The 243,171-nt window shown below is 42.6% G+C and overlaps 9 protein-coding genes across 24 annotated transcripts; 6 read left to right on the forward strand and 3 right to left on the reverse strand.

Annotated features, from left to right (window-relative positions):
* Positions 1–7,853: 7,853 nt before the first annotated feature.
* Positions 7,854–57,667, reverse strand: CIB2 (calcium and integrin binding family member 2). Its single transcript, XM_037396259.1, has 6 exons — positions 57,149–57,667; positions 47,384–47,418; positions 30,598–30,709; positions 16,269–16,416; positions 15,986–16,181; positions 7,854–8,959 (listed from the first exon to the last, which is right to left on the reverse strand). Exons 1-6 carry the CDS (start codon positions 57,197–57,199, stop codon positions 8,938–8,940), a joined length of 564 nt encoding a protein of 187 aa, XP_037252156.1. The 5' UTR covers positions 57,200–57,667; the 3' UTR covers positions 7,854–8,937.
* A 7,134-nt stretch (positions 57,668–64,801) lies between these two features.
* IDH3A (isocitrate dehydrogenase (NAD(+)) 3 catalytic subunit alpha) lies at positions 64,802–77,219 on the forward strand. 2 transcript variants are annotated; one of them, XM_037394533.1, is made up of 11 exons: positions 64,802–64,930; positions 66,500–66,562; positions 68,371–68,454; positions 69,809–69,923; positions 70,435–70,622; positions 70,878–71,011; positions 71,670–71,772; positions 71,851–71,915; positions 73,932–74,016; positions 74,517–74,669; positions 76,547–77,219. In XM_037394533.1, exons 1-11 carry the CDS (start codon positions 64,904–64,906, stop codon positions 76,628–76,630), a joined length of 1,101 nt encoding a protein of 366 aa, XP_037250430.1. In that variant the 5' UTR covers positions 64,802–64,903; the 3' UTR covers positions 76,631–77,219. The 2 variants fall into 2 exon arrangements, with proteins under 2 accessions (XP_037250430.1, XP_037250431.1); XM_037394534.1 differs by having other exon boundaries at positions 66,500–66,538; positions 76,547–76,786.
* ACSBG1 (acyl-CoA synthetase bubblegum family member 1) lies at positions 76,997–115,814 on the reverse strand. 7 transcript variants are annotated; one of them, XM_037394526.1, is made up of 14 exons: positions 115,690–115,814; positions 106,657–106,739; positions 97,191–97,408; positions 96,448–96,536; positions 95,551–95,671; positions 93,314–93,394; positions 90,434–90,583; positions 87,805–87,981; positions 87,109–87,290; positions 85,809–86,039; positions 85,197–85,414; positions 81,968–82,107; positions 80,686–80,932; positions 76,997–79,375 (listed from the first exon to the last, which is right to left on the reverse strand). In XM_037394526.1, exons 1-14 carry the CDS (start codon positions 115,767–115,769, stop codon positions 79,299–79,301), a joined length of 2,094 nt encoding a protein of 697 aa, XP_037250423.1. In that variant the 5' UTR covers positions 115,770–115,814; the 3' UTR covers positions 76,997–79,298. The 7 variants fall into 7 exon arrangements, with proteins under 7 accessions (XP_037250423.1, XP_037250422.1, XP_037250426.1 ...); XM_037394525.1 differs by having other exon boundaries at positions 85,809–86,042; XM_037394529.1 differs by lacking the exon at positions 115,690–115,814 and adding an exon at positions 115,091–115,139 and having other exon boundaries at positions 79,070–79,375; positions 85,809–86,042.
* Positions 115,815–124,245: 8,431 nt separating this feature from the next.
* DNAJA4 (DnaJ heat shock protein family (Hsp40) member A4) lies at positions 124,246–130,003 on the forward strand. 4 transcript variants are annotated; one of them, XM_037394423.1, is made up of 8 exons: positions 124,246–124,346; positions 124,451–124,588; positions 126,160–126,340; positions 127,268–127,372; positions 128,146–128,373; positions 128,453–128,683; positions 129,214–129,314; positions 129,396–130,003. In XM_037394423.1, exons 2-8 carry the CDS (start codon positions 124,457–124,459, stop codon positions 129,612–129,614), a joined length of 1,197 nt encoding a protein of 398 aa, XP_037250320.1. In that variant the 5' UTR covers positions 124,246–124,346; positions 124,451–124,456; the 3' UTR covers positions 129,615–130,003. The 4 variants fall into 4 exon arrangements, with proteins under 4 accessions (XP_037250320.1, XP_037250322.1, XP_037250321.1 ...); XM_037394424.1 differs by lacking the exons at positions 124,246–124,346; positions 124,451–124,588 and adding an exon at positions 125,709–125,904; XM_037394425.1 differs by lacking the exons at positions 124,246–124,346; positions 126,160–126,340 and having other exon boundaries at positions 124,458–124,588.
* Positions 130,004–130,859: 856 nt separating this feature from the next.
* Positions 130,860–138,488, reverse strand: WDR61 (WD repeat domain 61). Of its 2 annotated transcripts, none has more exons than XM_037394428.1 (11): positions 138,377–138,488; positions 138,138–138,181; positions 138,017–138,044; positions 137,568–137,673; positions 136,503–136,675; positions 135,229–135,377; positions 134,778–134,871; positions 133,924–134,017; positions 133,201–133,293; positions 132,471–132,549; positions 130,860–131,107 (listed from the first exon to the last, which is right to left on the reverse strand). In XM_037394428.1, the coding sequence occupies exons 2-11, from the start codon at positions 138,147–138,149 to the stop codon at positions 131,018–131,020; spliced, it is 918 nt and encodes a 305-aa protein (XP_037250325.1). In that variant the 5' UTR covers positions 138,150–138,181; positions 138,377–138,488; the 3' UTR covers positions 130,860–131,017. The 2 variants fall into 2 exon arrangements, with proteins under 2 accessions (XP_037250325.1, XP_037250324.1); XM_037394427.1 differs by having other exon boundaries at positions 138,357–138,473.
* Positions 138,489–163,478: 24,990 nt separating this feature from the next.
* CRABP1 (cellular retinoic acid binding protein 1) lies at positions 163,479–177,013 on the forward strand. The gene is made up of 4 exons (XM_037395968.1): positions 163,479–163,690; positions 164,017–164,195; positions 166,893–167,006; positions 176,678–177,013. Exons 1-4 carry the CDS (start codon positions 163,621–163,623, stop codon positions 176,726–176,728), a joined length of 414 nt encoding a protein of 137 aa, XP_037251865.1. The 5' UTR covers positions 163,479–163,620; the 3' UTR covers positions 176,729–177,013.
* Positions 177,014–197,386: 20,373 nt separating this feature from the next.
* IREB2 (iron responsive element binding protein 2) lies at positions 197,387–224,189 on the forward strand. Of its 2 annotated transcripts, XM_037395683.1 has the most exons (22): positions 197,387–197,485; positions 198,786–198,875; positions 202,154–202,319; positions 203,520–203,657; positions 205,746–205,967; positions 207,622–207,691; positions 208,894–209,077; positions 209,657–209,796; positions 210,618–210,789; positions 212,101–212,201; positions 212,687–212,803; positions 213,984–214,143; positions 215,003–215,138; positions 215,828–215,912; positions 216,513–216,669; positions 216,952–217,076; positions 217,361–217,465; positions 217,730–217,872; positions 219,053–219,200; positions 219,285–219,407; positions 220,071–220,256; positions 220,901–224,189. In XM_037395683.1, exons 1-22 carry the CDS (start codon positions 197,467–197,469, stop codon positions 221,012–221,014), a joined length of 2,901 nt encoding a protein of 966 aa, XP_037251580.1. In that variant the 5' UTR covers positions 197,387–197,466; the 3' UTR covers positions 221,015–224,189. The 2 variants fall into 2 exon arrangements, with proteins under 2 accessions (XP_037251580.1, XP_037251581.1); XM_037395684.1 differs by lacking the exons at positions 197,387–197,485; positions 198,786–198,875; positions 202,154–202,319; positions 203,520–203,657; positions 207,622–207,691 and having other exon boundaries at positions 205,878–205,967.
* A 531-nt stretch (positions 224,190–224,720) lies between these two features.
* On the forward strand, positions 224,721–231,060 carry HYKK (hydroxylysine kinase). Of its 2 annotated transcripts, none has more exons than XM_037395685.1 (5): positions 224,721–224,828; positions 226,101–226,448; positions 227,239–227,381; positions 229,665–229,848; positions 230,560–231,060. In XM_037395685.1, exons 2-5 carry the CDS (start codon positions 226,106–226,108, stop codon positions 231,015–231,017), a joined length of 1,128 nt encoding a protein of 375 aa, XP_037251582.1. In that variant the 5' UTR covers positions 224,721–224,828; positions 226,101–226,105; the 3' UTR covers positions 231,018–231,060. The 2 variants fall into 2 exon arrangements, with proteins under 2 accessions (XP_037251582.1, XP_037251583.1); XM_037395686.1 differs by lacking the exon at positions 224,721–224,828 and adding an exon at positions 225,852–225,887.
* A 266-nt stretch (positions 231,061–231,326) lies between these two features.
* Positions 231,327–237,432, forward strand: PSMA4 (proteasome 20S subunit alpha 4). 3 transcript variants are annotated; one of them, XM_037395688.1, is made up of 9 exons: positions 231,327–231,428; positions 231,605–231,642; positions 231,804–231,846; positions 232,615–232,777; positions 234,167–234,244; positions 234,490–234,578; positions 236,065–236,195; positions 236,423–236,546; positions 237,023–237,432. In XM_037395688.1, the coding sequence occupies exons 2-9, from the start codon at positions 231,640–231,642 to the stop codon at positions 237,175–237,177; spliced, it is 786 nt and encodes a 261-aa protein (XP_037251585.1). In that variant the 5' UTR covers positions 231,327–231,428; positions 231,605–231,639; the 3' UTR covers positions 237,178–237,432. The 3 variants fall into 3 exon arrangements, with proteins under 3 accessions (XP_037251585.1, XP_037251587.1, XP_037251586.1); XM_037395690.1 differs by lacking the exon at positions 231,327–231,428 and having other exon boundaries at positions 231,497–231,642; XM_037395689.1 differs by lacking the exons at positions 231,327–231,428; positions 231,605–231,642; positions 231,804–231,846 and adding an exon at positions 231,986–232,149 and having other exon boundaries at positions 237,023–237,430.
* The last annotated feature ends 5,739 nt before the right edge of the window (positions 237,433–243,171 follow it).

Here is a 243,171-nt window from a genome sequence, read left to right on the forward strand (position 1 = left end):
AGGACAGGGGAAGGTAGGAGGCTTTGTGGGTTTCAAAACCCCATTCGCTGAATCAAGCTTCCTGGGTTTCATCACAGGATTCGTAAGCGCCTCCGCTTCATTTTACCAAGTCAAGATTTTTTTAGGCTCTTCTCATGTCATAGGCTCAATTTTTCCTGCACTGTTATTCTCAAGGTTAACACACAGATTAACTGCAGAAATACTAAGTGTTCCACCAGTTCTCTGCTGAAAATAAACAAAATGAAAAAATAATGAGAATGTACCATAAATGAGTCACAACTGGTATGCTTCTCTAACAAAGCTGTATTTTTCAATACACTGAATGCAGCCGACTTTACTTCTATAGCTGTGTGAGCAGAATAAGCCCCAAACTTCTTGGCAAACCTGCAAGACCTGCAGCCAAACCCACTGGTTAGTCCCCTGGTACATAACACACAGCAGAGATGCCCGAGGGAACCTTCACATGATGCACCAACATTTTCAAAGGGATTTAACAAATCTCAAGTTTCTTCCCAGGAGGAGCTTGGTCAAAAAATGAAGATACTGTTTCAAATATTTACTCTGGCTTTGCCAGATTTTGTTTTATCAAACGCTTACTGATAACGTGGAGTGCAGTGGCACTCGGTGGTAAGCCTGCAACCTCTGCGCACACCCTGTACTCCTTCCGAGCAAGCTAACGAGGAGGAACGTTAGCTGAGTTCACTCTACAGTCTTACAGCAAACCAACACACTGTGAACTCAGATGCCAGTGTTCTCTGTGAGGCCTCAAATACTCTTTGTTTAGACCAGTAAAGCAAGAACATTCAAACTAAACGTGGAAGGCACAGATGAAGCGGCTGAAGAAGATTTTTTGCGTTTTTCAGTAGTCTCACTTTATTCAAGTTTTAATTAACTCATTAAAATCAAACGGACATCCTAGAGATGCTGGTGCTGTTTAGCACAAGTAGCATGGTACTGGACCCTCCAAAGAACGAGGTGGTTTGGTGCCTGCCTCCCAACAGCAATTACACATGGCATGATTTAGCCAGCTGCACACTTACAGAAGAAGGTGAGTGTATATAAAAACCTATACCCCTATAGAGCAATGGATCCACTTCATTTCTGATGCAGGGCACAGGCGAAGGCTGCTCACCCAAGGTGCACAAACACCCCCAACTCCCCATATCCCAACGGGCCCCTCGCGCCTGCTGCCCACCTGCCTCGGATGGCGCTGCCGGCGGCTGCGCTCTGGGTGCCGGAGAAGGTCCTTCCCCCTCGGTTCTGCTGGGTTCTTGGCCGAGTATATGAATGGAGGTTGGAAGGAAGACCTGTTGCCTGCAGTCCGGAGGGTTTGAGAAAAACAATGATTCAAAAATTCACTGTTCACCTGTTCAAATAATACTTGACTTCATAGTTACACAAAGAATTACAGGAGAATTTAATAACAAAGGAGAGTTTCTTCTCCAGAACAGAACACGACTGAGGCTGAACTGGTCATAAATAAAGAGACTTGCATTCAATTTCAAATACCTCTTAACAGTGCTCCTGCAGGATGCGGCAGGAGTGAAGCTTGGTTTCACAAGCTGCTCAGAAATTCTTCCTTTCCCGCATTTTATTTAACATCTAAAGACTTGTTGCTCACAGCATTTCCTTTGATTCCCCCACCCTGCAAGGTGCCCTGTGTCAAAGGGAGTTGATTAGCAGCTGCTGAGCACCATTTTGACCCCAGCTGACCTGCAGGTCCCTGTGGGCAGGTGCGGCACCCCAGTCACAGGAGACTCAGGTTTGGCGTTACCCAGGTATGGCCTGGCTTGTGAACTTCAGCAGATTCCCAAAACCATTCAAAATCCTGCCGACTTTGAGAACGTTTGCCGATGACGCAGGTTTCCTTCACTTCTGGCCACTATTATCAAACACTCCCCTTATTTCTCATATGAAGCTAGAATATTTTCTTTCATTTTACGTATTGTCTCATAAGGAATGAGACAATAACAATACTGGCAGTAAATGTGTTTTCCATCTCTGACAGTGCCTGCTTATTAGTATTTCTTCAGAAACAGAATAATTTATTATCTGCAGTCCTTGGTATGTGGTTTATGCATTCCACATTTGAACAAAGCAAAACATGATTACTGACCTGAGCTGATGCCTGCATGCTGAAGTGAGCAGGAGCCTTCCTGTTGTTGAAACCAGGCCCTCAAGAATACCTGGCTACTACAGAATTACTACAGTGAGAAAAAGAGACTCCTCTAAGCAAAGCAGGCTGGACTCACTACACTAATAACCCAGTATTTAATTTTGTGAATTTCTTGGAATTAAGTATGACCTCAAAATACACCAACTTCTCTGGACACAAATTACTCCCTCTGCTTTTTTAGCTACTGGAGATAACTGGAAATGGAAAAAATATTGAGAATGAGTTATGTGGGATTAAGTCATTCCATCAGGAGCATTTGCCAGCAAATTCTGCAGAAAGCCAAAGTTTAGAAGATGTGTAATAATAGTGACTTGTATAACTGTAAATTCTAATGCTGCTGTCATTGTTAGGATGTGTGAAATTACAATAGGGAATGTATCTGTATTTCCTTATCATATTTGGTTATATCATCAGAAGGAAAATGGTCACTAAAATCATGATAAAAGTGATGAAAACTTTTAAACATATGAAAAGCCTGACTGAATTTCCTGGAATTTAATTTCTTTCTGAAAATACACACATGAATCAACCTACTTGTTTAGGCAGAGCAAGCACAGTCTCAGGTTCAGATTACTCCTAGAGGGAATTCTCTCTGAATCTACCATGGGTTTCGTATGTAGAATCTTGTATCTGCACAAAAAAAGTTGCACAATCATTTTCTGAAAACCAAAAGAACCATTTTAGTTAAAAGCCCAATATTCTTTTTCCTCTCAGGGTCTACTAGGCCATAATGACAAAGCTGAACAGGTTCCTAAAGAGAAGATAATTTCTTCTTAATGGGGATGGGGTGGGGAATCTGGTGAATATCAATTTATCCAAGTGCCATTGAAGTAGCCTGGAATATTAGATCACTTAAAAAAATATCACTGATGATCAGCACGAGTTGGCTACCAGTACTGCCTGCGGGCTACTGTGAGGAGCAGTCCGTACCCCCAGGGATGACAGGCCTACTAAAGAGCTGAATCCGGCTTGCGAGCAGGAACTGGGCAGGCGAATCCTTCCTCAGAGCGAGCTGAGAACCACTTCCACCAAGTACAGAGACACCTTGTGCCTGCCTTCTCACACCGCTTTGCACAAGGGACCGGCCCAAAGCCTTCCGTGACGCCCCAGCGGCTACCATTCCACATGGCGCATTAGTCCACAGAAGTAAAAGCAAGCTTTATCTGTCTTGAATTCTCCCAGCTGTGACGAAGCCCACGGCAATGAGCCACCCTGGTCCTGGCAGGCTGCCACATCCACTGATTTCAACTGAGAAAAGCTACATTGAAAACCAGGGGGAGGCTGTACTGGTGCCCATGACCCTCCTGAGCAGAGTTACACCACTCCGGTCTACGTTGTCGGCACACACACCTCAGCTGCCACAGCACAGACTCGGGGAAGGCCACACAAGCCATGGTTTGTACTGCAGGGCTTGCCAGCACGCACTCAACAGCACACGTGCCAGACCAGCCACGCATGTGCAAAATAGCTGTAGCAAGAGTCACGGATCAATGTATAAAAACATTTGGATCTGAGCAAATCTTAACTGAGAAAGAATGGAGGGGATGAGTAACGTATGATGCAACGTCAAAGCATGCAAGGCTGTCACACCTGGCTCGTCGTTGCTCTGGCACGTGACAGGCAGTAGAAGAAAAGGGCAGTAGGGCATTTTGTTTGGAGCTCAGGTTGTGAAAGTTCTTTTTCTGAAAGATCAAAATGGCAGAACTTCCAGCTAAATAAAGGCACTTTCATCTGTAATGCTGATGCTCTTTCAACACTACCAAGAACAGCCTCTTTGTTTTCCCCACCAAAGTGAATGCGACAGTCACTCGGTGTCATCAACACCTCTACAAAACACCAGTAACTGCAAAACCACACAGAGAAAAAAGCAGAACATCTCTTCACCATGTCCTTTACTCTGCCTCAGACACACATCTCCCTAAGGACAGGAACAATAATAACTTTATTATCTTTAATGTCTTCCTCATCAAATTTAATTCCACTGTCTGTCCCAGCTGAAGTGTATTGGGCAATAACATTACAAACTCTTTTTACTCCTGCTGTTATTTCAGCCAAATTCATTTATTTCAGATTTTGAGCTAAGTGCAGTTATTTCCATTCCACAACAAAACCCCTGTCTCTTATCTCAGAATATAATCTGAAACTAGTCAGGCCTCTAGAATATGAGGTTTGATAGTTTCTGCAACAAAATCCCTATTTTTTAAATTTTTAATGTGCATTTCAATTTTCAAGGATTCGACTAAAAAACATTTCTATTAATACGCTGTTTTCATAAAACCCAAGAAACAGGTTCCACCTCTGTAAGAACAGAGATAATGATATATACGGGACCTTACCTCCGTTTGACCTTAACTCAAAGAAATGGTTCTACTCAGAAGAGTGTGTTTGCCACGTGTTGGACATTTGGCATATGCCATGGCATACCCCATGGACGGTGAAATACACAGATCATCTGCGACAGAGATGGTTCACAGCAATCACACATAAAACTTGTTAATGGAAAACATTATGGGAGATAAACTGCAATGCATCAGATAACACACGTCTAAAGTAACAGAGATCAAACGAATCCACTTGCGTGTTTGCTCACACCAAATACCACAGACCACCTCCAAAGGCTTCAGCATAGTGTTTGTCACTGTTCTGAGGCAAACAAGCTAGTGTAACTTACACAGGGTAAGATGGAAAATACAGAAGGCATTCTATAAATCAATGGTTTGCTGCTGCCCGCAACATCTGTGGCCACTGCGTTTCCAGAGAACACATGACAGACAATAGGAAATAATGACTTTTACAAACACAACCCCATGAGGCACTACTACTGCAAAATGGAAAAAAAAAAAAAAAAGAATATCCAATGATACTGAAAGACAGCAAAACTGAACAGATGGAATTAAAAGCATATTAACTCGTGAAAGGGGAAAAAATGAACCCATTATTCTGATGAATATCAGGCATTACTGACACCAACATCACACAAAAGAAATTAGTAATTGTATGGAAAATTACAGTATCTTTGAGCTTTAATCTTACAGCGTTTGAGACAGAGTAAAAAATACTGTAGAGGAGTATTGTCATTGTACTGGGTCACAGTCCAGCTAGTTGTGTATCAAGAAAAAAAATCATGTACACAAATTATTCTATAAAATCGTTATGTTTTCACGTACCTGTTTCCAAAGTATTTAGTTTTACCCCTTGTAAGATTTAACACCATATATTTGATCAAACATGAAAATCTCTGTGTAATTATCTACAGTCTTAAAATCAGTAATTACCCACAGTTTAAATCTTCTTTTATTTGTGGCATCACAGATTCTATATAGTATCCTATAGTTTGGGGAAACTTGGAACAGCGTGAGGGAGTCATGACTGCACCAAAGTAAGGGTGCCGCCTCACTGCTGCAGCAAAGTGCCCCAGAGGTGCGCCAGGAGACAAACCAGCCCTGGGGCAACAGGGGAAGGAGCCCAGTTCCATGGGCTGTGAGGAACCGCGGGAGATTCCAACACTGAGCCCCCAGAGCAAGAGGAGCAGGTGGTTATGGACACACCGGAGAGCGCGCAGCATTTTCAGCTTACATCCGAGGGCCTGAGAGAGCACAAAGCACTGCAGCAGCGCCCCAGCTGCTCTCCTCAACGCAGACCCCATTATAGACTACGAGTTAATTCCATTGAAGTCAGCAGACTTACTGATGGTGAGTATGGAAGTAATGAAGATCAGATTTTGGCCTACAGGTTGTTACAAATCTCAGCTTACAGTATTCCCTTAAACCAATGATCAGCTAAAGGGTGTTAATAAATAACATGGTTATTACTTGCTTTTTGATGCTGTATTATTTTATTCACTTCCACCAGCTCCTTTTCGTCCCTGAGATGCTTTGAGTGTATATAAACTAGAGATAACACACGGATACACACTTGGCGATTTTAAGAGAAGTCTGGAGTCACAGTTTTCCTTTTTCTTTGTCCATTTTTGAAGGCAAATACAGAAATGCCCATTCATATTTAAGACCCTTTTTGCAATACAAAAGGCATGTCATTTTGCTTTTAGGCCAAATCCAAACCTGTTGGAAGTCTAAATCTCTTTCACTGTTTCATTTTTTCTCTAAATTGCCCAATAGTTCCTTTTGAATAAGTAAGCCTAGTGGAAGAAACACTTGCTAGTGAATTTGTAAGATAATACAGCTGGCTTTTCACCTCGTAACACTCCTCAGCTTGTGACGCACTGTACTGCGCTCCTACTGACTCAACACTCTTGCTATAACAGAAGACACCCAACTACAGACAACAAAGGAACTGAAAATACAAAGCTTCTTTAGAAACCTATCCCTTACCTTTGCCATCAGATGGTATAATAACTTCCCTGCTACTAGGCAGGATTATTTTGCTCCAGAAGCCTTTCGAGTACAGGTACCTCTCAAACCCCAAGGCCGTACTATGTTGCTCAGCTTTTTGTTACAGGAGAGGAACATAAAGCAATAAAGGGAGTTCATGCATACATTCGTATCTGCAGTACCCTACAAGATTTTTTCCTTTAACTATGGACTGGAATATTCCTTTGCAGGATGCTCCTGACTTCTTTTTCTCTTTGCTTCTCAGCTCAGACAGATGACTGCAGGGTAAACATCTGACGGCCAGCCCAGGTCTCTCTTCAACCGCTTTGTGACATTCAGATCAGGGAGAGCAGGGTGACAACACACTGAACACATTCCAAGGCAACTGAGGTCCTCCTATAAGTGAGGAGGATGACCTAAACGTAGAATGACACACAGTGTCAGGAAGCAAAGAATTTTAGCTATCAGAGAGTTTAAAACACAGAAAAAAACCAGCTGATCCCATAAGGACCTGACCTATGCCATCAGTGCCAGATCCTTTTTGTCTGAATAACCTGGCCCAGAATCTTGCAACCTGGTATTTTACCATACATACTCATCATGACAGAAGAAACATCTCACAAGGCTTTCAAGATTAAATGTACATCTTCAAAGAAATAAAAAACTACTAGGCTGACATTTCAAGGCATAGGAAGTAATTTTAACATAATCTCTCTTAATGCCAATGCCTTGCAAATTGTTTGAATCAATCAAGACATCTAACTTAATCTGCTCAAAATGAAAATGACTGAGGCTTGAATCTCTTCTTACTCAATCAAAACAGTATCAGGATGGATTTATGCTAATTTTAACTTGGGTGAATAAATCAAAGGGAATTTAGGCTCCAATTCATTTATCTAAACAGAAACCAGTAGGAAGAAGTATTAAAATGCCATAAACATCACTGAATACGATCAGTCTAAAAAATATTTTTAAAATAAATGTTATTATTAACATAGAAGTTTCATTTTCCCTAGGCTATCTTAGACAAGTCTGTCCTGTATGCCTTGAATATACAGATTTCCATGGACACTTTCAATGTACAACCATACCGCTAAGATGCATACTGTGTAAATTTGAACAGCAAGCTCCAGTGCAAGCTCACCATACAGAAGAGGTTCCGAGGTAGATAAACATCATCATCCTACAGAAATGCCAAAAAGATTCATTTCTCTAACAACTTTTTCAATAAGAATAACACATTTCATCCTTTGAAAGATTTAACTTCACAGTAATTGGAATAGTGACCAGAAAGGAAATTATTGTGTGCTTAGCCCAAGAATCCTCAAAGAACAACAGAATGCGTCAAAAGTTTTAATTGTAATGACTTTGATACAGAAGCCATGTAAGTGACAGAGCCCTTCTATTGACTGTTAGAACAGTAATACACAAATGATTGTCTTCAGGCCCCAGTACCTAAACAATACTGGAATTAAAAAAAAAAAAAAAACAAACTAGCTGATTTCCAGCTGGACAAGGAAGAGGAATATAGAGCTGCATTCATGCGTTTTATGGGAAAGATTGCATAGCTGGTTTAGAAAGAAAATGTCTTTTCATGTCCTTAGTAGTTCTGTGCTTCTTTAACTTCTTCATGAGTTACAGATGATCATATTCTTCCATTCAACATTATCAGCCCATAGAATAAGTAAAATGCAGGACCCTCTTTGAGAATAAAGACACAATTTTAACGTTTGTCTTGGGAAGAAATGAATCATGTATGCAGTTACCATATACAAAAGGCAAGTATTTCAAGTTTCATAAGGACATGACAATCCATGAAATACTGGTTGAAGGTAAGCACCAAACCCAGCAACTGCCATTTCAGTGACTGAAAAGCAAACCTGGGATGTGGTTGTCTTCAACATTGGGAGCTTGATCTCGACTGCGGTTCTTTCACCTAAGGCGATCTCCATGCAAGATCCCCAGCCGTACAACACAGTGATAGAGGCATCTCATTATTTAAGGCCCGTGCTCTCTTTCAAGTACTCTTGCAGAAGTCACCAAAGCTAATCTTTTTGTCAATCTTTCTTTTTTTTTGCGCTTTTAAGAGCAGTATTAAATATTCATAAATATAAAAACTATGTAGAAATACCTTTAATAATACTCTGATGCTACCTGTTTAAAAAAAGAGAAAGAAAAGAAAACCCACCACCCACCACCCAACCATCTTTGCCAGAGTGCTTGGCCAGCAGTGAAGATACAAATGCGACTATTCCAAATCTCCTGCAGATTACACGATGCTTCTGTCTCTTTGTGGAGCAGAACAATTCCCGCATTCCCGCTGAATTCTGAGAAGCCATAAGTAGAGGGCAAAAGCCTCCAGAGTGCCTGAGATTCAGAAAGGCTGGACTGGCAAGTCATTTCTGGTAACACTGGCTCATAGAAACATCTTCAGATTCTTATGTGGAAAGTACTGCAATGGAAAGGAAAAGATTAAGAGCTATAAACACATCTGTCATTACGCACAACATCCGACTGCAAGTACAAAAAGGAAGGTGCAGTGTCATGTATCTGCATCTCTTCTCGCGCGCTCTCAGGGAGAATTGAAACATTCCAGGAGAAATTTCCATCGTCTGAAAATGTCCACTCAGGGGGCCAAGCTCGGCATTGCGTTAAATCAAGTATAAACTGACCCATTAACTGGATACACAGCAGAGCTAAATGTTTCCCAGTGGTGCTTTGCTACGGCACAGCATTTGGGTTTCTGAACAAGGCAAATTAGGCAGATAAAGTTGCTGTTTCTCTTGCTGGGAACAAGAAATCCTGACTGTTACCTTCTTTCTACTTGCACTGTGATGGGGTGAGCAGCATGCCTTACTACTGCTACTGGTTTTCAAAACAACTCCTGAGCATCATCTTAACAGGACAAGCAAAGACATCGTAAGGAAGGCATGCTGAAAGCTCTGGGTAGCAATCTCTGCCCAGTGTCGTGGCAGTATAAACTCTGTTTTTTTCTTTCTTGACTGAAATCAGAAGGGAATATGATGTATTTTTGTATGCATATACTGTAAATTTGATGCCTACACTGAAAGAAAACTTCAGAGGTTTGGAGTGTTTGAGAGGCTGAAGAGTTCTGGATGTACAGTTTTGGGATTTTGTTATACAAAAAGAATGCTCTACCTTAATCACTGCTATTTGATTTGAACCAGGAATTCACTTGAAGGAAGCTCTGTGGTACATATTTAGAGGAGATTAAAATTTTATACTCAGGGTGGTACCTAGGAACGTTGTATCTAGGAATTTATTCAGTCTGGACGGCACTGGAAAGTATGTTGTATAGCAGTCTGGCATACCAGCCTAAGTACTGTGAAAGAAAGTGCACCAGCACTAAGGTTTCAGAAAAAAAACCCACAACTATAAATATCCTCACAACTCAAGAGATGTCTAGAGCTCCGTAGTAATACAAATTCTTGAAAGTTTAAGCCCCACATAGACAACATCTAGGAGAAAAAAAATACACAGCATTGTATGTGAAAACATTTTTGGCATGGCTCCTTAAAAAAAAAAAAAATCCATCGACGTACACTTCCCTGGAAAGGTACTGATCAGAAATATTTTTATTTCTATCTGAGTGTCATTTTGGCCTCTGGAGATTGAGCTTTTTACTAAGAAGCAGCTGAAATATTCCGTGAAAAATACCGACAAAAATGATTCCCTTCCACTGTTTTCTTGCTAAGCACCTCTTGCCAGTTTGTCACTAGCTCTAATTTTAGTCCTTAAGAACTGGATAATCTGCGCATTGGACAGGTCTTATGAGGTGCACATTCCCTGCGAGGGAGCTTCTGTGGCTTCAGCCGCCAGTGGGACTGGAGCCGGACACCCACCGCTGCACAGGTGAAGGCCCCCAGAGGGTTCAAAAATCCTGCATTGCCACTGACACCTTCTTGTTCAGTCTGTTGTTTCTCTGTCCAGCTCTGGCAGCTCCCAGGCATTACTAATGCCATACTCTTCACAAACTCCATTTCAAATCCTTGTAGTATGCTTCACCCTCAGGCATTCAAATAAGCTTAAACTTCCAGGATGATTTATAAAACAATTTCCTGTGGAAAACGTAACCAGTCTTGTAGAACAGAACATTTAGCTAGTGCCAGTTCAGACTGCTAATACTTCCATTAAACTACAAGCAGCTTCATAATGACAGCAATTTTGAGTGAAATAAACCCACTGGGATCAAATTTTCTGAACCAGCAGCTGTCATTATCATTTACAGCTTACTCAAGCTTCCGGGATAACAGCCAAAAATGCATGTATCTTCTTCCCTGCTCAACGATTAGCAGTGTTTTCTTCTGGTCTGAAAAAAATTCCTCAGCCACAGCAGCGCAAATCAAGCAACAGACTTTACTGCATCTTCATTTGCTTGACAGCGGCACGGAGCTCGCGAAGGCTGGCTGTAGAGATCAAACCTGCACGGGGCCAGGAAGGAAAGGTCTGAGAAACAAGTGATGAGATAAGGAAAATCAGTCAACGTACAGTGGATACACTTCAGCTCATGCCAAGTCAAAACCTGGATCGTGGTGCCGAAATCACTGCCTGCTGTACATATGCTAAGTATGCCCGACAGTATGACAGCCTAAAAAAGCCCGACATACTGAGCTGCGTGAGAAAAGCGCTTCAAGAACGGAGTGCGCATTGCTGTGGGGTCTGCTCTTCAAGCATCTTCACAAACGGGGTAAAGGAAGTATTCCTTTTCATAATTTCATACTTCATTTTAGTGATGATAGTTCCTACTATAAAAAGTCATCAATGTTAGAAGTCAGGCAAGCAGAGATCACCTCCTCAGGCAACGGCAGAGCCAAGGATACAACCTGACTGCCTCGCATCCTAAGCTTCTTACTCCTGTGATGTGAAGAAGTTGCTTTTGGTGGGGGGCAAAGGCAAAGAAGAGTGTAAGAAACACTTCACTGCACATAAAAATACTCTGGAGTCTGGCAAGTTAACACCTTCACAAGGATGAGACAGCAGGTGCCAGGATGGGGTTCAGGGATCAGACATGCAGACACGCTGGTGGCCCACAGCCTCCCGGCAAAGCCCGACAGCGGCACCCACCCGGCAGCTCCAACTACTCCTGGCAATCCCTGCTGGAACGGCCACTGCTCTGCCACCCGCCTGTCTCATTTTCACAGCTGCTGAGCAGCTGGAGGTGTAAATCACTAGGCACTTAGGCTGACCTGAATTTAAAGCCCAGAATGCATTCAACTGAGCACAAAAAGCAGAGACGCGCAAGGCCAAATGAATTTCTGACTGTCTCCGGACACTGATGGGTGGGTATTTCTTCCATGCATCTGCTGGAGATTTCAAAAGAGACAATTTCATTTAGATGAAAATATGTTTTCACGTAGAGGAATTATAGAGGACTGTACGAGAAGTTTATTTGTAAAAAGGTTGTGATGATTGTTAAATACCTAAGGTATGAAATGTTAAAAAGGAAAAGAAAATAGAAAAAAAAGGGGGGAATTGTAGAGGAATGAAGCTGGGTTAATTACCATTGATAACATACAGCTGTGGGCTGGCTTCAGGGGCTGTGGGTTGGCCAATGTGGTTAAGGTGCAGCTATGGCTGGTTCCTGTGAAGTAGTTAAATAGCTCTAAGGGGTATGGACGAGGAGCAGCCAAGAGAGATTGAGAAGAAGCACTGGGAGGAGAGAGAGCGCGCCCTGGATGAGGAGAGACAAGGAGAAGGCAGCAGAGGGACTGGCATGAAGAGTATGAAGAAACAGTATGAACAGTAGATGGACCTTTAAGACCTTGTGGGAGGTGGGTGGCTGTGCCAGGGCAAGGCATGCTAACTACTTACTGAAGTTAACCTGGTATGTGATGGTAAAAGACCTTGTTGCAGCTGGCTAGTTCTGAGAGGGCTGCAACATTTTAGTATCTTTTTACAATATCAGGAAGATAGTTCAGGTGGCACACAGGGTGGATGATCTGCTATTCAGACACTCGCTGTGCTTTGCACGGTCCGTGTGACACTACACAGTGACAGTGCCCAGCTGGACTGCAAACAGCCTGCGGTCCTTGCTGTGGAGGAGCACTACAGCTGAAGGCACAGAGGAGAGGAAAACAAGAGGCCTGGAATTGAGCTGGAGATAAATTCAGAAAGATAAAAGAAATCACTGTTTTAATAAATGAATCTGTAATGTGTTCAAGACTGCTACAGAGTAACTGAACTCGGTGAATAAGAACTGGGTTTTTTGTGGGGAGGGATCAGCTGCTGGAGTTGCACTCTTGTCCTGTGTCACAGGTTCTGCCACACGATAGCATATGTTGGCTGCTATCATAGAGCACTGGCTTAGTTGTGGTCCCCAGCTGGATCTTGGTGTACTTACTGTGGCCATAAAATTCAACGGATCTCGTTACAAAAGTCTAATCGCTACCTCAGTTTAGAATGTAACATTTACACAGCATTTAAAAGATGAAAGTAAGCGGCTCAGGTATTATTGATGTCAGTCTGTGATGCAGTGCATGCAGAAAAATATGACAAAGAATGACCTCAAAAAAATAAAAAACATTTACAGGCAAAACTAACAGTAAACTGCAATAAGGACGAGTTACCCAGTCTCTCACGACCTTGTCAGCTTTCCCTGCAGCTGTTACCTGGCTGAACCAGAAACTAACCCAGAGAAACTGCAAGTTCTCTTCTCGGCTCTGAGACTTCTTCCACTTACACTCTCATTTTGCAATACAGCTTTGAAGGTTAAAAACATGTTGCTGAGTTAACAGCCAGAGGCTCAGAATCACTGTTTCAGCTGGAAAGAAACCCCTTTTTTAGGTGATGTCACACCAGGAGCTCCTCAACCTGAGGACTTCAGAGCCGAATCCTGTGCCCCAGCTAATCTTCTGGACCTGAAAGGAGGGGGAAATTACCACTGCCCTTGATGCCAGGGATGGAAAAAATCTGCCTTAAATATACACATTGCCATCTTGACCATCGAGGAGACATCTCGGTAAGATGCGTTCACCATGCCACAAACGTATCAAAGTATGTGTGTTTAAACTGAGCAACTGGATGATCAGTGTTCCAACACTTCATAGCCTGGGGCTCTGAGATGATCGGTATAGTCGGTGATCCCTCCCTCTCTTTTCTCTTTACCTGATCTGGAACAAGCTCTGTACTTTTCACCTCACCCCTCTTTTTGCCCATCTTCTCGCCCTGGTGAGTATCCAGCACCCGGGTCTTTCCACTCCTTTCCTCAGCTTCCCAAAACATGACCAACTTGGAAAAGAAAAATAATTACGACAGCCATTCCAATGGCTACAGTGGCAAATACTCCCCTCTGCTACATTCTCAGGAAATGAGTGGGTGGCAGAGCATCCTCCGCTTGGACCTCTCAGTCAGCAGTTTGTGAGCCTCTGCAACACGGCAGTAAAGCCAGCCAGGGCAGGGGAAGGTGCGACACCACGGCTGCTGCTGAGCCTGCATGTCTCCCTCCAGCTCCTCACCTGCCAGACCTGCTCTCCACCTGAAGACCACTTGCATATAACCTGCTCTCTATCAGACCTGTAGGTACAGTTCAGCCTTTTGATCGATTCCAGGCAACTCTACCTGACCCCAGCAGCTTCTATACAGGTAACAGTAGAAAGAAAACATTTTCTTAGCTGGAAATATATGTAAACAAAATATCAGAATACCTACTCAGCTAAGCCTCATTAGAATGATGATACGTATCTTGTTCTAAAAGTTTCCATTGATACACGTGATTAATCAAGGAATGCCTGATACGTTTCTAATGTATAAAAGACATTCACATAAACCTGTAGCACATCCTCTCAAGATGCTGATGTTTCTCAGGGTCAACAGGAATCACGTCCTCATGCATTACTGCAGGATCATTTTGTTAATGCCTTTCCTCAGAAATTTCATTTATGAAAGAAACAAACTGTTCTGCGTTCTGCAGACACTTAAAACTCTTTAAGCTCCATTAGCATTAAGATTATCAGTTCAAATTTTGATCTATCTTAATTCTATCCTAATGTTTAGCCTTATTTCCTATGAAAATACAGTTTATTCAATCAGTCTGAGCTTTGCTAATCCCCTCCAGTAACTTCTGAATCCTTTGGCAGAATCCAAAACCACCTGACTGAGAGATGATTACGTTTCTGCCAATTCCCGCAAACAGGCAGCTGTGTAAAAACGAGTCTAAGTGTTTCACTTCATAGATAGACGCAAAATAATTCTGCACATTTCCAGACATCAGAAAATCTACACTGATGAACCAGTCTTTGTGCCTTAACTGCAGCAAAAAATTGAAACTAAACTCCTTCCCAGATATCAGCCAACTAACCAGGAGACATAAGTCTGCAGAAACTAGAATTTACTAATTCCAACATTCCCAAAACGACTTACAATCGTACTGTACCATCCAGACAATAGTTGAATTATCTGTCTTCCCAGATGTTAGAATTTACGTAATCAATTATCACCAGACAAGCAGCAACACTACCAACTTAACAAAAATATGGATGAACAAAGATTATAAAAAAACTTTTTCAGGTTATCAAGCATTTGCTATTAGACACAGTTAACTCAGACCACTGAAATTCCAGGAGGAATTGGACCCAGGTTTTAGCTTCAGCCTACTCTGCCAGTGGATTTAAGATTGAAATTTGAACTCCTCCCAGTCTGGCAGTATTATATTTTGCTGGCTGATCCACTGTCATTTCTTAAAGAAGACCTATCCTTGTATTACTAAAGTAACAGCCTTAAATATAAGTCTATGTAGAATGTTTTATTTATGTGTAAAAATAAAAAGTCATTGTCCTTTTCAAAAGGTCTCTTTAAATATGAAACATGCCAGAAAAACTGTCTTAGATAGCTGGGTTTTATCTACAGATTATTAGAAACTCAGCAACAAAATTTAAAAATATCAGTTATAAAAAAACCCCACCCAGATAAACACCGGATCAAAGAAAGACTGTTGTAATTAATGATTCTAATTGATTTTCTGCCACCAGCATGAACTGTACCACTGTAATAACCTCTGGCTCTTACCTTCCCAACACAAAAGACCAATGTATTTCCACATATATTTGTAATTTATACATGATTTTTACACACATACCTATTCAGACACCATGGATCCTTGCTATAAGCTTAAGAACAATATGAATTTGAGCTTATAATAGAACAAAGTAGTTTCCTGAAGAAAGAACACAAACAAACAGGGGGAAAAAGGAGATAATTAAAAGCATTGAGCTCTGAGTCTTCAGGTTAGGAGAGAACTAGAATATGCTCTAGAAAAGTGCACAGAGCTAGGGTAAGAAGTCATCCTCCAGTCAGCTCCCTGGTGAAGTATCAAAGTCTAACATTTTATTATGTAGCGTAATTATGTAACATGTATTACGCTACACAGTGATATCCTAACAAAAAAAACCAACAACAACAACAACAAAAAAACAACAAACTGAAAAATATGCAAGAGACTATCTTTTTCTTAAAACAATACCTGAGAAAGTCCGGTGCTTTGGAAATCATGTTTTCAAAATCTGCAAATCCTAGTTTCCCGTCACCATCCATGTCAGCTTCTTCTATCACCTTCTCACACACCAGAGTGATTTCTTCTGCTGTTAGCTCTTCTCGGGTCAGCTTATTGAGGGTTTTTTCCAAGTCTGATTTACAAATGAAGTTATCTGTGTTAAAATCTAAACAATAAAAGAACCAAAGAAAAGATCACCAACAACTCTCATATTCCTTTACTTCAAACAAAAAGGCACACAAAAGCGCAGTACCGTAGATCTTAAAGGCATAGATTGCTTTCAGCTCTCTGGGAGCCATTTCACTGAGCACAGAGAACATATCCACAAAATCGTTGAAGCTGAGGCTCCCCTCTCCATCTTCTGAGAAAGACTCCACAATCCTTTCCTTGAAGGGATTCTCCTGTGAAAAACAGATACATCTTAATTTTAGTATTTGGAAGATCAAAACACCTGCCAACTCCCTGTTAATGAGCATTTAATTCCATGGTTAGCTCTCTGAAGACAACTTTTTTTTTTCCTTCCAAAAATGCACCTAAAAAGTCACATTTACAGGCATCAGCAGACTGTGCTGCTGCACAGCCCCACTTCTCGCCCCGAGCGTCTCAGCTCCGCTCTGAGCCATGCTCTCTGCACTGGTGCTCATCGCGTTTCTCCGGTGTGGAATACGCGCTTCATAATGTCAGAGCAAAGGTACTGAGAGTGTGAAGAGGGTAAAGGCACTGAGAGCGTGAAGAGCACTTGCCCGTAACGGGTTCCTGGCAGGGGGTCGGAGGGCCACAGCTCCCACATCAAGAAGCTAACGCACACCAGCAGGGGGTGGCAGGAGGGGAAGGAAACAGGAACCCCATGGTGGCAAGCCAGCAAAACAAACGGGACCTTTATGCCTTCTGCTGGCACCTGACTGAAGGCTGGAGGAAGAATGAAACCACTTCAAAAAGTATCTGCATTTCACACCTGATTGATGTGGAACTATCAATTGAACCATGTCTGTTCAATAGGGCTGCAGAGTCACATCCCAGTAGAAACTTGTAGAAAAGTCTTCCATTTTCACTCCAATACACGTCCATGCCCAGCCTCGGGTTGAACTGACTACAAATGCCAGAGTTTTAACTGAAATTTCATCTCCAGAGGAGATGGTCCCAAGACCCTTTTCTAGCACCCTTCCAATGCAGCTGCTGTCAAGGCTACTCTGAGTAACACAACAGTCTAAAACCATAAACGCACAAGCAAGCATAAGTAAAGCTGCTTTACGACACTGAAGTCCAAAACAAACATCTTCAGAGTAACAAGACAACATCTTTCCATCAACTATACAAACCCCTAAGATTAATTTGTAGCTGTGTCTATAAAACTGGGAAAATCAATTCAGTTCAGTTGAATACAAATAAAACACACAGACATCATTTGGGCTGTGAGCAGCATCTCATGGAAGCTGTTCTACAGATCTTATCAAAGCCAAGACACCAATTAACGTGTTGATCAGCAACATGGACAGTGGGATCGAGCGCACCCTCAGCAAATTTGCCGACCCCACCAAGCTGTGTGGTTCGGCTGACACGCTGGAGGCAAGGGATGACACCCAGAGGGGCCTGGACAGGCTTGAGAGGTGGGTCAACGCGCATCCCATAAAGTTCAACAAGGCCAAGTGCCAGGTCCTGCATGTGGGTCGGGACAACCCCAAGCACAAACACAGGGCAGACAATGGATGAGAGCAGCCTGAGGAGAAAAGACTTGGGGGTGCTGGTGTCCCTGCCCATGGGGGGAGTTGGGACTAGATCTTTAAGGTCCCTTCCCACCCAAACCATTCTATGATGCTATGATCTCCTATAAATGTAAACAACTTTCATGGTAGCGTATAGTTCATGATTTTTAATATGCATGCATAATTTTATTTAACTTTAAAAGAAGCAGCGTTGTGAAAGCTCAGACTTCAATCATATATCCATTTAATTTCTTTTTTTCTGTAAGTTCAATTAGCTAACGGGTATTCATAAACCATCCAATCATTTCACATTACTTTTCATAAAACAGCTGTATTTTAGAGGTAAATGACCAGAAAAAAATCTTATTTTTCAGTTTACTTGAATTCTTTCTTGATAACCCACACATGGAACAGATGCACCTACAGAACACATTTTCTGCACACCTGTGGAGACTAAAAAAGTACAAGCAGCATGGACAAAGCAGAGTTACATGAATAGATTGACATTTTGTATTAATGTAGTAAATAAATGTAATGTAGTAAATAAAGTAATCATCTTAAAGGAGCATGAAGTACCTTACAAAAGTATTGGGCTGCTTATGCAGCTGCCTCTGAAGTGAAACTCAACAACTGCTAAATAGTGTGCAGTAGCTTACAACAAAAGCTGAAGATAAAGATGTTCAACTGAAATCACACGGAGAACTTGGAAGCGTAATGAAATTTGTCACCCACACAGAGATAACATTTAAGATACATTTTTTTATAGTCGCAAATAATTAAAAACTTTCAAGGATTCTTGTTAAAAGACAAGCATAACATACGCAAGCTTAAGTTCTCTAAGAGAAATGGGAGGTGTGACTGTGCATGTGGACATTTCGAAGAACATGCAGTTCTGGGGAGCAGCCTGCCTTCCTTCTCCAGGTGACCGGTCATGGCGTGGACTCACGCCACAGGATGACCCTTTGCCGCGTCCAGTTCCAGGACGCAAGTACAGAGAAGTGGCCAGCCATTTGTGGGGTACAGGGCACGGACTGACCAGGCCTGTACCGCACCTACACCTATTTGTCAAGTCACGTCACCCAGCAAATCTAAGAACAAGTCTCTGTGAACATCCCAGCTGGAACTTTGAGGTACTTTTTCACAGAGGCTATACTGGCCATTCACATCCTCCAAGAGCATACCTGATCCTGGCAGAAGGTTTCTACTTAATGATACCAAAGCATTCAGGATACATCAGCTATCTAATGAGATGTCTCTGCGTCTTGCTGTTTGCATTCTAGGACTACTTCTGTGGTAGAAAATAGCTGGAGCCTGGCAGAAGGCAAATACCCATCTACTGACAAACCATGTAAGCGTGCGTGTCGATCTTCTGAGGATGGCTGAGGTCTGAGAAGCAGGCATTGGAAGCGTAATTCCATGAGACAATCAAGATTCAAAATTCACCGCTGAATGCCAAGATTTCTCCAGCCTTTCTGCCTCAGATGACAGCCAGGAATCAGGCTGTTTTAATGGATAGGTGAAGTAGGGACCACAGGGCCGTCAGCTCAAATGACAGCCCATTAAAGCAGTCAATACTAAATTCAAATTGTCCTGCAGGATTCAATGACTGAAGTAATTCCACAGTAAGGAGCATGCCTACAGATGTCAAAGGGAAGGAGATTAACGAGCTCACTGTGCTCTGAGCTGAATACTTCAGGCTGAGATCACTGCTCACATGAAGAAAAAAACAGCCCAAGGAAAAAATTAAAAAAGAGATTAAATAGTGTAGAAAAGAGGGATTCCTGAAAATAAAAAGACAACAGCCTCAAAAAAACAGCAGGGTCACATCTCTCAAAGAGTCTCAGAATGAAAAACAACACCTCAGAATTAGCCAGATGGCTGAGAGAAAGTAATTGTAAAAGGATCCGTAACGATCGCTCACATCATGTACACGATGTGTAGAGGAGGTATAGCAGGTGTGCATCTGAGAGTACTGCTGAGGCCGAAGTATCTGACTTGAGTGCTTGATAGACCTGTTTGTGCTGTGAATATACAGACAGACAGACGAGGGGAACGATTCTATTGTTTCAAATTGTCAGTTTACTGATAAGCCAAAGTAAGTTTCACTGGGGCTGAAACACATGCAAAAGGCCCGCTCTCTTCCTAAAGGCACATTAAAAATTAGTGTCTTTGTTGAATGTTTAATATTAGAGAATGCTAATCATCAGAATGGATGAGAAAAGATGTTAGAAAAAAATACCTTTTCTATTTCTAAAATACTATATTGCTTTCTTTAGAAAAAACCTCATCAGAACCATGTGTCATGGTAACAGTTGTAAACTGACATCTTAGAGGCAGCATTGGGTAACGAACAGGGAATACACAGATGCAAATATCCCTATCAGCAGTGAATATCAAACCCAGGACTTTCTGCATGAGAAATGCTAGGCGTGATCTCCTGGACTGAATAAACATATTGCAGTTGCATAAGATGAGCTGTCTATTTGGCATGTCAGAGATCTTGAAAACACAAATGAATTAACAATGAATTAAATGGACCTAAGCATACTTCTTAAATAACTCTTTGCCAAATGGATCTCTAAAACCTAAATGAAAAATAAAATCTTTCCTCATATTGATTTCTTTCCTTTAACTTTCTCATATTATGTGTCTTCAGGCAGTATATCTGTGGCTTACACAATGGAAAGTATTAGCTTACCTTCAGAGATACTTTTCACATCCTTTCTGTAATTTCATTACCTCTACTCCAAAGAGCACAGATTAGGGTTCCATCATATTTAAAGGAAAAGCCATGGGGGAAGGGAGTAAAGGGGGAAATTATACTGTTCCTTCCTAGGTTGTTTTCCCTTAAGCACTAATTGTTTAAAAAATGTATCTTTTTAAAACTAGAAACTTGCACTTGTCTTGTTAAAAAGCTTTTACTGCCCTGTCACAACAAAAAGGAGAGGGGAGATAGAAACCATGAAGAATTGTTACAACTAAAACTCTGCTGTTTTGCAGATTGATGTAGCGGTTTGAGAGAATCCTCCTAAATGTGCCATCCATCTTTTTAACGATCACTTCTTCTACTCAGATGATTGTGTTTCTGTAGAGTTTTTGAGTGTCACATAGCATCTATTCCGACATACAGACCTAGAACACCACAGAATAAACCATAACCATTAGTTTTCTAAGAAACTATTCTAAAGTTTATTCCTAAGAACGCGGCTAAATCTTACCAAGCCACTTGTTCTTTTCCCCTGCCCTGTAGTTCCCCTCACAGGCTCTAGGAAAGCCCCGCACTGACCTTCTGCCCTCTCCATTCTGGAGATGAATGGATTTAATGCACTGCACCCTATTTTCACAAGCAGACTGCATTGTGGAAATAGGAGGTTGCAAGTAAAGGTGTAAGATAGGCCAAGATAACTAAGCCAGAGATGCTGGACAGTCATTACAAAATGCTTCTCAGTTTTATATCCACAGAAACACGATGAGCAGTTTCTCTGTTGTACTTGAACCCAAGTCCCCACTGACAATAGGGAGGATATTTACACGCACAAAGCAGCCTGCTTTGCAGACTACTGAAAGCCAGAATTCCTTTCAATGCTTTAATCAGGACTTGTTCAGAACTGATCAGAAGCAAATCTTTCTCAGATTTTCAGGAATTATTCCTAAAAAATCAGAAATTAACTCTTACCAGCCAAACTTTAATATAAAAATGGCTAAACTGTTCATTACCACACCTCCACAGGAGAGACTGGTGCTTTGGAAGGGAAGCATGAAGTGTCCCTGGAGCAGAGAAAAGCACATTTCTTTGTTGGCTTTAGGTTTATTTTTTGCTTTTCTTCTTAAAATCGATTTTTTTTTCATGTGTAGATATTATATTCACATCATTAAAATTCTCTGCAGTGCCTACAGGGTACTGATTAAGAAAACCCTGCACAAACCCAGGTGAAGATACAGCTTAAAAAAAAAAAAATAATCACATCATTCTGTCAGAATGCAGAAACGTTAAGACAGTCCAGCAGTAAGCTTAGCTCTCTACTGAAGGCTGCACTACGGTCACAACAGCCAAATAACAGATGATTCCAGTTGCATATGGAATTGCTTAAGTATTACAGAACATGACAGTGTATCATGGGAACATACGGTATTTTACAAAAACTGGTTCACTAATGATAGCAGGAAACTGCAGATGATATGGGTAAAGCCCATAAGCAGGTACAGCACTGGAGGTCACGGAGGGAAAATGGCCCTCGCCTACTGCACTTGCAGGGCACGTGGTTGAGACACACAATTAAAAAGGGGCTCCAGAGCAGCAAGAAGAGAGGTCTGAAAGGGGTAACATATCCACCCAGTCCTAAGGAGGAACACCAGGATGCAGAGACAAGGAAGCTGGGACGAGCCGCAGGTGAAGCGTGGCCAGAGCAGGGGGGGTGGGAGCAGCATCAGCCTGCCCGCTCGGCGCCACTGCCTGCTGCACGGAGAACTCTGGAGACTCACTGAAGCCGCTTCTAAAATTCCATCCTGTTACCACTGCAGGATGTGTTTTCATTCTATTTTGAAGCGAGTCAACATGCATTCCTGTATAAACTTACGAAAAATGGGGTGCAGGCATCGGTTCCGAACATACGACAGAGCCCCAGTGCCCCACGTGCCCTCCCGCGCCCTGGAGCAACTCCCGGGCCTGCGGCCGTCCTGTCCCGGTGGCGCGTGGAGCCATGAGCTGCCCCACTCGCTGCCGCGGCTGGTGACCAGGCCTGCGAGCGTCAACCCAGTCACCACACCAGCCAGAAGAAGAAAGCCGCCAGCTCCAAAGGGAGTGGAATGAAATGGGTTCCCCTCCAGGAAGGCCTTTGGCGACCAGCTCCTGCCAGGGGGCCGCTCTGCACCACCATGACCAGAGACCGGCCACACGCTGCTCTGAGAGCCCTGATAGCCAGGGACGTGTGTGTCACAGAGAGGGTGGCCGCCTGCCGCCTCTACAGACCATACACCAGCTCTGCCACCGGGCGACATCCCCACATCCAGCTCTCTGAAAAGGACAGGGATAACGGGAGCAAAATCAGTTTTGTTTTGAAAAGAAATCACTTTTGCTTTCTATGTGGCTTCATACCAAACAGCTCATACCACTGCCACAATTTCACAGTATTAATTGCTGCACTCATGGGCACCCACATGCTCTGAATTTCCAAGGCTGCTGCCCGTGTAACCAAGTTTGTCAAAATTAAGAGAGCAGAGACTGCAGTGGAACAGATGGAGCAAAGCAACTCTGTTACTTTGCTGTAATGGTAGACCTAATCAACTGAAAGTATCTACCCCGTCTTTATTTATTTACTTCTTGTCCTGACTTTCAACTTTTAAGAACCCCGAGTCAGTGAATAATTCATTACCAATTAAAGTGAGTGCGCGTCTGTGGCGGAGGCACCCGGCCCCTCGGCCAGACTAGCAGTGCTTTGGTACAGGCTGCAGAGGGGGCGCAGGCCCGAGGGGCAGTGGGCCCAGGAGTGCCCCGGGGAGCCCCCAGGCCGCAGGGGGACATGGCGGCCATCGGCGCATACGAGCCCGGGGCACCCATTGTGCCATCAACACACCAACAGCCAGCAGCTTTTCCAAAACTCATGTATCGAGGCACAAAGAGACGGGTGCAGGGAGTCCCACACACACCTTCCCATCACGCCATCTGACCAGCCGCAAACTGCTCCACCCACAGACAGAGCAGCCTGAGCGCCTTCTGCCAGCAACCCCTGCATGGCGGCCACCTCCCCTGCAGCCAGGACACCTCTCACGGTTGCTCCTCAAGGCAGAGACACCTTCTACCAGTGACAGGTCTTTGGACTAGCCCAGCTTGAGTTGTCCCCAAACTGCAACTGGACTACGTGCAGGTGACCCTCCCCTGGCACTGGGACACTGCTCACCATTGGAGATTCCTCACCCGAGACGCATTCCTTACCCAAGGCAGAGAGACTTCTTATTCACAACGGATCCTCAGAAAGCAAACGAGAGCATGCTGAATTAATACTGCTGAAACTTTACTTAATATTATTACAAACTTTGCATATATAAACCTTTAGACATAAACCGTTGACCAAACCTGGGATGAAGGCTGATACAGCCACAGCCAGACCCTCCCTAGGAGCTCAGAAAGAAAGCAGGCCGTTCCAAACCTCGTGACTCAACGGGAGGGTCTTCCTCACTGTTTGTGTTCCCGGTCTCTGCATAGATCGTTCTAGCTCGACTCTAACTCAAATCTCCTTTGTGTGCTTCCTCCATGTAGTAAGTAACAGGGTGAACCCTGCCATCAAGCTCCGTTAAGTTGCACTTTTACAACGTCACATTAAAACCACTTTCGCTAATTCCTTTGACTGTGATTCTTTAAGTGATCTAAATCACTCATCCGTCACAAACTGGCACAGTCAGCAGGATCCTAGATCAGGATCCACGACAAATTGGCACAGTTGGCAGGGTGGCAAGTAATATCACTGATTACTTACGGAAGCATGAAATAAGTCCAGAATTCTCAGAAGAACGGGCTCATGATAACTGGTATGCCTGGCAAGCTATGGACAAACAGCCAAAGGTCGCCAGGCTTTTATAAAGGATCACAGACCCCATTATAGCAGAACAGGGTTTTGCTGAACTTACCATAACCTATGCCAAACTGGCCCTGACAGACCCAGGAGACCTTTGCTGTTCAGCTGAACTGCATCGTAAAAGTCAGAACAAAGATACTCTGAGTGGAAAAAGGGACTTTTGTCTTTAGTCCAAGCAGTTAAACAAGTTGAGGCACTAAGGGATCACCACAGAAAAACCCCACCAAAGCTTGTCTTGTTTTCCTTTTCCAGGAATGACACCGAGGAATGACAGCAGCCCATACTCCCTGGAGATTGGGTTAACCATCGAAGGACTGCTTATCCTCCTGGCAGGAGCAATCACCGCCAGCAGGAACCCAGTCCAGTTCACACAGCAACAGGCTCGACCCACAGGGCACAGACCCTCACTCCTTTTATTTATGCTAATCAATATGGCAGCTATAGTATGTTCCACACCACACGTATCTCAGTTGTGGCTGCAATCTGCTGGAACAGCAGTTATAAGGGAAGGCGATGAGGGCATCTTGCCCCCTGAGATTCAAAAGGTAACCTGGGATTACACAACTAAATTTGCAAGGGAATGGCAGCCCTGGTGGCATCTAGTTCACTCCACTGATAACCCCACGGACAGTAAAGCCACAGCTTTTGTTCTGACAATACGCAATGCTTCGGTACCTACCACATATGCAGGCACTGCCTGGGATTCAGCCACCCGGGACTGCACTCCACCTGTTCGGACACACAATATGGGCCCAACAAAACATGAATAAATGGCAAACTATTGATGCTAACGCATGCGTTAGACGGGAACAACCGGGAGGTATTTGTGAAAGTAATACCACTAAGGCCTAAGACATTTGTCTTGACACCGAACAAAATGTTTGTCATTTTGAAATACGTCCTGATGAAACCCCTGAAACTCACCTGTATATGTTGCATATGGGTGTGTTTGCATGAGAACCCTTTGTGAGTCAATTTTTACAGATAACACCATTGTAGAAACGTAATCACTCAAATACCCATATTCATAATTTTACCTGTCACAACACACCAATTGCTACAATTTAACTACATATCATATCAAGATTTACTGCCTACCTCCATTGGGATGAACCTTACATGGGTAAGAAAACTGTTGCAACATGATGACCTGCATCAACTGCTAAAATGAATTTGCAACAATGGCTAAAGACCCCTGACCACCGTCCCATCATGAAGCAGAGATACACCATGTCCTGGAAAGAGTGAAAAAGGATGGAGAACATCACTGGGGAGATACGTTACCCAGATGGTCACCAACAGCAACAGGAATTTTGAATCTAATGTTTCATCCAATTGTGATTTTATTAGCTCTAACAATATTACACTTATTACTTATAATAGTTTTATACGTAAAGGTTTGGGACACAACAAAGAAAAGACTCCTTGTTCATCACAAGGAACACCCCAATAATGTAATTAATAGTAATATTTTATACTAAAAGCTATTTGCTTACTGTAGATCTGCAAGTGACACCATCAAATCTTTTTTTTTGCTTTGAAACACAAAAATCCTGGCTCAAAACATTAACGTGTGAGGTAAAGGTCTTTCTTTATAATAGCAGAATCTAATTTAGAAAAGTGCATTATTGATTCTGTCCATTTGTCAGAATCTGCAGTGATATTGACCTCAACATTGCCAGTAACTAGAAATGTAATGTGTATATGAAAAAAGCCAGGTGCATTGAAATTATCACTAATTTCATTAGAATTCAATAGACATCAGTTCATTTATTTCTATTTTAAGATTTAGATGTTGGCTTTGTCTTCACCTTGATGAAAATTTACTGAAGGAAAAAAGCACCAGAATTATGTATTTAGCAGCCTGGTCAAACCGCAAAGGTTAAAAGGTATTTTTTGGTACGAGCTAGAGTTACTACCTAGATTGCTTGGAAAATGAACTCTAGGGGAAACACTCTCTCCCCCTCCCCACCATCTGCACGGGTAACCACAAAAGGCTCCATGACCAAGACTGACCCTCGTTTATAACTGAGATCCTGGGTGGCATTTTAACATCTCCTAGTGTCAACGTTTTGAAAGAGTTATGGAGTAAGATCTAGCCTCCTCTAACTGGTATTTCACTGGAAATGAACTCACTAGTTATTGAAAGCACTTCCTCTGTGAACTGCTAGAATTCCTGAAATAAAATGAGTGGTTTGACAGCAGTATTTCTAAGGATCTTCCACAGCCTTGTGAGACCTGGGAGAAGATAGATGACAATCAACTTTACTTATGGAAGTCTATTATCATTACCACCTAACTTTGCTAAGGTAATGAGATGTGCTCCTGTATCTCAAAATCTAATCATGGTCCAGTATAAAAATTCTGGTTTATATCTCAGCTTAAGCACCAGGCTGCCTTGTAAATACAGTAGTAGCCTCCCATCTCTAAAGTTTTTGTACAATAAGCTGTTCCTTAATGTGCTCCCGAGTGTTCAACCCTGTATCACTGAAGCCAAAAAGAACCTGTGTGATTATCACTTCGTGCTTTCTTTTCTGAACTTTGCCTTGATTTTTCACAAAGCAGCTATCGGCCATCTGGCAGTTAAACTCCACAGAGCCACATAACTGAGCCTGAGAATTTCATACTGCACTATCAAGATTCTAGAGATGACAACATAAAACTTAGGGAATACCAATGGTCCACACCAGAAGTGCCAGCCAGTACAAGCACCTAAGATGCTACAGTGATGAATGAGTTGCATACATGTTAGAGAGAAATAAAGCTACTTACAGTAATGGATGAATGAATCAAAACCCCTGGAGGATGATACATTTTATCACCAAGATAAGAATTCCGTATTTATGCACAAGCAAAAATAGCGGATAGTTGAAAACAGAATACTTAAAGATGCTCCCACGTACTTAGGCTTTGTGAAGCCCATGCTGTTTCATCCTGCTAGCTACTAAAAAAGCTAATTGGTTTATTTTATTATTTTATATTCATGTATGTAAGACCGTTAGCAATTTTTAGTGTATTGTTGTCTATACAACACTAATGTGCATTTTTATTTACAGCTGTCCAACCGACATGACAGCACTTCAGTAAGCCAGGCAAATATTCCTATTTCAAGATCAAGAATGTTCTTGCTTTCAGACTAGCTGCTCAGCTTCACATGACCGGTTCCAGGTAACTGCTAAGAGCAGGTCCTTTGAGTAAATCACCTCAGACAAATCTCACTGGGGCATTAAGAATAAATCCAACGGATCTAGGGATTGCTACTAAGGGACACACACACCCTGCCCCCCAACTATAATATGGGAACTGTCATAATCATCAGTCCATCCAGCCCACCAGCCTAACTCTAACTGGAACCAGTAGCAGATAAGGCAAACATAAAAAAAAAAAAACAAAAAAAAAACAAACAAAAAAACGGTGATATGGCCATCCTTCCTATAGTATATTCTGAGATCAATGCAATGAGCATTTTGGGGACTTTAAGTTAGATATTACATCCAGTTCATAAAAATGAGTAGCAATCTGTGGAATTCTGCTCTATAAAAGTACCTAAATAATTTTGGAAGGCTAATGCTGTCTTTGCCAAAATGTCTTGTGGCAACAAGTTCCTCAATACATTCACATGTTATGTCAGCTGTCTGTAATGCCATGCAATACTTCCTTGTCCTTGTGAAAAGTAGTGCATAATTGTTCTCTATTCACCTGTTGGTATCATTCATCCCATCCCACAATCTCATGGGCAGGACAAAGATGATCTAGAGCAAGTGTTCCAAGTCCCAACTTCTTGCTCTGGTGAGTAATTTAACACTATACTGCAGAATTCAGCCTAAGGGCCTGATAAGGGCTGCTCATGCCAACAACTCGCAGGCTACTGACTTTGATGCCTAATTATGACTTAAATCTAATTTTAGATAAATCTGATTTGAAATCTTTGTTTCTGTCTCCAAACTGGACTCAATTTGAGGTTAACTAAAATGCAAGGCATTTTTGCAAAGTATTATTATTTTTGCTGTTGCCTAATTTCCTTATTTGTATAATAATAAAAATGATACAAACATTTGTTTTCTACAAAACTTACATGAAATACTTATAATATACCTGAATGGTTAACCTATAGTAAGATATTTTAAGCAATTGGTGAACTGGAAAAAAACCCAACTTTTCAGCAAGATCTTTATTTTAAAGTTCCATTAATACTTCCCCAGATGTACTTTTTTCATTATTAAGTATACAGGCCCATAATTTAGGCTCTTTTATAAACACATAATGTTGTTGAAAAATAATGTTTTCTTCAAAGCTGCTGATACTAGAAGCTCACATATAAACACACCCTGAATTCCACCACTGTTGTAGCCTGTTCCTACATCACACTGTGTAACACACCGGGCAAAGATGAGAAGAATGGTTTTGTTACACTACAGTACCTGCATGATTTATTAAACGTCATTCATTTTATTTGAGGTGAGGTAGGAAGGTCAACTTTGCAAGCTGTGGAGCAGGGAATTACACTTACACCCATGGCACTCAAGGACACATGCTGGGCATGGCTGATGTGAAGCTAACCTGGAGCTGGATTCTAATTAGGGGTGGGTTATGCAGCTTCAGGAGTTTGAAGGGCGAGTAGCTTTCACCAGCTGATGAAAGAACCATTTTGAAAGCTCTATTAAAAACTCATCGCACATCACACGTTTCCATTCTGTCACTATTTCGAGCCACAGTGAGGTATATATTAATTCTATTCCTATACTATGGAATATTGGTAAGGAAGGTCATTAGCAAAACAGCCCTGCCAAAATCCTTAACTATTGATAAGTCAAATAATGTAGATGTGCTACATTGATGACAGTGCCATTTATGGCTTTTAGGATAGAATTAATGCTGTCTATAGTTTTCCTGGCATTATTTTATTTATAAAATTTTAAAATTTACAATGTCTTTACTTTTTATGTGTAACTTTGGAATTAAAGCTAGCCACACCATCATATACTTTATTACAAGGCCAACCCATCATTAGAAAGAGTATAAACATATACTAGGATTTTGCTGAGTAATTCCTTGCTCAGTGTGGAAAAGAATCCTAAATTATTTCTCAGTTATTCAGAAACCTGAATTTCTAAGCTGTACATAGGTATCTGGTAAACCAGAGTCATAAGTGAAGGATGAAAATTTTTCAATGGCCATCTATTAAATTAAATGCTCATATGTGTTTAATCTCTAATGTTTCCATTTATGTGAAATGCTGGTCAAACACTTTTTAATGAACATTCTTTAGAGTGAAGTATGCTCCTCGTTCAATAAATGGTATTGTTGCAGAACCAAACATGCAGTAAGTGTGGTAATAAAGGAACAAGCTCTGTGAACTTCAACCTGAAGACCAATTAAAATGTCTTTCACTGTGTTGACTTAACCTCCTCCAAACCGAATTTCTAAAGCATTGCTTACGCTTGTACGCTTTTCCCCCAAATAATCAATGTCTTACAACATTAAGGAAGAATTTCTAAATCTTTCAAGTGAAGTGGAAGGCCACCAATTAGAAGGTTTTTATGGCATTGCTCTTAATACTTCATGCACAGTGAACAAATAGTTGTTTCTACATGATAGTAATTTGAAGATGTCAACTAATTTGCAGACATGATAAAAATAGACCACGGGACCAACGACAACATAACTAACTGTTTGAAAAATAAATGCTAAAAATCCTGTTAAAACCATATTCACTTGTTGAACTGGTAATAAAAACAAATAACGTCTCAATTATTTTTGTACTGGTTGCTTTATGCTACTGCTTCTCTCATTTCTAGTTACATGGACTGTCTCTCCACTTCCTGTCACGCAATGACTCCATGAGACATGGAAACTCCTGGTAATTAAGAAACCCAGTATTTACTGTGCTCTTGCAGCTGAGAAAAAAGGGGGAAACTTACTTTTGATCAGCAACGTTCTGCACACCTCAGGCAAATTTTCTATCCACACACTGAGACAAGAACTTCTGATTTCTAACCGGCCCTTCACACAGAGATCCCACCGGCTTCTAAGGGATCAATGTATACCAAGTGGAAAGATTGCTGAATGTAAGTTTTGTTCCTGCTCATTTCCTTTCACACGTATCTCAGCTGTCTCTGCAAGACAGGCACCCACCCCACCTAAACACTTTCCAGTTTCTGGGGCTGGTTTTGCCCTTGACCAGGAACAGGAAGGGGAAGACCTCAGCATGGCACATTGCTTCAGGATATCAAAATTACTTGGCAAAACCTCTGGCAGTTGAGCTACATAATTTAAGACACAGTTTGTAAGCAGTCAGAATTGATACCTTTAGCTCAGGCATGTTTATTATAAGCTGCATAGGTAGTTTAACATCTGGGTCCTTTGTATAGTCCATGGGCACAACGTTTGGTGCCATTTCATGGTATCGGCCATGCAACCTGTAAACAAGCAGAAAAAAACAGCCAATAACCAATTTTAAACAACCAATTCCATTCATACAGCAATCAGACACAAATTTGTCTTGCAGCTCTAATTCTTAGTATTTTTAGCACACAGGTCCAAGCCCACCAAATCCCCATATTTTTAGAGGAAAAAAGAAAAGAAAAAAAAAAAAAAGGCTTTGATGCAGTACCCAGCATAACTGCTGCTAACACCCACGCGTAACTCGAGGCGCATAACTCAGTAGCGTTTCAGGCTGCCTGTAGTAACATTTCAGCACCATACGCAGGCCTGGATCAAGGCACTAACACTGTGAGCACAGCCCAGGATCACATCCCAGGGGAGACTATTGGGCGATCTGCACCACGCCAGAAAGTTGTCATTGAACAACAGCTCAGAGAATTTAAAAGTCAAATATGCAACTATGATGCTACAGGCAACGATATCCTTGGGTGACACCACTTCTGAATTTAAAAAGCCCTTTTCCTCTCCGTGACTCACTAGCATTGGGATTTAGCCTTACAATCCTAGCGCTGGCTGACACTAGCGCACAGACCATGCCCACTCCATTCCAGTTCACGCAGCTTTGTTTCATTCTTGGCGCAGCTTATTCATCAAACCAGGGTGTTTTAAAGGCAATGCACAAGTGTTTCCCTGAGAGATGCAAACGTTCATAAACCGAGTTTGACCCTCTAAGGCTCGCTTACCATGCGGACAATATCACGTCACAGTTTTGTAAGGGAGCTGGGAAAGGAAGAGTCAAAGCCCGTGACACACATCAATGTTTCTAGAAGTTTAGAAGCTGAGTACCAGTAAATTGTAAAAACTGTCTGAGTCTCCTGCACAACCTAGGCAAAGACTGCATAAATGTTTCTGCCACGTTACTTCCAATCATTAATTGAATTAACATGTGCTAATCCCACCCTTTGTTTGCTGTCTCCAGATATTCTAGTGAATGAGCGCAAAAGCAGAGCCCGAAAGCCAAGAGAAAACAGCCGGATGTAACGAAAACATCAACTTCAGCAGGGTGTAAACTCTTCAAACTATCTCAGCGCATTTATTCTCACTAGGGTGGCTCGCTCAAATTAGGAGTGGAAGCGTTTCAAGTAAAACGGGTATTCAATCCAAACTCACCAAAGGATCTCAAATTTTGAGCTCTTAAACCACAGACAGACATTCCCTGGTATGTAAAACATTACCTGCTTAGAATTAATTCATATACTGGGGAGATTTAATTCTGCTGATTTTCTAATTGTACTGGTTGTAGTGATTATGTCGTTCTAGCGGACAAGTATACAGAATCCCAAGACTCTGTCAAATAATAGCACAAAAAGGCTGGAGAGGGAACACCTGTATCCCAGTGCTCAAAGATCAGTCAGAGATCAATGGATCCAGCATGAACGTGGGACCCGCCAGCCCTCTGCGTGTGTTAAAGGAATAGGAAGGAAGTGTAGGTAGCTGCTGTCCACAGAAAACTTAGAAAATGTCATGTACTACAAAATGTAACTTTTATCATACGTGAAAATTTTGTTTCACGCCTAATCCTTCATCTGCATAGGGCAGAACGTGGTCATTTTACCACATCTTAGGTACTAACACAAAGCAGTCTGGTGTCTCATTAGGTCACATGTACTATTTACATATATTGAAAAGCTGTACGTATTTTTTGGTGACGTTTTCATTTTAACAAAACAGTCCTGCCTGCTCAGTAGGCATACTAACGATTACAAGGAGAGGTTAAGAGGTTTTAAACAGTGGAACAGGAACCACGCAGCAATGCAGCCTCCCCAGCCCCTCCGCCTTGCCAGCTGCAGCTTCAGCCCCAGCAGCCCCACAGCTATTCCAAGTTCATGTGGGGAAGGAATTTCAAAAACCAGGAGAAAATAATCTACAGGCACCTCTCCGGCCATCATTATGATGTGTCACAAAGAATACATGAAATGGAACACAGACACATGTTTTGTCTGGATCTTAGGAAACTAATGTCTTTACACCCCGCAGCAGTATTGTTGTGCCATACAGGAAATTAAATATCCACTGACTGAAGCATATTTCGGCTGCTTACCACAGCTCACCCTGACATCTCATAAATGCTCTGTCATTTAAGATGGAACAGCCATTTCCCACTCCAGTAACTGATTTCTGTCATAAACAGCAGCTACAAAGATGCCCCTAAACGCAACAGAAAAAAAAAAGCTTAAAAGCACTTAAAGGAAAGCAAACCTTTGCAACCAAATATCCATCTAAGGATTTATTTTTTTTTTAAAGCTACATACTGAAATGGTATTCTAGTCTTCATCAAAATAAAGCAATGCACCCTTGGAACAGCTTGACCATTGTGAGCAACATTTCGAAACACACTGGCTGGCGCTGCCTGCTTATTTTAACGGCCAGGATTGTCTTCCCTGCTTTCTCCAGTATTAGACTCTTCTGTCTTTGCTCTGTCTCCTCCAACAGGACTATGAATACAGATGCCGAGTTGGGCATCTTAAAGTTCTCCACAATGTCTTTCAGAAGACACAGAAGGGGTTGGAATAAAGTGATCAGTATTTCATGGTTTACTAAGCTTGTTAAGTTAACCTAAAAACAAGGTATGGAATTTCTCTTAGTCTTCAATAAAGAGCTCCTAACAAACCCTCCTTTGTAAAAAACAAAACAAAACAAAACAAACCAAAACAAAACAAAAGCTGGGTCAATTTCTACTGGGAACAAACAAGTGACAGCAGTCTAAAAAAGTTGTGGGAAAGTATCTCTTAGTGAAATACAGGCATATCACAAGAATAAATAAACACCTGTTAGTAGTAACAAAAGAAAGACCCACAACAGTGTGAATTTTGAACTACTTTAGTACTAGGAATAACACAGTGCTACAATAGAGACTGAGTACTAAGATGACAAAAAGTACTTACTACAGGTACATCAAAAAGCAGTTCATTGTCACCACCGACTCCCGGTGATCTGATACTCAGCACTCTTTTGAAAGAAGTACTACAGCTCCGTATGATGCTCACCATCGTCAAGTAAAGTAAGAAATTTTGAAATGGTATCTACAGAGATAGCGATATTGGTCTAACACAAGAAACAGCCTTGGAAGGCCCAGGACAGGTTCAATGCTGTATCGCAGCTGCCCTTTGCTAGGAAGCAACAATCTTATCTCAGTGATGGAGGCTTAGAGGGAGAGAGACCCAAGAGAGGGCACAGCTACAGCTCTTCCAGCCGCCCACAGGCATCCTTTTCCCCAGGACAGGGGTTAGTCTCCTTACAACACAATATATCCGCGCAGACTAAACCCATCTTTTCTTCCCGACAGAATTCACCATCTTGTCCACAGAAACCCAAATGACCTATTTATACTGAAGTTAACCCAAACTCTCTAGTAGCAGAAAGAAAAAAAAAATCTTTCACCTGGAAGTTTGGCCTTTTTCAGCTGGAATGTGTTGTGCTGTTGATTGCAGAGCAGTCTGAGTTTGTATTCCACCTTAGAACCACCCTTCTTGTCCCACAGGTATCAACTACTTTGTGTCTTCTAGTATAAGGCCAACAAAAGCACTCTTACTTTATCGTGGACAGGGCACCTACCGTGTGCCCACCTGATAGCACCGCGGTACATACAGTTTCCCCAAGACTGATGCATTCTCTCTGCTTGTGCTTTTCCTACTACTTCAAGCATTGAGGGCTTGCAGTTCCTTCAAGAAAACAAATACCACCCTATTATACCTCCATACCATGGAATTGTGCTAATTTCAGAGAGCATCTCTAAGAAAATATTCAAAGTATCTCTCAGAAGGGACCAGGTTTTAGCTAAAAACATTGCCAAAGGACACAGAATAAAAAGACATTCCTTTAGTTTGCTGCCAGAGATCATAATGGAACTGATTCCTCTTTCCTTTCTGCAAGGAGTTACAGCCAGGGGCACCGAGCTGAACACCACGTCTGCCGACAGAGCTCCATTTTTAGAATCGGAAAGGGAAATGCATGCCCAGGGATGGGAAGTGGGGGAAAACAACCACAGCAAAGGAACAGTTCCCACTGCCAAACATCTTTATACCCTAACATATATATGTCCCTACCTGTACGTGTTAATACATGCAGCGTCTTTTATTCAGAAACATCCACAATGCAGAAAATACTTATTTTTACAGAAATCCGTGAAGATAATGTGTTCCCAGCCTGTCCATTGAAAGTTAAGCCTTTCTTCCACCTCTGCAGAAGAGCAGGAAGGAGTGGCCAGGCACAGCGCTCCCGCACGCGGCCCTGCGTGCAGCAGGACCTGCCAGAATTTGCTGGAAGGTGGAGGATGGACACAGTAATCAGCAGTGGACCTGAGGACAGCTCCGGCAGCCTGCTCTCCTCCCGCTAACTCTTCCGCTAATTCACCAAATCTCTCCAAGATCTGTAGGCGTCAGAGCTTTCCACCTGAGTGGATTTCACACTAAAGCATCCAAACGAGCCTGTAGGAAGTGGCTGCGATCCAGCTCCCACAAACAAGATTACAGCCATAAAACAATCCTCCACTTGCTTTTATCTGCAAGGACCCTGCAACTCTATTTGTGATAGCCTTATTACATGGCACCATTAGCTAATTTCACAATGAAAAAGGCCATAAGGTTTCTTCAGCTCTGGTTCCAAACCCAACACAGTACGTTGCACAAGCTCCGGTATTCTTTATAATACAACTAACAGAAAATTCAACTAACCAACCACCAACAAAAAATATTAACTCCTTTCCCCGCTGAAATTTTTTGATGCTGGAAAGTCCTTCAGGGACACCATGCACTTTTTTATGACAAACTGGATTACGAGTCTCCCAAATGACCAGATTTTGTAGAAAACATGTTGAAAAAATAGCAGAGCTCCTTCAGCCTCTTACGGGATCGTGAGAAAGCCCCGTATCACAGTGAAACACAGTCCCTTGGGCACAAGTTTCAGCAACACTTCTGTTTACTTGAGTAACCTACATTACACTGGGCAAGTACTTATTTTTTGGCAAGGAAACTGATTTCTGATCGATTTTTCTATAACGCAACACAAAAATCAGTAGGTGTAAGGGTTATTTACACCTGTAACCCTCCTGCCTTTATGCAATACATCACTACGTCAACTGCTCATACTACTGCCGCACTCAGACCAAGCACTAAAACCCACACTGAGTCAGAGTCAGTGATCACCTCCCAAACGCTGCACCGACTGGCGCTGTATGGATCACTGCCCGTTCTGAGGCATCTCAGTAACATTAATTACTAACCATAAATAGAAAATAAACAAAGCTCAGTGGTAAAAGCTCTAATATTTCTCCTGTTCTTACAGAAGCAGAAGGCTGCTTCAGGTGACCTGGCCACATCAGGAGCAGCTGTGATCTAGCCAGGAAAGGCTCTCTATCCTTTCATTTAGCACAGCCCTCAACAAGAAGCATATCTGAAAATAACCTAAAAGCTGCTTTAGCTATCTGCCCTTGTCACAGAAACATTTATGTCCTTTCAGGGGAGCAATGCAAGGTTTTGCAGTGCTGTCTGAACATGTATGGCTTCGGAAAGGCAGCCAACACCTACACAGACCATCATGTACCACCAGAAGCCAGGACTGGCACCCAGCTTCACTGTCTTTGCAGGAGAGACTACAGACCCTGCAGGCACATTTGCTTCAAAAAATTCTTCTGGATGCATGCAGAAGCATTTTCACATTCCTGGATGTGCTCTTTGTTGCCAAGATGCCTTGTTTACTCTGCATGGAAGAACGAGAAGAAAAGCTGGCAGTGTTTACTCCCGCAGAAGCTGGCCGTGTTTACTCCCGCAGATGACAGTGGGAGGGAATGTAGTGACAAATTTAGAGAACAATTTAATTTACTGATGATGCCTTCTCCCCACAGATTTTGGTATATGATTACGGTTAACATACTATATCCAAGGAGTGAGGCTGTGACTCTCTACCACTTTACTCCAGTCTAAACCTAAACTGTGATCTGCCCTTGCAGAAATTTCAAGCTCACTCACCCACTCCCCTCCCTTGCACAAGCACTAACACTTGAGAAACTGCAGTGAGGTTCAGGGAACTGATGTGTTTTAAAATACACAAGGTTTTCACAGTCAGCTCCTTGAGGTAACTGATGCAGTTACACCAGCAATACTGCCTGGGCATGTAAATGGGGGTAGACTTTTTCTGTTGAATTAATTAAGGGCAGAACAAGACTTACACCTGTAAGCAGCAGAAATTTTTAAATCAACCCAGCTGCCCATCAACCAGTGAAAACCAAAAAAAGCTGTGTTCAGAAAAAAAACCGCAAACAACACAGTATTGCCTCCACAGCCTACTTTTTGTTGATGCTAACTTTCATTCTACCACTTGTGACCATTTTATATGGTAAAAAAGGTGGGTCAGCATCTGTCCCCAGTTCTCAAGGGTGCAGCATCCTGGAGTCGGCAAGGGTAACACTGTGCGGGTATCTGCTGGACATGGCTGAAATGCCTCCAAACTTATAGCCATGCCTCCACGCTATGCCTGTGTAAAACTGAAAAGCAGAGATTTCCAAGCTTACACCTGCAGCACTCATTTTAGTTTGCTGTTGAGCTTTGAGAGAAAGTCAGATTGTACCCAAGGTCATCAGTGGGTGTATTAAAACACAAGGCAGCTCTTCCCTGGCTGGATACTCATAGATCACCACCACTAAATGTAGTGACAACACACTACAGCTGGCTGGGCTGCTTTGGAATAAGAACTCTGCACTAAAGGAGTGCTGAAAACAAAAGATAAAAGCTTGTAATGGCTCATTGATTAGAAATAACCAGAAGCTTTAAAGTGGCCTTTATAACCTAATAAACATCTCACCAACTCTGATCTGCCTTTGTAGCACCAGCCACTTGATTTGTGTTGTAAAGGGAAAACATTTTAATTCAACATCTTTCCTGTTGATTCCTAAATAACAGGAAGGCATTCAAAGACTTTAACATTCCGATCAAGACTATCCCAAAGAGTCAGTTCTAGATTGTTTGGCATATTCACAGAAAATAAATAGCAAAATGGCCTAACTGGGACACCGAGACGAAGTGGCGAGTGCTGACGAACAGTCCCAAAGGAGCTCGGAGGACGCCAGTGGCAGCTCCAGAGCCACACTCCCGCGCGCTTCAGTTGCCCTGTGGGTTATTCACCACTATCAAAGCTACAGGCTTCTGCCCAGATGCCAGAGCAGAACTGGAGGAGGACTTCTTGTAACAGGCAGAGAAGTGACCACCCCAGAGACCAGCAGCACCACTGGCCAGTCTACCCACAGCCCTGGAAACGGAGCGATCCGAGCGATCCGCCCTTCTGAGCCCCTGGAGACAGAGAGGGCTGGAAGCCAAAGGAGCAACAGCATTCGAGATGGGATTGCATAGACTGCAGGAAAGAATGAATCGTGCCGATGCAAAGACCTGACGGGAACTGATTTACAGCTGAGCTGATGTGCAGAGGCTGCAGCCCCCTGCCGATGCCAGTGGGTGGGGGGCGCGTACTCTTGTCCTACAATGCTGTTACTGCGGATGGGCAGGCGTGTGATCAGAGAGCTGGGGAACAGGTCCCACCAGACCTGCGTCTGTAAGTCTGCCACGCGCAGAGAAAAAGTTGCCAGAGCTCAAGCAGAAGGAGGTTTAACATGGGGCTCAGAAACTGAGGAAGGAGGCACCTCCAGGGCTGTCTGCAACTGATGAAGTGCTTTCAGGGTCTCAGATTTATGCCACACGTTCACAAACTGCTTTTGCAATGACAGTTACATGTTCCACATGCTAGCTACAGCATAAATCTCTGTACTGCAGCAATTCCTCAGTGAATTATTTTCTCCAAGGACTGCAAGAGTTTGCAACAGTCTATCAGAAAAATGAGTCTACCATATGGAGCTGAAACCAAAATGATAGGAAACTTGGTGACACTGAAGGCACCAGCCAGGAACATCTGATAGAAACAGGAACTCAACTCACTAAATTGCCACACTTCAACAAAAGGATAAAGAAAAAGGAACAGCGAGAAAGGCAAGCAGGAAGAGTTGAAAGGTGAAGGAATTTCATTACATTTCTCTTACTGATAGGCCACATCCCTTCTGTGCTTCCAAATTGAAGTTATTTTCATTATGTCAGTAAAATACAGTAACTGGACACAGAAATCAGCTTTATACAAAGGCAGCGTAAGAGGAAGAGAGAAGGTGGACAGATGAGCCTTCAGCCAGCTTTTAGTTAGCACATCAAGTGTCCTTTCATCTCTGCAATGCAAAATGAAGCAGTATAGATGAATTCAAGACAATACTAAATAAACCACCTCCTACACCATCTGCAGTAAAATTAAAATGAAATTCTACACAAGAAACATTTCTGGCAGATAACTGATAATAAATTTATTCTACAAGATCTAGTCACGCTCAGGAAGGCTTTGCCTTTCAGTATGTGTAACTGCCATTCACAGAACTCCATGATGCACAGGAAGCGTAGATAAAAGCAGTTCGTAGTATTTTTCCTTCCTTGAAGCACCACCGAAGAACCTGCCCACAGGCCTCTCTTCCACTGGTGATTCAAAGAATCGCAGAATGATTGAGGTTACCAGGGTCTTCCAGTATCACCCAGCCCAGCCCCCTGCCAAGCCGGGGCACCCACAGCAGGTTTCCCAGGACCGCGTCCAGATGGCTTTGGAGTATCTCCAAGGATGGAGACTCCACAACCTCTCTGGGCAGCCTGGCCCAGTGCTCCATCACCCTCACCGGGATGGGGATAGAGGGGCGAGTGCTTCCTTGTGTTCAAACAGAACCTCCTGCCTTCCAGTTTGTACCCGCTGCCCCTTGTCCTGCCACTGGGCTCTGTCCTCCTTGCACGCTCCAGATCCCAGCTCTCTCAGCCTTTACTCACGAGAGGTCCTGCGGGCCCTTAACGGTTTCAGTGGCCCTTTGCCAGACTCTCTCCAGTAGCTCCGTATCCCTCCTGTACTGGGGAGCCCAGAACTGGACACCGTACACCAGCAGTCCAGATCCCACACAGAACAAGGAATGATGTGGTCCTCCCCCGTGCCTCGCAACACGGGGGCATCCTGACTGGGACACGATAAAGGAGAGCGTTATGGCACGGGAGATGCAGGACTTGGCTAGAAGCCTTTTTTTTTTCTCCCCATTCATGGAGTATACAAAAACGTTATTAATAACAAGAATAGAAGCACAATTAACAAGAAGATCAATAGCAGCTTCAGGATATACATTCTCCCTGCATACAGTTTCTTGCACAAAGTTCAGGAAGGTTCCCAGCGTACAGGGCTCCCCCAAACCTGAATTCTCTTGGCAGACGCATTCTTCCCCCAGAGCTGACAGCATGGGAACTCGCCCCGTATGAACCCCAAATTTTCTAAAGGCGTGATGTGCCGGAAGAACATGAGCTGTGCCCGACCCCCCCTCCACCCCCCTGTGAGCAGCCCCGCCCCCGCAGGGCAGGCTTTCGAGCACCGCTCGCCTCGCCCAGCACTCGGGTGTCAAACCCAGCACGCAGCTGGGCTGGCCAGAAGGGCTCCTGACTTACATTTTACCCATCAAAAACATGCCAAGAAACAGGCAGAGAAAAAAAAAAATTCAACAGAATGACTCATTTTCTTCTACAAAAAGGTTCAAAGGCATGCTGGCTGCCCAGATGGTGCCCAGCTTTGTACTTTACTGCCGTACCCCCCCACAGCTGGCCAGCTAGGTTAAGTCAGACCCAGGCTACACAACTTTAATTTACAGCTCTTGTGCTTTTTGGCGAGGATGGACAACCAAGAACACCTGTGTTTGACTGCCTGGGTATTTGCCAAACTGTACTAGTCTACAGGGAGAAATAGACAGATGGGCTGGCTAGCAGGTAAGCATTACTGCTGGAGTAAAAGCTTGTCTGTTAGAAAATCAGATTTACAAAACTGAGTAAGAGAAATACCACCTTAGAAGAGACAGCTCAACCATTTGTTCCCATTTACAATAACGAAGAGGCAGCTCAACCATTTGTTCCCATTTACAATAATGAGAGGCACGTTATCTAAACAGATTCATTGCTATGACTAAAGTGTTTTTCCAACCTTTCCTCATATATCATGTTTTCCCCCGTATTCCTGTTTCTCTCTAGTGGACGTTTTTCAGTACAACAGATTGTTTTTGAATGGTGATGCACAAAACTGAACAGTCTGTTCCTACTGAGCTCCCAACAGTGCTGACTGGAATGGAATTCTCCCATTTTATATACAATGCTGAGGTTAATGCATCCTAGAACGGCACTTCCCTTTTTTGCAAGAGCATCAGGGGGAGTTACGGGTTTTGTTCGTTTGTTAAAATTGTGCTTACTTTGCTTAGATCAACTACCCCCCACCCCGTATTTTTTTTGTTATGTTGCATTCTGTGCTTACAATTTTTTTCCTCAGTTCTTAGTACTCAACTCTGTGAATTTCCTCCTGCTCGTTTCAGATCTAATGATTTCTCTGACATACTGAGCACTGTTGAAAAAGCTAATCTTGATCTTCATAGTGTCTGCAACCCTCCTACCTCAAGGTTTCTCACCATTCTTACACATTTTCTAAGTATGTTCAATAGTACCTTAGCCAAGAGGCTAGCATATTTATACAGGTAGAACAAGAGCAACACACACAGGAATGTGGAAAAGGCTTTACCAAAATAAAAGATATGTCATATCTATTTATGTTGTATCTGCTCCTTTTAGCAGCCAACCAAAGGAAGACATTGGCTTTTAATCAATCCACAGTGGGTGCCTCTGAGTTTTTGTTGTGTTCTAGACACTCAGGAACAGATTGTCCACCAGTGTGTTCTGGCACCTTCCAAAGCACCACAGTTATGCCCTGAAGTTATACATACGGGTCTAATTTCCACATGCTCCTTAAGAAGTGGGGCATGTTTTCAAAGCTCTAACACATACCTACCAAGGAAATCGGTAACAACTCTAAAAATTTCTCAGCTGTCCTATAAATATTTCAGAATTTTTTTTGAATCAATGATAACATAAATGCGTCTATATTATCTGACATTCTCTAATGCGTTCTTGTCCTGGGCCCATGAGAATCCTCTTAGTTGTGTTAAGCACATCTCAAAACTAACAGTCTTTAATACTTAAGCGTGTACTTAGGTTTTCTGGTGATAAATAGCTATCAAGCACCAATAATGATCTATGGTTTCTATTTTTCTCTTTACCAGGCATGCTTGCCTCTGCTGCAGTCTCACTTAGATTTTTTTTTTCCTAGATCCATTTCCATTATTCTATGTTTATTTCTTCTTCATCTTAAACTCATAAATTCTACTATTTCCTAATAATGTGCAAATTATCCACACTCAGATTATCAATCAAGACAATGTGTCTGCCACCTCTTTGACTGCACCCTGCATTTATGTTAACTTAAATCCATGCCAGTATCAAAGTCTTACACACTGAAGTCAGACCAAGCCACTCCAACACCGTGCTGGTACCAAAACGTTAAGTCTTGCTCATCTCTCCTTTCCTCATTTTCAGTTCTGTTGCTTGCTCTAGCTCTTGTGCCAGCTTTACCACTCATCTGATCCCTCAGAGAGCTGATTCAGCTCATTAAACCAGCAGAAAATAGATTTGTTGTTGTTTGGGCTTTTTGATGGGCTACTTTTCCTGCAGGGACAGATAAAAACACTTAAGCCCATTTCACCTAATTGCAGTCTCATGCTGGTTCACATCAGTTTAAATCGATCTAAATTGGAACTGCCATGTTCGTCCCTCCATCCCCACGCACACAGCTGTGCCCCTTCCCTCGCGCCCTTGCCAACACTCATGCAGGCAGACGGTGAGCCTGCCAGGGTGGCTGACTCAAGCCAAAAAACTATTCCTTTTTTGTTTTGTTTGTTTGTTTGGTAAGGTTACTCGGTGCTGGATTGTGTCCCTGCACAAGAAATGCGGCTCTGCCTGAACCGCGCCCGACCTGCGCCTCCCTTGTACGGTGCCCGTGAGCGCTCTGCGGTGCTTAGAGAAACACAGAACAGCGCTTACTGCCTCTTAGTCCAGGTGGGGACATGCCAAATCTGGAAGTGCTAATTAACGAGGGGATCATAACTCATTTTATGAGTAAAACACCACCTCAGGCATGCAGAAATACCTCCTGATGCCACCCTGTAATTCCTTAGACAGCAATGTGCACCCAACAGCTCGTACACAGCCAACACCCGCCGCTGCTGGCGTTGCTGCCAGCCACCTCTCAGCCCGGTGATGCTGCCCCGTGAGCCAACACGTCACACTGCGAGGCTACAGCAGCAGAGGAAATACAATGATTCCAAGTGACTAGTCCTTCTCCCGTGATTTTAGGACTTTACAGAACTACTCCTATGATCTTATTCTTCTAAGTATTTTCCAATCAGACATTAATATTTTGCATTTTACAGTGTACTTTTCAAGCAGAGCATCCGTTTTTCACTGTCCATTAATCTAAGCTCTTACCCCAAAAACATCTATTGCTCCCAATCATATTCTAAGGTTGCACCATTCCTCATAAGTATTTTTGGTTTTGCTCTTTCTGATGCAGACAGGGTGAAAAGTCACGCAGGCAGCGTCTCGCTTCTCTCCCATACAGAGCCCACAAGCAGAAAAGTTTTCCTTAGCCTAACATAAAGAATATAATTGAGCCTAAGTGCACGCTTTGTTCTGTTCCCAGGGTATAGATTGTTTCCTTACAACTCCAGTTACGAAATACAGAATGTATTGTTAAGCTGTATTGGAAGAAGCTACGCTTCCGTTTCACAATAAATTCTAACAATCTGGGGCATTATCATTGGCATCACTTATGCCCTTTCATGTTACTGAAGAAAGAAAAACAAACCAAGAAAAAAATCCTTATTCACATTTCTACGCTTTTTAGAGAAACAGTACTTACTAACAATCTGTCAGAGTTGCTTTAACTTAAATACTATTTGTCACATTTGACACTTCACTGTTCTTTCATCGTTCTATTTAAATGACCAGGTCTACCATGACAACAGCACCTCTCAGAGTTACCATAAGCCTCAAAAAAATATTCAGAACAGCTTTTTCACTACTGTAAAAATGTAAAACCTACAACAAAGATAACTTTCAGCAAGCTGCATGTAAAAATAGTTCAAATTATCCTTACCAGACAGAGCTTGCAACCTCAACAGGCAATATTATCCTCATACACACAAATATTAAGTGTTGGCAACAAACTACAGTGGCGACTTGTCAAAGGTGCTCAGTTGCTTTCATAGGGAAGAGGCAGAGTAAGAAGCTACAGCAGGAGCTGCCGATGCCCCCCCGTCCCTGTTGCCCCCTGTCCCCACGCCAGACTTTCTTACATAGAAAAGCATCCACCCATTCCCGAAGAGCAGGAGAATCTTTTCCACAATTCAGTGCTGCTCCCTTCATCAAGTCCTATGAATTCTAGTAATCTCCTCTACTCTTAAGTCACACTTGCCAGGCAAGGGAAAAAACATTATCATATATATAATAAAATATATAAAAATAATATATATTATTAAAAAAATAATCTGTCTGCAAATGTAGTTTCAAATGACAGAGTTTTGTAAGAGATACATGTAGTGTTCTGTCCAGCACCACGCCGTTTACAGTACTGTGTAATCTGCCTCAATCAAGGAGAAAATAAAGATCCATTTCTGCTCAGGTATTCTTTTATGCTGCCACAGTTCTCCAGGACCACAGAGTGCTCTTACAGAAATAAATTGTGAGCTGTTTTCACCACGACCAAAGGTCCCCTATCCAGTACAGTCTCAGGTTCTGCATGGGGCACACACTACAAATCAAGCCCAGGGTATTGTTATATAAAAAATACTTGCAAATCCAGATCATTTATTCTTTTGGGGTTTAGCACGATCTAAAACATTATCTTTAGCACCCTGATATCAAACTTCAGTGTAAGTTTTTTCTCAGTCTCAGCTGTCAAGAAAAACTGAAGAGTGCATGTGAAAGTTTTATGACAATTCTGTACAGAAATCTCTTAATTTCAGCCAGTTTTTATCTGCTTGTCAAAGCTGCACATCGCAAACTCATTCTCAAGTATTTTTTATCTACTGCAACCCAGAAAAAGAGAACAGAACTTGCTGACTCTTTACTTCATAGTCAGATTTTGCAATACTGTACATTCCTGCTTGCCTATCACACAAGGACATTTTCTGATTTCATTACTTTCAAATATCTTTTCTTGTAATCTGCAGCACATTTTTCCAAGTACACTTTCTGTGTTTTCTCAGTTGCACATGATGGCTCAAATTTAGTTTGGAAATGTTGTTTTCCAGATTAAAAAAAAAGTTTGCCTATTGAGATTTAGCAGATTCCTAATTGCAACTTCCATGGAGATGTTTGATCCTTTATTTCCTTTTTTTATCACTGTAAAACACAGATACAGTTCCGAAGCCATCCTCCCCCCACCAATGTTAGTCTTACTATAAAACTGGTCACATTTTATGTCTTATTCTTTAAATTGGGCTCATACTGCACATGTTTTAGGCTTCCTATTTGTCCACAATTTTTTCTTTAGATGTGTACAAGTACCACAATGAGTCACTTTTCTTGCAGTGGAAATCAATGAGTCTTTCAGGCTAATTCCACTATTTCCTTAGACATTATCCCCAGGAAGAAAAAGAAATTACTCCTAAAAGCAAGATGACACAGTATCACAGTCTACAAACCACTTACCCTGGAAGGGTCCAAATTCTCCAATTAGGTCAAGTATACAAAGCTACAAAGAGAACCTTAGCTAACATAAAATGTAAAATCCTTAATTCATAATTATTTCTCTCATAGAAACATAGTACAAATACAATTATAAAGCTTTTAACAATTTAAAGGGGATTTTAGAAAAACAAAGCCTTTTTTTTCAGTTTATCCAATCCAAACAAATGGTTTCAGAACTCGTGTCTCAAGTAGCCCTGTGAAACAGAAGAGCAGTTATTTGTTGACTGTTACAAGACTTAGAAGGTGGCTAAAGGTCTGGATATACAACAAATCGCACTACACTGTTAGGTGTCGTGGCTTTTTTCTGCGTATATCATGTATGTATCGGAGGTTTGGTGGCTGCACAGGGACATCCTTTATTCTGTATCCAACTACTGGAATTGATGACGGTACAAGAACATCATCAAACCCCTCCTGACGTCTAAACCACAAAGTCTCTTACATGTCTCTCTCACAGCTGCTTTTCTAAACAAGTTGCCCTAACAAATTCTGGCTTTACCAAAGCCAGCATCCTCCAGCAGGACTAGCAACAGGGCAGCCCTGACGGAACATACAACTACTGTTCAGTTTTATTCAAGCTGCGCGACGTTTTGTAGGGCATCACCCTCACAGAACAGCACCTCTTTACAGCTAACCACTACACACCACCCCTGGAGGTCTGCAGCCAAGAAACGCTTTGCTAAAGCAGTTACATTCATGCTATGGAAATTCCCTTTTGTGGAGCCCGGACTCGCCCCAAGGACGCCAGTGTCTCTGCTGGGGCCAGCCCACACTAAGCTGAGCTTATCTTTAGGCAGCTGTCACCCACTCGCTGCACGCACATCCTGACTCCGTCACACCGTTTACCATTAAAATGTACCCCAGCAACGTGACTAAATTTTAAACCAGAATAATTATAGAAGAGGGACCTGAACCAAATTCAATTCTGGCTGAGGTGGTGGTATTGCAACGTTGTTACTGCACAGCGGTCTCAGAGATGCGCGCTGCTGAGGAGCGAGTGCATCATTTCTCTGTCAGTAATGAGAAAAAGGGATGCAGGAAATTAGCTGAAATACCACCTCTTATTTTTCCAGCAAAAAAACAAAGCACACCACTCAAAGCCGTTAGTTTTTGCCTCGACACAACATCCATCTTCCTGACATTTACAGCAACAGAGTGGTGGCAAAGAACGTTTCGCTCAGAGACCACGTCCGGTTTTGATCTCAAAGCAGTTCCCAATGTTTATGAAAACAAAGGCTTCTTATGTCTGAGAAGCTAGTCAAATTTGAGAATCCTGAAGCGTTATGAGCTCCTACATCTAGATACACACCACAGATTTATTCTCACTGCCCAATACAGCAAAAATCCTCATGAAAAAACAGGTATACTGACAGGACAGGATCGATGTCATGCTTTTACAGATCCTTAATCTGAATGGTTAGAGATCAAGAATCCACGGCAGGATCCTGGGCAAGAAGTCAGCCCATACATAGGCAGAAATGACTTCAGTTTGGCTCAGTCCATCACTGCTGAAACAACCCCAAGTCCTTCAATTGCAAAAAGCGACCCCAGCCCCCGTGACTTTCTGTAGGGAAAGTTTGCACAGGAACAAGCATTCTCAGCGCTCTGCACCTGAAGTTCCACCAGTTTTCTCCGCACTTGAGTCCATACCAAAACATGTACTGAATGAAGGATGTACCTTCAGATATGTGTGTGTGTGTGTATATATATGTATATATAACCGAGCAGAAAGGCAGCACATTCCTTTCATAAAAGTCACTGGCTCATCCCTAGAAAAGCCAATGACATTGATGTCAAGCTAATCAGCACCTGTTTCCTTAGACACATGTATATATTGTAACTGTATCTTGAGTCCAGTCCTATACTCTCATTCATTCACGCAAAATAGCTGGCTTTATTTGGTTTTCCTCACAAGTCAGAGAAAAGATTCAGTCTCTTCCATACAAATCACAAAGGAAAAATTTGATACAATTTACTTACCGAAGAATTTCTTTCCGGGTGAAGAAGGTGCAATCCTGTTAAAAAACAAGATGTGTTATTGTACTATAGCGATATTGAAAACAATGGCAAAGAATTAATTTCCCATCTTTTTGAAGGAAACTCAGATCTGTCAGGAAAACATTAGATATGCCATCTGCTTTTGACTCAGAAAGCAATATATGCTACGAAATAACTGAAACATCCTAAGGACAGGGCTATCAATAAAACCAATTTTGTTAATATGGAACTTCGGGAGAAAAAAAGCCCAGCTTGCTGAAATACTTCCCCACTGTGGAATGACCAGACTAGAAACAAAATTAAATCAAAAAAGTAAGGGTATAGGCCAAAAACATTCAATAAATGGATCTAGAAAGTTATAAATAACAAATAGATGAAGAAAACTATCTTCTAACTTGGATTATTCCTCTATTAGAGGCAATCGATTTAATAATAAAGGTGATGTACTTGGTTATTAACTGGTTTTGCTAACAACTACTTTGTGCTGTGGTCATTTTGGTGAAGCCTGCAAACTCTGGTCCGTCGGGACCATGGGGAAAGGAACAGCCCCTGCTCCAGACAGCAAACCGTTCCGCTGGCCTCGCGGCACCACAGCGCGTGGAGTAACTTACTAGAATGCAAAGCAGAGCTCTCTGAGCATGGAAGAAGAGCTTACAAACATTCACTCGCATTCTAAACGGCTCTGCGGTGGTACTGCATTCACTCCATACGAACAACTGTGTTTTGCTAGAAGAATTCACACACTTCACAAAAGCGCCGTAGTATGAGCAGTGAAATAGTTTCCATTATATGTCTTTCTACATCAGTCACAAAACAAGTTATATTTTCAGGTGCTGTGAGGAACCACAATAATGAGTCCCGTCCATTAGCAGAAATATCCCCGCATCCCCACGGTCTTGTCCAACGCGTATTTAGGGCAAATTCTGCCCCACATCCAGACCTGGGAACAGTGGTGGCAATGGATTGTTGGATGATCAGTTTAGAACATTGCTCAGGTTGTACATTTAAAAAAAATATACTTCATCTTGTCTTAGAGCCAGTGGCTGATGGGGATGTGTGTATTTAGGGAACAACCACGACTCTTGCTGCGGCCTGACTCAGGCCTGCGGGATACAGCCAGGCACTCGCCTGGGAATTCAGCTCTTAGTAGTCTTCCTCCTTCAATGGAACCTTATTTGAAATTCATTGTATTTTTAAATCAGCTAGTGACAAGGTAACAACATCGGGCTTGGTAAGTCTGACCTAAAAGCACACACAACCGCCGTGACCCCCGGTGCTACCCGCCAGAGGACAAGAGAGTGGCTGAGAGCCACTCGGCCCAGCGCCCGTTCCGGCAGGAGGGACACGCGCCATCGCAGCCAGCTGGGGCAAACTTGTCTCGGGTGTGCGGGCACACCATCGGTCCTGCAGCACCAGTGACGGCACCTGCCTGCGCTCCCCGTACGATGTGGCGGAGCAGCTCTTCCCCCGGCACTGCGGGGCACAACAGTGGCACCAGGCGCAGCGGGAAGCACCGGGTGAGCTTCCGACACCCACAGCACATCGTCTGGAACCGCGCAAAGTGAAACAGGAGCCAGCTGGTTAAGTCTTCATTAATTCCAGCACATTCAACACTGACAGTCAAACCGTCACTTAAGGATGCTTCATTGACTAAGGTGAGGCAGGTGCAATTTCACCAATAATTGCAATGCCCTCGGCAGCAATCAGCCCGTAATTATACAGGCCTGAGAGAACGGCAGGCACTGTTACTTAACTAGAAAGCTGACAGGGAATTTATGTGCAAATGGAGATAAAGATGAAAAAGAAAAGCCACCCTTTACCTCGCAGGAATCATGCAAAAATACCACTGGAAGACACACCCAGAGGTCAGATCACAATCCATCCCCACTGGAGGTCCACGTGTCTGGGTTTTTTTTATTTTAACGTGAATCACCTCACATCTTTGACAACAAACACTACTGCCTGCTTTTTTTTTTTTTTTTTAAATCAAACAAAATTTTAACTAACATAATCTAAACCCACTGATATTGAAAACCTTTACAATAAATAGCTGCAAGCGATGCCTGGCCACTGCCTGCCTGCAGTGCTCCAGCCGCGCCTGCCACCGGCGTGGAATTGCGTGTTGGGGGGGGTGGGGGGTGGCGGTGTCCAAAAAGCATTTACAGTGGTTTAGTGGTTTCACAGGCCACTTGCCGAGATCTTAATGCCACTCGGGGTCAGAGCACCACAAATTAGTTGTGACCTGGCCCCTACTGTTGCCCCACAGCAAGATTGCACGCAGCGCTTCAGAAATGCTCACCATTAGGTCAGGTCTGGGGCGGCCGAGGCAAACGCCGCAGCTCCGAGCCACCACCGCATGGGAGCCCAGCTGCACTCCTGCTGCTCCCAGCTCCTCGCTCCTGCCTCTTCCCTCATGCCACCTCGCACCCACAGATATTAGAACTGCATCAGAGAACTCCCACGGAGGAAACTCACGAGTCTGGCAATGAACCTAGCAAAACCAGATCCACTCCCAGCTCGGATTGTTTCCATCCAGTGGCTTCGAACAGAGCACCAGCGGTGCTGGTACAAGGGATGAAGCTCAAGTATCTAGTATCTAGTGATGGCAGGAAAGAGGTGCAGGACTGGCCCTTTTTTTTTTTTTTTTTTTTTTTTGAAAGCACAGCCCTAACTTGGATTAAAGTCATGATGGAACAAGGGTCTAAATAACAAAATCAGATTATATAGTTGCTGGGACTCGGGCAATTTAATTAAAGACTTTTGACCAAAGAAACACGGAGGTGAGTCATCCAATTTTCTTCTGGCTACTTCATTCATACAGAAAATACACAATGATGGACAATAAATAGTAAACTACCATGTTAAAGTAACTCCCTCATAAGGAAAGGTGAAGCGGGTCCTAGAAAGCATTTGTCATTTATGCATATGACGACATCCATCTCCCTTCAAGCCAGAGATATCATGGGACCCATCTGCTATTCTGTGGAATGTATTTGAGTTCATGAAGAACTCAAAGAGCAACTTGGCTGCTCTGTCTGGACACTAAAGGCACTGGCGCTCCCGCCAGGCCAGCGCAGAGTAAATACTGAACAAAGAAACGTTACCAGAATTTTTGTAATTCTTATCGATTCAAGATTTCTGGCAAGAATTTATCCTAAGAAACATTGCTTTTATTTCTAAGGCTATACAATGGCCTGAAAACCTCCTGCTAACAGAAGGCCCCTCGCGGGTTTTAGGTTATTTAAAGAGAGGCTGGGAGGTCCCCTACCCCAGCCCCCGGGAAAACACATGCTCCTCTTCCAAGATCAACTGTCCCACTCAGTCTGTCCTTGTGCTCTTGATAATCAAATTAATTAGATGTCTGACAAAGGATCACTGGCAGTTTTGGGAGGGTAAGATACCACTTAAATAAATCTGCAATTACCCGCTTAACTTCCTTATGTCTAGCAAAGTCAATAAAATAAAACAAACAAAATTTCCTATTGATTTCAATGAGATCATTAGCTTGTATAATGGGACTTGGTTTTCAAATTTGACATTTAGGTGGCTTAACTGGTTCTTAAAATATTTTGCAGAGAAAAGAGACAGCTGGTGTATTTAGCTTCCACGGCTAGCTTTGCTCTTGGCTGGTAGCGTGACCTTCTGCAAGTCACCCAACACTGCCTGTGAAGTAGGGTTAACGGGCTCTGCTCTTAAAATTTACTTCCCAAAAGAGCAGAATACACAGGCTGTTAGAGCTCTATTCTTTGATTTCCTACATCAGGTGATTGCAGGTTTAGGCCAAAACAGGAACAGACTGACATATGGTGGTCCACTACCTTTTCCACTGGTCTGTAAGCCTTCGCTGCAAACTCCTAGGTCGGTTCTGCTTTATGTTTAGTTCTACAGTTATCTGAACAAAAAATTGAGATAATTGTGCTAAGAATGCTGGTACTTTACATAAAGCGTACACACAGAGCGTAACATGAGGTATGGCTCCTGTGTCAGACCACACGTCATTTGCCCTGTTGGATACGCTGCCAATACCAGAGCGCGGCGCGCAGTTTGTGAATGGCAGCAGAAGTCACTGAATGAGAAATTATCACTCACCACTTTTTGAAGCAAGTATCAATGTGCATAAAGCACAGGTTTCAAATAAAACTAAACCTCACACAGATAAGCAAGACTTTTCTCTACAGAGAAGAAGAAAAACTGGAGAAAGGAACAGGATGAAAGAATAGCAATGCCCAAGTACACAAAGCTACTGCAAAACAATATTTCTTAAACACATTAAATGCATGTTTGTCCTCTAAGACAATACATACATTCCGCCTTTTATACGTATAGTTTCATAAGAGCTGGTTTGTTCTGATCCTACAACAGCTCCATTGGGAATTTTTATATATAAGGAAATAATATGGAAGTCTTAGCAATACAAATTCACTCCCAATTAGTAAAACAGTCTCAAACAAAAGCCAGCAAGCCACAGATGAAGTAAACCAGCAACCAACAGCAGTTCTGACAATAACCTCAAGGCAAGACAGACAGCTGTGTTACTGAGCAGCTTTTAAGAAATGAGAAGTACTGGTTGCTGCAGCATTTTAAATGGCAGCGTTTCAAACAAATTATTTCAGAAGTTTCATTTTTAAAATCACAAATGATGTTTTGCACTGTGCCAGAAGTATACAATGCGTGTAAGAACACTTAATCAAAACACCATAAAAACATTGTCCTATAAAGTAATCAAAAATGTAAGTTAAAGGGTGCTAGATAGAAACAACAGAACTTTCATGGAAGATCTATTATTAACTATTCCGGTAACATTTTACAACTGCAATACTTTCATTCTAGCTGCCATACAACTAAGACTGGTATAGAGTTGTGCAAGACTGAGTCAGCAAGATATTGATGTATTTTCATCACTGTGAATACATAAAGAGTTACTGGAAGTCACTGAGGCTAGCACCAGCCAACATTGCTGAGCTGGGCAAGTACTTCAGCGCATCCAGATTTAAACACTCAGAAAAATCCTGCCAGAGTTAGTATCTGCATTAATAATAGTATTGGTATATGGACTTTTATCATTTAAAAAAGCTGGTTACGTCAGAATGTCAATGGAGATTTTAACATCCAGACCACCTTTATTCGTAATCACGTACACTTCAGAGCCACAGGCAGGACAACTAAAACACTCACTGAGTTTCAGGAGGAAAAATCTGCAGCTGTAGACCAAAGAAGCAGCAAACTGTCAATAAATGGAATTTTGCTCAATCTATATATGCACTAGAAAACCAGTAGTGTATATAAAATATATATTCTGGTAACATAAAACCAGAATCTGACTAAAGGATAATCTCACAAAACCCTTGTTCCATGACCATGCTACTTAAATTTGCACTTAGGCAGCAATACTCTATCAAACTGGAAAATACTTTTTACAGAAGGACCTGGAGAACCTGTGATGATGAACACACTTTTTATATTCTTGTAAAGGGTTCATTTTCATCAAAGATCCCAATTAAGTGAAGTACAGCTTTTTAAAGCAAAGGATAGCTAGCTTGATGACCCAGTTTCACTTTATAAATGGCATTTCTTGACAGATCATAACGTAACTTGTTTCATCAGGTTTTTCCACAATTCTCATGAATTATAGTTGAATCCCACTTTGACCAGAATTTTAATGAAAGCAAAAAACTAGCTCTGTAATAGACAAGTTCTTGTGTAGAAGCAGTAAGTCATTATTTCATATTACTACCTTTTATTGCAATAAACTGCCTAGAACACAGCCAGGATAAATATCAGTCTGTTTTGAGGCTACATTAAATAACGCAGAGTAAATAATCCCATTAATGAACAAATAAAAAAAGAAATAGCTTGCAATAAAAACAGTAATATCTGATACAAAATATCTGTGCCCTATATTCTCTACGTTCTGTCTATTAGGAAAAAAAAATCAGAACCACGTTTGTATCAAATTCAGACCATTTATCCAATTAACTCCAGAAAGGGCGACAAGCTGGCTGAGCAGGGGTGCAGGCTGCCTATGCCCCCCGCGCAGCTGCTGCACATCCTGCTCGGTAGGAAATGCAGCGCCCTGAGGCCAACCCACGGCTCTGATGCCGCTGTACTGTATTGCCTGGATCTTCTATTGCTTCAAGCATCTTTATACAGCATCACTCAAAAAAGCCTACAATTCCTGTTCGTTTTCTTGTCTCAGTATGAGGCTTGACCTCCAAAACCTACAGACAACTTTTAAAAGATGAATTTTAAAACGCTCTTTGATGGCAATGAAACACATCTTTCTTGCTGGTTAATACTTACCTCTGCCCTAGCCAGACCTTGGTTAGATTTTGCATTTTATATAAAAACAAAAAACCCAAACCACCAAAAAAAAAAACAACCCCAAGCCAAAACCAACCCACAACCCCCCCTCCCAAACTGTCAAGCACTCGGAGGGCGTAAGAACCAGCAATCCCCTGTAGAATTCATTTTCTTACACAGCTAACTTTAAATGAGGTGAATCTCAGTAAGGAAACCAACACTTGCAAAAGCCTAACTTCCAAAACATTTCGCTAAGTTTATTAATATGTGAAGACCTGTCAACTAGAACAGTAACTAAAGAACAGGTGATGAGACAGGGTGTGTGAGATCTGCAGCTTTCTGGTCTTTCTTCAGTTTGCCTCTACCTACTTTGAATGAAAAAAGCTGAGAGGCTTAATATTATTAAGTCCTACTATGCATCTCTTTTACAAACAGTTTCAACCGGCCACCCATCGCCAGTCTTAATGAAAAGTATTTAAAACCCTTGTCTATTAAAAATATTGAGGTCATCTTGTGGGTGACCCAATTTACAGTTATTTAAGTGTAAAGGTTCTGCTAAAAAAATGACTCTTCGATATGGCACTTCATATGCAAAAAAAGTTTATATATGGGCATTTCAGAAAGTTTTAGACAAATCAAATTTGGTTATTTTATTTCATTAATATCATATTAATGACTTAAGATTTATGTATACTAGCTCTTCAAGCAGGTTATTTTTTCTGCAGCTTAATCTTTGCTCCTGGAAACCAAAGCCACTTACATACGGTTTTACCATACTTTGAGCACATGAACTTCTCGCTTTCCCATCTCATAGTATCTCCCATGGAATAAGCGTTTAAAACATAATGCATTTTAAAAAATTATAAAAATGTCACTACTAAAGTAGTATTTAGGTGCTATATGCGCAGTGCAATTTGCATTAAGGACAAAAATGGCAGAAGTTACAACCAGATAATACAATGGCCAGAAATATATTCAAATAAAGACATAAGTCTTAACATAAGGGGAGTGAAGTTTTGACCAGTCTTCTAGTAGGAACTGTTGGGGAACTGAACAAAAAACCGACCTATTTTACAAAAAGGAGCAAGTTGCCTCTTTGCTTCTGCCATACTGATACTACAGATGTTGTAACCCTGGGTATTATTGTAAGGAGTACAGGACCAACTCACAGACATACAATTCACAAGAAGTTGCCTTGTTCTTGTTTGGGGAGGGGAAGATTAATCAATGATCCATTTTAAAAGCAATTTCTATACGGATGCCTGGGTGCGCAGTGGGATACAGCTGTGCACAGAAGACCACTGCAAAGTGGACCCTGGTGGCCAGCATCTTACTGTGGTCCAGTGTTCAGAGGACCTGGCAACCCAACTGCCAGTTCAAGAAATGAAAAACCCACATTTTAAAAATGATGGAACCATCACCCCATTCTCCCCTTTTCCGTTCTGAAGGAACCACACAAATTGAGAAGGTGGCAGCTAAGATGGCAAACTCCAAGTCCAGCAGCCCCACTGGTACCACAGCAGGCACAGTGCTCCCCCAGAATGCAGGGCAGAGGCAGCAGCCCTGTGCAGATGCTACAGCAGCAAGCCCAGGAGTTGTGTGCCTCAGAGATCCAAGAGGTCTGCAGTAACTCACGGACCAGAGGCAAAGCACCAGCCACGTAAGTAAGGGCTTTATCTGATTGCTCATGGCACGAGGCTGATATTCCTACCTAACAAATTCTGGATGTTAGCCATCGTCCTGAAACTTGTTATTTTATTGTAGTTACCATGTAAAACAAGAACTATTACTTGTCAAAAATTATCTTGCACTAGACTAATGAACTACAAGCTGGCCTGTAACAGAGAAATCCCTCAGCTGACTCCAGCCACTGAGCCTAACTACTACCAGGCTTTGAGATCAATTACCCAGCGTCACGAAAGGCAGGGGCTGCAAAAGCCATTAGAGAACAGCAATTTCTACATGAAGAGCAGTGGATTAGGGATGACATTTCAGCTCTTGCATTTGCCAGTTTATGTCGAGAAGATAACATTAATTACATTTGGATTTTGTTTTGTTTCACTGCAGTTGTGGTCTGTTCTGTGTTCACTTTCATTGTTAGTCAGAAGACAGACATTGGTGCTTTACAGACCTTTGATTTCCAGCGGGGATGTAAAAAAGCGTTTTTGGGTCTTGGACTACTAAGTCTAAGACCACTAACTCAGACTAATATGTTACAGTGACAGACTGCTGGCAAGGGTAAGATGTGTGACACACGGAAATTAAAGAAGCTCCATTTCTTGCAATGACAAGAAAAAGCCTAGGCATTTAATAAGACAATTGAATTTATGCCTTATTTTCAGCATGGGATAACATTTTAAAGTGTTTCAACATATACCCCTAACCTCAGGGATTTATCTGTGGCTAAATATCTACACCTGTGAAAAGCCATGTTAGCAGCAACTCCGAAGAAAATCAGTATTTAAAATCATAGGTTCTACTTCAAGGGCTTGAGTCAAAGATGAAGGTAAAAAGGAAGGTATTTACTCCTGTGTGCGCTGGATCTGTCCCTCATGTTATCAGGAGATAAACCAAATGTGGATTTCCTGCGCTGTTAGTTCTGCGTGTGTCCATCCCCCAGGCACCAAGCAGCGCAGGCAGCCCTGCCTGCATCTCATCACCAGCGGGCAGCTGCCGCCCCAGCACGCTCCCACCCCTGCTTCCCCCCCTGCTTCCCCTCCTGCACTGCCTCGCTGTGTTCTAGCAAACTCCTTCGAGATGCCCAGTGTGCAGAGAGTTGCCTGCAGCCCGTTTCAATCAGATCTGCAGTGTACTGAAACGTGACAGAAAGCTAGGAACTGTTATTTTTCTACCCTGTTAGAAATCCAGCTCATGAAATGTGAAGTAAATAAAGTACCACCAATAAGCCATCCGTAGACATAAATCACACACTGCTTTAAGGTAAGAAACTGCCATCCGGGAGTGGACGCAAGCACAGGGATACCTATGCTGGAATTACATTCAGCGTGTTTCTGTGACTTGTCCTTAAAAGAAGTGAAATTAGACAAGACACACACACACACACACATCCTCCTTTCCCCTCTACTGTCACCAAAGGCATCAGGCAGAGAAGGAGAGGTTATTGCTCCACTTTTCTCTACAAAACACTCAAGAGAAAGATCCTACTAAAAGCTCCCACTGTCAAGCTAGTCACAGTCTTCACCCTGCTTCCTAGTCCAGACCTTGAGGATTTGACTCTTTTCCCTGCATATAGAGAAGGGAATTAAACTGAGTATATTCAGCATCCCAGCCTCACAATACTATCACAGCTGCTGGAAGGAACAGCAGAATATATGCCGGTAGGCTACAAATGAAGCTTGCGTTTATGTTTGGGAAAAAACCCACCCCACCCCACAAACATACGCGGATTGCTCCTCTATTCCCCAGCTGACAGCCGGGGTACCTTACCTGGTAGGCGTCTAGCTGTTCATCAGTAAATATCGTTTGCTTATTACCCATCTTAAAGAAGGAATTCTTCCTCTATGCAGATGCATCCCATGGGAAGCAGCTGGGTTCCTCCGTACTGCAGGCATCTAGAGCGGGTACAGCCGGCGCCGAGAAGAGCGCGGAGCCCGCAGGGCGCGGGCTGTGCCCCCAGTTTTGCGGAGCACGGAGCGGGCTGTGCCCGCAGCTGCGCGGCCGGGCCGGCCAGGGGACCCCGCGGCGGGGAGGGGACCCCGGGCCGGGCAGGTGCCGCCCGCAGGCAGCCGAGCCCGCCCCGGCCAGGCTGCACGCAGCGCCCTCGCCACCCGCCGGCCCAGCAGCCCGGACTAGCAGCCAGCGGCGGCCGGTGGCCCGGGTGCGAGTCCCGGGTGCGTGGCCCACCCCGCGGCTGCGGGGCGCTGCTGGGCGCCCCCGGCGCAGCGCTGCGTCACCCGGTGTCGCTCGCTGGCGCCGCCGTGCTGCACCCGGGCGCATCGGCCCCCGCCGGCGGGGGCGGGCAGGGCCCCGGGACCCGCAGGTAGGGCCCCTCCCCAACACCCCTCCCCGCAGGTAGGGCACACCCCCCCCCAGGAACACACACACAGGCAGCCCCCCGCCCCCCCCCGGTAGCCCACCCCCCGGGCAGGGCGCCCCCCGGCGGCGCTGCGAGCTGCCCCGCACCGCGCGGCCATGGGCAGCCGCGGAGGGCGCCCCCCCCCCCGCAGCACCCCCAGCTGTGCGGGGGCTCCCAGCCGACTCCGGTACCTGCCACCAGCCCTGGCTATCAAGGGTGGGAGGTGGCTAGCGGGGGTACCAGCCCCCCGGTGGCCCGGTGAACGCGAGCGTGCCTGCCCACGGCAAACACACAGCGGGCAGGTCACAGCGGCTCAGGGACGCGGGTCTGCGCCTCGGGCTCCAGCAGGCGCAGCTGGAGGGGACAAAAGAGTTGGCACAGCCTAAAGCAAAGGTGGCAGGTACCACCGGAGGGCTCACCCTGCATCTGAAAGTGCTACCGCCCTACCGCCGGGGGGAAATAATAAAAAGGAAAGCATGCAAGAGATGCAGACAGACAAAATGAATAAACTCAAACAAAATCACGTTATCTAACAACTGCAGAAGGATGAGCTCTCCTAAAACTGTAGGAAGAAGGCTGGGTGCGAAAGGATGGAAACAGGGAGGGAAGACCCGTTGTAAGCTACTCGGGACTGCTCACTTCCCATCTGTGCGCATAGGAGTGGGAGAGGGTCAAATTCCCACTTTCTCTGTGTACAGCTCTGCCAACGGTCACTGTTTCCTTAGCAAGTGAGTGTGTTTAATAAAAACACCCGGAGAATTATCATGTGCTTTTTCCTATGGAATCTAATGATCCTGACCTGGCAACACCATGGGATAATAGGAGTTCCATTTACCTTGGCATATACCAACAAGTAACAAACATCTAACAATGATACTGGAAGCAAATACACTGTATACATAGTAAAAATATCCTATGAAGTGAGTTGGATATGTAGTAAAATCATACTATGAAGTGCCAAACTGCAGACTGTTCTGAGACAACTTATTTAGATCATAACATTTAGAAATGCAGATTTGATTAGCTGCAAACCAGCACTGTTCTGAGCTACAAACCCACCAGGCATTACCCTCTATGCAAAATAAATGGCCTGGGATGAGAATGTACTCCACAAGGCTTATTAGTGATAAGCAAACATCAGAGCTTTAACAGTGAAAGAAATGGCTCCTACCATTTGAACATACTGTAACCCAGTTTCAGAATAAGAAGGAAGAAGCTAAGTAGTGAGGAGAACACAGGCTCTGAGTGACCCACCAGCAGCCCAAGGGAGCAGCAAGCTCCTGTTCAGGCCGCAGCCAGGTCAATCTGCTCGGTGCATGGCCAGTGTGACCTCTGGTTCCTACCACTAGTGTTCTAGGATTTTTTCTTTTCCCCAAGGTACAGTGGCATTGGGTTCTCATTATGTTCCAAAAGACTCTCCACAAGTAAGTCAGAATGTGAAGAAAAAAAACCCTCAAATCTGTAAAATACAATATTTCTATTTATTAAAAGTGCTCTTTTAACACTTTTTTTGAATTCTTTTTTTGAATCAGAAAACAACAACCCATAAGGGCCCCTTGAGATGGAGAATTTTCACAGTTCTGAAAGTTCTTACACATCCTCAACTCTGAATGAGCTTCATAGTTCGCTTTAGTGATCACGCACGTAGTTAAGCTCATTTCGTACCTCTGATCTGGTGCTACTGAGATGCAAGAGCTAGCAGCTGTTCCCAGTTGGGCCACACCAATGTTTAAATCAAGTATTTGCATGAAAGAGTACTCCATTCACAGACACCTCCTAATTCAAACTGCCTGTCTATGCAAATCAGATTAAATATAAATGGCCAAATTATCTTTAATGACATTATACAGAAGTGAATTTGCACCAGAGGTGGATTGCCCTCCAAACTTTTAATCTTGTGATTCGGTATACCGAACGTTATTCTTACAGTGAAAAGACTGACATCTAATTTCTTCTTTTTTCACCTGCTTTTATATTCCTGGCTGCCTGGTCCTGCTGTATCCTAGATGTCACGCTTACCAGCTAGTATCTATCTTTAGAATCAGAATAACAGCAACCAAAAGCAGAAGGGCTGCACGGGAAGCACCAGCCAGGTAGGACTGAGGTGTGGTGACTGAGCAGGCCAGAGACTCCGAGGTTCACAGACATGGTCCCGTTTATTCCTCTGGGCCCGGCTTCCCACTCTGCCACCTCTGCTTCTCGCTTGTGTATTAGAAATCCAGCGGGTTTTTTCTAATGTAGAGAAATGATGCAGGAAAACTGGTATGGTTAAAAGAGTTGATTGCTTTAAAAGAATTACAAATTCTTGCTTTAAAAAGAAAGACTCAGCTTACCAAATGAACAGAATTCACCAAGCGTATGGACAGAAAACAAATTGTTTCTTCAATCCTTCTTTCCATGCTCTGAAGAGTATTTTTATTAGTAAATAAAATTGAAGTGCACAGATTTTTAAAAAGAGGATTCAAATACTGATTATTGGGGCTTTCACTATACTAGCTAGCTCTTCTCAAGCACACTGTAGTGGCAATTATACTTCGCTGCACAATTATCTTGCTATACTAACTGGGTAGAATTTAAAGGTGGTATAACGCATAAAGTCTTGTTCACTCCCATCTGTTTGTACGTATCAAAGATCAGATAATTCCCCAGTTTGCTCTTTTTCACTTCTTTTATCTGTTTGTATTTATCTTTATTTGCCGGTGGCTGTGAAGCAATACTTACTCCCAGCACGTTACTGCAGCAGATCGATGCTGTTCTGTGTGCACAGCAGGAGCTGACCCTCACGCTATCAGTACCAGCCTTCTGTCACACCTCACTGTGTTTCCATTTCTCTAAACTGTTTGCTAAAGCAAGTGATTTTAAGCTATTAGCAACACATAGCACACCCCTTGCAATCAGCTGCAGGTCAGGTTTACCAAGGAGAGCAGTATATATACTACGGGCTTGCCGTTACACTGTCCATTGTATCAGAGAACATGGTGAGGGAGCCACTGTTCACCCACTCTAAAAGTTCAATTCATGGAGCAGAAAATACACTATCAACCGCGTACACCAGAATTGATGTGTTATAGCCAGGTGGCTGTCAGCTGCGACAGCCTCACACCCACCTACGGTTGCACTCAGCCCTGGCCGCCGGGACCTGCTCAGGGAGCGGGACAGACCATGCGGCGCTCCGAGCGCCTTCAGTGCGACACCTCCTGCTCGCAGCTCTTGCTAGCCACAGCTACCACGCCAGGCGACTGCTCTGATTAGTAGAGGTGGAAGTTTAACAACCTCCAACAGGTCATACGACCTTAAATTGCCTCTGTGAGAAGTTGACAAGGTTTAGGTATGAAAGCACTTATCCTCATCAAGGGAAGATCAGGCTACTGCAAACAGAGATCACTTTACCTGTTAACGAGAGGATCCACTATACAGTTGTAACACTCACGTTGCATGTCTGCTGCCTTCACCACTCAAGTTGGTTTGCTACAGCTTTTAGTTGGGGAAAAAAGAACCTGCAAGGCTTTATGCCCATTACACCAAGTATTCCAACAATTTCTCCCCCATGTACATGTTTCCTTGCAGATTAGCTCTTCATAAAGATTCATTGTGTTAGCAAAAAAAAACCAGTTTTGATCTAGCAGGGCTGCCTGTATATTTATTCTGGTGCTACTTTCTATAAGTCATTAGGGCCCCTGCCTACTGCAACTGTACGCCAAGAACAATGACTACTGGCAATGACCACAAGGGAGAAGTTCTATCCTCCACTGACGCTGTTGAAATTCCCCCAAAGTCTTTGGGGCTTGTTTTATTTACTCAAAAGCTATTCACAATTTTGTCTGCTCACAGGTAAATGACAAATAATGTTCACCTATTCTGTGGCACTAAAATAATTAAAACACTTGTGAGTTCCTCAAATAAAGATGCTACAGAGCTACAAAAGTTACTGTTGTAATATGCTACACCAACTGTTCCAGCTTGCCTCTGATAGTTACTTATTACTGCAAACTATAAATAAAAAATTAACCATAACAAAACAGAAAACCTGAAATAAGGGAAAATGACAGTTTGATGCTACTGCTGTGGATAGAAAAGTTGCTTTTCTGCACACAGACAAGAGGAGGATGCTTAGGCCCCACTCAATGCATCTGGAAACGCTAGCCTGTAAAAGAGCACTTCATGGGACTGAACAAACAGAAATTAAGAAAGATGCAAAGCTCACAGCCTCAAACTGATGAAAGATGCTGACTATCTAAGTTGCATTTGTTACAATGAGCAGGGACTTTCTGTAGAGTTTTTAATGCTAAAGAAGACAAACAAAAAGGAAAACCTTGTGCCAAATTTGTTTTTTATGATCTTATCTATCTAGCTTAATAAAATACGCTATCTTGGAAGATGGAGATTTCTGACTACATTTCATTAAGCCTAATTTATCCACAATAAATCAAGTAAAACCCCTTTTTTTTAAAGATGCTTTACACAAGACAACACTTTGCCTCAGAGGCAAAATAACAAAAAAAAATAATAATGATTTCCTAAGCAGATTAAATGTAATATAATGAATTTCATAATAGGGAGTCTCAATACAGTGACCACCAGTGGAAAGAAACTACTGCTCTCTCTCTATAGGCATCTTTTTTCTAGGCAAAATAATGTTGAAAATATATGGGGAAAAAAATCATTTCTCCCTCCACTCAACCTACAATCAAAGTGTAAACCCAGAAATTACATAAGATACAGTCAAAAAACATAAGAAAACAGCATGAATCAACATAGTATAGCACATAATCAACACTAAGTGTCCTTTGGTAAGCATCATGGCAAAAGAAACAAATATAAATAAACAGGTAGAATAGAAGTATACATCTCATGGGAAGCAGTACAGTAAAAACATTAAACATTCAGCCAGTGTGTGCTGGAAACATCATAGGTCAATGTGAGATGGGAGCAAGACTCAATTTACAAAAGGGGAGGGGGGGTGCGGGGGAAGGCAAAGAACAGGACATGTAAGGTATGGAAACTAAAGATGGCACAAAAGAAGAGCCAATATGTGCAAACTATGATCAAGCTTTGAACCTAAACAACTATTTTATATAAACATTTTAAATAGATATCTGCAGGGTCAATTTGGATTTTAAAGACTAAAATGAAAAACCAGCAAAAGTTACTAGAAGAAAATCAGAACCAAAAGGATTCTGCACAGTTGCCATTAAAGACAACATCTAAGCAACTATTCTCAATTCAAAGCATTATCAAAAATAGAACAAAACATACACACAGTAGGCTGTTTCAAGAGGAAAAATTGTGAGTACCTCTGATGCCCCATCATAAAAAAGAAAAAGAGCAAGCGACCACCAGAAAATAGGGTCTACTAATGCTATATATTGTTGAATGTCAATTCTGAGGACTTCTATTCACACTTTCAAGTCAAGAGCAAATTGAACACACAGTATTAGTCCTTAGTTTTCCAGCACATACAGGAGAAAGGTAAGTAAATGGAAAGGCTGCAAGTAAGCTGAGAACCCTATCGCCAAAAACTGACACCAAATTATACCAAGACAGAACCCAAATTTTTATGTTGCTGAAGGGTGAGAAACTAAATGTAGGTTTGGTTTTCTTTTGACTTTTGATTTCAAAGTTTCAGGATATATGACCCGTATTTTATACCACTCTGCAACCACTGAGTTTAGAAATTCAGTCTTAATTTTGTATTGGCGCCTGGAAAGTTCTGAATAAATGACTCAATAGCCGAAGTGACTGTTAAGCAGGTATTTGTTTATTCAGCACTGGGTGCGTGGGGGATCGCTCCTCCTAACACACACGCTTTGTCTCTTCACTGATTTCCACTTTATATACTTATACATACTCATTACATGTCTTTACATATTCACAAACTATCTGAGAGTGGGTGGTGCTTTGTTCAAAATAAGGGAACACCTTCTTGGCGCTTGCACCCTGTCTCCTGGTGGTCTTCCTTGAGGGTCTTAAAGATGAAGGATCAGTCTTCCTCTATGTTGGACTTTTTACCTTGTTCCTCGAAGCACGTGCAGTGCTTCAAGGCCGTCATTCAAACCAAAAAGCAGTTCTGGACAAAAACCCAGTATACTTCCTTACCTGAACTGCAGCACTAATTGCTATTGGCTATGTCTGGTCAAGCAAGGACAAGCGTATCAAGATACATAATTTCATGAATCTGCTGCTGATGTATTGTTTCCCTCTTAACTCGTTACTTGACTTTTTCAGTATCAGTATCAAAGCTGAGGTTCTAAGCTATTGTGCAATTGTTTGACGGGAGAACAGAACAGCTGAGATAAACCGAGCGAAGAACACGGCAGGCCACGGCAGCACCGGCACTGACCACTGACGAGGCAGAGCCTGCCACGCGGTGAGAGGGCCCCGCACCGCCGCCGGCTGAGCGGGCCCTAGGGAAGGTGGCGGAGCGTCACCACCACGGGTGGGAAAAGCTGATGAAGGTCAGGGGCAGCGGTTACGCCCAGGGGCCTGAGCTCGAAGCGCCCTGGTGCCAGCTCACCACTGCCTCGTCCTGCCGACAGCGCTGAGGCAAGTACCTCAGAAATTCAGGCAAACACGAATTTTAAAGTGCCCCTAATCCAACGCCTGTGGGGGTTGGTACATGGGGCACTGTTTTTCCCTGCTGCAAACACCGCTCACGCTTCTCCAAGGCCAACCGGTTTCTTCCTGCAAAGGGCCCGATTCTCGGAGCCGAGGCTTCATCAAACCACCAAACGCCTCGGAACCGGAGGCCGCTCCCGCCACTCCCCACTGGCACCTCCCGGGGCCTGCTGCTGGGCTGGTCGGCCCCGGCCCGCGGCGCCCTCCCGCCCGCGCTCCTCGGCGCCTCAGGCCCTGCTGGGGCGGCAGCGCCTCCGCCGCCTCGCCCGGGGCGGCCGGGCCGGGTGCACGGCGGGGCCGCGGTACCTCAGCGGGGCGGGGGCCGAGCGCGGGGGGAGGGGGCGGCCCCGCTACGGGCGGCGAGCGGCGGGAGGGGCCCGGGCACGCGGCGGCCCCTCAGCGCTGCCGCAGCCGCTGCCGCAGCGCCGGGCCCCCGGGGCGGGGCGGGGGCGGGGCCGGGGCGGGGCGTGCCGCTCCCCGCGCGCCGGTTCCGGTCTCGAGGCGGGCGCGGGCGTTCCGGGCCTGAGGGAGCCGCGGTGCCCGCGCGCATCATGGCCGCAGCTGCGTGGATGCCGACGGTAACGGAGGGGGAGGGGCGGGGGGAGCCCCTTCCCGCAGCGCTCGGCGCGGGCGGTCGCCGGGGTGACCTTGGCCGTGGCGGCGGCTCGGAGCCGCCCGCAAGGTCGCGGTGCCGCCGGGCCCGGGCAGCGCTGCCGGGCGGGCGCAGGGCCGCAGGCGGGCGGCGGGGTCTCAACCCCCGGGGGCGCTGCAGCCCGCGGCGGGGCCCGGCGGCGGCCCGGGGGGCGGCGCGGCCCGGCAGTCACCGGGCCCGCTGGGGCGCGCAGCCGGGGCCCCGGGCCCGCCGCGGGTACGCGACGTTCCTCTTGGGCCTGAAGTGACGGCCCGCCGGGGGGGCGCCGCTGCCACGCGAGTGCGGCGGGAGCCGCGAAGGTTAATGGATCCCGGCAGGGTCCGAAGGGGCGGGTTCGGCCGGGCCCGGCCGCTGCGGGGTGCGGGGGTGCGGGCCGGGCCCTTCCCGGGACTGTCGCACGCGGAGCCGTTACGCGGCTGGCGGCGGCAGGCCTTGCTCGCCCGATGCGGTGACCTTGTGTGGCTCACGTTGGGTCAGAAGGAACCTCACCTCCTGGCGTAAGTGCCTTGTAAACGCCTAGTAAGCCCACCTCCTGCCCGAAGTGCCCTGGCCCCCGGCGCGCCTCGCCACCCGCTCGTGGCTGCGGTGCCCGGGAGCCCGGCTGGCCCCGCTGCCGCGCGGGTGGGGGCGGGGCGGGGGGCGCGGGTGCCCCGCACGCGCCCGCGGTGCCGTTGCAGCGGGGCGGGGCTGCGGGCTGAAGCCACAGAGGGCTGAGACCCCCGAGGGAGGGGAGCCGGGGGGCGGCTGCGCTCCTGCTGCCCTTTCGTGTCCGTACTGACCTCGCGGGGGTCTGCCCGTGGCGGCACGAGCGCGGGGGGAGGGGTCCCGGCTTTGGGAGCCGCAGATAGCTGGGAATATCCTCTAACTACGCTGTGGGGACCGGTCGCTGTGATGAATTTTGTCTTTAATGTGCATTCCGTTTGGGCGTTTAAAAAACCGTCGGGCATGCAGGAGGCAACGCTGCAAAAGCTACAGAGGTGGAAGAACAAAATGCACCAGAGTTGGAGTGGAAGAAGTGGCACCAATGCAAAGAAGTTTTGGAAACATTAGCTAAAAACATGTAAAGATGCTGTCCACCCAACCCTTGGTGAAAGTGTTCGATTTTTCCCTTTGCTTTCCACGAATCTTAATCCTTTGCATATAGTCTACTTAGGAGTTACTGCATCCTTACGTCCCGTGTGTGGTGTGTAAGGACTGGGGTCACTGTGCAGTGCCTTCCCCACACCCCCGGGCAAGGCAGGGAGCGTGTGGCACGCTGCAGGGCACAGGTGGCTGGCCTGGGCTGACCTCATGCTAAGAATATCCACATGAGGTGTCAGTACCCAGAATGTTAGAGAGCAACTTGGCAAAGCGTTACTTACTCGTTTCATTACTAGTCTAAGATAGGAAGCTTAAAGTGATATGATTTTAAAATGCAGGTTTGCTTCAATATTACTAACTTTTTTAAATCCACTTGCATAGTAAAATAGCATCTTTTTGTTTTATATTCTTGCAGGTTTCTCGATTGTTAGGTGCTTTGAAAAACCAAAAACAGGTGACCAGAAGTTTTGGTAGTGCTGTGAGTATAATAGTACCATCTTTTTCTTTTAAGAAGTTTCTCAAGAAAGGGGTTCCAAAATTGGCTTTTGTAAGGTTGCTGTTGTTTTTACATTCTCAAAAAATAAGGCCTAAATAAGTGAACATACATGCCTTTAATGCCATGCTGCTTTTATATTGGTTTAATTGCTGTTTTCGGCAATTGCATATTAAAGCGTAAGCGATAACACAAAGGGCTGTAGCAAAAGGTAGAAGTGGCATGAATGCTTTTCACAAAATACGGACATAAGCCAGTCTTCTGCAACTCAGCTGGAAATGGGCAAATATTGGGCAAAGTTGTTGAGAACCTTCTCATTTTCTTTATTTTGCAGGCTTGCTGCCAAGATTGCACTAGATTTATTTTACTGCTGCTTTTAGAATACCTTGCATCTAAAGTTCTGCCTTTTCAATGCCCTCTTTAAAGTATTTTAGACACTGATTGTGTATTTCCTTTGTGGATGTTTTACCTTCCTTAGGTGTGTGTGTTTGCAGCACCCACGGGCCTTTTGTTTTCTTCACTGAAGGCGGCTTTAAAAACTGCTTGGGCAGAAGCAGGGCTCAGCACCGCTGCATGCACCCTTAAGCAGGACTTAATTTTAAAGTGGAACTGTGGCTTTTAATTATAAGGTTTGTAGAACAGCAGGTAGAACAGCTAGAAAAGAAACTGAAGGGTCACTCGTACAGCATAAAAAGATTTAGGTGAGGTGCGTCGGGGTCTGTTTACACCACATTACTGTTCCAGATGAAACATTCTGTGTCTCAGGTGGGGTCCTGCCATGCTGTGAAGCAACAAGAGAGCACAGAACTAACCTTGAGGCATTCCACTGGTTCTGTGCTTGCTTAACAGCAGTGTTCTGTCATCTGAAGCTCTGCCTCTTTTGTTGTGCACAGTGAATTTGCTTGGCTCAAAGTAGTTAAAAAATCAGTCAATACATATTGAAATTCTGAATATTTTGTATGGGGAAGGATAGCAGCGTATCTTGTGAGTTGCTTCTAATTGAGGTTTTGCAAATAATGCTGTATCTGAGCTGCCTTTTGTGTAGGTAATAATGAGCGCTTGCAGAACTATTTGAAATCCTTAAGTAAAACAAAAAGAGCTGGGGCATGTACGATTAGAATAGTGATCATAATTATTTTTTTTTTAACCAAAGCAGCACACTTTCTTCCCTTGTTATTCAGTGAGCCTGGGCTATGCAATTTATTTCATCTGTTTGGTGATGATAAAAGAAAACAAGACTGAGAACATTATGGGAAGAAAAGAACTTGGTATTGTTAAAAATCAGCCTGAGATTTTTAGGAAGTCACCAGGGACGTTTAGATACGCATGAGATCTTTTTTTCTAAGGTGAATGTAGCTTTTCATAAGTTTAATCTTTTCTACCATGTGTCAGTATTACGCAGCATGTCGATACATATTGGAGACATATAGGTAACCAAGCCATAACTAGGTAATATTAGCTCCTCACCACATTTTAAGAAGAAAGCATACTGAGATCATTCATTTCAAAGAGCGCTGGGCAGGAACCTGCCTTTCAGGTTAAACCTCTGTGTTTTGAAATCTGAATGCAGGCAGATTTTTAAACAATTCTCTCAAAGTATTTGCACGCTCCCTTTGAAAGCAAGCTCGTCATTCTCACTTCTGTCCAGTACTGCTATTCTTTATAGTGAATATTTGGCAACTGAAACTTTCCGCTCTTTTCTAGTAGTTACTTGGTTCCTACAACACAAGAAAATGTTTTCTATGTAGAAAACAAACATTCATTTGTAGCAGTACTGGTATTTTTTTACCTAGGTACAAACAGTAACTTTAATCCCAGGAGATGGCATAGGACCTGAGATTTCTGCTGCTGTCATGAAGATCTTTGATGCTGCCAAAGTAAGTCATATTTGTCTTGCTGTAAGCGTTGTAAATTTAACTATAACAACAACAAGTATTAATAAATGTTTTCTCTTTAACTTCCAAAAGAGCAAGTCATGTTTAAGCTATTGAAACTTCTTAACAACAGACAGAGTCTGAAGCTTCAGCTAATAAAAGATCGGACTGTGATATCGAGGCAGGACTTGAAACTGTCAGCTGGCAGAGGAGCAGAGTTGAGAGCAAATGCCGTGTTTAATTTTTGGCAGTAGGAACTCAATATATCATGTGTAATCATCTTGTTGATGTAGCAACCCTGAGCAACTGGTAGAGGATGTTCTTTCATTCTTTATGACTTCCAGTGCAGATGAAAGTGTGTGTGAAAGGACTGGCTTATTCTTAGAAATCAAACTGCCGCACTGCCAAACACGTTCACTTAAGTGATACGAAAACTGAATATATCCAAGAACTGTTTTACTACCTGTCTGAGGAACTTCACCAGAATTTGTCAAGTTTCCTTGAAAGGAAATACAGCTCTTCAGGAAAGATGCGTGTTAAATTGTTCCATGTTAGTAACAGCACCGAGGCACGTTCCTTTTCTATGACAACTGTCTGACTTAGACGTTCTCTTTACCTATGTATGAAAATCTTACAGTAGTTTTGGTTGTTTCTGGGGAGTCAAGCAGGAGGTGTGGACGAATAAAACCTACGTTTGCGAGTGAGTGCATGTTTGCAATGCTTAATCAGATTGGTTTGTTTTAAAGGGGATTGTCTAGTATGTTATGCTTTGATTGGTTCTGTTTGCTTGTGAAAAGCCGTGTGTCTTTGCCTTTATCGTCCTTGCTGTGAGATGAGTGGGTGGCAGCCTGCCTCCACTTACAAGATGCCCATAGTGAATGCGAATTCAGAAGGCACTGTGGAACACTTGCAGGTTTTCAGTTAGATAACAGATATATTATCTGTGTTATGTACTGTCTCCCAGGCAGTACAGATGATGAGTTCTCGGCGAGTTCAGTTTTCAAATATCTTGTCTCTTGTATACGAGGAACTCAACAGCTCTTAAGTGCTTGAAAGAAGTAGCATGTATATTGCAATTCTCACAAATTCTGTGTGTACGTTGCCTAGGGAGGCATTGTGGTATTCAAGTTTATGACGGTATGTTGCTCATAGTATTTCATTTTCACTTACCTAATCACATTTTTAAAAAATTGTTTATTTCTGAGTTCAAATATCTCATGCTTGCTTGCAGTCACCAGAGAAAAATTGTTTGGGAAAGCTTGGAAAAAAATTCCTTATGCATCTTTTTGTGAAAGGGAAGTTAAAACTTGAAGCAAAAGTCATGATGTTTAAGTTAACATAGAGTAAATGTGTTCAGGCTCCTATTCAGTGGGAAGAGAGGAATGTTACGGCTATCCAAGGACCAGGAGGGAAGTGGATGATACCTCCAGATGCCAAAGAATCCATGGATAAAAACAAAATGGGATTAAAAGGTACTTTAAGGGTTAATACAAAGATACTAAATACTGTTGGGTTTATTGTCAGTCTAATTTAAAGTCCTTCATCTGTAGCACAATAAAATGGCTAATTACAGGGGACAGCCTGTCAGGCAGTCTTCTGTAATCTTAAAACAGCCTTTCATTTCAAAGCCGTAACTCGTAGATCTAGGAAATGCATTAAAGGCAGGTATTACGCCATACCGACCTTTGGGCTGTGCAGAATGCATTTCTAATACTGTCGCTACACAATAGTATGCGATAACTAGGTTCCTAATGAATAGTATCTCTGTAAGAGTTGTAGTTTGGCCTTTTAACAGCTGATCAGCATCACTTAATAGCACAGAGAATTCCCGTGGCGTTTCAGCATAAGGGTTGAATAGGAATTTGGAGAGTCGCTGTCAGGAGTACCACTTTACCTAGGGTTGCAACTCTAAAATTCATGGTGGGGGTTATCTTCTTACTCATTCTTAACAATTTTCTTTCTTTTTTTTTTTTTTTTCTTCAGGGCCTCTAAAGACCCCAATTGCTGCAGGGCATCCATCAATGAATCTGCTTCTGCGTAAAACCTTTGACCTTTATGCAAACGTACGTCCCTGCGTTTCAATTGAAGGGTACAAAACCCCATATACAGACGTGAACATCGTCACAATCAGAGAGAACACAGAAGGCGAATACAGTGGAATTGAGCATGTGGTATGTTGCTGGAACTGTTGGGTTTCTGGCAGGTTTTCTGTGTTTCATGAACGGTAACTTTGCCCGTCTCAGTGGCGTAGTACTAAGAGGTTGGGTGGTGTTTTTTGTTTGCTACCCATAAAATAGTTATTTTATTGTGAAATGCATTGTTGAGACTGCCTCACTCAGAATTCTACTACTTTGTCCCAAACATTCGTACTACCGACTTGAAAAACAAGCTTAGGTTTTACTAATAATGCAACTACTGTCTTTCAGATTGTTGAAGGTGTTGTGCAAAGTATCAAGCTGATCACAGAAGCAGCTAGCAAGCGTATTGCAGAATTTGCTTTTGAGTACGCCAGAAATAATCAGAGAAGCCATGTTACTGCTGTGCACAAGGCAAATATTATGTACGTTGATGCTTTTGAGGAGAACAACAAATTTAATTATAAATAACTTTTTAAATATTCCTTAAGTGTATAACTTCTGTTGATGCTACTGGGAGTAAGTAAAATGGGAGATTAGTAAAGTAGACTCCTCCTAAGTAAAATGGACAATACTGACCCAGTATTGATAGGGCTATAATAATTACATACTAATGTTTTTATTACTAAGTTTGTAGTAATCCTTTGACTTTCCTTGCAAAGCTCTTATTATAAACGTAGTCTTAAACTAGGAAAATGTATTTAAAAACTGAGGGTGAAAATGGCTAGTGTCTTTTCCAGCTTCCAAGCCACTTTATATTGAACTGAGTCATAACATGTGTGATATTACCTGACATCACCTGTAAGCCTTTAGTAAATGAATACGAGTCATTCTGAGAATTAATATATGTCTGTTAAACTACTGATACAAAAATATTTTAGGAGGAAATGTAAAAGGCATAACTTCTCTGATTGTAATATATTTTAAATATTGTTTGTATTTAACATAAGGGATGATGAGTCACAAATGAAGTTTCTGCACTCTTCATATTTTTATTTAATCTTGTGTTGCGTGCAGTTTTCTTTATCTTCAGTACTGCTTGCTTACAGTAACTGCAGTATTCTTTCGCTTATTTAATTGCAGGAGAATGTCTGATGGGCTTTTCTTGAGAAAATGCAGGGAGGCAGCAGAAAACTGTAAAGATATTAAATTTAATGAAATGTATCTGGATACTGTGTGCCTGAATGTGAGTATTTATATGTTTTAATTGTGGTTATTTTTTAGTTTAAATTCTTAACCTTAATGAGAATATACTTCTTTCTAGATGGTTCAAGATCCGTCACAATTTGATGTGCTTGTTATGCCGAACTTGTATGGTGACATCCTCAGGTATGGAGGTTTTAATTTAAACTAACCCAACATGTAAAATACTGTTAACGTTCCAGACAGTTATTCAGGTTATACACAGCCAGATGGGTGATGATTTTCTGCATTCAGAATTTAAAACTTTATAAATTAGACTTTAAATGGGAAGAAAGGATGACATTGTTACCCTGCAATTATTAGTACATTGTTGGGAGGGGCTATATGATGAGAATGTGCTTCTTATTTTAAAAAAAAAAAAGTTTCTGCTTATGGAGGCTATGAATATTGTTCAGGTGGGGCAGAAGAGCTATTTCTCCAAATATGTGAAGAATTTAATGGCTTAAATTGTAATAAAGAATGCTTAGTTAGATATTGGAGAAAAAAAAATCTAATCTTAGCAGTGAAATGATTGTGCAAGATAACTGTAGGACCACGATGTTTACAGCAAGCTAGCCTTACAGTTAAATGGGTCTGCAGAGTCACTGAAGAATGACACAGGTGGCCTCTTAGTATCCTACCAGTGCTTGTTTTATGTATTGTATTTTTTCCCTCATCTTCAAATTAAATTTCATATTTGAGTAACATTAATACTAGAGGTTCTTGATGGCAAAATCCATCAGCACACATTTTCCATTCTGTAAAATGTTTAGGTAGAGTAAATTTAATTTTACACGCAGTATTTAGTTATCTTAATGCGAACCTGTAAGTGTGAAAAAAACACTGCTTCTCCTTGCACTTCTAAGGAGAGGTTGAGAAAACAGCCTGAATCAGAATATATTTCGAAGTTCAATGACTGTTTAAATCTTAGAATCCATCTCCTGGCTTTGTACAGATAATAAATGTAAAGGTAGCGCATGTGTAAGAAGAAATGCTTGTTGAGCTTCTCTTAAAATTGCACCGTCTATGGTGAGGCTCTTGGTCTCTAAGAAAAACTAGACTCCAGCTAATGCTTCTTGCTTTCAGAGTTGGTAGAGGAGTCTGTAGGGCCCTCGCAGCAGCTGTTAGGTTGTTAACTAAAAAAGATTTTTGAAGTGTGAACATAATGCCTACCAGGTCTCTTGGACTGAATAGGCACAGAAGGAAATCCCTTACCTTGAACCATTGAATACCTACAGCGACAAATGTAGACTGTATCCACTTTCCCCCCCCCCAGACTCTATACAACCAAAGCTAATCAGTTTATTTTAGCTTAAACCTAAATACTGTTCTGCAAGGTCATCCAAACTTTTCTACTTGTTAGTCCTTGATTAGCTAAGTTGTAGCAACGAAACAGTACACTAAAATATCAGAGTTTTAAGAGCCTTGTTTATCGGTACGTTCAGCTTTGAGGGTACAGCGATGACGATAGGCACAGTTGGTTTGTCCTTCCCCGTGTTAATTTTGGGGGAAAACAAATGCAAATTGTTTATGTTTGATGATCTGCTAATGTCAGACTTGTGACTTGTGGGCTGTTCAGTAGAGAGGGGGAAAGCTAGTCTAGTGTCACTTGGAACATGTTCCTTAAGCTACATGCAATAAACATTACAACTACTAGTCATGTACCTGAGCAAAATCTTCCATGCTTTTTAGAAGGACTTCACATAAGAAAAGTAGTTCTGTGGCCTCTTTGGAGGAAATTAAGACTTGGGAATAGTTACAGGGAACTGTACATTACAGTTTTTGCTAGTTTTTGAGACTTTTGACAATACACATACTCTGTGCTTTGAGTACTTTTTGTCTTAATCTTAAAGACAACCTTTTGTCTTTGAGTGCCTGTGTCTTAATCAGCTTTATTGTAGTATTTGGAATTTCCTTTTGATTTTCCTTTATTAAATTGTCTTCTACTAGTAGTTCTACAAAGTTTCAATTGTTCTAGTGGAGTACAAGTGGCTAACAGCACCTGCTCTTTCCCAATACTATTCTCAGACTGTATGGGTATATAAAATAAGTTACTGTTGCCATAAAATGAGAAACAAAAATACTGTATACCTTGCAGAGAGGCAACTGTATATGGAAAAACTTGTGGGTTTTTCTGTTTGATGGTGTTCATTTTTTTTCCAGTGACTTGTGTGCTGGCCTAATTGGGGGTCTTGGAGTAACACCAAGTGGAAATATTGGTGCTAATGGAGTTGCAATTTTTGAATCGGTATGTCGTCTTATGTGAGGTATAGTAGTAATAACTACTTTGCCTGAACCTGAGAATGTAAAACTTTCCCATGACATATGATGTGGCTGTCATTTAACGAAGTTCTCCGTAAAACTGTTGTGGTTTGTTTTTTTTTACTGTGAAGACACTGAAGCTTTACCCAGAGAGACTAGTTGAACATAGTTTTTCGCATGTCCTTTTACTGACGCTTTTATTCCCCTCATTTTCATAAGAGAAATACCCTCTGTGAAATAGAACTTGAGGTGCATAACGGAGATACTAGGTGACCTAGTTCCCACTTTCTGATGCCTTTGAACTGAACTGGTCTGGCATTTCCCGTCTCCTTTCCACTAACTGTATTACAGTAGTGCAGGAACTCCTATTTTAACATGCTTGTGCGTGAGGAGTATGTTTCAAGTTACTTACGTGCACTTGAATTGCCTAGGACATTTTAGTCAGCATATTGACATGGTAACAGGTAGATTCTCTTTCATTTCTAGGTTCATGGAACGGCACCAGACATTGCAGGAAAAGACTTGGCAAATCCAACTGCCCTTCTTCTGAGTGCTGTAATGATGTTGCGTCACATGGGACTACACAAACATGCCACAAAAATTGAGACCGCTTGCTTTGATACAATCAAAGATGGAAAGGTAATATGAGGGTGTGCAAATAAACGCAGTGAGTTAAAATCATGTCCTATCGCAGCAAAAATTAACTTAGAACATTAACACCAGAACAGTGGATGACCTGCTGTGCTGGCCTGACGCATGAGCAGTGCCACTGTCCTCTGATAGCAATTACATTATCTTTGGTGGTATTAGATCTGCCCAGCTCAGTACTAAGGACAGCCTGTGGCATTTGTTGTGTCTCAGTAATGCTCGTCTTACATTTCCACAGCTTTGTTAATTCTAAAAGCTAGAACCGGACGTCTTTTTTCATGAAGGGGATTAGAGGATACAAAGCATATGTATTTACATCTGGATCCTGAAGTGAAGGACGCTTACTTGCCTTTCACAGGCTTAATCATCCACTTTGTTTATAGCATTTCAGTCCTAACTTTAATACTTCTGCTCCTGTTTTTTCAGGTTGGTTATTTTCTTTTTTTCCTCCTAACTACTTTCACTCCTTTTTGGACTACAAAAGAATTGGTTTTATCCAGCGTTTACTTTTTTCCTCTAAGATTTTATGTGATTTCTCCTTGGCAGTAAGCGGTTCCAGATTCAAGACCCAAATGGGATATTCTCGGGGGCTTACACTCTGAAGCCTGACTTGAATTTCTGCTCCTAATGTTACTGGTTCACTCAGCTCCTTTGACATCCACCTTTTCAAAACATAACTGGAAAGGTCCTGAAGATTGCATAGCAGTTAGCTGTACTGGTTCAGTTATCTTGAGCAGGAGCGTAAGAAGCTGCTTTGTAATTAAAAGTAACAAGCATGCTTAAACAAAAAGCTGTCATCATTTCATAAGTGGTCTGTTTGCAGCTATCTTACTGTGTGTAGGAGCCAGTTAAAAATAATCTAAACTTACAAGTGAATAAAGAGGTGCTCCTGTAAAGTTTTCCTGGAATTGAAATCCTCCATCTTCAGGTCAGTAATTTTATGAAGATAACATAGTGCAAGTTTTGTGACACGGCTACTTGTTTACTAGTTACTTACAGCGTTGTGATTGTATGCTGATAATGGAGAGAATATTTCTCAATTCAAAAAAGCATAATGCAGTTAAAATTACAAGATCCTAAAATAGTAACCTTGATTGCCTCTCCTGCTTGCTCTTTCTCCCTTTCCTCGCTTCCCCCACCCCTGCCATTTAATTAAGATCTCTCTATGTGTCATGAAAGGGAAAAACTAATGTTTTTTTTTAAATTACCTCCTAGACTGCTTTATTTTAGCTAGGCTGGACAAGCAGTGTTGCCCACTTACTTTTTTTATTTTACTGTCTTCATGCTGCCAAACAGGACTTGTATCTGATGAAAAAGTTTTAACTCTGCATTTTTCCATCTCTTAACTAAACTAAGCAAACTTAAAGAACTGTTAACATGTAGCATTAAGAGCTATGCGTGCTTTTCCTGTGTGGGTTTCCTTTTAAAAAAAACAAAACCAAACCCCCAAAACCTTACGGAATTACTCTCAATTAGTTGCCTCTGCGTGCATCATACATGGATTTTACTTCCAAAGCACAGACTTCTTATTGAAAACTTATACTTCACAGGTAGTTACACCATCAAGTGGCCAAGGGAATTTGCAGAGCTTTGGCCAAACATGCCTTCCTGTAGTTAAGATAAAATCATGTTGAAATCTGCTAACACAATACTTAATGTTCATACTCGGATTTTCTCTACCTGTTCAGTCTGCATAGACCTTACTGAGGAGGGCTCTATGGGAAGTGGAAAAACTCAAACCCGATGTATTCCTTCTCACCCCTATTTAGTTTCCATACACAACATGTAAGAAGAATATACAGAATTGTTCAGAAACGAGACTAGCCCTGTAAAGCATTTTAGTAATACTATTTTTTTTTTTCTTTTAGGTCTTGACCAAAGATTTGGGAGGTAGCGCCAAGTGTTCGGAATTCACAGAGGAGATCTGCCGCAGAGTACAGGACACAGACTAAACTTTTCTTGTGCTACTTGTAAGAACTCCGAAAGGATGGATCACACAAAGTACACTGTATGTAACCTGACATCCATATGCATATAGTTTGCTTGTCTCTTCAGAGAGCAAACTTTTTAGTTAGGGCCTCTCCATTAATAAATTTAGTCCAAATGGCTACAAATGATGCTTGTGCCTGCTCTCAGTGGACTTTTAAAGTGCTTATTTATTTTTTTTTTCTATCTGGTGAATATTTTTATGTAAGTGAATTCTTCTATTGCCACTGTAACTGTCTACCATTTTCCATTTCAACTAGAGGTTTTTACTTTCCACAAAGAAAAATTATGCAAATAAACCAGTAACAGAGTTGGTGAAATGTAAAAGCACCTTAATGGTTAAAACCTACTTTATTGATCTCACTGAAATTCAAAAGATAGGTTTTCAGCCTAACAATAGCACAAGATGACCTTCATAAACAGAAACGGGTATAAAATAACTTAAAATAGCAATTTCATGTTAAAAACTATGAAAAAACCACTTTCGATACTCTGGTGATTCATGAAATACATCCTTGCCCTCCAAGGGCATGAATAAAGAAATAAAAAATTCTAGATATTTATCTATTTGTGTATTTTTAAAAAGTCCACAAAGAATTAACCAGCAAGGGGGTGAGAGTTAATGTTGAAAGTAAAGTTATTTTCCAAACCTGTATACCAAAATAATTCTTACAAGTTTTCCTTTCTGAAACACACTTTACAACAGAGTTCTAATGAGAGTAAATCACACAAAATTAATTCTGCCGTATATTGAGGGGAAAGTATTAACTTTGCAAATTTATACTAAATATTTCATGACTTCTGCTAGAATGCTTTTTGTGCTGTACTTTTATGCACAGTGTTCAGTGTGTCTTACTGTATCGACTAGTAATTTTATTCTAGAAACTCTGAATGTAAGGGACTAGTCCTGAACGGATTAAGACAGATTGAAGGTTTGGCTCTGGTGCCGACGTTCCAGAAATACATTTCATCCCTATTCAAGGGGATCTGAGACTAATTTTTCCCTGCTTGCTAAGCTCAATGGGTGTAAAAGCAGGTCTCTTTCCTTCCCTTCATCGCATACAGATCATGTGAGCCATTCTGATCTGTGTGTCTTAAGGTATGCTTCCATCAGCATACCCTACAAGAGAATGTGTATTTTAAAACTCATGACTGTAGCACAGGATTATGCCTTCTGCCAGAACCAGGCTTCTTAATGCTCCATTCTATTAATAGATACTACTCCTCTTCGTGACTTTCTATTAAGATTGTTGAGGCTGGTTGTTTCAGAAGTAAAATCAATTTTGAGTAACAGCTTCCAGTGCCACTCTAAAGTAAGCATCCCAGCTTTTTTATACGGTCTAACAACATGTTGGAGGAGGGACAGTGAGCTTTACTCCTCACGCACTCTGCTTTTGGTAAATAGGGCAACGTTTCTTTCCGTGTTTTACAAGCTGCTGCTTCCTTGTTTCTTAGATTAATATTGTTGAAGAACTTCTGAATTACCATTGCGCACAAAATGGGGAAAAATAAACTTTTCAAAGTCCTGTTGCTTGTTTTGTTTTTTTTTAATCCTAGGCTGCTGTCATCTTTTGTGTATTGAGCTGATTTTTGGTACTTGCAACAAATCTTAAGTCTGTAAAATGCGTTAAGACTGGTAATGGAAATTTTCATGGAAACAACATCCAGTCCTGCATGAGTTTTTTGATAGAGAACAGTGGCTGGAGCCTGCCTGGCTATTGTAACTCGCCAACCACAAACACTTTAGACCACTTTCTGTCACGTATGTCCTTCACATAATGATTAATTTTTCCATATGGGGAAGACCTGCAGCTCACGTCGGTCAGAACTGGTACAACCTGAATACTGAAACATGCAAACAAACGTTACTTCTAAACTCTTTTGCTTAAAAGTGCTGTAAACAATTTTAAAGATGTTTCTGTTCTGAGAGCGCTTTAATGTGAGAGCTACATTATGTCTTCCAGTCTTAATGAACTATTCCCCCACCTTTTTTGATTATTTGTTTTTAGGAGCAATCAACATGGATTTAAGAAATTATGAGCTGCTGTTTTCACAAAAGTCTGAATTCTAGCCACTGTAAAAACAGAAGAGGAGTGTCTTTAGATTGTGAAATTTGTTAGTGAACAAGAAGAAACTCTTCCCTGGGAGAGGAAGAAAACCAGCCCTTTTGTGTTAGTTTTTTTTTTTTAAATAATTATTATTGGAGTGGTGTCAGTTTCACTAAGCAGTACTGCTAACTACTGATCTACCAAAATATATCATGAGCTCCAGGCACCGTCCTGTAGAAGAAACAACAACAAAAAAGATAGCTATACAAAAAAATTTTCTGTGTTTCAGTTTAGAAGAATTAATTTGTTATACCTGCTTTATGCAACACAAAAGAATGTTTTTAATCTTAATCATGTAGGTCATAAAGTAAAAACAGTATTAGAAAATGGACACGCTGCATAGATGCTTCTGTAAAAAGGACAAACCATCAGGTGAGTATCAGGAACAACTAAATTGACACAGCAGTTTTCTAGTGGTTCAGTTCAATAGACTACACAATCAAAACGAGCATAAATCTTCATTAATGCTTTGATTAGGAAATAGGTTTTTTAGCTCACAGGTCTTAATACTTGAACAAAAGACTTCTTACTCTTCATAGAAGGAGTCTACTTCACTTCTGTATTTCTCAAGCACAGTGAGCCGTTTTAGCTTCATTGTTGGACCTTAAAAGAGAGAGGGAGTCACAAAAACAGAAATAGGAACAAAAATTCCTACTCGGTTTGAGCTTTGATTCTTAAGATTTTCTATTGAAGAGCTTGTTTGGAAGAACTTCTCTCACTCAGTGTAGAAACCTGCTAAAAGTGAGAAGCAAGCATGGTATGTAAAGTTGCCTCCACATAAGCAAGAGGACTTCAAAGGGAGCTGCAGGTAAGAGGGTGATGACCTACTACTACTTGTATTTTCATTAAAAATAATTAAAAGGATGATGGTTTTGAAAGCTTTTAAACAATTCCCAGTTTATTCAAAGAGCCTGGTAATGTGCTTGGGGCTCTGTGGGCAGGCTTTCACTTTCACTCACTGTCTTGCAGCTTTTTTTTTTTTTAAAACAAGAAATTTTCAATATTGTAGTCAACCAGCTCAGTATTAGATCAAACTCGAAATTTAGACAAAGTATGTGTGTGTATATATATATATATATAAAAATAACAGAAAAACAAGAAAGAATTTGAAAAATAGATGTCACAAATAGTTAACAAAACATGGCCTTGGGAAAGGAATGGATACCATAGATATGTCAGGGTGGGTCATTAGAAGATAAGTTCGGGAGAGACAAATGGTTTATGAGACCAAACAGAAAATTGCTTGAGCTATATGTGAACTACCCTAATCGGCACACTAAAAGATCCACCCTCAAGCAAAGAGAGCCTCCTACTTGTTCAAAGCCCCCTCCCCACAGAAAGGTGAGAAAAAAAAAAAAAAAAAGTACATTGTGGTGAGAAAAAAAAAAGTACATTGTACCTTTAAATGGAGACCAGGCCGGTAAGAACCAGCGAGAACTAGCTGTGAGGGAACCTAATTGTGAGCAGTTTTACCAGGCTGAAGAGGCGTGCTGCCTGGGTGGGCTGCCACCTAGCACCCATCTCCGCGCCGCCATGCAATAAAGGCTGTCTTGGCTCTGTGCGTGAGACTGGCTCTCTGCACCTGGGGTAATGAGCCCCATTTGTAAGACAGCGTTATTACTGGAGATAACCAATACCATAATGCACAAGGAATTAACCAGAATTGATTATTTAATTGCCCAAACAATCTGAAATTTAACCAGAGCTGTACTTGTAAATGAACACAGACTGATACATACATACACAGCAAACCCTCTGATTTTTCTGTGCGTTAACATATACTGCCTAACGGGTTTTTTCCTTCCCCTCCAGCAGTGGTACCCAGCATTTGACATACAAAACTGTATTTGAATACTCTTAGATCAGCAGCCTCTTTACTCTCTGTATACCTCAATATAAATAGTAAATCTTACCTAGTTCTCCCCCAGAAATGGAAAAATCTCTCGGCAGGACTATCCATTTTTGAATACAATGCACCCTGTTGGTAGCGTTCATGTTGACTTTGTTGATTCCCTCCTGAATGGCCTGGTAGATCGCCTGGTCTCTTGTAGCTACAATCTCCGATACTTTGGTGGCTTTACTCCCAGTCTTCTGGCAGAAGTCTCTAGCTTGCTCAGTGAGAATGTCAGTAGGATCGGATGTATCTGGGTCCAGCACACTCTAAAATACCAGATGAAGTGAATCATCAATTGCTCGCTCTTAGAAGGCAGGGAATGTTTTTCTGATCAGGTCGTCCCTGACTAGTAAGAATCAAGAAGGCTCAGCATCAACACCCAAACATTTTATAAGCCTTAAAAAGCAGAAGCACCTGCGGATGACAGTGCTTTTCTTCCCACTTGGCTACCAAATGCAAATGCTTTTGGCTTATATACAGATGACGTGAACAGACTTAAAATACATCAATGAATTAGGCACTGAAGTCCATCTATAGACCCTGAATTTCTACCATAACTACTCCAATGTTACAGGGGAACATTTAGCTCATCATTACATTGAATCACTGTGGTGTAACATAAACCAACTTGAGATAAAAACATTCTTTGAAGTTAAGAGTTCTTAAATTAGCGTTTCTATCATATCCCTAGATAGGGAGTATCAGTCACAGAGGGAAACAACTTGAGAAAAACAAAAGGGTTGTTCATTACGTATGTGCCCAGAACATAAATTACAAATGTTTTAGAAAAAAGTGATTTCTCAATTGTAGTGTATTCCACACCAAAGTATTCATTATTTTGTTCTACAGTCATCATTCTTGTGTCATACGAAGAGAACAAATTGTAGAGAAATGCTTCGGTTGGAAAGCCTGTTTCTGTTGGAAAGTTTCTGTTAGAAACTGGTTTTGCCCATAACAAAACCATTTGCTGACTTTGCTCATCTGTAAGAATAAAAGCTATTATTGTGCTCCTTTACAAAGACTTCTCAGTCTTTCAACATTTCTTAATTTAAAAACTGCATTTAAAAAATAATAGGTCTTATTATATGCATAGGAAAAACAGCAGTAAACATGTAGATGTTTAGCAGATCATCTAACCATAACAATTTTAGACCCATCAGGATTCAGTCTGTAGTTGCTACACATTTTTTGCCCACTAACATCCTCCTAGCTAATTTTGCGTCTTTTTAAAAACAGCTCAAAATTCTTGTGTTAGGTTTGGGCGTCTGATTTCACTGCAGTCGATATTAAAACTGGTTTACCTTTAGGGTCAGCAACATTGACAAAAACTTCTTTTTATCTCCAATCACCATAGCATTACTAACAATTGGGAGCTCTTTTTTAACGGCATCTTCAATTGGAATTGGAGGCACGTTTTCACCTCCAGCTGTAATAATCAAATCTAGGCACAAAAAACCAAAGGCTGTTAGTTGAATTCAAATAAATTCTGAAGATCAGGTTAATGTCTGGATCAACACGCTTTTTATTCTGACATAAAGAATGAGGGATTTTTTTTCAAAGATGTGTTCAAAGAGAACAAAACCCCTATACATTAATTCAAAAAAAGAAATGCTAATATTCTTCGAATACGTGCTCAGGCTCTCAGCTCTCCCTCGGTATAGCACACTTGCTCCAGGTAATTTTTACATAATCCAGTAGCAGGTCAGTTGTTCTCAAGACACTGTTGCATTATCTGGAAATTCCCTGTGAGCATTCGTCTCTTCCAAACTAGCCTAGGATTCACTCTACTTCACTGGTACCTCGCCAAGAAGCAAGTTCATTGTTATCATGATTAAAATCGATTCTTAACGCCACCAAGAGGGGTCAGACAAAAGTAAGTTACTGCTGCAGGAAGGCACCGTAACAGCAACATGGAAAGAAAGGAGAGGCGAGTGCAGGAGAGCTCAGGAGAGGAGGTTTGCAGTGGAGCAGTGATTCCTGCCCTGTTTCCACACCAGGGGAACGACCAGCTGGAATCTTTGTTCTTTTTAACAAACTACAGAAGTGATACCTTATTCTGTTGAAAAAGGCAAGTGCATTTTTATTTGAATGTATTCGTTCTAAAGTACAATACATATATTCATTGGAATTATTACAAATTTGAGTGTTATCTAAGTAAATTCCAACTCTTTGCTTTCATTACAGTGGTGACTTCTCACTGTCCTTGCAGCATGTCAGAACATGCTTCAACAAATGATGCACACAATCACACCGTCCTTTGTGCACTAACAGCTAACGGCATGTGTTAAGGATCGGGTTGGTACCCAGTTCCCCGTCAGTGATAAACTTCAAGAATTTAGATGCAATCAAGGGAATACAGCGCCCTTTCGGTGTTCACAGGTTTGGGAAATATGATAAGATATAACTTCCAGTCTATATTCAACCTTCTGGTATGGAATAGGCATTGATCTCGTAACTATAGAAGTTATTTATCTCCCTAGTCAACGCACTGCACACATCTGAGGAAGAACAAGTGGTGTTTATAGAATGAAAGGCTTCTGTCAAACCCAAGATAAATACCAAAGTTAGTTGTATATCCAGACTTGCCTGGGTCTATTTTCTCTTTTCATTCCACCTTCCTTTTGCCTTAGTCCTGTCTTTGTCTTCGATCCTCTACCAATCTCTCTGGTACTTAGGTGGTCTTTTTTGTTGTTGTTGGTTTTGGTTTTTTGAGATGTCAGCTTTTTCCCAGCTGATCCAGACAACTAATAACGGTAACAACTTTTTCCACACCTCTATATACTCCCTTGTATGGACTTCTCTAGCTCCATCTTTGTGCTTTGCAGCTAATCCACCCTAAAACTCCTAAGAGCACAAACCAACGGACGAAGTCCTGCTTCGGTCACTAAAAGCAAAGCTTCTTTACTATGTTCTGTTAGGTGTTACCTTATTTGGACTTGGAATTAAAACTTTAATGAAAGAGGATTTGCAGGTATTTTATCCCAGACGGTCTACCTATTCTGTAATTTAGAGTAATTGTTATTAGTTCAGCAGTCAAGGAAGATGTAAGTGAAGCACAAATGTTATGATGGAATGAGACGGAGTTGCTAACTGCTGTGCTAAAGGAAAATGAATCAGATAAGAGAGCAAGTTAAATATCAAGGTATCTGCGTTTGGTGCAGCCTATTAATAGTATCTGCTTAAGTCCTGATTCCTGACAGGACACTGTGCCATCCCCTGACAAATTCACCCATCCAGGTCATCTCCCTAGTGATTCATCATATAGTCGAAGATGATAGTTACTCAATTTTTAAATCTTCAGTTACATCTCAGCTGTGACCAATCCTGCTCTCTGAATATGTATCGTGACCAGTCTCACTCTTGCAAGGCTTCCAGCTATGTACCGTAATAATACTGAGGTTTATTGCTTTATCTCTAACTTTCCCTCCTGCTCTCAGGCTTCACCACTAGTCCCTGCAAGCATCACATCAGGCATCAGAGGAGCTTGGCACAGACCCATCTCAATAACTTCTGTATCATAGAGGGGCATCTCTCATTGATACAAGAGCTATTTTCTTTTTTTTTAAAAAAAGAGGGGGGGGGGAAAGAAATATGTAAATATATATTTTATATAATATATATTTAAAAATAAAATAAATAAATAAAAAAGGAAAGAATTTGAAAAACAGAGGATATTTGCTAATCCTTACAATTACCAGAACATGGCCTTGGGAGAAGGAGCAGACACCATAAATACCTCCAGCTAAGAGGTAACAAGATAAGCTCAAGGAGAACCAGATGGTTAATGCACCAAACAGAAAATTGTTTGAACTATGTGTGACTTATCCTATTCACCACACTAAAAGATCCACCCTTGAGCAGAGAGCCCCTGCTAACAAAGCCCCCTCCCCACAGAACATGCAGGGTGAAGCTGTACCTTTAGATGGAGATGAGGTTCATAAGAACCAGTGAGAATTAGGTGTGATTAAACCTAATTGTAGTTCAAAGTGTACAAAATGTTTTACCATGTGTTAAGATTTGTGGATTTACGACCCAGCAGCCATCCCTGCGGAGACACACTCCACAGTAACATCTTGGCTCCGTGTGTGCAGCGGCTCTTGCACACAGGGTGAAGAGCCCAGGTTTGGGATAACATCGTTACTGTCCACACATTCTAATGTACAATTGAGCTAATTTAGCAAGTTTTAAAAGGAGACTGGACAGTTTAATGAATCATTAGAATCAAAGAAGACACATGAAACCTGCATTATTATTTTATATTACTAACTGTAATTAATACTGAATAAAGGTCTGGGAGATAGACAGCCTCAGCGTAGCAACCGAGTCATCTCCACCAAGTACAGACTAGAGGGAAACCTCTCCTGAACAGGGCACACCACGCTTTCCTCAGAGGAAAGTTTATTTTACCGTCCTGTTAGGTCAGTGCTGCGGCATAGAGGAAATACACCAAATTAGATGGGCCAGTCCTGACAGGTGACTGAGCAGTGCCCAACAGTTACCGTAAACACGGAGCAAGATTTTGCTTATTACCTTTAATTCTTCCAGTGACATAGAGAAAGCCATCCTCGTCTAGTTTTCCTAAATCTCCAGAATGCAGCCACCCATCCTTATCAAAGGCTTCTTTTGTTTTATCTTCCATATTTAAATAGCCCATGAAAACAGTCCTCCCCCAGAAACAGATTTCCCCATTGCCTTCTTCATCTTCATCCACCAATTTCACCCTGCAGCCAGGGGCTGGTTTACCACAGCTACCACAGAAGAGCAAAAAAAGCACAAGAAGCACAGAAATATTAACCATAATACTGATATGACATCTAACATGCCCAGTCCCCCAACCTATCGAAATACTAGTGACTGTAGATAACGCCCTGTTACCTGTTTGTAAGCTATGGAGTGTTAACTTGCTAGGGCAGATATGTTGAACTATCTAAGCATTTTTTGCACAAACTCACAACAGAGTGGCAACGCATTGAGAGAAAACAAAATAAGCTATCTTTGCTGAACTTAGTAAATACTCTTCTCATATATTAGTATTCTCATTATTTATATAGATTCCCATATATTAGTAAATATATCTTCTCATAGATGTAATGAAACACATCATATTTTAAACAAATAAATAAATAAATAAGGTCAAATTACCTGTGCTGCCTGTAAATGTAGGGCCCAGATAAGCAATGCGGGCCTGTGGTCTCACTCATCCCGTAAGCCTCGTACAAGGTGATGTTCAGACCCAAGAAGAAATACAGTGTTTCAGTATTGAGGGGGGCAGCGCCGGAGAAGTGCTTCTGACAGGCCGACAAACCCAGCGCGCTGCGAATCTTTGCCAGCACCAAGTAGTCTGCTAACCTTGCCCAGAACTGCTTTACATCGCTGCTGAGTACCGAACACACAAGGGAAGGAGACAGTAAGTCACAGCAACCAATGAAACTTCCAAAACAAAATCAGACACAGATTTTGTTTAGGGATGTATTTGGTTTCAGGTGTTGACAGAAGTTACATCGGTAAGAACAGGTCACACATTTGTCATTTTTTTCATTCATTCAGTGGCTTTCATTGCTAATGAACTCCAGCTCTTGGGGTGTCTGAATACTGCAAATACATAAAGAATCTATAAAATTACATTGTAGAAAACAAAGCTCATGTATTCCTGATTCTTTATCAATTAAATGTGTCTATGAGAACCTATACTGCTAAAATCTGAACATTTCCAGCCCTATGTGAAAAGCTGAATTATCAGACCAGCAAAGCAGCATCACTGCACAACCTTTGGGAACACCATTTTCTGTAAGCAATTTCACACTCCATTGCATCACACTTTAAAGAACTTGGAAACAGGAAATAATTGTGAATAACTTAAATATCTGAATTTATACAACATTCTTTGTCAGGGCAATCTTACAGAGAAAAACACCAACATTATTCAGAACAGAAGTGATTTAATTAGAGCTCAGCGAGTTCTTCGGGGGTGCCCCTGATTTTCTGTGTGGCAGAGATGTTCCTACTCACACAGAGCACACCGCAGTGTCGTAAGCTGTTCTGTCTGCGCTGTCCCCCAAACTTGCCCCCTCACATACGCATCCTCCAGATCTCCTCGCAGCAGCACCCAGCTCGCAGCAGCACCCAGCTCACAGCGACACGCTGCGTCAGGGCGCTCCCCCTGCCGAACACCAACCTCTCCAGTTCACAGACGACAGCGCTGGGGGACATGTCAGTGGGAGTATGATCTCAGGAAGGATGGAGGGACACAACTGTCACCTGTGTTTAAGATCAGCCTACTTATCTGGTAGCTACACCCCCCTTCTTGCACTGTATTCGCTGTGTTGCCAGGCCAGATTTTACCCACTCACACTTGGAGTCCCGCTGCCGCACGCTTATTTATTTATTACAAGCAGACAGCCACTTTCAGGCTGATGGCAATCTTACCCTCTGCAATACATACCTGCTTGAGCACTTCAGGTTTCTCTCTAAGCTAAGTGCCATAGCCCATGACAGCATCTTCTTCTTCATAAATCCTGACTGAGCAGAAGCATCCTTTAATTTCTCCATGATTTTCTCCCACACTCGGGGAACCCCCATGTGAGACGTTGGCTGCACTTCTCTCAGTGTGTTGATCAAGCTGCCCTGTTAAAATCGTGAAATCGTTTCAACATGCTGCGAAAGGCCCGCAGCAGTGCTGAAGGGCCTTGCTGATGCAGTCTGCATGGTGTAATACTAACGTGTAGAACCTCACTGAACACCCAGGATATAAAGAAGGACTGCTGAACCTGCTTCAGTCAGACAGATGCGCCAACACGTGCCAGCTCTGGCACCTCAGGGGAGGCACGTGCACAAGAAGGAAAATACGTGAGTGGTTTTGTTCCTTTTGCCTCCCTTTCCACCAAAAATTGCTTATACTGCTTTCACTTTAGATGAATACTCTTGCCTTTAAAGACCTTACCAATCTAGATTATATATTTTAGTTGCAGCCTATAGCACTGGATCCCAAGTCTAATGGATTTTATTCTTCCATAATTTTTACAATAATGGACTCTCAATCTTCATCCTCTGCAACTCTTCAAAAATCATATTCTTTCCTTGGGATGTTTTCTGAGAGGAAGAAGCACAAGCTTTATTAGGTGCAACACAAGGCAGGTACCTTCAGAGCATCTGGCTCAGCAAAGTACACTTGCTCGCCCCACTTGATTCCAGTCCACAGGTCGTATATCTGCGCGGCTATGTGGCTGAGCGGGAGATAACTGACTATAGATTCCTGCTGGACCTCTGCAGGTTGCATATCTCCTGCTCTGCTGCAATGTGCTGACGTCCAAGTTATCTGTTTAAATAAATAATAAAACACGTTAGGTATGATGGTTTGTTTGTTGGGTTTTTTGTGTTGGTTTTTTTTTTTTATTTTTTCCTTTTAACACAAACTAAGGATCCTCATGCTGTGCTAATGTAACTATGAAGAATCTGTGCTCACAGAATTTGCTGAAGACATTGCAATCTTTGACAACACACCAGACTGTTAGTTCCCTGGGGGACAGTCAGTCAAAAGCAAGATGAACGCGGCAGCAACACAGACTTGCAGACAATGTAAGTAAACGCAATCTTTCTCCTGCCTGCCTGGGCTCTGAATGCCACCAGCTCCCAGCCCTAGTGACACACCGAGCAGAGCAGCCACAGGCTGGATGGACAAGGAGTAAATCGATCTGCCCCTTCTTTTGCAGCACTCCTACTGTGCATACTTTCCTGTCAAGCTGGCACTTTTCACCACTGCTACGTCTATACGTTTAGCTGAAAAAGAATAAATACTCAGTGATCAGTGAGCTCCAAGGACATTTCAGTATCAGCAACAAGCTCATTGTCTTGGAGTAACCATCCCCTGGCCAAGCACTGAGGAAGACAGCAGCTGTATTCTGCTCCTCTGGGATCCTCTGGTGTATTCACCGTGGGGGTTCACAAATGACAGGCCCCCCCCCTTGAGTGGGAGTCCATAGGTGAATATTTTTGAAGATGTGCTGCTTGACTTCTTAGTGAAACTGGATGATGCTTCCCTCCCTTCTTCCCAATTCCTAATTTATCTCAGAAGATGCAGTTCAGGGATGCTAAATATGCATGTCTTCATTATCAGAACATAGCATATGGAAGACCCACAAATACATGTGATGGTATATCTTTTCCCTCCCCCCTCAATTGCGCACAGCAAAAAACCCCACCAAAAATCCAGTAACACACAAAACCTCCAAACCCATCCACCCCCGACCCCCCCAAAAAACACCAAAACCCTGAAGAAGAACAGCTCTTTCCCAGAGGAGTCTAATCTACAATGGGGAGAGCAGGACACAGCAGTGAGATTATTCAGGATGGCCAGGAAGAGATACAAATCACATGCAGTATTGCTGTCACACTACATTCCTGCCAGCTCCTTTTCTTTGTACGGTACAGGTGTGCATTTGGTCTAAGGAAACACAGATTCTGAGAGGTTTTCAAGGAGCAGCATGCTGTCAGGCCGGGCCACTCCAAGTTCAGACGGCAGCACTGGACAAGTGGCTATGGGGGACGAACAGAGCAGGCAGGATGGGATGTTTTTGAGATGTGGCTGTATCGATTGCTTACCCTTGTCCCCCAAGCCTCCCAGCCGCAGGCACACTCGCAGCAGAGCTGTGCGGGGGGCACACACGACTGATTCAGCACTGGTTTTGCACAGGGACAGTACCAAACATCTTTTGACTAAAGAAGGCAGCAGCACAGCCACAGGCAAGGCATGTTTTCCACTGTTCGTCAACATAAAAATAGCCTGATTGTGATCAGCAGCCAGGAATAGTTTGGCAGCTAACGTGGAAATGACACCAGACCCCTCCGAGATGGAAGAGCATAGGATGTGCAATGTCAGATCAGTCTTTTTGTCTACCACATCCACTGTGTTCTGCCTCCAGACACCACTGTACCGTTTCCCTACATCTGGGTGAATTGCTCCTCACAGTGTGCACACCTGCAATAGTTTCTGCTTTATTTTGAGAGGAGAGGCCACAGCTTAGCCCAGCCTTTTCACAGATTGTCTGTGTGTTCAGAAAGGCTCCCTGCTTTCCACTCCTGCTCAGCCACCCTAAAAAACTAACAACATAAAACCCCAAAAAACCTGCACTACAGATCTTTGCTAGCAGACCTCTGCAGAAAGTCCTTTTTGCAAACGATTTTGCTCTTCTCTGTCACTGGGAAATTTTCTGTTCACAGCAATGCAGGTGGGGCTATTCCAGTACCAGCACTGTGTACTAGAGTTGTACTGTCCTCCAGTGAAAGATGCAGAAACGCAAGTCTAGTAATACAATATCGCCAACCAAAGCAAAAAACCCACACATTCACCCCCATTTTAATAAAATTTGCGAAAGCAGCCTATCAAGCTGTTCTGATAGATGATGTATATGATTTGCTTGTTTTAAGATGACTGTGACATCACCTGAGAGACTTTATGCCACTCCATGAATTCTCTTTATGAATATATGCATTATATCTCAAGAAAACCAGTGAATAAAAAAATTTTAGTCGTAACAAACTGTTCAGCCTTGTGAAATGCTAGTTTGAATGGAGTTTCATTCTTTTACCTTGCTTATACTTCACTGGAAATTGCTGACTGCATTTTGAATATTGCTTTGTAGTACGCTACCCATGTTGCAAAAGCAAAAGCATTTCAAGGCTCTAGTACGTACATGTAATTTCAAAACACACGAATAAATCTCTGCATACTTTGCTATTTTTCTGGTAAAGGAAGAGCCTAAAGTACATACATTGTCATGACTCAGCATAGCTCCTTTTGGCTTCCCAGTTGTTCCGGATGTGTATATTAGTACACAGCATTGATTTGGCTTTTGGGAGTTAATAATATCATCCAAAGTAGAATCAGATACGTCATCTCCCAATTCCAGAAACTCTTCCATCTAGAATATGTAACAGAAAAGATAGGATAGAAAAAGCTCCTTACAAGTGGGGAAAATGCAGTACCTTACCAGTCTCAAAAATGGCAGGAACCTTCAGTGCCTGGCTCTGAACGTGTTTCCCAAGCAAGTTTCCCCCGCCCACGTTAGATATATGGCAAGGCCAGCTCAGAACGTTACGTGTGAACTGCACACAGGCTGTCCTAAACTGTGCTGCCATGAGGCTTTTCATTGTCTAAGGGAATAGTAATACTATTCCTCCGCCAAGATGGATACTATGGAAAAGTCACAGAGGCTAAAATTCTGTTACTATCTCACACTATCACAATGATTTTTAATCTCATTTAAAATAATCTGGATGTACCATTTTTTTAAGTCAGAGTACACTTGTGACATTGCATCTACAATGCCTTGTCCTCTATGTAAATACAAATATAAATCTAAGCAATTGGATGAAAAGTTTCTTTGCAAAAGCATCATTATCTAGATGTGTGAATGTCTGCCCAAATTATCTGCTATTTTATAGCAAACAGAGCATACGATGCTGGTCACAACTTCCATTCAAATTTGGCTCAATCTAGAATGAGCAAAACCTTTTATGATGCTGGACTTTTGTGCTGCACAAATTGGCCCAGCAGAATGCTGAACCTGATCTTCTATATTAGATTGGTTGCTCCCAGATACTTCTATTGCCTGCACCTGATACACTGCCGAGTGTACCATTGATTTCTATGCTAATCGAAAACCAGTGTATAACAACATTTTTTAAGAAAGCCAATAACCAAACAGTCAGTTTCCCATGGGAATCAGATGATTGACACTGTGCTACAGAACTGTGTTATTCAAACACAAAATGCAGCACCTCCACTCCTCAGTGATTCCTCGGAGATCTATCTAGGGCCACCCAGCAGTGAAGGGGTGATGCAAAGGGCAGCAGAGGTGAAAAAGGAGAGGATGTGCTTGAGTTCATCGTTTCCTTCAGACCTCTGCCATTGCCAGTGGGCTACTAAGGCTACAATGGTTAGCCTCTGTGGCACCTAGACTTCCCCTTCTTGGGTGGCAAGGCTACCCTAAGGATCCCTCATCAGTTTTATGCTTTCTTGCAACAAACCACATCTCTGAAAAGAGATGAAGCAGCTCTGTAGCAAACAGAGGCTTTGTCACAGCCTATCCCTTCCCACAGAATGTGGCTGCATCAATCTCACGAGCTCCTGGAAAGTCTGGAGGTGCCAAGGATGTAATTGTTTGTGTGTGACTTAGCAGTTGTTCCTGTTTTCCTGACCCTGCTGTCTTCTCAAACTAGAATGCATTAATCACTGCGCATCTGTTGTCTAGGCTTTGTTTACTGAACAGGACCCGCAACAGACAGTATGCCCATTCCACAGAGCATGAAAGGTACAAAAAGCCAGTCACACACGCTACTGACTTTGCATTTGCCTTCTGGAAACATGCACTCATCAGTGAACCAGGGCTCTGCCTTTACTGCAGCAACTGCTCATTACAGGTTAGCTGTCAACTTGCAACACAAATCCCTTTTATCACGTCATGTGGTTTGGGTGGTTTGTTTTACATCAAACCTAATAAACAAACATTTCTGCCTTCGGTGATTTGACCTCTGATTTTTCCTCTAGCAACATAAACTATGGCAACTGTCAGACACTCTCACAGCTGCCCTTCTCCATTGGGAAAACGTGTCCAACGTGACACCTGAACAGGGGGTTGTCAAGTGTATCAGTTCTCGGGTATTCAGGTTTCAGCAACTGAATGGTGTTCTGGAATTCATTGCTAGTACTCCCTCTTCTTACTAAGAAATATAAATAGTAAGGTCTTCTTTGTATTAATTTTTTTATTGTACTGAGATGCAAGGCACACTCTACACCAGTATGTATGGCAGTGTAACGGTACCTGTTTATTACTAGAGAGTTACATTACATTGCTATGCCACATAGCAAAAGAAGGTATGATTAAAACAAGTGCAGAAGACTTCTCTTGTGTACCCCTCAGGTTATAAAACCCACAAATATTTAGAATACTTATATGCTGCTATCTTCATTAATATCTATTTTTTTCCCCAGTTGAAGTTTTTCAGCCTAAAATCTGATAATCTGTAGTCCACTTAAAATGCTAATTTTTGTATTCTTATTACTTAACCAGTTTCAATTATATTTTCAAAATATATTGGAATAACATGTTTATAAAAATCTGTTCTGCTTCTAGTCCTCCTACTTCTTAAAAGCTGGACTTCTACCACTCAGTCCTTTGTCCCTTTTTCTGCTTTATTTTTATCATGTGATACAAAGCAAACTCTCCATGTGGTCCGTAGTTATTTCTCTTCGGTTGTTGCCTGTGACCAGAAGTATTTGGTGCAAACAAAATGTGATTATCATCTGTAAAAGCACAAGTGTTTTCATGTTCTTGGATCCGCTGTAACTAACCACAATTCAGTTCTCACTAGCACCAGTGGACAATGTTACTGTAGCTGTTCTGAGAGTGCACAGTCCCACCTGAAGCCTACCGGGGCTTCATTAACCCAGTCAAGTAAAAAGCCAAGAAGACCCAAGACAGACAGTTAAGCAATGTAGCTCTAATTTTAAGTTAAACAGAAAAAGCTGGTGAACCTTTTGAATGTGCTTGCTGGAACACAAGGTAAACATCCTCCAGATTACACATAGTAGAAATTCATCAAATAAATAATATCCCATGAATTATAACTCTGTTTTAGCATTCACATACCGTATACAAATTTGGATGTCTCTCTGGAATGGAATCCTTATATAGCACAACGGCTTTCAAGTGTGGCAAGCGATTCCAGATCTGTTGGATTTTTTAAAACAAATTTATTACTTATATCTTGTGAGGTTTTTTTCCCATTAAAATACTGCCAAAACTGTAATGGCTTGGCAGTCACAAGAAACCCCGTTTCCCTCTACCCTCAAATATTCTCCCCTAAACTTACAACTAGCTCAACAAGGAGTGGAGGGGGGGAAGGAGGGGAAAAAAAGATGCTATAGAGTCTGCTCTAGAAAACCTGTTTTCAGTCAAAAGATGGGGGAAAAAATAGTACAGTAGAAATGGCTCCTCGGCATCCTCTCTTGTGACACACCAAAGGGCACATCAAGGAACAGTCTAGGTCAGGCTAGAAGCTGATCTGAGCTGCTGTGGTTACTGATACAGATGGAGCACATCCCTCAGCAGCACCTTTTGTTAAACTGTTGAAGAAATTCCTACCTCCTTAAAGAAACAAAAGAGAAAGCCATATGCACTTTTTAAGAATAAATAAAAACATGAGACTGCAGGGCTTACAGGCCGACAGCAATGCTGCTGCTTTCGGCAGCTCGCCCTCCGCTTTGCGTGGCTGCAGACAGCATCTATCACACCCACCCCTGCGGGACCCGCGCCCCACACATGCCTTTGAATTAATCACATTGTGAACGGATTTGATCAGCCTGCTGCTGGCACAAAAGCGGTGCCTTGATGGTCACCATTACGTATATACTGTTCGGATCACAACTGAAATGTTATTATTTCGGTCTTAGGTTCTTCCTGAAAAAAACAAAAGCTTCTAAAATCTCTCAGCTGGATTAAGCAGTGCTGGCCAGAGCTGTCTTGTCTTTTTCTAGATAGAAATGTGTGTTAATCAAAGCCCTTGAGCTCAATTTACAGTCTCTCTGCATGTCCATGCCAGCACAGCACAGCTTTCAGTCCACGACACTGCAGGGCTTCCTGACTGTGCTTTTCCAGAATACTTACAAAAATCTCTCTTCCTCCAAATCACATGAAAAACAGAACAACAAAATGCAAAGTAATTAATATATAACCTACATGATGTGCATGTGAAAAAATCCCACAGACATTTTCTCTCTGGCAGGTGCAATGTTTTTGGCAGAAAACTCCACCATGGGCCCTCCACCCACCCCCCCTGCTTCAGCAACTGCAGCTGGTGCCAGTGCAACAACTCGTCTCCAGCCACGGCCCCCTGCACCCACCAGGGTGACCCCTGCCCGGGAGCGGGGCTGTGCCCCCTCCCCCACTCACACAACAGGGACCTTCCGCCAAATGGTCCTTCCACCTGCACGGACCCGCTCAGAGCTGCCACGGCCTGTCAGAACTGTGACCATTCCTTAGAGACTCCTTGTCTCTCACAGGAACCTCTCCCACCAACCCCCAGCACCAGCGGAGACCTGGAGCTGGAAGGGACCCACAGGGATGGCGGGGCCCAGCTCCCTGTGCCAGGCAGGGCGGCCTAGCGCCAACCCACCACCGCACACTGCCCGCTGCCCGCTGGCTCCAGGGCTCCAGCCGCTGCCACCAGCTCCAGCCACTGCCACCAGCTCCAGCCACTGCCCACTGCCACCAGCTCCAGCCACTGCCCACTGCCGCTGGCTCAGGCGTTTCGGGCTGCAGCTGCCCGTTTGTACTGAGGCAGGACCAATGGGATCCAGTGTATACTGGGACAGGGCCCAGTCTGTACTGGGAGGGGCCTAGCAAAGAGCAGTAAACTGAACAGCCTTTATGGTTAATACTACAAGCAGGAAAAGATGACACTTTGGGAAGACGAAATTCTGGATGCTATAATCTTTAATATTTAAATGGCAGGCCTTTCCAAACTGGCATCACCATAACCTCTTCCACATACGTGATCTGCGCTTTCCCAAAGAGAATCAGGTGGTGACATTATAAAGGCAAGATCTTTATAAAGAATGGGGGGGTTCTCCAGGTGGGCTTGCAGTGCCCCAGCCTGTGAGCTCTGCTGGAGAGAACCAGAAGCGCCAAGGTGCCAGCCACCGGCACTGCAAGGAGCAGGGCTGCACGGCCCCCAACGGCCCAAACACCAGGCAGCAGAGTTCCCACCAGGAACACTCCCATGGAAGGGTTCACAACAGAGATGGTGAATATGGTATCCGGGACCTATACAGCATCAAGAAATGGGAAAATTTTGGCTTTTCAGTAACCATTTGGCTATGTTATACCTGCATTATCTTGTCCAATTGTTTCCAGTTTTCCACAACCATGATATTGGTTTTGCTGTCATGAGCAATGTAGTGGCAGGCCTCGGGAGAACTGGTTGTATATATTCCTGTGACAATTCCTCTGCAGAAATAGATACACATAGAACATATATTTATATACATACACACACATATACATGCACTTAGTATCAAAACGAATAATAATCAAGGATGAAATGAAAGCTGAAGGAGTACGACTATGTGCAAGTAAACAGCAGCACGGCTGCCATGTTTATTTCAAGTATTCAGATATACATTAATATCCATCAATATCTCTGATATACGCACACGGTAAAAATTAATCTCTGACCTCTGTGCAGCAGAAGATGCCACAGGCTAGGAGTCAGCATTTTGACGCACTGAAGGCTATGTGAGAATTAGCTCAGGAAGTGGTAAAACACCCACTTATGTCCTCCTGCTGTTCAAGCTGCACAGAGGTACCAATTTGAATTTCACTGGCACAGCAACAGCTTAAGAGGTAAAATCCAAATTGTATAAACAGGTATCAGTCAGTATTTATCTGTCACTTCATCTACTTGAACGTATCTTGCTGTAGACAAACATAACGTATAAAACTGGGAGTCTCATCTGTTTCCCACATCTTCCAGTGATAAGATACTGTACAAAAGCTTCTGTGTGACTGTCACAGTTATGTCCATAGCAAACAGGCTCGATTTCTAAGTGTCTGGACTATCTCAGACATACTGAAAGCTATGAGACTCCAGCAAGTTGGTGAACATGCTGATCAGCTGCAGCACAACTTCCAAGACAAGACAAAAAATACTGATTTGCTACATTTCCAGACCTAGCAAAACAGAAATCCCAAATCCCTCGCAAAATCAAGTCAAAAAGTCTTACCCAGCAAAAACAGCTCCAACAGCTGAGATGAACCATTCTGGAGAATTAAATCCAAGGATTGATACGCTGTGAAATCGTTCTAGACCAAGCTTAAAAAATAATAAGCATAAGGTTGTATGATATAGGCACATTGGAGAAAACCATACAGCATTAAACATACACACAATATAAAGCATGGGAAGTTTTGATATACTTCTTATTTCAGTATTGCCAAGACATGTCCATGCACATCTCTGTGTTGGTATCCAGGCAAACCCAGTATTTATCAGCAATTCACGTGATGCAAACTTTCCACTACCTGCTGTAGTCAGGCTGAGCTCTGCTGCCCTGAAGGGCCCAAAACGTTTCAATATGAACAAAAGCGTGAGTACTAATCTTACCCTTTGTTTCGTCTGTTTCAAAATCTGTCCTTATCTTGCCAAATTCAGTGCAGCTTTCACCTGTTTTTCTTTTTTTTTTTAATCTTCAGGCCTTATCTTTGTACTCATGCCCCTTCGAGACAGTGCAACACAGCAGCTCCTCACTTGCAGTCAAGTTCACTTGACAGCAGTGTTATCTCTTGGACCAAAACCAATTTTCATTGTTGTCATTTCAATAAAGAATGTGACTACTGACCTTCAATTAATTGGGAAAAGCCTTTTATATTGGTTTTGGTGGGTGGTTTATTTATTTATTGTTTTGTTTTGGGATTTTTTAAGGAGACAAAGAAAAAAAAAGGAACTGATTTTGTTTCCTGTACCTACCTTCAAGAAGCTCTTGGCTGCTTTCCTGGAGAGGCAATAATACTCTGAAAAAGTTATCTTCTCCCATTTTCCGTCCTTTTTGCTGGCCAAAGCATTAAGAGATCCATATTTTTCTAGACTCGTCTTGAACATCTGATGAACTGTTATGGGAGTCTGTGGACACGAGTTATCTATTCGCAGCCTGACTCTGCCGTCAGCAAAGGAAGTCCACAGAGACTCTGGGAAGTAAAGCATTATCGTCAAGGAATTCTGTCGTTGGAAAAACACTGTGTGACTGTGTACCGAGACAAGGGGATTGATAAAGATGCAGGACCAAGCACAACTCTGGCACTTCCCACCCTTTGAGAGGAGGGCTTTACCATTTTATAACTACCACCAAATATGCCATGCAGAAAGGGAAATCTTTATTTCTTACGCTTCTTTGTGCATTTTGAATAAAATGCCATCATACAGAATGCTGCTGATCTGTGTGTTACAGGCACACCACCAATCCCAGCAGATTCTGTTAGTCCCACACTCAGCCCTGCACAACCCACTGCCCTTGAGCTAATGGAGGAGCTGGTGAATCAGAAGGCTACAGAGATCTGAAAGATCCAAAACTTCCACCCCTGTTCAGCACTCAAGCTCCTTTTGTTTGCAGCTCTTTCCTCCCTCCTTCCCCTCCAGCTATTCTCCTTCATCCTGCCCCTGTTCCCCACTACTCCGCACAGGTTTTTTGCTTGGTCATCTGCCCTGTGTCTAGTACGTACATCCACTTCACTCCTGTCCTGCCCTATTTCCACATCATCTTTCACCTTCTTCTGCTCTTGCCTTCCTCACCCTCTGTTTCTGTCACCCACTTTTTTAGCCCTGTATTTTTCCTCCCCTTCCTTGACAGGACACAGGCACAGAGGAACCACTACCATCACCTGGCTCTCACGGCTGGTGCCAAAGGCTAGAGCAGTCCCTGGCATTCACAAGGAATGACGCTCAGAGACTCTACTTGGCTCTTGCAAACCCAGCAAGAAGCAGGCTGAGTATAAATACACTCCTTAGAGAATGTAGGCGTTAGTAAGTTGGCAAAATTTAGATGAATTCCCACAAGGAAGACAAAAAGACACCCATGACTTCCCAACCAACAAGTCAGTTCCCATACTTCTGAACCAAATAGTACAAGAACATTTTAAGGACATTTTTGCCTTAGATTTACTTTCATAAATTTAGAAGTATTTTTACCATAAACTTAAAAAAGATATATATATATTCTATAGAGAGCTGGTGGAAAAATTCACATCAAAGACCTTAGGTTTGTCAGAAATTTTGTCAGAAAATACAACTTTTTGAAGTTTCTGATACAAGTTAATAATCACGATTGTTTTTACTACACCTATGGAAAGCAAAACCTGTATAGAAAGCTCAGCTAGTATCTATACTGTTTCCTGGTACCTCAGTGGCTGAAAAGAACAGTTCTGGAGTGCTCAAAATACAACACGTTTCACATCCCTCTCAAATGCTATTCCTCTAGGTACTTCATAGTGGGCCCCCAAACTACCTCTGAGCATTTCTGGCAATGCAGGAACTCATCAGCCAGCGCTGGATCCACACACGCGCTTCAGAACACGCTTGCAGCCTCACTCAGCTCACGTTTACCATCTGCACAGAGAACCAGAGGCATGGCCAGCTATTGTAAGCTCACAAGTGTACATAAAGAAAAAAGCCAAACTCAACTTTCTCTTGTAGCAAAAAAAAAATCATTCCTTAGCAGTGCAGAATAGCTCATGCACAGTCAGCTGGTAAATGAAGAAACACCAAAACAAGCCTATTCTGCTGCCAGTACTCCATGAAACTACTTCTGAAGATTTCACTGCCCCATGCTATTTCCTAGCATGTGCAGAGTATTTGGGGGGGGGGGGGGTGGAAATTCACCTTTTTATCCCCTCCCAGGTAAGGAGATAAAACCCCTGGTACAGAAAGTGAACTGAGCAGCCAGGCTGTGATGTGTTTCCATCCAGGATTAATGGCCCTGGCTCACATTATGTTCCATTCACCATCCTGACTCACAGTCTTGCATTTGTTCTCTTGACAAACAAAGTAATAATGACAGCAATAAATACAAATAAAGCTGCTTTATCTCCTTGTGCCTTCATCTTCTCGTATGTAAATTGCATATAATGATTTTCAAAACACAGGTGTGGAGCTTTGCTTCGGTCACCGGAGGAAGGGCATCAAATCCAGACAGTTTAGAAAATAAGTATCTATAACAGATTCTAGGTAATAAACAGCCTTTATCGAAGTGTAAACAAATCTGTTATGAGTAGGTGTTTCTGCACTTAACCCCAACCCTGGTGTGGAAAGGACGAGCGAGCAATAAGGGCTCTGAGAGAAGCTGGCATTAATCGAAATGCTTATTTTCTGCAGTGACACACCAAAGCCCAGATGAAAAACTCTGTGTCATGTTCTGGCTTCTAAACCAATGAGGCTGGCAGGGATTGCAGGTGTGACTGGGCACAGGTGGGTGACTGCTCTGTTCAAAACAAATTCATACCATAAAGAGCTAAAATACATTCTATTCCATTTATTATTAAAAACGCTCTTGAACAAATAGTATCTGTCTTCACAGGAACTGAAAATATTAGCAACATTTCTACAACATTACAGAAGTTGCATAATTACTACCTTTTCACTGCAGATGTACAATAGATAACAGAATAGCTTCTACAGAGTGAAAATCAATCAAATCATTGCATTATCTATACACAGAAACCAAAAATGTACTTTGAAACTTTTGCTTTTCCTTATACAGTTCTTTCTGGTGTCAAAAAGGCATCTTTGACAAAGACTAAGAACAGAATCAGTTTCACGGAGACTCAGTAAATCACTTTAATAATACACAATATATACTGCAAAGGACTATCAACTTGAATGACCATTCAATGTCTATTCTTGCATTTATTTGCAGGTAGAACTTAAATCTAAAACCAGTTTCCAAATCTGAATAAACCAAATAACCCTGAAGATCTAATTATTCTGTCCTATAGAATTCGTAAAAATGGCACAACATGAACATACTCCGCTGTCAGTTTGTGGAGGGATTTTGAGCAGAGCTCATCCTTCTCCGGCAGAGCCTGGGGAGGAATGGCTTGCGAAATACTGAATGAATAGATTATAAACTTTGGGAAAAGCAAAACAGCGAGCTGTGCCTCACTAGCATCTGAAAGTCAAACTGCAATGTCCAGGCTGGAAATTAACTCTAGCACCTGAAACCAAAGTGGAAATCGCAATAGAGATCCTTTAAATACACGATTAGCATTGGTACATTATACACCTGTAAGTTTACAGAGAGCATAAGAAAAAAACTAAAACAGCATTCCAGCTCAAAGTACTCAATGCCACTGCAAACAAACAGGAATATTTGTTGCTTCCCTCTTTCTTCCAGTAACTCCTATCACCTGCATTATTCTTTGTACCCAAAATGCTTTTTTCATTCACTACTATGTGATCTTGGCTCGTGTCCTTCATATGATGAAGGTCAGAGATGGTGAGAAAAGATTTGCTCCTGAATAAGACTATTTTGTCAGATAGAACAAGAAACGGCAGAGATTTCATTGAGATAGGTAGTCTTGACTGTCACTGTTTGAGCCTCTTCAAGTGTTCCCCCTCCATGTCATTCTCTCCAAGGCCAAATTCCATGATCAGATTAAATTTTCCATGATTCACTGTTTTTGCTGCTGAAGGACGAGATGGCGCAGAGTAGTCTCATAACATACAGTACGTAACAGGGTGACGGTACTGCAGTTTGTCTTAGGAACTGCTCTAAGCACAGCTGTTCTAAATATTTTGGATTTTAGGTGTCCAGTTTTTCCACTAAAGTCTAGTTTTTCAACAAGAAACTTTACAGGAGAAGAGAAAAATAGTTAAAAGCTTTGTTTACCACTTAAACACCTGGAGAGTTTTCAGTTATCTTTTACAATATAATCCTAGACTTGTGAACCATTTACACGTGAATACTGATTTATAAAAGCACACTTCTTATTATTTTCTACCAAGTCTGAAATAACATACAACATAAACACATTACAATTTTTGTATTTTTATTAGCCAATTGTTATTCCTTTCCGCTATGTATGACTGAACAGTTGTGGCATAGTACAGGCTGGCTGTCCCAGCCCAGATATCAAAAATTACTTTAAACAGACAAAGTAAGTGCGAGTCCTTCTGGTTTTTTTCTCTCCATGAATAATCCAGCTGGCTGAAATTGCTGGACCTCTGGGATGCATGAAGGAGACTGTGTACTAGTCTAAAAAAAAATAAAAGGAGGAAAAAACACTAATCCTACAGTTTAAAGCTAATATATGAATGAAACCTCCTCTCTCTTCACTATCTGACCTGCAAATATCCTGGTGACTGCAAGAATGGAATTTGGGAATGTAAATGAATCCTGATGTTTATGGAAGAACAACTCCCGGAGCCGGATAAAATGCAAAAGAACCACGGTCACCTTTCAGACAGGTAAGCAGGTGGGCTGTGGAATGGCCCTGCCACACGACCTGAGCAACTCTAAGTGGTATTCCACAGATGTGATGCCAAAACGGCACAGAGTAACTGCTCAGAGATGAATTTTGTCTTTAAGCAGCAAAGGTATTTATTTCGTGCAACGTTAGGGAGCTAGCCGGTTTGCACCGGACAAACTAACTCCAAAGATTTCAGTGAAAAGTTAGGTATTTTACACAGTTTTCATGAGAGGTTACAACATCTTTACATGCATACTCATTTGATTTTGACACCTAATCATTCCGTTCACAATAGGTGGGATCTAGGTGGAGCAGACCTTTCAATTTTCTTTGCTCAACGATTTCCTGACTTGATGGTCTCCTTATCTCCTTCAGGTGCCCACCTTTTCTTTTCTAATTATTCAGAGTACATTCCTTTCTAAACACAAACAGAGCATCACCCAGAGCATCCTCATCCTGACTAACCCACCCAAACTCATCCTGACTAATCTTTTTATTTTAAGACCTTGTTCTGTTTCAGATGTGCCCTGGGAAGCAGGAGCAAAAGCAGTAATTTAACTTCTGCTGGAAAGTGATTCAGATTTAACTCGCAAAACAGAATCTTGATTATATGCCAGTTCCTGCAAAACATCACTCTGCTCTAATGATGAGAGAAGGTATTCTGGCCTTTGCTGGAGGTGTTTCTGCCTGACAGTCATCATCCCAGATTCCACTGCCATGATGCCATCACATTCTGCTGACAACACAAAGACATCATTCCTCCTCTCACCTACTATTTTTTAGTTTTCTTCAAGATGGCTGTGGCCCCAAAAGCTTAACTTCTTTTTAGTAAAAGGTAGAGTTGAGTACACACAGGTTGGAGTCTGAGAGCTTGGCATCTGTGTCAAGCTTCCCCTTGTGCCAATGAACAGATTAAAGAGAAGCAGAGAACTGGATTTCAAGTGAACCTGAAGTATCAGCCAGAAGACATACATAGCGATTCTTAAAAAAAAAAAAAAATAGAAACCAGCTTGCTGTTGCTTGCCTTACCACAGCTAGGGAAGAGAAGGGTTTTCTGCTCTATTACCACTTTTCCACCACAAACATGTAACTTTAAACTCTCAGACAGAAAAGACTGAATGAGTAGTGGAAATATTTTTAAATGAGCCAAACCACACACAAATATTTCAGTTAATGGAAACTTGTTGGAGGAAAAAGGAACATTTATGAATTGCAATAAAATATACTGCTCTTCACATCAATAAACTACTACCACTGCGGGTCAGAGATATCCTCCAAAGAATGCCTCTAGAAGCTGACACAGAGGGAGTGGTACATCAGGATGAGTACAAAATAAGCTTCATAACAATACTGACGCTTCTGAAACTGATTACGAGGCACCCAAATAGAAGCATGTGGAGGGTGCGATCAGGAGGAAACATCACTACAGAAACGTTGCCCAGGCATGCAGAAATGGAAAGTCAACACTCAGTTGGAAATGAAATTGGTGAGTGATATGAATAGCCACAAGAAGGGCTTCTACAGGTACGCTGGCAGCCAAAAGGAGAGCCAGGGATCTCATGGGCAACTTACTGATGTAAGACATGGAAGGGTTGACGTACTCAATGCCTTCTTCACCTCAGTCTTTACTGACAAGATCAGCTTCCTGGGTTTCTGTGCTTAGTGGCAGGTGAGAAGTTTGACCTACAACATTAGAGGAAGATTGAGGTAGGGACCGCTTAGGCAAACTGGACACATACAAAAATGTCGATGGGCCCAGATGGGACACTTCAGTATACCCTGAGGGACCAGGCCAGAGTCATTGCTGCTCTCCATAGTCTTTGAAAAAGCATGGCAATATGGCAAGTCCCCATGATAGGAAAAATGCAAATGTCACACCTGTCTTCAAAAAGGGGAAGAAAAGAGGATTCAAATAACAAAAGGCCAGGCTCCCCACAGTCTATGGAAAGGCAAACTCTCCAACAAACAGAACAAACTCTCCTAGAAATCATGTTGAGCTATATAATGGTGACTGAGACCAGCCAGAATGGCCAGACTTGATTCAGCCTTGGTAAATCCAACCCAACTGCCTTCCGTGATGAAATGACTGGCTCCAAGATGGGGAGAGCAGTGGCATGTTGTTTACTTCACCTTTAAGAAGCTCTTTAACAAGGTCTCCCCTGGCATTTTTGCAAGGTTTAGACCGGATGGAGTTGGAGTTACAGGTGGATAAAAAATTGGCAGGACAATTAGTCTTCAAGAACAGTGGTCAACATTTCTAAGTCCAGCTTGCAGTCAATTACAAGTGACATTCCTCAGGGGTTAGTCCTGAGAACGACACTGTTTAATGACAGCATTATTGTCTTGGACAACAGAATGCACCCTCACCAGCTTCAAAGAGGACACCAAACTTGGGGAATCAGCCAACACACCAAAAGGCAGGGCTGCTGTTCAGATGGACATTGGCAAACTGGAAGAATGGGCTGACATACACCTCCAAGCTCGACAAGGGTGAATGTAAGTCTTGCACTTGGCATAGGACTAACCCCCTGCAACAGCACAGACTGGATGCCAGCTGGCTCAGCAGAAACTCCCCTGTGGTTCCCGGTGGACAAGATGAATGCAAGTCAGTGGAGATAAAGGTTAACTACAACCCGGGCTGCATTAGCGAGATTATAGCCGGCAGATCAAGGAAAGTGATTGTTTCTGCATACTGAGTACTCATGAGGGTACACCTGCAGCAGTGTGCAGCTTTGGAAGCCCCAGTACAAGACAGATCCTGACAAATCAAAGCAAGCCCAGACAAGGAACTCCCAGATGGTCAGGGACCTGGAGTGTACCATGTATGAGAAGTCCCTAAAGGAGCCAGGTTTCTTCAATCTGGAGAAAATAAAGACTGAATCTAACTGCAGTCTGCCACAGGCTGAGCGGGGTGCTATAATGAAACCAGATTCTTCTCAGAGGCACACAGCAGAAGAACAAGAAACAAAGGACATGAGCTGCAGCCATGAAAACTCTTGCTGGATAAAGAAAAATAATTTCACAATGCAGGTGACAGCCTAAGAAGAGGGACTGAGAGGCTGTGGAATCTCCATCCTTGGAAGTTTTCAAAACTCAGGTGAGCCCTCCTATGAGCAGAAAGCTGGACTAATTGGCCTCCAGTGGTCTTCTCCAACATAAATTATTTTGCGATTCCATCAGTATAAAACCAGCATGAATTAGTTCTCTTTAACCTTACCCCTGTTTTAAGCCAATATAATGTTTGCTGCCAACAGTAAGGTTACTCTGGATTTGAATATACATTAGAAGAACCAAATTGTGGCCTGCTTCCAGAGGAATGAGCCTCTATACATCTGTAGGAAAGAATGGGGAAAAAATTCCAGAACAATCTGTGGTCCTCATTAGACAAATTTACTCCTGAGGTTGCAGAACATATCAATTATAAAGAGAGAAAGACAGTTCTGCACAACTAGAAAACATCAGAATCTCCTCCTCCTCTCTTGATATACAAAGCAGACCCACCACAACTAGACACTGAGCTTCCTTCTCCCAAAAGATTTTTTGGGAGAAGTTTTTGACACAGTCCTCACTTTAGCAGTCAGCATCTGCATAGCTGTGTGATATTTCCAAGTCAAACACTGCTTCTCATTTAAATGGATAACAAGTAATGCCACAGATTCTTGAAGCCAAATAAAAGACAAAGGCTAACTTAAATTGTAGGCTTCTGATTCATCAACTTAGAAACATATCTAAATACAAACAAAGGAACTGCTTAATTAAAATGGATGGGGGGTGAGTTGTGTTTGTACAAAAATTATGATGGAACAGCTGGAATGGCTTCTGCCCTCAGCTGTTCACCTCACCTTTCTTCCAGAGGCTGTGGGCACTGCAGGAGTGGCTGTAGGCATGTGGGGTCCCTCCTGAGCACTGTGGCTCGCAGCCTCTCTGAACTGTGGCCAGCAGCAACCTCTGGGAGAAAAGCCGAGCAGACAGCTGACAGCAGGAACCAGCGTCCCAGATAAATTCTTAGAAAAATAGGTCAGAGCCTTCACCAGCACACAAGCAGAACCACAGTCTCAGCAATAATCTACGTATACAATGTATGTCTCAAATAGTTCAATAAAATACCCTGAAAATTGGAAAACAGAAGTTAATTATCTTATCCATCCAAATGTATTTTCTGCTTATTGAAAAACAAAAAGCAATGGCTACCAGTTCAATTCTTGGAAAGAAACCCATTCTGTACCAAATAACTGCCTTTTTAAAAATAAATATATATGCATACAGGTATACATTTAGACACATGTATGAAGTCTGCATGTGAGATTCCTACATAGATCTGCTTTTTTCTTAAAAAACACTTGCAGTTATTGCTCTAATTGTCTCATAGAACAAATATTCCCTGTTTAAATGAGCAAATTTAGACACCAGTGGCAGCCTCACCAAGGCAACAGGGAGCTCCTTCAGGGCTGCAAACCTCCCAAAGAACCTCAGAAAGTTCTGCTAGTAAGCCTCCTTTAAGCCACACAGTAGCACAACTAGGTTAACTTACCCCCGCAATCGGTTTAAAATGACAGTAGCATGCATTGCTACAATACAACCAAGAACTGACCACAGTACAGATATTCCTTTACAGCCCCAGTCATTACACAGTACGCCAAAACCTCAATAGCTGACAGCCGGTAAGTAGGCTGCGATGCCAAAGGTAACACAAGAATGGATATGATTTTCCATGGGATCAGGCTTTTTTTTACTTCTATCTACTAATTGTCTACAAAACCCAAGAGAAACGATTAAATTTATGCAAGTTTACAGAAAGCTCCTGAAAACTTTTCAGTGCCCTTATTTACTTCAGTTCGACTTCATTTTTTGCTGCCTCTCCTTATACCAGCCCTGAAAAATTGTCAGTCATAGTTTGATAGAACAGACACAAAAATTACATTAAAAAAATTCTGAAGAGAGCTTAAATTTCCAAGGATCATTTTTTACATACTTACCTGTTGGCTCTATGCCTTCATCTTGGGTCACCTCCAGATGAGGAAGCCAGTCTCTGCAGACAGTCTGTGCATCTGGAAAGGTTCTAAAACAAAATATACCTATTAAAAAGTTATCCAGGAGTGCCAGTAGGGTCCACTACAACCAACATACAATGTATCCAAGGGAAAAGGAAAACACAACTTGCAAGCACTTAGAAATACAAAGAAGAAAAAACAGAAAGCTCAGAGCAACAAAACCCATTTTGCCTCTTTGTTGCAAACTCCTCCACAATCAGGTTAAACATGGATATGTCTGCACTCTAAGGATGGCATTCCTCTTTCATACAGTGGACTTTTGGTTTCAACATCGCGGAATATACCAGATGGAGACACTAATTTTGAATCTCAACAGAGAGGCCATGAACCATGCAAGGATGAAGAATGAATTATCCATCTTAGCCTTGATCGTACTGCCACTAATATCACAATGCCTTGTCACTGTTGATACTGTTGAAGCTCTGAGGTTAGGATTTTTTTTTGTTTTGTTTGTGCTTTTTATTTTTTTAAGGCTAGGAACAGAAAGAGATTTAGTTCCTAATAACAGAGTGTCTCAAAACATCACCAAAGCACCAAATTATCATTATCACATGGATAAAATTAACCTTTCTTGGCTTTAAATTAACCAATGTTTAAAGCACAGATTAACAGCAATTCCAGACCAGAAAATCTGTAAAGTAACAGACTGCAACAGATTATATGAGCAAAACTTCTAAACAATAAGTAAGCATTTAGAAATGACTAAATGCATAAAGCAATGCACTGCAGATTATTAATGAATAGCAGCATGCAGATTTTCTAGTTTAGCTGACTTCAGGAGAGCAAGGGGTGGGAACCAGCAGCCTTCAGGGGCCATGAACAAGTTCGGATTGCCTTCATTCCTTCTTAACAGGTACAGCAGAAGAGTCCTGAGTGCAGCTCAGGAAGTCCTTACCCTCCACAGTGGAATAAATTAACTCAAAATGTAAGTCCAAGCAATGCCCTTCCCACCTTTCAAATAAATAATAAAGAACTTCAAAAGCAGGGTTTTTAGACAGCGGTGTCGGGGAGCACACAGTAGGACCAAACAATACATCAGATATTATTTCCTATCTCATATTCACAACTAGATTTTGTAGAATACCTGTATGTGGGACACTCCTAGAATTTTACTGTTATTCACAACGAAATCATACTCCAAGAAAGCCTTAACCAAGCTGGCTCCCTTTCACAAGAGTTTAGCAGATCTGGTAACTATTCACCCATCGGCAGTGACAACCACAGTCCATCTGCCCCCTTGCCACTACCACGCAGCAGATCTCCGTGTCCCCGAGCAGAGGAGCCGGTCACAAAAGCAACTGCAGGAGAACGAGGAGCCATCGCCCACCTTGCCTGCGAGGACCTTCCTCTCTCGTTAACAGCGTCACAGGACACAACATGGCAGCGCCTGCCCGGTAAGCAGTAGTCAGGCACTGGAAACAGTCACGGGCTTGGAGAAGGTGGATGTTGTTGAGGAACTGAGTAATTTAAATATAGAAGGGATTATATTGCATGTTGAAATATAAACCTGTGTTTGATGTATGGGAAAATGGTGACTTCATGAAGTGGGATTGCAAGGACAGACTGACAGACCAGGAAGACTTATTTGGGAATAAAAATAGACCATATAAATAACTGAAAAACATGTGTTTGGCTTACATCTCAAAACACTTGACAGTTCTTGAATTTTTTTCCTATTTTAAAGAAAAACTACATTTGATATTTAAAAATCCAGTGCAATCTTTTCCTTTAAGTATCTTTTGAATACTAAAGCTTTTCAAATTTTTATTCTTTTACAAAGCAAATAAAACCAAGTCTTAGCCAAAAGATAACCAAACATTACTCTTGGCAAAAACGAATAGCAAAAAAGCCCTCAGAAGAAAACAATCTCATTAGCAATATATCAGAAAAGCCTCCTTTGAGGCTGCTCCAAAAACTTTTAATGATCATCATTAATGACTTTTCCCGGATAAAAATCTCTTTAGCTTGCTTTATTCTCATCCCACTGTTATAGGATACTCGTTCAGTTTAAATTATGTTCCCTTAATAGAAAAATAATCAGCCTACAAGTCTGAACTTCTGGACTTGCTCTGGTAATGCTTCAACATGCAACCATTGTATGAGGAGCTCTACGCACCTAATATCTCAGGAGTGTTGATGCCACACGCAAAGCAGTTGATACCTGCCTCTATGGATCAAGTAGCCAATTTGAAAGTTGGATTTTTTTGCCCTGAAAATACAATTAAGAAATTTCCTCTTCCACCAACAATTTATATGCACATTCAGAACCAACCTTTCCGAATGAAAAATCATGTTTTTAATGTTGTTACTTTTAGCTTCTGTTAGGAGTCATTCCTCTAAAAAAGAAGTAAAGATCCAAGAACGGTTACATTATCTAGAATTGTTCAAGTAAGACTGAATCAAGAAGAATTCAGTGGGACTGCCTGATCAGGAGCTTACCAAGCATACTGCAGCAAGGAGAAAACACTGCAGAACTACAATTTGGTGGTGAGATGCCCCAGCAAAACCAAAATGCTTTGGAAATCTGAACTTTGGCTGTTAAATTTGTTGATAAGGCTGCAATTCTGCATAAATTATTTAACGTTATTGGTGCAAGGACAGCATGTTCCAAAATCCAACTACCAGTTTAAAACTGGGTTTTCTACATCCAATTTCTGAGTTAAGTGAAAAAAGTTTATGATTCCAAAAGGTAATCCATAATATGTAAAAACCTCTACAAAGCACACACAGAGGATTTAACAGTAGAGGTCACTTTAGCAAGCCAATTAAAACAACCTGAGTGCACGTAGCACAACGTTGACCAGCTACAACTAAACAAAGCATACTTCTGTATAACTCCATTAGCAGGAGTGGGTTTGGAATGACAGTATTTCCTGATACAATTTGGGATTTAATTTCAAGCTACTATTCTATCCTTGGATCGATGGCCTCACCTGCTGCCTGCATTCAATGCACACAGACCCCCACCCCACCCCACCCCACCGGAGGGACAGCATGCTTAGGCCAACTGCCTTATCCAGAGGTTTGAGGCAAACCCTAATGGAGCACAACATGAGTCCAGCGACCCCCACTCCTCTGTGCCAGTCAGATGTTACAGCATGCTGAGGCTGCTCTCACCCATCAGGCCAACAACCTGAAACAAAAGAATTTGAATATTCTCTATATTGGATTAACAAAGGGAAGGTTTCCTTTCCTTCCTTGTTTCCAAGATTGTAGTGAGCTCTAGTGAGATTAATCTTTGCAAACCAGTGGCAGTAACGCATGTGCAACTGGTATTATAATAGTAAAATAGTGACTGATGTAACTGACAGTCCTTGCTCCTGGTGATGAACCACCAGAAGCAAAGCATCCAATCTGAACTTGCTAGCACAGCAATTTCTTTATTTTCTTTCTTTAACTAAGTGTATTGAAATTGAAAATATTTTTTTTAACTAAGTGTATTGGGTGGAAACCAATGAATACAGTACAACTTCTTATCGTAACTACAGAAACAAAATGTAACAGCTAAATCTCTCCACTTTTATCACTATGAAATGGTAGTGCTTTTTTGCTGAAGTTAAACATTACAAAAGCTGTTTTTTCTGTTACCATCATGATACGAGTGTCTGACTAACAGCACTACTTGCTGTGATACTAATGTCCGTAATTTTTTAGTTTTAAGGGACTTTGGAATTGGCCTTTTCCTTCCATAGGCTCTATGCTTCCTTCTCCGGTAACGCATATTCTAGGCCAAATATAGTCAGATATCTGCTGTCCCCTAAATTCTCTCCTCTTAGTAAAATCTTGTGAAAATACAAAGAATAAAACTGACAAGAATCTATGAAGCCAGTGTTTAATATGATAATGTACCGATGATTTCTACGGAGAATGTGTTTTACAGAAAAACTCACAGAATACAGATTGTCCTGTATAATTAGGTTAGAATATTTTCTCTCAAATTTAAAAACTATGAACTTTATGTCGTAGGGTTCATTATATTTTGGCCTCAGTTCTGCAGAGTGATTTCTAAGATCACAAGTTGCACCAATAGAATATGAACACTGTTCATGAGATTTAAGGGGAAGCTATTCATTAAACAGATCATGTATAGCAGCAAATAAAAAAAGATAAATGTTCTTTTTTTTGTATTACTGTTTCTTATCACTAGCACTCAACTCATGTAGCTTTGTCAATGTTAGTTTTCACCAGTTGCCTCTCTACAGGGTTTATTAGAATTTTAGAAAATAAACTAGTTTTATGTATGGGAAATGTTCACTGTTGAAGATACTGTATTCATAATATGTATTATCAGATAAATTGAGATTAATATGATGCCTAATTTTAGAAGAACAATACATTCAAGGTGCAAAACCATAGGGCTATACTCAACCATGTTACTGCAGTTTGTGTCTGCTTAACTTCCAGAGCTTTATTATAAACTATTGCATGATTTTTGTTCTTTCATTACTTAAAAATAAATTATCCTGCAGATTTTCTACAACAAAGAACGTAGCCGTTAATGAGGAAATGCTCAGTTACAGTGTCTGCTGAGTACATACAATTTCTGTCACTTACATGCTTTTTCCAAAAAGCACTCCATTCATCCTCTCCCAGGAATCTCTCATAGCACTGCTTCCCAGCTCATGGCTCGCAGGAAGGCTCACTTGTGTTTGTCCATACTGTGATGATCCAAAGCAGGGCAGCTCCTTCATCTGCTTCACTATTCCTCTGAGCATATCACTTACAAGCTCCCTCAACAGGCTACTTTCAAGTGGCAGTAAGCACGTTACTACCTATTTCTTACAACACAGTCTCCACCTTATAATTAAACTCTTTTCTCTGCCTGCCTTGCCCAAAGAAATGCTTTGTAGCGGGCAGGTGTTTATCTTAGGGAGCAAGGTGTACAAATCCCCATTTGCACAAGTGCTTTTTTCTCAAACACTTCTGTTGAATTGGCTTTCCCAACTATTAAATATTAATCCTATTTAATATACAAAAAATAGGCCAAACTGGAAAATATAGATTTTTTCCAAGGCAGGACTTTTTCATAAACTTTGTTTTAATCTCTCACTGCTGGCTTCTCCTGAGAATGACTTGGTGAATTTCATCTCTAAACTCCCTACAGCTTGGCTGTTTCATTATTTAAGTAATTCATAATAAAGCAGACCAAAAAAGACTCCTTCCTCCAATCAGTGTGCATCTTTTGCTGCTTCATTCTTTGTGACAAGCGTCCTAAATATATATCTCTGTCCTAACAATGGGAAATTATGGGGTTTTCCTAAGTTTTTGTTACATGATCTCCAGTACAACTCACCTATATACATTCCACCAGCCTTAATCTACTTTAGAGCTGCTTTTGGTAGTATGTTTTGGGGTTACATCTGCACATTCCAAAGTACTTTTCATTGGGTGTTAGGCATTTTCAACAGCTCACTGGGGCATTTGAATTAAAGATGGAATCATTAAGTAATCATCTGACAATTCTTCTGGCAGCAAAAAGCAATGGCTTAAATTACTTATGGGTACCTCTGAAAACTGTAATGATTCTGGCACTTTGCCTAGAAACTTCAGAAACTCAGCATCTTCATCTGGATCCCATTCAATCATGAGTAATCCTTTCCCGATTCCCCAGGCATCCTGCAAGTGCTGAATGCAATATTTTGAAACAGCTCTGGGGAGAGGTTGTAGGAGGGAGCGCAAGACAATTTAGTATCACAGATCTGTCCTAAAGCTCTAGACAAAGACAGTAAAATCACTCTGACTTAAATCAACATAGCAACACAGTACCACAGCTTTGATAGCTCAGCAGCTAAATAGACACCTGCCACCAGCACATAAAAACCAACTATCAAATACTGCACCTCCGGACTCTGAGAAGCTGTGACATGTTACTCCAGACATTTTGATGATGTTTTCTTCTTTTCTACAGCATAAGGAAAAAACCCCATAGTAATGACACACAACACTAGGTTCTTTAAACCCTAATTTGGTATTACAGGTAAAATTCTTCCTATATTAAGGAGCAAAGCAAAGAGTCACAAGAAGTCCTTACGGTCCCTTATAGGGACATTGCTGTCTATTATGACTGGTTGTCTTATTTACTAATTACTCCTCTATTCAAATTAGGGCAATATTATAACACACTCCTTATTAGTTCTATTTCAAAATTCCCTTTGTCCTCGAAGAACAGGTTAGATGTAGGTTTTAATTGGTTTTCATGCCCTCGTGAGACTTAAAAAGGGGGCCACATACCAGCCCAGATATGTTCCTACTCTTGCAAAAAGGGCCAGCTGATTTGACAAGCAGTTTGCTTTTCAGCGCACAAGAAACTAGTCTTTCTCAAATTTCATATAACATCTTCCCACACAAAGTTATATTTAAAAGCAAGACAAATGCTTAATAAAGAACAAAGTACTAAGGATAAATGTAACAGCTGAGACCTATTTAGCCATATAACATAGTTGGCACACACCTTCCAGTAAAACCTCTCTCTTTACTTGCAAAAAATAAAGTTGTTGGTTTTTTTCTTTTGTTAGGTTTAAATAGCCTCAAAAATCAGGCCATGTATTTTGGTGAGCAGACCAGTTTTACAGATAGCTGAGAACTATGTGGGTGAATGGGGAGGAATGAACTATGTGCTGGGTTAACGATTGGACTTGGTGACCTTAAAGGTCTTTTCCAACCTAAATGATTCTATGAAGCTCTGTATTCAGCCTTGCCTCCCACAAAGGCTCTATTGAGCACTTGAGACTGTGCTACAACCCTTCACTGACCTTGGTGTAGATTTTCTGTGTTCTTCCCTGCACAGCAAAGAGCCAGACCTGAAGCTGAAATCTTCGAGTAGCTGCCTCTCTATGGCTGTGTGCAGGGAGTGCAGCAAAGTCAGGTCACACTGCACTCATTATTTCATCTCTTCCTCATTTTTTAGGCCACACTGATTGAATTTCAGCCCTATAAAAAGTCTTTTCTTCCTCTTTCTATTTTGCTAGGATTATATTTTCTTTGTCTAGTCCTTTCTACTTGGAATCCTACTTGCAGCACACAAAAAAGGCACATAGTTTGTTACCTAACTTCAAACCACACCAGGTAAACACTATTTAACAGGACAACATGCACTGACTTCTTCAAAAAAACTAACAAAGAAGCATTTATGTCAAGAACTTTGAATGCATCAAAAGTATTTGGAGTTCTAGAGCCTGTGATATTCTTTCACTAGAAATTCAGAAACAAACCAAATACTAAACATGTTTCTAATACAGGAAGCTTAATTCTCCTTTTGCAGTGGGTGCAAACCACTATATGTATTTTTTAATATCTCTTTTAGCTTTTTTTTTAAATAAAGAAAACATGGAAACTTTTTTTTCTTTCTTTTTTTTTTTTTCCTTAAGCATGTCACAAATAGAAGTATGCATGGACTAAAACAGAGGCATTATTACTAATGTAGCAAAAACCTAACTTTCATGAGTCAGTGTGTACATATACCTATACCCATCAATAGTCAAATACTGCTTCATGATCTGTGGACAGATTTAAAAAAAAATACAATTCTAGTATTAACTGCATTAGGACTCCACGAACAATAACAAAACATTCAAGATTTCTTAAACTTTTTTCTTTTCTAAAAATTTTAAGTCTACAGTTTGCTCCTAATGACGCTTATCCAGGATTACAAAGCCCAGAACAGAAGAAACCATTATGATAAAAATGATCCCAACCTACCATTTACCTGAAAGTGTTGAGCAAATCTTCAAGTCACATAACATCTAAGCTGTTATCTAAACAAATGTGAAGTTATATTTAACTTAAGAGAAACGTTAACCTGATACAGTAGCTCCGCCTCTGGGAATGGGTAATTATTACTCAGCAATACTGACAAACTTAGATTAATTAGAAGTGAAAATATTTCCTATGAGATGTGGTGTTGTATTCTTAAAACAGGTACTTCCAAAAACTCTAGAGATGGGGACCTTTCTTTAACAGAAGATGCCATTCCAACGACAGAGTAACAGGGAAAAGCTAATATTTTTCCCTTTCATGCTGCCTAGGACAGCAAGAAAACAGCAGCCAGGAGGGTTATCTTACCTGTAAAAAAGGTAATATAAACCCTAAACCAAACTCTTCTAAAATTCAGTTCCCCACTCCCCTCTCTAAGATATGGATTACCTGGTTAAGTTCTGTTACCTTTGATGGGAAGAAGATGCTCAATCACAAAGGCCAATTATTATCTAAGGATTATTCCCCCAAATTCAGAAGGGAAGAGAGACCTACTTCCACAGCTGCAGCTAGGGCATTCTGGAAGGTCCATTCAAAGTCGATTCTGTGTTGTAGGACATACAGAGTTACCGCTACTGAACTTCTAGAGTCTTAGTGCAGCTCTTACCATCAGAGACACAGGCAGCGATGGCACAGGAACATCAACTGGCTTAGTGTTTTCTTGACTGTCTGAACTTTGCTATTTTCTAGTATTTGAGAACGCCTGTAATCTCACTGCATGGTTGAAAATCCATTAATCATTTAACAGACCGAAGCATAAGAGCCTAGTAGCTTACCAGTATTTTCAGCTAGCCTTCCATATTTTTGCTAAGCTATGAGTTGCTGACTCACAGATGCTAAACATACCTCTTGTCAGAACTGCTACACATGAACCGCTGAGCCCAATTCTTGGCTAAGAGCCTCTGTGCTACCAAACGAATACTATACAACTAGATCTATGCAAACAGGATACAAGCAACATCGTCCATACGGAACTACTGTTAGGTCTAATGACAACCTAGAAGTTAGCATAGGAGAATAAATCCATTTAGAACCTTCAGTACAATTTTCTCTCATTCTAGCCTGAAAAGATACACCTTAGTCTGCACTGGATAGCAGAGACATCATTAGGTAGACAAGGTTCTTGTGGATCTGTGTGGTAGTAGAAGACAAACTTCTGTTGTGAAAAATATCAATTTGTTAAAATAAATACTCAAGCTACTTTACCCATTTTCAGAGCTTTCTGAAATATTCATTGCATTTTCATCTTGTGATTTTTTCGTAAGAGTCTCTCCACTGCTAGGCATGCTGACAAACCCGCTAAAGCTGGTCACAAAAATGCTGAAGGACTGTGTGGGTCAGGCAAAAATAAGCTACTTGGACAACTGAAGAAACCAACAGTAACCGGTTATTTGTTAAAAAAACCCAACACGTAACACAAGAGGAGGAGACTACAGCTACAAAAGCTATTTCTTTCCGATTTTAACATGCTTGAAATGTCGCAGTGCCTGTGAGCTGCTTACTGTTAAACTTTCCTTTTAATTCAGTTTTCTTTAATTATCCATGAGAAGAATTTTAATGAGTCTACAATGCTTTAAGATGCAAATCTTCTCTTTTGCCAAGATTTTGAACGAATTTGTTCACAGAAGTTCAAGCAATTCTAATTTCATTAACTTTAGTTTCAAAAAAGCGCATTCAATGAAGTTATTTCCTTAAACAAAACACAGATTAATTGCATTAGGAAATGCCTTCAAGCCGGTTATACCTATGAAACCCAGCGCTGCAACAGCCAGGCAGTTCCTGCAGCATCGCAACTACACCAGCACTTCATCAGCTTCACCCAACCAAGCCTGTCATATCCTGTAGAAGTTCCTACACCTGACTAAACAAATAACTTTCCAGGACATAAGAAAGCCTAGTTTAGCTACCTTGGCTACCTACTAAACAAAAAAGATCCAGAGAATGGCTCAAGCCACGCACTGTGAGCACCTTCCCTGGGAGGGTTTTGCTCCGTGCTAACTGGCATTTCCCTAAGCCAGGGGCTAACCCGGGCCAGGGGCTGTTCCTGGGAGACGATGTTGATGACCACCCTGTCTGGAGGAGGGAGAGAGGGATGTAAGCTGTGCCACGCCGCTGGCATTCAGAGCCAGAGAACACAATCTAGAATGTTTTATTTAGTGGTACAAAGACAGCCACAGCCATTAGGAAAATGTGAGACAAGTCAACATCTAACTTTACAGAAAGATGTGGATTTTATTCCAGAGCATCTTGCACCATATCGAAACACCTAATTGTAGATAACACAATTTGAAATGAAAAGAGAGCAAGCTTCACAGTGGGATTCTGAGGAGTCTATTCTCACACCAGAAACTTGCTTTGAAAATACCTGAACACAGAACAGGGGATATTTCAATAGTAAACAAGTGGAAATAGTAAACATATTTGTCAGGATTGATTTAGTTCCTTCATTTTGGGATAATCCTCTAAATTCCAACTTTGTTCCAATGATTCTTTGCAGAAAGCCACTAGATATCTTCCCTAGGCTTGCAACTAGTTTTCCAGAAATATCATAAAGATGAAAAGAATTAAACTCTGCTGCAAGAAATCTTACTAGTGCTTTTTTTTTTCTGGTCATCTAAAATCTTTTACATGCTATGTTATATGAAAGAATACAATCAGGCAACCACTAATTACCTTGTTGAGCTGCATCTTGGGTGTTGAGTGGCTAGGTAACAGGCTGGTCTCATGGATGGAAAACAGCTTGTTAATTCTCTAAAACCTGTACTTTCAGCAAATAAATAGAAAACCTCAAACATACATCTCTTCTATAAATACAGTTTAGAAAGGATTTTTTTATATATCAACTTCCTTAAATTGACAGTTAGAAAATTATTTTGACGCAATTGAGGATCCTCGCCTCAATCACTCGCCTAGTAACAAAAGTGGCTGCAGGGCAGCCAGGCTGTGAAGCAAGGGGGATGTATCTGGGGGGACTGGTAGAGAAGAGTTGCTTTTGGACTGTGTATTGTTTGACTATAATAGGAAACTCACATAACTGAGATAATTGCAGGAATCTTACCATGTGTCAGCTACAAATATTCCTGTCATTTTAACAATAGGCTTACGAATATCATGCTGTAAGAAACAGCTCTACATGGAATTTGCCTTTGTAGTTGTGGTCCAACATTTCTAGGGACTCTTCAAATTTCAAGTAATAAATCTTAACAAATGAGGCTGGAAATTTACGTAGGGTTCAGTAAGGAATGACCTTCACCTTCAAATGATTTTTACATGCTGCAGATCACATGATGCTGTATTGTCCTTTTCCTTATGCCTGTATTTACCTGCATGCAACTTGAACAAGACTGCACAAGATTCAGCCTGAATCTTTGCAGCGGGATGAGCTGCTTTTTCCAGCTACAGGTTAAGATTTCTGGACATTGACAGGCTCACAAAGCTATTAAGGAAAGTAAGAGGCAACTAAAGCGCACATGCTGCTCATGTCCTTTGCTCTACAGTTATGATTGGTATCCTTCAGGATTTAGTGACTGATACTGAAGAGCTGAAGACACTGTCACTACAAACTCGCGCTGTCACAAGATCCAACACAGAAATATTACAGAGGCCAAAACAAAGCCACGTTGTTACTAAGGTCAGTAACCAACTGAACTGTGATGCATAGCCAGCCTCGGCGTGGCTGTGGTGCATGGCACCCTTCGTGCCGGGGACAGAACCTTTCAGGTTCAATTCAGAACGCCACTATGGCAATAGACCACTGCCTGTAGCTGTGTACTCCCCCATCTCTTTACTTGCAAGGGAAGAATGTTTGTATTTCACAAAAAAACTTGTATTTATTTAAAACAAATGGAGGAGTATACTAATTCTGGATGCTCCTTTCTGTTCATCCCAATTAGTTTAGAGCAGGTTGTTGATTCATGTAATAAAATAACATGTGATTGGCCACCTTTTTTTGTTGTTTTGTTTTGTTTTAAATCACATAACTGGTTACAAACATCTTGGTGTAAAACAATGCTTTTTGGTACAAGCATAACATTGAACTGGTAGTCCTATTATTATTCCAGACCTCCAGCACCAAGTCTAAAACAAAAAAACAACTCACCCCACAACTACCACCAGCAAAGCATCTAATAAATTTTACAGTTTCTATTTCAAAGGCTCTGTTACATGGCACCCATGTACTTTAAATTAATTACTTTAAAATAAATTACTTTAAAGTGCAATAAATTGGAACAAATGTTACATGGCATGTAATCTTTTCTTCATTATTTCAAATCAGTCTTCTTAAAGCCTGGTAGTTTTTTGGCTTGCTACTAATTGCAGCCCTCCGTCAGCTGTGCTTCTGAATGGCTGCTAACTGCATTCGCTGTGACTATATATACACACACAATACATTCATATTCCTCCCCCCCTCCCCGTTTCTCATAATTAAAGATTTAATTTTGGCCTGTAAACCATTTTAGCTAAAATAAAAACATGATCGATTCCACAGTGACTCTTAAACAAGAGTAGGTTTCAGGGTTTAAGCGAAATTCTAAATCCAAACATTACTATTGCTAAGCTGCCATTAAGCCTTGGCAACAAATAAGTCTCAAAGCATACCTTAAAGGTCAGGAAATTTACGCTAGCTTGGGCCAAGGAGCAGATTCCATAATGAAAAGCCCCAGGCGAGCAACAGCTCACATACACTTTTAATACTAATTCATTTCTAATGAAGGAATTCAGATTAGAAAAAGGGTAACTTTTACACCCTAACTGTGGCTCCCCATACTTGCAGAACTGAAGAGAATTTATCCATACTCAAATCAGCATCTCCATCAGGTGAAGCAGTTATCCCACACAATGCTTTGCTATCCACAAGCATAAACAGCTGCATGATTTCATGAAATTTCCAGTAGTGATCTCTCTGTAAAAATGTTTTCTCTCATTGACCATGCCACAGCAAGATGAAATTTCATGCTGCTTTCTGCTTTCTAGGGAAATGTTTCACAGTAACATAGTGGAAAAACACAGACTGGTTTGTGCAAAGTTTCTGGAATCTGAGTGGCAACAACAAAAGCACCTTAGATTTGACTCTAACCACCAGTTCGGACGGATTAAGAAAGACAATCATAAGCAAGTGGGAAAAAAACCAGAGCAGCTGCAAATACACATCTGGAGAAAGAAGCAGCAGTTTCTGAGCAAGTGGAGAGCGGCAGAACATCCTGTCAGGTCAAGACAACAGTTTGTCTGAGGACAGGCACATCTAGAAACAGTTTTGCTGCTTCTTTCTGAGGAAAAGATCAGTTTAGACTCAAAGGAAGTAGCTTGCATTTTCATGCTTACCTGTAGGTGTTCATTTATCCCATCATATTTGCAGTCACATTTTCTGCAGGTCCCAAACACAGAGATGCCCAGCTATTAACCAACCAAAACTACCATGAACACAGGTCTCTCTTACTCCTTCTCTATTACTAGCAATAAAAATTAATTACTACAGATAGTTGCATTTTAATTAAGACTTGCCTCAGAAAACTATTCTAAAGGTCCTAGTCACTGACTGTACGTTGCCCTAAACCAGCTCGAAACAACGCCATCATTTAACTTCTCTTGCACATACACATCTTTTACTTTCTATCACAGGCAAAAAGGTTTTCCTAAGAGCTTGTTTCTGTACCAAACATTCCTTTTCAGACATGAACTATAAGGAAAAAGCTCCAGTACCATTAAAGGCCTGCTACATGAAACTGTCATACTTTAAATAGCCTTGTTTAAAGTATATTTTAAATAAGACAAAAAAAATCATAGGTTAAAAATATTATTTAAATTTCCTAACAGCTTTCTAGAAATCATGGCACCTGCTCAGGTTTGCATACTGAAGGAATCCAGCTCAACACCATGGGAAGCCTGTTGTGATTCTGATTTCACCTTCCAGAGGGGTTCCTGAAGCTCTTTATGCAAATTTAGTGTGACTGAAAACAGGCACAAGTTTCAACCCCTCGGATTCCCAATTTTTTTTAGGGTGTTTGTAATGAAAGTTATTCTTGGAACTTCACTTCTTTAAAAAAAATAATAAATTGAGAGTGCTGCAAGAAATGGCAGCTGCAATTTAGCAGATTGTACTCGTACCTGTGTAGCGGGATGCTGCTTCCAGTTGTTCAGAAGTCATGATTAATGAGAAATGGTAATATGGCCAGATAAAAGACAGAAGTGCAAACAAGGAGCTTCTATGAGTATCTGTAATGGGTTTGTTTGACAAGGGGTTGCTAGCAGGGGGCTACAGGCATGTAGAAGCTGTTAGATGTTTCCCCCACACCCAATGGAGCCAATGCCAGCTGGCTCCAAGACGAACCCACTGCTGGCCAAGGCCGAGCCCAGGAGCGAAGGTGGTAGCGCTGCTAGGATAATGTATTTAAGAAGGGGGGAGGAAAAAAATATCTGTGCAATAATCGCAGTGGAAGAGAGGGGTGAGACAGGGTGAGAGCAGCAGCCCTGCAGCCCGCGGGCCAGCGCAGCAGGGGCAGGCGGTGCTCCAGGCACAGAGCGGGGATGCCCCGGCAGCCCGCGGTGAAGGCCATGGTGAGGCAGGCTGTGCCCCCAGCCCGGGGGGTAACGGGGGAAGCAGATCCCCCCCAGCCCGGGGAGCGCCCCACGCCGGAGCAGGGGGTGCCCCAAGGGGGCTGGGACCTGAGGGAAGCCCATGGTGAAGCAGGTTTGCTGGCAGGACTTGTGACCCTGTGGGAACCCACGCTGGAGCAGCATGTAAAGAACTGCAGCCCGTGGGAAGGACTTACATTGGAGAAGTTCATGGAGGACTGTCTCCCACAGGAGGGACCCCAGATTGGAGCAGCAGGAGAACATGAGGAGGAAAGAGCAGCAGAAACATGTGATGAACTGACTGTAACCCCCATTTCGTGTTCCCCTGCACCGCTCAGGGCGAGAAGCAGAGAAATTGGGAATCAAGTGGAGCCCAGGAAGAAGGGAGGGGTTGGGGGAAGGTGGTTTTAAGTAGTTCTCATTATCCTACTCTGATTTGAATGGTAATAAATTAAACTAATTTCCCCAAGTCGAGTCAGTTTTGCCCATGACAGTACTTCGTGAACGATCTCTCCCTGTCCCTATCTCGATCCACAAGCCTTTCATTATATTTTCTCTCCCCTGTCCAGTCAAGGAGGGGAGTGACAGTGGCATGGTGGGCACCTGATGTCCAGCCAGGGTCAAGCCACTATTGCATTTCATACAGCAGAGATTAAAAGATAAATGCATAATTCCTGCAGCATATGAACATGAAACATGCTGTATGCTCTCAGGACCAGGAGGGAGGCAGCCTTTTGACTCCTGTTTTGTGCTAACAGTGGGAATACCTATATCAGACTCAAAGGCAGACTCCTCCAGTGGTTAAATAAAATAGGCAGTAGGATCTAATTATTTCCCACTCCCAGTCCTGCCTACTTGCTGAGAAGGGAAATTCTCTGCTTGTTTTCCTGTGTACACCCACAGAGACATTTGATCCTGTGCAAGCAAAAAGTGACAAGGTGATTCACAGTATGTGCAGCAGAAGGAAAAGGAAGAGAAGAAAATAGTAAAAGAGATCACCTGTTCATGTGAGAAATGGGTAAGCAACTGCTGGTCAGGAACAACTACAGACTTAAGGAGGCAAGGTGTGTAGCGAAAGAAACAGAATTTAGCATGTACACACTTGATGACCAGGTTGGTTGAGTAAAGACACCACCACTGCCATTGCTAAGAAACATGCATATACATATGTCTAAAGGCTGTATTACTTTTATTACTATGTCAAATTAGATGAGTATAAATCAGCTGCTGAGGATTCCTACTCTGTTCCACAAATACAGGATGGATAAATCAGAAATGTTTTGCTTCGTACAGCTGGAGAAGAACAGTATTCCCATCGGCTATCATGATGACTGCAGTTCTCGGACTAGACCAATGCAGGAGATACAGATGATGTGAATAACGCCGATGGACTGGTATCTCTCCTACTTTTCTAATCCAAAGCACCAGCCCTTACTACTTTTCCCACTAATTCTTTGAATAAATAAGGAATTTGTTTGTATGAAATGGAAGAAAAGATGGAGAAAACAAATACTGAGTATTAGAGATAAAGTAAATATAACCCGATAGCTCCCTCTAACAAAATGAAAGAAAAGCAAACAAAGCAGGAGGCTCAACCCTCTTAAGCAAAGATCCATGCCAGTGAAGTTTTTGGCTGTTACTACTAGTAACAGTTGTTACTAGTAAGAAACCACCCACCAGCCTGAGCTCAAATATCTACATACCTACACGAGGGTTTCTACTCACAGAAATTATATGCTGTCTCCTTACAACATACTATAAATTGATATTTAAAAATAAATTCTCAGCAAAATTCCTTATGTTGCTCTGAAAGCCTCTCATCTGCTGAAGCATTCAGCTACTGCAAAGCTGTTACCAGATTTATAATTTCTTCTTAAATAGGAGTACCATCTTCAGGACTGTAAGATCATATCTAATTTATCTTTTAAGGTGAAGACTATTACTAGAATAAATGGCTTCTTTCTTTTTTTAAAAAAAGAGGCATATAGTTCTCAGCCTAGAAGGAAAAAAAAAAAAAGAACTTTACAGAGTAAGTTACTATAGTTATTTTAGAAAGTAATTTCTGTATTTACTTGTGAATGTAATTTCACAATTGCAAAACAAATATACATGTTCAGCTGCTGATAATTATGCTTAGAAAAAATAGTAGTTACTAACACCGATTTCTTTCTTGTGGCTTTGAACTGTTCCCTTCACTGATGTTTTGTGCTATTTTTCTGTAATCAGCTCCCCCTCCTTTAGTAAGTCGACATGCTTGATGTAAGCAGAAGTACACAAAGAACAGATAGCACTATTTCAATCTTCTAATATTATTTACGTTAAATAAGTGGGAAGTTCATTATAATGACACTTGAACTTTAAATCCCAACAATATTTCATTCAAAACCCACACAGCTTTCCTGTTTGTCCCTTTTCTCCTGTTGGGCAATGCAGCCCAGCTCTTTTCTTCAGTCATCCTAACTTTTTGCTAGTACAGTGGCTGATGGAACACTGCAGCCTTGGGGTTATCACAACCACAGGAGACACTGCTTTGTAGAAGTGTTTCCAATAATAAAAAAAAAAAGTTTCCTGAACTAAAAAAAAAGCTCATAAGCATTTCTGCTCGAGTTTGAACAAAATCCGTTCTTAGGTCATACAGATTTTCTGTATTTCCACTTGTGATTTTCAGTATTAACCGGCCATCTTCTATAACAATATGCTTTCAGCCAGCTCCCACGCCAGCACCAGGGTTCTTTTTTCACCTGAGCAGTAAATAATTTATGGAGACCTTTGGTTGCCTGGAGAAAAGACGCAAGCCACCCAGCCTTCCCGCCGCGGCAGTGAGGGAAGGGGACACGGCAGGCAGCGGGCGCTGGGGCACCGCTGGTTGAATCGCTGCAAATCGCCCAGACACCGGGGGACGAGGCGCCAGAGGCCGCACCCCCAGCTGAGGGGCCGCCGGCTGCCGCCGCACTACGGCCCGCGGCTCCCGGCGGTGCCCCGCGGGGAGCGGCGGTGCCCGGCGGCCCCTGGCCAGGCCTCTCCCCCGCAGGGAGGCGGGAGCCGCCTCAGACGGGGCCCCGCCCCCCCCATCCCTCAGCGGCTCTCGCGGCGGCTGGCGGGAGCGCCCCGGCTCCTCCCCTGTACGTACCGGCGGTGACGTCACGCGCGGCAATTCTAGACCGTTCCAGGGCCGTGACGTAGGGCGGCGTCATTCCAGAAGATTCGGCCGGTGCCCATATAAAACCCGCGGAAGAGGCGGGGCGAGAGCGATCGGCGAGCGAGGTGGTGGGAGCGGCGTATCTGTGGCGGTGAGCGCGGCCCGCCGGGCCTGGGGGTGGCCTGCGGCGGGGCTGGGCGGCCCGGGCGGCGGGGCTGGGCACGAACGCGCGGTAACGCGGCCGCCTCTCCCGCAGGCACCATGGTGAAGGAGACGGAGTACTACGACATCCTGCAGGTGAAGCCCAATGCTTCCTCCGAGGAGATCAAGCGCGCCTACCGCAAGCTGGCGCTGAAGTACCACCCCGACAAGAACCCCAGCGAGGGCGAGCGGGTACGCGGGGGCCGGGACCGGGCCGGTGGGCCGCCCGCCGTGAGGCGGCAGCGCTGCCTTGCGCGGGGCCGGGACCGGGGCCTGCTCGCACCGGCCGGGCGGCTGCCGGGGTGCGGGGCGCCGCGGGCCTGGCGGGCGGGGAGCGCGCCCTCCGCCCGGCCTTAAAGCGCGGCCTCGCCTGAGGGGGGCGCGTAATGGCTGACCCGCAGCGGGGCGCGGGCGCGCCGAGGCCCCCTCCTCCAGCCGCCGTAGGAGACACCTGAAGCTGGCAGCAGGCCCGGCCGCGGCGGGAGGGCGCGCCGAGGCCCCTCTTTGGGCCGCGGTTCCTCCCGGTCTCCCCGGAGCTGCCAAAGGGAGCTCGCTCTTAGAGAGATGCTGGTTAAAGGAGGTAAATCTGACAGGATTTCCAGTGCCCTAATGGCCGTCGGGCTGTCAGATATGGCGGGTCCAGCTGCCAGCACTACTGTGCGCGCTGGGTGCTACTGGATGGATCTGTGTTTCCGAACAGGATGGGTTTCCTTCAGAGAAAACGGTAATGCAGGTACACGAGGTAACTGTCCAGAGGAAGCCATTGGGCTGCACATGGGTAGACTGTTTACAACAGAACCGTTTCACGTGTTCTAGCAGAGGCCCACTCAATTCGTTTGCCTAGGAGGCTAAGTCAGCACTGCAACTGGAGAAACACTGAATACTTAAGTGATACTTAAAAGTTGTTCTGATAATACCTTAAATAAATATGGAACTTCTATTCCCATGTTATCTAGTACACTAATTCGCAAAACTCAGGCTACTTAAATAGTAGTATAGTCAAAGGTTAACCTTTTCTGCTTTTATTTTTGGCCTGCTTTTTTTATGTACAGCACTGGTAATAAGTGTACATATACACTTCATGTACACACACCTGGTCATAAGTGAATAATGTTTAAAATGAAGTAGTCGTTTCAGCAACAGCAAACTGTTTAAAAATTGACTTAGTCATCTTAGTAATAGGAAATTCTTGATGGCTATTTAAAAAAATAATCCCTTAATTTTCATGATGTGGATATTTTGATGTGTATTTAAGTCCTTGTATTCATGATCAGTAAGCAACACTAGTCTGGTCACTTACATGTCTGTTCAGTTCTAGCTGGATGTAGCAGCTCAGCAGGCATGAAGGATCCCTGTGTAGCTCTAGAATGACTAGCACTGCTGTGGCCATTGAGTATCTGGGGACCCACAAGGCTTTGGTGATAGTATCCTATCCCTTTCTAAATGGATTTGTTAGAGGTATATGAAGTTTGCAACCACAATCATCAAAGCACAGCTTTCATATGCTTGTAAGTTCAATGTGATTCTGAATTAAGCCCACTTGTAACATGGGAGGAGGGAGGAGAGGGAGAAAAGGGGTGGTTTTCCTGGACGAAAGTGTACTATTATAGTCTATGACACATTTGTTTAGGAAGGTTCCTCCTGGAAAAAGAACAGTGCCACAAGAGAGTGCTACAGTGGTGCAATATGAAGATGGAGTTGCATATAAGAGGGTTACTTTTCCTCTTGGTCGTAGTTGTTCAGAGCTTCTTTTTTCTTTTTAGTTTAAACTCATATCCCAGGCATATGAAGTTCTGTCGGACCCAAAGAAAAGGGACCTCTATGACCAGGGTGGGGAGCAGGCTATTAAAGAAGGAGGCCTGAGTGGCGGCAGCTTTTCTTCACCCATGGACATCTTTGACATGTTCTTTGGTGGTGGAGGCCGAATGAATAGAGAGAGAAGAGGTACACAGTTCTAAACAAGTTCTAGAAACTCTAACCATGCACTTAAGCATAAAACAACTGTGCTATGGTACTGCTGTTCTGCTAAGTGCACATAGTGTGGATATTACTCATTGCAACCATAGATCAAGTAAACTGGGTTGACTGGGTTGTTGTTCGTTTAGTTACTCTAGCATTAAGATTCTAATAAAGTAGATAACATGATGCAGCCATAGCAATCTTTCTGATGAGTTCTGTTTAATTTTCATTAAAGTGGGTGTGGGTAATCTGTAGGGGAGGGGGAAACTTCGGCAGGTTGGAGCAGTTGAATTAGACCTGTTTTAAGTACCTTTTTTCCAGATCTGTGCCTCACTTGCTCGTATGCTTTGGGCAAATTGCTTCAAAGGACACCATCAACTTAAAACTTAAGCAGTGTTTAATCTCATGAAAATATTTGGGAGAAATTATGTCAAACTGAGAATGGAGTGCTGCCAAAAGCACAGTATGCTTTTTGTCTTGTCCCATGCCCCTCTTCAATGCTTGAAGGAGCAAGCAGTAACTTGCTGTAAAATCTTTGAAGTCATGCTATGAAGTGGCATGGAAATTTATAGGTAGGCATAATAGCAACTTCGAAAGCTGGTAGTGTCCTTGCATCTTGCTGTTTCAGTTAAGCTTACACAATTAGAGGTAGGAGCAGGGATAGGGTGGCTTTGATGCTTTGCTTAATTGCAGCTAAACCTTGTTCTGACATACGTACTTGAGTGCAGCTCAGTGGAAGTTGATGGAACTGCACATGTTTTTAAGGGAGCTGAACTGTGCTCAGTTTGGAATTAACTTTACATTTCTTCAGTGAGACTGCATGTATGAACATGAGTAGAAGCCTTTAAATAAACACTTTTCCTTACAACAGCTGAACCGGAATTAATCCTATCTTTTTTTTTTTTTTAAAAGGCAAAAACGTTGTACACCAGTTAGGTGTATCACTTGAAGATTTATATAATGGTATTACAAGGAAACTGGCACTGCAAAAGAATGTTATTTGTGGCAAGTGTGAAGGTAAAAAAATACCCTAATGGTTCCAAACCCCTCTTACTCCATGGTTTTTATTTTTTTAATATTGAGGGAGGGACTGGGAATTAAGTGTATGTTTTCTTATTCGTATGTTTTTCTCCTTCCTGCGCCTGAAAGTCTGCCAGGGTATTTAGTTCTTACTTAAAGTTATCCAGGAATAAGGCTTTCTTAAACACAGTGTAATAATTGTTCTAGTGGCAGACTTAAACTCACTGCAAATCATAGTTAAGAACACCTAAACTAAAAGTGTCTTGATCCAGAACTTTTTAAAGTTCAATGAAACAGCCTTTTACTAAAATCGCTCTGGGTAGAAGTCTAACTTGTATTAAGCAACTCATTTTACTGCTATTAAGTATCCATAATGACTGGTCCTCTTTGAGATAAATCCTAATGAGGTCTTGTATCTTGATACTCAATTAAATATTCAGCAAGTGGATTCTTTCCAAAGTACTAATGGAATGTCTAGGTCTTGAAGTCAGTATTCTGATAGATTCTTGAAAACCAAGATGTATTGGGAGGTGGGGCAGAGGCTGATAAAGTGGTATATAGAAAGCTCGCCTTTCTTCTGCTTGTAGAAATTTCTAACTTACGGAGCATGCTTCATGAAGGAAACTAAACTCCAGTTAACATTGGAAATAAATCACTAAACTACTCTTAAGTTGTCCTAAAGGTACTCTTGAAGCCACTGAGTTCCAGCCTGACTGGAGTTAACTTTTCCCTTTTTGAGACTGAGATCAGATTTAACTTTTTTTCCAAAGGTTATGGCGGAAAGAGAGGGGCAATAGAAAAGTGCCCTGTGTGTAAAGGAAGAGGAATGCAAGTTATAGTTCAGCAAATTGGACCTGGTATGGTACAGCAAATCCAAACTGTGTGTCCAGAATGCAAAGGCCAAGGTGAAAGAATAAATCCGAAGGACAGGTGTGACAACTGCAATGGCTGTAAGGTTGTAAGAGAGAAAAAGATCATAGAAGTTCATGTTGATAAGGGTAAGAACCCTGTATTTCTTTTATGTCCCTGATCATTGCCTACAATTCTGCAGAGAATAAATGGGTTTCTTCTCTCCAGGTATGAAAGACGGTCAGAAGATAGTATTTCATGGAGAAGGTGACCAGGAGCCTGATCTGGAGCCTGGTGATGTTATAATTGTGCTTGATCAAAAGGATCACAGTGTCTTTCAGAGACGAGGGCATGACTTAATCACAAAAATGAGAATTCAACTCTCAGAGGCGTTATGTGGTTTCAGAAAGACCATTGAAACTCTGGATAACAGAGTTCTTGTTATAACATCTAGGCCAGGTAGGTCTTAAGAATTGTGATGCTACGTAAACTGCTCGCATGTTCCAGCGTGCCTGGACTGGGTTTTTTGGGGGGTTGGGTGTGTGTTTTTTGGGTTTTTAACAAGTTGATGCAGTAGATGGAAACAGTTGTTTAGTTTAGTTGGCTCTTTGTTCTTGCCACTGCTTCTAAAGCATTACATGCAGAATTACAGCTAAAGCTGTCAAATGCCTCTTAATGAACTTCACCCTCGGTTGGTGATAGCCAGGAAAATACTCAAGAGGCCAGAAACTTAAACTCTGTTAGATTCTGTTAATTCAGCCTGAAAGCTGGGCTAAGAGCAGCTGAATCTTACAGTAGAGCAAATAGTCTAAATGGCCTTACTTCTGTGTAGCTTGGTTGCAGTGCTTCCCAGTCCGCAGCCTTTTCTAGGGGTTGCATAGTAGTGTCCCTCAGATGCTGTGGGAACGCTGCTGGTGTACAGCCCAGCTTTTCATGGTTGTGCAACGTCTGTTCACACAAGCTTACTTCCTGCTCTTACCTCCATGTAGGTGAAGTGATAAAACATGGTGACCTAAAGTGTATCTACAACGAAGGAATGCCTGTCTACAAATCTCCAATGGACAAAGGCAGCTTAATTATACAATTTTTGGTAAGTTGACTGCTTTTCTCTGTAGCAAAGATACGTGTTGGCAGGAATAACTGTTCATTAAAAAAATACATTAAATTGTAGGTCCAGTTCCCAGAGCACTACTGGCTCCCAAGGGAGAAACTGTGTCTGCTGGAGGCTCTGCTCCCTCCACGAGAAGATGTCATGATCACAGATGAGATGGATCAGGTAGACCTTGAAGACTTTGATCCAAGTGAGCAAACCTACCGCAACAGTGGGGGAGAAGCATATGAAGAAGATGAGGAGGGTCCAAGAACAGGAGTACAATGTCAGACATCTTAAAGCAAGGTGGAATGGATGTCATCTCAAATGTAAATTTTCACAATGAAAACTGCATGGCTGTAATAGCCACTGCTTGTGGGTTTTGTGTTCAGCAAATTGAGTTGCTGCGCTGTCAGTATCACCTTTTTGTAACTAATTTATATTGTGTTCTTGTAGTCTTTATATATAAAGCAAATGTCACACAGCTGAGAACCAACTGAGTTGGTATACATTTTCCTTTGCTGTGAAGGTTCTTGGATTTATTTCACCAATGCTATTTATATAAGACTTTGGCAATATTGATAGAGGCTAAGTGGAGTGTCTTATGTAAATACTTTCATACTGGAAAATTAATTTCATAGAATAAACCATAGTAGAAATAACTTCTAATAAATAGAACTCTTCACATTATGTCATGTTTTGCTTGTACTTCCTAAGCTACTCTACAACCCCTTTCAAGTAAATTTCTTTAAGCTCAGGCTCCTATCACCTGGATCACTCTTGGTACTGAACATCATTAGCTGTAATGCTTGTGCTTGTCTCATTTTGTGGTGTTCAAGCAATTTGCGCACCCTGCTCCCTGTGTAATGGCAGCCTTTCCTGTGTTAGTCTGTTGGTATTAAGAGTGCGTTCCTCAGCTCTGTACCATAGTGTTTATGAGGTATCCTTCTACTGTGCATAGTGTACCACACAAATGTACAGACAGGCAAATATTTGATCTTTCAGCATCTCCGGCTCTGCATTTCAGCCTTCCCTAGTATGTGGTACACTAGAGCCTTAATCAAGATGAATAAATCAAACCTGCATGCCCTGGGTATGCTGCTGCTGTCCTGTAATGTGACAAGGTACCATAGCAGAATGAGCACATTGAAGCCTTTTTTTCTTCCCCCCTTTTATCTGTTTTCTAGTAGTGTGTACAAAGTCAGGGGTGGAAAGAACTAGCACCCTTTTGTGAAATGAAACCCATGATGAATTAAGCTACATGCCACCATACAATTGCTGGAACAGGTGTTGAACTTAAGTGACCCTATTAAGCTCACTGGGGCAGCACGAAGATGAGTGCAGGCTGTCATTTCCCACACATACACCATTGCCTCAGTTGCTTTTCCTTTTGCTAAAATAAGCTGCTGTGGGACTTTGTCAACACTTCCCAGCTCCAGTCTATTTATGTATAAAGTCAGGGGAGATTAACTGAGCAGTTACTTCACCCATGACTACGTATTTCCAAAAATACCTTTTTCCAAGGATTAGACACATTACTTGCATCTGTAGCTTTTATTTTTTAAAAAGTAAAACTTGCTTTCATGCAAAATAAAATATATCTGATTTTGCAGCTCTGCATTTTGCAGTACTAAAACACGACATGGAAGGACAGTACTACAAACTTGCCACAAGAGTTAACCAAAGGGCCTGAATCAAGATATTTAAATTGGACAGTCATAAATATGGATTTCTTGGTCATCTCCAACAGATACAATTTTGGACCCACTTCCATTGTATTTCACTCCCCAAACCTGCAAAAAGCACATGGGCAAGGTTATCAATAGGGCATGGAAGAAAAAAAAAAATCTTGACAGCTGTCACAGTTGTTGACTACAACAAGCAGAAGAGGGAGGATTATTTAAGATCACCTTACTGGAGCTGGCCCACTTATGGCTTCTGCTTTAATAGCAGATGAGGTTGATGAACCAGAGGACACTGTCACATAGCCTGACATGATCTTACAGTCCACTTCTGACAATGGATTACAGATACTTGAAAAAGGCTGAAAAATCCTTGTCCCAGTTTACAAAAATAAAACCTAACATTTTCACTCTTGCACATCTCTGAAAAGAGTATGTTACGGTGCTGTCTGCAAAGAGGACAAGTGTTTTTCATGTAGACTGAGACATAATGACAGACCGAAGGATGATCCAGTTTATCCTTGGGCTAATTAAGACAGCCGCCACTTACCAGTGCAAAAGAGAAAAATTCAGGTCAGTCCTCTGGCTTAGGACAGTTACACAAGCAGTTAAGTGACCCCCCACCTCCATCGTGAGGATGGTACCAGCAAGAGTGAAGGCCACCCATGTTAACACACGCGACTGCAGAGTGGGTGGGTGCTGACAGCAGAGTGGGGGACTTGTACACCATTTGGCATTAATGCCTAAAAGCCAGCCTTCCCATGAGCTGGTACATCTGCCTTCCACAAACTTGGAAGATTACGGACAACAGTTAAAACACCACTGGAAATCCAATTCCACTTTGTTAAACCCGCCACGGCTGAAACAAAGGTTACAGTAAAAAAAGTACTATGGAAAAAAGAGCCCAAATAAAATCTGAAATAATTTGCTTTGTTACATCTTCCTCTATGGTTTGTTAAAAAATCGCATTGTTCTACTTAACACATAACATTTGGAAAGTAGATGCCTAACTTCCCTCATGGGTAACTATCACTGAGGAAAACAAAAATTAGGGTGTTACATTTGAGGAGGGAAAAGTCCGAAGTTTCAAGTGTGCTTTCAAGCATCTTTTTAGGTAATTCCATTCCTTTAAATAAGCATTCTACCCTACAGGCACATGCCATGTAAGTGACAGAAGTAAGACCGTAGACAAAAGATAAAAAATAAAGTCTGAAGAATGCTTTTGGCTACTCAGGATTGCCCTTATTTGGACTGGAAAAATTTAATTACATGGAAGAGATCAACCTACACAATTGGAGTATCAGTTCAGTTCAATATTAAGTGCCAAATAATCATGAACAACTTTTAAGATTTTCTTATAGCAGCCTGAAATTTAGCCCTGAAGCTATAGCACCAAGTTGAGGCACAAATGTGCACAATGACACAACAAGTTCGCCTGTGAGCAGTGACCCAGATAATTCAATAGCAGACATACCTGATCCTGGTGGTCGAAGAAAGTATGAACGCAGGTTCTTGTTCCAGCATCCCAAACTTTTACACTTTTATCAGATGAACTGGATGAAAAACAGTATTGGATCAATGTTTGAATTACTAAGAATAACTCTAGTGCAAAGCTTAAAAGCTCTCATACGGTAGATATAAGAAACCTTCTTCCCCCATCAAATACAGGGATGAAGTAGCAAAGAAGTGCATCTTCTGCCAGGTCCCAGTTACCTTTAAAATACATTTACTGTTTCAGTATCTGCAACATGAAAATGAGACTCCCATTTTAGCCAGAACTCTTAGCAGCAAGTTCTTTGCATAACGTGTTACATAGACTCGGTGCACCAACTGCCTGAGCTGTTCTAAGAGTTAACACTGAAGTTCAGCTAGATTAATGTTCTACCACATTAGGTTGTACTGTTTAATGCTATGGCAATTTTTCAGCTGTTTAGAATCAAATTGCCCTTCTCTTAGATGTTCTTCACTTGTAGGGAAGTATGCTGCAATGGGATGACTTACACTATGAAATCCTATTCACTACAACTGGTATCACATCACAGATTGGCTCGAGTCTTTAATTGTAACGTATGCTATCCCATTATAGATTCCATGGTAATGTGTACACGTACTTTTTTATGATCCATCTTCCTTTATAAATATAAAGTTTGTTTGCTTGGGGGTTTTTTTCCCCCCAGTAAGCATAAACAAGTTAAATTGAATACCTGGAAACAAAATGGGTATCATCAGGACAAAAGGCTACGTTTAATACCCAGGATCCGTGACCACTTAATGTGCCTGCCAAGTTCGCATGTTGCCTGTGGAAAGAACAAATTTTCAATATTTGGTTTGCAAATTCCAGGGAAAGAGCAACAGGAATATAGCTAGTGCAGTCAGGAATGGCTCAATGCAAGGTCATGGAAGGTGACTTCTGGAGATTTGTTCATCCAAGCTGAACTGGTGTTACAACAGATTTTCCATTTCAAATGGTTAACATAAAAAGAAGTCACCAAGAGTATATATACATCGGTGGTCAAAACAGTTTCCCCACGAAGAAGGCAAAGTAACACAGGTTTAGGGGAGTGAAGATCACTGAACAGTGCCTTTTCCTCCACAGGGTCTTCCAAGTTTTTGCACAGTGCAAGAGAAGTAGGTCATAAATGATTTCTTGGGTACAGAACAGATGTTTAAGATGGGTAAACATAAACATGCAGGACTGATATACAAAAAAATTAGCCTGCTGCCTACAGGGCAAATATAGGGAAAGTAATTTGAAGGCTGTCATCCACCTATGCACTTTTTATTTAAAAACTATCTCAGGGCATAGTATAAAGAAGTCACCAGAAGCTGAAGGGAATTACAGAAGCAGAGGGTTTGATATATTTTTTGCAGTATCAGCCTCTCTGAACAGTTATTTTCCTTTTAGCATGTCTTGCAAAACAACTTACACATCGTAGATTTTGATGTAGCCATCATCTGAAGCAGTTACAAGTAACTGTGAATCTGGAGAAAATGTCAGTGAACGAATAGGCATCGCGTGACCTGAAATTCAAAGTTTTATATGGCTTAGAATGTAACTATTCCTCTTACTAATGGCAGTGCTTAAGAAGCCACACCACAACACTGTTCCCTGTTAAAGCAACCTCTGAAAAGTCTTTCTCTCCATGCCTCTTGTGGGCTTCCTTGCACAACATAAAATGCAAACTGACAGTAATTCTGAACTTTGAATGTTAAGCCATGTCCACTGCAACAAAATCCACTGATCTGGATCTATTAGCTAGGATGTCATATTTTCTAATACGATTTCATATTGTTTAAGTGGTTGGGTTTTTTTATTATACAACTGCACAGACACTGCATGAACATTAAAAGCCCATTTAGCTGTTAGAAAAATGCACGTCTTCTACAACACAAAATGTTTGGCTGTTTTTTAAAACGGGAATAAAACTGATACCATAGTAAAAATCATACATGTGGCAGCATGCAATTGCCTTAGCTTCGCTCCCTTGTACCGCACTACAATACAAGAAGGAACTGCCGTTCAAGAATTTAGGTAAGCATTACTGACTGTATTTTTTGAGATAGGCATTTTATGATGAAAGCCTGAGTTCAGGGTTTGCCTCTAATATTTCAAGTGATTTAAGTTACAGCACACTAAGTAACTGAATACTATCTAATGGACAGAAACATCAATTCATTTATGCCATGGCTGTTGTATCATACTCAGATTTGGCGTTATATCCTTTAATTTTTTTGAGGAAGGAAGCCAGAACTTCAGTACTGCAAATACACAAACCATTACCTTCTAGCGTATGCAGAAGTTTTCCAGTGGCAATATCAAAAATATTGATAATGCCATCTATTGCTCCACTGGCTAAGTATTTTCCATCTGGACTCTGTAATAAAACACAAAAAAGTATGCATTTAACAACAGTATGCATTTATGCTGTGCACCTCCCTGTCATCTCTTGGCAACTTTTAACAATTATGATCTATGCAAGATACCTGGGCTCCAAAAATCCTAAAGACTTCAGTGGACTTACTCACAATATGTATATAAGCAAGAACAAGGTCTATTTTCCATATATGCAGTGGGGGAATATCATGCAGTTTATATCTGGAACTATCAAAGTATGGCTGTCATTTAGTATTACGTAGAGATAAACTGACAGGTGAAAACAAAAAATGTCTGATTTACAATGTATTACAGCAATAGCAATCTCATATAAGACATTATCAGTTGTTCTTCTTACATATGCAATGCTAAGGATGAACTTCCCTCTGGTGTCCAGTGAATATTCCTTCTTTCCAGTTTCAACACCAAAAATATTTACTTTTCCCACATGACTTCCTGTTGCAAGGTACTGGGAATCGGGTGAAAAAGCCAGGGACCAAGCATCAACTGTATTAAAAAGAAAACATCAGTTAGCTGAATACTGTTTCTATTTAGACATTCACACACACCACACACACACCCCATTTACTCTAAATACTCTAAACTCTACTATGTACTCTTAAGAAAGTGTACAAGCTCATGAAAGCTTACTTCCTTCAATGTCATTAATGGAGCATAGCTTGGGCCGTTTATTTCTAAGATTTTGGGCTGATATTTCTAAGATTTCTAAGATCTAAGAAAGATTACATTTTCTAACAAGACCCTGAGCTTATTAGACTCTCCTGTAACAATAAATTCAGAATTTAAGACGGCAATGAGTGAAGTGTAAATACTTTTCTCCTGGTACCAAACCAGTAAAAGAAAGCAAAACTAGTATGTAGCGAAGTACAGAAGATGCAGGAGAAACAGATATATGATTGTAACATAGATCAACAGGCCTTGCAACGGAATTCAAAAAGCCCTACCTTATTACAGCAGTACAACATATTTATCTGGCACAATGTAATTCACAGGGTTTTCTTTCCTATAAGCTTAATATTAACTACCTAAAACCTGCAAGATTGTTCTTAAATAAGGGACTGCCAGTGGACCAATGAAATATTTAGAGTAAGATCTTAGGCCCAGATTTCCAACTTGGAGGACATAACGTTGACCCAGAGTTCAGCTTTTCTGTGTTTTGACATGCTTACTCAGGACTGGATGTACTACATAAATAAGCATCACATATATGGCTCAAATTCAGTGCAGTGCAATGCTTACGATGAAAGTTCAGGCTTTGTAAATCAATTTGAATAAGCATTTTAATTATTTTTTAAGACATCCTTTAATCAATACATCTGTAAAAACAAGCTGGCTTCCACTCTGCTTTATGCATCTAGCAAAAAGCATATCTAAATGTATCTGAAAAAGTGTAAGTAGTGTGAAAAAATACATGTAAAATTGCCTGATACTACTTTATGCTGAGTTTATAAAAATCACAAAGATTTTTGCAGACAAATAAAGATTTTATAAAAAAGGAAAAAAACCAAACAATTTAGGGACCTCATATAGCCTAATTATACACTGTACAGTATTTACTATCCAGAGTAAGTACACTTCATATGCAGAAAAAGCTAAACACTGATATCTTACCAGGACCAGCATCTATTGACTTGATTTGTTTGCCAGTTTCTAAATCCCAAAGGCGAATATGGGCATCTAGGGAGCTGGATGCTGCAATGGAGCCTGTGTGGCTGATATCCACAGATACCACGCCCAGCTGGTGACCCTCCAAAGTCCACTGTAGATCCAATTTTTCATCATTCCTTTTGTTCAAGGGAAAGAAAAGCTTAGTTATGAATAGCTGGGGGTAATTAACCCATCTACAACCTCAGACGAAACAAACAAGACAACCCACATTTCTCCATTTTCTTCAACAAATGGGGAATCCAACTTCACCCACAAAATGTGAAAATAGCTACGCACAAATTGCTCTCTGTACTTAAGGGAAAGAACTGATACATCACTTGTTTGCCACATTTCTGCAAAGCATCATCTTAAGTTTGTAAGCAGTCCCACTGAAACATGACCATTACGCATCAATGCACCGGTACTTACACAGCAGACTGTCAATCTAGTAGCAAAGTACAAAATGCAACGACCAACATTTTCATCATCGCCACAACCAAGCTACTCATGTTACTGAAGTGAAGCACATACTTAATACTGCTTTGGCTAAGAGAACAATTTCTTCGCAAAAGCATACTTCAGTGTCACTTGTATAAGGGTTATGAGGATTTTTTTCAAACAGTAAGATGTCACTTCTTCTTTTACTCTGTTCTCATTATTCCTTTCACAGTACACATGCTCCCAATGCATTGTTTCATAAAAAGCTGCACATTCTAATTCTTGGGTTTAGAAATACAAGTTGTACTACTCTCTGGCAGACAATGTGTAAAATTTGGCTTGCATTTTCAGAAAGGCTTGCACTCTTTTAATAAAATTAAATAAATGTAATTGAATTAAAGCACATCAGAATGCTACCACTCCAAGAGAAAGCATGCACCAAATGAAGATAAGCTTACTCAAGAGATGTGCCAGGCTACCCCTTCCCTGATACAACTTCTAATTTCCCTGCAGATTGTGGAAATTCAAGACTGCTGTATCTCCATAGTGACTACTTCCAAGGCTTAGAACTGGTTAATACGGTGCACTTACCACTTCCAGACCTTCACTAGATCATCCAAAGAACCAGAGATCACTGTTTCAGAGCCATCTTTTTTATTTTTTCCCCAGGCAACTGACCAAATGGCATCATCGTGAGCTACAAGAGAATATAAACATAGAAATTAAAAACAAAGTGGTTTCTTTTGATGGAAGACAACTACCAGTTTTGGTCATGCTAAAATTCCTGCTTGTGATGTTGGCAATAGACCCCTGACTCTTCAGGTCTATCAGTGCTCCAAGAGTCTCCTCACCGCTGTCATTGTGCTGTATTTTGTTCACCAAGGTCACTGTTGAAAAAACTGCATAGCTATTTCGGAGTTACTCTCATTTATACTTCATATAAGCACAATCCAAGTCATCTCACAAGTATATCCGCCATTACCGACTTTACATCATCCAAGAAGGCCAGTATTATTTAATACATGTCAGTGTTTTCTCACCTTGCTCTTGCTTGAAGAGAATACCGTACTAGAAAGAAAAAATAATTAATATTACATACGAGCAACCTAAAAAATAATTATCAAGCTAGCGATTAGTTTAATTAACGCTGTTTTTATTTACCTGTGTGGTCATGTCTTTACGGGAGCGGTCTTAGCAGGAACGCTCTGGAAAGAGAAAACCCATTAGGCTCAGCAGTAAGGCCCTGCCTCACGGACGGGCTCCGCAGCGGGGCCTGAGGGAAGGGAAGCGCCGCGCCCAGAGGCACCAGCCGCGCAGGGGCCCGGCGCCGCCGCCTCCCCGCGGGGGCTCTCGCCCCGTCTTCGCCCTCCCGAGCCTCACCGGGCCTCCCCGCGCCGTACCGGGCCGTCCCGCACACTCAGCCCCGGGCCCACGGCCTCCGCGTCACCGCCGCACCGCGATGACGTGTCCTACCACCGAGAGCGCGGCAGGAGCGCCTCTCCCCACAGCCCTTCGCCGCCGCGGCGGGGGGCGCCTGCCTGGCGCTCTCTGCTGCCGCCGTGTGGCCGAGAGGGCGCCCTGCGGCCTCGTGGGCCCGCCGCCCTCCGTCGCCCGTGCCCCGGGGCGGCGGCCCAGCGGCCTCCGGCGCTCGCCGGCAGCAGCAGGGCCCCGGGCAGCGCCCGGCCGGGCTGTCCCTCGCCCCTTCCCGCGCCCGGGCGGCGTCAGCCTGGGGGTGCCAGCCCCGCGCCGGAGCGTGAGGGGATGGTGGCGGGATGGCGCCCGCCGTGCCCTGTCGGCCCTGCGCCGCGCCGCCCCCCTGAGGGACAGAGCCCCGGGCGGGGGCCGGGCCCCGGCTGTGCAGCAGGGACTGCCCGCGCCTGCGACAGAACCGGCAGCAGCGGCGCGGACTGTGGCGGGCGGGAAGGGCCGCGGGGAGGGGCAGCAGCGCCAGCCCCCGGGGGGCGGTGGGCTCGGGCCGGGCGGCCACGCCGTGCTGGGCCATGCCGTGCCGTGCGGGGTCATGCCGTGCCGGGCCACGCCGTGCTGGGCCACGCCGTGCCGGGCCATGCCAGGCCGTGCCGTGCCGGGTCATGCCATGCCGTGCCGTGCCGTGCCAGCAGCTGCTCCCGGCACAGGCCGTGCCGTGCCCACTGCGGCTGTGGCGCCCCAGCCGTGCCCGGTGTGGCGGCAGCGCGGCGGTGGCTCTCCGAGTCATCTGCCCCTGAAAAACCAACCCAGGTGCGACTGCTGGGGAAACTGGAGGTGTTTTCATGTTGCTGCCTCTGCTTGAGTTAGGGGCGGGGGGGGGGGGGAAATGCCAGAATTAAAGTTCAGGAGAGTGAGTGAGATTCCCTGTGGCTTAAAATTACCGGCAAAGGATCCGCGGCCTTCCGCGGCCGGAATCGGTCCGATGTGGGCACAGAGCTCTTGGCGATCAGCGGCGCTTGCAGCTTGCCTGAGTAAGCACGGTAACCGCCAAACCAGGAATTCCCAGTGTCTTAACACAGTTCTGCAATTAAGAATGAAAATCTGGGTAAAACTCTTACACAGAATTACAGAATCCTTAGTTCTCTGATTATTTAGATTGAGCTTTCAGGGGATTTTAAGGCATACTGCTTTAATATATTGAATTTCAGAAATCTCATTTTCTTGTTACTAATCATGCCACAGTAAGCACTTTCCAAAAGTCAGAGAAATTACTCTGTTCCGATTTCTTAGCCGGATTCTCCTAATAATTCTTCCACGTAAATTTGTTCTCAAAACATAGTATTTTACCTTACATTTAAACGATCAGGATTTGGTTTCGCAATCCTGTATCGAGCGCCGCAGTACTGTAATATAATCTTTGACAGGCAAAGTGTTTCTAATCCCTCTGGGGTTTTCACGTCATGCAAAGTTCTTCTACACACCAGTATTGACTTTGTACATGGAACACCTCAGACCGGTGGCGTAAAGGTTGGTATTTTTCTCCTGCGGCGCAGAGTGAGATTGTGGGTTATTTCCTACATCCCTTATGACACAAATCTGTATTTGTTAAGGCTGAAAGCTGATTAGATGCTGCTTTGGTGCATCAGGAGGATAATCTGAAGCAAAGTGTGCCACATGTTTAATTTGTAGATAAACTGCCTCCTTGGAATGGTAACTGAGAGCGTGATTCTATGTTTGTCCTTGTTCTGGAGGACTAGCACGCTTTGTATCTATATAGATATTTCAGCCCTAATCGGAGTAATACTTTATGAGTGCATATGTATTTAAATGTCAGGTTTTTAAACAATGTTACAAGGAAAAAGCCTGATGTATGTAAAAACATTATGATCGCCCTGATATTGTGCTAACACAGAGAAGCGAATTAGGTCAAGTCTTTGAGATGCTATATAAATATTGCAGATGGCGTTTCCTGTCCCAAAGCTCAGTTGCAGAGAAATAACAGAGCAAAACACTTCGTTTCAAAAATAATAGACTGAGTGCCATTGTGGCCAGCTACGGCAATCACAATTCCGATCAGCATTCACAGTTCAGCACCTGCTCAGCCTTACACAGAAGACAAATGCCAAGTAAGCCGTGATTTATTACGGTCTTGAAGACACATGAACCTCCATAGAACAGTAAAGCTAGATAATTATCTGGGAGCTTCAGCTCTGCAGGTACACAAACACTACAGCATTCAAACGTTGTCAGACGTGTCAACTCCTCTCCCTCTCCACACTAAATAATTCACTTAATAGTCGGTTTGAGGAAAACGATCACGGTATTTAAAGTTCTGTGTGGTGTGTGCCAAGTGTGGGTAATACGTGAATATGTATTCTTGTGGTTATTAAGATGGAACGACCTTGTCAGTTCCAGACCTATGTGTAATGTAACTGTACCTGCAGAGGTTTGGATTCAATTATAGGTCCCTTTCAGGGCTGATCCGTCAATTTTGCGTTTGATTTTCCGTCTTAGGCTTCAGTGTCGGATCAGTCACAGAAGCCCGCAGGCGCTGCATAAACAAAGGGTGACTTCTCACAGAGCTTGGAGCCTGTGTGCAGATTTTTACCATCTGCCCGTTGTGGGGCAGCAGCATCAAGACAATCTCCACCTCTTCCCAGTAGCAACGAGTTGGCATTCACAATGAAACATTAATCATTCACGTCCTTCTGTGTCTGGGGACTCTGAACTGTTGTGGCAGGAGCAAAGAATCCTCTGCTTATGTTGCCTGATGTGCCTGTAGGAAACCATTAAGGGACTGCTCCTGGGAGTGAATCGGAATGGCATTCACACTGTTAGCTCATTCATTTCAGATATCTGTCCCCTCCATCAAGTTCCAGGAAGACAGTTACACACAGTACATATACCTTTGTCTTCAAAGAGTGCAAAAGCATGTATAATGCTCCCATCAGCACTGTAGTGCATTAGCGTCAGGGTAGTTGAGGCAAAAGCAAGAGCCACAGAAAATCAGATCCTAATACAGTCTGCAGTTCCACTTTTGAAGTTAGTTCAGTTGCTTGCATGCAGATTTGATAATATTTCTGCTTTGGGGTTTTTTCCCTCTGCTCACTTATTTCTTGGTTATATCTTTTTCAGCTGCAGTCCCCTTTCTTCTGTTTTCTTGGAACTTCATCTGCTTTTTCACTGATAGGTTGGTTTGTCTTTGATGGTCTCAAGCAGCTAAACTGGGATGTGGAGTCAAGTATAAAGTTTCCTGAAGCTCAGAGTTTCACATCAAGGCTTTGCTTTAAAACAATCTCTCCTCTTATTTTTCACACATCCATTGTAAAGGCAGTGCATGTTCCAGGTGACGGCACCACACGCAGCCACCGGGCTTTATAGGATACAGAGTTGGAACTGCACACACATCACTAGTCCAAGTGCTGGCCCAAGCAGGGAAATGATATAATGGAGAAGCTCTTCTTCAAGATTCTGAAACCAAGTCCAAATATTAATGACATTCTTGCCCTGTGAGTTAACGAAGGATCATTATCCCATTTCACAGATGGGTGAAATCTGAAGCAAGGTGACGAATTTAGTCAGTGGTAGCTCAAGGAGTGGAACCCTTTTCTCAACCTATTGGTATGTGCTCTAACTCAGTCTGTACCTACACATTGACATTGCTTTAAGCTTACACTTAAATATTAAATTGCTTCTCTAGCAAGAAAGCAAGCCTTTCAATGTCTTCAGTCAACAAGGAGTGAAATGTTCTTGGGACAGACAAAAACAGAAAAGAAAACCAAAACTGCCAGAGACAGAGCCAAACAGGAATGAAAATGATCGCGCTTGCAGGGAGGAATTTGTCTGTCTGGCACTGTGCATTTCCACCCCAAGCTGTCCTTGCCGGGCACTGGTCAGGGGAAAGCTCAGCCCGGAGAGACTTCCCTTCAGAATGGATGAGGTTTCTTCAGACTGCATGCAGTGGGCAGTGAGATTGGAGTGAATGAACAGCTGCTGCGAGGAAGGAAAGAAGAAAATACAACAGTTAATTAAACAAATAAATCCTAAAAGCTAGACTCCTTTTTCCATGGAAGCAACCTCATCTCCACCGTCACCTGCAGAGAAGACAGAAGTTAGATGTAATTACAGGCCTTTTAATCTCCTGCTTATGGCATTTATAGGTCAAAGGGAACCTTTCAGAGCACAGTTGTTTTGAAAGGAGTAATAAAATAAACCAAAAATAAGCAAAAAGCATTGTGCTTCATGAGAGATTTTCTAACAGTTGGTCTGTGCTTGATGATAACTGAACCCAGACATTATTCTCACCCTATCTTCTCTTTGTTCTTGTGAAAAAACTTCAGTTCTTCCTTTATTTATTTGCTGTATTTAATCAGAATTATTTTATTCTTGATTTTGTTCTCTCTTGCAGCCTCTCATTTTTTATGGGGCAAGAAGTGGGTCAGAGGGTTTCTAAGACCTCAACATGAGCCTGAAATGTTGAATGTCTATATAAAATGCAAGTAGAATAAAAGAAACATCTGGTGCTCATCTGTCAGGATTGGAATAACTCCCTTTAAAACATCATGCATGTAGTAGGGACTTGCTTTTAGAAAGCACAAAGTTGCAATCCATCCATCAAATGTAGCAATAAGACTTTTCTGTCCAGCATGATGAATGTCACATGTTTTACCAAAATTAATGTCCCTTGCTATTGTGGCTTCAGATACACATGACAGCTAGTGACCTGATGTACCGAAACTGAAGGACTTAAGCTCTATGGAAATATTTTTGGCTGTCAGTTAATAATTGTCTGTTTAGTTGTGAGCAACTAAATAAAAAACACATAATCTAAGCCACTATTTGAAATCTGATTGTGTACTTTCTACTCTGGGATCCATGCCTGATGCTGTAGAAGAAGATGCAGTAAGAAACACATGCATATTGGTAGGCTTTTCTGTGCCAAATGTCGCCCAAGTGATGTTCAATTCTCAAATGTGAATGAATGTCTGCAGTTATTACCTGTAAAAAGCAAGATACTATTCTCATAAAGCAAGAGTGTGAAAGCATCAGGGATCCCATGCACTAGAATGCTAGTTTTTCTACTTGCATCTGGGTCATGTGAATGTATGGAGGGTGGTGGCAAAGACAACAAGAGAAAGCAACTTTTTTTTCTGGTCTATGTAGATGAATGTTTGAATAGGTTGCTGGACTGGGACACAGGGAGGAAGAAAGGAGTTTCCTCCACCTGCTGCGGGACATTCTCTGCCTGACCAAGCTGCTCACAATTCACTATTGCTGGAATGAAGGCATCATGGTCTCTGGGTACATCGTGTGCTCCACTGTAAAATGTTACTAATTTTATGCTTCTTAGGGATACTATTTTTTAAAAAACAACCAATCCATTTAGCAGGTAAAATTGAGTGGGGAGCTGGAAACTGACCTGGCAATGTGGCACCTTTGGAACTTCAAGGGTCTTTTTGGTATGAAAAAGTTTTATAGGATCAAATATAGAAGACACGACACTGGCTTTTGAGAATAATTAGTAAGAAAACTCAGGAATAAAACCTTTCATTCATTGTTAGTAGATGCAAAAGTTTGTCATAATTAGCTCAGATACCCTCAGAAACCTGTAGTTATATTTAGTAAGTGTTTGTTCCTATGTATTTTTGTGTCACGGTCTGGAATATATTTACATAAATAGGCACTTAGATCTTCAGTGCCCGGTATCCATTTGCGTGGGTTGCTGGCAGGCAGCTACATGGATACACTTGGCTCAACCAGCCAATTACTTTGCCACTTATCTTCATGTCACTGCCCTGCTTTGTTATTGCAGCCTTCAATGCCACTTCTGTCTTCATCAACACTGTCTCATTCATGCTGTTTGCTTTGATGACTTTGCTGGGCAACCTCTTTCGTGTTCTTGTCTTCTTGTGAGAGAGGCTTATTCTTCTTCAGTTTGCCTGCTTGGCTCACAAACCCTTGTGAATCAAATTGACGGTATTAACCTTACACAGAGGAGCTATGCTGGAGGATAAACGCCACTGCTCTGCATGCTCTGGCTCCCATGGCAGTCAGCGGGAGGAGGACTAAGCATGGCACATCATGCAACAGTACGTCTAGCTACTTCTGGATGAGGTGCTTGAATCAGACAATGTATGTTTGTTAAATCTGTGTCAGTTGCTGGCTGTGAAAGCCCATTTTACAGTGGTGATTCAACATACCATTTCTGCACGGCAAGGGCATGTGTTCATGTCTCACGGATTTTACTAGGTCCTGAGCACATGTTCAAGTGTGTGCTGAATTGTTTCCATAAATACCTCAGATAATATGCTGTACGCTTTCCCCTGCTATTGTGAGTTCCCATCATAGGTACTTCATTCACATTTGATGTCGCACCAGTGATGGGTGTTTCATATAATGAATAAAATTCCTGACTTCTAATGAGATGATTATTTAACTAGTTTGGTCCCCCTGTGTTTAGCAATGTGTTAGTGACGTGAGCAGAAGCATGGCATGAGGAAATAACAGATTTTGTATGCGAGGTAGTCATCCTCGAGGTCTCAAGCTTTCTAAGTCAGACACAGAACCAACCAACCAAAAAACAAAAACAACAACAACAAAAAACCCACACACACACCCCCCCAAAAAAAAAGAAAAAAAGAAAAAAAAGAAAAATGCTGCCTGATTTCACTGTGACTGGCAGATTTTTGCCAACAGCACAGAACACTGTATTGGAATTTGGACACTGTGATCCCAAGGAAATCTTCAGTTCTGTGTGTTTTCCCTGACAAGAAAACTTATCCTTTGAGAACTGTAACATTTGTGTTAATTTATGAGGTGACAACTCGCACCCTGTGCTCTTGACAAGAGATTCATGAATTTTGCTGGCTTGGAAATACCATCTAAAACGCAATGTCCTTTCCAAACTGGACTTGCAAGTTCCCAAAACCATGGTAGGAAACTTCTGAGGAAAGGTTTTCTTCAGCGATGGATGCATGGAAAATACTGAGAGTGCAATGTTCCCTGTGGTGTCTTGGCCCTCAGGAGCAGACTTAGAGGTATCAAGGGTGAGGATCCCTGACGTGCTCATCATATGATGTTTGGCAGGGGTTAGTGAGTGGCTTTTGCACTGTGCAGGAGTCAGTGCCCTCTGTGTCCCTCCGAAAGAGGCCAGCTGGCTTGTGCGGCTGTGCTGCGCGGTCCTTCCATCGGTGACCCAGTTAGCTGCAGCTCTTGGTGCTCCTTGTGGCGTGGAGTTGTGTGCAACGCGTCGGTGTGCGTCTGGTCTGGGCCAGAGCTGATCCTGCATGAAAACAATTACCTGCTGACCCCCAAACTCTGACGTCGGGAATGAAGAGAGTGAGCTTTCAGGCCCTTGCCATGCGCCGTCAGGTTCCGTGCAGTGCAGTCTGTAGCTCTCATTTACTCGTCGTAGTTCATATCTTGGTTACTGGCAGGCACGTAGAGGTTTATTGTTTGAGGTACTGCAGTCACCATGAAAATGACTGGGATGCTTCAAATTTTATATGTATTATTAATATTATTAACAGTAAATATAATAATAATTAAAATAAATAAATAAAAATTAATTGCCTAAATTAATAAATAAATAATATAAATTTTTAAGATTGATATTGATAAATTAATACCATTGCTGGGTATTACTGTGATATATGGTGTCTCACAGTAATAGCATACGGGACCGGTACAAGTCCATGACTGGCAGTTTCACACACAGAAATTTTACTGCTGAGCAAGGTAGTAGCAAAAATACGTGAGTGTTGGCCAGCACAGCAATCACCGGCCTAGTGCAAACAGACAGACAGAGGTCTGGTTCTTGCCCACACGGACGCGATCTTAGAAAGCAGAGAACTGTAGTTTTGGCCCAGTAACTCAGTACTGAATAAGAGAAAGGAGAGCAGTGCTCCTGTCTGGGTTGCCATTACGAATGGGGGTCTGTGAGAGTGGATCTTTTGCGCTTCTGAACTAAGCACATACAAGTGTGCTCAGGTCCTGACCCAGCAGCATATTTAAGCATACACTAAGTGTTTTAACGCTGAAGTGAAAGTATTTTGAAGCATGATGCTTAAGTATTTTGCTGGTTCTGAGCTTTACTAACAGGAGATGAAGGTAATAAACGCTCTCTCCCAACTCCTCAGTGAAGATTGTTGCCCAAATCCTGAAGAACCAATTTTAAGGAGATGTTTTAGGCTGATGTTTTGCCAAGGTCAGTATCTCCAGTTCCTAGTTGGAGATGCTCCTAGGAGAGTCTCCAGGCATTTTGATAAAATGTGTGCAGGTTTTGGGGCCCTCTGTGAGAAAAGTCACTTTTCAATATTAAAGGTGCTCTATCAAACATCAGAAGAGAGAACGGGAAATGCAGCTTCATAGCTGGGTGGTCTATATATTGGCACATGATCCTCTGCAGCAGTTTTAGATTGTGAAAAGCAGCTTTTCCAGCACGTGTTTAGAATTGGAATAATTTACAATGTGAAGAAAAAACAAATTACAGATTTGCAGTGTAAGTATCAAGGACCAATCGTCTCCTGTTTCCAAATACTGATTCCAGGTTTCGGCTTCTGAGGAGCTGAGCAGTGCCCAGAAGGCAGCCTTTGCTGGGAGAGTAATGCACAAAAGCTAAGGGAGACTTAGTAATATGAGGTGGAATCTGATACACTTTGGAGCCTTAAGTCCTGGATAGCTAGAATCCAGTCATCCTCCTCCTGACCCTGTAAGTGGAAGAGTAGTAAACCTGGCTGGCTGTTTATCCTCAGCACAATGAACAGCTTCTTTTCCAGAGATGGGAAGTTCCTGGGTTTATTATGTGTGGTAATAGAAATATGTTGCAGCAATTGCTGATGAGGTGCTGATTTAAAGACTGTAAGTCATGGGTTTCAGTGGACAGTTTTACCTTAGAAAGACTGAATAATAGCAGAAAGATCACTGTGATGTCTTCAGTGATCAACATCTTGAATTTGAGAGCTAGGATTCCTCCAAAAGCAAGTGGACAAAATTCAGTTGTTAACAGAGTAAGTCTGTCTGTGCGGATTTTACATTGCCTAGCTCCTTAAAGAAAATACCAGCTTGCTGAGTAAACACAATCCCCTTTGCTTTGCCATCTTTGCATTGCACAAATTCTTTTTGTTGTTGCTGGTCTGGTTTGTTGGGGTTTTTTTGTACGAATTGGGTCACTTTCCAGTCTCCTTGCATTAGAGCATGGTAACAAAATCCAATGTGACAGTTCCCCAAACATTCCAATGTTTTCAAGAGGGAGGTGTAAGGCAGCAAAGAAAGGCTCTGCCCTTGAAGGAATTTAATCTCTTGGAAAACACAATCTCAGTTCCTTCCAAGCGCTTCATTGACCGACTTTTCAGCAAACTGCTGAAAACCTAATTGGACTATGTTTTGATTGGTAAAGCAGATCTGGGAGGCAGTCCATAAGGGAAGGGGAAGATGAGCAGGGAGATCTGAGATACACCCCCAGTTAGGGTGGACTGACCATCCTCTCAGGCTGATCTAACTTTCTCAGACTGCTACACTGTGCAAGGAGAAAGGAGACGGCCCCAGGCTACTGCTTCTTTCTTTACCTGCTTTTCTGTGGTGAGGTCTAGCTACTGCAAGTCGAGTAGACCTCAGCTGAGGCAAGAGGAGCCGAGCTGGGCAGTGTGGGCAGTACTGGGCTCCAGGGAACCAGAGCTCCAGCACGTTTAATGGGGGAGAGGAGGCTGGAGGGAGGGGGGAGGGTGTGCTCTCTGCTGCCCTTGGCACTGCTGCAGCTTGCTGTCCCGTGAGTGGATGCTGCTGCACACGAAGTGGCTGGGGGTCACGACTACCCCTCTTTCCAGAGTTTCTTTCATCCCTTCCTCCTCTTTTAGGTAACTGCCCAAAAAAAGAACACAAGAAATCCTAGGGTTTGCTAGATGGTCCTGCCCTAAGGCAATCCTGTCAAGACAACACATTTTTTTGACATCATGCCAAACTCCTTGCAAGAACAGCTATAACCTTTCCTCTTTGGAGTTTTTGTTTTTACCTCTGATGAACCCAAAGTCCATGACCCATGTTCTGCAACACAGACCATATACTGAATTCTGATCAGAGACATGTTTATCTCGGGATTAAGGTTTTCAGAACGTTAGTATCATTACAGTGCATTCCACTGCAAACACACATGCTCAGATAAATTAATGCTGTAGGCAGAATATTTGTGGTTTAGGTGCGTTTTTTCTTGCAGAGTTGTTATAATTAAAAGCACTGATATCAGAGGTCCAGGAATGTAAAACTGGCATCTCTTGCCATCCTATATGAGGCCTATGTGAGATAAAGGATTCATGTGGAGTGTAAATAAAGTTTGCACCAGAAGACAGTGAGCACTGCAGAAAATCAGGATGTAAACATACAGCTGAAACAGAGAAGGAAGAACAAACCTGAGGATTCGGAGTGAATCCAGAGACCCCATTCTAGTAGGTGAGTGCAGATTTCTTCTGGAGATCCCCTTCTCTGTGTAGGGGCGAATGTTTCCTTGATGCTTCTGGCTCCCCACTGTTTCAAAGGAAATGCATTCTGTGTGTAGCTGTAGTTGTTCAGTTGTACTTGGAGGTAGAACTGACCTTGTAAAATGAGTGTAAAATTAGTAACAGCATACAATTATTAAAGCATATTTGTTGAATAAATCTCTTTCTTGCCCATCTTACATTACCTCTGAGTAACGTCATTTCCTACTACAGTTACAACTGGAATCGCTGTACTTGTATCTCCCAGGTCTGTCTTTTTTCATTAAGGCCTCACAACCAGCTGAAGTTCAATCTAGCCAAAAAGAGCTCCTTATCTTCCCTATACCCTGACTCCCTCCTTCCTTTCTGCCTTAAGTCCATTTCTCTGTGTTTCCCAGTCGCTGAGGAAACCATAATCATTCACTGTATTTCTCAGGTCTGTTTCTCAGACTTGGGCTTCACATTGGACTTGCCTCTTTTCTATGTTATTATAAGTCCGTCTCTAAGGCTTGTAGAGTCTTTCTCCGTAATAGCTCTGTGGTTATAACAGCCACAGGGCTAAGCCTTCATCCTGGGACTTGAGTCTCTGCTGCTGTAATATTCCTTTCTCTGTCTTGATGCTTTGGATTGCTTTATCCAGAATGATTTTGCTATAACCATTCTGATTCATCTGTGCAGACTCACTTGTTCTTGTATCTTTATCACACTAAGCATAAGCTACTTGTCTTTGCTCTCAAGACCATTTGTAGCTACGAACCGTGGCCCTTTTATCGTCTGTCACTCGGTGTAACAGGTTCTGCAACGATCATGGTAACAACAGTCATGGGATGGAGTCTGCTTCTCTTTTTCACATGCAACAGTATATTACTCCTGGAGTAGCCTCTTTGGTTTCAATCGGCGTACTTGAGAGATTGCATACAACCCATTCTGAGCAAGGTTAGGAAAATCTGCTCTGAATTATTATTATGTAATAAACAACGTCCAGATGAAATAATTGGATTGATTTCAAAATCGGTATCCTTTGAAATAGTAAAGTAACAAGAACAGATGTATCGTCATGTTAACATGCATTACAAATGGAGTAAATAGATGCCTGAGCCGGAATGCCCTGACTGTTGTAACATCCATCAGCTCATGTTTTATAATAACAGGGGTAAGGAAACCATGAATAATTAGCATAATAAAATAAAATTATATACAATGAGAACTATAATACTGCACCATTAGCTAGTTTAGAAAGCTTTCAGAGACAGATATAGATAGACTTAAAATTGCACTGGTGAACAATAAGCTGATATATTAATCTTTGATATCCCTGTGCCCAGGGCTACCCTCTTTGCAGTCAACCTCTTTGCAGTCAATAGTAGCCAGTCTTGGTAATGATGAAACTGTTTAAAAATGAGCATTAATGGAGACTTAGTTAAGCATCATCAAGTAAACTAGAAGTAGCTCTTGCGGCCACAGGGAATCACGCAATCATTGAGAGATGATTGGATTTAACAGTTTTGCTGAACAAAACAGCTCCTTTCAAATCCAAGATGCAGACTTTCCTAGAACAGCAGTTGGAATTCTTTGCTGTTTGGTTTGTTTATTTGTATAGTGGGTAAAGATCTGTTTCTGTGTATATTATGCTTTATCAGAAAGGTAACACTACCTACTTTGGAGTAGATAATAACTAAAAACTTGGTGACTACTAACGTTTATTTTTTAAATGGTGTAGGGTGAAAAGCAATGGTTTATGCAGACTCCATGATGTAAAAAATACATCTTAAACTCTGAAAGTGGCACAAATAAGTCATTAGCTGCTTTCTTTATAATTTCCGTTTGAATATATTCCCCCATTTTCAATTGCATTAAGAGTTCAGTTACGAGTACCTTTCTAAGCTGGTGGGAAAATGCTCTTTGTATGTGAATGTGACATGCATTTAATGAAAGGGATAGCAAATTGCTCAATTTTTATAATGTTCCAGATAAAATACTGCCTTCTTATAAAAGCTTGCTTAACAGTGAAATCAGTCTCATAGGTAAAGTATTATCATTCTAGCTGCAGGATTGCACCATTCGGTGTAGGGAAAAATGGTGAGGAGGTGCTGTATACAAAAGTGTACGTATGTGAAAGACATTAATTTGGGTTTTGGCAGGTGAAGTTCATAGAGATCAGTACAGTGACATCCATTCTGGTAGGAGTTAATCTTCGCAGGACAGATCCAAGTGGAGGAAAACTAATGGTTTCCTAAAGCAGCAGACCATATTAGCATTTGCAGCGGCAGTCTGTACGCCTGCCACATTGCCCCGCAGTGCTTTATACCACAGGGGTTCCTCTAGAAGCGTGCAAGTACAGCACTCTCGTCTTTGTTTTCTATTCGTGCCTGACCCAGAGGCGTATTCTGTCAATGTGCTTTCCTGTGAGGACAGGGATAGAACAAGGATTTTTAAAACGTGATTTCCACATTTTTTTTCCTTACTGAATTCCAATTCTGGCATCTCACTTAAAAGTGTGACTTTGCTTTCATGCTGTCACTGTAAATATGTGCTGTGAGAGTGAGATACAGCAGGCAGAAAATCTAATCAATTTAAAGCAATGCGTTTAGAACAGAAATAGGTGCTGCATGGAGTCTTACTGTAGGTCTGTGGCTTTGCTACCACTTCTAATTTTTTAAATGCTTTACTCTATACTGTTTATTTGGTAAAGATATGAACAACTAAATGCTGTGACCCTGCTACCGCATGCCCATGGATTGCCACAGTGACCATGCACAGTCCTGGTTAAGATTCACTAGATTTCCCTCTCATCTCCAAATTGAAACTAACCCCATAGGGCAGAGCTGGATCCAGAGGGAACTGGAAGAAAACATCAGGATTTACTGGGCCTTACATTTCACAGGGTAAAGAATCTGAAAATAATATCAGAAGAAATTTTTTCTCCAATTCTTTACATTTACAGGAATTTGTAGGACAATTACAGACAGATATGATTTGTTTCCTTAATTTGTGGCACCTTAAATTACATCAGTTTTATGTAAAAATAATATTAAGATACATGGTATTATCTACAGTACTATTCTTTCAAATTGCAGGCTAAGGGAAGTGATTTTTCTTTGTATTCTTCTGATAAACTTCCAAATATACATTCTTTCTTTTTGTACACGTACAAATGAAACAGCCTGGGGGAGATGCCAAGAACTTAAAAACTGTTCCAGTGTGTTGGCTTGTACGCTTGATGGCTTTGTAAAGTAAATGTTTCTAATACTCCTGTTGTCTTTCTGCACATGCATACAGTGCTACCCTAATATTCTCATCTGCTACAACATTACATGGTGTCTAGAGATCACAAAGAGTCACTCGAGCAGAGCTACTGCAAAACAAGCAGAGATATCATGAATAAATGACCTTCTCTTTTCTACTGCTGTCAGTGCCCAAGGCCAGGAAATGAAAGGTTTTAATCTGTTCTGAAAGCGGAGTGTTGATGTGCTGCTGTTGGGCTGTGACAAGCAGCAGTAAACAGTCTAGTCACAATAGTCAGGACTGTCATGCACTTCATCAGTGCTGTACGAGCTCTAGCTGGCCTTACAGACTATTTACATTCCACTTTTGATACACATTTAGAATTGGGAGACCATGGTGCAGATCTTTTTTTTCCAGCTCATTAATGGGTTTATTGGGAAGAGCTAAGGTCTGTGCTAGGAAAATCAAGTTACAAATCCTGCAAGGTACTAAGGGCTTTTAATTCTTGCTTCAGGAAGCATATGGCAGTACTGCTTCAGCTGGAGTCCCACACAGGTAGTCAGCTGTCTGTTTGTCTTTCCAGTCTGTCACTTATCCTTTCTGCTCCTGTCTCACTTTTCATTGCCGTTGTGAGTCTGTTTCATATTTAGCACGGTGGCCCACCTACTCTTCTTGTCGGATGTAATTAATGTCACAGCATCCACAGGAAGGAATGACATTTGAGAGCTGGCTGCACAGACTGGTTCCCTCAGCAGGATCATACAGTATGACTAGTCAAATACTTCACCTTTTTTTTTTGCCTAGCCTTTTCCAAAGTTGGGAGCTCTGTCTGAAACGTGTGCCAGCTGAACTGGCCACGCAAATCATGTCAGATGCGTGAGATAATGGCTTAAGCCAGCAGTACGTTACATGTATTTATGGGCTTTCTTCCTGCCCAAAGTGAGTAGTGGTGTGACATGCTCTGTACAGTCAGTGTCACACCACTTGCTGCATGTGAGCATGGTACAACTAAGCCTTTAGAACCGTCAGATAAAAGAGAGTTGGAAACCTTTAGCCAGCAGCAAACTGTGCTGTCACAGGCATTAGACTAAAGAACCCGGGAAGAGCATTAGAGATTGCTGTGGAAGTGTGTCCTGCCTAATCACAGCCACAGGCAGCGTCTTTCTGAAGCAGGAAATAAATCATCGGAATGAAGGTCTGATTTAGCAGCAGAAAGTCAGGAGGCATTTATATGCTGTTTACCCTAAAAGGGATGGTGAACCTCGCTTTTTGCGTCTATAATTGTTCTAACGAGTTAATGTAAATGTTTCATTATTAAGTCCATGGTGCTTAGCCCATTTTGCAAAGGCAAATATTGTTTCTGGAACTGGGATATCTCAAAATCATAAGCAGTAAAGTGGTGTTCTTTTGCAGAGAGGTTTCCTGGTGTCACTTGAGAAGACCAGCAAACCTCTCACACAAATAAGAGCGGAAAAAGACAATTGTAGCTGGTGTCACAATCCGTCCTTGTGTGCCTTGTCAGGAGAGCACCGTTCCCTTGTGACCGAACCAGTGCTGAATCCTGCCCACCAGCTCTTAGTTCCCTCCCTTGTCAGCGCTCGTGCCCCTCGGGTTTCACCCACCCGTATGGCTCCTGCATCTGGGCCTGCAGGCGAAGGTGTTTGGTGGCCCATAGGCTGATTGCCTAAGCATCGCGCCAGCTGTGCCACAGCTGCTACACCTGTGCCACAGCCTACTGAAATCCACAGCATATCAAGTCCTGAACAGACACTGAGTTTGAATTACTAGAGCACAACAAGCTCCCGAATACAGTTGAGTTGCCTTGATCTTTACCGATCTTTCCCTCCTGTTTTGGACCACAGACAGCCCAGTCATCTTTCTGCTGATAGTGGAACGTCTCTTTGTTCAGAAAAGCAGCCTCCATTACTAAACTCTCTTCCCCTCTAAGTTGGTTAGTCTGAGTCTTTTCATTACTACTACTCTAGTAGCTGATCACGGAAGTTCAGAAACAAACCACCAACAACAAAATTAGAGAGTCCATTCCAGGTCAGTGGTATTCTGGGCAGAACTCTTCCTGTTCCAGAAAGGAAGATGCATTCAGCTGAGTGGCTTTCTGTCATAGCTCATTAAGCAAAATCAAAATTAATCTGTATGCTACAATTTCTTTATTTCCAGATGTCAAAATCTTGAGTTATGTCTCTGACATATGGGCTCCATTTCTCTGTAGCAATTCTGTTTAGCCTTGTAGACTTCTTTTTAGCAGAGGTTCAGCAGCCTGGGTCCTAGATATATACATTGATCTGTTTGTGCCAAGAAAATATCATTCACGATTATTTATGAATGAAAAGATGTAGACAGAATTACATCTGTAGCATCTGGTATAATGGGGACTTTAATCTTGGCAGGGCCTTTTTAATGTAATATTAAAAAACAGTGCGTAGTTGAAAAAGATTAGCGTTGTCCGTGTTCATAGGCCTTTTTATGATTTAGGTCTGGCTGTTTACATGGAACTATTGAGTTTTTCTTCTGGGTGTAGACTTAGTATTGCTTTTAAAATGTGCTCATAATGACATTTCTGCTTTTGTAGACTGTCTGCCCAGACACAAACACTCTAAATGATAGAACAAACAATGCCGTTCTTTTTTCCTTTTTTTTTTTTTTTTATTTCTCCCCGCTTTTAAAGGGAGAATCTCTTGTATGGGTTGCAAAGCCATAGCCATCTGACGCTCTGGTGGCAAAAATTGAGTTCAAATGAGGAAAGTGCTCTTTATTCAGTGACCCAAGGCAATTAATAGTAAAAAGGAATTGTTTAGCTTTTTACTTTAAAATCTGCAGTTTGGGATTGCTGTTTAGATTTCTCAAATGGAAAGATGATAATGCTCTTTGCAAAATAAACTGATATGACATTGAAATAAAAATTTAATTACCCCTGCAGCTTCACTGTGGCCCCTTTTTCTGCCACCTCTGATCTGAAAAGTAGAGAGATTACATCAGCACAGTCAAGTTTAAAGTTCAGCAGTTGCCCTTTGATAGGGGAATACAGATCTATTGTTTGTGGGTCAGCTTTTATGAAGATGCCCTCCTGAAATGCAGTTGTAGTGTTTCACCTAGTCTTACTTGGAGAGTTGATGTCTTGAAATAACTTGACATAATATCCTGTCCTTCTCCCATGTTTTTCCTGTTAACATTATTGATGGAAGATGCTCATAGAAAACTGCTCAAGGCCGAACGCATCTGGGATGCAGATGGAAGAGCTACGTGGGGGTGCAGCGACACGAAGCTTGTTCTGCACTAGGTGGTGCTGATGGGAGAACTACAGCCTCTACTCCTCCAGCAGATTTACTGCCATCATCTTTAAAATAAGAGTTCAAAGACATTCTGAGATGTACAGAACGGATTTCTTAGATTCTTAGATTTTGAATGGGCTCTTTTGAGGAAGGGGCTCTTGAGAAAAATGAGACAAACTCCGTAGGGAGTTACTTATTTGTACTAATGGATTGTGTGAATGTAAAAATGTCTGCTGTTCCTAATGGACTGAAGCCCCTAGTAGTATGCCCCCGTATCTCTGATATCTCTGAAAAGCCAGAATTTCTGCTTTTCCAGGTCGTATTATACGAAGATCCATCAACCTGTACATCCATTCAGAACATCAAACTTTTTATGTCTTACCTAGAGAAAAGGGAAAGAATTTTCAAAAATAGGTACTTCACTCATAAGCACTTTTGGAAATCATGTGGATCCTAACCTATACATGTAGAAGCCTAAATACAACATCTTCTTTTGAGAATTTTGTTCATACTTTCCAAATTTGATTGCTTTCAGCTATTCATCTAAGCATATAGTGAGGCACGTAAAAATATTGCTGTTCATGAAAGAGCTGACTACCCTCTCCTTTTACTGACATCAGCGGGTGTTCAAATTATTATTAGTTCTGAAGGCAGAGGTTCTTTCATTTAGACACCTTATTGTATAGTTTGCTACAAATTTCAGCATCCAAGTTTGAAAATTGTGGCCATAATCACTTAGGTCCCTAGAGATGACCCCTCTAATCTTAACTGACGAGGAAGTGGCTTGAGTTATCTTGATGCTTTCCAGATAATGTTTAGACAAAGAATGTCTGCATTATTCCTTTTCAGTCTGAAATCTGCAGATCTAGTACTAGGGAGGAAGCCTGGAAAACAATGACCTCCTTGTCAAAGACTCTGGTTTCAGTTGGGAACGGTCACTTGGCCTGTTTAGTTAATAAGCCCCAGAAACCTTCTGAATTAGAAAGAGCAAAGGATGTTAGTTTAGAAGGTCAGAGGGTTAACAATGGAAGGAGCAGTTGTACTCAAGGTCATTTTCTGAGCAAAGTTTAGCAGGACAAAACAAAGATGGGAGAAGGATTGGTAGGAGTTAGGACACCTATGGCTTACATATTTCTAGACCTCATCTTCTGGTTGTATAAATTGTCATTTCTTCACTGGAACTAGTGAAATTATAGTTGTTTATATCGGTAAGGGCTAACTCCAGACCCTCAGACTTATTACTGCTTTGAAATGGGCTGATAAAAAACCTTTCAAAAACACTTGGAATTTTAAATTGAATTAACGGATGAGATCCCTATTTCCTGGTTCTAATTTATGTGGAATGCTAAGTGCTCTGTTTTGTTAGGAAAGGGAAAATGAATTTTCTTCATCTTCTTTTTGTCTGACAGATGTAGTGGAAAGCTTTTGAAGTTAGCATATACATAAAGGTCAGGGCACCAGAGTAAAACCTAGGATTGTGCAAATGGCGTGGCCCCTATAGCTTCAGGACATGGCCCTGTTGGGAGTTCAGCCCAGTCCTAAATGAGAATATATTCCTTTGAATTCACTCATTCTTCTTCTGGACATTTGGAAAAAATAGCATGGCCCTCAGTCCCTGGAGACCAAGGTCCTTTAAGAGTCTCCAATGACCATGCATCAGCTTGGTCCATCTGCCCAAATAAGCAAATCTTAATAGACCTGCGTTGTCTTCAGAGAAGAGCTGACACGGTTTGATTACTTTTATATTGACAGCTACAGCTTTATTAATGCCTTTTGTTGAAGTGAATGAGAATTGCAGAGTTCTTGAAAGCTTCTGTGAAAATCACTGATTTCTGATGTCGTGATTCCTGCGGTAGTGATTATGGGGAGTGATTATGGGTAATGCTTCCAATTTAACAACCAAACTTCAGCAGCGTCACGACCTGAAGTATCAAAGCAAGGCTGTGCGACGCGCTGAGCACTGCTCTTGCTTTCCTAGCACTGTTCAGTTATTTGTTGTGACCACACAGGGAAACTACCAGACATAGCTCAAAGGAAAAGCTGGGGTTAAAAGCTGCTTTATCAACATCTCTACCCCTTGCCTGACTCAAGTGCACATTTGGAGACATCTAATAAATACACCATAGGAGGTATTTATTTAAAAGCCTCTGATAGGGGAACGGTAACTTTGTTCCTGACTTGGACATACCTATGAAGGCTTTTTTGCCTTGGAGATAGCTTGGTTTTATTCCCTAGAGATCTATATAGACTAGTGTGTCCCAACCGTGGGAGCTCAGGAAGCTCCTTCCTCAGATCCTCAGCTCTCCTAGCACAGGCCTTGCCTTATGTTGCCCTTGAGCAAGTGCAAGTGACTTTGCTGCTTGGAGAGCTGTTCATCATCTTGTCTGAGGCAAAGGTATTGGGCCAAAGGGAAGCATCCCCAAAATTGCTTGAATCAGTCTGAATAGACTATTTCATTTAGCTTCCTTCAGTAAAGGATAAGCTGGGGAAAGAGAAAAGGAGGCTAGAGCCTGATTGACTAGTTCGTAAAAAATCTGTTTGGGTTCTCCAGGATCTTCTTCATTCAGAGAGCCATCCTTGATTCACAGATCCACAAAAAATCCATTAAAACATGCATAGAGCTCTTCACAGAGCATGACTTTCACCCCCAGGACATTCTCAACCATTATGGATTCTGAAATTCAGTAAATTCTTTTTTTTTCTTTCTGAAGCACAGTATTTTACCCAATAAAATGTAAGTTAGTATATATAAAATAAAAAATTAGCCTGGAGAGGAGGAGACTCTGGGGGGACCTTATCACTCTCTACAACTGCCTGAGAAGGGGTTGCAGGCGGTGGGGGTTGGTCTCTTCTCCCAGATAAGAAGCGACAGAACAAGGGGAAATGGCCTCACGCTACGCCAGGGGAGGGATAGGTTGGATATTAGGAAAAAATTCTTCACTGAAAGGGCGGCCAAGCATCGGAACAGGCTGCCCAGGGAGGTGGTGGGATCACCATCCTTGGGGGTGTTTTAAAAATGGGTAGATGCGGCGCTTAGGGACAAGGTTTAGATGGACTTGTCAGTCCTGGGTTAATGGTTGGACTTGATAACCTCAGAGGTGTTTTCCAACCTAAATGGTTCTATGATTCTCTGATTCTATTCTATAAAGCTCCGTTTAATCATCTGAATAGATTTTTTTCATACAAGGCTGTATTTAAAACTTGGCAGATGGTTCATGTTGCTTCAAAACTGTTATTTTCTGCCATTTTGCTTTATCTGAACTGAAGGGGCTTGGGGGTTGGTAACTCCCTTCCAGCTGCCAAGCCACAGGAGGAACCCAAGTTTTGGGAGGCAGGAATTGTTCAAGGCAGCTGGTGGTAGCTGGATGGTTTGGACAGAAGGTGATGTCACTTATGTTCCTAACACTCTCAGTCAATGCTCAAAGTCTGTGCACGTACATGAAAAGGTCCAACTACTAAAAATCTGTATCGGATGTTGGTTATTCAATATGACCCTTCTGCATAACGATTTAGCAGTTTGTAAGTGGTTTTCCAAAGCAGTGATCTAAACTAATTTATATTACAGATAGAATATTAGTCTGAGACTCAGTGGTCTTGATTTTCCTCTCCACTGATATTTGTGGGTTTATTCTGGTACTGGCCCAGGAAAACACACCCATGAGCACCTCTAAAACACAGTTCATAGTTATTGTGTTACTAACATTGCTCATAGGCACTGCCGGATCAGGATCAAATTGCTCAGCAGTCTGCAGAATTAATGCCCAAGTGAAAAGCCAATCAAACTCCCTTTGTTTTCAGAGTAAGAGCAGCAAATTTTACTTTGGTTAAGAAGACAATTCTCAACTTTATTGTATTCTTGTAGCAGTTCAGAAAAGAAGATAGAAAGAGCAGGTGGCCAGCCTAAAGCCTGACAGCGGAAGCGAACACAGATCAATTAGTTCCCCTTGAAAGGTTATGCTGTAGGGAAGGAATTAAGATGATAATATTTATTTTTCTTCAGGAACATAAAACTGGCAAACACTTTCCTATCTCCCTCTAACAATCCAAGAATTCATTTACTTTCCTATTAGTTAGGTCTCAAAACCCAAAAGGATAACTTGGGACTGGAAATCCCTCTAGCGTTTTAGCTTGGGAATAGTGGGCATTCTTTCAGCTTAATGAGAGTGCAGTAGAAGATACGGGGCAACACTGCAGAAATGCTGGTTACTCTGCGTATATTCATATTACGTTTCAACTATTGTCATGCTAGAGGCCCATTGTAAATTAATTTGGCAGATAAATTTACAATGGCAGTTTGCCTTTCAGTTGTATAATTTATTCATGTCAGAAATAATTTATTATATCCTCCCTTAAACCAATCTTTTTTTTTTTTCTAGGGTACCACCTTAGTAAATAAAATTTATTGTTTACACTGAGCCTTGTGTGACTTAGCAGTGGTCAGTCAATAACCCCAAGGGGATAGTTTTGGTCACATTACTGGTCACTTATTTGGATGGATGATGGAGTGCCCCGGTCCCATCTGCACATATATTACTCTCTTTTGTCTTAGGAGCACTGTTGGAGAGATTAATTAGGTCCATCTGCAAGGAAGGACCAGCCTTAGGGGATTCAGGTAAATAAAATAAATGCCAAGGGGAAAAAATGCTGAGGGGGATGTTTTGAAAATCAAACTGTTTTCCATAACATTAATGGGGAAATTACATACAGAAGGAGACTAAAAGAAAAGTAAAACTGCCTTTTGGTCTGGGTTATTTCAGTGTGACCTGATAAACATCTATTGCTGCTGTGCTAGGATAAGGATCTATGAAGAGGGTTAAAGTCCCTGGGCAATACTCTCAGCTAATATAAATCAGTATAGCTTTCTGATCTCAGTGGAGCTACCTTCACCTTATAACAGTGGAGATTTGAGCCATATCTGCCACAGCGATATTATTTCTGTCCTTCGAGTGATCCAAGACATGCATCCTAATTCACATTCTGTCTCCTCTTAATTTTTTTTATTATAACAGTGCTATATTCTTTGTGGACCTTACATCCCACCTCTGTTTTCCTTCCCTTTAAGCCTCTTTCCATGTTTTCTTCCTTATCTTTTTCTTTTCTTTCCTTTAAACTTTAAAAAGTTCAGCATGCAAATGAATCTAATAGTATTGAGCTAATTGCTATGATCACAGCTTGTAAAATAGAAACGTAGCTCTCACTGACTTTTATATCTTATTATTATATGCATAATTAATTGGTGTAACTAGTACAAAAGCCATGTGAAATTTGTTGCCCTTTAAGTTACATCTCACTCTGTTGCCTTATCTGCAATGGGATTACAATCCACAATATTTTCATAAAACACAAAATGGAAAAACAAAAAGACCGTTTTTCTCCCTGAGCTTTCACTGTTTTAAGGGACTGGAATATGAGTTGTTTTGCTTTTAAACTTGTGATGGAGTGGTTCCTTATGAGTTTGGAGTTTAGCTCCTGCTGACTTTTAAATTAATTAGTAAAGTCAGAGAAACATGAGTGCATATTTTTGAGATAGAGAGGAGAAACATGAATGATTTAAAAGGAAAGGGAAGAAGCTTACAGAAAGGATGCAAAGAAAAATGTAACTCAATGGGCAAGGGAGGAAGAGCTGTTGGTGATCAGCTCAGCTGCTGTGTCTGCATGAAGAACCCCTGGTGACAGGGAAGGTCCTGGCTCTGGAAACGCACGTGCCTGTCTCCAGCCGGTGCTGGCAGCAGGGGCCACACAGGCTCGGAGAGACAATTCCTTCTGTGGTTGAACTTCGGGGTCTGATCGTAACCGGTTGGTGAGGCCACAGTATGCCATGGATGAAGGGAATGCCTCAGCGTGTGAGTAAGGTGTGGATGAGTACACACCGCCAGGGCCAGGCAGACACCCCTGAGCGTATCTGGGGGTTCACAAACTGTACAGTAGAGGTGGATCGGTACCTCATGGTCATTAGACAAGATTATCATGTAAATAAAAATGTAACTGATGTCTATGGAATCAGGATGAATAGCTCAACATACTGCCCCTGCAGAAGAGACCCTTTATTGCCCAAAGGCCCTTGCTCCTTCTAGCTTGATGCACTTTCTAGATGAAGGGTGTTCTGAGGGCTCTCTCCTGGTCTTGATAAAATTGGTCAATGGCCATAGTCCAGCACCCAGAAAACAAGTCCTGCATCTTAGCAACACTCTCACAGCCAACATGTGCTGGAATAGTTCTTGTTCGTATTGGTGGTGCAGCAAAGGAAAGAAGAGTTGTGGAACTTAAATGGTCCTTTAAAGAATAAATTGTTCCCCCTTAAAATCTTCTGGGCCAATTTATTTTCTCAGGCAGAGATCGGTGGTTCCTATCTCTTTTATGCTGCACAAACTTATTCTCAGAGGTAGCTAAAGACTTTGTCCTGCAAAGCGTGCGCCGTATCACTTCCACGAGGCTCGCTGCACATGTTCTGCAAGATTCTGGAAGCAGGCCTGGGTCATGTAGTGTGCCATCAGCTGCGCAAATAGGAAGTTGAAACTGAGGGACTGAGCAGCGTTTTTCTTCAGTTTCATAGCAATACACAGACCTGGTAGGGGTTTCTTGGGCCTGCAGCCTTCTCTTTGTAAGGCTTGACCCTACCTGCAATAGGGAAGCGATTTGTGTCTCTGCGTTTTTTTTCCCCAAGTGTTTTGTTTGTTTGTTTGTTTGTTTGTTTTAGAGTTTTTTTGAGGCTATTGGAAATCTTTAAACAAAGTATTTCAGATGGGGACCAATTATTTTGTCATTTAGTAAAAACTGGAAAATGCTTTGTGCTCTGGTTCCTTGGTTTGGGTTTTTTTTAGAGAAACCCTGTTATTAAAAACAGATATCCCTCACTGAAATTTTCATTTCCTGGGAAAAAAACCCACATTTTCCATCAAAATATTTCAGTTAAAGAGCTATGCCAGGTCTCCAGGGTGTCCTTCTGAAAAGACAGGGGAAAAAGAATCAGTAGAAAAAGAGTGACTATTAACAGCCAAATATTCGGTTCTGTTCTGTGGTTCTTACTCAGGTAAAACACTTCCTGGGATAAGAAATGAGAGCAAATTTCAGCATGTAGGAACTGGAGAATCCTGCCTAACACATGGCTAAATTAACTCCCAGAGCTATACATTTTCCAGGAGTGAATGCATTTTATACATACCTGAAGTAACTGACTTGCTGGTTTTACAGAGTGAGCCTAAGAAGTGAAGAACGGTTGTGAATGTACCATGAAGCTGGCTCAGCAAAGGTTTTCCTACAATTAAAATACATCTGGCTCTGTTCTGAGTGGGAAGTCACAGACCCCTGAATGTTTTGAGTATTTCCTTATGCACAACAGCAGAAAAACACCACATGCCGTAACCCATCAGATTCTGTTCCCCTTAATTGTGTGGATAAATCAGCAGCAATAAGGAATCTTAATTTAGAATCTTTGACCTGACACAGGGATTCAATGCAAAGATGATGGAAACGGTCGTGGGAAGCGCGGGAGGCACAGCGCGGCACTCTGATCTTTAGCACACTGGTGTTAATTTTGAGAAGCGTGAGACAGCTCGATGTGTTGCTCCAGAAAGGCTGGTGACCGCGGAGGGCACTGCTCCTCCCGGTGCCACCGGAGTACGGGCCGGTCCTGCAGCCCTGCCCGCCGGCTGCCGGGGGGGGCACAGCGCGGTCAGACCGCGGGGGTGCCATGGCTTCGGCCCTCGCCCCTCGCCAGGGGCAGGCGTGGGGGCTGCACCCCGCCACCCCGGGCAGGGCCCGCGCCCCGGCACCGCCGCGGCCGGCGGTCCCCCGGTGGCAGCGCTGGGCCCGGCTCGGGGCGGGGGTGCCCGGTGCTCCCGTGAGGGGTCCAGCCCGGCGCCCGGGCGGGCTGCGCCCACTGGGATGGCCCGTGGGATCGCCGCCCCTTCCCTGCCCGCTTCTGCGGCCTTTCATCGAGCCCTCGGGGCGCACCGCGGCTGCGGGACAAGCGACAGCCGGGCCCCCGTGCGGGGCAGCCCGCAGGCAGCTGGCAGGCGGCACGGCGGGAGGGCAGGGCGTGATGGATGGGGCCGGGGGCGGCCGGCGGGGCGGCGGCGGGGAGGGGGCGGCCGGCTGGCGGCGCCGGCCCCGGGGGAAGGGGTGGGGGGCGGGGGGTGTGACCCGCGCTGCAGCCGCCGCCGCGGCCCGCCCCGCTCACACGGTGCCCGAGCCGCCGAGCGAGCAGCAGCGCCGCGTCCCCGCCGCCGCCCCGCCATGCCCAACTTCGCCGGCACCTGGAAGATGAGGAGCAGCGAGAATTTCGACGAGCTCCTCAAGGCGCTGGGTGAGGCAGGGGGAGCCCGGCAGCGGGGCGGACGGCGGGCTGCGGCCGGGGCCGCGCTCCGGTGCCCGGTGCCGGCGGGGAGCCGGGGGCGCGGCGGGGCCAGACCGAGCCTCATCTGCCCGGTTCGGGGGCTGCGCCGGGCCGGCGGCTCCTGCCGCGCTGTGCGGGGGCGCCTCCGGGACCCGCGGGGCCGCGCTGCCGTCCGGGGCGGGCGGGCTGCGGGGCCGGGCTGCGCGCCGAGCCCTGGGGCCGCGCTGTCGCTGCGGGCGGCGCCGGGGCTGGGCCGGGCACGGCTCCTGCAGCTCCGCTTCCCCCGGCTCCCCCAGGTGTCAACGCCATGCTGAGGAAGGTGGCGGTGGCGGCCGCCTCCAAGCCGCACGTGGAGATCCGCCAGGACGGGGACCAGTTCTACATCAAGACCTCCACCACCGTCCGCACCACCGAGATCAACTTCAAGATCGGGGAGAGCTTCGAGGAGGAGACGGTGGACGGGCGAAAGTGCAGGGTAGGAGGAGAGCGGGACGGGGGGATGTTGGGCGGGCGGGTGTTTTTCAGGTGGGACAAACGCACCTGCTGGCGGCGTCCCCAGGGCGCGGCACCGCAGCCCCCCACCCCCTTCCCCCAGCAGCGCTCGGGGGGCTCTGGGTGCTCCCCGCGCCTCGTCCCTCGGCTGGCAGCGCCGTTCTCCCCCGTGCGCGGCAGAGCCGCGGGCGCGGAGCGGGCCGGTGCCCGGGTCCCCGTTGCGGGGCAGAGCCGCGGGCGCGGAGCGGAGCGGGCCGGTACCCGGAGAGCGGCGGTCCCTGCTCGGCAGCTCCGGGCCGGCGGGGTGAGCGGCGCGTTCTGCTCCCCGCTCCCCCGCAGCCCTCCGTGCGGCCCGAGCTCTGCCCAGCCGGTCCCTGACGGGTACGCGGGGAACGGTGGAGCAAGAGAGACCTCAAGAGTCAGAATCTGGTGCACAGACCTGACATAACTTTTGTCCTGAACTGAACCAGCCGAGTTCGCAAGCGGGACCGCGGACCGGCGGTACCGGGGCTGCAGTCCTCACCCGTTCCCGCACAGGTGCGTGCCTCCGGTTTGCTGTCAGGTGAGTGTTTAGCAGCGAGAGGCAGCCCTGCAGCCGGTGTTGCAGCAGCCATGATGACACACACCCCCACCCCCCACCCACCCCCGCAGCAGCAGTGCCCCGGCGGCGCTCCCCGAGCGTGGGGGCTTGAGCCCAGCGCGCCCCTGCGTCCCCCCGGCGTGACCGCTCGGGGGCTGCGGGGCGGCCCCGCTGTGGGGTCCGGCCGTCGGAGGGCTGGGCGGTGACCGTGGCTGTCCTTCGCAAAAAAGGTATCGAAGGCGTGGGTGGGTTAGTTATCCTGTCCTCGGGCACTCTCACATTGTCAGGGAAGTATAGGAAACACTTCTAAAAGAAGTATGAATAAAGACTTTCAGAATGTAGTCCCAAATAAGAATACAGTTTTAGAAGTACCCTGTGATTGGTGAAACATTCGACTTTCCCAAATACGATCTCTGCTAGATCGTGGGCTGGCTCCTGAAACCCTTTGCGCCACTTAAAATTCCGAACTTACTGTCTCCAGCGCAACTGCTGTAAATTTAAATTTATGCAAAAGGGAGGCAGATTCTGGGCATCAGGGACCATGTAGGACATCCACTTGATCTCTAGGACGAGTTACCATATATTTAACAGTTTGTTCAGGAAATGTTGCCGGCTTTGCTAATTTATCTTGTTCGGCAAAAGTAGTGTTTTAGTGTCTTCATGCATAATGCATATACAATAAATGTGACCTGCTTTCTAGAGCAGGATTTATCACTGCAGATGGAAAAACAATAATTATGGCTGTAAGCTATGAAAGTTGGAAAAATCTGAAAGAAATGTGTTTTGTGAAGTAGTAAATTTTTTCCATGTGTTGTGAAATTATTTATAGTCCACTCTCAGGAGTAAGTCGTACTGCTGTGTGTATATAACCAAAATGTGGCCACAGAGCAGAAACTGACAGATAATAAAATAATACTTCAGGATGTAATTCACAATATCTGGCAAAATTGCTGACTGGTGATAGATTTTGATACACTTTACGGGGTGGAGGGTTTTGTTCTGCCAACTAACTTGATCCATTGTTCATACAGACAAAGAGGGAGTCCTATGTAGTCATACTGCAAGGCATAGCTTCTATAACTGCTGTTTGTGAAGGGTTGTTGGCTTAAAAAACCTATTGTTTTGAAAAAAATACTTAAACAGCTAATTTTAAATCAAAGTAAAGGCTTTTTTCCTTCAAAAGTCTGGGAATTGTTAACTTGAACTTATGCATACATATGCACACACATGTATGTGTATATGTATATGTTCACAAACTAACATTACTTGCACATTCATTACAGGGCATCCTTCTGCACAGCTGTTCCATTGCACTGTAGAATAATAGTTCAGTGCTAGAATGAAAAGCAGCAGAGTCAGGGCTTGCTTGTTTGTGAAAGCTAAACAAAATCCTATGTTTTTCTTCTTTTTCTTTTTCAGTGGTTTCGTAGTCATTATTGAAATGCTTTGAAAAATGCCTAAGGGTATTTCAATCTCCAGGCTCACAACCGTAAAAAAAGTAATACTGCAAACACTAGGATTGTAACAAAGTTTCTTTAATTTAGTTGTGATTTATTCTAGTTTGTTAGCACAGTAAGTGTTTAACATACAGTTAACATGGCACAGTGCCATATAGCATGAAAGGTTATAAGTGACAAGTACTGTGTTATTTATGATGACGACACGATACTTAAGGTTCTTTATGCTTTTACACTAAGGGGATTCTGTAGTGATAAATAACATGTCAGATCAAACCACATGTGTGCAAAGATGCTTGGGAATGTAGACACTGCATTATCACGTGGTTCTAAATTACACTTTTCAGCATCAAGCATTTTATGAAAACTGGGTGGCTTTTTAATTTGGCAACAGATGTGGATTTACACTGAAAAGACACATTTACAATTACTTTTTGATTAATATATGCCTGTTTCCAAAATGGCCCCTCAACACCTTAATTTTGATTTCACCACTTTCCACTGATACCTTTTTCTTTTTGCCTTTATCTGTGTGTTGCTCCTTTGCTGCAGCAATTATTCTCACTGCTGCTCATTGTTGTCTCTGCTTCATGCTGCTGGGGAATATAATTAATGTTATTCCTAATGGTTTTCTTGCCTGCAGAGTTTGGCCACTTGGGAGAATGAAAACAAGATCTATTGCAAACAAACTCTTATTGAGGGAGATGGCCCCAAAACATACTGGACTCGAGAGCTAGCTAATGATGAGCTGATTTTGGTAAGAAACTTGAACCCACCCAATACATGCACCATATTAACAGTTTTACCATGTAGCATGACTTACTATTTTTCCTTACTGAAATCCATCTGGAAAACTACCATTTTCATAATCCTCTGCAGTACAATTCATACATCACTTTTTTTCCTTTCTTTTAAAATGTTTGTTGTTGTGGGGTTGTTTTTTTAAGAACAAATGAAGATCTATGCCAGCTGTCACATTTTATTGCTATAACTTTTGCTGTACTCCTACTGGTAGAATAATCACAAGTGGGCCACTTCTGCTCTGTAAATTCATACCACCACCGAAGAATTCGTGTGATTTATTGCAGATCTTCTCTGGTGAAAGTGAGATCAAGGCATTTTGACCTTATTTCTGGAGAACCTTCTCTTTTAGTCATGTGCATAATAAGTTGCTTCTTATCCACAATCACACGCTGTATAGCAGGAAAGATGTGGCATGTTGTTAGCATACTCTAATCTCATTCTGTTCATGAACATGTAATTCCTTCCCCATCTCTGCCACCTTCCCCAATTCCTCGATCAGATCTGAACCAGTTCAGAATTGCCTTGAGTTTCTCCGCAATACGCCGGTTTTCACATGTGCAGTCAGCCAACACCCCCAGTCCGGCGTGACCCTCCTATGGCAGCAGGGTCGCAGCAGGCGCGCTGGGCAGCACCTCTGCAACTGCCTTGCCATGTGTGCTGCGAATCGTGGGGGGTTGGCGAGTTATATTGAACTCAGTCTGTTACAGCTGAGTTCTCTTCACTGAATCTTTCCTCAGTAGTCACTCTACATTAATGAAACGATATTCAAAACTGGATAGAGACACACTTTCTCCGGGTTACAAGTCGCACAGTTCAGCTTGAGTTCAGAATCATTTTATTGTACATGTTCTTACTGGCGAATTCCGGATAAATAGTTGATTTGACTGTTACACCTCATCAGTTTGGACATGGAAGACAGGCTGCTGGAGTGACGGGTAAGAAAACATCAAAGCAGGGAGATTTTATTTCAGACTCTCACATGAACTAAACCTCTGCACTTTAAAAAACAAACACCCTCCCCGGTGTTTCTGTAAAGCAGTTGAAACTCTGTTTTTAAGATTGCATCTGAAACAAAAACAGGACCCAAACCTAACCAAGTGTAAACAAAAGGCTTTTAAAGTGTTAATATTATTCCAGACATCTTGGAACAGTTCACCCACCCCTTATGAGGAGGTGTATGCTGTTAGTGAAATCACACTGACTTCTATTGAATGAATACTCCAATTCTGGATAATTTCTTTTGACTCAACCACTGGAATTCCTTATATTATCAAAAAACTCTGGGAGGCAAAGTACTTTGATCTCTGCTTCACATCTTTATGTATAATGCAGTGGACAAAATACATTCACAATGATAATTGTTCCAGCTTTCTAACAATCCATTTCTGTAGCTTATTATTTAAGCAACAAACTAATGAGGCAGCTGTTAAATGAAGAGAACTGCTCCAGGGAAAGCAGGAAAGCCAGTCATAATACAATTGCCTCCTGCAATCAACAATGTGAACTTGCCCTGCTGGGGAAGGAGAATGAAGTTGGTTAAGAAACCAGAGTGGTTCAAAGATTATAAAGCTATCTAACCTTTTTTCTTGTATAATGCAGTCTGTTGAGATTATCTGAATTAATTATTTTTCAAACTAGGGTATAAATTAGAAAAACTTCCTTCTTATTAAAATATTTCCATTTGTAGGAACTCAATCACAACTTTTGATAAGTTGTTTTGCTGGTTGATTTCCTTTCCATTAAAAGTACACGTTATTTCTAATCTGTACATGTCTGGATTCAACTTCCATGATTACATATTGCGTATAAAAGAACCTAAATAATATGCCTGAAGTTACTGCAAATACTTGTCTTAACAGCACTGATCAAGCTGCCTCTTGGAAGGAAGAACCTTCTTGTTGTTAAGCTAAACCACTGGGAGACCTTGAGCCCTTCAGTATAAAGCAAGCTTTCCTGGAATTGTTCTTCCAGTGCTTCCATAAGCTCCAATTTATCAGTATCCTTTGTAAACTATGAACATCGGAACCACACGTAACTGTGTTGCTAGCAACCGCACTAGCACCTGACGTAGTGGTGACTTCATCTCCCTACTCTTACCTGAAATTATTCTGCTTTATATCCAAAGACTCTGGGAACTCATGCTCAGCTGATCACGATCCCAAGTAATCTTCCTGGTTTCGGATTCCCCCAACTGATCCCCTTCCCCTCTCCTCCAAGCTGGGACTGTGTTCGTCGGTAAACTAAAATGTACCATTTTACCGTGGCCATGATGAAAACAGTAGTGTTTGCTTCTACATGGTCCAGAGCATTGTCTCTGCCCGTCACTATTTAATACGATGTGCAGTTCCGTTCTCCTGCCTCCTTCTGGAGTGTAGTGGCCTCTTTTGCTTTATTAAACGGTAGGACATGACTTGGTCCTCAGGACAAAGATTTTCAAGCCCCTCGTGACACTTGAAGGGACTGAATGTACTAAATCTTTTAAATACATGGGTCAAGGTGTTCAGAATCTTCTGACACCCTGATGCTCAGCAATGACGCGTTTCTAGGAGTAACAGTGGTGAGTGTGAGGGGTCTGGTCCTTCAGAGAAATTGAGATGGCCAAAGCTAACTCTTCTGGGAGGCAGCAAAGGGTTCTGCTGTTTGGAGGAAGGCAGAAGAGGGTAAGGGAAGTGACATTTTCTTGTCTGTGGCCCCTAATTTTAGAATGCTAGAATATTCCATCCAGACTATTATTTGGGTTTAGAAGCTAAACTACCTGGAGGGACTGGCTGAGGTGTGCTCCTCAGCTGTAACGGGGAGCACAGTAAGGATAGCAGCTCTTTGTAAGGAGACCCTGTGATCCTATTTGATCCCATCATCGATTGCGTGTGGGGTTTTCATCCCACCAGTGAAGAAAGATTCAATTTAAGATAAAGTAATCTATTAATAAATACAATATTCATCTTAGATTATTGTAAAATATTTTATCTTATGCTTGGAAATTTTCCTTGGATCTGAGTCTGCAAACCCCTGCTTACATCTTACTTCTTCAAACCTAGGATCACAGTAAGAAGGGATCTTTCTTTGTCTTCTTTCTTTCTTCTTCCATTCCCCCAGCTTTTTTAGGGTTCTCTAGGGCCTGAGATTCATTCTCATTCAGTCTTGCTGCCCATACCACTTCAAACATTCAGCAGTTCCCATCTTCACACTTCTCAAACCTCCCTCCCTACCTGAGAAATACTTTGTGTTCCTTTGCTCTTTCTGATGTGCTCCGGTAAGCCCTCCTCATTTCCATTCTGGCAGAGCACCTTAAATAAGGAGAAGGAAACCACATTCTTGTGAAGTCCTAGATGTCTGCAGCTGGGAAGCTGTCTTTATGGGGCAGAGCCTGCGACGTAGCAGTTTAGGAACTCTGTAAGGCTGGTACTTAATTCTCACAGTCTCTGCGCCTGTTTCTCTATCCAAAGAAATCTTCCAAGATGCCTTGAGTCTCCTGCTCAGCTATTACATGCATTTGCAGAAGAAATCAGGAAAACTCATACCCTGTTCAGAAAAACTTGCAAGAAGGAATCTAAACTGTGTTAGACTGAGGCATGAATAGAAAAAAGGCTTGGGGCAACAGGCAGGGGGTAAGGAATGAGTTTTACTCTCCTAATACTGGCTGCATAAATGTTGGAGCTTTGCCACATCATTTTAATCTAATATGCTACGTCGCTTAAGGGGTCCATTTGATTATGACATTTTCCTAGTGGAAGGATGTATTTTTCTCCCCAACACAGCACATTAAATAAATGCATTTATTATCACATATAATAATAATTTTAAAAATCAGTGTTGAATTGTCATGACTACCACAGAGCTAAAATAGAAACCATATTACTGTGTAATTATCAATCTTTCTTGCATCCTGGCAGAAGTATTCCTTATGTTCTTCAAAGATATTCCCTTGGAGCAATATGTGGTCTTCCATGTCACATCACATCCTCTGGTACACAGATGCTGGGAGTAAACTAGTTAGCAACGGTTTCCTTTACCTTCAGGTACCAGTTAAGTTTGCCTTTAATTCTCCTTGGCTCCTTGCAGCATGGAGAATGAGATTACCCTTATCAGTAGCATGAGTAATATTTGGCTCATACAATGGCAGAGGTAGGTTTAAAGTCTTGTTAGAAAAAGTCCTTTCAGCTGCATAAAGGAAGAAGGATCAAGCTCTGCTTTATAAAAAAAGGTGCTGTGAACGCGTTAGAACATTGCAACTACTTCCATCCGTGCTGTTTATATTAATCCCATCAGAAGCACTTGCTGGGATTTCAGTGCTGCATTTTAGAAGTGCTGAACAATACAGATAAAAAATTTTACAGGGAATATGCGAGCAAGGGAGGGTGAAAATGACAGTTCCCCATCAAAGTCCACATTTGTTTGTCTTGGTTGTATCTTTAGATTGTATTACATTGTACTTTAAGACTGTAACCACAGAGAATCAGAGTATCTGTATTTACAACTCCACATTCATAAATTATACTTGGATTAGCACTTGAGCAATTAAGATCAGAATATAACATAAAAATATTTATTTCCTTGTCTAAAAATTAAGATCTGGGATAAAGTCTATTCTAACACTCTTTCTCTTTTCTTTTATACTCTATCTTTTTGCTGTGGCTGTGTGTTTTTGTCAGGGACATTAATGAGCTATCAATCACTTGTGTAAGTCAGAAGAACAAAAGGTTGGCTCTTTACAAAGTTAAAGGATGCTTCTTCCAAATGTTAGCTATTCAAATGAGAAACATTTATATTCAGACTTTATCTGCATTACTGCTTTCATGGCTGCTCATGCCTCTATATATTTTAGTTTAATCTGTAACACAGAAACATTTTGAAGTGGGTGATTACTGAAGAGGGGCTTTAAAAACAGCCTCAAACCGCATTTTACACAGTTCACGTATCACACAGGGGTTCTCAGAATCAATTATAGCAAGGGTCAAAGATCAGAACATTAGGGGGGTTTCAAGCATGGTTTCTATTCTACATTCCCTCCCCAGAAAAATTATGCCATAGTTGATTAAAACTGGTGAGCTGTGGAGCCTAGATGAGCGAGTGAACATTTTTTAAATAATATTGCTGGCTTCTAAAATTAAACATAGTAGGTAAGACGGGTCAGTGCAGATTTGACAGGATACTTTGCAGCCGAATGCTGAGATTTGTGATGTGCCTAAGCCTGGTATCAAGCAAGGTTAGGCTACCTAAGTGTTTAACTTTTCTATAGCTTTTGGAGAGTGATCTTAAGTAAAATCAGTTATCAAAAGGAGGGTCTACTCTTACTGAGGTCAGTGGGTTTTTTTGCTGCTGACCTCATTAAAGCAGTCTTGATAAAAGTTCAGAAGCTTATAATAATAACACATACGTATGTGTTGCATGGACCTAATGCTTTAATTTACTATTTGCCATGAGCAGAGTTACAAGGGGGCTTAGGTATCTGCAGTCTCTGCTCACTAGTACAGCCTAGTCTGGGTCACATCCCAAACATACAAGCAGAGAAAGATTCATAGAATCATTTAGGTTGGGAAAGACCTTTACGATCATCAAGTCCAACCATTAACCCAAGACTCCCAAGCCTTTCACTGACCCATGTCCCTAAGCGTTTTTAAACACCCCCAAGGATGGTGATCCCACCACCTCCCTGGGCAGCCTGTTCCGATGCTTGGCCGCCCTTTCAGTGAAGAAATTTTTCCTAATATCCAACCTATCCCTCCCCTGGTGTAGCGTGAGGCCATTTCCTCTTGTCCTGTCACTTCTTATCTGGGAGAAGAGACCAACCCCCACCGCCTGCAACCCCTTCTCAGGCAGTTGTAGAGAGTGATAAGGTCCCCCCAGAGTCTCCTCCTCTCCAGGCTAAAAACCCCCGGTTTCCTCAGCTGCTCTTCTTAAGACTAGTGCTCCAAGAAGCCAAAGCCATTTGCATCTTTATATATATATATTTTTATATTTATGTATATAGCCTTTTACAGTATCAGTTGTAGCTCAGATGTTTGCTGTGTACTGGCTTTCAAGACTACCTTTGTCTCACGTTCTTACCTCTGTCATTCACGCATTGCATGGCTCGGAGGAAACTCTGTAATATAGCAGTATGCAAACACAAGTGCCAATGTTTAACTACCTTGGTAAATGACCTGATTTTGCATGGTCCTGTGATTCACATCCTGCAGAAAGGGAGGTTGTATTTTGGGTGATTTGCTATTAACGTCCAAGTGTGAAGGTCAGGGCTGCACCTTCTCTGACCGTAATGATCAACCTCTTTCATGGAACATCACAGGAGTCAGGAGTAGAACAGAAATACGCAGTATGCCTTTACTGGAAAGATTTATATCTTTATTCTGGATAACATGGAAGTATGCATGTGGACAAAGCCTTCCCTGAGGATTCATTTAAGTAATCTCCTCTCTTCTCCATTTGTTTGCCGATGTGTTCTGTCTTCCCTTTGTAAGTTGCCTCTGCAGGCTGGTCAGTCACAAGCAGGTTAACGGGATTTTTGCATACACTGGCAGAAGTGGTCTTTCCCAGGTGATTGTTTCAATGACAGTCTTCCTAATTATACTGTGTGCTCCATTTATCACAAAGGCTTCTTGGCAAATGTTTATAAAGAAGGCCTTCAAAAAGCAGATTTACTCATACAGTAATATATTACTGCCCTGTAATTCTCTTTCAATCTCTAATGATGCCAGTGGCCATCAGATTCAGAGTGAACATGTTAGAGGTCAATTGTTGGATTACCCACTGTGCGGGGCTTTGTTTGCAATGTGCTTTTGGACTCAACTATAGATTATGACAAGCTAAGTGAAGAAAACAATTCTGTCATTTGCAGCCATTGCACATTTAAAATCCTGGTTTAGATTTAGACAGAAGCCTTGCATTGCAGCGTTTTGTAAGAGAAGTGGGACCTTTGCAAGCTAATGAAAATCCTGCATCTTCTCATCAGATTTGAATTGCAGTTTGGTAGCGTTGCACTTTTTTTTTAGTTGCTTTGGTGAAACTTCACCACCAAATAGCCAGGATTGCTTGCTCTCTTTCTTTTTATTAGGAAGTTCTTCTCCTTTGGGTCACGGAAATCTTTAAAGTCCGTTTGTTCTGATAGGAACTGTCACTAGAATTGGAACCACAGACCAAACTGCTTTATCCTACCCCTGAATACAAGGATTTGAGTGTGAAGGGCAGAGGAGTAACCACCTTTTGATGTGGATCTTCCCCTGAGCTTGGGCCCAGCTGTACATAGTAGATGTTTCTGTGAGAAACCACGAGGAAAGGAAGACAGCAAGTCTGAACATGTTCCTTTTTGCTTTGTTTAGCAACATTTAATGGAATTTTATCAACAGTAGTAAGTTACAATAAGATAAAGAAATGCCTTTTACCTTAGTCTACCCTTAAACCACATGCATAACCATGACAATCAAAGCCATTTATTTATGTGCTTCAGTATGGAATTAGGTTGCTAATCATCTGAATGGGTGTAAGGTATAAAATCTAAGTGCTAAAAAATGCAGCTTATTCTTGAAACAGGTCAGAAGCCACAGAACCTAAGCTGGGCCTTCAAGGAAAGGATGCCTGGCTCTTTGAGAAGTGCCCAGCGGCTGCATGGTACTCCAGAGTAATTGCAATTGGGCTTTGCATTCCTTTTATCTTGTTATGATCTAGATTGAAAGATTGTGTTAAATTATAGTGGTTTTTCAGACTGTGAGACTGGCGTGTTGCAGAGGATGACAATCCTTGTGTATAGCAAGGTTTGGGGGAAGGAGTTTGTCTCTTACTTTCCCCGAAAGAAGACGCTTAAACATTCTAGGAGCTTACGAGAGCTTTAGCAAAGGGCTGCTGCAGCCTTTCTGGTTGAGCTGGTGGTGTGGTACCCGCTCACGTCCTGGGATGCAGCTCCAGGTGTCAGACCGGGGCCCTGTCAGCTCCTGAAGAAACTGTACAAAGATGGGTTCATTACTATTGGTGATTTGTGTTGAAATATCAGTGGGGGACCCAAACTTCGCCATGCTTAGCAGTGCCTGAACATGCCACAGGAAGCCAGTCACTGTCGCAGTGACCTTCCAGTCCCCACAGACAACCTCAAGCCCTGGATGGCCTTGACTCTGACTTGCTTTCTCTGGCGAGGCTCCTGCCAAAATAATTTCACCTTTGTGTATAATTTTGGAAATGCCAAAGGAAGCCGTAGTAAGGGTACTTACAGCTGGTGCTGTGAGCAAGAAACTATCTGCATCCTTTAACATTACATTTTCATGTATAGCTAAAAATTTATATAAAGATCAATATGATAAGCTTTTTATATGCATAAACCCAAAGTCTGTACCTCCAGAATACTAACAAATTTTTCTCCTTGGTAAAGTGAACAAATTATAAGCCAGAGTCAGTTTTAAAGCCAAGTCCTTTCAAAGAGGTGTTGGCCAAAACAGGTGTAGAAATCATTAAAACAAATAAAGTCCAGCTGAATTTTCCTGACACACTGGGGTAGGTCTTGATTATATTTTTCAGTGAGACCTTGGCAGTTCTTACAGCCCAGCATCCCACCTTGCAGCTCAGTGGTGGTGAGCTCAGAACTGTCTGTCAGTGTAGCTGAACGTGAGGTTTTTCGCAGTCAGTATTTCCTTGCTCTTGCAGCCATTATTTCCTTCATGTTTAATTGCTTGCTTAGATTTTAGCCTGCCAGACCTGCCACTACAGACACGTGCTTGGGGGTTAGGTCACTTTCTCAGGTCGCTGCCACAATTCTGTCCCGCATGCGTGTCCTGATGCTCTGTACTGCCGTACTGCTCTGGTGGAGTTACCTTTAAGTGCAGAACGACAGTGATTTAAAAAACACGGGCTGTCAGATGCAGATCTGAAACTGTTTCAGTCGGTGGTGTAACATCATGTAACACCAGCTCTGAAGTCTCTGGAAAATGAAGGTGCACTGAGGTACGGAACCTGGTATAGGAAATGAGGTTTAAGTGATGTGGAAGGAGTGATCTCCACCACATTTTTCGGCGTTATGTGTCCTCATTTCCAACCCTTATCAAAGTTAATGAATTCACTGCTTAAGGTCACAGTATCCTCAAAGAAGGTTGCGATTGACACTGCCCACCGTACAGCCCGGGAGGTTTCGGTATCCCAGCAAGGTGTGTCAGCATCTTGCAGCAGCGTTATGTTTACAGGCTGGGTGTACCTTCTCCAGATCTTCAGCATTGCTCCTTTGGCTTCGTTTGAACTCCTGTGATTTATACCTGCGGATACCAAAGAATACCTTTTGAACATGCCATCTGAATTCCACCCTCAGCATTTCCAGTTCAAAGTGCTGCAACTGTTTCTAAATATAACAGTACATTCCAAATTCTCTTTCTTTTCTCATGTTTATTTTAAATGCATGCCAAGAAACTACAGAGAAAGGGAATTTCTGTGTCATTTATCATTCTAACAAAATTCATCTTGCCTTGGAAAAAAGGTCACTTACATTGCACTCCTCTTCCAAAATGACTCCTTTCTTTACTCTTGGCTGTCAAAAGGCATAAGAAAATGTATTTCTGCTGTAGAACTAGCTGCTATAGCAAAAATAACAAAAAAATATCTTAAATATTTGCTGATTCCATCTCTTCTGATTGATTTCTGTTTCTTTTCCAGACCTTTGGTGCTGATGATGTTGTGTGCACAAGAATTTATGTAAGAGAGTAAAACCATCAATTTACTTGTCATCTGGGATGAAGTGGAGAACTGTGAAAAATCCCCAGTATAATGAGTATCTGTGTGTGCTGTTACTAATGCCAATGCCGTGTTGTATGTGACCGTGTGTGTTGTATCTGAACCCATATCCTCCCTTGTGTATTTTGATTTCACTTTTCATCGCAGACACTGTTCCTTCCTACTTTTATGCCATCATTTTCCATGTCTGCTTTGTATTTTGTAGTTGTCCCTTGCTATGGTTTCGTCAATTATTAAACTTATTGGGCATAACTCACAGCCGTTTTGGGGTGTTTTTAACAGAAAACCCAGCAGTGCTTTGGTTAGATTGAAACAGTTTGTATGCTGTGGACGTCAGAGCGGTGTCGTGCTGCTGTTAGCTGGTGTGGTGCTGCCGAGGGACCCTCCTGTGGGAGGGCAAGTGACTGGCAAGGGTTGGCACAGGGCGCTCTCAGAGCCAGGACTCTGCTTCTCTCCTTCTTGCTGTCCTGTCTCCTTGGCAGAGTTGTTGAGGAGTAATTCCTGTGTCCTGTGGTTACTGGGACTGTGATTCAGTAGAACCAGGCGAGATCTTTACCCTCTTCCCTGCTGCATCCCTGAAGAATGCCCAGACTGTCCCTGCTGGGGCACTCATTATCCAAGCAGAAAACCCAGCTGTATCTACAGGACAAATAACACTGCGATCATGACTAATACTTACTGTCATCACACCCAAGCACCTCAGGTCAGCAGAGTCAGCAGAATCTGACAGATTTCACTTGTCTTGGGCCGTGAAAGGTAACGCTGCGGAAAGCTGCCGTTCGCCTACCTCCTCACCCGCGACAGAGACCTACCGATGGCTGCACTCCCCCTCAGCGTTACAGCTCTCGGGTTTGGTGCCTCAATATTTCATTCTTTGAACAACCAAGTATTTCACAAACCAGGGCCATAGTTCAAGAATGAAAGAAACACCCAATTTAATGTATTTGTTCTGGCTCAAGAGTTCTGGCCACAGCACTATCAAGTATTAGATTCAAGCTGAACAGACATTACTCTAATGAACCAGAAACTCTTCTGTTGTTCAGCCCTGGAAATACCTGGAGACTGAGACTAGGAGCACTACTTATTTCAGTGCCATAGCCAAGCTTATCTGTTCAGCTTTGCAAGAATAATTTATCTGCTTCATGTCACCTAGTCATAGAGGATTTTTAAGAGGTTCAGAATAAGCAGAGCATGTGCCCTGTTCGCTGGACTGTGCTCAGTATTCAGAATGGGAACACGGGTCCGAATCTTGATCGTCTTGGGATATCCGTGGGAAACAAATTGCTTTGTCTCTTTGTCACTCACATAGCTATGCAGAGGAATCCCCTTTGGTAGGATTGTCAGATTGCCATGGAGAACTCAGCCTCCTGTTCTATATATTGCAGAGTGAGCTATAGCAGTGCAACAGGAGAGAACGTAGGATGTTTTCTGTTTCTGCTCTGACAGGTCACACTTTCTTTTTCTGCCATCAGCACTCAAGATACAATATTGCAACTGAAAAGGGGGATCTTTTCTTCCACACTCTATCCTTAAGCCAAACCCTGCTTCCAAGACTTTGGTTCAGTTGGTACCAATTAAATACAGTGCACGTTAGCTCACATGAAGCGTGGACTGAAATCAGTTAATTGTGGTTTGGATGCAGCTGAAGCTACCTCTCGGTAAGAATTAAACCATGAGGGGGAATGACAGTCATCTATCTTTATTTTCTGTCTTCTTTTAAGATTGAAATTAAAATAGTTGGGTGGTTTTCTCCAAACAAATTCAATTTCAGGAGTATCTGGACCTGCTTGTGCAATCAGCTGTGCCAAAGGGACTCCATAACAAGTGCCAGGCTTGAGCTAGCTCAAAGCTTCTCTGTGGTGCCGACAAAACTGTCTTGCCACATCAAGGCTGAGGAGTGAATCGCACTGCGCTGCAGGACGTGCTGGCACATGCTGCGTCCTGCAGCAACAGGAGCCCACCAGCACTGCGAGTGCTTTGCCTCCCAGAAAGTGGGTGGTGGGTGTGGGGGGCTGGGACAGGCTGATGAGGCAGGCAGTATGGCCAAGGCCAGTAGGTAGTAGGGCTGTTTTGCCATTCCAGAAAAATGCTACTCTTAGCAATGACCTTTTCTGCCTGTGTCTAAAGCAGCCCTGATGGACGGTTTGCGAGCTCGGCGAGGTGTGGGTACGAATGAACCTTGCGTTGCCTGAAGCGAGTGCATTTAATGGGAGCAGTGATCGCTGTGTTCCGTTTCTGGGAAAGCTCATGCTAAGCTGTTGTGCTGCTCCAGCAAATATCCTTCAGAAAGCTTTCCCCTTAACTCAAAAATACCAAGTCAAGTTTCCATCCAGTTGGCAACTACTATCCAAGTAGTAAAGTGTGAGCTGTGTGACTGGGTTGTAGAGGTTGTGATTAAAAACAGGCTCTTGAGATATGAACTACCCTGCATAACTGGGAACGTTCTTCTTCCAGGACTGAAACTGTTCCCCTAAGCTTCATTTGCAGTCTGGCACAGCAGAAGTTCCTTTCTGTAGTAATTTCAGCATGGAAGCTTCACCACTTGATTGACTTCCATGGACTTACATTAGAGTTACTGGTGCATGGGTAAATTCTTACGGAGACTAGAATCGGTCCAGGGTGTTAGTTTTATGGCTCATTGTTGAAACAGTGCAAAGGCCAAATTGCATTTTGTGAGTCCTCCTGGATTTAAAAGCTCTAGGCACACAAGGATTTAGAGTGATTTTACTGGCTAAAAGCCTTGCAGTTCTCTTCTGCCTTTCTTTTCTTTGCTGAGATTAAGCTCCTGGGGGAACACAGAAGTTGAGCAATGCCAGGGTGGCCATCAGAGACAGTTTTGTCCACTTTCTGTGTGAGAAACCATGAATTCACTCTCCCTAGATGACGTGATGGAAGCAAGGTTACTGTAGCTGGCATCCACAAAAACTTGGTCTCACTGTGTCCAAGTGTTAAACAGTTGCTTGGTGGAACAGGATCCCGAGAGCTTCAGGCAGCCACTCTGCACGTAGCAGGGAGGGGTGTTTGCAGGCAAAAGTGCCAGGACAGCGGAGAGCCTAAGGGCTACCCAAATGGTTTGTGGGTTCCTTGATAGCTTGTGGGTGTTTGAAAAGGGCCCTGAGGATTTTATGGGTCGTGCCTTCCAGATTCAAAGGAAAGACAGACTCCCTGCATCACTGGGTCTTGTAATCTGGCCTGTGGTGGGATGTGGGCTGGGGGCTGGGACAGCCCAGCTGGCAGCTCTGTGTATCGGGGAGCAAGCCGGAGCTCCCTTCCCCTCACACCGCTCTGTTCTAGGCAGCACTTGCCACTTGACCTGGTAGCACTCAGTGGTGACGAGCATAGGATGGTGACAAACAGCTCACCTGCGTCTGGATGGCAGCCGGTGGACCCCTGTGCATGTAACAACCCGCTGGTGTCTGCTGGCTTGCCAGTCTCCCTGCCCAAGAAGCTGGATTTCTGGGGTCTGCCAGTGCTCAGTGGTGATGGCCAAATGACTTTCAGGCTTTGTTGCTAAGATCTTTCTGACCATATGAGTGAATGTGTCAGGGAACCCTTCCCAGTGAGTTTATCACATACCACTGTTTATGTTTGAGAGCATTTCTCCACACAAGGCCAGCAGAATACAGATAGCTAAGAAGGTGAGAACTCTTCCTCCCTGAAATCCAAAGGCTTTGCCTTGCAGCTGCCTGAACGGTCCTGCTGGTTGAATGGATAGAGTACAAGTGAGTATTCAGTTGCCTCAGCATTAGGTATCTACAACTATTTTAGTGTCCTGTGTATGCCAGCACAAAGCTGGCATATAACACAGGCTCTGCATGAGATCTGTGCCTTTTTTTTGGAAAGGCAGCAGCAGACCTGAGTCAAAGCCTGAGGGCATCGCCCACAGATAGCTGTGGTTAGGGACTGACTCCCCACAACGCCTGCAGTGCTGTGCGCTGCATTGACCATGCTGATAACTAACAGCCACAGCAAGGCAAAGAAAGGGCTCTACAGATATCTGCAGCAGCTTGGCACGTGTGTAACATTTCACAAAAAAACCCACTTCCCCACATGAGTGGAACACTAGGACACAGCAGCCATATTCTCTGCCCTAAGGCAAGAAGAGTTCATTTTAGGATTTTCTTTTGATTTTCCATACTTCTGCTTTTATAAAACATTTCTTGTTTTTCTCTTCTCCAGGAAAAATAAACATCTTAACTAGTAAACAGATCAGGCAGTGAAGCTGAATTCAAAATAATCCACCCTGGGAAACCCAAAATATGAAAAAAAAAAAGTAATATCTCAGCCAGAAATGTGATATTGCATTGAATTGTTCAGTTCACACGTATTTGTACCACCAGCTACTATTGTGTAGGAACAGAGCTGTCCCAGCGCATGCCCTGTGCCCTGGAGAGCTACTGCTGCTTTGGCTCAAGTGATCACTTTTTGCACTCTGAGTGCAAAGAGATCTGTTTCTGCTGACGGGAAGCTCCAAATCCCACATGGCTGCAGAATCCAGAGTCTTTGAATCCTGTTAAAACATGTGCTGTCTGAATACTGCCATGTCAGAAGTGTAACAACCTGAGGTGTTCCCTTTGATACTACAGATGGCTGGCTGGCTGGCTAAGGATGGTGGTGGGGAAAAATGCTGTTATTAATAATGGAGGAATAGGTGGGAATAGATGTCAGAGTGCTTTCTGCTAATTTCTTCATTTTCAGCATTCCCCACATTGCGCCCCAGAACATAAGGCCAGCTTTGATCGCAATCAAGAAAACCCCAGGATTCTCGAAATTTCAGTTCACTTTTAACTTGACTCTTGCTGCACGCTGCTGAATCAGAGGAAAGTTCTGAAACCAGGGATTTTGTCTTATATCTCATTCTGTTTCCACCCGAGGGCCTGTCAGTGATGCTCCGCCAGCACGATCCGTGGCAGGCACTCAGGGTTTTTGCCATGTTCTCAGAGAGGAATCTGGCAGCTAATCTGTTTTACAAGCTTGAGCATGATTTGCTGTTAGAATGTGCTCTATGGACTTTGCAGCTAGAGAGGGAAGTGGTGAGGCTTGAAACGATTCCTGCAGCAGGCAGTGCTGCAGCCTTCTGCGATACTGCTGCCTCCTGCACAAATCAGCTGCTTACTGGGGGAGGCAGTTCAGTGGCTCAAGCAGAAAGGGGGTGACAGTCTAGGTCACTGGCTGAACTACAAATTTCTTAAAAGCCCTGCAGACATGTATCTCAATGTTAATCTTTACAAGATGTTCATGTAAAGCTGGTAGACTGATTCCATCATAGGTCTGATGAGTTCCCAGAAAGTTTTCAAAGGGCTGAAGCTTTCATCTCCAAGTAGCTGCCTGCTGGGAGATAAAGGTGCAATTGGAAATCAAGTGATCTTACAGAAACTGCAGATAGGAACAGCTATAGTAGGTCAGTACAAAGGTCCTCTTTCCTCCTGTATCCTGTGCCTAAGACTCTTCCCTGAGATCCCTGTGAACCTGCATATCTCTTTAGCAGGCTGAAGAACACACAGCTAGTATGCCGCCAAATCACACCTTGGAAATACCTCTGTGTGCTTGTGTCCCATTCACTCTAATTTCCTTGCTGCTGTGTTCCACATGCACAAAAATATGGCAGCACTTCTTTACTCCCATCAAAGAGACCAAGAGACCCGTCACTTTTAAAATGCATTGAGAATTTTTGGTGTCTCAGGTTGGGCTGAGACAGACAGCATCACTGAAATTCACAGCAGTTTTGATGGCCAAGGACTTAGGGGTTCTACCGACTGTGAGTAAAATGAAGAGTTTGCTATCCTTTTGTGTTTAGCTTCCATTCTGCGCTGTGACACAAACCCAGAAAATACACCCACGAGATGGGCGTTTATCTTAGCACCTCTGGAGAAAGATCAGTGATTTAAAACAATCTTGATAGAAAGCAGTGTTATCATTGTGACTCGGAGAGACTTTCTGACCGCCAGCTATTGCCCATGTCAGTGCTGAGATTCTGATGCCATTAAGAGGCTGCTGATTGCTGAAGCTATTTCTTTCCATTTCTCTTGCAGTTGGGAGATTTTTAAAATGTTCCATATGTGGAAGTTTATGTAAAATTGACATTGTGCCATAACGATGCATAGTGAGCCTGGAACATCTAAATAACGATATTAATTTGCATATGATCCTCCATAGAGTGTGCCAGGACATCAGCAATGGCTGCAGTGAGAAGTCTGTGTCTCAAGTAAGCACCTAATAACTCTTTCTGCAGGAGTTTTTAACACTGAGCTTATGCAGTCTGTGACAAGGCTAGAGACTGAGAACATATTGCAGTTATTACAGAGCTTGAAGTCCAAGTTCCTTTTAAGGCACTTCACCAGCAATGTGTTTTAATCAGAAGTCTTTTAGTGAAGTAAATTGGAATCATCTGGACCTGACTGGCACCATGTTCTCTCAAGTGTGATTTATTTCCTAATTCCTTTAATGAACTTGATATCAATACTTTGTAATGAACATGAAGAACAAACAGTGAGGGTCTCTAACACTTTCCATTGGCACAGGTTAGGCAGAAATGTTGCGGTCGTTGCCTTTGCTGCAGCAACAAAGAGAACCTTCAAAACAGGGCACAGGGCAGCTATGGGAAGGGTCAGAATGCTGTAGAAGGACCATTTTCAGGGACAGAGCTTTCCTCCTTGCTATTGTTCAAGAAACAGGAGAATGAATTAATCCACTGGTTTATCGCTGACATTTCATCCTGCTGGAAAAATATCTCTGAAGATACTGCAGGACTTGGGTTGGGGCGCATCTTGCAATGTTTCTCCCAACCCTGTATCCAGAGTCCCAAGTAGCACAGACACAAAATTACATTTTCAATAAAGGGAGGAAGGAGGCAAGAAAGGTGTAGTGTGTGTTTGTCTGTGTGTGAAACTGCCACCATGTCAGAACACCTAGTTCTCACGCGGCTCTAGTACTAACAGCTAAAGATCAACACAGTGCTCGCTTGCCTTTCAGAAAGTGACCAATTTTGCTCAAAAGTTACTCACTTCTATCTGACTGAAAGATAGACAGATGGCACGGCTGAAGGGCCTTGCTCCAGTCTCGGGAAACCAGGGTAAAATACCGTGAGAGTGTACAGATGACACAGTTTGAGTGACGGAAGGGGACACTGTCTCCTCCTGCAGGTATGGTGAACCCTGCTGTGAAATGTACCGTTCCGTTATTTTCCCAAAAGATTTCTGATTTTACTGTGCAGATTGACACTGTGGCACACAAGATTTTCCGTACAAAACTCAAACAGCTCTTTCCCCTCTCACCATGGATAGTATTCTGTGTGTTATGTCAGCGGGGAACACTCTGCGTTGTAGATAGAAGTTAAAAAAATCTCAAATACAACACTTGGAACCATAGAAGGATCTCAGAATAAAGCCCTGAATCTGTTCCAAGGTAGGGAGGAGGAGAGAAAGGGAATTTATAACTTTTCCTACCATTTTTTTTCTTCTTTATTTTGGCTGAGAAACAGAATTTAAGGAAGAGTTTGAATATTCTGCCATAATTAAAAGCGTGGGAAGAGCGTCTTTGTATGCTTTTTAACTCATGTGAATTTGAACAAATTGCTGTGTAGCTCCCTAAACTGTTTGACACTTGCTCTTGTTAGGGCAAACTTTGGTTACATCTACTTTTGACCCTGATATCTTGTGAAAGAGTAAGTTGCTCTCTACTAAGTTTAAACAATTGCATGCACTAAATGCTTGTAGTAAGTGCAGTGGCCTGTTAAATTTAGCTTGAATTTATTCAGGAATATGTTAATTTTATGAATACTTTTGAGTAAGTAATTATCATTTTGCCTGAAGCCTGTCATTTGGATGCTGCAATAATTAGGGTGCCTGTTAGTCAGGCTTTAACATCTAATAACACAAAGCAAATAACAGAAGGAAATTGCTGGGTGAGGAGGAAAAGTTTGTGCCTTGAAGATGAAGATATTGGGACAAGAATTTAAAAGATGTGTCTCTATAAGAAAGACAGGAGTTAGATAGGTTTTTGGAGCTGATTCAACAGTGACAGTGTCGCAGAGTCGCTCTCACAGATAGCTGCCGTCACAGCTGGGTGGCTGGAGGCAGAAGCAGGCGGTGGCCCATGGGGATGGTTGGGGGCAGCCGCCCTTTGTATTGAGTAGGGCGTAAGAATCTGATGGCAGCGCACTGACGTGCGTCTGCTACAGGCAACAGTTCACATAAGCTGGTCGTAAACAGATGAGGTCAGTCTCAAGGAAATGAGAACCTACAAACATCCTGGTGTTCACTGGCTGGGAATGGGATGAACCTCCCGCTTAGTTACCTGGTTCTGGGAGGTCTATAATCATTCTTTACACTGCAGTCTGGGCAGCAATTTTTAGGTCATTCCTATGAAATCCTATTATTGCCTTGCACGGATTTCACTACCATAGCTGCCTACAAATATGTAAAGGTGTTTTTTAAAATAAATTCCTGGCTCTGTAGTTGGGGCATATGCTCCCAGCGGAGTCCAGTGAGTCTCTGCACTGTCCAGAGTTTAGTACAGCTGCACAGAAGATGGAAGGACCTAGCTGGCTTTGGAGGGGTGTCCATGGAAATAAAATGTGAGACCTATGCCTCACACAAATGTGAGATGTCATGGAGCCACAGGGTAGAGAATGCTACGCACGGAGCCAGTGCCAGCCAGCAGGCAAAGCCAGCTTGCCTTTGGCCAAGGAAGCAGCTGCTGCTCCTGCTCCTCCTCTGCACCTGCTTGGCCACAGTCAGGACGTGCCTTCCTGGGTGTGCCTGGGAACAGGAGCAGGAATGTAGGAAAAGACAGGCAGGCGAATGGTCAGGGAGTGCAGCCATGATTCACCGAAATGGAAGATGTTTGTTTGGGACACACTTTTATCCTTTGAAAACAGATGCAAGACTATCCTTATATTGGAGGATGCCCTTTCACACAGCGCTTTCATTCCACCTAGTTAAGGCCTCAGTCCTGCAGACAGTGTGTTGGACGTTGCTCACTTGAAAGCAATATGGTTACTTGCTCAAAGGCTGCATAGCATGTGTTGTCCATGCACAGACACACTTCTGCACTGGGAGATCTTGGTGCAAGGCTGCTGAAGGAAACTGCTGGTGTGGGCAGAAGGAATGTCTTTTAAGGTTCATCTGTAAAATGCCAGCTGCATTGCTGACTTTAAAAATAGCAACAGTGCCTTTTGTATACATGACTTTAAGGGCATAATTTGTCTTATATTGGTACAATAACTACTGTCTTCTCATGCTTAGCATTGCAAGAATAGCCAGAAGGCATTCAGTCTGCATGAAGTCTGCACCAGAGATGTTGTATTCTCCATAACCAGTGGTAAAGTCCTCTATTGTTTCTGGAAATCTTTGTAGCTTGAATGCATTATTCAGCTGTCTCATCATCTGTGTGCGTGATAAACTGGGTGCTTTTGACTATTGTATTATAAAACCGGGGCTATGAAAATTAAATGGCCTTTTATTTTATTAGGGCAACAAAGTGATTTATGAAAAGACACATCCATTGCCCTGCTGGGAAGTTCGTATGTGCTTTAAGCCCCAGAGCTGACTGTGGGCTGAGACCGTGCCTTTGCTGGAGTTAGGCACCATTTCTGTTACTGCGGTGCACAGGAGGACTGGGCTGCTCTGCGGCCCCATACTGCACGGTGCCAGGTGCTGCACAAAGACGGTCTGAGGACCTCCCAAGCTTCAGTCTCTGCAAATGCCCTGGAACAACAGTCCTGCGGATGGAAAGACACGTTCCTCTTCCTCACGGGGTTCAAATGCTCCACACGCAGGCTGTCATCTCTTGTATTTCAGTGGGGAGCTGGAGGGACAGGAGGAGGATTAGAGCAGCACAGAAATCATTCATGTAGCCTGGCTTCAGCACCTCCCCTCTCAGCTGTCTCTCCAGCGAAGCCTTCCTCCAGAGCCACGCCATTTTCACTTCACTGCGTCCTTGGCTCAGTCTGGGCCTCGGAAACACTGCCCCATCTGTCGTGGGGGGTGCGTGTGTGACTCGGGACAACCCTCACTCCCATGAAATGAAGCTGTGCTCAGCTTTAGTCTGGAGTTACAGCTGGGTGCATCCAGCTTGGTTTGGGCAGCCACGATAACTGGCTGAGGACACTTGGCTTCATCTGGTGAAAGGTAAATGACTGAAAGGATGAACACAGGACTTTTTAATTGCCAGGCCACTTGAATCAATAGGGAACTCTGCATGCTACTACGTGTGGTCTCCATGGACCCCATATGAAAGATGAAGGCAGCTGTGACCTCGCTTCACCACCCTTGCCTCAATCAATAGCTACCAGCTTTTAAAGTCCCAAAAGGTGTGATTAAGCCTCTGCTGCATGAAGTTAGCATTTCCTAGCATACAGCCCATTGTCCTGACTGAAAGGACCTAAAAGCCCTTATTCTGTGAGGGTTAATGACCAGATGTCCCTGGAAGGAAGCCCATCAGCCCTGGCCCTCAGTGCCAGGAATTACTGCAGCTGATTTCATTCCCCTTTACATCCATGTCTTAGCTTCAGTGAGCAGCATGGAGCACTCCACTTGAGTAAATGACTGTATGTGCACAAGAATAATGCCAGTGATGTCCTGGGAGGGGGGTGGAAAGAAAGAGTTGTGTTTTTCGTTACTGTGATGCGGAGGATGCTCTTAGTCTATGAGAGGAAGCATCAGAGGGATGCCAACTCAAACCTTTCCATACCTGGGAGTACGATGCTGCATGTTTCAAATCCATATACCCAGCACTTTCTCTGGGGCAGTCCCTCTTAGGGAGTAAGTGCTTGTGTAAATGTGATAGTGCCAGAGAGGTTTAAATCAGACTGTCCCCTTGTAATAGCAAGACTTTAATAACATGGGAATAGGACAATTGCATTGTCCGTGTGAAAAACAGTAAGGGCAGGTTTATGCAACAGCAGATGCTTCAGCACCTTTAACAGGAAGGGAATGGGCAGTATAGTTCGGAGAAATAAATGAACAAAGCAGAAGTCGCCTCATATACGATGTAAGTTGCACATTTAGCAGTGCTAATATTGATACATCATTCTCTAAGGGCCATTTCAGTGTCACCATTTTCATGCAGAAATCCAATGGTACATACATCAATTTAAAAGGGTTCTTTGAGCAGCTGGCTTTCTTACTTGCATTTTTCTTTTGCTCTGTCTCATTATTGATCCCAGAGCTCAAGGGGCTGTGAGGAAGTCTCACTCCAAGGAAAACGCTAATACTGGTATCTTGCTCTCCACATGGTGTATTATTGACTGTATGTTACTCCACTCAGGCAGCACAATTGGACAGGGAATTTGGTTAGCACAGTATAACCAGCGTATGTGGTAATTACTAGGGTGTCATTATCAGTCTTACAACGTGTTTTTGCAGTTGTTAATTAAGGCTTTTATTTTACTTTGTACGTTAAAATTTTGAAATACCTGTGAACAGTGTTGATAAATCTCTAGTCCCTATAGCCGGCAGCAGCTTTGCTTTTGGAGAAAGAAAAGCCACGTAAGTCGTCTTTCCATAGGTTGTGCCTTGCCGATGAAGCTGTGTGTAAGGACAGGTCATTAAGGTTTTGCTGCTCAAGGATGGAGGCAGAAATAAATTTATGCACGCACAGAGTATGGAGCACATATGAATCCAGTCACGATGCAGTCGGAGTGCGAGATTAGTTTCCTTTGAAATGCCATCAGAAAGCATTTGTTCACAATCTAGGTCACAGCAACAAAGGCTAGGGGAGGGATTGACTGAAGGCAAAAGGAGTGAAGCTGAAATTACCTATGTTCAACAGCTGTCTAAGCCAGATGTTTGCAGTGTTAAATATTCTGTGGGAACAGAGGTCTGTACCCATGTAGACTCTGCAGTAGGAAGAAACTGAATTGTACATTTAAGTCCACACAATGACCTTGTAACTGTCTAACTTGTGCTGTTGCTAAAAATTTCTCCTTCTCTTCATGCTAATAGCATGCTTATTTTCACAGCTAGCTCACACTGGTTTTTTCTACTGCTTCACTTCCATCGCTGAATAAAATAATTGTTCTTTGGGCTCAGTACCATGAACCAAACATTGATACAGATTAAGATAACTGGCGGATGAAGGGAACAGAAAATCCAGCTAGACTCATTTAGCATAAACAAATATTTTGAGGTGCATTGCTCAGGCAGTGATTAGTTTGCCAGCTGTAGGCAGAGTTACAGAGGAAATTAAAAAGATGGAGTCTGCTGAAAACTGCAGAGGGAAAGAAACTACACCAGGGTATACTGATTCATAATGCAGCAGGGAAAGAGTGGGGTTTAGGCTAAGATCTGCTGGATTTGAAGATTCTTGCCTCTTTGAGAGTCAGTCCATCTGTGAGGCGCTTTCTGTATTGTCACGCCAGCAGTGGAGCAGCAACTTTTTTTATTTTTTTAACAGGCAGGAGAAAGAGGGAAAGTCCTGCATAAAACCCGAGCTCTCGTAAGAGGAAAATACTGCACATACCTTTTCAAAATCCTTTGGGATGCAGCTGCAGATAATGAAGACAAATGATTCCTTCAACATAAAGGTGATAATGGAAACAAGCTATGCCTAGAATTCACCTCAGCTTTAGATTCTGATGGCAATAATGCATAATGGAGACTATCAATGCAGTACAAGGCAGAAACAGATAAAAGCTAGAGGAATGATGAGTTATTTAAAATCTCACAATGAAGTGTACAAAAGAATCTGAGGCAGGAAATCATTGCTGAGATCATGGAAACATGAACAGTACATGCTGAATAACAGAACACTATGGCCTCGCTGTCTTTACTTGCAGATAGTACAAGTAGCATCTCTAGTGCCCTCTCCAAAATGAGATATCTCAGAACACAGCGCTAAGCAGAAAATGCTCAGAATGTTTTCAGGAATACATTTCTTTCTATCAAGAAACATCAAACAATCAGGCCCCAAACCTCTCCTGTCAGCGGTGGAACATTAGCCAGGAAAATTCAGTAGGTTTAGGGTAGGATTTCTACTGAAAAAATGCAACCACGTATAGAAAACATCCCAGTAATTTTGGCACTCAACGGTATTACAAGAGATATGAGAAAGCTAGTTCCAAGTCCCTCTTCATGTTTCAGATGATGCTGTGAGCTTCAGACTGGTGATATGGAAGATGCCTGTTTATGGTAAGAGCTTTTTGGCAGCCTGAAGCTTCTCCTAATCCCTGGAAATGATGAAAAGATCTGAGAGAAAGAAATCTGAACTATATGCACTTCTAAAACAGGATACTAGTCACCTTATCACTGCACACAATGCTATCTGACAGTGCAGTAAGGCTGGAGTGTCCTTCTGTGTCACTTCCTCTGATTTTGAAGAAAAATTTGGATTATATAAATTAAATTACATGGAACAGAAAATACCATATTTTGAGCTGGAAGTTCTGAAGAGAGAACTGAGAAGGTTCAAGGATGGGATGAAACAGATGGGGGAGCAGAAAGCCTGGTGTGTTTCTGCCAAACTCATCTCAGGATTCCCGGATAACACGGGCACTGCCTGAGCCCGTGTGGGCCTGGCGCAGCAGGGCAGGCCTGCTGTGCGCACAGCAAGTGTGATGTTGTCACTGAGGTCTGCTCAGAGCAAGGCTGTAAGTGACACGCACGCTGTTGGAATAGCTGTACTTACAGATCAGTGCTGGAAGTACAGCTGGCAGCCTGTATTAATAAGGTTTAATCTGTTATCCAAGGAAACCGTACACATATCACGGGACCCTGTGACCTCCCAGCGGGAGACTGACTACTAACTTCACTGGGACGGTTTAGAAATGATCATGTAGCCAGCCCTTCAGGGCCTCTCCGCTACCAATTTATTATCTCATATGCTTTTGAGACTGTATCTCACACCTGCCCTTGAAACCTCAGCCTGCTCCTTTTCAGACTTGCTCTTGTAGCTCTCTGAGACTGCCACACATTTATAAAAATGCCCAGAGCCACGATATTATCCCTCCTCAGGAAACCCAGCTGCGGCAAGGAGTCCCTGACAGACAGGACAGTGGTGTGTAGCAGATGGGCTGTGCCATGGCTCCTGATGCTCCTGGTACTCGGGGCTTCCCCAGCTGCCTGTCGCCTCTCAGGTGCTAGAGTTTTTACAGCAGGAGCCGCCTCTGTTACACATGCACAGTCCATGTTACAGTGGGGCCTCTGATTGCAGGCAGCAGTATATTACTTCTAAACAGAAAAATACCACTATGAAGAGAACAAAGACTTTCAACTGAGATGAGCCTGGGCGGCAGGTATCAAAGGGCTTTATGGCTCTTCTGGAGGCACTTCAGTCCAGTTGGATTAAAATCAGCACAGCTGTTCCCCAACTGGTTTTAAAAATGCTTCCAGCAAATGCCACTTCCTGCTGTTGCTGTTCTTCTGGAGGCTACACCACACTGCTCAGCTTAGCTCAGGGACTTGCTCTTCCACTTCCTCCTCCTCCTCCTCCTCCCCTGTATGTTCACTTCAGGTCTACCTGTCTCCACCCCAAGTGCATGCTCTCTGCACTTCCCAGCAACAACCTTCAGCACAAAGCTGCTGAGAAGAGCATGGTAAGGGGTTACCAGTAAGCAAATGAAATTGCACACGCAAACAAGCGAAGCTGTGAGTATGGGAGATGCCAAGCTCCTCTTGCTCCACTCTCCCCACTACACGGCTCAGGCACCAGGAGCGTATAGCTCTAGCTGGTTCTTCCTGCGCTGATGGGACAAGGAGAGCGCTGCTGTAGCCAGGTGACCCCTCATCTGCCTTGGGGCTGCAAGGCAAGGGGCAGCAGGACAGCTGTCTCCTTGGACAGGCCATGTGGAGGTGAAACGTTCAGGTGGTGAGGACTGCACAACCAGCAACAACAATTAATTGCTTCTATCTCTGCTGTGGCTGACGGGGTGCAGAAACCTCTGGTAGCAATGCAGGGATGAAGAAGGGCTGGAAGCCTCAGGTCTGTAACTGCACTTGGAAGTGAGCAATAGCGTGTACATTTAAACGATGACAGTTGAGAGTGCCTGTACTGAAGAAGCCAGGACAGCAAGACCAGAGCAGCTCCTCTTCTGCTAAAGAGCAGCAGATGGGTGACCCTGGTGGGAAGCTGAACAGCGGAGGGACGGAAGCGTGGTTCAGAGTTTGTCTAAGCTCCTCTGATTGCTCTCCAATGCACTGCGTCGAGTGAGACTCTTACTGTGCTCTAGCCTGGGTTTCACTTCATCCCTAGGATGCAGATGCCATCTGCAGGAGCTGCTCGATCTGATCTCCTGCAAGCTACAATAGCTGTGGAAGGAAGATTTAATTCTAGTGGTTGAAGAGGTGTCAGAAAAGACTCTGCCTGTGCCCCTGCCTGCGTCCCGAGAAGGCAGTACAATTCTTTTTTGTGGAAAGAGCTGCAATGGGGGGTGGCAGCCAAACTGCATCTCAGCTAGGGCCCGGGGGTGGGGGACACCGGTTGCCTCAGGCACCCCCCCTATTTTAGGTTGTAGATTGAAGGTCTCTCTCTGTAGAGCTTCCCACCTCCAGCAAAAGTGTGTTTGACAGTATTTAGCCAGAAAGACTGGAATTGTCAGCTCCCACAGCTGCCATCTTCCCCAACATGCCTCTTGGGTTCTCCTAAATACACAGGTCTCTGGGATTTTTACCTAGTCCTGACCTGAGGACCATTTTCTAAGACAGACGATACGGTGTTCTCCTCTCAGACTGTTACTGGTTTCTAAGGAGGATGGGTATGGTTTTGAATGGTCATGAGCTTCTTGAGGTGGGTTTTGTCTTGCTAAAAGCCTCATTCAGTGCAGTACATTAAGAAGTCCTGAGCACACCCCCAACATCTCTCTCTGTCCTTTGGGTCACAGTGCAGGTAATGAAAAATCAAGACTGAGCTGAAAACAGAACTTACTGTGAGCCAGGTCCCAACTCACCAGAAAACAAAATGCAGAAAGTGGCTTGTCCTACTGTGGAGGTTTCCACGGATGACTGAAGATTGTCACGTGTGGATAAGCTGTCATCATATTAGAAGCATTTAATAGCAATCAGCCATTAAAAAGAGCTTTAATACCATCCGTACTTCCCTTGCGCTAGGGAATTACAGTGTCTGGTGCTGAAGGTGTAACTTTATGATCCTTCTTCCCAATTGTTTCACTAAATCTCCCAAATTTCTTTCTTGTGGATGTATGGGATGTGTTGCCTCCTGCCATCCCTCTCTAAAGGGATGGAGCTCTGGGCTCTCTGCAGTTCTGATGTGCCCAGCAGTGGTGCCCTGCTCGCTTTGTTCCCTCCAGATGCGAGAAATACACATTGCAGTACTTGCCAAGTTAAGCATTCTCCTGCAGTGAGTGAGGAAAGCAAGCAATTTGGCTCCCCAGAGTGGGTGTGAGCTGATGGCAGGTGAGCTCTACCTTCCTGGGAGGGAAAACACTTGTTCCCGGAGACCTAGGGGTGAAAGTTTGGCCAGCAGTGCCTGGGCTTGCAAAACATCTTGAGGTAAGAAAGCTGAACTGTGCCTCCCCCCTCAGCTTCCAGCACTGTTTAGGAGAGAAGGCAACAGATGCCATCCATTTAAAACAAGCATGTCAGTAACAACCATAGCCTGAACCAAAACAGATGTCATCTCTATGGCTGTTAAGCCTGATATTTCACAGACTACCATAAGTGCTGGACAGTGTAGCTTGAGGTTCTCCAGTTACTTGTTGTACTTCCTGAAATGAAGACCTCATGCTCACAATTCAGGATCCAGTTAATCTGCCATCAGCACAAAATAGTCCTTCTTCTTCCTGACATCTCTGGGAAAAGACTTTGCATACAATGAGACTCTGCTGAGTAACTCAGAAAGGCAATTTTTCAAGCTCCCTGATCATACAGGAGGACCAGTAGTAGTGCAACCAGAAAATAGGTGCCTGCTTTCACAATAGTAAAAGTTCACCATCCTATTCTTTCATTACATGATCTGTTTGGAAGTAAGCATGTTTACTCTGCTGAATTTCCCTTTTGGTACTAATAAACTCTTCCCAGCAAGGCTGTTCTCCCAAACACAGTTTGTGCAGGATCCCATTTACTAGCACTTCTATCACAAGTAAAAATCATCTCAAACACCTCTTTTCTTCATCTTGAAAAGTGAAAGGTACTGAGGCCCAGAAATAAGTTTTGCAAAGCAGCTTCCATGATACTTGAGCCTCTCCTTATACCCAGCCTGACCTTTAGAACAGTTCATGTGCTACCTCTAGACATTTACGAGACAGCGTTATCATCTGATTTACCGAGAGTCTGCTGAATGCTTGGGAGGGTCTTTTGGCAGGGTTTTAGAGTTCTGTACATCTGTCTAAACAGCAGCTCTTGCAAGAGAGTAAAACTGACTTTTTGACTTCCTGAGTGCCAGCATTTTAGAGGAAAAATTATCACAGCAATTGCTATTGGTGAATCAAGTAATAAATATCCATCTGAGGTAATTAATATTCCAGGGGTGAGAAATCTAGGGGGTGTGATTTCCCAGTGGAGCCCTAGCAAGGGTAAGAAACTTGACTTTCAATGTCTTTTGTGCCACTGGCTCATGCAGCACAGACTCATTGCCATACAGCTAGTGTTAGGAATAAATGCTTTCTTCTCTGGCAGTTATAAATCTAATTATTTTGATATTAGAGATTTTTTGTAGTGATTATAAGAAATATATAATCAAAAGTGAAGCTTAATTTCATATTCTTGAAGGTGACATGGTGACACTGAGGATACTGTTTAGAAAAGAAATATTACAAAAGCAAAGATTGTATCTCAAACCATGTGGTACCAAAACTAATTAATCAGTCATGTTCTTACTGAAATATCCAGCCTGCCACGTTCTTGGTTTACAGCTCACCTAGTTCCTGTGGCTTTGCTGCTGTGGCACAAGACATAGGGGAATGTGACTGTTTGGGTTTTTTCTTACAAAGCATCCAATGTGAATACAAACCTCTTTTTCTGTTTCGCACTAAAAACGCCAATGTCAAAATGTCTTTGTGATCTTTTTAATTAGCTGCCCCAACTAGCTCCGACTTTGACATAATCTATGCATAAATTACTACATGTCTAACCCATATCTGTAGATTCATTTGCAGATCTTAGACTTAATTGATTGGACTGACCTATACTTCTTAATAAACATTTTACAGAGGTTTCTTACGTTTTCATTCTTAATCCCCTAAACTCACTCATGTGGAAAAAACCCAACCCTTCAGTTGCTGTGTTATTTGTTTCACCTGTAGCTAGATATGAAAACTAGGTTTTACTCTCCTCCTCTGAAGATCTCTCACTGCCCTTAGGGGAACTGTGTAAGTTTTACTGCATTTGTGCTCTAAATGCAACTGTCCTATCGAAGTGTGTGTGTAGCCAGGAGTAGAAGAGATTTCATTCAAGGGCCTGTACTTCAAATTGTAGGACCAACCTGCTTCTTGCATAGAGGAATGTATGGCATAGGTGCTGTCTGGCTGTTCCTGCTGTTGTCTTTCATCCATCTTTATAGAAAAAGGGAGGAAGACAAAAGAAAGGCACAAGCAGAAAAGCGTCTTGCATTACACTGGGTTCTCTCTGTCTTGGCATGATCCCTCTTTTATGTGACACTGCTGTGGAACATAGATCTGACAGCATTATTTAGCTCAGCTTTTTCCACAAAAAACTGTTTTCTCTGTTTGAAGGCTGAAATATGGTGAACAGCAATACTGAAATTCTCTCTATGGAGTGACTACCTCTTGCAGAAGTAGCACAAAGTAATTCCTTGAATTCACATTCTCTTCTTCACTAAGACACTCCCATTCAGCCTGCTTCTGTCAGCTCTCAATACCAAACAGCAGTACCCATCCCCGTTTTTTTTCTTCTGGATTTGACTTATTTCAAGATGTTGGATGCCCGCTGGGAAATGGAGAAAACATTCTGGAAACTGCAAAACCATCTTTCTTCCTAGACTGTTACAACTTAAAGGACTCCACGATTCTAGAAGAATCACACAGGAAAAACCATCAGGCAGAACAGTGAAGTATCCCAGGTGCTAATAAGTAAAAAGAAAGAAAATTTTCTGTAGAAATTTATATTAAAAGCCAAACATCAAATGGCCAAACATTGTGCTAAAACCAAATATATACGCAATTTGCTTTCAAAAAAATCTGTCTGATATATAGGAAGGGCACAAAAACCATTTGGTGCTAAAGGATTTATCGCGTGAACAAGAAATACTCCGTACTCCCTAAAATACCTTTTCTTGGATGTATCTGACCCACCGAAGTCAGCCTTCAGCCAGCAGTGGAAGATAACCAGAAGCCATTTTGTCACCGGCATCCTGCGGACTCAGCCCCGTGAGACTAGAGGTGTCTTTCACAAAGGAAAACAAGTGGGTCAGTGATGGTGCAGAATGTCCCTGGAGATGCATCTTATCTGAATTTGTGACGAGACAAAGCTGCCATCATTTGTCTGCCAGCACTTCATCTGCTTGTCACTGCACCTCCCAGCACTGACCCCAGAAGCCCCCGCCACAGTCCTCTGGGAGCAAATGCGTGGCCAGCATGTGTGAGGCAGCCACACGTGCCGTGGGGCAGAGGGTGAAGCTGCCCTTTGTACCATGATGTCAGTCTGCAGCCCTAGCTGCTTGTCGGGGCTCTGCAATGAAAAATGACCACGCTGGTCCAGCAAGGGTAAAAGGGATTAACAAGATGCCAGGTGTAAATAATCTACACGAAGCAACAGACCACTTTGGGCATACTGAACATACTTTACACAACTGAACTGGGGGAGCTCCTCTAGACACGTCTCAGCCATGTCCTCCAGCATATTCCTTCCCACCAGCCTAGCTACTTCTGCCTGTGGTCTCTCCAAGGCATGCCAGATGCCATCACAATCAGCAACAGGGAGAAAAATGCCAGGATTATGGTTGCTCGTGCAGTTTGGAGGGTAACTTCTGCAACCAGCATACCAAGCCATTCTGTCACAGTTCAGCAAAGCAATGGCAGTTGCAGCCAAATTGGTCAATTAAAGGCTGGTAATCTTTGCTGCCTGAGCCCGCTGATGAGTTCTGGTTGTGTTGGTGCCTAAACCCTTGATATTATCTATAGATTATAGCTTGAAGAATCTAGCATCGCTGGGCTTGGCCACCACTGCCAGCTTGACCTCACTACTGCCACCGTTGCACTTAAGATCAAGTTAAAAATAAAATTCCATCATCCAGCTAAGATCAATATTTAAAAGGATGACGAAAAACACGAAAAGAGAAATCCTCCCAAAAGAATCGGCGACCAAGACCTGAGCCTCGTTAAGCGCAGTGCTGTGACAGAAGGCCGACAAGAAGCCCTTCCACTGTTCCCAGTGTGGGCTGCGGTCACATAAAGGCTCTGCGTCAGGGATCGGCGCACGGGGTGTTCATGCTGTGCCCCGGGAAGGGTGGCTAGGGCTCCGTTACCCACCGATGCCACAGCGCCGGCCCGGAGTGCAGCCCCTCAGGGCGACTCCGCCCCCGCCGCCTTCGTCACCAGCCTTCGCAAGTATCGCGAGAATCGGCGACTGCCCTCTGCCGGCAGCTTCCGCCCTCTCCCCAAAGCCTCGCGAGAGCTCATGCCCTTTCCTCCGCTGTGCCGCGGCGGGAGGCCCGGGCGGGGCGGCTCCTACTCTCGCGAGACTGCGCCCGACGCCCTGCGGCGCCGGGCGCAGTCTCGCGAGAGTTGGGGTCGCCCCGCCCGGGCAAGCTCCCCCCGGCCCCCCGCTCCCCTCCCCGCAGAGCTAATATGGTCGCCAGCGATGGACCCTGTCAGGCCAGGTCAGTGGGAGCGGGCCCGCCGCCGTGCGCGGGGCTGCCTCCGCCCTCAGGACGTGCCGCTGCCCGCCTCGGCGGGACCACCGCGGCCCCGGGCCGGCGCTTCGTCCCCTCCGCCGCGGCACGGCGGCGGAGCGGGCACGGCGCTGAGGCGGCGCGCGGCGGCCCCCCGCTCCCGCCGCGGCCCTTTGTGTGGGGGCGCTGCCCCGGGGCCGCGACTGGCGGCGGGCGCCCACCCCCCCCCACCCCCGCCCTCGACCGCCCTTGGGGCACCCGCCGCCCCCCGGCCGGACCCGTTACCGCCCCCGGCGGCGGCCGCCCCCGCCGCGGGAGGCGCTTTGTTCTCGGCGGCGGGGCCAGCCCGTCTCGCCGGGCCTCCCGTTATTTCTGACGACCATTTTTGTCCCTCGTCGGGCTCCCTCCGCCGCAAACGCTGCGGCGGGGGAGGGGTCCGCTGCGCGCCCGGGGGGCTGCGGGCGGTGCTCGCCGTGCTGGGGGGCTGTGTAACCGCTCGGGTGTGCGAGGGGCGCAGGTTCGCTGGGTTGGCGGTGGTGCCGCCGGTGCTGTGCCAGGAAAGTGTAGCTGTAGTATGTTAAGATCAAAGCAAACGGCAGACAAAGGGTAAGCGTTGTGCTGCAGAGCCAGCGTTTGGTGTTTGCACTCGGCGATGGCGGAGCCGACACCGGTCTCCCCGCTGCCTGTCATCTGTATCCCTTAAACTTCTAACGATCTGCAGTTCTTTAGGCCTGAAGGGGGTATATCACTGGCACTGCCCCTTCAGTTTGCTGGCAACTGAATTAAAACGTTCTCTTTGTAAAATGCAGCTTCTCTTCTGAAGAAGCTTGTTATTTTCTCTGCCTAATAGCTGTTATGAGGTTTGGTTTTGTCTCTTGCTTCTCATTAGCCTGGCACTTAATGCTTTGTGTTTTCTACTATATTAAAATCTGTATCTCTTATCTGAGTTGGTGAGGTGCATTTATCCTGTTTTGTAGATGGTAAACTGAGACAATAAAGGTCAAACGTATTCAGGCGTGCGACTGTGCTGATTACTTGCATGACCTGTATATACCTAGCGTTACAGATACTTTCAAAATTCATCTTAGTCACACATCTACATCGTGAGGTGTCTCAATCCATTTAGAAACCTTTCCACATTGCAGTTTACTTATGGTCCTAGAGGAACATTATTTTTTGGTAAAATCAGAAGTAGGAAGCTGTTCTTACAGGTCCTCTATCAGTGCTCAAATCTTCCATTCTTTTATGGCTGTAACTTTTTTTTTTTTTTTCCCTCCCCCTTCCCCAGGAAGCCCTTACCAGCCCCTAATTGAAGCATTAGGAAACTATCCGCAAAAGAAGTTCTACAATGTCTCGAAGCTTGGAGGCACCAAGTATGGTAATGATACTTTTTAGTGGTTTTGTTGCTGCTGGATGGTACCAGCAGTAAATGTGAATATTACAAGTATTTGCATAGTACAATAAGTATTTACAGTATTACAATATTTATAAGGAAGTAAAATATTATGAGATGCAATCGTGAATATGTTCATTCTTAATATATGTTTGGAAGCATATAACTTTCCAATCTGTTATTGCTTTCTGAAGTCAATAGGGAGTGATACTTGTAGCTTTTTTTTCAGTAAGGGAGAAAGTATAGGTGTTGCTGGGGTTTTCAGCAATACTCCAAATCGGAATAATTTTTCTTTTGGAAAAAATGAAGTGGCAGAGAGCTCCTTCAAAAATATATAGCGTTTTTACTATAATTTTGAACTGCTTATTGATGTTCTAGTTTCACCTTACCCGGCAACTTCAGAGAGTGGGTAAATGTTTTACTAGAACATAGCTTCTGCTGCAGCTGCTGCAGAAAGATGAGGTTTTATGGTGTTCATACAATTGCTTAATTTCAGCATGCCATTAGTGTGGAATATAACGCCAAGTGGTATGTACCAAAAATATGTTTATGGGGTACCTGTGTCTGGTTGCCTTGTAGAAAATAAGAAGTATGTGCATATGTGATGGGGGAGCGGGATACATGCAGATAGAGAGTAATAGATCAGTGTCAGCTGGAATACACTTTACTCTTGCAGATAATCAAAACATACTTTCATTGTTCTCTCCCTTTGCTTTCACATTAAATTCCTAAAATACTTATCCGTGGTACACATTAAGGGTACTCAGGATTTATTTTTTTTTTCTTCAGTTTTCCAAGGTCTGAATTACTGCCCTATATTCACAGAATTAATGAATTCGCTAGAAAATAACCAGTAGGTGTTTCACTTTAAACCTATATTTGATAGCAGTAATTACTTCCCTGTTGTTTGAAGGGAAGAGAGAGGGGAGGTAGCGCACAGTGGCTGCTGAGACTTTTGTGCGACAGCTGTGTGCTCTTACAAATTTCTGCTACTTGTAATAATGAAGTTAACCTTTCAGGTAAGCGCGCGAGAAGGAGGTAGAATGTTTCTGGTTGTGCCTTTGTCCAGGAAGAAGCAGTAGTCTGGTAGTAACAAAACCAGTCAGTACTACAGCAGTTTTTTGAAAAGCCTCATGACAGGAGTGGAAATAAACAGAAGGTACTTCCTGCTAAGATGTGCCACACAGCTTGGAGCAGCAGCAGATATTCCTGAAGACGTTTGGAGGAGTCTAAATAGACTAGACTAAGAGCATATCTGTCTTGTAATAGAAAATTCTGTGCAGGAGTTGGAAGGCTTATATTAACTACATATTAGCAAGATACTAAATAAAATTTAGGCACAGTGTGACAGCACTGATAGCAAATCCGGCATCTGGAATTGCTCATTGCATTTGTTGCTAGAACAATTTTGGGTTTTACCTGTTTGCCCTCTGCCTTGGGGCTTCTGACTGTAATCTGACAATAAGTGTCTGTTTAAATTAATCAGATTACTAATGTAAATGTTAATTGATTTATTTGCCAATTTTCTAGGGAGAATCTGATTTTCTAGTGTTTAAAATAGTATTAAGTTATGGCGGAAACGGTAGCCAGAAAGAGCTCAGAATGATTTAGGGCAGAGGGGGCATCTGGAGATCTAGTCCAGCCCCTTGCTGGGGCTGGAGCTAACTTGGGAGAGCCTTTCATGACTGAGCTCTGCAAATCTGCAAGGGTGGAGACTCACTCCATTGCCTCTCCTGGTCTTGTGTTTAACCACCCTCCCTGTGAACCTCTTTTTCCTTGCATCCAGTCACAGTGTCCCTTCCTGCACCTTGTGACATTTTTTGTCCTTTCACTGTGCACTTCTGAGGAGTCAGGCATCACCTTCTCTGTTCATATAGGAACATAATAGTTCCTATTAGGTTGTGGATGACTACAGTTAGCTCACATAGCTTTCTCTTCTCAGGGTGAGTAAACCCAGGTCTCTTAGCTGCTCCTGTGTGTCAGGTACAGCAGCCCCATAACAGTCTTAGAAGGCCCTTCACCAAATGTGATCTCGTTTCTTGAGATTTCCTGTATCCTGGGAGGCCCAAAACCACACACAGTATTGCAGATGTGAGCCTGCCTGGTGCCTAATAGAAGTAATCACTTCTCCAGAGCTGCTGGCTGCCAAGCAACCCGTTGGACGTTAGATTTATCACTGCAAGGATGCACTGTGTATTATTTGAAATCCAAGCAAAACCATCTTCTGGTAACTTGGCTTTTAAGTAATGTGAGTGGTGGCATTGCAGCTGATTAGACTTGGTTTTGATTACTTTATTATTTTGAGTGACTTGTCTAACTAGACAATGGATAATATCTGAGAAAGGCACACGATGAGAACAGTTAGAAAATCCTATACTAATAGCTTGCAGACAAACCTCTGGATTAGTTTGAGACCACCAAATATAATTTTTTTGTTAAAGCCTGAACTTAATTGTTTCACCTTTTTCCAGCTAACTTTTTTATATTCCTTTCTGTTCTCAAAGTCGTTTGCCTGCTTGCATGGTGATGAAAATAAAGGGATTTGGGGAGAAATGCAAATTAATCTTGATTGTTTGTTTGCAGTGAATAGTGACATCTGCTTTTTTTTCTTCCTCCCACTCAATTACCATTTCCAGTTCCCTACATTTTTTTGTGGCAGAAAGCTACTCCTAGTCAATACCTTAACCAAGATCAGTAACAAACTAACTAAAGCTGTATTTAGTGAAATGTCATTCTTTATATTTTATGAAATGTGTTTAATTTTAGGGCACGCGGCAGAATAATTTCTGGTCTTCATACTACTGTTTATTAAAAAAAATAATATCTTTTTGCTTTTGGCTTGATATCTCAAGTAATGAAATGGTAAAATGTAGTTAGCAACAACAATTAGAATAGTCAAAAATATTTCTTTCATCCACTCTGATCAGTAATCCCAGCTCTAGATTCCTTGCATCTCTCCTGCCAGCACAGCATACCTTCTTAAATGTCACTGTCTTAACACAGTGCGGTCAAGCCATTGGTATCTTCCATTCAAATCCCATATGATAACTCATCTTCTGCAAAGTATATGTTATGCAACATACTGCTCCATATTGTGTAATGAAGATAAAACCCAAAGGCAGCTGGAAAAGCAGGCTCCTGTAGCTCTCATCCTTCCGATCCCTAGCAAAGTGGAATTCTTCAGAATGTGAGATTGTAGTTTTAAACAAACTATGTAAGCTGCAGGTGTCACTAATTAAATCGATTACTTTGCTTTACCCTAGATACTCTGCCTTATTCCATACGAGTGTTGTTTGAATCCAGTATCCGCAACTGTGATGGCTTCTTAGTGAAAGAAACAGATGCTATGAACATCTTAGAGTGGAAAACAAAGCAGAATAATGTTGAAGTGCCCTTCTGTCCTGCCAGAGTTGTTCTTCAAGACTTTACGTAAGTGTGTATGTGCCAAAACCACTGACACAAACTGTGTAAACTCACAGAGTTGTATGTACAAATCTTTGGCTTGAAAATAAATACCACCTAGCCTTTTGATGCTGGAGTGTTTCTCTCTCAGTAGAAACCTGTGCACTGCTTCTGTGGTCAAGTAGATTCCTCACGGTAATTTTGTGTGACACAAGGATAGGAGTTGTTCCGTAGGGTACCCTGGGTTTAGCGCAGGTTGGCGAGGCTGAAGCTGTTGGCCTACAAGGAACACTTTACAGGATAAGAGCCAAAACACAAATGGAAGTGGTGACATTTTGGTGTAGCCAGATGGCTGACAGTTCGTTGAAATATGTAGAATTCTTGCTTGAGATGACTGAAGATTAAATATTGCTTACTCCACAAGTGTAATCCAGTTGGATCCATGAATAATACATTATCTTTAAAAATAAGTCTCTTCAGATACTAACTTTCTTTGCGATTTGAGTGTGGCATAGCTAAAAGGGCAGTCCTTCAGCAATTTGCAAATATTAAATTTAAGCTGCTTTGCTGATTTGTGAACTATATATTTACTGAGTGAGATAATTAAAAAAAGGAATTGTGATACTACTAAGGAAAATTAGGTAACTCCTGCTTAGCAAGCAAAGTCAGAAGATTTGTATAGTACTGTGTTACATAAACGTTGCCCTCTCAGTTTTGTACTTCAGGTACTCTTACCTATATAAGAGCAGCAGGAACACTTGCAAAATGCTGTGAGCTTCAGAAATGACGGGCTCTAAGAAGAGTAATAATATGTGCTGAAATGTTAACATGTATAGCAGGAGCATTGTTTGCATAGCAAGATTCTGTCTTAAAGGTAATGAGTATCTAAAAATTAGTTTTGTAATAAAGTACACCATCACAATTCAGAAGCATTGCAAGATGAAAGAGAAATATGATTCTCTTCTCTGAGATGTTCCCATATTCTTGTTTGGTATGGTATCTTCAGACAAACTGTTGCTTGTTTGTTGTGAATGACTAGAGACTCCATTAGCTTTTAAAAATGTTTCAAGTTCTTTAAAACTTAGGGAATAGAGTGGTGTAGGTTTATTATGTGACACAAACTTCGGTAGATTTAGGCAAAGTTAAAAAGAAGCCTGTATGTTTTATTAAGTTGATGTCTTTATACTAGTTGATGTTATTATACTATTTTGTTTTTCCATTTGTTAGTGGAATTCCAGCAATGGTGGATTTTGCTGCCATGAGGGAAGCTGTGAGAAGCGCTGGAGGAGATCCTGTGAAAGTCAATCCTGCCTGCCCAACTGATCTCACTGTTGACCATTCTCTGCAGATTGATTTCAGCAAATGGTAACGCACCTCAGGGTTTGGAGGTTTTTTGAATGAGCCATACATTTTTGTCTGATACTGAGGTATGGATTCATTCTGGTCTTGGTACTGTCCAATGAAGTAATTTGTCATGTGTGGATCCCCAAAAGTAGACCTGATGGTATCTGAAAGGAGGCTGGATAAAAATGGGTAAAATAACACTCCTGAAGGAGAGAAGGAATGGTTGTGAGGGGTTATGGATGAAGCTGACAGCCAACCCAAATTCTGGGCAAGAGATTGCCGAAATAACTGGATCTGTCATGGTTTCCAGAAAATAATATGTCTGAAGAGAATAAGGCAGAGGGAGTTTGTAATTTTGCTTTGCCCTGGTTTTACTGTTAAACAAATCTTTTTTTTTAATGTGACTGCCTTGTCACAGCTCCAGAGAAATTGTTTGCAATACAAATACTGGACGTATGAAAGACTGTCATTTCAGCCCATAGTTTATGACTGGGTTTTGGTTGGTTGTTTTTTTGGTTTGTTTTTTTTTTTTTTTTTAATGGGCCTGGATTTTACAACAGATTAAAAAAGGCTGCATATATTTGCAGAGAGAGAAGTGTACTTGTAGGAGACTGGAAAAGTATTGGAACTGGAAAACTAACAGCGTGGTTTTCCTTTTCTGACAGGCAGTAATGTGATGAAAACAGCCTGGGGCTGCTTTTTGTTAGAAACATAATACTGCAGAACAGGAAAAAAATTCTGTTTTGTTCAGCGCTTGCTGAAGTAAATGCTAAGTAAATAATATAGCTTCTCTCCACTGTGGAGCCTTTCAGACTCACGCATAATTGTGTCAATTGCTCAAGCTTTTTGGGAATTTTAAAAGTTCATGGGGGAAAAGCCTGTGGTCAAATATATATGGGTGTATGAGTCATTTCTGTAGACCTTCCAAATCCATGCAGGATTTCAGTTTGGTTAGTATTAGGAGACTGAAGAGCAAGAAGCTAAAGATCATTTGTTGTGCTGCATATGTGTGGTTTCACTCTATGCTCCATGCATTTTTATGTCTGGAGGGACAGCTGATTGGATTGCAATTAGGCTAGCCTAAAATTATCAGAAAGACCAAGTGCTGGCCAGAGGTCTCAACATGCTGCTTTGTAATGATAAATCCAGCTTCTGTAGTTTCACTTTTGGAAAGCTTACAGGATCTCAGCAGCTGCTGGCATGTGATAAGAAACCTTTTGCTACGGGATGGTTTGTGCTGCTTTTATATAGCTTCCATCTCCTGCTGATCAGTGGCTCCTGGGTGAAGTTGGGCTTTAGATAAGGTATTCTCTGAGGCCATGCAGTATCCTGCAATTGGATAACCAAGTATCTTTCTGTGTTACTAAAGCAGAAGAAAGCAGTGGCTTTAATTACAAATCCATGATTTGGTAAATATGGAGAGGTAAAATTAAATAATTTTTCACAACAAGCTTTCTTTGCTTTCATGTGAAGACTGAATATTGTACAGAGGGCAGCATGCTATATGGACTTTATTTTTTACAAAATGTATCCCCCAACCTTTCTGTCTTTTGACTGACATTAATAGTGTATAAAATGTGTCAGTGCCTTTGAGAATTTGTTAGAAGCCTAAATAAATAGTAATGTTATGCTCCTTTCCTTGAGAAAACTGTAATCATTTGTGGATTTAACAGAACACGTACAGCACTGTCTTAAAACAAATAAACAAAAAACAACAACAACAACAAAAACCAACAAAAAACCCCATGTTCAGCAAGTCCACCACCTGGATGAGGTCTACCCGTGCCTTTGAAGTTTAAACCCCTTTAAGTTTAGGCTTTGCAACGTTTCTAGTCTGTTGTGATCAAACTGAAGGAGTCATTGGTCTGGTGTTAATCTTTCAGACAATCCAGTTCTGTTCACTTGTTACCACACTACATTAGTTAACTAAGCTTATCCAGTGGTAGTCTGCTTTGCAACAGGGTTGTAGTAAAACAACTTTTTATTTTATTTTATATATATCTAAAATAATATTTATATTTTATAATAGATTTAAAGGATTGCAAAAAATAAGGGGAAAAAAGAGCAAAATTCCTAATGTCAAAATTATTCTTCTGTTTAATGTTGCAGTGCAATACAGAATGCTCCAAATCCTGGAGGTGGTGATTCACAGAAGCCGATGGCAAAGCTTTCTCCGCTTAAGGCACAGCCTCGGAAGCTACCGTGCAGGGGTCAGACTGGCTGCAAGGGGCCGTGTAGCGCTGGAGATTCAAGTCGCAACTCAGGACAGTTCTCTGCGCAGATTGAGAACACACCTATCCTCTGTCCTTTCCACCTTCAGCCGGTGCCTGAGTATGAAAGCTTCCTTTTTTCAATTATTTGTACCCTTCTGTGTTGTTAAGTGCTGCCTATGATGATTCAGAGATGTGAATTTTTTTTCAAACATCCTTCTGTACTCGGCTTCACACGTGCCATAGACAGGTCTCAGCATCTAGAAGGTCTGATATAGCAGATTTGAATTAGTCTACAAGGGATTTATTTTTATTGCAGGAAGGGCTTTACTAAACAATGGCCAACTGTGTGACTCATGGCAGTGATTTTTAAATGAAACTTTGAGGCTTCCCTTATTTATTTACAAGGACAACAAAGCATAGGAGCAATCCTCTGTATATTACAAAGTAGACCTCCATGAATAAATCAATGAGGCATTGATTTATTTCTAAAAGTAAGTTTTATTTTTTCTGTGAGAACTTTTCAAGTTTCTGGTTCTTAGAGAAGAACTAAGAATTAATCTATACATCATCCCCCAGCTTCTGCGGAATCTCACAGTCCGTCTGTCATAGAGTTGAAATTCAATGAATTTCCTGCCTGTGTGTAATGGCCGAGGGGAACCTCATCTATCTGCCTTTTCCAGATTTTCAGTATTATTAACAGATCATTGCGTACCATTCCATCTATGACAATTATGTGTACTCATCCTCCTCTTTCAGCTGCCACCTCTTTTGTCTGGTAGACTGTTCAGATCCTTATCTTCCTGTGCCAGACAGGTGTAGAATTTAAAAGCTGATCGAATCTATATCCCGCAGTGATATGATGCTGATTGTCTTGGTAGTTTTATAGATAGGCAAATATTCCTGCTTGGTACAGGTGTAGAAATGCAGAATTAAGTGATGCTTTCAGCAATATTGATATTACTGGTTGCAAAACAGCAGCGGTTTTTATTAAGCTGTGGCGTGAGTGATGACTGTCCCTTGGAGCTCTGCAGAGCAGTGTAGCTGCTACCCTTGTGACACTGCAGAGAAGAAAGGGAAGGGTCGTGATGTAAATACACCTCTAGGAAATCGAGGACTTCCTTCCTTCCTGGTACAAAGCAAGTGTGTTCCCTTCCTTGTCCACCTTCTCAAAGGTGTTATCCCTCTTAAATTGGGGGTTATTCCTTTACAATGAGTATTGATATCCTAATAAATAACACTTATTAAGAAGAAGATGGTTCATTTTATGAGGCTGTACTGATGAGTGTGAGGAAAAAATTGTGGCTTGGAGGCAGAAAATACAGAAATGAAGGATAGTTACAATTGCCCTGGTGTTCTACTGAGTTGCTAAAGGGCTAGTACTGAACATGGGGAGGTTTTTTATGTGAACTAGTGAACATCTTGGTTCTTTATTGAATGTTGAGGTGTGCAGCCTGGAAGACTACTGATCAGGGAAAAAAATGCTTCTGTGTATTGTAGTACATGCTTGGAATAGATCTCTTAAAATGAGTATTTTTAAGATTAAATGCTTTAGGCAAACTATACCTAGAATAAACATGTTCTCAAGCACAGCACTGATGAAATCTGTTTACAAAAAGCTTGCTGCAAGGAAGAAATTATATTTATTCTAATAAACCAGTTCAAATTGTGTTGCAGGCTTAAATGAGTCTGTTAACAAACAAGCAAAACAACAACTTTTCTTCTGTAATTTGAAATGAATTCTGACAGTGCTTGTAAACTTGATATCTTCCTAGGCCTGAGACAGTACTGAAAAATCAAGAAATGGAATTTGGCAGAAATAGAGAGAGGCTTCAGTTTTTTAAGGTATGTCTGTGGGCTTTGCCTTGTGCTGTGTTTTGGTTGTTTTAAGAGCTTCCTCCATTTGTCTACCAGTGTTCAAGTTTAGATGTAATCATTTGGAAATGTCAGGCTTTTAAATCTGCGTTTAATATGGGAACAGAAAATCGGCAGATAACATGGTTTGTGACTTTGAATCTAAACATTGTTAGGCAGCAGAAGTTCTAAATCTAAATTTAGGTGTTACTTAAAGAGGATATTTTTTTTTTGTAATTCTAACTTGAAAAAGTTTACGCTGTTTGGTTCTTGTCAGTGTGAAGGTAGTGGACAAAGCACGCATTTATGAAGCATTAGTCTTTCTAATGCTTTTAATGAGCTCAGGGCCTTAGGTCACCATGAGTTTGTGGATAAAAGGTTCGTTTATCTATACGTCTGTTACGAATCTTACTGGAGTTACAAGTGTTGAGCAGAGGCCAGTGTTGAGACATTGCTGCTCTCAAAGTAGGCAGCAGCACTAGTGAACTTGGGTTTGGTGGAAGTCTTGTGTGGTGAATGCCAGCTTCTTTGTTGCTAGCCAGGGAACTGCAACACTGATATTTGATCCTCATCCACTAATTTCACATGGTTTAGGAATCCAACACAAGGATCTAAAAATCTTTTCGCATAGGTGGACTAGGAGGTTTCTTTCTGAAAGCTGCAAATTAGCTTTTACATTATTAAAGAGGGAAACTGCCAAGCTGAATCTTGTTACAAGTTTCCATGTCAGCTTTTCTCAAATCCCGCATCCTGAGTTTGCGTGTAGCAAGACACTTTTCTAAACTGCATCTTCAGTCTCATCCAGGAGTGTAAAACCTAATCTAAATTTGGCTGTAAATACAAGTGCTTAGGTTCTGTTGTCTAAATAGTGGTCTTAGCTCTGCTTGAAATCAGTGGTGTGAACTGGAGGGTAAGAGGTTTACGCAGCCCAGCTTTTGAAAGGTAGGTATGAATTATTGACTCTGCCTTCAGCAGGAACTGAACAAATGGGTTTGTGGACGATTAAGAATGTATAGGCTCCTAGGGGATCACATACCTCGGTTTGACAAATGAGCAAAAGCCACTTGCGTGAGTGGCAAGTACTGTTTCCCTGCATGTTAGTTTTATCTTTTTAGTTACGTTCTAAGCATGGAATACACCTCTGAAACAATGCACCTGGTTTGTTTTGTTTTCTCGTTTTGGAAAAATTGCAGTGGAGTTCAAAGGTTTTCAAGAATATTTCCATAATTCCACCTGAGACTGGAATGGCGCACCAAGTTAACTTGGAATATTTGTCAAGAGTTGTTTTTGAAGTTAAAGATTTCCTATATCCAGATAGCGTGGTTGGCACAGATTCTCATACAACCATGGTAAATGGCTTGGGTATCTTGGGCTGGGGTAAGTATGCTAAGAGTAACTTCATAGCACTTCAAAAGGCATACTAAAGCATTATTGAGAAATACTTTCTTCCCACTGGATATTTCTAGCTCAAGCATAACAAACTCCATCTTGAATTATTCTTCAGAATGTTTTTTTGGTCTAAAAGTAATCCCGACTAACATTTCTTTCCATCGAGAAACTGATTTCTGTAATTTAAAGGGAAAATAGCCAAAAAAGCAATTGATATTCAAGTAGGTGCTCTTTGTACATGCAGTATAACATTTGTATGAAGGTTTCTTTTCTCTTGGAAAGTTAATTTTAGATATAAAATATTTTCTGGTTGACTGGGAAGTCTAACTTCAGCAGGAGTCTTGCTTGATTTTATTTTTCACATATGAGTGTTTTAACAGAGAAGGCCTACATTTCTTGCTGTACCCTTGTTGCAGATAGTGATGTGCTTCACTCAGCAGCAGCATGTGTATCATCACGAGCCTTTAGGCTCAATAGGAAGGGTATTGTCAGATTTTAGGACCTCAGCATATTTAGTGTCTTCAATTACTTCAACTGATGAAAAGCAACCTAATATCCTCCTTCCAGGTGTCGGGGGGATTGAAACAGAAGCAGTGATGCTGGGGATGCCGGTTACTCTTACTTTGCCTGAGGTCGTTGGGTGTGAGCTGACAGGCACAGCCAGCCCGCTTGCCACATCCATAGATATTGTTCTCAGCATTACAAAGGTAAGAGTTCAGTGCCTTTCCGAACAAAGGAAAGCTTGTGGCACATTCTGCCAGTGGTGTTTGAGAACAGAAATAAATGCTGGGGGTATTTTTAGTATACCTTTAATCGTGGCACTGCAGATACAAATAATCTCTAACCATTTTTATTTAATAGTCCTCCAGAGTAGTGTGTTTTTCTTTGCCCTCTGTAGTGGTTTGTTTACAGGCCTTCTTTCACTAAAAAATAGTTTTTAAAAAAAAGTATTGTGTGCAGGTTTGGGGGCAGGGCAGAGAAGCCCCATTTTGCATTATTTTCTCCTGCTGACAGATTGTAGGTGGCTTCTCTAGCTCAGACCCTTTTCCTGGATGCCCTTTTTGTTCTGAAGCACTCCTGCCAGGCACGGCCTACCTAGGGTTGTAGCTGGTATAATGCAAGAATGTGTTTTCTGAAGACAGGATTTTGCCAGGGTGGCACAGACCGTCACTGTTGTAATAGGTGAAGAGCACCAAAGAGCTGCGATTGCTTAGAAAATACATCCTTCTTTCTGGCACGATGCCTTAAGAAGTGTGTATCTGTTCTTGCCCAGGAAATCTGGAGAGCTCAGTTGCAGCTGGAGGTGTGGTTGGTTATGTCAACTTCCAGTGTAGATTTTTAGAACCCAGTGGGGCTTGGGTGGTTTTTTGTTTTGAGATGGTTTGGGGTTTTTTGCAGACATGACCCTTTAGGGTTCAACTTTTTGTTTTAAATGTTTGTGATTTGCTAATCACAAACCATTGCAACAAACATTGCTTGCATTGTACCTCTTCCCATAATGAACGTTGTTGTGTGTTCTTTTAAACAGCATCTTAGGCAAGCTGATGTCGCTGGAAAATTTGTTGAGTTCTTTGGGAGTGGCGTTTCGCAGCTGTCTGTAGCAGACCGAACCACAATAGCAAATATGTGTCCCGAATACGGTGCTGTTCTGAGCTTTTTCCCTGTTGATAATGTGACACTGAAGCACTTAAAGCATACAGGTAAAGAGGAAATTACAGTAGATTTGTTGCAGTAGTGTTTTAGATACATGGCAGTATGTTTTTTGCTCAAAAATCTATAGTTCTTAAACAGTGACTTTGTGCAGAGCTCTGATGTGGATGTATAAAAGTCTGCTGTACGGTGACAGGCTGTGTCATGGGATGTACGTGGCTCTTATCCTGTAGAATCTCACACATCTGGGTAACAGCTACCACAGAAATTGTACCATATGTATTTACTGTTTGCTGGTTTTGTGGGATGCTTGGTACATGGTGTTGGAGTCTGAGTGATTTACCTGCTTTGTTGGCACAGTGTTAGCGTGTGGCTGGTTTCATCTCCGTGTGTCCCGTGTGTTTGAGTGAGGCTGTAGGTTTTGTGTGCACAGCACAGGCGTGGGGATACCTGACTCTCATGTGAGGTTTCTGTCCAGTCTGGTTCATTTGTCTAATACCCCATTTGCTAACATGGATTTTTCACCATCCAAAGTCCTTGTTTTTGAAAGCATATGTAAACCTTTAAAAGAAAAGTGTTAAGAAAATGCCCATATATATTTTGAAAAGCATATGCAAGGTAAGTCATCTCAAGAGGAAATTAATTCATTAACCACCTGTAGATTCCCTACAAAATCTAAAATGATGACTAGAAATAAGTGAAACCACAAAACAAATCACAATGTTTCTGATTTTTTTCACAATGATTGTTTTTTCTCTTGGAGAGCGTTGTTGCACTGTCACTTCAGGCTAAGCTAGGAGGATGTAAATTCCTTATCAAACTACTGCAGACAGAGAAAGCTGCAGGGTGACATATCATAAAAAACCCATTCACATTAGTAAGCCTTTCTAAAACTGAAACCTGTCACTTTTATTTCGAAGTTAAACATTTTTAGTTGAATAGCAAACATGTTTTGTCTGGTCAGTGCAGAGCAAACGAAACATTTTCTAACAGTAGCCAGTAATGCTGCCTGTTGTCAGCTAAGCACATGATCTGTATTAAACAAGTAATCTTAACACAGAAAAAGTTTATGAACTTTAGGAACAAACCTGTAAATTTAATTAGTTACAGCTGCTAGAGTTGGAGCAGCTTACTTTGTTCCTTGGTATAAAAAGGAAAGTTAAACTAACTTTAAAACTATTTTAATTTGTGTATCATTTGTGTCTGGCTCCTGGAGTGTGGGGGATGGAAGTGGTGTGCCTTGAAAATAGTACTTTGGATGACATGCTTATAACTGTCTTTAATTTCTGACAGTTATATGCTTTGTTTTATTTATTTTTTTGAGATGTGATTTTTCTCATGTTTGAAATAATCTCCCTAAGGTTTTGACAAGGCCAAGCTTGAGGTCATGGAAGCATATCTTAAAGCTGTGAAGTTATATAGAAATGATGAGAGTTCTTCCAGAGAACCTGAGTATTCCCAGGTATGCTTGAAATTATTTGTTTCTGAACGCTTGATTCTTGTAACAAATAACTGCTGCTGATTTAACAATTTTGGCTCCCACTGTAATTTTCATTGCTTTAATAAAAGTTGCATTTATTAACTCAGAATTTTGAGAAGCAGAGTATGCTTGCAAAATACAGAGGGGGTGGGGGAAAGAAGGGAAGTACAATAATGTTCGTGTCCACTAACAGATACCAAATTCCTGTCCATCCCGAGGGATCTGGTAAGTCTTACAGATGGTAGAAAATTTATTCCTTTGATTATTTTTTTTTATGTTTTAACGTTATCCCTAAGATGACTGCCTTTTACAGTGGGCACTCTTGAGAATGGAAGCCTAGAGGTCTAATGTCTCAGAACATTCAGATTTTCAACAAAAGTAGTCCTGGATGTCTCAAGGGCATATTCAGTGGAATGCTGGGCTAGGATTGACAATGCACACTTTTTCTCTGTTTCTTCTCTTTTTAGGTAGTGCAAATTAGTTTAAGTTCTATAATTCCATATGTCAGTGGCCCCAAGAGGTCCCAAGATAGAGTGGCTGTTAATAACATGAAGAGTGACTTCCAAGCCTGCTTAAATGAAAAGGTTTGTACAACTGATGTGCTTTTTCAAAAGGTACTTCCTGTAATCTACATTAATACATTTTATGTTACTTCATCTTTGCATACCTGCTGAGCCCTCCTTACTATACAAAGAGTTTACCCAGCAATACTCTTCTTGCTTGACAAATGTCTGAAGGGTAGTAGCTGGTAAATCATAGGTGTGTTTGTCAGGAACATGAACTTGCCAAAATTCTTAATTACCTGGTTTAGATTGCTAGGGAGGAAAACACTGAAAGTATTAAAGAGTTTGGGGAAACATTGTCTCATTTTCAGAGTTTTTTTAAGCAGCTGTGTTTTACTTAATTTCCTAAACAGAGTTACACATAAGACAATAAAACTCATCATATCTTAAAGGACATGCAGAAAGACTTCCAACACTTACAACTAATCAGTGTTTTGGGTCCTTCACTTAGCAAATGATTTTTGCTTGCGGTTTAACTGGACTTCACAGAGGAAATGTTTTTACTCTGAAGGTGATGTTTTCTGTTAGGAATATGTGTAGGTATCTAAAAATGCAGCTAAAGAGGAATGCATCTTCATTTCTAGTGTTTATCATTAAAGTTGAAGACTGGCAGCAGTATTACAACATACACACTAAAAAATTTTTTCTGTTTGTTTTAGCATTTCTGGCTTGTAACGAGCCATATAATACTGAGCAAGCAGTTGTGTGGGAAGAGAAATCATAGCTGGTTGTGGATCAGAGGGTGATTGAGGCTGAAGGGGACCTGTGGAGGATGACTGAGTGCTGAAGAGATGGGGGGGGGTGAAATGTTAATTGACCTAGTCTGCTGTTAGTTATCATCCTTTTCCAATGGAAATCTTGGGTGTGCTTCTAATTCAGAAACAAAGTATTGTAGTATTGTATAGAATGAGACATGTAAGGGATTGTTCTTCCATATATAGCAGGAAATGAGTGTGGGATCAACCATCCTTTGGCTGGCACTGTTCACAATTATTGTATAGTTAAAGCAGTTGTGAAGAAAGAAGGATGAGACCGCTGTATATATGGAGGGAGGCATCATCTGAGGCTGCTTTTAAAACCTGTTTAAGGGTTCCTAATGGGACAGCTGAGTATTATTTTAAGATGAGGGTTCACTTGGTCTTGCTGTAATATTGTACTTTCTGTACTGTAATAACTGCTAATGTGTATTTTTGTCATCTAGTCTGGTGTTAAAGGGTTTCAGATTGCGGCTGAGAAACAGAATGACATTGTACCTGTCCAGTATGAAGGAAATGAATACAAGCTATCTCACGGCTGCGTTGTCATTGCTGCGGTGATCAGCTGTACGAATAACTGTAACCCATCTGTCATGCTTGCTGCAGGTATGTTGTGGCTAGTGGCAACTAACTTGATCCTGATGGTGTTCCCGTGCTCACACAGCCTTTACCTTCACTCCCATATGTTCTCTGCAGTGACTTGACCTAGAGGTTTGAAACTGTAAACTTTTAGCCTTAAACGTATTGTCTGTTCTGGAGGCTATAGAATGAAAGTTACTGTTCAATAATACAATCTCAGAATCTGTGTCATAAAGCAGCATTAGTGATGATGATTACAAAATATAACCGTTTGGTAGTGTTCCAACAGGTAACCAGTTCTACGGCTCTTTTCAGATGGGCCCGTGTAGCAGCACAGTTGAGGCAGGAGGTGGCCTTTACCTTTGACTCCATCCTGGATGGCGGTTGCTTAACCTATAGTTAGCTGCAGGTCCTGGAAAGAAAACCCGTGTTGCTGAAGAGTGGTTCTGTGCTTCAAGACAGGAGCCACGGAGTATGTGCAGTGCCCCCGCAGCTCCAGCGGCTCTCCCAGAGCAGCTAATCCTGTCAGAGCTCGCTTTCTTTTGAGGCCCGCCATGGCCAAGGCGAGCCTCCTTTTGAGGCTGCGTGGCCTGTATCAGGAGAAGAAATGGATTTGCACTGTCAGCTAGAACATGGGGAAGATTTTTCTTCCAGAAAAGAAAGGGGGCATCTGTGTTATAGGAAGGGGGAGAAAAACCTGGATGTTTTTGTTATGAATTAAGAAATTTTGTTCGGGCAAGTAGTTGCTCTACTAATTTAATAAACTGAAGGTCTACTAATCCTCTGAGGGGGGGTTATGCTTAATTTAACTAAGGTAGCATCATGTAGATGTTACTTTAGGGGGTACACAAAACATAAGCTGTTTCTTTTATTTTGTTTTTGGTAGGACTCCTGGCCAAAAAAGCTGTTGAAGCTGGCCTCGTGGTTAAGCCCTACATAAGAACAAGTCTATCGCCTGGCAGCGGCATGGTAACACATTACCTCAGCTCAAGTGGAGTATTGCCATACCTCAGTAAGCTCGGGTAAGTTGTGACTCCTGTTTCATTAATGACTTTAAGAAAGTAGTGCACAGGGGCTTTATACAGCCTGATAAATACGGTTGCTGTTCATCTTGGCTAATTCTTAACTGACTAGATTGTCATTTTAACTGCTTGCTTGGTTGTTTTATACTTCACTTTATTCCCACTTTATGATTTATTGTATGTGTAGATCTCTGCCCCAGATTTTGTCAGTAGCGATCCACTTGATTGTGTCTTACAGGGCAGGATGCACTTGTTCATATATTTTAAAAGTGGAAGCTGGGTGTGAATTTACCAGGACGCTCTGTATTAGTCTTTTCTTAACATTGCTGTTGTGAGTTGTTTAGCATATTCTTGGCTGCTCTGTAGCAGGAACAATTAATTATGTTCATAATTCTGTACCAGTGCTTAGCTGTGCTCTGTGAGGAATGTTACCACCTTTACTTTGCCATTACTTGCGGAACTAACAACATCTTGAGATATTTTGACTTAACGTTTTTGTAAATCGATCAAGGTACCTTGTATCTCCTGGCTTGCATCAGTGAGATGCAGTGTCTGCTTTTCACTTTCTAAAATGTCTAATTGTCAGAGGAGAAAAAAAATCTTAAGTGATTTCTAATAAAAGAAAAAAATTTTGCTAACAAATTGCTTGCAATCATTTAATGTTACTTGATTGTTTTTTTCCAATGTAGGTTTGAGGTTGTCGGTTATGGGTGTTCAACCTGTGTTGGAAACACTGCTCCCCTGCCAGATGCCATCAGGAATGCGATAAAACAGGTGAAGCTCTAAGGCTTGTTGAGTACAGAAATACAGTTCTCACCCAGTGAAGTGATCAAAAAAATACAGTAACCTGTGCAAAATATACTTTATTGTTGGATTGGACTTCACATTATGTTTTTGTAATCTGCCTGTCAGAGGGAGACCATGGGAATTCATTGCTATGTAAAATAAACATAATAGTATTTGTAGCAAATGGATAAGAATTACAGGATAAACACATAGGATTGAATCTTATGGAGGATGCAACATGCAGATTTTGTATTGTAAATGAAGGAGAGTTCTGAAGAGCTGTGGGTTTGAGTGATGTTTTTTTAACCAGCAGCGTCCAAACAGCTGTAGCTGTTTCTCCTGTAAAGCAGAAGAAAAATACAAGAAATAAAAGGCAGGAGACGAGTTGGCTGAAGTGACTGGAGAACGCATCAGAGGATCAGGAGTGAAAAGGAGGAAGGGTAGTGAGAGAGAGCAGAATGCTTTTAAGTTGAAGAGTTAGAGTAAATACTTGAAGTGGAATGCTGTCTTAGTCAATAAAAAATAGCACAAGCTGTTGAAGTACCACAGAGTCATAGAAAAATATCTATGGGTCTGTCTGCCTTTCAGGGGGATATAATTGCCTGTGGAGTGTTGTCTGGAACAAAGAACTTTGAAGGACGCCTCTGCGACTGTGTCCGTGCCAACTACCTTGCTTCTCCACCACTAGTAGTTGCTTATGCTATTGCAGGCACTGTTAGAATAGACTTTGAAACTGAGCCTTTGGGTAAGTATTTCCTTACGTCTTTTCTTTCTGCGTTGGATGCATATGTACAAGAGGTTTCTTCATATGCATTTCAGCATACAAAAGCAGTATATTTGAAGAGAAAGCACAGTCATAGTTGGTGTTGCCTGTAGCTAAAGCAGAGCTTCCACCTAACTGATGAAATTCTTTACATCTGGCACCATCTCTGAAGACCTGGATACACACAGATTTGTATTCTAATGTAAATAGAAAGGCCAGTATTTTATTCTTCACGGTTACTATTCTGTTCAAAATCTTACTCAGGCACTGGTTTTAATGGCAAAAGTATTTACTTAAGAGATATTTGGCCCACCCGAAGAGAGCTTCACACAGTGGAGGAAGAGTGTGTGATATCATCCATGTTTAAAGAATTGAAAGAAAAAATGGAGGTAAGAATGGTCTTCTGTTCTATATAACTTAAAGATTGCATTTCACTGTAGCTTTATAGTGCCTTCCAGCTGAATATGATGGGTTTGTCAGTTGTTTCCATTACTGTAAAGGATGACTTAACTGAGAAGGATACTTGTATTAAATAGCGATTCTTAAGTAATATCTAATGAGGTAACTTGTAGCATATAATAGAAATGAAAAACAAAATCACCAGTAAGTCTTTGGTTTCATAATGTAAAAAGATCATAAACCAATTTCTTGGTGGTTAATTTTCCTTTGGTAGAAAGGAAACAAACGATGGAATTTACTGGAAGCGCCTGAGTCAACTTTATTTCCCTGGGATTTAAAATCTACCTATATCAGATGTCCTTCCTTCTTTGATAAACTTGTAAGTACATTGGATCTATCTGCCAGATTATACACCTTCCATTTAAGTAAAGGAATAGTTATTCCAGTAAATCTTCAATGTTTAAGTAACAAATTTGATTGTCACTGACACGTCTCGGTCTTTTAAATGTGTTTTGTATCTCTGGAATGAGTGGAGCCTGTACATTGCTGTGCCTTCACGTATTGCAGCTATGTTTTATGTCTCTAAGGATCTTGGAAGAAAAATGTTTCATTGTTGTTGTTCCCACTGCCCCTTCCCTTTTAGGCCAAAGAACCAGTTTCACCGCAACCGATTGAAAACGCCCACGTCTTGCTCTATTTGGGAGATTCTGTAACTACAGACCACATATCCCCCGCTGGAAGCATTGCAAGGAGTAGTGCCGCCGCCAAGTATCTGACCAACAAGGGGTAAGGACTTGTCATATACGGAGCAGCTCTGATTGTATCGGAGGCTGCTTCACATGCCGAGTAACTGTTCAGCGCTGTTGCTTTCCGTTACGAATGCCTGTCTGCGTAAAGTGGCGATTATAAGTGGATAATCAAAACAGCAAGTGTTACTGGTGTTTATAAGTAATCACCTGCCTTGCAATCGCAGTAATCACATTTCCCACGGTTTCTGTCTAAAGTTACAAGAGCTGAGACGTGTTCCTGATGAATTCATGCTCATAGCTGGCGTTACAGTGACGTCGGCTGCCAGATGCGTGCCAGAGCAAAAATAATGTACTAACATACAAGTCAGGTGACTGGTCCTCTGCTAACGTGAGGTTAGTCACTGTTACTGCCATTGCCCTCATGAAGCGTCACTTAAACACACAAATTCGAAGCTCCAGAAACGTAGTCTTAAAAAATTCAGCCCAGTTTTATAAATGGATGTGATTGATGCTCTGACTTACCTCTGTGCCAGTCGGCACCCTGCAGCAGTAGTGGGTGCCTTTCACCTCTGCTGAAATTCTGAAAAGATGCAGAGCACAATGCAGTGCTGAGCTGTTCAGTGTCACACCTCTGCTGAATGTTTTGGAAATTATATTGTTGTGTTATGTTGCAAAGGTGTATGATTATTGTTATTACAGTATCAGTGATGCATGACAAAATAAATAGCCTGTGGTGGGACTCTTCTTTGTAACTATCACATTCAGCTGAATGAGTAGTGTTATGAGAAAGAAAGTAAGTAGTAAAGGGCCTTTAATCCCAGGTTGGTTGGTTGATTTATGAGTAATGCTCTTATTTTGGTCCAGTGCTTGTTGTTAATAAATATGCTGGTGGGGGTAAGAGGATTAGTGAACAGGCTTGTTTCTGAGAACAGCCTCCCCATAATTCTTCTGTAAGTACCATACTGCTCCTAGCACTTTATAATGAAGTCATGGAAAACAAATTTGGTACTGCAGCTTTCCTCATGAGTAATCTAGCAATGATTTACACGTTTGTTTGTCATTTATAATACTTCACGTTTGTTGGGTGCATAGTTCTTTATATCTTGCTCTGAAAACTTAGAGATGCCACAATGATTATTATAAAAATAATAATATAATTTTAAACCAGATAATCTTTAAAATAACTGATTCCCTTTTAAATATTCTTTTTATTCTAGACTGACACCTCGTGAATTCAACTCTTACGGAGCTCGAAGAGGTAATGATGCTGTGATGACAAGAGGTACCTTTGCAAATATCAAGCTTCTGAATAAGTTCATAGGAAAGCCAGCTCCAAAAACGATTCACTTCCCATCAGGACAAACGGTAACAATATATTTGTTTACAATAGCTATTCCAAAATCGCGACGCGGATTTAGAACTCACGTATTTCGTTTTGTTATCCCACAGCTAGATGTGTTTGAAGCAGCAGAGTTGTACCAGAAGGAAGGCATCCCTGTAATTATTCTAGCAGGAAAGAAGTATGGACTGGGTAGCTCAAGAGACTGGGCTGCAAAAGGGCCTTTTTTACTGGTACTGCTGGTTTGTTTGGTTTTGGGGTGTGTTTTTTGTTTTCTCTGGAAATATCTGAAAAAACATTGTTTAGTTTTAGGTATGAATCTGTTTCAAAACTGTCCTCGATCTTGAATATATTAACACATTTTGGTTTTAAAGACTTCTCAGTAATTTCCTTGCGTAGAATCTTCGTAGAAGAGAATCACTAGTCAGGATAAATCTGAATTTCCTAATTATGTGATTCACCACCTTAGCCTCCCTCCAAATTTTGAGATAAAATGGACGTTTATCTAGTGCTGGCATATGTTTGGTCACGGTGCGGTATTGATACTTAAATAGCCATTGGAGGCTAGTTGCCACCGATACTCAGAACGTGCTCAGTCAGCCTTTTGTTCATGTGGAGTAATGGAAGCAGCTACATGAGGCCTGGGATTTTCTGCCTGCTACCTGCAGCACGGTCACTGTTACAAAAGTCCATTTCGTGCTGGGCAGGCCTGCTCTGGCTCGTTTGTTTTCATCTAGCTGTAAAGCTAGAGATGGTGCCTGTTTGCTTACAGGACTTAGACAAAGCACTCTTTAGTTTGAATTGTGGGATGTTGGACATAATATGTATTTGAAGGTTACTTTTGCATTTCACCCTAGCTATTGTACTGAAATACAGCATCACTTGCATTTTTGCAGGGTGTTAAAGCTGTCCTAGCTGAAAGCTACGAGAAGGTTCATAGAAGTCAGTTGATTGGTATCGGCATAGCTCCACTTCAGTTTCTTCCTGGGGAAAATCCGAGTACATTGGGTCTCACTGGCAGAGAGCAGTTTTCTATATTGTTCCCTCCAGAGCTGTCACCCGGAATGACTTTGGATATCAAGGTATCTTTGCAATTTATTTTCTTTTTTTATTTCTCTGTTGAATGCACTGACGATTGAAAGCATAGCAAGAGAAGTTAATCCTGATGATTGAAAGCAGGAAAGAACAAAACTTAATCCTCTTTGCAAGTAAGCTTCTAGTCTTGCCTGAAGTTTGTCCTGGCTGTTGGGCTTTCCCAAAGACACATACGCATGTTCTTCCTGCGCAACTTTTTATGGAACCTGAAATTCTTCATTGCGCTTTGCGGCGTTGTTTTCTCCCTCGTGGGCACTGTATTAGGGTAGAATCGACTCTGGTCTCTCATTTGGGCTCTTTCAAAGACAGGAGGGTGACCGTTTGAGAGAGGCTCCAGCTTTCCCTTCGGTGTAAAGGAACCGCACGCCCATAGTGACGCTTTGTGCCGTCTTGGGGAAGCGGCTTTTCCTCTGCTGTCAGGGGGTGCGTAGCGTGCTGCTGGCTGGGTCCGAGCTGTGCAGTCACACCAGCCTTCGCTGTGGCCCAGCGGTGTCAGGGATCTGCAGCGGCAGCACCGCGGGTTCCTTGTGCTTGTGTTAACAGAACTGGGGGTTAGAGTGTTAACTGAGAATAAGCAAGGGGAAGTGGAAGCAATCTTAATTGGTCTCTCTCTTTCGCTTTTCTTTTGAAGACGAGCACTGGAAAAGTATTCAGCGTGATTGCCTTGCTTGAAAACAATATGGAGATAACTTTATACAAATATGGTGGAAGTCTAAACTTTGTGGCTCGAAGATTCTTACAATAGCTACTGACTATATGGGTACCTTGCGTAACTGGTAATTCTGAAAATGCCTTGTGTGAACCCAGGAATCTGTACTGTGGAACTGCAAACAGTCCTAGTGTGCTCAAAGTTACTTCGTCCATGGATGTAAAAGATTGTGAATCATTGTAACTGCGACAAGATCCTTCCTGATTTTAAATAATATTCTAATGGTGCTATTAAACATTGCTAAAATCAACGTGTAATGTGGCAGAGAGCTGTAAGTATGGAGGGGATGTTTTATCAGACCATTTTGTAAATAAACTATGCGAAATCTGAAACTGATTGTGCTGAAGATTATTATGTAAGAAGATTTTCTGCAGTTGTTTCCACTCAGTTTTTGCACCTGTAAATCTGTGTACTGCTGTTTGTTGGTTGAAGGGTAGCAGATGGTATGGAATGTTAAAGGCCAAACAGATTTTGATTTCTTTTGTTTGTTTGTTTTAACCCAGAGCTTAAAAAAGATAATCAGTTTTAACTTTCTTGCTTTTTAGGTTGTGGACTGAACAAAAAGCAGTCTACATAAGGCCCATGGTATCCTGGATCACAGATCATGACTTTCGTACCTTTATTATGGCATTATATTTCATCTGGATCCAGATTTAAAACTGGTCACACTTTGAAACACCGTGTGCTTAGCAGTATGGAATACATCTCTGAATTTAAAAAATATATAAATGCTCAGTTATTTTGTTCGTGCAGGTTTAAGCATAGCAGCCCAGCTATTCGGCAAGCTCCTGCCAAGCAGCGGCCTTTGATTCAAGCTTATCATATCTGCTTCACGGGAGGCAGTTTGTCGTTTATGACATCAGTTTTTACTGTGCTGTCAGCGATATCATTAGACAAAGTACCTCCCCTTAGTATTCTAACCCTTAAAAATCTTTTGAAAAGCATTTATTAGGACTGTTTAAATTCCTGTGCTTCAGATAATGACTGATGCCTAATAAGTTATACCTGTCAGATGTTACATAGCTGAGGTAGCCGTGCCGCCGTGTCATGCTCTCTAACTGCTGTTAGTTTGCAGCTCTCCCAAACAAGCATCGCGTTCCCCTGCTGAAGATCCCAGAACCCTGGACAGATCTGCCTCTTACGCCATTGCAACTTCCATAAATGCAATTGTTGGCACTTCGGTAAAAACCCTGTTCCATGTTTGATACTCACAGAAGACGCACAGTTTCTGCGAAAATGCTTGGTTTACCACTTCACTGAGCATTGGTAGGTCTAATCTGCGCAAGGGAGTCTTCGGCTTCGAGATGCTGTTTCTGTGCTGTATCTTGAAAAGCTTCATAAATACAGTTTATGTAGAGATTAACCTCTTCTGGAGAACAAAACTGCAATAACTTGTCTATAAACTGTCAAGATTTTGCTTTAAGTTTTGCTCTTGGTAACATTGTCTTAACATCAAACTGTCAAGACTATATTAGCTTTACTACATGTGCTTTCAGTTTATAATCAGACACTAAGCTGGTTGACTTCCAAGCTAACAGGTGCACCATTCACATCTTAAAGAATGTTTCTGATATTCCTTTTAAAAAAAAACAAAACCACAAAAACCCAAAACATCACAACAACAGAAACCTTGGCATAATTATATCATTACAATACATTAATTTTTTGACAGTTCAAATGTCAAATAAATTTGACTTAACTGGCTTAACTTTGATACACCTGGTTTTTTAATTTCTTTGGATAAATTTCTCTGAAGTTTGAAATTACGTATAATCTGGTTTTATATTTCTCGAGTTTTGCTGTGCTTTTCTTTTAGTCAAGACAAAAACCATTCCACTGATATGGATGATAAATCAATGCATTTTTGAATACTATATTCAACTGAACACCGAACTGAGCTGTTCTGTGGTACACTTGCGCTGATTTTATCTGAAGTTATTGAGTAGGTCTTATTTCTTGTATAGCAGTGTCTCATACTATTTTTTTCCCCAGTTCAAAGGTGTATTTATTTTTTATTTAGTTCAAGAAAATCCATGTTCATTGTTGGGGAGCAAATAGGAATTTAGTGCTGGCACGTAATGAAGCGTCATGCAGATGATAAATAAAAACACAACTATAAGCCTATGTAAAACTTGTGTAACTGCTAATGCTTGAAGGGGACACAGCCTTCCGCCCTCCCTAGCACAGTAATGCACTCGTTGCTTCAAGAGGCGGCAGTGGTCCAAGCCGTGTCAAGGTAAAGCAATGTTGTGAAGTGCAGCTTCAAGGGATGTGACTTATCTGCAAGGTGTCACTGATAAAGCCCCTCGTCTCTTAAGAGACACGATGGGCTTCATTGCCATAGCAACTACTTTAACTCTGCTCCACTCCTATGTCTTACAATTGGTCAAACCGGCCTTTGAGCTGTGCTTTGCACAGTCGCTGTCCAGCTCCAGGCTGCTGCCTTTGTGTGCTGTAGGGGCTGACCCCGACCCTCGCGATCCCTGTGCTGCGAGGAGCAGCGCTGCTCATGCACCCACCTCCCGCTCCTCAGGCGGCAGGATAACGCTTGCCTGGTTATCCATGGTTATCCCTGGTTATCAGTGGTTATCTGCAGTTGTGCACCTGTGCCTCCTGTGGGCAGCAGAGCCCCACCGGACAGCCCAGCGCTGAAGGGGAGATGTTGCACTTCGGACACGCTGCTGGGATCCCATGAGCTTTAGATGGGCAAGAGCAACATCTGCTTCCTGGCGGCGGTGGGATCCGGCTCAGTCCAGGATCGCTGGGATCCCACACAAAACACTGTTCGATCAGCCCTCGGTGCAGCGTCGGCAGCTCAGGCGGAACTGCACCTTTCTGAAGGGACTCGGTGTGTTCGGTGTATTTCACCTAGACTCCTCTCCGATTTAATTTGGGGGAAGAATCTGTTCCCGTTTTCCTAAATGTTTCCTCTCCTTGCACCCCTCTTCCTCCTTCCCCCTCCAAAACGACAGAGCTTTGGGATAGTGTTGATGTTTATACATTTTACATCTATGTATAAGGACATGAAACTATGTATATTAATCATATTTAAGCAACTTCAAATCAGTGTCTGCTGTTTAAAGCCAACAGAACAGTGTAAGTTTCAAGTTCAGTAAGTATTGTATAGATATAGCTTAAGTTCAACTGATAACAATTGTCCATAAAATGTTACCAATGATGTAAATTATTTTTAATAAAGAAAATTGTATCACGAAGCAAGCAGATCACAGTTCTCATGTGTTACCATCTATTTTGAATAGCTAGTATAGAATACACTTAAAATGGTACTGTAAGTATGTATAAAAGGTGGGATGAATGAGGAAAAGGGTATAAAATTATGCAAAATGTTTTTGTATTTTTGTTAGGGGTATCTCACCTTTGGGCTCCCAAAGCATATTTGGCTGGTGTAGAAAGAGTTTTGTGTTAGCTGAGCTCCAGATACTAGTCCGGACATTACATCAAATACTTTTTGAATAACCCATTTTTTTTCTTCAGGAAAATGTCTAATTTAGAATCTAGATCAAGCCCTGTTAAACCAAGCTGTTGGCCGATGTTACAGCTGCGGCGCACAGAGCTTACAGCTATGACAAGATCTTTAGAAGTTATTTAGGGGTGTCCAAGCTGAGGACTTGCTGTCAGAAGGGGATTAGCCCTGCACCCGACACAGAGATGCTAGATTATGCAAGTCTGATCTTTCGTACAGGGAATGAGAGGCCGAAGTACAACCCGAGTCCCGTGTGTTGCCTCACCACCTCTGTGGCTTCCCACCAGGGCACAGGGCTGGCAGGAGGAGCACAGAAGCCTGTAGGTCTTGGCACTTCTGTCAGGAAACTGAGGCAAGATTAACAAGGTACAGATCTGCAAAATGCATTGTGATTTTGTTTACAGAGAACGAATATATTCTGATTTTTCTGTAACCTACGTATCATAAAGTCATGAGCGTAGCAAGAATGCTTTCCTGTTACACCAGCCGTGTTCCAGTGAGATAAACCTTCAGAAATTCAGAGAGGGCACCCTAAATATTTTCGGGAGCTTTTATTCTTGAAAAAATATGCTTGTGCCATTCCTGAGGGGTGGGGTGGGGGTGGAGCAGAGTGAAGTTGGTAAAAATACTTGTTAGTTGCTCAACGGCTTTGTTTAGTAATGTCTGTTTGGAAACCATGGGGAAAAAATACAAGGAACATACTTGTTTCTTGGGGAAACTGTTTCCCTTTTCTAAATTCCCTAGTCGATTAAAATAGCGTTTTCAATTTTACATCCTTTATATTACAAATTACACTTAAAAATCGAGATAGAGCATTCTTAGTAACGGGTTTATTGAAATCTTTTTTTTTTTAAGCTACAGTAAGCCTTTCCTAAATACTTTTTTCCCTCAGATTCCTAATGCTGCCATGGTGGGATCTCATCTATTGTGGAAGATTACTTCGTTTTTATTATTATTAATTAGAAATTATAGAGGAGATTTATATCTTGATTCTGAAAGTTAGTATGTGTGAGGAACTGCGGTTGGTAATTACGTTAATTAAGTGCGTAACTCTCCACCGGCCCGGGCTAAAGGGCGGGCGGCGCTGGGCCTCAGCCCCGCCGGGGGAGTGACCTTCGGCCGGGGTGGGGCGCCCTTCCCCCGCGGGCCCCGGCCGCCGGCCTGCGAGCGGCCACCGCCGGGCCGGGCCTCCCTCCCCGCCGGGCCGGGCCTCGCCTCCCTCCCCGCCGGGCCGGGCCTCCCTCCCCGCCGGGCCGGGCCAGCGCGCACAGAGGCCGCGACGCCGCTGCGGGGTTTGAGGCGGGCGGGCCCGGGAGGGGGCGGGGCCGGCGGGGGCCGCCCCCCGCTCCGTGTGCTGCGCGCAGGCCGCGCCGCGGGGCTGCCGGGCGCGGGGCCGGGGCCGTGAGGCGGGGCTCGCCCGTAGCCGTGAGCGGGGGGCGGCTCGGGGGGGCCTTGGGGAACCCCTGCGCGCTGTGGGGGTGCCGGGAGTGCCGCGTGTCCCGCGGCCGGGCAGCCGCCCGCCCGCCCGGCGGGGGTGCGCGGTGTGGCCAGCACGGGAACCCCCCGGTGTCCGCACGCGTTTGGCTGTAGCTGCAGCCGGCACAGGTGCGCCACGTCCCGTCTCTCCTCTCCCCAGAGACGCGATGTCCGCTGGAAGCGGTCGGCCCCAGTCGCGCTCCAAACCCGCGCTGGGCGAGCGGGAGGCGGCGGCGCTGGTCGAGCGGGTGTTCGGGCTGACGGTGTCGTGGGTCCAGCCACTCCCCAGCTACGACGACCAGAACTTCCACGTGCGAGTCGGGAGAAGCGAAGACGCGGCCGAAGGTGCTGGCGAGTACGTCCTCAAAATCACCAATTCAGAAGACAGCCAGGAGCCGGAGCTCATCGAGGCGCAGACCCGCGCCATGATGTTTCTCAGCGCCGAAGGCTTTCCTTCGGCTACGCCTCGCCTCACCAGAGACGGGAACATCATGTCTCTGGAGTCAGGAGGTGAGTAGTTAGCGCCTCTGCTGCACTGCTGGCACCCCTAGCTTGGCAGCCGCTCGGTGTGTGGCGTGCCATGCACACACGGGAGTAAAGCTCTGGGCTTACTTTTAAAAATTAATTGGGTGACCTGTAGGTCCAGCCATAATCCAAATTTAGATGTGGATTTAAATCCAAATCCAAAGCTGTAGTCCAAACTTAGAATACCAGAAGCAAAGCAAAGAGGGTAATAACTATGAAAGCACTCAGGAAATAACTTCGGTATAACCAATTGGAGAAAACATGGATTTGACCTGTCAGCGCACAAGAAAAGGGAAAAAAAAAAAAGCCTTGTAGGCCAAATGATGTTATAAACTATTTGCCTGCAGAAGGGTGTAAAATACAGCTCAGGCCCATCTGTGATGCCAGAACAAATTGCTTTAACAGTGCTTGGAAGAAAAATCATGTTGACATTTTGCTTGTATCTCCACTGTAACTTCCATACAAAAGCTGGGATTCCTGAGACCTCCCATTCTGCTGTGAAAGCTGTAAGGGGGTGTCTGCAGGCACTGGGGGAAACCGGCTGTATCAGTCGGGTCCAAGCACAGGGACTGGAAGTCCAGCATAGACTGCAGGTGTGTGAAGGTTTGCACATCACCATGCAACATCCTGGTAAACAAAATCTTTGAATGAAATCTCTTTTATCAGCTACGTTTGATGACTTCTGCACTGGGATAAAGCTTTTTTGCCTCTTGCCATAGCTACTGCTCAGTAGCGTATACTGAAGCAACTGACTGAGCCTCTTTGTGCCTGTTAGGTACTGCGCCTGGGAACAAAAAGTACATGGTCAGGCTGCTGACTTACCTGCCAGGTACACCTGTAGCAAAAATTGCTACAAATGCTCAGATTCTGTACGAGATCGGTAAGCTAGCTGCCAGTCTGGATAAAGCTCTCTCAGAGGTGAGTTTTTGTTGCTCTGGCCTCATAAACCTCTTTCTCAATTAACTTCTCGTTTGTATTCCTTTTTCTGCTTGCTGTCTGCTTTCCCGATCTGCAAAACTGAAGTCGGTGCAGGCAGATATCAGTTAAGTCATCCTTCAGGTGCCAGCCTCCAGGCTGGCTGTTATCAAAGCATTGCCCGGAATAACGTGACCAGTTAACGCTTATGATGTGGTACTGGTGATCCTTTTGCAACGTGTTTTTGTACCACAAACAGGGAGATAAGTATTTCTTTTTACTTAAGCAAAACTCACCTGTCTGGTGTTTCAAACGTGGCAAATAAGGGAAGTGAACTCTGCGGTGCTCAAATTAGAAGCATGTGAAACTTGTTTTAAAGCATTATTGTTTAGTGCACATCAGGCACAGCTGGCTGATCTATTATTTTGAATTAATTTTGACTTGCTCTCTTTCTCCTGGTCATTTAACATTGGTAGCAGTTGGTTCCTTCTCCACAATACCAGCTGTGCCAATGAACAGAGATCTGTGACACTTCTCTCATTTGCACCACTTCCAGTCAAATAATTTTAATGTACAGTAAGTTCTTTCTTTACTCTGGAGTTATACGGGATAATAAAGCTGATAAATCAGCCAGTAATTGAGTTTGATACATAAAAGGATTCCTGCATTATTTATTGACTTTCATTAACCTTTCCTTCTTATGTTCTGGCTATCAGCTTCAGACAATTATGAAATGTGAATTGCCAGCTTTACTAAGCACTTTCTTAAATTACAAGAGCTCCTTTCAATTGGGAAGGATAATTTACTGTCGCCTTCCAGCATTCTGGTTACGCTTTTATAATGTGATTAAAACAATTTATATAGACCAGCTAGCCTCAAAATATGCCTGTTACTTTTCCTGCAAAGGAGAAAATAGTTGATGAGAAAGCAAATTTTGACAGCAAAGGCTCTTTATGCCCTTAACATACGGATTACCATCTACCAAGGTTTGTCATTTAAAAGAAGGAAAATTACAATCGTTACTGTCAAAAGTTCAAAAGATCATTGACACTAAAAATAGTACCCATGGTATTATGTTTTCTGATGGCAGATCAGAACATACAGCCTATCTTTTCTACCCAGTTAATTTACTTTGCCAACTTGATAGCAAAGCAATGTGTCATGCTTTTGTTTTGTGCACAAAATGGTATTCCACCACTTTCGCTGGTGGTGTCTCCTTTTGTTTAGGTGTGCCTTGTGTTCTCTAAATGGAAGTGAAGTTCATGGCTGTAAAGCGACTGTCTGTGGCTTTACAGTAACAAGGGCTCATGACTTTTCCCTTCACACACCTGGTAGCCTATTTATAGCTTGCTGGAACGCCAGCTTTGTGCTGGGAGGATTGCAGCGGTTGCTTACCAGGTGGCATTCTTCCTTCCAGTGTGGTGCTTTAAAGCGCCACATTAGGGACCCTGCACTGACAATCATTTAGCTACCTTTAAGAGCCTTAATTACAAGCATAGGTTTCTTTTTAAGAAGCCAGCTACTCTTGTGGGAGGTTTTTTTTATTTGCCCTATGCACTGGTAGAATCTGGCCCGTGAGCCACGTTAATAGGTGTGTTAGAGGATTCAAGGGTAGGTGTGATGTGCAGTGGGAGAGATGCTTTTCCTCCCCAAGTGTCACTTTCCAAACCACCTTTTCAATTTGCTAGGGGGAGAGAGGTTAAGGACCTTGTTTGTTTAAAATATTTAGGCCACCTGGCTGTACAAAGGCAAATTTTCATAAGAATAAAGCTCTGCCCAGTATCTCCATAACGCACTCCTGTCATCAGGGTTTTTCACGTACCAGCTGATGCTAAGGGTCATCCCCAGAAGCTGCTACCTTTGAACACACAGAGTGTGCCTGTTCCCAGCACACTGGCAGGTTTTGTGTCTCTCCTGCTCCGACTGCTTTCCATAGCACCAGCTGTACAATCCAGGCTCTGCCAGTGTGGGACTCCAGCCTTGGCAAGGCCTCAAACTCGCTGCATAATGTCACATTGCAGAAAGTCAGTACTGATTTTAAATTAAGTGATTAATGTGCCTAGGAAATGGGGAAAAAAACATTCCATTCAGGTTGTATGTAGAAATCAAGATGCTTGCCTTAATCATTCCTTAGGTTATTCTTTTACTTGTTGTCAGTTACAGTGCTTTTCAGTGAGCCCCATTAGGAACCGGTTAAAATTAATAGGGGCTTTGAATCAAGCCGTGCAATCATAAAAACCAGGATTTTTACTTATGGCCTGTTTTATCTTGTGCTTTTTTCCAAAGAAATTCCATCATCCATCAGTGAAAAGTCTGCATCGAGGTCAGTTCATTTGGAACCTGGCAAATGTTCCTCTTCTAGATCAGTACATTTATGCCTTGGGCCAGAACAAATACCGTGAAGTTGTGGAACAAGTTATTGAGCAGTTTAAAGGGAAAATAATACCCAAGCTAAGCAGTTTTCGAGCCTGTGAGTATTTTATTCTCATTGTAATTTTGTTGAACTGAGACACTGAAGTTTCTTACAGGAGTTTGGGTCTGTGGAGAAAGAAGCAAAGAATTGTCTTCTTTACAGGGTCTCCTTTGTCCCTAGCTAGATAAGTGCAAATATTTTGCTGACTGAACACAGCACAGAATAAGCCAGGAGGAATGTGCTGTCCACAGTCAGTTCTTGATCTTTCTGATGAGTTTGCTTCCAGCTAAGGTGATGATTGTCATGCCGTTACATCAGCTTAGTAAGAATATATGGTGTACACTACTTCCTTTCAGAAAGGCCAAATAACTGTTTAATCATATTTTTGGAATTCAGCTGACAGTGATGTTGATCACTTGAGAGTTTGTTGATTTGAAAACTGCTGTTCTGTGTTTGGAAAACATGTGGCATATCACAGGTAGTACCGGGCCAGAGTAAGATGTGGTGACGCTCCCTTTGTCAGTTGGTGTCCAGTCACCTGTCATTGGGATGGAGGCTCCTAGGGAAGCAGTAAGGCTGTGAAAGGCAACACTTGGTGCTGAGGAAGACTAGTACGGTTTTGTGGTTGAGTGTTAGTCTGAGCCTATATGCATCTTCTCAAAGCTGTTTCACTGAGAAATGGGGAAGAAAACTTAAAAAAAAAATAATAAAAAATTGGATTCTACTGTTTAATACTTATTAAATAGTTTCACTTTCTTCTGTGTTTAGGTGTCAATCACGGAGATCTTAATGACCACAACATTCTAGTAGACTCTACTTCTGCTTCCCTGGAGAATCCTCAGTACAAAGTGTCCGGCATCCTGGATTTTAGTGACATGAGTTATGGCTATTACGTATTTGAAGTTGCAATAGCCATCATGTACATGATGATCGAGAGCCCGGATCCCCTGAGTGTGGGGGGCCATGTGCTGGCAGGGTTTGAAAGCGTCCAGCCACTCACAGGGGAGGAGAGGGGGGCCCTCTTCCTCCTGGTCAGCGGGAGGTTTTCCCAGTCCCTTGTCATAGCGGCCCACACGGCGCTGCTGTACCCGGAGAATAAGGAATACCTCATGATCACGGCCAAAACCGGGTGGAAACACTTGGTGAACATGTTTGAGGTGGGCCGCGAAGCCGTGGAGAAGGCGTGGTTCGAGACTGCCGAGGCCTACGGCCGCCCCGCACCCTGACGCCCGGCTCTCTTGCAATAAAGGCGGTGCCGCCCGTGCTGCAGCGCGTCCTCAGCGGTCTGTACGCGGCCGGGGGCGGGCCGGGGGCTGCCCTGCCCTGGCTCCAGCGGCCCCGCCGCGGCTGGCAGAGCCCGGGGCGGCCGCGTCTCCTCACAGCGCCGGGGGGCGGCTGGGGCGCGGGAACCGCGGGAGCGGCGGGAGGCGGGGCGCTGCGCGTGACGCCCCTCCCCTGGGCGGGGGCGCGGGCACACGCCAGCCCCGCCCGGCGGGTGGGAGGGGGAGGGGCCTGCGGCACCGCGCCGGCGCGGCGGCCATTTCCGACGCAGCGGTGAAGGCTCGGCCGCGGCGGTAGCGCCCGCTTCTTCCCCGCCGGCCGGGACCTGCCCGCCCGCCCCCTCCGCCCCGCCGCCAGTGAGTGAGTGAGTGAGTGAGTGAGTGGGGGGGGGGAAGGGAGCGAGGGCCGGCTGGGGGTGGGGTTGGGGGGGGAGGGAGCGCGGGCCGGCGGCGGGGCCCTGGACGTGCGCAGGGGGATGACTCTGCACTGCGGCGGGGCGGGGCGCCGGTAACGGCCGTGTGGTGTCTTGCAGGCCCGCTCCCGGCCGCGCGGCGCGACCCCGGCACCATGGTGAGTGGCGGCGGCGCGGGGAAGCCTGCCCCGGGGCCCCGCTGAGGCGGGCGGCGGGGCTGGGGCCGCGGGCGGAGCGGGGTCCCCGGGCCGGGCCCGCCTCCGTCACGGCCCGGGGGGGGGGGGCAGGGTGGCGTTTAACCAGCTGTTGCTTCTTACAGTCTCGAAGATACGACTCCAGAACGACCATATTTTCTCCAGAAGGTATTTCTTAACCGCACACTTTCAAGTAAACTCTTGCCTGTTCTGTCAAAACTGAGTAAGGAGCCGCCTGCGCAAAGCATGGCCGTTTGTAGCGGGTTCCCATCTACACGTGAGTCACAGACTCTGCTCGCCCCGGCAGCGGCGCCCCGCGCTCTCTGAGCACCGGGGGTCCAAAGTGGGGGCTTCCAGGTGCATCCCAGCTGGAGCAGCAGTGAGACCGTGCCCGTGCGTGAGCCATGCCTCCTGCCGTGTTTCTGAACTAACCTGAGCAAACCTTCACCGTCTGCTTTTTGTTGAAGATGGGTGGGTTTTGCTGTTGATCTCTCCCAGCCCCCACCCCAAGAATGCATAATATTCCACAATCGCACCTCACCTTGCTATTCTTATACATGCTGCAACAAGTACATACAAACCATGTGTTCCTGTTTCTTAGATGGGATGGACTCTGACTTAATATTTTCTTTGATTATTGAAAATCCATTTTGGCTCATTCTACTATAGCAGGGTTCTGTAGATATTTATTTTTTTTTAAAGAAAGGGATTTTTTTCCACATTGGTGATGACCTGTATTACCTCATCAGATTGTCACTGTCTCCCTCCTCCTCTTCAACCAATTAATTTACTGTCAACTGGTAACAGACCAAAGAAGTAAGACTAGGGTATACAATAAGCATCTGTCAGATTCTTGCGAATTTAAGTGATCTTGCGTACTTAGTATTGTTCAATGTTACTTTTTTGATGATGTTACTAATTTAAATCCTTTCCTAGGTCGCTTGTACCAGGTTGAGTATGCAATGGAAGCCATTGGACATGCAGGTACTTGCTTGGGAATCCTAGCAAATGATGGTGTTTTGCTAGCAGCAGAGAGACGCAACATCCACAAGCTTCTCGATGAAGTGTTTTTCTCTGAGAAGATATACAAACTTAATGAGTAAGTTGAAATGATGATCAGCAATCCAGTGATGTTACCAGTAACAAAACACTGCTGTTACTCAAACATTTTAGCATTGCACCTGGTTTTATTTTATCTGAAGTGTTAGTATGCTTTTTGTTCGGATGTTTTAGAGCAATCTGACTATTCTGTCCTCGTACGCTTCAGTAGTTCCCTTAAAGTAGAAGCATCTCTTCTTTTTTTTTCTTCCGCACCCCCTATGTCTAGGAGAATTTTCTAGGTGGAATAGCTCATTTGTTGGTCCTTCCTGATACAAGATAAAGTTATTGCAGCAGTTAAGAAAATCAGGAATTCTTTGTTTTGCAAAATACCATTCAAGGGGGCAGAATAAAGAATGCACACAAAAATCACCATGCTGTTTCAGCTCTGCATCCTCTTCTAAGTTTTTCTTTTGTGATTCAAAGAGAACAAGATAATTAGGTAAAACATGCCTTAGATTTCTTGGCCACAAATGTAGCAGAGATGATGTATCTCCCTGTTACGCCTTCCTTTTTAGCTCTCTGGGAGTTAAATTTGTGATGTCGGGGTGAAGAGCGTTACGGATTATGCTCTCTTGCCTATCAGGGAAGTAGAGCTTTGTCCTTGCCAGAAGGTGCACATAAAACAAAATTGCTTTTCACCCTGTCAGTTTCCCATTCTGTGTTGATCCTGAAAGCAGCTAGAACTGTAGGAAGTGCTGGATTTTCAAGGAGGCAGTGTAACAGTGTAGTGGAGTGCTCGCCTAGGCTAGTCCTTCCATATTCTGAAGAATTCTTAAGATCACTTGGAAAAAATAACCTGGATTTTTTTTCTTGAATCCTTTCTGTGTAGTGAAAGCTTTGTAGCAATACCGGTTTTGGCAGAAGAGACCTTAAATTAAGAGCTAATGAAACAAGCAAGGATGTGAGGTGCTGTTTTTCTTATGATCAAATCAAGATCACTTAAGTTTCAGTTACACAAATGCAATGTGTCAGCCAGCATCTTGCACTGAAGCCCTGTCACATCTATATGATGCACTTTTCTCCTTCCGTATTCTGGTATGCTGTGTCAGGTGGCCTACTGATAGGCACTTGCATGTTGCAAACATCTCTTGAGAAAGACATTCAAGATTCAATCACCTTTGGCATGATCCTTTTCTCGGAACTATATGTATATTTAACATACTGACCCGCTTACTTTTTGCTGTCCGCCTGTGCTCTTGTGCAGCGGTTAAATAATATTTTTGGCTTACCCTAAAGGCAGGAGCTGATGAATCTGTTTTACATGGCAGCTAATAGTTTTGATCAGAAAAGCCCAACAGTAGGTGTTCTGCGTGAGCCACTCTATGAAACTGTGACTATTTGCTGGACATTGATAGGAATTCAGTTAATTTGTATGTTTTTATTGCAGGGATATGGCTTGCAGTGTTGCAGGAATAACTTCAGATGCCAATGTTTTAACAAATGAACTGAGACTGATTGCACAGAGGTAGGTTTGCTCATAGTTAACATGGTTTTACTTGTCTGCATTGTCAGATTCAGTTCTGCCTATGTATTAAATAAAAATGAACATGCATTTAGTAGAGCAGAAGTAGATTGTTTGAAATAAAACAGCTAGATCAAAGAGGCTCTAACTTAGGAACTTGTTTCTTGTTAAATGTGGTACAGGGTAGTCAGCAAAGCAAGTTTTGAAAACTTTTTTTTTTTTTTTTTTCCCCCCCTCTTTCTTATTAGGTATTTGTTACAATATCAAGAGCCTATTCCTTGTGAACAACTGGTAACAGCACTATGTGATATCAAGCAGGCTTATACACAGTTCGGAGGTAATGAAGTGTGATGAGCCACCCTGCTTTTCAATGTCTAAAGAATGATTCTGTTAAGTCATTTGAAGCATCTCAGTCTCTGGACAGTTCTACCAAGTTCTTCTGTAACAAGTTATACTGAGAAAAACAATAGTCATGTTTAAGAGGAGGGTTGAGTAGTCACTGTTACTGTTTTGCTGCTGAAGGTGCTACTTTGTAATGATGGAGAAATTGGTGGCTGGGATTGTAGCCCATCATGTAGAATGCTTTTGAGTGCGCTTCAAATTGAGTGAATGCCCTCAAAAGACTTTCAGCGTTGTGCTGTTATGCTGGATGGGCCCAAAATGAATCACAAATAAGATTATATGTAGGGGTATAAATATTGTAACACTTTTTTTAAAAACTTTTTCTGTGGATCGAGCAACAGGTTAGAAAATGATGTTGTAAGTAGCGTTCCTTAGTACATGAACTGATGAGCTGGTATTTTACATGTATCTAGGGTGAAAGAATGACCTTTTTATGTACCTGACTTTTGACACTGTTGTTACAGATTTGCTAATAAGTTAAGATTGATTGACTTTATTTGATTTTATAAAATCATTTTTAATAGAAATATAGAGGGATAAGAAATATATTTGCACAGTAAAAGCTGTTATGAAATCCTTTGTACAGTCCTGTACCAAGGCCAGAAGAATGGGTTAGAATCAGTGTTTAAAACTTAGGTAATAAATTTAGGGTTTGAAAGGTTTCTTTGTAGTTAACTAGTCTTCCGTATGTAGAGAGTGTATTGAAATGTCAGAATATAGAATTAATGGGAACTGGGGAGAGTCGACTGGAACAACTTGTAGTTACCTGCCAAGAAAACATGAACTTTAGTAAAAGGTAATTCCGGCAGGGGGAGATCGCGACCATCGACTCATGTACCACCTACCCAAATCGTACCCCAGACCCATTTCTGGACCTTTCTAAGCTCTACTGCGCAGAATCGGATCTAGGAGGATAATATGTTAATGATTTTTTGGAAATATTCATGCATATTCATTAAGTATTCATGCATAATCATGATAAGTTCTATCTATGGTGTCTGATCATGAGAAGACTCACTCACGCACCCGGCCGTTAATAAAGAAGTGTCTGCTTATCTACATCACATTGGTGTCGATAAGTTCTTCATTCCGAGATTTCGGTAACACTGTGAAGTTACACGCTTTAACAGCTCAGCTACACGCTTAAAATACTAAGTTGTGATTTGAAGTTCTGAGATGATAAATTACCATTTGTGGAGACAGAAATGAGCTGTTCTTAGGGTTAAATGAAATAAATCTCTGCTGCCCCCACACGACTTAGAAAGAAACGCTGGCATCCTTATCTCAAGCAACAGAAGTGCAGAACAGTCTTGTTAAATCCTAGTTCACAGGAATAGATTTGAAAAAACATCAAAGAAAATAATTGTCACTTGTGACCAATCTTGTTAAATTTAGATTGCTAATAGCCTTCTTTTCAACAGGAAAACGTCCTTTTGGTGTTTCATTGCTGTATATTGGCTGGGATAAGCATTATGGATTTCAGCTGTATCAAAGTGATCCTAGTGGAAATTATGGAGGGTGGAAAGCTACGTGCATTGGAAATAATAGTGCTGTAAGTTCTGGGTTTTTTTCCTTTCAAAAAGTCAAGCGAAAAAGAAAGTGTGAATTGCACTGCTTTTCACAAACACTAATTGAACGGAGTTGTTGATTACTAGTGCAGAATGGAAATAGGTAACTGTAGAAATCTTGCTGTTACTCGTGTAGTGATATTATCTGGCAAAAAGCAACTGTTTGGTTGATTGCCCAAAGATACCTTTTTAATTTCTGTGACGTTTGTAGGCAGCTGTGTCAATGCTAAAGCAAGACTACAAAGAAGGAGAAATGACCTTAAAGACCGCGCTTGCATTGGCCATTAAGGTGCTAAACAAAACCATGGATGTTAGCAAACTCTCTGCAGAGAAAGGTAAGCAGTTTGCTAAGACGGGAGCACACCTTTTGCTTAAAAAAAGGAAATGTCGCGAATGTATATGCGCTAGATGGGGTTTATTGGATTTTTAGTTGGACATGAGAAACATTTTTAGGAGATGCAGCAGCTCTCAGCCTTGGCCTTTCTAAGAACCATAGAGTGGCTTAGCTGAGGGTGATCCATCTTGGTTGGCTCTGGGGGCTAGACCACTGCTCCGGGGTCGCAGGCCTCATTGGTGCGGTAGCAGAAATGGCTGTGTGTCTGGTAGAAGAATCACTGGAGAGGTATTAATGTGCTTGTGTAGGCTGCTGTGGAAGAGGACTGCTGCCATCTGGCTTGTCAGTCAAGCTTTGTAGAGGCTGTACAAGAGCCTTCTGCTTCGTTGTCAGTTGTAACTGTAAATCTTATGCTTCTGATGATTGCTTTGCCTAAAGCACAAAATGTAACGCCGCTGTCTGTTCCATATGTTTCAGTTGAAATTGCAACACTGACAAGAGAGAACGGAAAGACAGTAATAAGGGTTCTGAAGCAAAAGGAGGTGGAACAGTTGATAAAACAACATGAGGAGGAGGAAGCAAAAGCTGAACGTGAAAAGAAGGAGAAAGAACAAAAAGAGAAGGATAAATAGAAAACGAAATCAAGTGTTCTGTAGATAATATAGGACCTGCTTCAGTAAAAGATAGTCCGGATTTCTGTTTTGTAGAAGCCTACAAATATGCCATGGTGGACCCAGAATTACTTTTGATGAACCAGGTCCTTAATTGTCATGCAGCTAATTAGTTTACTGCTCCTTACATTGACCAATAATTGCTTTAATTCTTGGAACACTCTTTCTTTCATCTTCTCTTTTTTATTACGGAATAAAATTTAAGAAGAATAGTGATGAGTGTCTTTATTTCCTCAGTAATGCCTGGATCTGCACAATCTTGAGGGATTTAATCACTTTAAACTATTAAAACAAGGTATATGCTAGTTGGTAAAGAACAAATGTTGTGTTAGAATTGTTAGAATTTTGTGTGTATGTGTGGGGTTTCCTTTTAAAGTAGTGAAAAGGGCTCCTAAGTTTGAAAAATCATTTCACAAATACAGAATTAAAGTGTGCTGGCATGCCAAGTTTTAATTTTGGCCTATTTTGTTCTATAATGGGCTATATCAAACTGATGGTCTTGCAAGCAGTAGTGTTTTAAACACGCCCTGTAGCAAATGTGTTCAGTTTATCATAGCCTTTCATGAGCGCATGCGTTTTCTAAGAAGTTAGCCATGTAACACTATCTATATTCACACAAACTAGAAAGACATTTTACAAAGGCCATGTGAAAATGTTAAACAATCTTGTCAAAATACAAATTAGGTAAACAGAATAGTGCGTGATTTTTCAGTCCGTGTTGACTATTTTACATTTTATCTTGAAAGCAAATTGAGATGTTTTATATTTAGTTGAGTGTTGCTGATACTTCCCCAGAGAATTCTGTTCCCTTCTCTGACGATCAATAGTCTAGAAAACTAACCCATTAACCACTTGAGAAATAATAATATTTGTGCATGAATCAAAGTTACCATAATTTCTCTTCAGATTGTCCCTATACTGAATGCAAAAATAATATGATTTTCAGATTAACAAAAGATCTTACAGTTCTGGACAAAAAAAAAAAAAAAAAGGATCTGGAGTTAATAGAAGAGATGGAAAACAAGTTACTGAAAATTGTTTTGCACCCTTTCAGTCATCAGATGCAAACTGAAAAGCTCACTTGAGTGCCATGCTGAAATGAGGCCTTACCTTCTGAATTTCAAACTGTGACACTGGTGATCCAGCCCCTTCCTGCTGCCCCTGGATTGTGCTGTCATGTAGCTTTTGGGGTTGTTTTGTTTTGGGGAGCTTTTATGGTGTGTGTTTGGGTGGGTTTTTTTTAATCCCGAAGGATAGCTGGTATTTACAGGATTTAATATGACCATTTAAAGAAATGAGTGAATCTATACAGTGGTTTATTTTTAATCTATCCCATGGACTTTTGACTGGTAAAATGTACTTTGTCAACATGGCCAGAAATTACCTTTAGTCTCCACAAAACCCATTTTTGAGCTCATTGCTGTAAGATTCACTGTTGAGAGCGGAGGGAAGGAATCTGACTTGAGGTGTCTGTGCTGCAGCTTGTGTGAATGTACTGCACTTGCCTTGGAACCTCTGCAGAGCGCGTGGTGTGGGCGGCACGGGTTCTGCGCAGGCTGCAGGACCTGCTTGTTTTAATTTTCTAAGTCTCAGTGCAGGCCAGTTGCTTTAGTCTTTTGTACTGAACTTAGTACTTTGTTAGTATTCAAATTTTATAGCTAATAAAAGACTTGAGTTTTGTTTGCACCTTGTACAACAGTATATCTTCCAAATAGTAACATAGGAATGATATTTCATGTAACGAGTCCTGAATAATTGCAGACAATATGCAATGGGTAAGATTTAATCACCATTACAAAGGGTTGTACAAATACCTCAAACTCCATTTTTATGTAGAAGGTTCAGTGCTCAATCTTATTTTTTGATACCATGAATGCAATATATCAGCATCTTTTGCAGATTTCTAGATCACTGATGATGGTTATACAAGTGCTTGGAATATGCCCTAAAAGCAGCAATGCCAAAATGGAGTTTTTTCTAACTTCTCAAAGAACACTTGAAACAAAATGTGATCGATTGCAGCAATGCTTCTGGTCCTCTAGGAAACCGTTAAAGCATCTGAGTCTTCGGTTCATCTATGTATGTAAATCATACAAAGCAATTTGTTTAGTGTACTAGTAGAAATATTACTAGATCGCTTAGGATATAGATTTATTAAAATATTTTTTCCTAAATGCTTCTGTTTCTAACAAAATGGGGATAACAAAGGTATTTTGAACTTTATTTAAATAATTACCAATAGCATTTATTTGCAAAACACTGCATCATTTGCTGGTAAAGGAGAACTTTGTGGATACTCAAAAGTATCTTTTCTCAAAATGTAGATACTCAAAAGTATCTCAAAAGATACTCAAAACTTTGTAGATAATCAAAAGTCAGAATTATTTAAATAATTTTCTGATCTGTATTCCATTATGTATTGAAGCATTGTGATAAGTTGTGTAGTTACGCTACATTTTAAGGTACCTATTTATTTAAAGGTTTTGTTTACCCAAAGTAAAAGTATTGTCAAATACTTTTTTATTTGAGTATTTTGTATTTGAGTATAATCTTTGAACAGTAATTATCAATTTAATTTGAAAAGCAACATCTCTGCTGAGTGCCATTAATAGCTGATGGTGAGACGAGCCTCAGTACCACCTTGGAACAGGCAAGTAACTCTAGCTGGCATTCACAGTCAAGGTGTACAGCAAAGCGCTGTTAAACTAGATTTAACTTCTGATTCTTCTCTGCACTTGAACCTAGGACAGTAAGCAGATGCTGGAGATCTTTTATTGACTAGAATCTTCTTGGGACTTCCTTACACTAATCAAAGTTCCTTACCTATTTTTCCTAGAAATAGAGCAGTGTTTGACTGCATAGGCCTATTGTGTTGATTCTGGCTTTGTGTGTTTTTTAAAAAAAAAAAACAAAAAAAAAAAAACCAACAAAAAAAACCACCACCGCTATCTGTGCCTTCTCTGGGAGTGGTTTGGGGATAAGTCGTAAGAACAGAAAAATGATTTTGGCGATACATTTGAGTTGTCTTTGCTAATAAAAATGATCTTCCTGTTCTTTGTTTTTTTAGTTGGTGGTTTGTTTTTTTTTGGTGTTTGTAGTGTTTACGTGGAGTTTACAGTGTATTACATAAGTATTTCAAATATTTAGCTATTGCTGTGGATTAAATGTTATTTTAACACCAGAACTTCATGTGGTGCTGTGGAAGGTGACAGATTTTTCAAATTAGGTAGAAGTATTTACTTGAAACAGTTCGCATAATATGATGTTAGTAAACTTAAGGACTGGATAGTTTATATATCACTTGAGTGCATGATAGGACTTGTTACGGCAAGTATTCACAAATAGACTGTCCTAAGAAACTGTGATGTGGTTTGTTATTCTAAGTAGTTTAAGAGATAATGAAACTACTGCTTCTCCAGTAATACCTGTGGTGTCTCTTGCATCTGTCAATATTAAAAACAAACAAAAAACAGTTAGCTTGTTTTCTAGATGACTGTATTCTGTTCAAATAAAGGCAAAATTAACTTCTAAGACTGCTTCTTATGTGACTTACTAGTCAGTGCACTGGAAGACAGAAGTATGCTTTCCTATTCCTCCAAACATTTGTACTTGTCAGAGTTATAAAAGCACCCAAATTGAGATGATAAAAAAAGGACTTTTAATGTTAAATTTGACTGTTGCTTCTGTTTTGTTACTGATTCCCAAGGTAATTATTTATTCTTTCTGTTCATAATCTAAAAATTAGAGACAATGCTTCTCTACTGTGTTGTGAGAACAAGTATATTAATGATTTCAAGGCATGCAAAGTCACAGGTTTAGAGACCACAGAACTGTATGTGATACATAGGTAACATAGCTAAGGGTATATAAGACATGCAAGTCCAAGAAGTTAATGCACTTGGGTACCTCATACATGAGAGAAATGATGTAGCTTCTGACTGAATGAGATGATAGGCCTCACTTAAATGTTTTTCATTTTCTTTATAGAGTATTTTCCATTTTTCTGTAGCAAAAGTTGGCCTGGTTTTCAAGTTTTAATTGCAGTTACTTCTATTACAGCATGAAAACCTGCTAAAATAACTTCATCAGAGAGTTCCCTTATATAGTTCCTGGCTTTAATCTGGAGAAAATTCAGCTTCACAAAAATTTTTTTAGGGTATTTCTGATTTTACAAAGAAAACTGAGCAGCTTGCTCTTTTTATCTGTGATTATTGGCATTTGGCTTTCCAGTTAAAGTATTCTTCAGTGCACAGTAAAAACTGCCATCAGCCAATTTACTGGAGATTCTCAGAACATACTTTAGTGGGGACCTTCAGATGTCAACTCCTGCTTGGAAGGACCCTTTGAAAGACAGCAGACATGACTCATATAATTGTTTAGGCTTTCACTTGATGATGAATATTAAACTTAACATGTGCTGCTGTTAGTGTTAACATTGTGCTCTTGAGTTCAAAGCAGCAGGAAAAAATGGCTTCCTATTTATAACTATTCTTTTCTAAAACAGTAATAATACCCCATAATTAATGTGTGCCAGATGACGCTACGTAAAATATTTAGCAAAATGTTGGGCATGTAACCTAGACAGTTTAATCCTATTATATCTTACAGCATCTGTTTTGCCTAGCTAGGACCCAGCTGCAAACAAATTCATAGTTATGTAATAAAACCAGTTTGCTATGTCCTGCACATTCGAGTGGCAGCTATTTTTAACACTGTTAACTAGACATTATGGTTCTAAAATGCATTTACTGCAACACACATACACTGCTAACAGAAATACAGATTTTACGTGATAACCTCATGTCAGGAACACCAGGTGCAGCGGTGGACCAGTTGTTATCAAAAACTACAGATTTGCAACTTCAGTAGAAATATTATCCGGTGATTTTTGGAGCGCACAGAAAACATCGGAACTCTAATGTGTCATAAAAGGATAAGATAGGGTTTTGTTGTGCCATTCTTTGGGCTAAAATATATCCTTATTTGCTCTAAAATCTTGGGTTGACTGCTGCATACACACTGAGCATTTCAAAATAAGAGCCATGTTGCATCCTTTAACACATATATATTTGATTGTGGAGGACAAGCAGTACACAAATGGATTTGCAGCATATAAAATGACCACATTTACTGCAGAGCATTCAAAATCAATATAACGTGTCACTGGCAGCGTGCTGGAAGAAACTAGTGTGTAAGCATCCTTTTTTGGATGGCTTGCACAGACTGCATTATGTTTTGCACAGACATGTTCAACCTAAATATAGCTGCAGAATAATACAGCAAACCACGCGTTTAAGAATTAAGAACGGGATTGAAATGCATAAGTGCTCTGTTTTGGTCATCGGAAAGATGCATGATTTACACAAAGAGGCACGCTATTTTTCTGTAGAATGAACACTTGATATAAAAGAATGTTGATAATTGACAACATGCTTAATAAAATTACTGCTTTGGGTAATGCTCATTTTAGGAAGCTACAAAGTTGCTGAGATTATTTGGGTTGAACAAGGTCCATCCTCCTGAGGAATCGGGTATGGATTAACCCTGTGTAAAGCCATTCAGCTTTCCACCGCCATGTGTACACTGTACATCTCCATTAGGCTGATTTAGGGAAAATTACTAATTATATTTCACGGCCGGTGCATTTAAAGTTGTCTTGCATAACAGCTTTTTATCTGACAGAGAAAAAAGCGAGGTTTTGTGCAGTTTGTCACACGTGTGATGGATCTCTGATGCACACAAAGACAGGAACACCCCGGCTGTGCTTGGCTTGCATCGGTTAAGGTTTATCTGGTTTTGATTGAAAGTTCAAAACATTCCGATTCAGAAACGTTCAGACACCGAGTGTTCCCCACGAACGGCAGCCAAACCGTGTTAACGTTTTCCTTTCCGCTGAGTATCACCGCGGCTGGGCCCCCGCCCGGCGGGGCCCCCGCTGCCGCGCTCCGGCCAGGC

This window comes from Falco rusticolus, chromosome 7, assembly GCF_015220075.1.
Source record: "Falco rusticolus isolate bFalRus1 chromosome 7, bFalRus1.pri, whole genome shotgun sequence".
Classification (NCBI taxonomy): domain Eukaryota; kingdom Metazoa; phylum Chordata; class Aves; order Falconiformes; family Falconidae; genus Falco; species Falco rusticolus.

What these genes read in the sequence shown, in the direction of transcription:
- CIB2 (XM_037396259.1), bottom strand. Translation starts at nt 57,199, where the DNA reads ATGGGTAATAAGCAAACGATATTTACTGATGAACAGCTAGACGCCTAC. An exon ending in ACCCGGAAAGAAATTCTTCG is followed by an intron (nt 30,710 to 47,383) that starts GTAAGTAAATTG and finishes GCTTGTTTACAG; the next exon opens with GTTGCATGGCCGATACCATG. An exon ending in AAAGCACCGGACTTTCTCAG is followed by an intron (nt 8,960 to 15,985) that starts GTATTGTTTTAA and finishes TTTCCATTGCAG; the next exon opens with TACTTTCCACATAAGAATCT.
- IDH3A (XM_037394533.1), top strand. Translation starts at nt 64,904, where the DNA reads ATGGCCGCAGCTGCGTGGATGCCGACG. An exon ending in AGATCTTTGATGCTGCCAAA is followed by an intron (nt 68,455 to 69,808) that starts GTAAGTCATATT and finishes AAATGTGTTCAG; the next exon opens with GCTCCTATTCAGTGGGAAGA. An exon ending in GTGCACAAGGCAAATATTAT is followed by an intron (nt 71,012 to 71,669) that starts GTACGTTGATGC and finishes ATTTAATTGCAG; the next exon opens with GAGAATGTCTGATGGGCTTT.
- ACSBG1 (XM_037394525.1), bottom strand. Translation starts at nt 115,769, where the DNA reads ATGCCTAGCAGTGGAGAGACTCTTACGAAAAAATCACAAGATGAAAAT. An exon ending in TCAGAAAGCTCTGAAAATGG is followed by an intron (nt 106,740 to 115,689) that starts GTAAAGTAGCTT and finishes ATTTTGTTTTAG; the next exon opens with AACCTTTCCAGATGCACAGA. An exon ending in CTATGCTGAGTCATGACAAT is followed by an intron (nt 87,982 to 90,433) that starts GTATGTACTTTA and finishes TTATTTAAACAG; the next exon opens with ATAACTTGGACGTCAGCACA.
- DNAJA4 (XM_037394423.1), top strand. Translation starts at nt 124,457, where the DNA reads ATGGTGAAGGAGACGGAGTACTACGACATCCTGCAGGTGAAGCCCAAT. An exon ending in AATGAATAGAGAGAGAAGAG is followed by an intron (nt 126,341 to 127,267) that starts GTACACAGTTCT and finishes TTTTTTTAAAAG; the next exon opens with GCAAAAACGTTGTACACCAG. An exon ending in TGTTATAACATCTAGGCCAG is followed by an intron (nt 128,684 to 129,213) that starts GTAGGTCTTAAG and finishes ACCTCCATGTAG; the next exon opens with GTGAAGTGATAAAACATGGT.
- WDR61 (XM_037394428.1), bottom strand. An exon ending in TCTCTTCAAGCAAGAGCAAG is followed by an intron (nt 137,674 to 138,016) that starts GTGAGAAAACAC and finishes ATTCTCTTGTAG; the next exon opens with CTCACGATGATGCCATTTGG. An exon ending in TCTTCGACCACCAGGATCAG is followed by an intron (nt 131,108 to 132,470) that starts GTATGTCTGCTA and finishes TGCTTTTTGCAG; the next exon opens with GTTTGGGGAGTGAAATACAA.
- CRABP1 (XM_037395968.1), top strand. Translation starts at nt 163,621, where the DNA reads ATGCCCAACTTCGCCGGCACCTGGAAGATGAGGAGCAGCGAGAATTTC. An exon ending in TGGACGGGCGAAAGTGCAGG is followed by an intron (nt 164,196 to 166,892) that starts GTAGGAGGAGAG and finishes TCTTGCCTGCAG; the next exon opens with AGTTTGGCCACTTGGGAGAA. An exon ending in CTAATGATGAGCTGATTTTG is followed by an intron (nt 167,007 to 176,677) that starts GTAAGAAACTTG and finishes TTTCTTTTCCAG; the next exon opens with ACCTTTGGTGCTGATGATGT.
- IREB2 (XM_037395683.1), top strand. An exon ending in CAGATTGATTTCAGCAAATG is followed by an intron (nt 203,658 to 205,745) that starts GTAACGCACCTC and finishes TTAATGTTGCAG; the next exon opens with TGCAATACAGAATGCTCCAA. An exon ending in GAGAACCTGAGTATTCCCAG is followed by an intron (nt 212,202 to 212,686) that starts GTATGCTTGAAA and finishes TTCTCTTTTTAG; the next exon opens with GTAGTGCAAATTAGTTTAAG.
- HYKK (XM_037395685.1), top strand. Translation starts at nt 226,106, where the DNA reads ATGTCCGCTGGAAGCGGTCGGCCCCAGTCGCGCTCCAAACCCGCGCTG. An exon ending in CATGTCTCTGGAGTCAGGAG is followed by an intron (nt 226,449 to 227,238) that starts GTGAGTAGTTAG and finishes TGTGCCTGTTAG; the next exon opens with GTACTGCGCCTGGGAACAAA. An exon ending in GCTAAGCAGTTTTCGAGCCT is followed by an intron (nt 229,849 to 230,559) that starts GTGAGTATTTTA and finishes TTCTGTGTTTAG; the next exon opens with GTGTCAATCACGGAGATCTT.
- PSMA4 (XM_037395688.1), top strand. An exon ending in GACCATATTTTCTCCAGAAG is followed by an intron (nt 231,847 to 232,614) that starts GTATTTCTTAAC and finishes ATCCTTTCCTAG; the next exon opens with GTCGCTTGTACCAGGTTGAG. An exon ending in GCATTGGAAATAATAGTGCT is followed by an intron (nt 236,196 to 236,422) that starts GTAAGTTCTGGG and finishes TGACGTTTGTAG; the next exon opens with GCAGCTGTGTCAATGCTAAA.